Here is a 243793-nt window from a genome sequence, read left to right on the forward strand (position 1 = left end):
GCAGAATTGCACGGAATTGCTTAACAACATCTAACCATCGCGGGTTTTTTTGTTTTTGTTTTTTTCCAAAAGCGAAGATCGGAATCCCTCCCTCCCTCCTTGCCTCTCTGCCTTGCTGTTTCCACACATCTCTCTGGTCTGCAGGGCAAAGCCAGGCACTGCCCAGGCACGCGGTCGAGAGCTGCAGCCGCGCGCGCGCACATACACACACACACACACACATGTGCCAGGTGCTTCCCCCTGGTTCCAGGAGCTAGGTCTGCAGGGGCCTGGGGGAGTGCCAGGTTGCTGGGGAGAGAGCATGGAGGATAAGCTGATTTCTCCCCGCCCAGCACCCCGAGGCCACACTCACATCGGCCATGCGCAGGCAGCACGCTGGCTCCTGGGGGCTCAGTCAGGCCGGTGGCCACCATGTCGGCGACGTTCCGTCACTCCCATCGTGCCCCGCGCGTCACTCCTGTCGTGCCCCGCGCGTCTCTCCATCACTCAAGTCGTGCCCCACCGGCCCGCGTGGAGAATGGCGCCGGGCTGCTTCCCCTTGCCTTGGCCCGAAGCCCTGGTGCTGAGGCGAGGGCTGCCTCCTTCCCGCCACAGACCACGGCGCGTGGAAGGACCTTGCCCTGGCTCCTGGCCACCCACTGACCTGGTAGCGGGGAAGGCGGCGGCGGAATCCACGCTTCCAGCAACGTCCACACAGCTCGCCCAGAGGATGACCTGAGCCCTGGCCCTCTTGGTGGCCAGGGCCTCTGTCGTGCGCGGATCTTCCTCCACTTCCCACACTGTTCCAGGCTCAGCCGGACCTCCCCCACCGGCTGCAGAGGTCTGGGGGCCCAGGACGTCCAGCAAGTTCACCTCTGCCCGCTGGCTACCCCTCTTCCTCGTCTGCATCTGTCCACATCGGTTTGGGCCCTTGGTCAGTTTATATGCTTAATTTTCTTAAGGAATGGCTTCTCTCTGCACCGTGGCGTGGTTCCTCATGTCCCTTATTCCGCAAATGGGCCTTCTGCACTCCAGTGATCTCCATCTTGTGGCAGGAAGAGAATAGCATCCCCACTGCATAGGTGTCAGTGCCGCCAGCTGCAGTAGCACCGTTGGCTTAACTACTTTGCACAAGGAAGATTAAAGCTAGGAGGACTTGATTTCTTGTCGCTGTTAGCAGTAGCTACCAGTTACTGAGCATGTGCTATGTTATAGGCGTTATGATAAATGCTTCGATATATTGTCTCTAGTCCTTACAACAAGATGAGTGTCCTGACTCCTGTTTTAGAGATGAGGAAACTGACATTGACAGAAGTTGTGTAAGTTGCCATGGTCCACACAGTAGGTAAGTGGAAGTAGCGCAACTTGAACTCAAGTCTGTGTGATCCAGAAGCCCACACTCTTTGTGGAAATGCCTGTTCACATACTTTGCCCATTTTTAAGTTGGGTTGTCTTTTTAAATATGGAATTTTAAGTCTTTTATATTTTAGATACAAGTACTTTATCAGATATTTGATTGCTCATATAATTTATGAAAGTCACTTATTCATGTATAAAAAGAATCATTGTGCTGCTAAAGAAAGTTATGTGTATATAGTAAGGCATACAGAGAGCAAGTGATGACGCCCTGGGTGAAGCACAACAATTTAGGGAGTAAGAAGAAGAATCATAGAAAAAACATTAAGGAATAGCCAGAGAGGACTGAAAAAAAAATGCAGTTTCAAAAAGTGAGTCACCAACACTGTTGGAGGTAGCAAAGAATGTGGTTAAGATGCAGGTGGGAAAATGTTGAGGGGATAAGCTGTTCATCACTGGTAAAAAATAAAGCAAGCCAGCCTCCACACTGTTCTTTGCACCATTCTTGGAAGAATTCAGCAAACCCTGAGTGAGCATCTGCCATCTCCCGGATGTTGTTCTTCCCTGCGGAGCCTAACCTCTAGTTCACCTCCTTCTTCCTCCTAATTTTCTGGACCTGTGACAGTGCAGAGAAGAGTTCCCCATGTGCATGGCAAGGAAAATGTCTAGAGCAGCAAATAGAAGGAAAAGAAGTACATATTTGCACATGTTCATTTGAAGTCTGTGGGCCACCAGGAGAAAAGGAAGCGCACCAGAAAGACTTTCAGCATGTATCTCTAGTGTGCATAGACAAGGCAGAGGCTGAAACTCACAGGCAGGATGGATGTAAGCATATAGGATGGTGGAATTGCAGTGAAATACAATGGACAAGAGCCAGAGCGGGCAAATGAGCCTTTTTAAAAAACTGACTTATTTTAGTGGCTGGCATTGTTGTATAGGAAGTAAAGCCACCACCAGCTATGGCACCAGCACCCCACACGGGCACTAGTTCGAGTCCCGACTGCTCTACTTCCGAACCAGCTTCCTGCTAATGGCCTGGGAAAAGCAGAAGAGGATGGCCCAAGCGTTTGGGTTCTGCTACCCATGTGGGAGACCCAGATGAAGCTCCTGGCTCTTAGCTTTGGCCTGGCCCAATGCTGGCCATTGCAGAGTGAACCAGGAGATGGAAGATCTGTCTCTCCCTCCCTCTCTGTTACTCTTTCAAAATAAATAAATGAATCCTTTAAAAATTATTTATCTCTGATCTACTGGTTCACTTCGCAAATGCCTGCAGTATCCAGACCTGAGTCAGGCTTAAGCCAGGAACCCGGACCTGGGTCTCCTAAGTCGGTGGTGGGGACCCAAGTTCTACAGCCATTTTCTGTTGCCTCTAAGGTGCCTATCAGCAGGAAGCTGGAACCAGAAGCAGAGCTGAGACTCAAACCCAGGCACTCTTTTTTTTTTTTTTTAAGATTTATTTTTATTTATTTGAAAGAGTTACAGAGAGAGGTAGAGACAGAGAGACAGGTCTTGCATCCGCTGATTCACTCCCCAGAAGGCTGCAATGGCTAGAGCTGCACTGATCCGAAGCCAGGAGCCAGGAGCTTCTTTTGGATCTCCCACGTGGGTGCAGGGGCCCAAGGACTTGGGCCATCTTCTACTGCTTTCCTAGGCCACAGCAGAGAGCTGGATGGGAAGAAGAGCAGCCGGGACTAGAATCGGCACCCATATGGGATGCTGGCGCTTCAGGCCAGGGCTTTACCCTGCTGCGCCACAGTGCTGGCCCTAGGATCTAAATCTTTAGGGTGAAAATAATCACTGCAGCTAGTTACTTATTTATAGGTTGTTGAAATACTTCTAATTCTCTTGAGCCAAAGCAAACTTTCCTTATTTAAAAAAGGGGATGAGAAGGAGTGTTGTAGCACATCAGGTTAAGCCACTGTTGATGACGCCGAATCTCATATGGGCACCGGTTTGAGCTTTGGATGCTTCACCTCTGATCCAGCTCCCTGCTGATGCACCTGGGAAGAGAGAGGAAGGTGGTTTCGGCCCCTGCCACCCACGTGGGAGGCCCACATGGGGTTCCTGGCTCCTAACTTCAGTTTGGCCCAGCCCTGGCTATTTGGGGAGTGAACGAGCAGATGGAAGATTTCTCTCTCTCTCTCTCTCTCTCACCACCTTTTAGGAGAATAAAACAAAAAACAAAATAAATAAAACAAAATGAAAAAAAAAAAACAAAACCACAGAAAGGAAGAACTGATAACAGTGAAACCCAATCCCTGTGGCCTGGTCTGGTGTAGGTTCTCATTTAAGGGATTTCCTGGATTGGCACAACAGTTCGTAGCACTTTTCTACATCTCCTCTGTCAACTGAATCCTGATTTTGGTCAGATATCAGAGCAGTTCATATGGGGTCCCGGAGATGAGCCACCATCAGCTAGATTCCTGCTCCTCTTTACAAATGATGGATGTAGCCAATGCGGTGGCCATTTGACTCAGTTCTCAGCAAGCAGAAAAAAGTGGAAGTCTGCTAGTGGCTTCTGGAGAGATGTTTTCTTCTCTAACAGATAGGGATACATAGGAGAAAGCTCAACCCCCTTCCAACCTGTCTTTGGGTGTTTTAAGGATATGATGATAGAGCCACTGCAGCCACCTTGTAACCATGAGGAGAAAGTGCTATCACACTGAGAGCTACAAAATAAAAGGTAGAAGAAGCCAGGATTCTTGGGACATTGCTGTGCCGCTGACCAACCAAAAGCACATACCTGACATAAGTGATTTCAAAACCACTTCATGGTTTCAGCCACTTTTAGTTTCAACTCCATGATACGCCGTATAGAGATAGCTTGAAGCCAACACATTTTGCAAGAGCAAAAGAAATGTGTCTGAACCAAGCTAAAACTGCTGATTCCCAACCCTCAGCCTGCTGTGTTGTGTAGCCTTCAAAGGAATTTAAAAAACAGCCTTAGCACATATATGTTGATTAGGCACCTGCTACGCACCTGACACGGTGCTGCGTGCTGGGGTTAGAAGGCTGAACAAGGTAAGACCAGGTAATTGTGATCAAGCAAACCACATTCAGGAAGACAAGTAATAAACAAGTAAACAAGTGTAAACATTCTTGGGCAACTCCAAATGTCGGTCCTGAGTATAAACCAGACTCCGGATAGATCTGGATTCGAATTCCATTTCCGTCACTTACCATGGCCCTGGGAGAGTTACTTAATCTGCCTGAGTATCAGTTTCCTCATCTGTAACAGGATAACAAAAAGTGAAGTAATAAGGCTGTCGCGAGGATGAAGTAACAAGTGCGCGCTGGGGTGCTTACATAGAGCCTGGCATGGTGGCCCTCCGTTCTAAGTCACCCTCAGTATCCAGAAACGAACAAGGCGTTTCCGCATGCCAGAAATCTGGGCGCAGAATCCTGATCTGGCGGTAGGACAGTCAGGGGTTCGGCAGGGACCAGACGGAAACCAAAGGATTCCTCGGGTAACCAGGGTGGGCTCGCCCGCTTCCTCCCACGCGTGTGTTACGGCCACCAGCGCGTCTCCGCAGAGGGGAGGCAGGACCCCGGGTGACCGCCCGCCTCTCTTTTCCCGGAGAATCAAGTGGGGCCTTTGGTTTCTGCCGTGAAGTGACGAGCGCAGGGTCTGGGTGCCTGGGTGGCTCTCACCCGTGCGTGCGTGCGTGCGTGGGGCCGGCAGGTGCACCCAGATGCTCCCGTGCGTGCGCTCACCCAACCCTGGGTCCCTCCCTTAACCCTCCGCAAACTCACCCCCGCCGCCCCGGGGTCAGTGACCCTGACTCTAGACTGCCGCGTTCCGCTCCCAAAAGAAAGAATCCACCCGCGGCCGGGTCCGCACGCCCACGGCGCCCGCGCGCGCGCGCTCTCAGCCTGTGCCTTTTCCCACAGTCCGGCTCCCAGGCCGGCTTTTTCTCTGCGCTCCCACGGGGCATCTCTCAGCTCTTAGATAGGAATTTCATTAGCGAAGGGAGGGAGAGAGGGAAAGACAGATGCGGGGGCGGCGGGGGGGAGGAGGGGAACGGAAGCAGTTTGCAAGGAAGCCTGGAATCCTATCGTGGCCCAGGCCTCTCCGTCCCTTACTTGTACATTCAGGGTCCGAAAGAAACAACTTTTCGTTCGCGGGGCAGCTGTCCAGGGCCAGGAGCCCGCAGAACTGCGGCGTTAGCCGCCCGAGACCCAGGCAGAAGCCGCGCGGGGCCGCGCCCGGGGCACCTGGCTTCCCACCCACGGGAGGAGGACAGGACCGAGAAGGCGGGGCCGAGACTCCGGGAGTCGCCGCCTGGGTCTCAAACCTGAAGAACCGGGCGCACGCCCAGCCGTCCGCCTCCCGCCCGCCCACGCGGCGGGTTCCGCGGGGCCCTGCCCGAGCGCGCGCCCGCAGCCCGCCCGGGCTATTTAAGCCTCCAGCGGCCGGCCCGCGCGCCTGCACCGCCCGCGCCCTGGCCGCCTGCACGTGAGTACCCTGCCCAGCGCGGCTGCGGTTTCTGTGTTTGCTCGTCGGGTGGAAAGCGGTGGAGGGGAGAGGGAGCAGCGAGAACCCAAAGCCTAGTCATCACCCCAAAGCTCAGAGCTCAGAGCCCAGACCCTTGCAAGCCAAGGTGCGTGGCGCTGATGTCCGTGGGAGCCCCGTGGTGCTTTTCCTGCTCCCTCTCGATGTCTGAAAGGCTCTTGGAAACCAGCCGTGGGGTGACTGTGCCCGCTTCCTTTAGAAGCTGGTGTTTGCTTTAATCTAGAGATGTGTCTTGTGCTGGGGGGAGAAGGCGGCATTCCTGGATAGAGGAGGCTGGGTTGTGAATTTGCAGTACGATTTCTTGTCGCTTGTGCTTCCTGGTGAGCCTGATCTACCCAGCCGTGAAAAACACCGGTCTCGTTCCCCGGGAGGTGCCCTGCGCTCTGTGGGTTTGTGGTCTGTGAGCACAACAGGGCCCAGGTATTCAGGGTGTCCTGTGGAGTGAAGTGGAGCCAGAGCCATTGAACGGCACAGAGCGAGGCACCGCACACCACGGGGCTCCGGTGAGAGGGGACCGAGGGGTCTCGGGAAGTCCCCCTGTCGCCAGACATTCCTGCAGCGTGCTCACCTAATGGGGGTTGTGGATGACAGAGCAGGTGGAGAGCAAAACAGGCACTAGGCAGGGAGGGGGGTGGGGAGGGGAGGAGCAGAAGGGGCTGGAGTCAGACGTCGCATGGTAAATGCATACACGGGGCAGCAGGAAGACAAGGGCACAGGGCAGACTCCGTGGCTGCCGCTTTGGCTCAAGAATCCCGTTATTAAGATGCAGAGTCTGGTGACACCAAGGCTTACCTCTCCCAGGGGCTCATCCCCACCCCCTGCTGCCCCCACACATCCTGATGCTCATGGCTGGTCTCCTTAGACTTGCTGGTCCCTCACTCAAGACCCCTGCTTTAACTGGGCTAGAGCTGCAGAGAGAGAGGGACCCACAGAGAGGGGATGGGAGTGATCCCATTAACCACCCGTAACACAGAGAGGGGATGGGAGTGACCCCATTAACCACCCGTAACACACGGCCACAGACCCTCTCCCTTAGAAATTCCTGAAGGTCTCTGGTCAGCCAAGCAAGTGATGGCTGAAGGATTATCTGAGCAGAGATAAGCTAGGGGCTGGGAAGAAGAGAAAATACAGGAAGGGTGGATTCTGTTTCCAAAGAGTTTGAAATCCGAAGTCCAGGGATACAATGAAGCAGCAGCCAGGCAAGACACGGTGCACACTGTGTGACTGCTTTGATGGAAAATGCAGACTGCTCAGTGGCAGGAGGCGGCAGATCGGGGTTTGCCTGGAGGACGGGGGTTGCCGGGGGCAAGGGGAGCTTTTGGGGGCCAGGGGTCTGTTCCCCATCGTGACTGCGATGGTCGTCGTTTCCTGTAGGTGAAAACTTGTCAAATCGTCCGCTAAAGCATGCAGTATTAGAGGCCAGTTACGCCCTCCAAAATACTTTAACAATATAGTACTTTTTACTAGTTTAAAGCATGTGTAAAAAATCAGCTTATGCCATATACTAAGGTGAAAAAATGCATTTTTGGGAAAAATAAATTCGGTAAATAAAGTACAGCACCAGAGGGTTGGGATCATAGACTTTTCCCTCTGAGCGCGGCTCGCCCGCTGGTTGCTGGACCTGGAGAACTGGTGTAACACACCTTAGTGCCTGGGCTCCACCCCAGCCCAATTAGACAGGAATCCCGTGTTGAGAGCTCCCCAGGTGGCTCTGATGTGCACCCAGGGATGCGAGCCAGTGAAACCCAAACGCTTCCCTTGGCGGACGAGGACAGCGAGGCGGTGAGGGGCAGGCAGAGGGCAGGACAGCTCCAGGCCTTGTGGCCACTCTCCCAGGGTGGGGTGAGGCTGGGAGGCCCAGGGAGAGCAGCAGGAGGAGCCCAGCGGAGGAGGCTGCTTCTGGTCCTCTGAAACACACTTCCAGCTCCGGCTGGGGTGGAGCATCCAGCGCCTTCCAGCGAGTCCCTGGACCGGAGCCGTGCTCCAGGGCTGCGAGCGGGAGGGATTACTCAGAGCCTCCGAGGTGCATTATTTAAGGATTGTGCTAACACGTGAGGAGGAACAGTGAGAAGGGAGGTTTTGAAACGAAAGCTTCCTTTTGTTCCCTACATAATATCTGGTGTAAGCAAAGGCTTATAGTTGTTGGAAAGAATCTCAGCGGAAGCGCTAGGCTCCTGCTCCCGGGGACGGCTAGCCAAGTCGTTCATTCAGAAAATCACACGGCTTCTCAGCACTGGGATGAGTCTGGGCTACACGACAGGACCTTTTCATTAGGATTTCCTGGGCAATAGCGTGAGTGGGTAAGATTTGTTTTTGTGACCTCTGCCTTTCCTGGATGTCTCTCTGACATCCACCTGCTCGTACCTGTGTGGGGGCCATGCAGCGTGGCCATGCCCCCTTGTGCCTTCCCAGCTCTGCCCTGGCCAGCTGGCCATGTGCTGGATGCCTTCCCATCGCTGCTTCCATGCACATGTGCCATTTCCGGGATTGCGTTCTCCCATCTCTAGAAAGCTAATTAAAGTTATGGGGCTAATAGGCAGTTATTGCTTAATGATTTATGGCCCTCCCTGGTATATTAAATAGGCTCTAGCAAGACAACGGATCTGAGAGTTCTTTGAAATGTTATGTAAATATAATTAATATTTGAACTTTAAAGTGGGGGGGATCGGGAAAATCAAAGGCTTAGGTAAAAATATATAATCCCTGCTAGTCAGTATTCCTGGCAGCTTGCTGGGGAGAAATATATCAAGATCATGGTTTGCAGTTAAATTTTTCAAGTTGTATCCTGTGGGCAATGGTTACCAACCGTGGACCCGGATAGGTTGTTTTCTGATGGAGTCCATTTTTTTTTTTTTTTTTGACAGGCAGAGTTAGACAGAGAGAGAGAGAGACAGAGAGAAAGGTCTTCCTTCAATTGGTTCACCCCCCAAATGGCTGCTACAGCCAGTGCACTGTGCCGATCGGAAGCCAGGAGCCAGGTGCTTCTCCTGGTCTCCCATGCGGGTGCAGGGCCCAAGACAGTGGGCCATCCTCCACTGTCTTCCCGGGCCACAGCAGAGAGCTGGACTGGAAGAGGAGCAACCGGGACAGAATTTGGCACCCCAACCGGGACTAGAACCTGGGGTGCTGGTGCCGCAGACAGAGGATTAGCCTATTGAGCTGGGCACCAGCTTTGTTAACTGCATTCCTACTCACTGGATGGGGCTGCATTTCATTTGTCTTTCTGAAAGGTGGAAATTCACCTGATGGGCCCCCCAGGAGAGAAAATGTCAAGAAAGGCTGCTGGGTGCCTTTTAAACAGCGCCTGCTGGTTCCTTGTGCAGGGCAGGAGGCGGGCCCTGGCAGACTGGCTTGCCCAGCCCTGTTGATCAGGGCGCCCAGTCCTGCCGGGTGAGGGCCTGCTAGTGCCTGGGGCTCTGGGCCCACAACCGCCCTTCTGTCCCACTCCATAGTCTGTGATTGCCAAGGCTCTACAGAGGGCCACAGCACAGGACAGCAGGGCAGGCAGAGGGCACACGGGTGAGCACAGAGGCCAGGAGGGGAGGGGAGGGGAGAGAAGCTCCATCCTGAGCCCAAAGGATGAGGTTGGCATCAGGCAGCTGCCAACACTGGTTTCATGGCGCTGCTGGACGTCAAATGCTCTTCCTGCCATTCAGTCTCATCACATTTGCAAAAAATTTATTTATTCATTTAAAAAATGTTTAACAAATACAGGAAAAGCTGAACTTATTTGTGGGGTACCATGTGATGTTTCAATACTTGTATACAAGGCATAATGTTCAAATACAGGTAGACATGTCTATTGCCACAAATATTTATTATTTCTTTATGGTGAAAGCATGCAAAACCCTTTCATCTAGCTTTTTTAGGAAAATATTTATTTATTTATCTGAAAGGGCTACAGAGAGAGAGAGATGGAGAGGCAGGGAGAGGGAGAGAGAGAGATCTTTCATCAGCTGGGCCGCAACGCCCAGAGCTGGGCCAGGATGAAGCCAGGAACCAGGAGCTTCATCCGGGACTCCCACATGGGTTGCAGGGTCCCAAACACTTGGCCATCTTCTGCTTTTCCCAGGCCATTAGCAGGGAGCTGGATCAGATGTGACCATATCAGATGCTGGCGTCATAGGCGGTGGCTTGACCTATTGCGACACAGCACTGTACCCCATTCTAGCTTTTTTAAAATTTATTTATTTAATAGTACATTATCATTATCTATGGTCACGCCACTGTGCAATAAGTTTTTTTAACCTAAGTGATAAGTTTATACTGCTGATAAAATTGTTCTTTATAACAGAATTCCTTCCTTCCTTGGATGACTTTGACCATTTTCCCTCCTTTTTTTTCATCTTCACTCAGTGGGAAGTGGCTTTGGACATTTTTTCAAGGCCAGCAGACCTGATGTTACTCACCTTGGGCCGGGGAAGGAGGTCAATGCCAGCTACTGACCCTGCCCTTGAAGGGAAAGCACCAAGCCCGTGGCCTGGCATGGGCTGTAGGAGGAAGACAGTAAGGGAGATGGGAGGTGTCGCCTCGCTATGCAAAACCACCTTGGAAATAATGACCCAGGCCAGCTGGGAGAGATGGAGCAGGCCGTCGGTCTCGTAGTTGTTGAAGTCTTTCCATTTCCCTTGTTTGGCCTCTGGGCTCAGGTTGAATTAACATTTTCCTCTTAGGTTTTGGAGCTCCCTCTTTTCCTCTCTCTTAATGGTGTGTTTTTCAGACGGATGTGTGCTGGTGATATTTTTCATGCATTATTTGTGACTAGTCATATTAATAGTCTGTTGTTTAGATGGCCTCTTTGCTTAGCAAGGTCTTTCTTACTGGGCATCTCTCCTGCCACCAGTTCGCACCAATGGTGCTGTCATGAATATCCTCACATGAACACCCTCCCACCCCACAGATCTGCTTGGTGGACAACAAGTGGGAGGAAAGGGGCAGGCTCAGCGGTGCTTCCCAAGCACAGTGCAGAACATGGAACCATCCATGAGAAATGCAGACAAGCGACACAAGTTCTCCTCTAGTGTTCCAGACGTTTAGAAGCTTCTCTGAGTTCCTTAGTGTGTCGTTCTCTCTCTCTCTCTCTCTCTCTCTCTCTCTCTCAAAGGTTTATTTATTTATTTATTTGAAAGTCAGAGTTACACAGAAAGAGAAGGAGATGCAGAGAGAGAGAGAGAGAGAGAGAGAAAGAGAGAGAGAGAGAGGTCTTCCATCTGCTGGCTCATTCCCCAGTTGGCCACAATGGCTGGAACTGTGCCAATCTGAAGCCAGGAGCCAGGAGCTTCCTCCGGGTCTCCCATGCGGGTGCAGGGGCCCAAGCATTTGGGCCATCTTCCACTGCTTTCCCAGGCCATAGCAGAGAGATGGATCAGAAGTGGAGCAGCGGGGACTTGAACTGGCGCCCATATGGGATGCCAGCACTGGGGGCGGTGGCTTTACCCACTACGCCACAGCCCTGGCCCCTCTCTCTTTTAAAAAAAAATTTTTTTTTCACTTATTTGACAGAGAGAGAGGGGGAGAGAGAGAGAGAGAGAGAGAGAGAGAGAGAGAGAGAGATTCTCCACCTGCTAGTTTACTCCCCAAATACCAGCAATAGTCCAGGCGACCAAAGCCAGAAGCTGGAGATTCAATCCAGGTCTCCACCCAGGTGGCAGGACCCCAATTACTTGAGCCATCTGCTGCCTCTGAACATCTGCATTCGCAGGAGGTTGGAATTGGGCGCCAGCTACTGAGCATGGAGCCCAGGGACTCTGATGTGGGCGGTGGGCCTCTAACCACTAGGCTAAATTCCCACCCACCTTAGTAGTTCTCTTAACATGAGCTTGAGTGGCTGAAATAATTTTCTGGAATTTAAGGAGCATGATCTTAAGTAATCTCCCCTTCTCAATGTCATTTTCTTAAACTTGGGATAATCCATTCTAGAAGCATTTCAGTTCTTCATCATGGTCGTTGATTACCAGGACAAAGCAAATGGAACCTTCTAAGAAACTGGATTACATGTGAGGTTGAGTGAAGTTTCTAAAATGTTTTGCTGTTGCAATGACTGTGAAATCCGACAGCATTCAGTTGTGCAACATTGGATATTGAGTCATTGGCAAAGCTGGTTAGCATCTTCACCGTGGTGCTCTGTGGCTAAAGGGTGTTTATGACACTCTTCAGAAATGTAATCCATCTTGTTGAATCCCCCAGCCCTGTGAGACAGGTGGAGTGAGTGGACAGCTCCAGTGGTAGATGAGGAAGCGGAGGTCCAAAGCAACTGTGAGTTGTGCAAAGGCACGCTTGGAGAGTCCATGGCAGAGCTGGAAGAATTTTTGAATCTGCATCCGGTCTCTCTGCAGCCTGGTGTCCAATGCTGGGAGAAGAGAACTGTGGGTTCAGAGTTTGCCCCCTGATCTGTCCTCTTCAATTATTTTGTGATGTTGGTGAATGACCTGCAGGTGCACACCCTCAGTTTGTCCCATTAGCTGAACACCTGTTCACAAAAGCAACTCATTTGGGGGAAAAAAAAATAGGCCCCTATCATTGCGTATCATAGCAACCAACAGCATGGCTATCTGGACTTAGGCACAAGCTAGATCTCTACAAAGTGCCAGCTGTGTGTCACCATCGATTACCTAAGTATAGCCATAAAATAAGAAAGGTAGCCGGGGCCATAAAGAATAATAATTGATTAAAGTATATTTGTGCAGAGTGATAATCTGCTCCCTCAAAGAGCGTTTCCTGGGCTTTCCAGGATGCGCAGACCTCCTGGGGGGTTGTGCCTGCTGTAAAAGCCAGCATGTATTTTCTTTTATTTTTTAAAGATTTATTTATTTATTTGAAAATCAGAGTTACACAGAGAGAGAAGGAGAGGCAGAGAGAGAAGAAGTCTTTCATCTGTTGGTTCACTCCCCACTGGCCGCAACGGCTGGAGCTGGGCCGATCCGAAGCCAAGAGCCAGGAGCTTCCTCCAGGTGCTCCCACATGAGTGCAGGGTCCCAAGGACTTGGGTCATCTTCCACTGCTTTCCCAGGCCATAGCAGAGAGCTGGATTGGAAGTGGAACAGCCAGGACTCAAACTGGCACTCATATGGGATGCTGGCACTGCAGGTAGTGGCTTTACCCACTACACCACAGCGCAGGCCCCTCCAGCTTATATTTTCAAAAAAATAAATCCCAGTATCACGGCCATGGAATTATGAATGGACAGCCCTTCAGAGAGACAGGCATTGAGAATGAGAGCATTTTTCAAAAAGCAGCTTTAATTTTTAGCATTGTTGAGTGGCCGGATGGCTGCAGAGCAATATGGCAGCTTATATCCTTGAATGGGAGGTATCCATGTGTGGTGTATCCATGTTAGACTCTTTGCCACACTGATTATTGTCCACAGCCCCATTTAAGTTTTTGAGTCCCTGTCTTGCATGCCCTGAATACATCTCCCTACCCTGCCCGCCATGGGTCTAACTAATGTGCTCCTAAACAAAACATAATTGGGAGGTTAAATAGGCAACCACAATTCGCAGCATACTGCAAAAGCAAACAAAATTTTGACTTACTCAGTCTATCTTTTTTTCCTCTCCACAAGTTACTTCTAAAGTTGATCTCTTTGGTATTTGCTTCCAAGATTAGGAATGCAAATTTCTCTTCAGGTTTAATGAATCTCTTTAGAAAATACTGAAATTTTTCCCTGGTAAGCAGGAATCTGTTTGTCTAACTTCTTGGTGTATTACGGCACCATTTTCAAAAATGAGGTTTGGTCATTCATTTTCCTTCACAAAGCTCACTCTCCCTCTGTATCATCTGGCTTGAAAAGCTCTGAGCGCATGGAAATCTGTGCCCATAGAAATCTCTGGACAGCCCGCTTTTGTTCCCCGTTTCTGTCTGGCCACAGCACTGCACTCTGAGATGTCCGCCTGGACATTCACACTTGCCAAGCATCAGCAGGACCGGCAGCCATCCCCGGAGCGGGCAGCGGCCCAAGCGTGACTCATCCCGCCACACAGTGTTCTACCTACGTATTCAGACCACAATCAGAACGAAAGGTCAGGAAGCTCGCGGCTGGAGCACCTCCTGTCCTCCTTAACCGCAGAGCTGCCACAGCGAGCTCTCCGAGGAGTGAAGAATCACCTCCGGCTCCGGCTCAGCCCTGTGCTTAGCTGGACTTCCGTCCTCCAGGATCCTGCAGACCTGTGTCTCTCACCGGTGCACAGCAGCACCCCTCAGTGAGAAATGTTGGCTTACAGATAGGAAGGGGACCAGATGTCCCGGCCGCCCTGGGCGCTTCGCAGATATGGCTGTGTCGTGGTGTGATTACTGAGAGCGCCCGTCTGCTCTTCCTGTTCAAAAATTATTTATTTATTCAATGGCAGACAGAAAGACTGAGGCATACAGGAACAGAGAGATCACCCATCTACTAGTTTCATCTGCAAATGCCTGCAACAGCCAGGGCTGGGCCAGGCTGCTGAAGCCAGGAACTTCATCGGGGTCTCCCATGTGGATGGCAGGGGCTGCTTTCCCAGGCGCATTCGTAGGGAGCTGGATTGGAAGTGGAGCAGCCGGGACTCAAACCATCATATGCGATGTCAGCATTGCAGGTTGTGGCTTAATCCACTGTGCCGCAGCACTGGTCCCTCTTTTCTGCTCTTAAAATAATTCTTTTAATTCAAGTGTTCTTGTTGTTTTTCATATGAGAGGAAAGCAGAGAGAGAGAGAGAGAGAGAGAGAGAGCCAGCTCTCATCTAGTGGTTTACTAACCAAACACCTGTAGCAACCAGGGCTGAGCCAGGTGGAAGCTAGGAACCAGGATCTCAGTCTGGGTCTCCCACGAGGGTGGCAGGGACCCAGTCACTTGAATGATCCCCTGCTGCCTCGCAGGGTGTGAATTAGCAGGAAGCTGGAATCGGGAGCGGAGCCAGGTCTTGAACTCCGATATGGGACGCAGGTGTCCCAACCATCATCTTAACAGATGGGCCAGAGGCCAGCTCCCTGTCTGGTCTTCCCTGCCTCGGGGTGGGTGATGAATTACAGGGCTGCATGAATTTGACAGACAGGCTGAACACTGAGAAGCACTTTGGTTTGAGATGTTTCATGGGCTCCACAGCTGCGCTTTGAAGCAGGCACTCAGCACACAGTGTCCAGCAAACCGGGGGCAGAAGCCAGAACAGGCGTGTGGAGTGGCCTTTCCCGGGCCATTGGCACTAGAAAACTGTGGCTGAGGAAGAACACAGTGAGGTAAGACCCTGGCTGCTCTGCTGAATTTCCTAGAAGCTCATGGGACCCAACCTCTTCTCCTTTCTGGATCAAGGAACAACTATAACATTTCTGGAACTGTGTGTGTCGGCTTACACTCGTCTAAGTCATGTCGAGGGTGCTGTTTCGTTGGATTGTAGCTGGAGTACATAGGCCAGAAAGCAAGTTCTTAGCCACATTTTGCAGAGAAGAGAACTGAGTTTCAAATAAGCTCAAGGACATGCCAAGATCACATGAAAGTTAAGAGGGAGGGTGCTTAAAGTGGAGATCTGGCTCTGGCTCCTTGCCCGAGGTCTTTGATTACTCCTTAAGTTTAATATTTTCAGCCCTTAAAGGGGATCAAAAATGTACCCGCCATGTACAATTTATCTATTTCAGGTATACAGCAGTCCCTGGGACTAATACTGTATAGGCAGCCCTCAATACTCCTGGTTTTCGCGTGTTTGGATTTAACCAATCTCAGACCAAAATATTCAGAAGAAAAAAGTTGCACTTGTAGGGGTGGGGACCATGGTGTAGTGAGTTAAGCCATCCCTTGGGATATCCGTATTCTATATCAGAGTGCCTGGATCAAGTCCCTGCTTCCTATCCAGCTTCCAGCTAATGCACACCGTGGGAGGCAGCAGAGGATGGCTCAAAGCACTCGAGTCCTTGCCACTCATGTGGGAGACCCAGATGGAGGTCCAAGCCTCTGGCTCCTGTGGGTATTTGGGGAATGAACCAGTGGATGGAAGGGATCTCTCCCTCTCTCCCCTCCCCTGTAGCTCTGCCTTTCGAACAAATATAAGTACACGTTTAATAATAACAACAATAATAAAACAAACCTGACATTTGGAAGCTACTCATAAATACCTTTTAAAAAACTGCTTTTGTGGTGAACACATAGGAGTTTTTTCCTTGTCATGTTTCCCTATTAGTGCAGGGTAACAACCACTCCCAGAGCACTTACACTGTATTAGGAGCTAGGAGTAATCCAGGGAGGACCATGTGGGTTCTTTATCTAAGGAACTTGGGCCTCTGCAGATTTTGGTATGGGAGGTGTCCCAGCACCCATCCGTCAGGGATGCTCAAAGGTACCCATTTCTCCTTTGCTCTCTTCCCAATGCCAAGAGCTCTGGCCTGCAACTAAACTGTGCTCATCTGACAGTGCCACCTGGTGGCTGCTTTAGGGAACAGCACCTTGGATAGAAGGATGTGGAAGAGAGGAAAATGCCGAGTGACTTTTGGCTTTTCCTGATTGTTTGCACTTAGCAGCATCGTGCATCATGTCTTGGACAACCCATGGGTCACGTCCACCCTCCACATTCCCGTTCTTCATTGCCTGTCTTGATTTCAACTGTGACACAGGTACAGCTCCAATTGTGCTTGCATATCCAGGCCAAAAGTCCTCCTTGAAGTGAACGTAGAATTCAGTCGGCTTTCACTGGGCACCCAACAGTGTTTGAGGGGCTGTCCTGACAACGTGGGGTGTATCAGCTGTGCTAGAACTTTCAAAAATCCTCACGTGTTCCTTGAAGCCCCTCCCCTCTCTGCACCAAAACTTTGCTTCTAGGTCTGACTTTAGCTAAAACTGCTCCTTCTTGAATGTTTACCAAATGAGGTGGTTTTTTATTACATTCTATTAGGATTGTTTTTCAATGACTAAACATGTAGGGTTTAGTGATAGCCCCCTGGGTTAGCCTGGGCTTCCATCTGCAGCCGATAATATTCTTTGTAGAGAAAATGTGCTCTAGATTCATCACAGTCCTCATAGAGGAGACCTTCGGAAAAGAGGCCTGTTAACAAGGGCAGGAATCTCCTGTACGGAGAGGGTGGGAGTGGGATTGCTCTCCTTGGTTTATTCCCAGGAAGACAGAGCAACTCCACTGCCTTCCTGCATTTCCTCTTGCAAGATTAGAACAGGAACTGGGCCTTTGGTGAGAGAACCCAGCGTGTACGTGAAGAATTTTGTGTCCAGGGGTAACTGATGATTTGCTCACTGTTGGGAATCAGTCGCAGACACCCTCCCCTCCCGTAGGTCTTCATGATTTCTTCCTGTTTTCTGAACATGGCTGCCAAAAATCTGGATCCCCGAGAGACTTGGTCCAACAACAGTTTCAGGAGGTTCCTTAATCAATTCAACAATATTTGGTACACCAGGGCTAGTGTTACGGCACCATGAGTTAAGCAACTGTTTATGATGCTGCCATCCCCTCTCAAAGTACTAGTTCAAGTTCTGGCTACTCCACTTCTGGTCCAGCTCTCTGCTAATGTGCCTGGGAAAACAGAGGATGATGGCCCAAGTGTTCGGGCCCCTGCCACTCTTGTGGGAAACCCACATGGAGTTCCTGGCTCCTGGGTTTGTCCTGGCCCCGCCTTGGCTCTGTGGGCGTTTGGGGATTGAACCAGTGGATGGAGGATCTCTCTCTTGTTTGTTCTACTCCCTACCCCATCTCTGTCTCTACCTTTCAAATAAATAAAAATAGATCTTTAAGGAGAAATTTGTTTGGCTAGGATTCCGTGGTAGCAGCAGCCGCCACATTCCAGCGGGTCTGGCTGAAGCCACCTTTCTGTCACATTCTGTTGGCTGCTGCGACTTCTACCTGTTTGTTCCCTACATTATCCCCAGGGGGCCATCTTCCAGTTGCATCTCCACCAAATAAGAAGAGTGTGTGCCTGGTGGTACTGCTGGTATCACTAGTGGATCCACGTAGCCGCGTCAGAGCCATGTCCAGTCACCAGTGTTGAGAAACACGCCATGGGGAGAGCAGCATGGCCCCCACACTAACCCCAGGCCACGGGGAGCCCCAGCTGACACAGGCACTTCCTCACTCCTGTCCCTCATGACACCACTCAGCTCTGCTGTCCCATTCCCCACCATCACCCATCAAGGATCTTCTGGTTCTGTAACTACTCAGTACACAGAGGAGGCGGGGTGGTTGTGGTTAAGGATGTGGCTGTAGAAGTCAGACTCTGGCTTTGACCCATGTCTCCATCACTTACTGGACTGCGATCTGGGGAGAGTCTCCTATACCTCCTTGGGAAAGGTGTATACATTTCTGTCTGTATCAGCTTCTACCTGCATAAAGCGCAGATAGGAGAAGTGACAGTCACATAGTGGTGTTGTTCCTCTGATGACCACCGGAACGGATGCATCAACAGCACTTAATGCCCATCACATAGTAATCGCTCAGTAAATATGCCCTTGCTATTATAATCAACTAGGTGAGCATTCCATGTGTGATTCAACAATAGGAATCAATTCTACATTGCTGGGACAGTGAGGATGAACAGATACCAAAAGGCTAGAAAGTTATTTTTTCCAGCTTTATGTTCTGGCTAGCCCTGGTTGTTAAAAGCACAGAGCAGCCTCGTCCCAAGTTCTATCTCAAATCAAGCCAGCCAAATGCCATTGGCTGAATTCTGTTCCACCCTCAAGTGCCAGACGCTCCTAAGGAACACTGGCGAGACTTCCACGCTCCTCGAAGGAGAGCCTGCAATTTGGCCTGGAGAACAGAGCCACACACGCATCATTTAAAATGAGTTCCATTTGGTTATTCTCACAGCCCAGGGCAGTCTGGAAAAGCTGTAGTTCCTTACTGTTAACCTCCTCGCTGCCCGTCTTCCGCGCCACCAGTAGCAGATGCGAGGAAAGGAAGAGCCGGGAGTGGTGCTGAGGGTGAGCAGAGAAATAGTTATCATTTTAGGGGCAGTACCAAGGACTCCGCCCCAACCAGCACACACTGCCGAAGAGCTGCCAGGATGGGCCTGCCCTCCCCATGTGCTGGCTCCCTGCCAGTCCTCCAGGGGCGCATTTCCTGATAAAGCCCTGTGTTCAGTGTCTGGCTTTTTGGTTAAGGTTCTAAGTTCAGCCGCTGTGCTCCGGCCCTCCAGGAAAATAAAAACAGCAGTCGTAACCCAGAAACAGTGAAACTTACTTTCTCACCGGAGACGCCTCTGAGAGCCTGGCTCACAGCCAGAGAAAGGACTATATGACCTTCCCCAGGCCAGCATTTCACAGTTCGGAGACGCCTGCCCTGTCGGGTCACAGGGACTTCACAGCAGGGCCTTGGGCTGGGCAGTGGCGTGCAGGATCTCAGCTCTTTAGTAGACAAGATGGAGACTCAGCAAAGGAATCTCAAAAGGTTAGGACCCAGGGCTCTTAACTGTTCCATTTTGCTCTGAACTCTGCTGGCTTTCTGCAGCAGGGGGCATTTGCAAGCCAGAGGCAAGCTAAGTCAAAGAGGGGGGCCTGGGGCGGAGCAGAGTGAGTTAGCAACTGCACTGCACATCTTTCAAAGCACATGGTAGACACGTGGAACCCAAGATGTAAAAGGAAACTCTTCGTGGTTGAAGACACATGTGGACTACTGGGAGATGAGCCGTTCCACAGCAGGGATGAAACAGAAAACTGAGCCCTAGGACACATTTGCCTGGCAGGACTCCCAGGAAGAGGAGGGCCTGGGGATGTGCAGTCCCTGGCAACCAGTTGTAATGCCTGAGTTCGACACTAGTTGGCGTCTCGGGCTTCCTTTCTCCTGAGATGAAGGACAGTGTGTCCTAGGAGAGCAGCATGCTTGCTGGTCCTGGTTCTGGATGTCCCTGGGGCTGATACACTGGGTCAAAAGTTACCAGCTCAGAGCTTGCAGGACACACTTGAATAATCACCCAAGTTTTCTGCGCCTTCATTTCGTTATCTGTAAAAGGGAGCCAGAACAAGACTTGGTTCCATGCTGTCAATTGCCTGAAGTGAAGTAGACGCTAGAGCTTTTTAAAGCAATACATGCGGCCGGCGACGCGGCTCACTAGGCTAATCCCCCGCCTTGCAGCGCCGGCACACCGGGTTCTAGTCCCGGTCGGGGCACCGGATTCTGTCCCGGTTGCCCCTCTTCCAGGCCAGCTCTCTGCTGTGGCCCAGGAGTGCAGTGGAGGATGGCCCAGGTGCTTGGGCCCTGCACCCCATGGGAGACCAGGAGAAGCACCTGGTTCCTGCCATTGGATCAGTGCAGTGCGCCGGCCGCAGCGCGACAGCCGTGGCGGCCATTGGAGGGTGAACCAATGGCAAAAGGAAGACCTTTCTCTCTGTCTCTCTCTCTCACTATCCACTCTGCAAAAAAAAAAAAAAAAAAAAAGCAATACATGGACATGTGCAAGACAACATCCTGGGGGCCGAGGGCGTAGGGCTGTAGAGACCACAGTAGGTCTGCAGTGACTTGGCGCACACTGGGAAGTGCTGCCCCCAGCCTCCACCCTCCCCTACAGTGGCTGGCAAGGATCCCAACAGGTGACTCTGTGATGCCCAAGACTCTGACGTCTGCAGGACGCAAGGAGATATATTGGAGATACATTTGGAGGCACCGATGGATCTTAATGCTCATGAAATCATGAACTGCCTTAACGCTATAACCAGAATGAAAGGCAGAATTCTCTATATTCCTCTGGTACCACAGACAAGTAGTTAACTTTTTTTTTTAGATTTATTTTGAAAGGCAGAGTAATACAGAGAGGTGGGGGAGAGACAGAGATCTTTCATCCACTAGTTAATCCCCCAAATGGCACAGGTTGCCACAGGCTGAAGCTGGGAGCTTCATCCAGATCTCCTACAGGGGAGCAAGGGCCCAAGCACTTCGGCCATCCTCTGCTGCTTTTCCCAGGTGCACTTGCAGGGAGCTGGATTGGAAGTGGAGCAGCCAGCCCATGAACCAGTGCCCATATGAGAAGCTGGCACTACGGGCCAGGGCTTAACCTGCTATGCCAAAAACACCGGCCTGATTAGTCAACTTCTTGACTGTAAAACAGGACTAATTCCATTCCAATTTCTAAGAGAGGATTAGGAGAGAGATGAAAATAACTATCGTCAACCTGCTGTTGGACAGGGGCTCAGCACACTCGTGACAGTGATTCCGCAGTCTAAATGAGTGAGCACATTATCCAAGACCACACAGATCCCACTTGATGGCCTAATAGTCTCTCCCTACCGCACTCTCTGTCCCTCTCTTCTTTCGTTTTAAATCTGTCTCTGTGGTTTTCATTTAAGAGCAATAATTGATTCAGTTAACACATCCTTTCAAGTGCAAAATCAAGTTCAAGCCACTAGAAGCTCTGTGTAAGTGAACATAGTAATTTTTTTAGACAGCATACACAAAGGGTCTTAGTGATTAGTTTTTCATACTTTTTTTTTGTTGTTGGGGGGGTGGGAATATTGTGCTTGGTGACCAATGGAAATCACGGAGCTGGCCCGGAGGCAGGACCCAAACTCTCAAAAAATACCTCAAGTCCCCATCTGGGCTGGAACAGGAAATACTTTTAAACACAGTAAACAGTACACATGTGGAACCTTTTAACCCCGAGAAGGCATGCCAGCTGGAAGCACAGATAGCTTCAGGAAGGCCTGGATACTGTTTGCGGATGAAGAAGACTACACAAAGCTTTGGCCTAAACCACGCAGTCTGACATAATGTCGATGAGACCGTGGCGCAGAGAAGCGCTGTGCACCGCCAGGGTGAGGGTGGTGTGTTCCACAGCTTTGGGAACAAGTCGCCAGCGTGTCGGAAAGCTAAACAGCACACTGCTCTTAAGTCCGCTAGCTTACCCCCTAGCGAAGTCCCAGGAGGCAGAGGTCACACACGCAACAAGCCAAAGCCACCCGACTCGAGCGGCATGAAAAGGTGGCCATCAGGAGTGTGCAGTCACCAAATGCATTCAGCACTGAGGAAGAAGCAACTTCTAAACACGAGGAGCATGGGTGGTTCTTGGAAGCATCATTGAGTGGAAAAAAAAAAAAGTTCCCAGTGGGATTCTAGGTAGGATGGGAATGTATTCATATAAATCAAAAGCAAAACTTTAAAAACGCCTGTTCTTCTAGGGATCCATGCATGTCTGCTAGAACTAATTTAAAAAGCAAAGGAAGGGGGACCAGTGTTGTGGCCCAGTGCGTTATGCTACCACTTGTGATGCCGACTTCTCATATGGGCACCAGTTAAAGTCCTGGCTGCTCCACTTTTGATCCAGCTCCCAGTTAACGGTGCTAGGAAAGCAGTGGACGATGGCCCAATTTCGTGAGCCCCTGCCACCCATGTGGGAGATGCGAATAGAGGTTTGGGCTCTTGGTCTCATCTGACCCAGCCCTGACTGTTGTATTGGGGAGTGGACCCACAGATGGAAGATTTCTTTCTCTCTGTCTCTCCCTCTCTCTCTCTGTAATTCTGTCTCTCAAATTAATAAACAAATTAAAAATAATAAAATTAAAAGCAAAGGAAGGGCAGGTATTTAGCCTAGTGGGTGAGATGTCAGTTGGGATTCCCACTCCCCTTATCAGAGTGCCTGGCTTCAATCCCTAGCTGCATCGCAGGCCTTGAGATGGCTGCTCTCACTATGAACTTTTCAAAGCTGATTTCTTTACAGTTACCTCTCCCTACCACCTGCTTAAAAGTTAAAATGATACATGACAGCAGGCATAGAGTTTTGGAACATTTATAGCTGATTTCAATGGTAAAATGGCAAAACCTTGTAGGAGCGGAAATGCTCTTTGTGTCTCGCCCATCCTGGGCCTCTAGGAATGTGGCTGTGAGTTGGGAGGTCTGTAGTGGGCTTGGACTTCCTACAGCTCATGCCAAGATTCAGCCCAGCTTGAGAAGCACTGCTTGTAGCTTGGGGACACCAGCCTCCATGTGACAACTCACTCTCTCCTCTCTCTCTCTCTGTCTCTCTCTCTCTCTGTCTCCATCCCTCCTACCAGGCCTTGTGCTAGCCTGGAGGGGCAGAAACCGGCCAATTCCTAAGAAGTGGCATCCCAGCTCCTAGCCCCTGCAGGGAGTTCTTACTGATGAGCTGGAAGATTCCATCCCTGTCTCCCGGGGCAGGGCTACAAATGCTTTCACTCACTTGGGAAAATGCAAAATGCTTCAAGAGCCCGTTGCTTCCAGGGAATTCCCAGGGAACATAAAAGCAGCCCAGACTCTAGGCAGTGGGGAGCAGGCTCCTCTTGTCCCCTGAGGCCAGTCCTTTCCCCTTTGGGGACTCTTTATGGGGAGCCCCTGCTCTGACAGCCTTTTCTCTTGATTCTGTGGCAGTGGCATTTCGAAGAGGCCAGAGTAGCTGGGAGAGGGAGGAGAAGACGGGGAATGTGAGCCCAAGGCAGTTTTTTGGTTACCAAAAAGTTGGGAACTGTCACCACTTGACAGCTCTCTGCGAGTCAGTTATACAGGTAGACACTTCCCAGTCAAATGCAGAGGACGGAAGTAAAGCTGTGAGTTGACCCAGCCGTCTACTCGGGCATTGGCATTAATTTAGACAAAAGCCAGCAGTTTTCATCAAATCTGTGGCAAACAGTGGCTTCCCACATCCACAAAAAGAAAAGACAAGCACAGGACAGCACTGTTTGAAATGTTTCAGAAACCGTGCGTGACCGCAACAGTAAAACTCATGCTGGGAGTCAAGTTTAAGCAGCCATAAAATGTGTCGAGTTCTTTTCATCTGAAATTATTTAGGCCACCTTAAGAGACATTGCTGAGGACAATGCCTTCCTTACTGGAAACAGCTGAGAAGTTGATTAAGGCCAAGGTTCCCCAGGGAGTTGGAGTGAGGCACTCCTTCAGGAAAGAGAAAAGAAACAAAGTAACAGCAAACATTTGCCAACCCAAGAGGGCTGAGAAAACAGAGGCCAAGCCTGGTAGAGGAGTAACAGACACGTTGGATGCAGAGATCTTTCACCCTGGTTTCTAGAGATCAGGTGAGTTTGTCTGGAGCACCTTAGAGACACAGGTGCTTGCACATACCCCCCTCCCAGGCCTCCCTAGAGGCCAGCCAAGACCAATGGCCTGCAGCCAAGTAACCCAAAGAGGCCTTGACAGTGAACCAAGACTTGCCCATGAAACCACATGCAAAGTCCTGTGACAGGGAGCCACAGAAATCTAATAAAGTAAAACACACCCGACCGAATGCAAGAACCGTAGCAGGTTTCGGTTATGTCTTAGCAATTAATGGGGGAAAGGGTGGGAAAGGATATGCCTAGTAGCCTTGCAGTCTGAGTCCAGTGTAGAAATCAGTTTCTAGGGGCCAGCGTTGTGGCACAGCAGGAGAGCCCACCGCCTGCAATGCCAGCACCCCATATGGGCACTGGTTGGAGTCCCAGCTGCCCCACTTCCAATCTGACTCCCTGCTAATGGCCTGGTACTTGGGCCCCTGCCATCCACATGGGAAACTTGGAAGAAGCTCCTGGCTCCAGGCTTTAGCCTAGCCCAGCCCCAGCTGTTGCAGCCATCTGGGGAGGGAACCAACAGATAGAAAATCTCTCTCTCCGTCTCTCTCTCTAACTCTGACTTGCAAACAAAGAAATAAATTGTTTTTTTTTTTTTAAATCTATTTCCAGAGGACTGAGACTTGCACAGAGGTTTTCATGGAGGAGGCAGCAAAGCTGTGTTAAGTGTGAATCTGAGGGAACTTTTGCAGGGCAAGGAGATAAAACAAAGGCAGCCGTCTCCCTTCTGCTGTGTTCTTTTAGGAAAATGAGCAGCTGTGGGTGTGCCGCGGAGAGGCCATGCCCCTGCCTGCATTTACACTGCCGCCTCCCTGACGTTTTCCACCGAATAAAGACACACCAGCCCGCAGAGATGGGGGTGAAACAGAGCCTATGGTGTTGCACACTGGGTTGCTGGTGGCTACCTGGGCAGCGTGGGCACACTCAGTCTTCTTACACCCCATTCTCCTGGGGACTGGAGGAGATCATTGCCAAGGTGTCCTTCAAGTTCTGAGGTTCTATGTCAAAGACACTGGGGTTGCCCACAGTAGACGGCAGTTCTGATTGGCTCGTCGCTTTTCATCTCAGCACCCGCCGAGCCAGGGGTCACAGCTACAGATCGCCAGGCTGGGGGCACAGCACTTGCTAAAACACAGGGTCTGAAGGGGACACGGCCAAGAGACTTGAGCCCGGCTCTCTCGTGCCTGAAAGTCCTTTCTCCTGACCCAGAGGAAAAGCGAAGACATGTATGTAGAAGTGGAAGGTGCAGCTTGCAGTAGCAAAGGCTGTGGCAGCCCTGAGTCCGGTACACAGATGAACGGTGCAGGGGCTCAGCCCCAGGCCCAGCCACATCAAACCCACCCAGGACTGGGCGGGATGAGGTTGCGGTCATTAACAGCCACCAACCAATGTGATGTCCCCTCTTGGCCTGGACCCACTGCACAGCCGAGACTAGCTTAAAGACTTTAGTTTTCTCTCAGTGCGTCCTCACTGGGGAAGCTTGTGGTAGACCCACTTGGTGACTTCAGAGTTAAGTTTTAATGCAACTGCAATGGAAGTCTGAGGTTTGAAAAGACAGCCGGGTTTGATTCTCCTTGGTTGCTTGTGGCTTCCTCTTGAGCTCTCACTCAGAGGCACACAGAGTAGCTGGGGCGGGGGGAGGGGGCTGTTGGCCTGGTGGCTGCAGGCCTGGGGCTCCTGCTTAGGTAGGAAGAGGGGGGTTGAGGTCTGGAGGAGGGAGCTACAGAGCAGCCCACACAGGCCCTGCAGGTGGAAATTTATCCCGACCCAGTTCCCTGCCTCGCGTGATGGTTCCTCCGCGGGCCTGTCGGCCTCTCTGTGAAAGACATGCGCAGTGCTGCCCCCATTTCTCGGACTTTGAAGGGTAACTTCTGTTCTGAGGGTCGTTTCTCTGGAGGAAGTGTGGGGTGTGCAGCTCTCCCTGGCCAGGGCCCCCAGTTCTAACCCACTGCAGAGGCAGAACGCAGAGGGTGGGTGGTGCACCTGCACCTGCAGCCGACTCCAGTGAACCCTCAAGTCTCCCCGGGGTTGCTGCCTCTCCCAGGAGGAAGCTTTATTTTTCAAATGAGTGTATAACGGTAACAGACACACAGTATTTATACGTATTTATGGGGTACAGTGTGACATTTCAAAACATGATTATAACAGCATTAATTTGGGCATTCTATCACCTCATGGACAAGGGCATATCAAAAAGTTCATGAGCTGGCACTGCGGCTCACTAGGCTAATCCTCCACCTGTGGCGCCGGCACCCTGGGTTCTAGTCCCGGTTGCTTCTTTTCCAGTCCAGCTCTCTGCTGTGGCCCGGGAAGGCAGTGGAGGATGGACCAAGTGCTTGTGCCCTGCACCTGCATGGGAGACCAGGAGAAGCACCTGGCTCCTGACTTCGGATAGGCGCAGCACGCAGGCTGCAATGCGCCAGCTGTAGTGGCCACTTGGGGGGTGAACCAGGAGATGGAGGCTGTCTTCCCGACTCTTTTTAACTCTTTCAAATAGATAAATATTTTAAAAAAGTTATGTTGGTGCAGGAAAATTTGAAATTCATGCGTAGTTTTGTTCACAATACACATTCTCCATGAACTTTTGCAAGACACATATTATGCATGGATTTCTTTCTTTATTTTTTTGCAACAAAGTCCATTTATTTTAATTTTATTTTCCTGTGAACTTTTTGAAGCCCCTTCCTGTATTATGTTACTGTTGGGAGGGTCCGAATCCCCCCACTCGGCTGTTTTAAAGTCGACCAGTGGCTGTCATCCGTAGTTACTGCTTCCTGCCATCCAGCACACTGCGCCCTTGACCCTGCCCTGTGCATTGCCGGGAGATTTCAAACTCCCCTCCTCGCCGCCCCCAGGTCGGGCAGGGGCAGTGGCGGGTTGGCCCCGGGAGGCGGGCACGGCGCGGCCCCGCTGCGCACCGCGTGGGGGCGCGCCGGGAGCCCCGCGCCTCCTCCGCGCTCACCGCCGCTCTCCCGCAGCGCCGGGACCATGTCTGCCGAGCCCGCGAGCGGCCCCACGGAGGACCAGGTGGAGATCCTGGAGTACAACTTCAACAAGGTCAACAAGCACCCGGACCCCACCACGCTGTGCCTCATCGCGGCGGAGGCCGGCCTGTCGGAGGAGGAGACGCAGGTGAGGTCGCCGCCCGGCCCGGGTGATCCCGGTCGCCCCGCTTCCGCGCGCTCCGAGACCCCGCGCACCTGCCCGCCTCGCCCCCTGCACGCCCCCTGCGCCCCGCTCCGGCGCTCTCCTGCCTCCGGGTTCGCGTTCCCCGGTTCCGCACGCCCTCTTCGCCGGGAGCGGAGCCGCCGGGGAGCCCTCACACGCCCGGTCCTCCGGCCCGGCGAAGTGGGAACCTGCGGCGGGCAGCGCGGGCCCTCGGGCGCTCGCTCCCACCCGTGGCGCTGTGCCGATCGGTTCAGATTGGTAAACGCCCGGGCTGGGCAGGGTTAGAGGCTCTTCCGAGGGTTTTCCGAGGAAGTAGACCCTGGCTTCCCCAGCTTGGTGCACTGGCTTCCGGATCTGCTTTTTGATGCGCCTATTCCTGAACGGAGAAGAGAGCGACCCTGCCGTGACCATGGCCCCACGTGCAGGGCTGTCTTTTTTATTTAATTTTTTTTTCACCCATGTCTAAACCCTGACTCCTGTTTTCCCTCTGGCCGTGGAAAGACCATTGATGGAGCATGACCAAGGACATGGAAGGGAATCTAGCATCCTCCCTCAGGAGCCCCAAGGACTTCACACCTGTGATCCCGCTAGCCCTAGCAGGGAGCTTAGCACGGGCCCTCTCCTGCAGGAGCGGCCCCGGGGTGGAGGCTGGAGAGGATCCTGGGAGGAGGGACCCTGGCCCAAGTCCCCACAGCCTTCACCCAGGAAGCCCCAGGCCCTTTGAAGAACTCGGCCAGAGAAAATCCTCGCACTCAGGTCGGCTAGAAAGGCAGACATGGCTGTTTTTAGCAAATGCAAGAGCTTGTCTGACCAACCAGAACCAGCCCTTCGTGGAGGGTGAGGGACAGTAACCCAAGCCTGGCCGCTCGTGTTTCTTGGAGCTCCCCCGGGGGCACGGGTAAAACCCCACACTGCTAAGAGGAATGGTGGCAGAGACAGCTCAGCTTTGACAAACTGGCCAGCCCCTTGGTGCAGCTCCTCCTCAGCCTGAGGCTCCCAGCCCGTCCCTGCACTGCAGGGTAATCACGTTGACCTTGGCGGTGACCAAGGCTTGCTGGGTGTCATGCCAGGCACCAGCCGCATATGGAGTCATGCGTCTGCCACAGCCGTGTGCTGGCAGCTCAGTGGTGTGGCAGTGAAGGTACACCACTTGCCAGAGCCCACAGCTGGCACCTGCACCCCTGGTGGGCTGACGCCACACCACAGAGGAGGGACACCCCATTTGCACCGCCTGTTTGCACTACAACCATCATTCCTGCCTATCTTCCGCCTCCCTGGAGATCCCCTGCCATTAGAGATGAGGGGGAGAGCCAGGTGGGGCAGGAGCAAGAGCACCTGCTCCTTCCAGGAGCTGATAGGCCTGCCGCTTCTAACATCCTATTCTGTGGGCCTCAGATAAACCACAGGGAGGCCCCAGCCCCAACAGCAGGTGGTGTGGGATGAGTCAGCCTCATGGCAGGGCCGGCTTCCTCTTCCTGTCCCGCGGCCAACACCTTCTTCCTCCCTCTGTTGGCCTCGCCGCTGCCAGCCCCTCTGTCTTCCTGCCTCGCTGTTCAGGGAAGCTTCGGGAACCCAGTGCCTGAGAGAGAGACATGTGAGCGAGGCCTGAACCAGAGCCTTCCTGGGCTCCCCAGGCTGCCTGTGCTCTGTCCCTCCCACGGAATGGTCCCGCCTTCCCGCTGCCCCTCGCCCCCAGGGCACCGCAGGGTTAGAGTGATGTGCGCTTTCATCTCCTCCTACAGCATTTGTGGTTTAAAGGTCTCTTCTGGGAGATACAATGCCCACGGATGAACCTTCAGGCGATCAGAAAATAGTTTTTGTTCCTAGCAGGCCCTACAGAGAGAGACCCTTAAATAAACCCACGGAGGCCTCGGCCTACTGGGCCTGCTTGGGAGCAGTGTCTGGCTCTGTTCCTTGCCTGTGTGGCGCCTGCCCACGAGGAGGGCTCACCAAACCATGTATTTCTCATCACACGGCAGTCACTCGGGTGGGGACGGCAGGGATGCAGAGGTTGACAGGGCCCTGCCCCGGAGCGCGGCTGACCCCTTTGCAGCGGCCCCACTGGGGGACAGAGTTCTCGGCTGTGACGGAAGTGACTCTAAGTTGTATCTGCTGGGATCCTAGGATGGATTTTTTCCCACAGTGCCGAGATCAATACCTCTTCTATGTAAATTCCATGCCACCTCACAGACCCCAGCCCCTGAGTCTGATTGTTTTGAAGTCCGTGTCAGAAGGGGCTGGGGAGGACATCTTTCATCAGTCTCCCGGGAGGTCGCAGTGATCTAGTGTGTTCTACTGTCACACACGCGCACACACACACAATGCAAGCCCAGTGCGGCTGGCACTGGTTCTTAGAGGTTTCCAGTATTTTTTTTTTTTTATCTCCTCTTGATGTCCTGGGCTCGTTCCCAGAACCCAGTGGATTTCGTTGTTGGCTGTTGTGTTGGTGGAATAAAGAACATTCGAGGTCTCCCCCTGCAAAGAATGAAACGTTAGTCACTAGACACTAGACAAAAGGACAAGGACACCGCTCTTTCGCGCCAGCCCCTGCCTGTCCCAGTGTCTAATTATCATCCGTTCACTGCGAGGAAATAAATCTCCATCTCCAGGCAAGGGTAATGAGGCCGCTCATTTAGAAGCAAGCAGGAGTTGAATGTCTTTCCCACGCGGGGCAGAGAAAGAGCGGGGCAGAGCCAGGTGGGAGTCGGCCTGGATGGGAGTGAGAGGGAAGGCACGGGCGGGGGCTTTCAAGATTTTGCGGGGCTGCCGCTGGTTTGCTGGATTCTGATGCAGACGCTTACAATATTTATCTGCAGACAATAATTGAGGCTTTCTCGAACCCCCACCCACCCCCACATAAATTCACAAGCAAGGGCCATGCTGGGGCTCCTTTTGGAAACAGCCTATCAGTGTTCTGCCCCCACTCGGGAGTGGAGAAACGGGGGTGGCTCCTTTGAATGGGCCCAGATCAACCGTTTTGCTGTTGTTAATGAATCCTGATGGAAAGTGAGATTCTCCCCCTCTAGGATTTAATCAGTCAGCCCTTAAAAACGCTGCCATGTATTCAGCCCTAGTCACTGGAGAGCCTATTCAGTCAGACCTCTGAGACCTTGAACCGCCCATGGAGCTGCCTCATTAGCCAGACTGGAGCTGTACTGGCTCCAGGCAGAACCAGGGTGAGCCGAACAGACGCGTGGGGCCCGGGAGAAAAGCCGCCTACCTTCAGTCACGGCCCTGGGGTGGGAGCCGCCCGAGTTACGGCCGTGAGGGGGTCCTTCCCGTCGGGGGTGCTGTCTGGATGTCAGATTTCACTTGTGGGGGCAGTGACCTGAAGAAGAGCGAGCGCCCATCACTCAGGTGGCTCCCACCCCAGGGACGTGATATTCGCCTTTCTGGGTCTGGCTTATTTCACCCAGCATAGCGATCTCCAGTGGCATCCATTCTGTTCCACAGGCCAGGATTTCATTCATTTTTTTAGTGGCTGAGTAATACTGCATCGCGTGCATACACAGTTCCCATGTGCAGTCCTCAGCCCGTGCAGGCTGGGTTGATTCCACATCTTAGCTATTGTGAGTTGCACTGCTCTAAGCCGGGAGTGCAGGTACAGCTTTCGTACGCTGATTGCATTTCCTTAGGATGTGGTCCCAGGAGTGGGATGGCTGGGGTAGGGCAGATCTGCTTTTAGTTCTTTGAGGCTGCCTCCCATGATGGTCATCCCGGCTTGCATGCGCTGCCCTGGCATTCCATGCCCATTTTTGCTGCCGTCCTGCAGCACGGAGGAGCCGTCTAGACGACTGATGTGACCCGTGTGGTGGGCAGGCCCCAGTGGAAGCTGCGGTGTCCAGGCAGAGCGGGTTGGAGGCGCGAGCCCCTCTGTTGAGCGCCCTCAGCAGCCCTGCCTCCTTGGTAGCCTCTTTCTGCGCCTGCCTCTCTGAGCTTGTCCACACCTGGGGCTCCCTCAGTTTCTCCTGATCCTGGCTTGTGCTCAGCGCCCAGGCAGCTCCTTCAGTCTCTGCTGAGAGCTCTTCCCTGCTCTGGCGCCCAGGCCCCACTGTTCGTTCTGAGGTTGCAGCCACCTCTGGGCAGACGTGAGCCCTGGCCAAGTCGGGGCCGGTCTAGACCTTTTGTCTGCTCCTACGCGCCAGGGCGGGCGTCTCACACACGTGTTCTCTCTGCCTCCCTCCCGGCCCCTCCTTTCCTTGCCTCTAGAAGAAGCAAATTTTAGAAAACCCAGAGGAGTCTGTAAGACCTTCTGTGGACCTGTTGCTGTCCACATATGCGGGCACGCGCTCTGTTTCGGGGACTTCTTCAAGTCCTCGGAGCCAGGTGTTTGTAGCGGAGCATCCTGCTGGTGGGGCCTGGGACTGCGGAGCCCTCAGCGTCCGCTTCCTGGCCGAGGGCCTGCTTACCCCTGTGAACATAGATACCACCATCCTCAAAGTGCATCTCAACAGGCAAAAGATTGGATGCACAGAGGGGGGGGGGGGGCGGGGTCCCAGCTTCCCACAGAGCCCTCCGGCTTATCCCCTCCAGGTGGACCCCGCTGGCTGCTTCTGCTCCCAGCTGCCTCCTGATCAAACGGGTCCAGACCCCAGCAGTTCTGATCACCTCTGTAGCATAGCAAAGGAAGCTGTTTACTTACCCAGGATGCACCACAGCACACCAGAGTGTTTTAAGCCTCACAAGGTCCTGTGGCTAAAGCATCCCATCTGGGTCACCACGGAGCTGCAAGGTTCCAAGTAACCCAGGGGCCCCGGAGCAGCAGGAATTGGGCTGGCCTCCTCCATCCACCCCCGAGGGGTGCTTCCAGAACTCAGTTCCCGATGAGCAAAGCCCTCGTGAGAGCCGCACCCTGGGTGAGAGCCACGCCGGTATTGAGGTAATACAGCAGCCACCGAGACGTGCCCGAGGCACCCGGATGATGCCCGGCTTTCTCATTCAGCAAACATTGACGCATCTCGCATTCCTAAGCCCTTGAGCTAGGGGCTCAGGAAGCAGTGGTGACAAGGTGAAAACAGCCTCTGTTCCCATGGGGATCTGACGTCCTAGGGGATGAAAAAGAAGCGAATGTATAAGCAACTCACAGCGGATACTCCAGTTCTGTGACAGAACAAAGTACTCAGAGAGCAGGAGAGGGATGGGGACCCAGAGAAGGTTCTGTTTAAGCTGAGGTCTGATGGTGAGAGACCATCAGATAGAGGATGGAGCAGGCTAAGTGTAAGAAATAGCATGTGCCAAGGTCCTGAGACAGGAAAGCTTGGTGTCCCCGTGAGGTCGGTCTCCATGGACCTGCTCTCCTCCCTTCCAGCTGGGCTACCTTTTAGAAGGAGAATGGCCATGCTGGGCTTTCAGTGTGCGACAGACGATTTTGCATGTTTTTTCTCTTGCAGAAATGGTTTAAGCAGCGCCTGGCCCAGTGGCGGCGGTCGGAAGGGCTGCCCTCTGAGTGCAGATCCGTCACGGACTAAGTGGACGGCAGGGCCCGGGCAGCGTCCAGCCTCTCTCCATGAAGACCGAGTGCTCCCCCTCTCCCCGGCTTAACCAGGCTGCTTTGGTTTGGCAGTGTAATGCTGTGTGTCCCCTGGCTAACTGTCCTGCTGTTTAACACAATGTGGTGTCTTGTTCATGTACAGAACTAGAAAAGAAAGTTGCGCTGGGGAGCAGTGTGCAGAGCCCCCATGGAGAGCGTGGCTCAGCCCTGCAGGTCCTGTGGCCAGTGCAGGGAGACCCACCTGCACCTCCTGTGACCTTCACCTCCCGGTTGTCCTGTTTGCTCTCTCCACCCATCCTGGAGCCATGCAGGCAGCCTGCTACTGGAAAGGTGACATGGCAGAGAGGGGAAGATACTTCTTCTGAATCTGTTACCTAAGTCATTTTCCTTCTTTTCCATTTTATACCTGGATGATCGGGGGAGAATGCACAGGGCTGTCTGAGTGACTCAAATTCCATAACACAGGTCCTTGGCTGGCAGCTGCGTGAACTTGGGAAGAACCTAGCTAGGCTAGAAGGCAGGTGCCCCAGCTGGCAGAAAAGCAAGTAACAAGCAAAAAAAAAAAAAAGTCTATAAAAGGCTTCCATTTATCTTATTTAAATGCATTTGTTAAATTTATTTTGCTAAATCAAATGAAATACCTTTTTTGTTTTTTGGTCTCTACAATGATAAATCTAAATAAAACTAACCTTTTTGTTGAAAACGCACGGAGTCCTCTGTGGATTTGTACCTGGTAATGAGCGTTTCAAAGAGAAACAGAGGCAGGAGCCGCTGATGGGAGGGGCTGTCGTTTTCCAAACCCTTGCTACCCGAGGTGTGACCCAGGCCCGGCCTCAGTAGCATGAGCTGCGGAACCTCAGACCGCAGTCCGCAGCCACTGAGCCGCAGCTGCATCTTCACCCAGGTCCCCAAGTGGTTCGTGCACACGGGAGGGTGTGTGCTTCACTGTTGCAAAGGGTGTTGTGATGGATCTGTACCCACCTGCAATCCCTGCGCGTTGGATGTCTTCACTGGCCCATCAGCTAAGACTGTTTGACGGCATGCACAGTAACTTGAGTGCAAGGATTAACCAAATTGGCTTGCTTTGTTTGTCTGCTCAGCCGATGGCTTCTATGTAAGACATCAGTACTAGGGCATCCTGGGGCGTTAAAGCAGCTCTCTAGTATTGTTAAGGACCTAGGGTCATGCATCTTCCCACTCTGCTTGCAAGGTGGATGCTTGGATATTGGGTCTACTTTTCAGGTGAGAGAGAGAAAGAAAGAGGGAGAGAGAGAGAGAGAGAGAGAGAATATGCAAGCCAAGGGTAAGCTCTAAGAGTTTCTCTTTGAAAAGGTTTCCTGGATGCCCCCTGCATTTGTCAGCCAGAGGCTGGTCACACACCATCCCTAGCTGCAAGGGAGTCTGGAAAGTGAATGTTTGCACTTGGGCGCTTCACTACCATGAGAAAAATGAGGGATCTGTCAGTTAGAAAGACCAGGAGGATGGATACAAAAAAGGCCACGGCCTGTGTCTACCCTGCCCGCCCAGCATGGACTGATGCCGGTGGCAGCTGCTGAGTTCTCTACGCTCTGGCCCAGACTTCCAGTTCTTTAAAACCGAGTCGCTAAGTCATTGAGAATGCAGATGTTTACAAGGTCCCTTACACATCCTTGGCAGGCTTCCTTTTCCTCTACCTCAAACATTTCTTCTGTAAACAAATGAGCAGTGAACCAGGCTGGGAACAGAACAGCCCGTCACACGTGCACTGCCCTGCGATTAGGGGTCAGCATCTGCCCGCACCCCCCGCTAGGGGCTGACTTCACCTTCTGGGAAAAGGGTGGGTGGAGGTGTGAATGCTGCAGGCATGCGGACAGGTACTAAAGACTTGCACACAGAGGGTATTGCCTCTACCGCCAGGAAGGGAGGAGACAGGGCGGCCAGGACAGCCACGGGCAGAGCAGGCACAGCCATGACCAAGACTGGTTCCTGTCCGGCAATGAGGGAGATGCAAATCCAGGGCTGAGGCTCCGGTCAGAAGTCTTCCCAGCCTTGTCTGAGAGCAGTGCAGGTCAGGAGCGTCCGCCAGCGGTGCAGAGTGTGCCTTAAGCTTGGGGCCAAGAGCACCGTGTATGTCTGGAAGATCGCTTCCTGTGCGCAAGTCTAGAGTTGGCTGACAGCATGTGATGGGCGGAAACAGAGATTCAGTGTCCTTTCAAAGGCAAGTCTGTCACCAGTACTCATCTCCTTGAGTTTGCTTTTGCAACCCTAAAACAAGAACAACAGGGGCCAGCGTTGTGGTGCAGTGCGGTAAGCTGCTGCTTGCCACACTGGCATCCCGGATCAGAGCACCAGTGCAAGTCCCAGCTGCCCCGATCCCAGCTTCCCGCCCATGTGCCTGGGAAAGCCGCAGAAGACGGTCCAAGTGCTTGGACCACCACCACCCTTGTGGGAGGCCAAGATGGAGTTCCTGGCTGCTGCAACCATTTGGGGAGTGAACCAGCGAATGGAAGAGCTCTCTTGCTCTCCCTCTCTTTGTCTTTTGAAAAAAAAATCAATTTTTTAAAAATAACAATACTTTTAAAAAAGCACTTGGGAAATCAGCTATAAAGCACTGATAAAGACAGGGCAGGTTCATTTGGATGCCCTTTAAAATTTATTTGTTTTCATCTTATTAGAAAGGCAGCGAGAGAGAGAGAGAGTTGCCATCCACTGATTGACTCCCCAGATGCCTGGACTGCCCATCTCAGAGGTGACCCTCACCCCCGTCATTTCTGCTCTTCCTCGCTAGTCATACAGAGTTAGTCATACAGAGCAGTCTGGGGCAGTGTGGGCGGGGACCGTGCAAAGCTGTGAATATCTGTGGGCAGAGACTGGGGAGGCATTTTGCAGGTTGTCTACAGAACTTACCAAGGGGCAAGAGTCTGGCGCAGGGTTCTCTTGGGACACCCTCATGTGTCCTCGTGGAAGGACATGGCCCCTGTCCCAGCTCCCACCCAATTCCAGCTCCCTGCTAACGGGCATCCCAGGAGGAAGCAGAAGGTGGCCCAAGTGCTCGGGTCCTGCCACTGGAGACCCAGATGGAGTTCCAGGTTCCTGGTTTCAGCCTGGTCCAGGTCTGGCTGTTGCCAGCATTTGAGAAGTGAATCAGTATATTAAATCTTTTCTGTGTGTGTGTGTGTGTGTGTGTGTGTGTGTCTTTCAAATAAAAATAGCAATTTAGGAAGAAAAACACTAACTGCTAGAGAGATGAGAGAGCTCGGACTTTTTCTGGGTGCTGCCTCCCAGGGGGGAGAGGAGCGTGCCTCGGGGACTACTGTGCTCGCTTCTGGCTGCAGGAGCACACGCAGGCTCCGTCCCTCTCGCACATGAGCTCACGTTCTGTGCCCCCATGCTTCTGGGTCACGGGTCCCATGCTCCACGGCTCCTTATTCTTAGGGTCGCTCCCAGACCACGCCAGCTCCCACCCAGAAAGCTGTTTTCAACAGGAGTGGGAAGAGGGAGCTTCGGTCTGGAAGGAGCAAGCGAGTCCTGCATTGCTCATCGGGAGGCCTGCGGTGACTCAGCTCACCCGTGCGTCACCTTCTCCTCGGGTGAGTCACAGAAGCTGAGATCCCCATCAGGGTTTCTGGTGTTTGTGTTCAGGTGCTGAAGATTTGCAAGAAGCCATGATAGAATTATACGTGCAGGGACATCCAGATGTTGGCGGAAGCACCCTGGGTGGGGAAGGGGCCGGTGCGGGGTCCCTAGGAACCGCTGATCATTGTTTATGGAGAGCCCGATATCACAGCACCAGGCGACAAAACCAGTGAACCCTGCTCTGCTTTGTCCCCGACAGCGGCTGATGGCCCAATTTCATGCCTGACTTGCAGCCCCTTCACTATCTCCCTCGCTTTGGTATTTTTTTTTTAAGATTTATTTATTTATTTGAAAGGCAGAGTTACACAGAGAGGAGAGGCGGAGAGAGAGAGAGAGAGTCGTCTTCCATCTGCTGTTTCACTCCCCGGTTGGCCACAGCAGCCAGAGCCAGGAGCCCAGAGCTTCTTCCGGGTCTCCCACATGGGTGTAGGGGCCCAAGGACTTGGACCATCTTCTACTGCTTTCCCAGGCCACAGCAGAGAGCTGGATGGGAAGAGGAGCAGCCGGGACTCGAACCAGCGCCCGTATGGGATGCCGGCACTTCAGGCCAGGGCGTTAACCCGCTGTGCCACAGCGCCGGCCCCATTGCTTTGGTATTGCCTTCAGGCAGCCATGGCTTTGAAACAGTTGGTAACTGGCTGGAAACAACCTTGCTGACAGTAGAAGCTAGCTGTTCTCCCCTCTACCCCTTCACTCGACACCCCCACCAAGGTAGCAAAATCACATCTAAAATACATTTGTATCTATTTAGCTCACCAGAGTTCATAACCTTGACACCCACGAATCATCTACTTGCCAGTGATCTTTTCTCTCAATAGGCAACAATGTTTTCCTGGGTTTTCTCCATTGAGTAAAGTCTGGTACTCTGCCCAGTCGTTTGCAAGGTTTGTTGGCTCCTGTTCTCCCGGTCATCTCTTTCTATGAATTCTTCCTGCTGCCGAGGTCTTGGTTATCCTGTGGCGACTGCTCTCCCGTACTGCGTGCTGCTCTCTTCCTCTCTCACCCTGCTGTGAGTCAGGACTTCTTGTTACAAATGTTAGATGCACAAGAAGAACCAACTCTGGTCACAGAGCCGGGAAGGCTGGGGAAGACCGAGGAAAGAGTGAGAACAGGGCCTTGGGACGCCCTCTCCCCCTCCCTCCCTCCGGTCTCTGCCTCCCTTCCTTCTGGCCCACAGCAGAGTGGCTGCGTGGGTGGCTGGCTACAACCGTAAGCCTCTACCTTCAGGACTCTCCATGCAAGGGGACAATAAGAGACGATCCCTCCGTCTCAGCTGGGAAAATCCACTATAGCTCCTCTCACCCCTTCACCCCACCCTTCTAGGGTTACCCACCCTGGGGAAGCCAGTGGCCCTGTTGGGCAGCCCTGGGAGGGGCCCATGTGGCAAAGGATTTGAGGTCTCCTGACCATGGCCAGTGAAGCCATAGAGACCAGGACTCTGCGGGCAGCCACGTGTGTGACCGCACCTGGAAACGCCTGCTCCAGCCCTGTCCGTAACCTCAACCCCTCTGCCACAACCATGTGGATCCTGAAACTGTGGATAGTATGTGTTTGCTGAGCCAGCCTGCTGACCTGCAGGGTGACCTATAGAGCAGGGGCAGAGAACGGCGACACTGGGTGTGGCAAGGAAGGGACACGCATACCCTAGAGTCTGCCCCCTGGGTGACCACAGCCACGGCCACGACCAAGGGGAGGACCATGCGGGAAGAACCCGGTATCTCTGACCAATCAGGAAATCCTAGGTTTTAGCTGCAGCCTCCATTCCCAGGAGCCTGGAAGTAACAGGGAGTGTCTCACTCCCACGCCTCTAGCGCCACCCTTCATGCCACTTAGCGATGACACAAGTTCCAGGGCAAGGGAGAAGAGCAAGGGCCTTGCCCTGGCCACCAAGTGTCTGGCCCTTAGTGGCCTCCCTCACCGTCTCCTCACCTTGCAGAGCCTCTTGGTTGAATTGTCTTGCAAGATCTCTGCCATCCTTTTCCTGTTGGGGTTGGTTGGTCACTAGCCACTACGATGCTTCTCCCTTGGACTCCAGCTCTTAGCCAAGACACCCCACGATACAAGAAGATGGGAAAGTTCCCATCAACCCTGTAATAATCCGAGCAAACGTGCATCGAGCCCAGCTTCCATGGTGGGTGGAAAAGATACCCCGCTATTGGCAAGCAGCGTTCGAAACGCTCATGACCTTAGGCCAAGCCATTCCCGTAAAAAGTGATTTGACCCACTTATTCCAGAACTAAAGCTTATTCCCAAAGAGTCACATTATTCCTTTCAAATGTCATTGGCTTAGCAACTTAAACCCGTAGCTGAGTTCCACTGAGTTCAGCCAGGGAGCTCTGAATTGGACATGGAGTTTGCCAGGTTTCTATTCCAAAAATCTCACAGGCCACAGAGTACAGCTCACAGCCCAGCTCATTCTATAGTGAAAAAAACAAAGAAAAGGAGTGAGACAGGTGCCTACAACACTCCCGGAGAGAAAGACGATTCTTCAAATAAAGAGAAGACTCTTCTACACTAAAATCCAGAAACTAAGCAACAGAAAACACCCCCCTGGGGAGTGCTGCCAAGGTTTGGGCAAGGGTGGTACCGAGGCCCACAAGCTCGCCCCAAGTAGAAAACATGACCTTGCTTCCAAACAACGTCACTTTTAATGGAGGAGGTACAGTGGCCTAAAAGGGAGCCAGTAAGAGCCTGGAGCGTGGCTCCTGTCCACAAAGATGTCTGAGACAGAAATTCTGTGATGGGGCCGTGCTGTGGCTCAGGTTACGCTACCCCCTGGGATGCTGCATTCCATACCAGAGTTAATGCACCTGGGAAAGCAGTGGAAGATGGGACAAGTACCTGGGCCCCTGCACCCACATGGGAGACCCAGATGGAGCTCTAGACTCCTGGCTTTGGCCTGGCCCAGCCCTGGCCGTTGCAGTCTTTTGGGAGAGTGAACCAGTGAATGGTGGATCTCTTTCCCTCTGTCTCTCCCTCTCTCCCTATCACTCTGCCTTTCAAATACACAAAATAAATCTTTAAAAGAAGATCTTCTGGCCGGTGCCATGGCTCACTTGGTTAATCCTCCACCTGCGGCGCTGGCACCCCAGGTTCTAGTCCCAGTTGGGGTGCCGGATTCTGTCCCGGTTGCTCCTCTTCCAGTCCAGCTCTCTGCTGTGGCCTGAAAAGGCAGTGGAGAATGGCCCAAGTCCTTGGGCCCTGCACCTGCATGGGAGACCAGGAGGAAGCACCTGGCTCCTGGCTTCGGATTGGTGCAGTGCGCTGGCCATAGCGGCCATTTGGGGGGTGAACCAAGGGAAAAAGGAAGACATTTCTCACTCTCTGTCTCTCTCTCACTGTCTAACTCTGCCTGTCAAAAAAAAAAAAAAAAAAAAAAAAAGAAGAAGGAGGAGGAGCAGGAGAAGAAAATCTTCTATGATCAAACTACAGAGCTGGGAAAAATGCAAAATATCAGATTCTTCATCCATCTAATAAAATATTCAGCCATGACTAGGCATTTAGCCAGCAGTTAAGATCCCTGCATCCCACGTCAGTGCCTGGGTTCGATTTCTGGCTCTGGCTCCCGACTCCAGCTTCCTGCTAATGCAGACCCTGAGGGGCAGTGGTGATGGCTCAAGTGGTTAGATTCCTGCCACCCACATGGGGGACCCGGGTTGAGTTTCCAGCTCCTGGCATTGTGGGTATTTGGGGAGTGAATCAGCAGAAGGGAGCTCTCTGTGTGTCTGTCTGTCTCTCTGCCTCTCAAATAAATAAAACCAAATATTCACACAATGAAAATGAAATCGTACATTTTTGTCAGGATGCTTCTGGCTGCACAATGGCTGTATTTTCAGCTGAGAGTGCCTTATCAGATTTTCTATTTTCCTGTATAACAAAGGTTATACAGGCTTGGCTGAGTCAACAGCCTAAGGAGGCCGGAGTTGAGTCATCTTTTCCTGAGTTCTCTTCTCTTGCCCTTCATGGTCTAAGGCGGCTGCTCCAGCTCCAACCATCACACCCCAAATGACTCATCTGAACCTGAAAGGAAGGGCTCTGGGATTCTCTTCAGGCCCCTGCCATCCTACCAGATCCCTTTCCCTTTTTGCTACTAAAGCCCAGGCTAGGAAATGTTCCCCAAACAGCTCAGGGTGCATGACTGCGAGTCCTGGCTGCACCACTTCCTAGGGGGTGGAGGGACCCTTCTGAGAAATACCACAGTGCAGTACAACCAGGTCAACTGCAGCGGTTCGGGTGCACGGAGGTGTGGCTTTATGTGATGGCTGTGTAAGGAGTGCTGTAGCTCTAAGACAGCCTATCAAAAGTGTATAACTGACCGTGTCTTAGAAAACCTACAGTTGCTTATGCCAGGGAATATAAGACAACACCATATTTGTTTGGGGCCCAGATTCTGGATACCAAACCCTCTGGGACTGCCGGCAAGAATAAATGCTGTGTCCTCGGTAGGAGCCTCAGTGTCCCACATCTCTGTCCAAGATTCCTGCTACATTTCAAGACCCAGATGGAGCTCCTGGCTCCTGGCTGCAGCCTGGTCTAGCCCTGGCTGTTGTAGCCATTTGGGAGTGAACCAGTGGATGGTAGATCTCTCTCTCTTCCTCCCTCCCTCCCTCCCTCTCCCTCTGTAACTCTTCCTTTCAAATACATGAATAAGTGAAAAATAGCTCAGGGTGTCCCTCCTGCTGGCATTGATGGGGGGAGGAGGGGACATCACAGAGCCTGAAGAAGGGCCCAGGGCTGCCTCTGTTTTTATTGTTTCCCTTTCACCAGTCAGCTGCAAAGCATGGCTGGTTGGACACCTCACAGGTCCTTACAAAGTCCTTGGTGCCAGGAGCTTGGCCCTGGCTAAGGTGGCTGCTGGCTTCCGTTTCATCTCTAACATGACTATTGGAATGCTCATTGTTGGTGCAGTTGTGAAATGACAGCATTGCTTTGGAAACCCTGCTGGACAATATCTGCTCAGTTAGAGGTAACCCAGCGGCTCCAGCCCAAAGCAGCTGCTGCTGTTCCCTCCTTTGCGGCTCTTTTAAATCTCTCCATTTCTATCTCCTTGTCCATGTCTACCTTTTCCACAAATCGGCCCCAGCTTCTAGAGAATGAATGCAAAAAATGTGACTTTGTCGGTTGGTGGGCTCAACCACGACCCCAGATAGGTTTGTCGCACTGAGGCAACATGGCCATCAGGCAGCACGGGGAGCTGCTGGCCACTGAGGTTGAAGATGCCAAAGGCTCTGCAGTTGGATGACAACCACAAAAAAAGAGAGTGGGCATCCGTCCAAGTCCTCGCATCACCACCACCACACACACACACCCCTCCCCGCGCCAGGAGCTTCGCTCTGAGCTCAGAGCATCACGGGCCATGAAATCTTTCTCAGAGCAGGAGTGCCAACAATTTTGGATGGAAGCCGACTTTTGTTCCAAAGTGGAACAGACGATTCTCTGCCCACAGCTGGATCACAGCAGCCTAATCCAGAATGAGAAAATGCTAGACGTGTAAGATAACCTCCCTTTGAACCATGGAACTTTCCAGAAAAGCAAGTGTGGGTGAACAGGAGAAATTTTAGAGACCCATCCTGACTTGGAGGAGTCCACCCTTGGGACGTGCATCTGTCTTTGCTATTGACAAGGAAAAAAAAAAAGAGAGTAGAGCAGGAACAAGGGCGAACATTGCAAAGTGAAGGGCCCTTGACTGGCATGGGTGTCTGACTTCCAGCCTCCAGAGCTGTGGGAAACAAATGGGTTTTTCATCCAGCCAGCCTAGGACAACTTGTCAGAACAGCCCAAATAAGCCCCCAAAGGAAACCTCACCTCCTAGTGCCAGTCTGCAGGCTCGCTCCGCGACAACGGCTCATCTGTCTCCTGGCTTTGTGAGTTCGCCTCTTCTGCACACTTCACACACATGGAACCCAGCAGTGCGCGGCCTTTGGCGCCCAGTTTCATTCACTCAGCAGTGTTTCCGAGGTTCCTCCGTGCGGCAGCCCCTGGCGCTGCAGCGTGTGGACTTGCTCCGTTTTTCTCTGTCCATCAATTGATGGACACCAGTGTTGTGTCCACTCTGTGACTCCTCTGAACAGCATTGCTATGAACATTTGCATGTAAGATATTTTGTGGGGGCCAGCACTGCGGCAGAGTGGGTTAAACCGCTGCCTGTGGCACCAGCATCCCATATGGGCACCGATTTGAGTCCTGGCTGCTCCACTTCTGATCCAGCTCCCTGTTAATGCACCTGGGAGAGCAGCAGAAGATGGCTCAAGTCCTTGGGCCCTGCACTCACCTTAGGAGGCCTGGATGAAGCTCCTGGCTCCTGGCTTTGGCCTGGCCCCCTGGCTCCTGGCTTTGGCCTGGCCCAGCCCTGGCCCTTGTGGCCATTTGAGGAGTGAACCAGTGGGTAGAAGACCCTCTCTCTCTCCCTCTCTTTCTCTCTCTCTTTATAACTCTGCTTATCAAATAAAATAAATAAATCTTTTAAGAAAAGATTTTTTGCGAATGTATATTTGCAATTATCTCTCTTTTTTTTTTACAGACTCGTTTTATTTATCTGAAAGGCAGAGATACAGAGACAGGGATAGACAGGGAGAGAGACATCTTCCATCCACTGATTCACTCCCCAGATGCCTGCAATGGCCAGGGCTCAGCCAGGCTGAAGCCAGGAGCCTGGCGCTCCATCTGAGTCTCCCACATGGGTGGCAGGTGTCCAAGGACTTGGGCCATCTCTGCTGCTTTCGCAGGCACCTCAGCAGGGAGCTGGATCAAAAGTGGAGCAGCTGGGACTCAAATCAGTACTTATACTGGAAGCTGATGTCGTAGGTGGTGGCTTAATCCACCGTGCCATGACGCCAGCCCCTGCAGTTTTCTTGGGTATATACCTAAGAGTGGCATTGTTGGGTCATGTAGTAATTTTGTATTTAATTTCCAGGAAATGCCAAGCTGTTTTCCCCAGTGGCTGGACCATTCTATATTCTCATCAGTAGGGTATAAAGATTCCAGGTTTCACACATCCATGGCAACACTTGCTATTTTCCGTTGTTTGTATTACAGCCATCCTAGTGGGCGTGAGGTGGTGCTCACCGCTGCTTTGATTTGTGTCTTTCTAATGGCCAATCATATTGAGCTTCTTTTAATGTGTTTGTTACCCATTTGTGTACCTTCTTTGGAGACATGCCTGTTGAAATTCTTTGCTCATTTTAGCTTCGGACTATTTGTCTTTTTGTTGTTGAACTGTAAGCGTTCTTTACATATTTGTGGTGCTAGCTCCTTATCACCTATGATTAGCAAATATTTTCTCCTGTTCTGTGGGTGTCTTTTTACTTTCTCCATGGTATCCTTTGAAGTACAAAAGTCTCTCTCTCTCCTCTCTCTCTCTCTCCTCTCCTCTCTCTCCTCTCTCTCTCTCTCTCTTCCTCTCATTCCCTTGTCCATGGGACCGCCTTGATTCTGCACACCTTGGCCGGTGCCGGAGGAAGAGTAGAGACCTGCGTGTGGCTGGGGGCTGGAGCAGGGGCTGTGCAGTGTCATGTTCCATGTAGCCACCTCCTCCTGCCTGAAGGCTGTGCAGGTGACTCCTGTCTGACACATGGAGGGTGACCGAAGCCGTGTTGTGCCTGATGGAGGCTGCCTCCATGCAGTGAGCTGCTCTGGGGAAACCCGCATGCCAAAGCCGTAGGGGAAGCCTGGCCGACGGCTGCCCTGCACCCAAGGAAAGCTGTGGCTGCGGGAGTCTGCTGGTCAACCCACAGGTGTGGCCTGTGCCCCCGCAGCACGGCTGCTTGTACTGCCAAAGACAGCAACCACCACATAGCTCAACAGGACCAGGCTCAGATCAGCAGCCCTGGTGTCTCCTAAGCACCTCTTTGGAAAAATCGGAACCAGTTTCTTTCCGCGTCTTGCCCTTTTACCCACAACTGTGTGCGTTTTGCCTTCAGACTAATGCAGAGTTATGGAGGACACGTAATTGCAACATCGTTTAAGCAAAAATGAGGTTAGGAAGATAACCCAGATGTCCAAATAATATCCGATATACACAAAAGGACCATAGGACATGCCCCCAGGATGGCCTGATTTCAAATCTTTCTCACTGTCCAAGTGTATCCCATTTGGGATTCAGAAAAGGGGGCTGCCACCGCTCCACCTGCTGTAGGTTGGATGTGCTGTGTCCCCCAAAGGTTGCTTGCTAGAAACTTGGCCCCCAGTGTAACAATATCGAGAGGTGGTGGGTCTTTAGGAGGCGGGGCCTAGTGGGAGGTAACTCGGTCAAAGGGACACCACCCTGGGAAGAGATCCAGGTCCTCACATGGGAGTGGGTCAGGTTTTGCAGGAATCAATAGTTCCCGCAAGAATGGGTTGTTAACAAAGCGAGCTCCGCTTTCTCGGCTGGCTCTCTGTCTTCCTCTCTCTCACACACAGAGGCTCCTTCCACGCACAACCCCGCTTATCTGCTATGCAGCGATGCAGCCAGCAGGCCCTTGCCAGAACCCACTGCCATGCTGTTTGGACTTCCCAGCCATCAAAATCATGAGCCAAATAAACCCCTTCTCAATATATCTCACCCAGCCTCGGGCATTTCATTATAGCAACACAAGGTCACAGCAACCCTTGGGAATCACTTACAGGTGTAGAGAATTCAATCCTGCCTCACTTGGGTGTTCATCAAAGGTTACAAGAGGCCATTGTTTGGGGTTAGCCTCCTTGGGACCAAGCCAAGACAGGGCCACTTAGGCCAAGGGAAGATCACTTTTCCTGAAAACAGGAGGTTCATAGCAAGCATCAGAAAGAGCCCAGTCTACCTGGTCATCATAGAGGATGTCCCCTCTTCCTGAATTCCCACAAGAAAGTCACCTGTGGTAGCCCAATGTCAACCAATGTGCTATTTTCAAAAACCTTTATTTATATTTACTCTTTTCATCTACTTGAAAGGTAGAGTGACAGACAGAGGGAGATGGCGAGAGAAATCTATCCACTGATTCACTCCCCAAATGCTTTGCAACAGTCAGGGCTGGGCCAGGCCAGAGCCAGGAACCTGGATCTCCAAATGGGTCTCCCACGTGGGTGGCAGGGGCCCAAGTTGCCCCCAGGGTGCACATTAGCAGGAAGCTGGATCGAAGGCAGAGGAGCCGACTCAATCCCAGGAATTCCCCAACGGGATGTGCGTGTCTCAAGTGACAGCTTAACCCACTGTGCCACCATGCTTGCCGCTGCTACGTTTTTATAGACTGTATATTTCTTTTTTCGCCTTTTACAAAAACCAGCCATCTGTCATGTCCAGCAGAACACATCTGTTTCACAGAAGGAGCTGTTGCTCGATTCTAGATTGGCAAATAAAAGCCGATTTAGGTCTTTTTAATCTGTTGCAATTTTGTCTTTGTACATAGGTTATTTCATTTGCATCAACAGTTGGGGGGGAGTCAGCGCTGTGGCTCACTTGGTTAATCCTCTGCCTGCAGCGCCGGCTTCCCATCTGGGTGCCGGATTCTTTCCCGGTTGCCCCTCTTCCAGTCCAGCTCTCTGCTGTGGCCCGGGAGTGCAGTGGAGGATGGCCCAGGTGCTTGGGCCCTGCACCCCATGGGAGACCAGGAGGAAGCACCTGACTCCTGGCTTCTGATCGGCACAGCACGCCAGCCATAGCGGCCATTTGGGGAGTGAACCAGCGGAAGGAAGACCTCTGTCTCTCTCTCAGTGTCTAACTCTACCTGTCAAATTAAAAAAAAAAAAAAAAAACAGTTGAGAGGGGTATGGGTTAATGAGTAAAAACTCCACCAATAGTTTGAGACTGCAATTGGCAAGCAGGTCCTAGACCATCTCCAAAGCCAAGAAAGTTCCAGAAACAACAGCAAACTTGAGAGATGCTGCTTATGGCTTAGTTGAGTCTAAACAAGGATGTGATTGGGCCCTGCTTGCCTTACTCCACGTGGGGGACGTCAGTGCACGGTCAGCTCTGACATGCAACCCAGAGGGACTGCTGTGCTCGGAGGAGCCGAGCAGGGGCCGGAGGGAGAAGGAACCTCTGGCATTCCCGCTCTGGCCAACACTGGCATTCCTTTCATCTCCTCTTATAAGGAAGCTGCTGTGTGGTCCAGCCCTGGTACCAAATACTTATTCCATAAAAGCACATGAGTGTCTGGTCTGACAATGAGAGGGGGCCTTAACCCGCCCTTTCTCTTCCTTTGCAACCCACAGCCCTGTGTGCGTGGGGACGTGGAGCGCAATAGGAAAAGCAGAGACCAAGCGTTGGAATCTTCTGGGCCATTTAACACAAGGAGCTCATCCTGTATGCAGCCTGAGACTTATTTGGGAATATTCGAGAGTTTGGTAAGGTGGATCCGGATGGTACACCTGTGGGCTACATCTGGTTTCCTTTCAGTGCAGTAGGCATGGAAGGGGTGGCTAAGAGGCAGCAGGCCCAGGGCAGGCACAGGGGTGCAGGGTGACGAGGCCTCACCTGGCTGTCTCTCGGGAGATTCGCTCAGCATCTGGGCTGAGCTCCCGCAGGCCGCGCATTCCCCCTTACACAGCCTGGCGCTCTCCAAGTTCACATGCACCTCCAGAACCAAGCACAGGTGCAGCATCACACGGCAGCTCAGGCGGAGTCCGAGGGAGGGCCACAGCCTTCCTTCCAGGCTGTGCACCCACGCTGTGCTGGGATGCCCAGCAGGGCCTCGACAGCCGGTCTTCCCCCAAGTCGAGATCAGGGCGTACATACTCAGAGCCTCTTAAACAGGAGGTGGGGAGAGTGAGGCCTCCACTCCTCATCAGCAGCTCGGCCCCCACAGTCTGTCCAGCCTCAGCGGGGAGGGAAAGAGACCGCACTGTCCTCTCTTTGGGTGGGAAATGTTAGAGCCATAGAAAGGTTTAGAATAGAAGTTATTGGCCTTGACAAGGTTCCAGGCTGCTGGAGGCTGGAGACCACCTCGGAGCAGGAGGGGAGCTTGGGCGGCTGCAACAAGAGTGGATCCTCTCCCTGTTCCACCAGCTTTGTCCACCCCAACGACGGCTCCACCCTGGGCCCTGGGACTCCAGGCTGTGGGTGAGCAGAGACCCTGGGGAACTACACACATGGCTGGGGGCACCCTGCTTAGTTGAGGAGAGACTCAAGACTCTCGTTGGGCAACTCATAAAAAAAAAAAAAAAAAACAAAGTGATGGGTGCGCACACACATCCCCTTCCACCAAAGCTGGGCGTGCTCTGGACGAGGGGGGAACTTCTGGAGTGCATGAGACGCTTTTATATCATGGGCTCGTCCCCTCGACCACGGGAGACGAGGCCTCTTCCTCTCTCCATCCTCGCCTTCTTCCATCAAACTGTACCTGTCTTACGTCTGACCCCTCAGTGGCTCCCTGCCACGTAGCAAGTTATATTCTGAGATTGGCCTTCAGGGCCTCCCCTTGAAGGAGTCGTCTGTTGGGAGCCTTCTGGGTTAGCACCGTAGCATTGTGTGTGGTGGGGGGGAGACACGAAGTGTTGAAGTTTTTACTGTTTCCCCTCCTTCCGCGTCACACTGACTCTCTAACCCCCACTGTCTTTAATGACTTGAACTGAAGTCTTCACATTGGATGGAAAACACTTAAAATTCCATTTGCTCTCATGCACAGCGTGCCCAGTGTCTCCAAAGGTGACCAAAAACGCAATGGGTGCCAACGACTTGGACTTAGCAGCAGGGGTGTGACCATGACCCTCAGGGCTTTCCCCGTAGCTGGCCAAGGCTCCAGGGAGAGCTACCAGAGAGAATCAGAGAGCTGCACCGGTCAGGGCCACTCTGTTAAGAAATAACACCCACCATCTACAGGTGAGAGAAAACCTACACACACACACACACACACACGCACATGTACACACACATGCACACACATACACACACGCACACACATACACGCACAGGATCGATCCAGGATCTGCTGAGGACACCAAGATCCTCGAGTCCCTGACATATGGTGGGTGGGATTGCACACAGCCTCTGTGCATTCTCCCACAGACGTCGCGTGCTCTCTGCATTCCCCGTAATACCGAGTGCAGGGTACGTGCTATGTAAACAGCTGTTATACTGTGTTGTTTAGGGAATGATGACAAGAGAGATGTCTGAGCATGCTCAGTACAGGCAGAACCATTGTAAGCCCAGCTACAGTTTCAATCTGTGGTTGGTTGAACCCATGAATGAGGAATCTGTGGCTATGAAGGCCAGCTACAAAATATATGGCTGAATAATATGTTTCTAAAATTTTTCTATTTATTTGGAAGGCAAAGAGACAGAGAGAACACTCCTCTCTGAGTCACTCCTTAAATGCCTGCAATAGCTGGGGCTGCCATAGCCAAAGGCAGGAGCCCAGAAATCAATCCAGCTGTCCCGCGGGGTAGCAGGGACCCAAGAACTGGCACCATCACCTGCTACCTCCCAGGGAGCTCCTGAACGGGAGCTGGGGTAGAGAGCAGGGCTGGAAATCAGACCCGGACGCTGGGATAAGGGATGCAGACATCTCTTCTGATGTCTAAATGAATAGGCCAAATGCCCCCACCCCCGGAATAGCATTTTGAAATAAGAGTGGGGGTTCCATCCCTTTTCTCTCTGTAAGACTCCTTTCCCCTCCTTCTTTCCCAGCAGGCTCTGGCCTTGTTCCCTTGGGGGAGAAACAAGCAAGGAAGAAAATAGATATTGCTGGAAGGTGTTTTTTATGATTTATTTATGTATTTGAAAGTCAGAGTTACATAGAGAGAGAAGGAGAGGCAGAGGCAGAGAGAGCGAGGTCTTCCATCTGCTGGTTCACTCCCCAGTTGGCCGCAACAGCCAGAGCAGCGCCGATCCAAAGCCAGGAGTCAGGAGCTTCTTCCGGGTCTCCCACACTGGTGCAGGGCCCCAAGGACTTGGGCCATCCTCTACTGCTTTCCCAGGCCACAGCAGAGAGCTGGATCAGAAGTGGAGCAGCCAGGTTTCCAACAGGCGCCCGCAAGGGATGCTGGCACTGCAACTTTACCCACTACACCACAGCGCCGGCCCCTGAAAGGTGGTTTGCTCCATGTTCTGAAAGCTCAAGCCAGGAGCTGGCATTGTGTTGCAGCAGATTAAGCCACTGCCTGAGATGCCAGCCTCCCACATGAGTGCCCGTTTGAGTCCTGGCTGTCCACTTCTATTCCAGGCCCCTGCTAATGTGCCTGGGAGGCAGCAGAAGGTGGCTCAAGTCTTGGGTCCCTGCCACCCACATGGGAGACCCAGATGGAGTTCCAGGCTCCTGGCTCAGCCCTCAGCTCAGCCAGCCAGGCTGCCTGGCCCTTTGGAGAGTAAACCAGCAGATGGAAGATCTCTCTCTCTCTCTCTCTCTCTAACTCTGCCTTTCAAATAAATAAAAAAAATTTAAGCCTCAGCTCTCAGGGAATCCTAGGGCTGGGGCCTCATGGAGATTAGAGAATGAGAATCAACCCCGGACTGCAAGGAGTTTTGCACAGGTAGGGGTGGGAAGGTGCTCCCAAACCGGTGAGCAGAAAGAACCATGCCTGGCCTTGTGGTGCGGTCCCTGCTGAGGAAACACCCCAGGGAGAAGAGGGCCATGTCTGGCAGAGAGGATCAGGGCTCCCTTGCCCGAGTCTCCTGCGGCACAGAGCTGGAACACAGGACGGGCAAACAGGTCTGAGCAGTGACCCGTGTGGAGCAGGCCCCAGGGAGCCTCCCGATCACCGCCCCCCCCCCCCAAGCCCTACCACCCAGCGTCTTGGCACCTGGAAGCTCCTGGAAACCCGAAAGCTGTGAGGCTGTTTTTCCCCTCTGGTGGGTGGGAAAAGCTCAACCTCTGAGAGCAGCAGAGTGATGAAGAACCAAGTCCTGCTTTTCACAGACTGAGGACACACGCGGCCCTGGGTCTGCAGGAGGCTGGGGTCTGACGGTGGCGAGCCAGTCTGGAGTCTCCCGGATCGCAGGAGTGCAAGGTTGGCTTCTGTGGCTGAGCCAGAGCTGTGGGTTCTGCCAGAGCCCCGTGTGTGACACCTCCAATCATGCAGTGGTTCTTAGACAAGTCCCCTGAGAGTTGGCACGACACGTAAATGCCCTCATGCATGTTCATTGACACGGTGAATCCTATGGTGAGAATTGCTAAGATACCGTATTTCAATAATAAATATATTGAGGGAGATTTGGGATTTTCCTGTAAAGGGCAACCCTGCTTCCTCTGAAGGAGGCATCGGGTGCTCCCAAGGGTCACTCCGATGAGAAAGCTCACTTGGGCAATGGGTGCCAGCTATTTTTCCTGCTCTCCTTTGGTTCATGATCCCCATGCCTTTGCAAAATAAACAACGCAGCTTCATGCAAAGTACACTCAGACCCCAGGGCGTGTTTGAGCCTGATCCCTGGTGGGTGATGCAAGCTTCCTCAGGAATGCACTGTGCGGCAGCTCCTCCACCGATTTCCTTTTTAAAAATAAACAGACTTTTCATTAGCAAACAACATAGAGTTCTCGTAAACCCCCTTCCCCGTTTCTCCTCCTGGTGACATTGGTGTGGTGACATCGGTGAACTATCTTGATTCATTATTAACCCATGGCTCACACTGGGGCACATGCTTCGTGTTGTACATCCCATGGCTTCGGACGAATGTGCGGTGACATGTCCCCAGCACTGCTGTGTCTCACGGAGCAGTGTCACTGTGCTCCACCTGTCCACTCTCCTCCCTCAGCCCCTGGGCCCCGGAAACCATCCCAATTTGCTTTTCTTTAATCACACAAACAACTCAAGAGAAAATGAATATGAGTGCCATTTACATCCATAGGCAAGCTTATGTATTTCCATAGCTGTACTAACTGAACACGGTGATTTGAATTGTTTTCAATTGCTTCGTAGATCCATTTCCATGTACGAGCCTGGTCTACACACTCAGCGTCACTAATCTTGCCATGATCTTCAAGAAAGAATGACTTAACAGTTGCCGGGATCTTTCAGGATGAATTAATTGCCCTCCAGCTATGGAGATGTTTGTTCAAGTTCTCGTTCTTTAACATAAACAGTTGATGCTGGCATACAATTTGATTTTTTTCACTTGTGAACTCACTGGTATCAGACATTTGTCCAGTATCTTATACAGCCATCCTCCTCCAGGGAACATGTCCTGGAGAGCTGTCATCATTCAAGACTCGTTTTTTTCCGTAGTCATAAATAAAAGTATAAGGGATATATTTCTAGAGTGGAAAAAACCTGTGATTATTGGGGTACATTTTTGCTTTCGTGTTTGAACAGTATTTTTCCTTTCCCCATAGACTGTCTCCTAAAGTGGAGCGGTGCCAGACAACGCGTGCAGCCAGGTACCCAGGCCCTAGACTTCAGTTCAAGAAAGTAATATGGGATAAGCAGCCAGTAGCTAGTGTAGGTCTGAACAAGCTGGGCGTCACAAGCCCCTGTGTGTAATTCTATTCTACTTGTCAATTCAAATGCCCCCTTTCCCAGGATACACTGGCTGCATCCGGGACCTAAGTGGGGAATGCCAGGAAAATATGGATATTTGGAACTGGTGGAGGCGCCATAAAATTCCCAGGCGGCTTCACGCCTCTAGAGCTACTGCCCACTACCGAATATAAGGGGCCAACAGCAGGGGAGGAACTCTGTCTCTGTCTCTGACCAGGGACCACAGCTGGAGGGGCACAGGTGCAATCTTCCTGAGCCCCTCCCCCCCACCCCTCCTTCCTTCCTTTGAGCTATCCTCAGGCCAGTTGCCCACTCAAGAGCCTGGAGTAAAAATCAATACAACCGTGGAGCCGGTGTTATGGTGTGATGGGTTGGACCGCTGCCTGCCATACCAGCATCCCATAGGGACACGGGTTCATGTCCTGCTCCCTGCTAATGGCCAGGGAAGGGCAGCAGAGGATGGCTCAAGTGTTTGAGCCCTGCTACCCACGTGAGAGACCCGGATGGGGCCTCTGGCTCCTGGGCTACAGCCTGGCCCAGGACTGGCCGTGCAGCCATTTGGGGAGTGAACCAGTGGGTGGAAGATCTCTGTCTCTCCATCCCTCCCTATAACACTGGCTTTCAAATTAAATAAATCGTTTTAAAAATTAATATAACCACACCCACATCAAAAGAATTCAGCAGCAAGTCAGAGATAGCGAAGAGCACACAGCAAGCCTTCCTTTGCAAGAGCAGGGCTCCACACGTCACAGACAGAACAGAGCACGCTGGGAGAGGAGTGGCGCGCTTTCTGAGCCGTGTTTAACATTATACATGAGTCATTCAGTGAAAGGGGAGGTGCGTCCTAATCAAGGGATGGAATATTCACGCTTTTTCTGGGAGAAGGTGGAGATTTCCCAGAATCTAGCTGCTACCCCCTTTCACTCCTTGTATGGTCCCATGTCTCCCATCATGGCAGCTGGCAGGTGCATCACATGGCGTGCTAAGGTATTACAATGAGTGGATAATGCGCTGTCGGTCCATCTGTTACTGGAGAAGGCAGGGTCCTTGTCTTCGTGCAAGAAGGAATTCATGCATGAGACAGAGAGCAATGGAAAGCAAAGTAGCAAGGTTTATTAGGATAGGGACATCTGTAAGAACGGATGGGCACCTCTCCAGACAGGACCTGAGAGAGTGCCTAGTGCACATTTAGGCTGGGGTTTTTAAGGGGATGGGTCTTGCCTTCCCACCTTTTCTCTCCCCCTCTCCTTCTTCTCCTCCCAAACAAAGGACTTGTTGGGTGTAAATACGAAAAATTCCTTTCTGAGTTTTTCCCCCTGAAGTTACCAGACAGGGGAAGCCTGCCTGGCGTCGCCCTGCCTTAGAGGAAGGATGCTTATCGGGTGGAAGGGGCAGGACCCCCTGGAAGGTCATCAGGATCCAGGTGGGACTTTGAAGTGCTGATACTGGGCCGGCCCTGCGGCTCAATAGGCTAATCCTCTGCCTTGCAGCGCCGGCACCCCGGGTTCTAGTCCCGGTAGGGGCGCTGGATTCTGTCCCGGTTGCCCCTCTTCCAGGCCAGCTCTCTGCTGTGGCCCGGGAGTGCAGTGGAGGATGGCCCAAGTCCTTGGGCCCTGCATCCCATGGGAGACCAGGAGAAGCACCTGGCTCCTGCCTTTGGATCAGTGTGGTGCGCCGGCCGCGGCCACCATTGGAGGGTGAACCAACGGCAAAAGGAAGACCTTTCTCTCTGTCTCTCTCTCTCTCACTGTCCACTCTGCCTGTCAAAAAAAGAAAGAAAGAAAAGAAAAAAAAAAGAGAAGAAGTGCAGATACTGGGCTGCACTTGGAAGGTTACCGGGTGGAAGGGGCAGGACCCCCTGGAAGGTCACCAGGATCTGGGAAGGACTCTGAAGTACAAGATGCTGGGCTTCTGGGGTTCCTCAGTGGGTGCTGGTCTTCAGGCCTTTCTCAGACACACATAGGCTCAATTTCTGACTTCCTGGCTCAATTTCTGACTTCCTGGCTCAATTTCTGACTTCCTACCTAACATATCCGGGTCAGCCTCAGCCCTGCCCCAACTGGAATGAGAGAAAGGCTCTTTATCTTCAGAGCCCGGGGAACCGAGCCCACATCCCCTGTGCCTTGGACAGCAGGAAGCACCAGGTGGCTCAGCCGCTCCCACTGACTCCAGCCTCGTGAGCTTCTTGGCGCTATTTTATCATAGCCAACTTGGATCTGGACGTCTTTTCAGTCCTAGTTCTACCAACAGCATCACATCGATGACATTTTTATAGGATTTATAAAACTTTGAAGTGCTAGTCATGGTAAATACTGGAATAGCAGTGTAATAAACAAACCGCCTGTAGGATTTCGGATGTCTTCAAATAGTCGTGGTTCTCCTGACACTGTGAATCGCTGGCCACAAGGGCACCCAGCAGGAAGAGACTTTTCCAGGCCTTTCCTTGTCCATTTTTACATCGCACCGCTTTGATTCACAGAAATCGAACGTTCTGGGACATTCTGGGAATGCAGCCCGCAGCCGCTGCCTGTAAACTGGAGCTCTCCTTATCTGATCAACAACAAAGCTATCTCCTTTGGAATGTAAACTGGAGGAGCTAGAAAACCCATCTAGGCAGGTTTCGCTCTGGCTGTGCAAGAAGCCACTGATTCGCGGGCTTTCTGCCGGAAAGTTTCTTTACAGAGATGGTTGGCAAGGCTGCGACCCCGGGGTCTGCCGAGGCTCCGGGGGTCTGCTGTTTCCCGTGCACATCTTGCAACCTTGCTGCTCCAGGGAGCGGCTCTGACACAGCTGTTTTGCTGCTCGAGGGAGCGGCTCTGACAGCTGTTTCCCAGCCAACGTCTTGCCTTCCTTTAGGTAACTGCAGATGCTACAGAACCCCCGGCGGCCAGCACGGCTGTGTGTCCGTGGTGGCTGCGTCCGTGCTGCTTGTAATTCTCCTCCAGTCACCCTTCCAGACCGCACGTGTCAAGGCGTGTGTGCTTCCTACTGGTTGCAGGAGTCCCTTGTGTGTTTTGGAGATCAATCTCTTCTCAGATATGTGCTTTGCAAACACGGATGGCCCTCTATGTTCCGATCACACCAACCATGGATTGAAAATATTTGGAAAGCCAATTGCCTCTGTGGTGGACATATGGGGACTTTGCCTGTTATTATTCCCTAAGGAATACGGTGCACCCACCATTTGCACAGCCTTCACCTTATCCTAGCTGTTACGAGTAATCTAGAGAGGATTGAAAGCGCACAGGAGACCGTACGGTGGCTTTTGTGCAAATGCTGCGCCACTTTATGCAGGGGGCTACAGCTTCTGAGGAGTTTGGTGACTGCAGGGGGTCCAGGACCAATCCCCAGCCCCCCTCCGTGGATCCTGAGGGCCAACTGTGTTTTCACCCAGTTTCCTTTGCTGTGCACAAGCTCTTTAGTTTGGTGTTAATCCCGCTTACTTACCTTTACCAAGATGAGGGAAAACCTACACGTCTACAAGAGAAGAATGGGCCTGTACCGACGAAAGAATGTTTTCATCACAAACGAAGACAATCCTGCCACGTCGTGACCTGGGCGGACATGCTGGGGACATCACGCTGAGTGACGGAAATCAGCCACGGGACGACAGATGCTGCATGGTCCCACTTACAAGAGGTATGGAAAGGAGACTCATAGACCCAGTGAGCCGGACGGAGGCCGTGAGGTGTCGGGGAGGAGGGCGGGAGTCCCTTGTCAATCAAGATGAGCCAGCTCCAAGGAGCTGCTTGGGCGCCAGTGCCCCTGCAGGCGGCAGCAAGGTGCACAGAGAACTGATCTCCTGTCCAGTGCTCCCACCACAGCAACGTTTTAGACCAGCGCAGGGAAATAGGCAAAGGAAACCCACTTGACATAGACCACCCGACCTGGCTTTGAGAGCTGGAGAGGGGGATCTTGAGAGAGGGAGGTCGGCCACCTCCTGGAACATTCCACAGTGCATCTCAAGGCAGACAGCCCTGGAGTGCTTCTGGCGTGGGAAGTTCTCCCTGTGGTCCACAGAGCCCTGGCTCCTGGCTATTTCTTGGACCTCTCTCCCCAGTGATCGCTTAGCGCCAGAGGGGAGGAGAAAGAACTGAGGGATTTGGTCCACACTGTAAGACAGCACACATCTCCTAGGAGGCGGTGAGCTGCACAGCCCACACTCGCTGTTTGCTCACTTGCTCCGAGGGGCAGGGACCACACCCTGGGCAGGGAGCACCTTGGGTGACTGCATCTGGAGATGGAGCCCTAAAGAGGTAAACAAGGGGAACTGAGATCGCTAGGGTACACCCTAATCTGATGACTGGTGCCCTAATAAGAGGAGACGGAGCCACAGATGCGTGCACGGTAGGCAGACAACATGACACCCATGGCCAAGGAGAGAGACCTCAGAAAGCAATAACAGCCCGTTCTTTTATCTCAGACTTCTGGCATGCAAGGGAATAGATGTCTACCGTTGGGGCGCTAGCAAGCCAACCGCACCGCATCAGCAGCATAAGCAATACCCCGGAGCACCTTAGAACTGCTCACTCGAGCCCCACCCACACCAACTGAATCACCACCCTGGGGGCCAAAGCAAGACCCATCTCCCCACCGCGCAGCTAAGCCTCACTTTCCGTCATGCCCCAGACACCGTGATACTTTCCTGGAGGCCACCATGTGCGCTGCAGCCCCACCTCCTGTGGTCATTCAACCAGGCCCTACCCCAGCACCACCCCGATCCTATCCTCACCTGGAGATGTTTTCTTTTAAAGATTTAGTTTATTTGAAAGTCAGAGTTACAGAGAGAGTGAAAGACAGAGAGCTCTTATGTCCGCTGGTTTGCTCCCCAGATGGCCACAACCGCCAAGGCTGGGTCAGGCTGGAGCGAGGAGCTTCATACAGGATCTCCCAAGTGGGTGGCGGGGTGCCTGAACACTTGGGTCATTGTGGGCTTCTTTTCTCACCTGGAGATTATGAGTCAATTGGTCAAGGGTTGCCAGGTGGACCTGGCTCAGTTATAACGTTAGATCTCTGTTGCCTATTAGATGCAGGCAGGCCTGATTTCCCCAGCATGGTGAAAGCCCAGAAGAGATGGTCAAGACAGGTTCCTTGGGAGAAACTGAGGCAGTTTCCTGGTTCGTGTCCCAGCCACTCTGCTTCCAATCCCACTTTCCTGCTAATGCTCATCCTGGAATGTTGCTGTGGATTTGTTCTGAGAGGAGGAGCGTGGTGGGGGCAAGAGGCATGGAGTTACCACACAGACACTGGGAGACTGGTGAAAGCAGACCAGAGGCGAGCAGCCTGCGGACTCGTTTATTTCAGTTGGTACGGCAGCTTATATAGCCAAGGCAGCCAATCCGGTCAATGGGTGGTTTATGCCCTAACCAATCACAGCCTGTTGCCAGGCAGGCTCTGTTGCCAGGTGGTTTCCCAGGGGGTTTCCGAAGCCATTCCTGAGTAACTGATGCTTGCTTGGCAGCGGCCATCTTGGCATGGCCTTCTCATTTCCACCACACTGGAAGGTAACAGGTGGTGGCTCAAATGCTGGGTTTTCTGCCATACATGTAGGAGATCCACATGGAGTTCCTGGCTTCCAGCTTTGGCCTGGCTGTTTTTGGGATCTAAGGAGTGAACCTGCAGATGAAAGACCTCTGTCTCTCTTTCAAATAAAATGACAATAAATATTTTTTGAAAGTTAAGTTTATTTTGGTACAAAAATGTATTTTGAGATCCAGGCACATGAAGGGTCTTCCAAAAGTTTATGGGTGATGCAGATCATTGAAAAACCATGCATGAATTGCAGAAGGCTTTGCACCAAAATAATTTTTTTAATTCCATTTTCCACAAACTAGAATGTCTAGGCTGGATTCATTCTCTAGAGATGAAAACCATCCCTTCCTCCACCTGCGGATCCGCAGGGAAGCACGAACGCTGAGGGGCTTAGGGCACCTTCATGACTCCAGCAGCTGGAGAGAGACTCGAGCGCTATGGCTCGGGCGCTGCCGTCCCTTTGCCTTGCATAGTGCTGGGTCTGCACAAGGCCCCTTTAAGCACAGCCTACAGGGTCTCCTAAGGGGTTAGTAAAGCTTGCAACCTGAGCTTCCACACCCCCTTTAGGATTTTAGGAACAACTCCATGACCAGATGCGTGTGCCTGTAAGATTGAAGGAGGCACCACTGCTGCTGGTGTTGGCATTTTAGAAACGAAAGAGCCAGCTAGAGCCGGAGCTGGTGGATGACAGTTCTGGAGGTGGAAGGTTACGCATCAGGAAACCGACAGGACAGATTGGCTAGGGCCGGGAGAGCAACATCAATGGTGACCATCGCTGGTATCTGTCACGTACCACGCTGCACACAGAACATTCCATTCACTGCCGAGTGCAATCACTCAACAGTGCTGGGATCAGTTCAGAGGGCGTGACCCTAAGCCATCTGCACGCACAGTGTGTACTGACTACATGAGCACTGCGGTTACTTTTCCTCCGCCTTTAGGATGATGGCTTTTGGGAACATTCCAGGAAGACATAAAGTTGCAAATAATCTTGATTGTTCTTGCCTTGAAAGTGCTCCCCTTGCAGTGTCTAGCAGTCCCCTGCTCAGTCTTCAAAGATTTATTTTATGTATTTGAAAAGCAGAGTTTCAATGTGAGAGAGAGAGAAAGAGAGAGAGGTCTTCCCTTTGCTGGCTTACTCCCCAAAGGACCATAACGGCTGGGGCTGGGTCAGGTTGAAGCCGGGAACCAGAAGCTTCCCATGTGGGTGCAGGGGCCCAAGCACTTGAGCCGTCCTCTGCCGCTTTCCCAGTTGCATCAGCAGGAGCTGGATGGGAAGTGGAGCAGCCAGGACTCGAACCGGTGCTCACATGCGATGCAGATGGCACAGGTGGTGTCTTAATCTGCTATCCCACAACACCAACCTCCTCCTCTCACTCTTCCCAGTCTTAACCAAGTCTTCCCCTCGAAATGCCTGCCTTGGCCCAGACCCCCCAAACTTACAACCACCCCGTACTGCCCTCCCTTTTACTGCACACTGCAGAGTCCTGGGCCAGGCAGAGGCTCCCTGACCTCACTGAGCTACACACTTGGCTTTGCCTGCCCACCAGCTCTCAGATGGTGGCACTTGATGGCATTTGTGTTACCTCCACTTCACAGGTGAGAAACACTGAGGCCCAGAGAGGTGTTAATGTATCTGAAGATACACAGTTGGTCAATGGCAGGTGCAGGCTTCAGGTCCTGCCATTCTACCTGCAGAACGTACACTTGTGGTCACGTGTCCACACCACCTCCCTGGGAATGTGAACACTCCACCCATGGTCAGCATGGGGCCATAACTCTGGCTCAGCCAGAACTTTGAATGTCTCCCACCCTATTCCTTATTTCCAGTGTGCTGAAGCCAAGAAGGTGGTACTTTCCGACTCTTCAAGCCACAGGGCAGCCCTGCCTGCTCAGATCTTTACCCAGGAAGCACTGTGCTACCTGAATCTGTGACTCTTGTCTTCGAAGTCCACCTCCTGAGCTGGAGCCACAGCCACCTGCTCACTGCCACACATGCCTGCTGTCTGGGGGTGACTCTCCCCACTCCACACTGAATGCCAGCTGCTCCCTGTCCCAGCCTGCCACCAGCCCTGCCTTGCAACACCGCCCAGGATGCCCAACATCCTGGACAACCACGCCTTGGCATGAGGGAGCAGCAGGCAGGTACGTGCTGGTACTGGGTGGGGCACGGTTCCCTCTGGCAGCCCTTCCCCGACGGAAATGGAAAATCCACACCAGCTCTGGAAGAATGAGTGTCTTCAGGCTACTTGTTGCAAGTCACCACTGCCAGGGGTGGCTATGGGCCATGGCCTCTTCGCATAACCTGGTGGAAGCACAGGCCTCAGGAAGGAGAGGGGGCAGATGGGCAAGGTAAGGGGCTCAGGCTGCGGTGACAGGCACAGTCCCCCCCTCAATGCATGCAGGCTGCTCATGGCCCACGAGGGGTCACTTGGGTTGAAGTCTGCTGGGGGTTGGTCCACAGGAGTTGCTGGGGGCTAACAGGACCTCACTGAAGGAGATGCACCTGCTCTCAACAGTCCAAAGCCAAGGATGCACTCAGAAAGCCCGGGAGGTCAGTTGGCGGCTGGCACAACTTCTTTCCTGGTCCAGCATTGGTCCAGCGCTGCCCTTTAGCCTGCTGGTCTACCGCTGCGTGACCATTGCTGAATAATAACCAACCATGGGGGCTGGAATATGGCACCATGAAAGAGGAAGCTTGTGGTGCACAGACAGAAAGCACGCACGGAGGGTTCTCTGCCTTCCCTCTGCTCACCTAAAAGCAGGACATGGATTTATGAAGACAGAAGGTATCCCACGCCCATTTCCACCACCGAGAGCCCTGAAGACAACTTGGGATGCTTATGGGTTTGGAAAGGACACCAGCCCCTGAGAGCAGAGCTGCTCTAACTGTTCTCTGCCTTCTTCCAGCTGTCAGACCCTGGGGACTCAGCCAAATTCACAGTTTATGTTTTTTTAAAGATTTATTTATTTGAAAGGAAGAGACAGATTTTTCCATCTACTAATTCACTCCCCAAATGGCCGCAATGGCCAGGGCTGGGCCAACTCAAAGCCAGGAACCTGGAACTCCATTCAGGTCTCCCTCGTGAGTAGCAGGGCCCAAGCACTTGGGCCATCCTCTGCTGCTTTCCCAAGTGCGTGAGCAGGGAGCTGCACTGGAAGTGGAGCAGCCGGGACTCAAACTGGCGCTTCAGGAAGGGATGCCAGTGTTGCAGGCAGCTGCTTGGTGCACTGCGGGGTAACTCCAGCCCTGACATTTATAGTCCTTAGTTGAAGATGTTACACAAGTTGAACTTCAAAGCCACCTGTTTGAGAATTACTCATCCTCTTGGTGGGGGGGGGAGGGTCTCTCACACAGATAGAAACCTATGTGTTACAAAACTTCTCGGGGCCAGCACTGTGGCGTAGCAGGTAAAGCTGCCACCTGCAGCACCAGCATCCCATATGGGTGCTGGTTCAAGGCCTGGCTGCTCCTCTTGTGATCCAGCTCTCTACTGTGGCCTGGGAAAGCAGTAGATGATGGCCCAAGTCCTTGGACCTCTGCACCCATGTGAGAGGCCCTGAAAAAGCTCCTGGATCCTGGCTTCAGATCAGCCCAGCTCCTGCCAGTGTTGCAGCCATTTGGGGAGTGAACCAGCGAATAGAAGACTTCTCTCTCTCTCTCTCTCTCTCTCTCTCTCTCTCTACCTCTGCCTCTCTGTAACTCTGACTTTCAAATAAATAAATAAATCTTAAAGAAAAAAAAAACTCCTGGGGTGGCCTTGGGGTTCAATGGATTATGCCACCACTTAGGACAACCACACTCCACACCAGGGCACCAGTTTCAGTCTTGGTTCCTCTGCTTCCCATTCAGCTTCCTGTTAATGCACCTGGAAGGCAGCAGCAGATGGCCCAAGTGCTTGAGTATCTGCCACCCACGTGGGAGACCCAGATGGAGTTCCCGGCTTCTGGCTTCAGCCTGGCCCAGCCCCAGGTATTGCGGCCATTTGGAGAGTGAGCACACGAATGGAAGATCTCTTTTGCTATCTCTCTCTCTCTCTCTACCTCTCTCATCCTCCCTTCCTTTCCCCCTCCCTTCTTCCTTCTCTCTGCCTTTCAAATAAAATAAATCTTTAAAAAGAACCCTCATTTCTTTTTCTCTTGTTAAAGTGTCTTTTGCTAAAGGAATCTGTTTTAGCCAAGAACCTACGAAAATTAAAGGAAAAAGCGTATTTCTTCCCCTGAAAAATGAATCCCAGACATCAAAACAGCATCCATTTGTTTCTGGTCAGTTGTGTGGGTTAGCTGAAAGAAAGGCCAGTGTTCTGCTCTCCCGTGGATGCACTGAGCACAGGGTTAGCTGGGGGCTAGGCTCCGAGGGGCCGTGAGAAGGTGGGGCCTCCCCCGAGAGGGGTCTTTCCTGGAGGCTGTGTTTCTTCCCCAGGGGCAAGATCAGAAGCTGCAAGGCTTCCCGCATCGGTGAAGGCTCGTCTTTGTGGAAATGAGCCCAGGCCACCGAAATGAGGACGTCCAGAGGTTACTTACTCAGAGGGAGGGAGCCGGCCACCACCACCTGCGTGGGACAGAGACTCGGGGCAGCTGGGGGAGTGGGGAAGCGACATTGCAGGAGGCGGTGCAGGTAGACTGTGGAAGGGCTCTGATTAGAGGTCGCTGGGGAAGTTGGAGGGGACGAACTAGGACAACGGCATCTCATGTGAGTGGCTCAGGGAACATCTTCGGCTTTCTCCGGTAGGTCCTGAGTTAGATGGACAGGCTAAAAATAGCCCCCAGTGAAGGACCCTGCTGATCAAATCCTGATCATTCCAGGACGACCTCCGTGGAGGCTGTGGTTTGGCTGCCTGGCCTGGTTACTGCAGAGGTTGTAGGGCACACTCTTACCACCACACGTGGCCTGGCTATTGTCCACTTGTATATTCCGGCTCTTACTTTCTCAGTCCACTCAGGTGCTATGAGAAACACTGCTGACTGAGGAAACTGGAATAATTTATTTGTCACAGTTCGAGAGATGGAGAGGTCCAGGGTTAAGGGGCTGGCGGCTTCAGTGATTGGTCTGGGCTTGCCCTCTGCATCAAGGTGGCGCCTTCTTGCTGCATTCTGAGATGGTGGAAGGGAGAGACCGGCTCCCTCAAACCCTGTCATAAGGCACAGACCCATTCATGAGAACAGGGTCCTCAATGACTTAACCTCCTAAAGTTTCGCGCCTCAATATTGTCGCACTGGGGATTTGGTTTCAACATGGATTTGGGAAGGACACCAACTTGGAAACCATGGCACTACCTATCCCGTTCCATAATCTAGAAACTCAGGAATTATCTTTTTTCCTTCTTCCCCTTCCCAGATCCAACCCTCCACCTAATCCTGCAAACACACTCCCCACCAATCCCTCTCAAGTCTGTCACCACTTCCATCTGCACCTTGGCCAAACCAAACAGTTCCTAACGCGGCCCACTTACCCGCACTGAGCCCCGTTTATGTGCCAGAGTAGTATCTGCAAAAGGCAACTCTGTTATCCTTAGGCTTCAATTACTGAATAGCTTCCCACTGGTTTTGGAATGAAGACGAAACTCCTTACTTGACCCCCAGTGCCCGGCGTGGCCTGGCACCCACTCTTCAGCCTCCTCTAGCCTTGCACAATTCCTTTATTCTCTCCATCTGAACCCCCCTGGCTGCCTTGCTGTCCCCAGTGCATCACTCCAGCTGCCACAAGGGGTTTACTGCGAGGCCATCAGCAGCTCCTGAGTCAAAAAAAGTAATGGAGACCAGGGAAGGAGTTAGGAAACCCCAAGGATTCAGCTGGTAAGGAGCAAAAGAAAGTCTCACCAGGGCACCATAATGGGGGAAACTCACACCCCTTATCCTTGCATTATTCTACTTAAGACCCCAAGTCCCAAGGGACACTGCATGGACTTAGCTGGCCTGGGTCACCTGCTCATCCTGGGCCAGCACACCTTGAGTAAAAATCCCAATGAAGCATTCAACAATGAGAAGTTAATCCCGCGGAAGAAAACCAGGAGTCCTTACAGGAGGAGGAATGGAGGCTGGACGTGAGCTGCGTTTCGGTGACCTCGAAGGCATTTCCGTGCGTCTCTGCTAGTTGGTCCTACCCAGCTTTCAGATTCCAGCCTAATTGTTCCTTCAATACAAGGGGACTTCAAAAGGTTGTGGGTGTGGGAAATTAGAATTAAAAAACAAAAACCATGAACTCTTATTTCCCCACCTACACTCTCAAGTTCAAGATCCTTTGATGCCAAGGGATGACACCAGCCATTTAGTCCATCTCTAAACCCCCAGGCATCCTGGGGGCATAGCCAAGTCATGCAGTCTTGTTTACATCATTAGCTGAAGAAAAGTGGGCGCCCTTTCCAAGATTTTTTAAGAGTAGGAAACAAAACAGGTCAGAAGCAGCCAGATCAACACTGTCAGGTGGCTGCCCGATGACCTCCCACTGAAGCTCTCACAGCGTCTCAAACTTGTCTTTGTTCGAGAGAGAAAGGAGCAGCAAAAGGCTGTGCTGGAGACGGACCGTCTGAGGCTTTCCCAGACACTTCTCTGATAAAACCTTGGCCGGCTTTCACAAAACAGTCTCATGGTAAGCAGATGGTGTCACTCTGCAGCTGCCAGAGGTCAACCAGCAAACTACCTTGACCATCACACACACAAAATGCCGCTGTGGCCTTTGCTTTGGGCCAGCCCACTCTGGCTTTGAACGGGCCACGTCCGCCTCCGGGTGGTCATGGCTTTGACCGTGCTGCACTTTCAGGATCATCCTGGGAAAGCCATGCTGCTTCTCCCGTTATTCTATAACTTATGATTTTTATTTAAGAATATTTATGTATAATAAATCATGCTTCGGGACCATGATCCCATTGGTCTGAAATTTCCATTGAACATTCTGTTCTTGTCTGTGGCTGATCAGGGCACAATTCTGGCACCCATTAAGCTGAAAGCTTTCTCTATGTTCTTTGGTCAGAATTGTGTAAGCTGAACCAACCGAGATTTCTACAGCACTAGCAATGGTTTCTGCTGTTAGTCATTGGTCTTCATCCCTTAGGGCACCAGCAAGGTTAATGTGGATGCCCTGCTATCGCAGGCTACATGGTGATGTGGCTGGCACCTCCTCTCTTCAAGTCCGTTATCCATTTGGAAAATGCTGATTTCTTTGGGACAATGTTTCCCTAAACTTTTTGTAAAGCATCAGTGATTCCACCATTTTCCCACCCAAGTTTGCCATCAATTGGATGTTTATTGTTGCTTCAATTTTAGCAGAAGCCGGTTGCTGTGAGAGGGACTCATTTCAAACTGCTGTCTTATCCTTCCTAGTGTCTCAGACGAGATCCTGTTCATGCATGTTGAACAACTTAGTACAAGCTCATTTTTCAGGTGCAAAATAGTTTAAACACATGCACAGTTTTTTTCATACATACCTTTCCCATGAACCTTTTGAAAACCCTTCGTGCTACTTCTTAGCACTTGCCTCGACTCTCATTTGGCATTTATCTGTGATGGCTGAGTTGGACTCCTCTCCCCTGGCAGGCTGCAGAGACCACGAGAGCAGACTTTATCACTCTGGCTCTCTAAGGAGCCCCCAGGGCTCTGCACACTGCCTGGCAAGGCAACGACGCTCAGCCAAGGTTCATTCAATGTAAAAACCCATATTGATAAATTATGAATTATGAGATGAATTACGGCACTCCCCGCCCCAGGAGGCAGAGTTGAGGTTTAAAAGGACATTTGTTTTTCAAATCCATACTTTATTATATACATTTCTCATCTAATCTTTACAACAATGCAGTGGGAACCCACTTGGTACATAAAAAGGTGAGGCATGAGGAGTTGAGGACCTTTGCTTACTCATATCTTGGCGGTGGGCACTCGGCAGGTGGTGAAGACGCTGTTGGAACCCCAACATCCCATGCCAGAGTGCATGGATTCAAGTCTGCTGAGTGCTCAGCCTGGGAGGTAGCAGGTGATGGCTCAAGTAGTTGGGTCTTTGCCTCCCACATGGGAGAACCATAGTGAGTTCTGGGCTCCTGGCTTCAGCCTGGCCCAGTCTTAATTGTTGCAGGCATTTGGAGAGTGAACCAATGGATGGGAAATCTGCCAGTCTGCCTCCCTCTTTCTTTTTCTCTCTCTACTTTTCAAATAAAATAAATAAGTGAATGAATTAAAACATTATTTTATTTTAAAAAAATCCCAATTCTGGTTAAGGATCCACGAAGGATACAAACTCAGGTCAGATTCTAAAACTCAAGTTCAAAGCTACAGCGTAGTAGAATCTGTCCATGACACGGAAGCCTGAAGGAGAGAACTCATTCATCTGTGAAGCTGGCTTTCAAGTTAAGTTCCCATTCATGGAAATACAGATATACCTCTGTAAAAATGAGCACAATTCATAAAACACTGATGCATGGAGACAAATACAAACTCTGGATAGACGCGATGTTTGAATGAGCACTCAGAGAGCAGGAGCTGTGTGTTACCATTCTACTCTCTGTTATTCACAGAAGTCAACTCTGAGCACGAGGGAGGAACAGAGATTGGTGGGCTTGTGATGAATTAAAGCAAGCTGCTCCCTAAACCTCAGCTACAGGCTACAAAACTCATTTCAATGTATCCAAAAAGATTTCACCATTCAGCAGTTTTTCTCCCTAGGTGATAAGGGGAGTTTGCAAAGGAATTCAAGGACTGGTCTCTGCTCCCAGGTGGCAGGACCAGCCACTGGGGAAGGAAAGAGCAAACCGCACAAATACCTGGAAAAGTGTTCCTCCTGCCAGCCGTGGCCAGCGGGCAGGCAAGGTGCTCGTAAGGACACAGGGTGACCAGCAGACTCTCTTCTTCTCTTTTATTGCATGCTGGAGGCTCCAGAGTTGGCTAAAGACATGGTGACGGCTAACAGTAGCAATTGCTACCTGCCCATCACCAGGGTGTTCCCTGGAGGCCCCAGTTCTGGGGAGGGGGACGAGTTGGGGGTATGGATCTGCCCACACCAGAGCAGGGAACTAAGGTATCCACTATGCGTTCTAGATAGGTGACCAGTGTCCGGCTGCTGCGGCTTTCTGCTGTTAACGTGCAAGCGGCTGTGCCAGCTCCTGGACTCTGGCAGAACACTGTGCTTTCAAGGCCTTGGGCTTGACTTTAAAGACATCTGGATCGTAGTAGACAATGTGCATGGGAGACCTGGAATGGGGAAAAGAGGTCAACTTGAAATGAGGTGCACAGAAACAGAACTGATGTGTCCCCACTCCCAGCGTGCGCCTGGCACTTGACACCCTATTTTGGTTTTCACGACCCCCAGTGGACAGACAAGGAGAGAAGGCTCAGAAAAGTTAGAAGAATGATTGATGGGGGCTGGTGTCGTGGCACACAAGATAAGACACCACCTACAATGCTGGCATTCCGCGTGCGCACCAGTTACAGTCCTGGCAGCTCCACTTCCAATCTAGCTCCCTGCTAATGCACCTGGGAAGGTAGCGAGGATGGCCCAAGTATTTGGAGCCCTGCCACCCATGTGGGAGACCTGGCTAGAGTTTCGGGCTCCTGGCTTCAGCCTGGCCCAGACCTGGCCATTACAGCCATTTGCAGAATAAACCAGAGGAAGGAAGTCTCTCTCTCTCTCTCTCTCTCTCTCTCTCTCTTTGTGTGTGTGTGTGTGTCTAACCACCTTTCAAATAAATAAATCTTAACCAAAAAAAAAAAAAAAAAGGATGCTCTATGTCCAAATCCAGATTTGCATGTCTTTCTGATTCTACAGCTTTTGCTCTTTGGACAGCAATTAAATTCTGGAAGTTGGCCGGCGCCGCGGCTCACTAGGCTAATCCTCCGCCTTGCGGCGCCGGCACACCGGGTTCTAGTCCCGGTCGGGGCGCCGGATTCTGTCCCGGTTGCCCCTCTTCCAGGCCAGCTCTCTGCTGTGGCCCGGGAGTGCAGTGGAGGATGGCCCAGGTGCTTGGGCCCTGCACCCCATGGAGACCAGGAAAAGCACCTGGCTCCTGGCTCCTGCCATCGGATCAGCGCTGTGCGCCGGCCGCAGCGCGCCGGCCGCGGCGGCCATTGGAGGGTGAACCAACGGCAAAGGAAGACCTTTCTCTCTGTCTCTCTCTCTCACTGTCCACTCTGCCTATCAAAAAAATAAAATAAAATAAAAATTAAAAAAAAATATATATTTAAAAAAAAAAAATTCTGGAAGTTCCTCCATCATTTTGGCAAGGTTAAAACAAGCCCCCTCGGGCGCACTGGGGGGAAAGCACACCTTTGAAATGCACCTTCTGGGAACCCCACTGCCCCTTCCCTTCCTCAGCCCGCAGAGTGTGGCAGGAGCTTTCACGGTGAACCTTATTTTGCTCAAGGACAAGCACGTGATGACATTTAAAAAAGACTTCGTAAGAACCAACACATCTCCTTTTCCCTGAGCTCAAGACCTCCACAGCTTCTCCTGCCTCAACTAGGTTTTCCCGATGATGCTCAAATGGGGGAAATCAATTGTTATCTTCTGGAGGTAACAAAATGAGGTGAGGTCCAGGCAAGTGAAGAGGTCCCTTCTCCCTTCCCCCCCAAAAAATAACAACCGGAAGAAGAGGCACTTTCTTCCTTGTTAAGCATATTTCCTTATTTATTTGAAATGGGTCATACGTGTGCATGATGCAAAAATATTGAAAAAACACAAAAGCCTAGTTAATGAGAAACAAGTCTTGCTCCTGTTGCTGGCTTGGGCATACACTTTTTTTTTTTTTTTTCATTTGACAGGTAGAGTTATAGACAGTGAGAGAGACAGAGAGAAAGGTCTTCCTTCCGTTGGTTCACCCCCCCAAATGGCCGCCACGGCCGGCGCTGTGCTGATCTGAAGCCAGGAGCCAGGTGCTTCCTCCTGGTCTCCCATGCGGGTGCAGGGGCCCAAGCACTTGGGCCATCCTCCACTGCCTTCCTGGGCCACAGCAGAGAGCTGGCCTGGAAAAGGAGCCACCGGGACTAGAACCAGCACCCATACGGGATGTCGGCACCGCAGGCGGAGGATTAGCCAAGTGCGCCACGGCGCCGGCCCCCAGGCATATACTTCTGAGTCGCCGTGGGCACAGGCAGACACACGCACAGTTGCCGTCTTACACAGTCTCTGTGTGTTACGTATTCTGCTCTGTAGTTCATTTTACTTACCAAGATGTTGCATAAATCATCCCTCACTGACTGCTAGAGCTAATCTCAACACCCAGCCCCTAACCCTGTGATGCTAGGCTTCTGTTTCTGGTGATAAGACCACGGCTTTGCCATAGTAACATAACAAGGGAGGCAGATGTTTCAGAACTCATCTGTGCTTCTACTACTCTTTCTGCTGGTCCTGCAGGCCACCCTTCTCCCTCTCCCTGCAACCCCAGCCCTCCCTGTAACGCTCCGGCCTGAAATTCACATACCGGGTGTTTGGATTAGTCAGTTCTTGAATTCTGGGCGATACTTTTGGATGAATAGCGGCATACGACACTGGCCAGCAGGCGTCACGAGCAGGTAGGTAATCTTGGTGAAGGGGCTTGGACTTAGCCAGAGCTATTATTCGAGGGCTGGCTGTGGCAAGCAAGGCGGCGGGGGCTACCTAGGGTGGGAACAGACACACAGAAATAAGACCCCAAACTTTGCCACTTCTCCCCGTCCCTACGGCTGCACCCCTGCTGGAGTCACCACCTCTCCTGGGTTATTCGGTAGACTCCCCAGTCTCCCTGCTCCCACACGCACCCTGCGCCATCCGGCCTCACCGGTGCCGTCCCACCTGCTCATCACAACAGTACTTCCCAGCTCAGGTCAGACCACATCACTCCCAGGCCTCCATCCTGCCTGTGTGGCTGCTCGGTCTGCTCACAGCGACTCACAATCTCCTCCTGGTGGTCCCCAAGCCCCCAGGGGACCTGCCGGCTGCCCCCTCCCCCATCCCTTCTGCCTCAGGACCCTTGCACTTGCTAGCCCTGCCTCCCTCAGCCTCGGCTCTTTCGTGTTTGCCAGGAGCTGGACTCGGCTCTGGCACACAACTAGTGTGGACCCGATGGTCTCGCTTTGAAAACCACACAGGCCCGACTGCCTTTGTGCTGTGTTGCTTCATTGGAGAAATTTGAAGGAGGACACAGCTCCTAGCCTTTGCTCTCGTTCAGAGTTAGGGCTCGCACCTTGCTCTGCGCACGTCCCAGAAGTCTGTCTTTCTGCCTGGCATCACTCTGTCCAAAGGACTTCTATTTGGGGCTTTTAAACCCCCAGGTAATCACTGTGCATCCCAGCCTGGGGACTTCTGCTCCTGGCTTGGCTGACTTCTTATTCCTTCAGCTCCAAGCTTCCCTCCTTAGAGCAGTGTTTCCTGACGACCACAGCTCACTCGCTGCCTATTTTACCATCCCCACGGCACCTGCCACTCCCCGACTCTGTCTTACCTAGCGACTTAACTCATCGCTTATCTCCCTTTGGGGACACAGAGCTCCCTTTTGTTCGCTGGGAACGGAGCCTGGCACCCAGTAGGCACTCAAACACAGTCACAGCTCGCTTCATAAGGGGACCCGTCCTAGAAGGGCTTCTTGGCCAGCTTTGCCATTGTGGGAATGCCAGAGTTCCTTCCACATCGAACATGGCTACAACATCTCTCCGAGACACAGTCCTACGGGCCCAGTGCCACACATCTGCGGTGACTGAGACACCACGCAACACATGACCGCCCAAGGCTCAGGAAGGCAGGCCCAGCGTCAGAGCTGGCGTCATGAGGCTGCCATTTGAACCCAGCTCGGCTGACCCAGGGTCCAGGCTGTTGCCCTCAACGCCTCTGCCCTTCTCCGTATCACGGAGCTGAGTCTTCCTTCCTGCCGCAGGCCTGTGGAGGCAAAATGGTACCCTGGGATCAAGCAGAAAGTGAGTGGGGGGCTTACCGGGCGGATGGGCCTTTCATTTCTTTCCCTTTCATAGCACAGACCCTCCAACTTCATCCTTGGGTGGGCCAGGTCTATGATTCTTGGAGTTGCAACAGCGTTCAGGGTAGACACTGATATCTTGGTATTAATCTAGGGGAGAAAAGGAGAGCAGTAGCTGTAAACAGCAAATGACAGACAGGGTCAAGTTCACGATGACAAAGCAGGGTCTGCCGTGTGGACAAGGCCGTCCAGCAGAGAGGGTAAGACTCTTACAGGAACCCCAGCCACGGCTTCCTCAGGCGAGACTGGATCCCAGCCCAGCGTCTCGGGAGCTGAACTGTCAGCGCTGTGGAGGAAAGACAAGGGCTGCTGTGGCTAGCAGCGTGCTGACGTGGGCAGTGACAAGCTCAGCCCGGCCCCTGAGATCATCAGTGGGAAGCGTCTCGTCTATCTTTATATTAGTCTCGCCCTTTGCAACCTGGGACTTGGCATCTGCAAAACTCACATACAGTGGATTCAGGGCGCTTTCTTCCAGCTGACGTAGATGGGAAAAGAAACCAAACCCCAGGGGGAGAAAGGTTCCACCAGGCCCCAAGTCATTCCTCACTGTTGTACCTGAAAAGTCATCCAAATTCCATGACTTTTTCTTTCAATGACTTGCACTCAAAAGTACCAATAGCCCTTGGAAGGGAATACAGCAAATAACTGGGAATATAAAGTAAGGCTTTAACAATGGATGGAAAATAACACATGAGGCCTTTTTCTAAATCCTTCTTGTGTTGTTGCAAGAAGGCTTTTGCGTGGATTCATTCATGATGAGCATCGTTTTTGTTTCCATTTTACTAATGGAAAAACAAGGCGCCGTGAGATTCAGTCTCCTGTTTAGGTTCACCTTCTTAGTAAAGGCAGAGCTGGCATTCAAACCAAGGTTCCTGCCTGTAGGGACAACACCGTGAAGGACTGGGTAAGCATTCTGAGAATTTCTTAGGAAAACAGGTTTGTGTCTTATCGGGCTCTGGGAACATGCAAGCACTATGTGACAACCACTGCCTTAAGTTAAAGCTTATAATTTAAATGGAATAATCAACGCATCACATAAATATTTCTCAATTATGTTATGTAAGACACAACAAAGAAAATAAAGCACAACTTCTTCCTTAACCAGTGTAGCTGCCGACTTAGAAGAAGCCACAATCTACAGGCAAGTGATTAAGATTACTTGATACCTGGAAGAGGCAGTAAACAAAACGTTTAGGGGTGTCAGAGGAGAGGTGGGAGACCTCTGGAGGGATCCTCTTTTCAAGGATAAAAAGATGTTGGACTGGACCCTGAAAGAAGTCAAATTTTGACAAAGAAAGGGAGGGTGAAAGACAGGGAGGACTGGGGCCGGTGCTGTGGCATGGCAGGTAAAGTCACTGCCTGCAGCACCTGTATCTCATATGGGCACCAGCTCAAGTCCCAGCTGCCCCACTTCTGATCCAGCTCTCTGCTATGGCCTGGGAGAACAGTGAAAGTTGGCCCAAGTCCTTGGGCCCCTGCATCCACGTGGGAGACCTGGATGAAGCTCCTGGCTGCTGGCTTCAGATCAGCCCAGCTCCGGCCATTGCGGCATTTGGGGAGTGAACCAGAGGATGGAAGACCTCTGTCTGTCTCTCTCCCTCTCTCAATCTCTGTAACTCTGCCTCTCAAATAAACAAAAACAAATCCTTTAAAAAATTGCAATGATTTAAGTAAAGTGATAACTGCAAAGGAATAGATTAACATAATAAAATAGAGGACTTGGCAACGTCTCATGTTTTTCCCATGATCTAGATCCCCTTTGCATTCTTAAAAGTGACTGAGAGCTGGAGCCAGCACCGTGGCTCACTTGGCTAATCCTCCGCCTGCAGCGCCAACATCCCATATGGGTGCCGGGTTCTAGTCCCGGTGGCTCCTCTTCCAGTCCAGCTCTCTGCTGTGGCCCAGGAGAGCAGTGGAGGATGGCCCAAGTGCTTGGGCCCCTGCACCCACATGGGAGACCAGGAGGAAGAACCTGCTCCTGGCTTTGGATCAGCGCAGCTCCGGCCATTGCAGCCATTTGGGTGGTGAACCAACGGAAGGAAGGCCTTTCTCTCTCTCTCTCTCTCTCTCTCTCTCTCTCTTTCTCTCACTGCTCTGTCAAATTAAAAAAAAGTGATTGAGAGCGCCTAAAGATAGACATATTTTTAAATGATTACATCTAAAATAATAATTAACTAATTAAATGTTAATATAGATACTTTATGATGAGTAACCATATTTCCTGGAACAAAACGTGCTTTTGAGAGGGGAACAAGTTTTACATTTCTGCAAATCCCCTTAATGTCTCTCCGGTTTAAGAGAATAATCTTGGTTGAAGCATGAAGAAAATGCAGCCCCACACAGATATGCAGTTAGAAGAGAGAAGCGTGTTCTAACAGCCTCCTCAGATTAAGTGTGGAAGTCGATCTTTGATGCTACAATAAAAATGGACGAACTAGAGTTTATGAGAGACCCGGATTGAGCTCAGGATCTCGGCTTCCACACGGCCCAGCTCTAGTTATTTCAGGCATCTGGGGAGTGAACCAGGGGACGCAAGATCTCCTTCTCTCTCTCTCTCTCTCTCTCTCTCTCTCTCTCTCTCGATCTCTCTCTCTCTTTCTCTTTGCTTTGTAAATAAAATGAAATTTTTTTCAAATAAAATAATAAAAATAAAACAAAAGCCATGTGCATATTTGTAAGAACTTGGTCAGTTACAGTAACAACCTTATATCTGGTTTGTGTATGACTGAGGAACTGATGGAGAATTATGACATTAAACTGAAATTTTAAGTCCATGCTCATTCTAAGAATGATTTATAAAACTTTAGCTTCACCATATTTATAAGTTTAACATAGTAAATGCTGAATACATATTTAGTATTTGACAACATTCTGCTTGCTGACATAGATGTTTGAAGAAAAGCACTTAAAATCAAATGTAATATTTCTACAAATGGAGTTTAAATTGGTTGAAGGTATTTAATTAGCCAAGTTTGGAAATCAAACCAAGCATTAGGATTCTTAAAAATTAACTCTTACATGGGGCTGGCGCTGTGGCAAGCTGGGTAACGCCCTGGCCTGAAGCACCAGCATCCCCTATCGGCGCCAGTTCTAGTCCCAGCTGCTCCACTTCCAATCCAGCTCTCTGCTGTGGCCTGGGAAAGCAGTAGAAGATGGCCCAAGTGCTTGGGCCCCTGCACCCGCGTGGGAGACCCGGAAGAAGCTCCTGGCTCCTGGCTTTGGATCAGCACAGCTCCGGCCCTTGAGGCCATCTGGGGAGTGAACCATCAGACAGAAGACCTCTCTCTCTCTCTTTCTCTCTCTGCCTCTCCTCTCTCTGTGTAACTCTGACTTTCAAATAAATAGATAAATCTTTAAAAAAATTAACTCTTATAAACTGTTAAAATTATAAGCAAAATAATGAAGTTCCAAGTTGAACTTAAAAGCCTAAGAAAACATTAACTTTCAAATGGGACTGTCATTTAAATTGAGAACATACCCCCCTCTGAAGAGCCTTTTCTACACACAGAGTCATGCTCAAGAACACTGGGGGACTCACATCCCAGGCTGTAACAGCTCTTTCCAGTGCCTAGAGATTCCTGGACACTTCCGTCACAGAGGGCTGGAGTCTGAGCCCCACCCCAACCACACCTGTAGCTGCAGCAGTCCATAGAGTGGGACTACAGGGGATCCCGTGCCTTCCAAGGCCGAGCCATGAAAGCTCACGCAGCTTCCACCTGTTCCCAGAATGCTCCCTCCTGGGATACGCCAGCTTAGCATGCTCCACAGAACAGCTGTGACACTGAGAGAGGTCTAAGCCGCGTGGAGAGGCCATTCGAAGTTCTCCTGAAGCTGGTCTTCAGCTCCTCCCAGCCTAAGTAGCATAGGTGCTATCGTGGCCTGAATGTTTGTGTCCCTCCCCGCTCAAATTTCTAGGTGGAAGCCCTGATCACCAATGGGATGAGTTTAGGGGGTGGAACCTTTGGGAGGTAATTAGGTTTAGATGAGGTCCTGAGGTTGGAGTCCCCATAATGGGATCAGCGCCTTTATTTAAAGAAAAAAAAAAAAAAAAAAAGGAAGGCAGGCAGGCCAGAGGTTGCTTGCACTCTTGTGAAGCAAGATGGCGGCCACGTCCACACCACGTGCGTCCCCAAGGACAGAATCTACCAACACCTTAACCTTAGACTTCTTGGCCTCCCGGACTGGGAGAAATATGAGTAAATGTCTTGCATTGGAGCCACCTACTTTATTCTGTTCGGTTACAGCAGGTAGGAAGGAGCACCCAGATGATTCCAGCCCCCGACCATTTGGTACCCAAGCCACTGGGGATTTCTCAGCTGAGGCCCCAGACATGAGGGACAGAGACAAGGTGCACCTGCTGCCCTGTCAGAGTTTCTGACTCGTAACATCTTTCAGCATAATAAAATGGTGGTTGCTTTATGCCTCTAAGATTGAGAGTGGTTTGGTACAAAGCAACAGAGAGATCAAAACCTTCAGGATGCACTCTCCATATTGGTTCTAGATTACCTGGATTTACTTTCTGATCTGATCAGATTTAAAGACATTAATGAGCCTATTGGTAATGTTAAAAACCGAAAGACATTGGAATCCATGGCATGCAATGGCAAAACAGAAAGCAAGGCTTTGGGTGGCCAGTGGCTGCTCCCAAATAGCATTTTAGGGACACAAAGACGTGTGGTGGGAGTGGTGGCTTCTACGTGCACTGGAGGACTTGAGGAAAGGAATGATCTATTCAGGGCTTGAAATTCCCACCATCAGGTCCAGAAAAGGGACGAGAAACTTCCAGGTGGCCCTAAATGAAACATGTGTCTTCTCTTGTCGCAGGGCTGAACATTTTGAGAGCCAAACTCAAAATCTAGTTGTATGGGTGCGTGACTTACAGTGAAAGGGGAATCTCAACCTTGTACGGGTAGAGTTAGGACAAAGATTGGGAGGAATGGAACCTTGAAATTGACACAGGGGTTGCGGGCAAATTTTCATGAAGCTTGGGACTCCAAACCCCTAAATCCTGCTGAGCCTTGCTTGCCTTAGAACGAGCCTTCCCTCCCCTGGGGAGGTTGGACTCCCCTTGCCCGGATAGCTTCAGGAACTGCGGACCTCTCCCTACTACCTCTCGTTGCTTCTAGATTTATAACCAGATCCAAGTCCCAGTAGCCATACACCTTCACAGATGTCCCCACAGTTCCTACGGTTGCCTAAGGGCCAACCCCTGTAACACATGGCTTATTCTATATCACTTATAATGATTCAGCTTCTCTGACCCAATCCTGATTGATAAGTTAGACTAGGGGCAGTCATCAGGCAAGTTCATTTCAGGGGAAGGAGAGATTATGCATGAGAAAGGAAAACATGTGCCTAGAATTAAAGGGGTAGCCTGGGCACACTTACGTCTTTGGGAGGGACATAGTCTGGGTTTGTGCCTTTGGCTATTGAGAGCCGTAAAATACGGGGTGAAGGATCAGAGAACCGGAGAGACTCTCTTATTGTCGAATAATCGCTGAAGGGCCTGTGTGCAAATGGAAATATGAGATATTAGAACTGCTGGACACAGGAACAATCATGGGAGTTTTCTTTGCTACAGTCAACCTCCAACCAATTATGCATACGTTTCCTACCTTAGGAACATCTTTTCCCACAATTATTATCAATTTTTCTACCATATCAGTGTTTCTTGAAAACTGTACTATGATCCACAGTAAGAAGTACGTTTTATATTGTGATACAGAATATGTGTTTGTGTTCTTAAAACAAACTGATCATGAAATCAAATTTTCCTGTACCACATATTCCACTTTAAAATTCTTCATTTTGGGGCCAGTGCTGTGGTGTAGTAGGTTAAGCCTCCACCTGCGGCGCCAGCATCCCATATGGGCACCGGTTCAAGTCCCAGCTGCTCCACTTCCGATCCAGCTCTCTGCTACAGCCTGGGAAAGCAGTAGAAGATGGCCCAGGTGCTTGGGCCCCTACACCCACGTGGGAGACCTGGAAGAAGCTCCTGGCTCCTGGCTTTGGGTCGGCTCAGCTCCAGCCATTGCAGCCATTTGGGGGTGAACTAGCAGATGGAAGATTTCTCTGTGTCTGCATCTCTCTGTCTGTAACTCTGCCTCTCAAATAAATAAATACATCCTTTAGAAATTTTTTTTGTTTGATTTCATTAAGAAAAAACTGACGTTGATTTCATGATCCCTTATGGATGGGTTGTGACCTGAAGTTGAAAAATATCTCAGTTCCTACCTAAACCTCAAAAACTCCAGGCCCTGGGGTGGAAGGGGGTTGCTGGGTGGGCTGGCATTTGGCAGAGCGGTTAAGACGCTGCTTGGGCTGTCCTGACACGTGCAGCCCACCTCAGCGTGCCTGAACTCAAGTCCCGGCTCTGCTTCCGGTTCCAGCTCCCTGCTACTGCTCACCATAGGAGGCAGCAGCAACGGCTCAAGCAGCTGGGTCCCTGCCACCGCGCGGAACAACTGACTGAGTCCAGGCTCCTGGCTTCCGCCTGGCCCAACCCTGCTGTTGTGGACATTTGGGAAGTAAACCACTGGATGGAAGATCTCTGTTTGTGTCAGTCTCTCTCTGTGTATCTCTGCCATTCACAGAAAATGAAAAAAAATTAAAGAAAAAACAGTCTAGTTGCTACAGAGGACCAGGGCCAGTCTCCTCTGTAGCACACCTTGAGACGGATGGGCACTCACTCTTTCTAAATAAAAGTTTTAAATGATGTATTCATTTATTTATTTTTACTTCTTTGAAGGCAGAGGGACAGAGACAGAGAAAGGGAGAGAGAGACAGACAGAGGCAGATCTACCTGCTGGTTCTCTCCCTAAACGCCTGCAACAGCCAGGGCTGAGCCAGGCTGAAGCCAAGAGCCTGGAACTCACTCCAGACCTGTGACACAGGCGGCAGGGACCCGGCTACTCGGGACATCACCTGATGCCCACCCAGGGTGCCCATCAGCAGGAAGCTGGAATTGGGAGCAGAGCAAGCACTCTCACACACTCCAGTATGGGATGCAGGCATCCCAGTGAGCAGAGCCTCAGCTAGGCCAACACCTGCCCTGAGGACTCACTGCTTAATCTTTTTTTTAAAGATTTATTTATTTATTTAAAGTCAGAGTTACACAGAGAGAGGAGAGGCAGAGAGAGAGAGGTCTTCCATCTGATGGTTCACTCCCAAGATGGCCGCAACAGCCAGAGCTGCGCCAATCCAAAGCCAGGAGCCAGCAGCTTCCTCTAGATCTCCCACATGGGTGCAGGGGCCCAAGCACGTGAGTCATCTTTTACTGCTTTCCCAGGCCACAGCAGAGAGCTGGCTCAGAAGTGGGGCAGCCTGGTCTCCCACCAGCGCCCATACGGGATGCCGGCGCTTCAGGCCAGGGTGTTAACCCACTGCGCCACAGCGCTGGCCCCTCACTGTTTAATCTTACTGCAGATCCTATGTATGTGATGAGTCACTGCTGGTTGCTGTTTTCAAGACTTTGCTTATTGGCACAGGATGTGCCAACTTTTGGATCTCTGAGCTTTTTAAGCTTGGAGTTGAGTTTTTTGGATATGAAACATTTTCCATCATATGTAACATGGTTGGGGCCACCTCTTCTTTTTATTTTTTAAATATTTATTTATTTATTTGAAAGTCACAGTTACATGGAGAGAGGAGAAACGCACACACACACACACACACAGAGAGAGAGAGAGAGAGAGAGGTCTTCCATCCAATGGTCCATTCCCCAATTGGTCGCAACAGCTGGAGCTGCGCTGATCCAAAGTCAGGAGACAGAAGCTTCTTCTGGGTCTCCCACGTGGGTGCAGGGGCCCATGCACTTGGGCCATCCTCTACTGCTTTCCCAGGCCGTAGCAGAAAGCTGGATCGGAAGAGGAGCAGCCGAGACTAGAACCGGCGCCCATTTGGGATGCCGGCACTTCAGGCCAGGGTGTTAACTACTGCACCACAGCGCCGGCCCCCACCTCTTCTTCTAATACTTATTTTCCCCCTTGATTGTTCCTGTCCTGTGGGATTCCCATCACGAGTGTGCTGGTCCCCTTGGTGGTGTCCCACAGCTCTCTCGGACTCTGTTCGGGTCATCCCACCTTTTCTCCCTTCTGCTCCTCAGACTTGGTCATCTCAGTTGACCTGTCTTCAAGTTTGCCATTTCTTCCTTCCATCTGCTCAGAATCCGCTGTTGATCACCTCTAGGAATCAGCTACAGCGCATGTCGCCAAGGCCAAGCTCCCGTGGGGCGTTATTAGGGGTGTGTTGTTCATGAAACACCTGCTTGCTCCCCCTCCCACCGTCCCAACAAGCTCGGCTCTCTATTTCCAGTTCATGGAGATCACAAAGGAAGCAGATTAGAGACGATACTCGTTCCCAACGGGATGAACACAAGGGAAAATTCTGAGAAGTGAGTATCTCATAATAAAAGTCAGAAAGTCAGGCCAGTTAGTCCAAGGAGGAACTGTTCTTTGTACTTAAACAGCTCCTGGGAGGTTTTCTGCATTAAAATATTATATAATAGTAGATATTCATAATCAAGATTTTATGCCAGTGAACAAAGATTATATGCATGTTCCTTAGCAGGAGTCTGGTGGAAAAACAGGGATGTAAAGTTAAGGATATAAGGAGGATGGGGCCAGTGCTGTGGCGCAGTAGGCTAAGCCCCAACGTGTGGCACTAGCATCCCATATGGACGCCGGCTCATGTCCCAGCCGCTCTTCGTCTGATACCAGCTCTGTGCTTATGGGAAGGCAGTGGAAGGTGGCCCAAGGTCTTGGGCTGCTGCACCCATGTAGGAGCCCCTAAAGAAGTTCCTGGCTCCTAGATTTCGATTGGCTCAGCTTCAGCCATTGTGGACATTTGGGGAGTGAACCAGCAGATGGAAGACCTTTCTCTCTCTCTCTCTCCCTCTCTCTGTCTGTGTAACTCTACCTCTCAAATACATAGAAATTTAAAAAAATACAAAAGGGAGTTTCACTTATATGAAATGTCAAACTCAGGTCTCTCCAAAACTAGTGACAGAGAAAGTATTCCTCTTTTATAATCATGAAAGGCACATGCACATTTTAGCCAAGTTAGCAGGTGACAAATAAGCAAAGGAAGAAGTTTTTGGGGAGGAACTGGCCATGATCTATGGTGAAAAAGACTCTGGTTGCCCAGGCAACCTCTCTCTGTGTGCACGAACCTTTTCCCAAAATCCATGTAAAGTCACCCGTCCAGCTGCGCTTGCAAACTTCCAGAGTTTGGGGTGGAGAGGGGGCTCCTCTTTCCCACAGAGCCCATCCATTCCTGGAGGGCAGGAAATTGTCCGATTTCAAGGGGACATCTGCTGCCCCCTAAATGCCTTGTTCCACTTCTAGCTCCAGGATCAAGATAACGTTTCTGGACTTCCACTTCTTTTTCTTCTTTCAGATGCCAACACTCTAAACATTTGCACACACAGCTGTCGCTGCTTCCTTGGTCTCATTTCTATGCTAAACATATGCCTTCTCTTAACAATTTCCTGTACGACACAGATTCCAGAAGTCACAGCATTTTATTTGTCTCCTTCTGAAAAGCCTCAAACTTACTGTGCATTTCTTAAGCTACACCGTCCATACTGGACCTATACCCCTGGTATAGTGGAATGCAGGAGCCAGTGGTAGGGCACATCAGGTTAAGCCACAGCCTGCAAAGCCAGTACCTCGTATCAGAGTGCTGCTTGGAGTCCTGGCTGCTCTGCTTCTGGCCCAGCTGCCTGCAAACATGCCTGGGAAAGCAGCAGGTGACGATCTGAGTGCTTGGGTCCCACGTGGGAGACCCAGATGGAGCTCCTGGCTACAGCTTGGACCCGAACAGGCATTGCAACCATTTGGAGAATGAACTAGCAGATGGAAGATATCCTTAATTGTGTGAGTGTGTGTGTGTGTGTGTGTGTGTGTGAGAGAGAGAGAGAGAGAGAGAGAGAATCTGTTTTTCAAATAAGTGAATAAATCTTAAAAAAAAAAAACACGAATTCAGAATGCAGTATTATCGCTTCCCCATTTGGTCATTGTACATATTCCACTAGTGCAAACAGCGAATTAGCTTTCCCAGTAACCACATGTGTCGCTCCCCCTCTTCGTGGAGGAACGACACAGGATCCTGCGTTGTTCTTTCGTCTGCTCGGCCCTCCCCGGGTTTGCTGCTGGTTCTTCCCGGGTTGGCTACCGTCCCTTCCACCTCCGTGGAAGGGCGGTTCCCCCTGCCACTTTCCCCACTTCCGCGGGGGAGCGGCACACCGCCGGCCGGCTCTCTCGGGGGCTGCACAGGTGTTCCCTCAGATGTTCCTGGTGCATGCCGTCTCTCTCCTCCTTTATAGTCCTCTTCCACCAATCCCAACTCTGCTACCCACACGCCGAGTACGCTGCTCTCCTCCAATCAGGAGCAGGTCCTGCTGCTTATTGGTTGAACTGGAGGCAGCTGTGTAGAAGCTGTCTCCTCCTCTCCCAGCGCCATATTGTGGGAGAGCAGATGCATAGAATAAGTCTTAATTCCAGTAACTTAGTCTAGTCCGAGTTGCTCCCAGTTGCTCCCCACACACATGAAGCTCTTGCCTCAAAGGGGAAGTTGTCACCGAAGCAGTGCCTTGAAGACAAGGAGAAACGCAGCATTCGGTGCAAAAGGAAGAGCGCTCGCAAAGCCCCAGACATTAAAGAACATCAAGTTCTACAGATTGCAAACACCTGCCAGGCCATCTGCCTATTTCCTTTCAATCAGCTGATAATGGCAAAGGTTGGTGTGAATTTTCGCTTCACCACAGCTTGAGTCAAATGTGATTATTGATGATGCATTTCTGATCACCCAAGAGTGCTGCAAATATTTTGTGTTTTACCCTGACGCTGTGGAAAGCAAGCAGAATTTCAGCTCACGAAACTGCAGTTACTAAGGTTAGGATGCTGACACCTCAGCTCTTAACCAAGCGACTCGGGCTTCTGCAGAGTCCAGGATGCCCTACCTGTCTAGCAGATACTGTATTTTGAACCTGTTGGGCTGGGCCAGCCTCAGGATCCTTTTGGAAGGTTGGGTAAACAAGGCAGGAGGAGGGATCTTCCAAATCACAGACGCTCTGCCACAGCTGTAGTAATATTGATCCCTGCCAGTAACAAAAGAAGAAAGGGAGAGAGAAATGAGCTTAAGTTCAAATTATCACAGCATTTCCAATACTGATCTGCAGGCCGAGGGGAGCAGGTATGACAGCTGATCTCTTTTTTGCTGAACTATTTTCACACGGAGAGAAATGAACTGATTTAGAAATGATAACAGACATCACATTTAATCAACTTCTTATAATCCTACTCAAAATAGATCACTGCCTGCAATAGATAAATTATATCTTCTAAACAGACCAAAGGATAGCCTGATGGAAAGGAAAAAAATCTGTGGGGCTGGCACTGTGCCACAGTGGGCTAAGCTACCACCTGTGACACCAGCAGCCTAGATGAGCACGGGTTCGAGTCCCAGCTGCTCCACTTCCAATCCAGCTCCCTGCTAACGTGCCTGGGAAACAGTGGGAGATGACCCAAGTGCTTGGACCCTTGCACCCACGTGGGAGACCAGGCTTTTGGCTCTTGGCTTTGGCCTGGCCCACCCCGGGCTGTTATGGTCATCTGCGGAGTGAACCAGCAGATGGAAGATCTCTCTATCTGTGTCTCCTCCCTCACTGTAATTGTGTTTCAAATAAATAAAATAAAATCTTTAGAAAAGAGAGAAAACTTGCTGCTTTTATAACTAAATACTTTCTTTAGCATCTACATAAATAATTCAAAATTTTTAATATATTTATAGTTAATAGGATCAATGACATTCATACTTTGCTTTATGTTAATGAATTCTGAGTTTAGGAATAAATTCTCCTTAATTGTGGTGCAGAGATTATTTCATCATTATTTGTTAACTAGAATTTTATTTAGGATAAATAATAAGGTTCTTCATGTTATGCTGATCCTCAATATTCCCTTAATCAAACTCTATTACGTCATCAGTGAAAGGGGAACTGGCTCTGTTTCAGATCTGGTCTTCATTCAGATCACAGTCCCACTCTGATTCTTTTCCACAGGATTTCCCTTTGGGAGGATCCCTTAGGAACCCACAGATGGGGATTCCTGTCCCTTGGCCTGCACCTCTAGCTGCTGGTTGTGCTGTAAGTCCTCCTCTGTGTCCTTTGCTAGTGACCACTCAGTCCCTGCTACCAGGCACCTGTTTTTTGAATGGTTGAATAAAATGTGGCAAAGCCATACAATGAAATATTACTGAGTCATTAAAAAGAACAAAGTGCTGATGCATGCTCCGACTCAGACAAACCTTGTGACATTGTGCTACATAAAAGCAGTCCATCATAGGCCAATATAGTATGTGGGTCCTTTCATACAAAAAGCCCAGAACAAGCTAACTGGTAGAGATAGAAAGTGGATCAGTGGTTGCTTGGGGTTTGGGGGAGGAGTGGGAGGAGGAGGATTGGGACTGTATATTGATGAATTCAGTGTTTCTTTTAGGGCAGACAATGTGGTCTAAAATTAGATCTTGGTGGTGGTTACATCAGCCTATGAATATATTAGAAAACACTGAGTTATACAAATTTAAGTAAATTGCATGGTAAGTGAATTAATGTCAACAGAGCTTCTTTATTATTTAAATAAAACTTCAAAGGACCTAACTGCTGTGAAATAATACAACTATGTCCCAGAACAAAGCTTGGGAATGTTTGCAAGAACACAAAAACCCCTCTAATCCAGTCAGGTAAGATTTACAATGATTGGTACCCAATCAAAAATTACCAGCTATGCAAAGAACCAGTAAAGTATGGTCTATGATGAGAAAAACCAATCATTAGAAACAGACACAGGGATGACATATTATCAGATTAGTAGGCAAGAATGTTAAAACAACTATTGTAACTATATTCCATATGTTCAAGAACGTAGACAAAAAACAGAGCATGTTAAGTAGAAACATGTAAATGATATAAAAATACCAAGTTGAACTTGAGAAGAAAATAATAATACATGAGAAGAAAAATACCCTGGGTGGGATGAGTAGGATTTGGGGCAAAAGATTAGCAAAGACAAGAGAGAGAAATAAAATGGGGGGGGGGGAAGATTCAGTGATCTGGGACAACTTCAAGTGTCTAACACAAAAGATGGACAAGTAGCAAAAATATCTGAAGAAATAATGGCTGAAATTTTCCAGAATGGATGAAAATCATAAATTTGGAGAACTACAAAGTTAAATGAGCCCCACACAGAAGAAACATGAGTAAAAAATCAAGGAGGTCATACTCAATTTTTTAAAACCAAAGAGAAAAAGAAAAACAACACAGCACCATAGACAAAAAACATGCTACATACAAAGAAACAAAGAAAAGGTTAATAGTTAGTGTCTCAGCAGAAACAATGGAGGGGCCAGTGTTATGGCGCATCAGGTTAAGCTGCACCTGCTACACCCGCATCCCATGTCTAAGCACCTGTTCGAGTCCCACCTCTCTGCTTCAGATCCAAGTCAGCTTGGGCCATCTTCTGCTGCTTTCCCAGGTGCATTGGCAGGGAGCTGGATTGGAGGTGGAGCAGCCAGGTCTTGAACCCACACCCATATGGGATATTGGCAATGCAGGAGATGGCTTAACCCACTAAGCCACAGCACTGACCCCTAGAAGATCCCTTTTTCTATATCTCCCCCTCTCTCAGTTACTCTGCCTTTCAAACAAGTAAGTAAATCTTTATAAAAGAATATTGACTTTAAAAATAGTAGTATATTGTGGGGTTTATGACATATTTAGAAGTAAAGTGTACTATCACAACAGGACAAAAGCCAAGTGGAAAAATGGAAATACGGAATTACTAGGCTTTTACACTATACAGGAACTGGTATCAAATTACTTGAAGACAGATTGTGAAAAGTTAAAGATGTACACTGTAAATCCTAAAGTAACCATTAGCCAACAAAGCAGATTAAAATGGGTTTATAAAGAGCACCAGTTAATCCAAAAGAAAGCAACAAAATAGAGAAAAGGGAACAAAACCTTGATGGAATAAATAGAAAGCAAATTGCAAAATGGTAGCTTTAAACCTCAATGTATCAATAATCACATTAGATATAAATGATCTAAACACCTCACTTAAAAGACAAAGATTATCAGATTGGGTAAAGCCAAGGTCTGACCATACACTGCCTATAAAAATTCACTTTAATATAAATACACAAATAGGTTCAATGTAAAAGGATGAAAAAATATGTTAACTAATGAAAAAAAGCTGGCATAATTATATTAACCCCTGACAAGGTAGATTTCTGAACAAAACATATTTTTAGTGAGAGTAAAGAAAATACATTTTATAACCATAGAAGAATCAGTGCATCAAGAGGACATGATTCTAAATATGCACACATCTGAAGACAGAACTTCAAAGTACAGAAAATGAAAGCTGATACAGCTGAAAGGAGAAACAGACAAACCTATGCTGCTATCAGATTGCAAATACTCCGTGCCTTGTCGTAAACAGGAAGGCAGACGCCCTGCCTGGGGGGTGGTGAAGATGCTGGTGAAGATGTCGGGGCAGGCCTTGTGGCACAGCATGTAGAGCTGCAGCTTGGGACACCACATGTCACACTGGAGCTCTGGTTTGAGTACCAGCTACTCCACTTCTGATCTAGCTCTGTGCTAATGCGCCTGGGACACAGCAGATGGCAGATCCAAGTACTTGAGTCCCTGCCACCCACTTGGCAGACCCACATGGAGCTCCTGCCTTTAGCCTGGACAGATGGGTTCTCTTGCTCTCTCGCTCTCTCTCTATCTCCTCTCCTCTCTCTCCTCTCTCTCTCTCCTCTCTCTCTTTCTCTCTCATAAGTAAATAAATACTTTTAAAAATAAAATAAAAAGCCAAATTCTTCACCATCCAAAGTACAACACAAGTTCACAAAAGCTGCATAGTAGATCTTGCACTGGAAAAGATTTACCAGGTGGGTGGCAGGTGTGGCAGGTGTAGCTGCCACCTGGGATGCCCACATCCCATATCAGAGTGCTGGTTTGAGTCCTGGCTAATCTGCCTCTGATCCAGCTCCCTGGTAATGTGCCTAGGAAGCAGTAGACAATGACTCAAGAACTTGAGTGCCTACCACCCATGTGGGAGGCACAGATGGAGTTCCTGGCTTCAGCTTGGCTCAGTCCTGGCTGTTGTGGCCATTTGCAGAGGGAACCAGGAGAGGGAAGATCTTTCTTTCGTTCTCTCTCCATAACTTGACCTTTCAAACACATAAATCTGAAAGAGTTTTACCATAGCATCAGGTTGAAAACAGATATAGAATCCCTAATCCTCAATAGATTTTTTTACTGCAGATTGAACAGGTGCAGCTTTTAGATAGAAGGACTCGGTTCTATGTTCACACTTCCCTAAACACTCCTGCTGAAGTAACCCGACAACACAAGCACGAACCTGTTAGGCATAAACTGGTCAGACACTCTCTTGGGTTGAGCAAGGTCCTCGAGCCTTTGGGTGAGCTGAGATTTCAAAGCATTGACGGGAACAGGGCAAATAGGATCCTGGTTTCCCCAAAACAGTTTTCTGTTAAAAAAAAAAATACAAAGAAAATGGCAAGTAATTAGCCGAGGTGCTCATACACATCTTAGAAATGACTCTTAACAGCTTCTATGTCGATTTTGTTTCCAGAACTGTATCACAGAATTTCACAGTTTACAGGCATCAGAAATGGATGAAGAATGTCAAACTAAGAACAAAAGCAGACAGTTTTTATCCACTTTATTAAAATATGGCGACCAAGCTGAACCTGTTAGAGACAGGATTGTTCCGTTTCTGCCATCATGTAATCAACAGTGCATGCTGGGAGCCAGTGCTGTGGCGTGGGGGTGAAGCCACCTCCTGCAGTGCCGGCATCCCATATGGGCTCTGGTTCGAGATCCAGCTGCTCCACTTCCAGCTCTCTGCTATGGCCTAGCAAAGCAGATGTCTCAAAGTCTGTGAAACACATAGGACTACCGGGCAAGGTGTGGACAAGAACAAGAAATCAGCACTGGACTAACCTGGAAAGACTTCCCGGGAGAAAGCAGAAGGCACAGGTGGCCAGAAACAAGGCCCATCCTGTATCCAGGTCCCAGTGGGAAGTGGGATTGGCCAAGTCTTGAGCTGGGTGAGTTTGAGAGGAAGCAATCACACCCAGAAGGGGTTAAGCGACACCGTGGGAATGGGTGAGAAGGACAGGAGGCCCTGGGAGGTGCCCCGGTAACCTCACACCGCACAGAACCACCTCTGCCAACCCCACACTGCACAGGACCACGTCTGCCAACCCCACGCTGCACAGAACCACGTCTGCCAACCCCACACTGCACAGAACCACGTCTGCCAACCTCACACCGCACAGGACCACGTCTGCCAACCCCACATGGCACAGAACCATGTCTGCCAACCCCACACCACACAGGACCACGTCTGCCAACCCCACACCGCACAGGACCACATCTGCCAACCCCACACCACACAGGACCACGTCTGCCAACCCCGTGCCGCACAGGACCACGTCTGCCAACACATTGCCCCAACCCATTAAAAGCCCTGGGTCTTCTTTCTGTCATGTTCACCTGTAGTTTTTGATGTCATCTTTCTATCTGTGCTCTGTGAACATCAGCCAGAAGCATGATTAGAAATAATTCAGATTTTTTATGTATAAAAATGTTGCCTTAATGCCAGCATTGTGTGAGCAGAGTTAAGCCACTACCTGCAGTGCCGTCATCCCATATGAGCACTGGTTCGAGTCCCCACTGCTCCACTTCCAATCCAGCTCCCTGCTCATGCACCTTAGAAGGCAGCAGAAGATGGCCCAAGCCCCTGGGTCCCTGCCACCCAAGTGGGAGACCTGGATGGAGTTCTGGGATCCTGCCTCCAGCCTGGCCCAGCCCTGGCCATTGTGGCTATTTGGAGAGTGAACCAGCCATCTTCCACTGCTTTCCCAGGCCATAAGCAGAGAGCTGGATCAGAAGTTGAGCAGTCAGGACATGAACTGGCACCCATATGAGATGCTGGTGCCACAGGCAGAGGCTTAGCTCACTACACCACAGCGCCAGCCCTAAGGACATATAAATTTAATCTTTAACAATCCATATATAGGGCTTGACCCCAGAGTGTAGGAATCTTATCCATACTATACCTGTTTGGAGAATCCATGAAACATAACAAAGTCTGACACAGTCACAGTGGTCCAGAGAATTCTAGAACAATGGAGCCAGGACTCTTGTGAGTTCAGTGTTCAGCCCACCCTACTCTGAACAGCTAAATCTCTAGTCTCTTCCAGATCCCACGAGTCAAAACCCACAACAGCTTTCATCATCCCATTTCCAGGGCTTCCCTCCTCCAAAATTCTTATACTCTCTTCTCATCTAAAAAATGCTTACTTAGCTGTCATCTCTTTAAAATGCTTTATTTGCTTGGAAGCAGAAAGCAGTCTTCAATCTTTCTTTGTCCATCTGGCCAACCACAACATCTTTGAATGTTTCCTCAAAGGATCCACTTTTCTTTTCATATTTTTCTGCTTTTGCAGTTTTTAAACTGAATCTTTATTTATTTGAAAGGCAAAGAGACACAGAGAAATGCAGAGATCTGTGATTTGCTGGTCCATTTCCTAAATGCCTGTGCAACAGTTGGGGGTAGGCCAGGTAAAGCCAAAAGGTTGTCCACGTAGGTGGCAGGGACCTGACTATTTGAGTGATTACTTTGCTGCCTCCCAGGAAACATTAGCAAGAAGTTGGAATCAGGATTGGAGCCAGGACTCAAAATCAGGCGCTATGATGTGGGCTGCAGGTGTCCTGTGCCACCCCCACCCTGGCTTGTGAGAGCCTGTCTCCTAATTCTCTATCTGCTTTTTTTGTTGTTGTTTCTTCAGATAGCACCTTGGGCTGGCGCTATGACAAAGTGGGTAAAGCTGCTGCCTGCAGTACAGGCATCCCATATGGGCATGATTCAAGCCCCAGCTGTTCCACTGCTGATCCAGCTCTCTGCTAATGTGCCTGGGAAAGCAGCAGAAGATGGCCCAGGTCCTTAGGCCCTGCACAGAGACCCAGAAGAAGCTTCAGGTGCCTAGCTTCAGATCAGTCCAGCTCTGGGCACTGCAGCCATTTGGGGAGTGAACCATTAGATGGAAGACTTTTATTTCTCTCTCTCTCACACACACTCTCTCTCTGCTTCTTTCAAATAAATAATTTTTTTAAAAAAAAGATAGCATCACTTTCTTTAAGAATGATTTTATTTGCTTGAAAAGCACAGCCACAGAGAGAGAGAGAGAGAGAGGAAGGGGGAGGGGGAAAAGACAGAAAGAGAGAGAGAATATTTCATCCACTGGTTGACTCCCCAAATGGTTGCAACAGTTGGGCTGGGCCAGGCCAAAGCCAGGAGCCAGGAGCCAGGAGCCAGGAGCCAGGAGCCAGGAGCCAGGAGCCAGGAGCCAGGAACCAGGAGTTTCCTCCTGGTCTCCATATGGATGCAGGGGCCCAAGGACTTGGGCTATCCTTTGCTGCTCTCCCAGGCACACTAGCAGGCAGCTGGATATGAAGTGGAGTAGCTAGAACTCAAACTGGCACCAATATGGGATGCCTGCATCTCAGGCAGCAGCTTTACCCATTTCACCACTGCCCTGGCCTCAGATAGCATCATTTTCACAACTTAATGCTATGCACCAGAGTTCCACCCTCCTTGGTTTTTTTCAATTATTATTAAATACTGATGATTCCTGGGGCTAGTGTTGTGGCACAGTGGATTAAACCATCACCTGTGATGTCTGCATCCCATATGAGCACCAGTTCAAGTCTCAGGTGCTCCACTTCTGATCCAGCTCTCTGTTAGTGCAGGTGGGAAAGCAGCAGAAGATGGCTTGGGTCCTTGCCAGTCATATGGGAGGCCCACATTCAGTTCCTGGCTTTGACCTGGCCCAGTCCCAACCATGTGGGTACATAAAGTGAACCAGTGGATGGGAGCTCTCTCTCTCTCTCTCTCTCTCTCTCTCTCTCTCTCTCTCTCTCCACCCCCTAATCTCTCTAAAAGAGAAAATAAATAAAATTTTAAATATATAAGTTTATTTATTTCTGATACACCAATGATAAACAATTGGAATTTGAAATTAAAAACATATTTAAAATAACACCAAAAATATATGTACAAATCTAATAAAATATGTATAAGATTAACACAAGAAAAACTATAAAACTCAGATAAAAGGAATCAAAGAAGATCCAAATAAATGGAGAGGTATTCCATGTTCATGGATACTCAAAATTAAGATGAGTTCTCAGAGCTTCCTCCTGCCTGTGTTGGGGCTCAGTTTCCTGGAAGCATGGCTCCCAAATGCCCATTTTCATTCCCTCCTTAAACAAAGAAGCTGAGAGCAGCTCCTGGCCCGAGACTGGTGGAGACATTGGCCTCTTGGGATTTGTCAACGGGAGATAAAGAATAACAAGAAGCAATTGAACATACTGATGAAGTACAAAATGAAATAGACAGACTTAATGAACAGCCCAGTGAGGAGATTTTGAAAGCAGAACAGAAATATAACAAACTCCGCCAACCATTTTTTCAGAAGAGGTTAGAACTGATTGCCAAAATCCCAAAATTTTGGGTAACAACATTTGTCAACCACTGCTTGGGGAGGAGGATGAAGAGGCATTATTTGACCAGAGTTGAAGTGACAGAATTTGAAGATATTAAATCATGTTACAGAACAGATCTTTACTTTGATGAACATCCTTACTTCAAAAATAAAGTGCTCTCTAAAGAATTTCATCTGAATGAGAGTGGTGATCCATCTTCAAAGTCCACTGAAATCAGATGGAAATCTGGAAAGGATGTGATGAAACGTTCAAGTCAAATGCAGAACAAAGCCAGCAGGGCAGCAGGAGGAGCCAGAGAGCTTTCTCTGGCTTACTGACCATTCTGCTGCAGGTGCAGATGGGTTAGGAGAGGTCATCAAGGATGATATCTGGCAGAATCCATTACAGCACTACTTGGTTCCTGATGTGGATGATGAAGAAGGAGAAGGAGGAGGAGGAGGAAGAGGAGGAAGAGGAGGAAGAGGAGAAGGAGGAGGACTGGAAGACGTTGATGAAGAAGGGGAAGAAGATGAAGATGATGATGAAGGGGAAGAAGGAGAGGAGGATGAAGGAGAAGATGACTAATAGAAAACACCAATGGATTCCAACTTTTTAAAAAAATTTTCTCCAGTCCCTGGGAGTAAGTTGCCGTCTTCTTTTTATTTTTTTCCCTCTTGTGCTCAGTCTCCCTGTTTTTGAGGTCTTTTCTCTACACCATGGTTCTCACCTTATTGTGGAAAAAATACTTGAAGCAGAATACAATGGGAAAGGAATTTCTACCCCTTTCTGTTCCAAATTCATTTTTATCCCTTTTGTCTCGACAAAAACTGTATGGAATCAACACCACCGTGCTCTGCGGGAAAAAGAAACCCTCCTGCTCCCTTGGCTCTGCTGGAAGCTGGAGGGTGCCAGGCCCCTGTGTAGCAGTGCAGAGAATTCTAGCTTTTCTCCTCCTTTCTCTGTACATTGGGCTCAGAGATTACACTGTGTCTCTATGTGAATACGGACATGTGTGTGAATACCAACATGTATCTGTCTACTTCCTCTTGTTTAAAAAAAGAAAAACAATTTTAAAAAATGGGGTTATAGAAGGTCAGCAAAGGGTGGGTTTGAGATGTTTGGATGGATTAAGTGGGCATTTTGACAACACGGCTTCTCCTTTGGCATGTTTAATTGTGATGTTTAACGGACATCCTTGCAGTTTAAGATGACACTTCTAAAAATAAAATTCTCTCCTAATGAAAGAAATATTAAGACATCAGTTCCTACCAGGTTGGTTTATATACTCAATGTAATACCAACAAAAATTTAGTTCATGGATATCGATATACTGATTCTAAAATTTATATAGAAAGACAAGATCTCAAGTAGTCAATAAAATGTTGAAAAAGAACGAATCTGGACCAACACTAATTAACTTCAGGACTTAACTATGAAACTACAGAAATTAAGACAGTGTGGTATTGGTGAAAGAACAAACAGATCCATGGGACAGAATACAGATCCTAGAAATAGATCCATGCAAATGCAGTCAAAGCAATGAAGTCCATCCAATTGAGAAAGGATCACCTTTTCCACAAATGGTGTTGGAACAACTGGACACCTACATGCGAAAAAGTGGTGTGGAGGGGAGGATCTAGACACAGATCTCACACCCTTCACAAAAATTAACTCAAAATGCATCTTAGACTTCACTTAAAATGCAAAACTAAAGCTTCTAGGAGTTTTGAGAAAGAAACAGGAGAAAATCCAGTTGACTTGTGGTTTGGCAAGGGGTTTTAGATATAATACCAAAAGCATACGCTATAAAAGAAAAAATTGATAAGTTGGACTTCATTAAAATTGAAACTTTTTTTCTGTGAGAACCACTGCTAACAGGATAAAAAGACAAGCCACAGACTTAAAGACAATATTTGCAAAACATGTATCTGATAAAGGACTGATTTCCAGAAGAACATTTATATTCAACAATAAGAAAACAAAAAAAATTTAAAATTTTGGCAAAAGATCAAAATATTCACCTCATCAAAGAAGAAGTATAACTAAGCTTATGAAATATGCCCAACAGCATGTCATTAGGGAATTGCAAGTTAAAACAAAGGAGATACCAGTGTACACATATGAGAATGGCTAAAATCCAAAACACTGACAACAAATGCTGACAAGGATATGGAGCATGGGAACTCTCTTTCATCACTAGTAAGAATGCAAAATGGTACAGTTCAGCAGGTTCTCACAGGGCTGAATACAATCTCACTATATGACCCAGCAATTGCACTTGTAAGTATTCATAGAAGTAAGTTGAAAACCTATATCTTTACAAAAACCTGGACACAAATGTTTATAGCAATATTACTCAAATACTAGAAGCAACCAAGATTTCCTCCAATAGGTAAAAGGATAAATATACCACAGCTTATTGTGTATTTCTACAATAGATTATGACCCAGACCAACGGAATATAATAAGTTATCAAATCCTCAAAAGATGGGGCCAGTGCTATGGCGTAACAGGTTAAGCTGCAGCCAGCAAAGCTGGCATCCCATATGGCACCTGGTTTGAGTCCCAGCTGCTCCTTCCAATCCAGCTCCCTGCTAATGCACTTGGAAAAGCAGTGGAAGATGACCCAAGTCCACAGGCCCACGTGGAAGACCGGGATGAAGCTCCTGGCTCCTGGCTTTGGCCTGGGCCAGCCCTGGCCATTGTGGCCATCTGGGGAGTGAACCAGTGGATAGAATCTCTCTCTCTCTTTCAAATAAATACAAATAAATCCTTTTTTAAAACTGATGGAAAGCTACAGAGGAGCCTTAAATGTGTATTTACTAACCGACAGACATCAATCTGAAAAGGTGATAGACTGTGCAATGGACGATGACCTCTGGAAAAGGCAAAGCCACAGAGAAAGTAGGGCAGCGGTTGCTGAAGGGTTGAGAGCACGAGGGGAGAAGAAAAGGGATGAACAGGTGAAGCACAGGGCACTCCCAGGGTAGTGAAACTATTCTTTATGATACTGTAGTATGGGATGCATGACACGGTGCATCTGTCCAAGCCCAAGAACACTGCACAAAAAGTGGACCATAATGTAGAATATGGGCTTCATTTAATCATAATAATGTATCACTATTGGCTCATCAACTATAATAATTATACCACACTAATGTAAGATGTGAATAATAAGGGAGGGACCGGCACTGTGACGTAGTGGGTAGCCACCACCTGCAATGCCAGCATCCCATATGGGCGCCGGTTCAGGTCCTGGCAGCTCCACTTCCAATCCAGCTGTCTGCTGTGGCCTGGGAAAGCAGTAGAAGATGGCCCAAGTCCTTGGTTCCCTGCACCCGCGTGGGAGACCTGGAAGAAGTTCCTGGCTCCTGGCTTTGGATCGGTGCAACTCTGACTGTTGTGGCCATTTGGGGAGTGAACCAGCGGGTAGAAGACCTCTACCTCTCTCTCTCTCTCTCTCTCTCTGCCTCTCCTTCCCTCTGTGTGTAATTCTTACTTTCAAATAAATAAATAAATCTTTAAAAAATAATAAGGGAAACTGGGGAGAGGGATAGTAAACATGGGAACTCTGTACTTTTTTTCTCTGTAAGTTATTCTTCATGTGGTTGATAGGCAAAGAGAGATGGAACACTCTTTCCTGCTGGTGCATTCCCCCAAAGCCAGCAAAGGCTAGGGCTGGACCAGGGCTGAAGTCGGGAGCCAGGGCCACAATCCAGGCCTCCCACCTGAGGGGCAGGGACCCAGTCATTGAACTGTCACCACTGCTTACCACAGTCTGCATTAGGAAGAAGATGGAGTCAGGAAATGGAGGACAATGAACCCGGTGACTCTGGTATGGGATGTGGGTGTCTTAACCTATGTCTTGGCAGCTAGGCCAAACACCTACCCTGTTACTTTCTGCTCAATTTCCTGTGAACCTAAAACTGCTATACACAATAAAGCCTACTGATTTTTTAAAAAAGAAAGCAATCAGAGATCAGGAACACAGAACGGTCTCAGGAGTCAAAGAGGGAACATGAGAGCCCTACCGCCAGGCATGGAAGCGCCGAGGGTCCCAGGAGGCCCAGGGAACAGGTGTGCACCGTTGAGGCAGAGGCTTAGGACAGCAGGACCCGAGCTACAGGAGGGTGTGTCGTCCCGTGGGACACGGCTCTTGCCCCTGTCTGCCCACGAGGGTCATCTGGGGAGCTCTGAACTCCCAAAGCCCAGGCTGCACTCCAGGCCAATTAAATCAGGCTTTCCAGGGATGGGATCAGGCAGCTTCCTGGGTGAGTCCAGAGTGCAAATTTGCGAACCGCTGACCAAGATTAGCCCTTCATGTGCCGAGTCAGCTGAGCTGGCGACACTGGTTCAGAGGATCCAGCTGAGTCGATACACCCGGGATACAGGGTTGATGAGCAGGTAAGAGCGGTACTTACCCACCTGATACAGAGGACACAACAGTAACAAACAAGACCAATGAAGCTGCCTTACCTGTCCGGGATTCCCCACTGTCTCTTAGGCTTAGAAAGATCTTGGACTCTCTTCCTGGAAAAAAAACTAACACATACCAGCTGATTAACATATGCTTAAGGAATATGGTGACTACTCAAACAAATCTCATCTGTACACAAACCTCCCCCCAAAAAAGCCCCACCAATGCTATATTTGAGGCAATTCAAAGAGAGCTAAAAGGCTGAACTACTCTAGACCGAAATTTTTCATTTCTAGACTCAGTAATATAACACATAATAAAAGCAAAGATAATAAATAGGTAACATAACAAAGAGTATATTGTCTATGGAAGGCCCTAAATAAAATACACACTCGTTAAGGGGAAAAAAAGCTCAATTGGTGTATTAGGGTAATTTGTAGATGACTTGGTGGCATTGAATTTGAAGCAATTTTACAGACAAATTTCAGAATTAATGTCAGGCTTTGCAGAAACTATGATATAGGTAAAATATACTTTTGGTACCACTCAGCCTCCTCTGTGCCCCACTCGGCTCCCTTGAATCTTCCCTGATTGTTCCAGTCCTGTCTGCTCCGTTCCCCAGCCAGCTCCCTGCTAATGGGCCTGGGAAAGCAGCAGAAGATGCCCCAAGTGCTTGGGCCCCTGCCACTCACGTGGGAGACCCAGATGGGTTCTGGCTGCTGCCTTCTGCCTCTGCTGCCACTTGGGGAGTGAACCAGCAGATGGAAGATCTCTGTCTCTGTCACTCTGCCTCCCACATAAATAAATAGAAGAAGGAGAAGGAGAAGAAAAGGAGTAAAATAAAATGACCCCAGGGAGACTTCCACTTCAAATGCCTCAGAACTAAGTCTTCCCCGTAAGTTTAGCAGCTCTATGAGTTTAGGTCTGTTGAGACCAATACTATAGTTAGAATCTTACCATTTCTTGGCCGGCGCCGCAGCTCACTAGGCTAATCCTCCGCCTAGCGGCGCCGGCACCCGGGTTCTAGTCCCGGTCGGGGCGCCGGATTCTGTCCCGGTTGCCCCTCTTCCAGGCCAGCCCTCTGCTGTGGCCAGGGAGTGCAGTGGAGGATGGCCCAGGTGCTTGGGCCCTGCACCCCATGGGAGACCAGGAAAAGCACCTGGCTCCTGGCTCCTGCCATCGGATCAGCGCGGTGCGCCGGCCGCAGCGCGCCGGCCGCGGCGGCCATTGGAGGGTGAACCAACGGCAAAAGGAAGACCTTTCTCTCTGTCTCTCTCTCTCACTGTCCACTCTGCCTGTCAAAAAAAATAAAAATAAAAAAAAATAGAAATAAAAAAAAAGAATCTTACCATTTCTTTATAAAGTCACAGGCAACAGGATTCACTAAAAAATGAAAATAAAAAAGCAGATAAGGGCACAAATTGGATTCAACCGGAATCAATGATATGATAAAAATAGCAACACAAATCAACAGAAAAATGAGCTAGAAAACAGAACTATTTGGGCACCAAAATAATCACCAGTAATTCAAGGTGTTCATTTCTTTTTCTTTTTCTTTTTTTTTTTTTACAGGCAGAGTGGACAGTGAGAGAGAGAGACAGAGAGAAAGGTCTTCCTTTGCCATTGGTTCACCCTCCAATGGGCGCCGCAGCCGGCGCACTGTGGCCAGCGCACCGCGCTGATCCGATAGCAGGAGCCAGGTACTTCTCCTGGTCTCCCATGGGGTGCAGGGCCCAAGCACTTGGGCCATCCTCCACTGCACTCCCTGGCCACAGCAGAGAGCTGGCTTGGAAGAGGAGCAACCGGGACAGAATCTGGCTCCCCCACCAGGACTAGAACTCGGAGTGCCAGCGCTGCAGGCAGAGGATTAGCCTAGTGAGCCGTGGCGCCGGCCACGGGAAAATACGGGAAAATGTAGGTGATCTTACAAAGACTTATAATAGGCCTCATAACTACAGAATATTCCAGACAGAATCTCTTCTTGGGAGTCTCTGATTACATGTGAGAGTTCTGGAACATTTTTGCCCTCTGGAGTGTTTTGGGCAAAGCAGAGTGGGTGCATCAGACAGACATGGTTCAAACCCCAGCTTTGCCACTCATTCGACTGCATGGTTTCGGGCAACTTACTTCTCTGAGATTCAGTTTGTGCATGCTGGTGAAAGTTTAAATCAACAACTTTATGAAAAATAATTTGGTCCAAGAGAGTGTCCAGACAGCAGGATAAAGATAGCTCTCTGTAAAGACTAATGGTGCATACAAGGACACTCTCTGGGAAAATGGAATTAAAACATGAATTTAGTGCAAAAAAAAATTGAATCCATGCATACGAGAGATCTTCAACAAGTTCATGGAGGGGCAGGCTTTGTGGCTCAGCAGGTGGAGCTACAGCTTGGGATGCCTGCATCCCATACTGGAATGCCTGGTTCCAGGTCCAGCTACTCTGCTTCCAATCCAGCTTCCTGCTAATGCACTTGGAGGCACTAGATGATGGATCAAGTCTTTGAGTCCCTGCCAGGCACATGGGAGACTTGGATGAAATTCTAGGCTCCTGGTATTGTCTGGCTCAGCCCCAACTGTTCTGGGCATCTGGGGTGTGGGCCAGTACACAGAAGATCTCTCTCTGTCTCTCCCCTTCTGTCACTCAGCCTTTCAAATAAATAAATCTTTAAAAAAGAAGTTCATGGACAATGTGTATCTTTTTTTGACAGGCAGAGTGGACAGTGAGAGAGAGAGAGACGGAGAGAAAGATCTTCCTTTTCCGTTGGTTCACCCTCCAATGGCCACCGCGGCCAGCGCGCTGCAGCTGGCGCACTGCGCTGATCCGAAGGCAGGAGCCAGGTGCTTCTCCTGGTCTCCCATGGGGTGCAGGGCCCAAGCACTTGGGCCATCCTCCACTGCACTCCCTGGCCACAGCTGCATGCTGAAAGTTTAACCTCATTCTTGGTGCGAACTGTGTTGCTGGGTTCTTAAATCCTCTAAGCAAATGAACGAATTTCCTTGGATTCTTGGATCTTTAAGACTAAATGTGAGCCAGCGCCGCGGCTCACTAGGCTAATCCTCCGCCTAGCGGCGCCGGCACACTGGGTTCTAGTCCCGGTCGGGGCGCCGGCGGGGCGCCGGATTCTGTCCCGGTTGCCCCTCTTCCAGGCCAGCTCTCTGCTGTGGCCCGGGAGTGCAGTGGAGGATGGCCCAAGTGCTTGGGCCCTGCACCCCATGGGAGACCAGGAAAAGCACCTGGCTCCTGGCTCCTGCCTTCAGATCAGCGCGGTGTGCCGGCCGTAGTGCGCCGGCCGCGGCGGCCATTGGAGGATGAACCAACGGCAAAGGAAGACCTTTCTCTTTGTCTCTCTCTCTCTCACTGTCCACTCTGCCTGTCAAAAAAAAAAAAAAAAAAAAAAAAAAAAAAAAGACTAAATGTGGTGAAAGTTACTTTGGGTCACAAATAAACGCGATGTTGTAACTCAGGTTGTTTTCTAATTCATTCAGTTGTAAATAAGGTTGCATTAACCCTAAAATTTATGTGCTTTCTTTTTTAAAATTCTAGGCCAAGATGATTACCTGCCACAGCCATGTTCAGATAAACTATCTGTGGACTGATTTTTTGAGACATGGCAATTAAAATTTTTTACTTACGTATGTGAGGGGCACACAGAGAGAGAGAGAGAGAGAGAGAGAGAGAGTTCCTGTCCCCTGGCTCACTCCCTAAATGCCTACAATGGCCAGGGCTAGGTCCCGTCAAGAGAGGAGAGGAGAACCCAGCCCATGTCTCCCTCCCATATAGGTTTCAGGGACTCCATTTCTTCCGCTGTCACCTGCTACCCCTCAGAGTCTGCTTTAGCAGGAAGCTGGAGGCAGGAGCCGGAGGCGGATATCAAACCCAAGGGCTCCAATATGGGGTCTTGCAGTTGGTCTTAAGCGTTGGACTGACCACCGGCCCCTAGATCTCTAACGATTTACAAAATAAAGGCTATCGGTGATTTATTTTTGGTACCAAAAAAAAAAAAAAATTCTCTTACCAGTGTTATACAAGGCATAAAATAAACTAAAATTTGATCATGTGGAGGTGAATATGGTCCTATTTTCTTACTTTTCTCCTTTTTCAAAGTTTATTCCTAATTGTGCTCCATGAAATCAAGTTAAATGAAGGAAAATAAGGACATTTCCAATAAAGTATCTTAAATGATTGAATACAAGGTAAAATTTTTCTCCAAAAATTGTTCTCCAGAGAAGAATTTATGATATGTGAGAAAATTCTGGCAAGAATCTATTTATGAGGCACTTTCTTAGTTTATTTTCCCAACAAAGAACTGGTTAAGGAAAATATATTAGCTTAAAACAACTTCAGCAAATGCTAGAAGGGCTCAGTACAGAGGTGTTCCTGCCAAAATTAATATTTAAAGGGGGAGCAGAGGTGAAGAAATTTAAAAGAATCTTAGTAACTATTCTTGTAGCTATGATCTTATAATAGTAAGGGTTGGGGGTCACTTTAAATAAGCTTTAAACATTTTAAAACACAAGCCATAAAGACAAGTTACAATAAAGATCATAGTGATTAGGGGCAGCTACTGTGGCATAGAAGGCGAAGCCTCTGCCTGCAGCGCCCCCTGTGGGCGCCGGTTTGAGTCCTAGTTATTCCACTTCCAGCTCCCTGCTAATGCGCCTGGGAAAGCAGTGGAAGATGGCCTAAGTCCTTGGGCCCCTGCACCCCTGTGGGAGACCTGGAAGAGGCTAAGTGCTCCCGGCTTCAACCTTACCCAGCACTGGCTGTTGCGGTCATTTGGGAAGTAAACCAGTGGATGGAAAACTCTCTCTCTCTCTCTCGCTCTCGCTCTCTCTCCTTCTCTGTAACTCTCTCAAATAATAAATATGAAAAAATAATGAGGCTTGTTAGGAAATTCCAGAAACTAGCCTTGAGACAGCTGTGAAGTTGCCAGGTAGTCTGGCCCAGCGCGGGTGGCGTGAGCGGAGGACGGAAGTCCTGACTGCAGAGCAACGGCCGGAACGGAGGACCTCGGATAAGGGAGACGTGTATGGCCGCTCACCAATACACCCAGCTTCACATCAGCGAAGCCTGCACCCGTGGCTCAGGGCTGACCGCCGGCACCGGCACCGCCTCTCCCAACCCCTTTTCTCTCCCTTAAAAATTCTCTCCCGGCCTGGCATTGTGGCACAGCGGGTTAAGCCTGCAACGCTGCCATCCCATAGGAATGCCGGTTCGAGTTCCACAGGCTCTGCTCCCAGTCCAGCTCCCTGCTAATGGGCCTGGGAAAGCAGCAGAGGATGCCCCCAGTGCTTGGGCCCCTGCCACCGACTTGGGAGACCGGGCTGGAGCTCCTGGCTTCAGCCTTGGCAGCCATTTGTGGAGTGAACCAGTAGATGAATGATTCTCTCTGTCTCTCTCTCCCTCTTCCTCCCTCCCTCCCTCTCCCTCTCTCTCCCTGAACTCTGCCTTTCATATAAATGAAATAAAACCTTTTTTTTTTTTTGACAGGCAGAGTTAGACAGTGAGAGAGAGACAGAGACAGAGAGAAAGATCCTCCTTTTTCCGTTGGTTCAGCCCCCAAGTAGCTGCTACGGCCGCCGCGCTGTGCCGATCCGAAGGCAGGAGCCAGGTGCTTCTCCTGGTCTCCCATGGGGTGCAGGGCCCAAGCACTTGGGCCATCCTCCACTGCACTCCCTGGCCACAGCAGAGAGCTGGCCTGGAAGAGGGGCAACCGGGACAGAATCCGGCGCCCCGCCTGGGACTAGAACCCGGTGTGCCGGCGCCGCAAGGTGGAGGATTAGCCTAGTGAGCCGCGGCACCAGCCTGAAATAAAATTAAAGAAAACCCTCCTGCTAACTTGCCAGCTGTGGGAGGGGGTGTTACGGCTGGGCCTAAATTAATTTTCCAGGTTCTTGTCTTTCACTCAGAGAACAATTCTAAATCAGGCCCAAACATGGCATGTGTCGCTCCCCCTCTTCGTGGAGGAACGACACAGGACCCTGCGCTGTTCTTTCGTCTGCTCGGCCCTCCCCGGGTTTGCTGCTGGTTCTTCCCGGGTTGGCTACTATCCCTTCCACCTCCGTGGAAGGGCAGTTCCCCCTGGCCGCATTCCCCACTTCCGCAGGGGAGCGGCACACCGCCGGCCGGCTCTTTCGGGGGCTGCACGGGTTCCCTTAGATGTCCCCCATAGATGTTCCTGGTGCATGCCGTCTCTCTCCTCCTTTATAGTCCTCCTCCGCCAATCCTAACTCGGCTGCCCACACGCCGAGTACGCTGCTCTCCAATCAGGAGCAAGTCCTACAGTTAATTGGTTGAACTGGAGGCAGCTGTGCGGAAGCTGTTTACTTCTCTCCCAGCGCCATATTGTGGGAGAGCAGATGCATAGAATAAGTCTTAATTCCAGTAACAGTCTAGTCCGAGCTGCTCCCCACAGGCATGCAGTGTGAAAAACTCTAATTACAAAGTGAGAAAAATACACGGGCCCGTTAGGGCTTTATTAAGGGAGAATGGGCTATAGAAAGGGAATTATCATACTGTGCTCTGCTCGCCCTGAGTCCACGGGGAGGAGAGAGAGCTCCTGCCCTTAACTTTCTACACTTTAGCTAAGCGGGAAGGGTGTACTGTGGTACCACCCCCACGTCCCAGAGAGGAGGTGGTACTTCCTGGGGAGGGCTCCCCTGATTGACAGGTAGGTGAACACGGCAACACAGAGCGGAGGAGGTGCGGCTTCCAGCTCATGACCTGAAAATTATCTGTCTGAGCTGTCCTACATCAAGGGGAGTGGAGACTTCTGTGAGCCAGGGTCCATCCATCCCCCGCCCTGCCCTGCCCTGCCCTGCCCTGCCCTGCCCTGCCCCCCCCCCGCCCCCCGCCCCAAGACGCTGGACTCCTGAGTAAACCTGTTTCTTTGCAACAACGCTCGTCTCTGGCGGACTGGCCGTGCAGCAGTGGGCAGCCTGGGCCTAATTTTAACCAGTATCAACCCCACTTCCTATCATCCATCTTCCGTTCCCCCCGAGCCTCACCCAGTGCACCCACCACCTAATTTGCTCCAACCTCAGCCAGCCTCTTAATCTAGCCCTGTGCAAGAAACAGGGACGCTCCAAGAGCACACTGAAGACGTCATAAGGAATGAGTCAGCGTCAGAGAATTTATTTTCTAACAAACAAATGGTGCTTCAAAAATCCAGAGAGGATAAGGGCCACTGATGGAGACCAAAAGGGCAAAGACATGAGACCCCATACGCAACACGTGGCTAGAGTCCAAATCCAAACAAATCAATGGAAGAAAATGCACCTTGAGGACAATTAGGGAGGCCAAGTATTTAGTGGTATTAGAGAATAATTGTAAATGTTGTTTGGGGGGCTGGCGCTGTGGCGTAGCAGGTAAAGCCGCCACCCGTGGTGCCGGCATCCCATATGGGAGTTGGTTCGAGTCCTGGCTGCTCCATTTCCGATCCAGCTCTCTGCTATGCCCTGGGAAAGCAGTGGAAGATGGCCCAGGTTGTTGGGCCCCTGCACCTGCGTGGGAGACCAGGAAGAAGCTCCTGGCTCCTGGCTTCGGATTGGTGTGGCTCCAGCCATTGCGGCCAACTGGGGAGTGAAACAATGGATGAAAGAGCTTTCTCTCTCTCTCTCTCTCCCTCTCTCTCTCTCTTCCTGTCTCTCCTCTCTCTGTGTAACTCCAACTTTCAAATAAAGAAATCTTTTTAAAAAAATGATATACCCCGAAAAAGTATCTGAAGCTACTCAGCAAAGAGAGTCTTGTGGTGTCAAATGCACACATGAATAAATGAAACCAAACTGGTTCTCATGAAATATGACACCAGAAATACATGTCTTTAAGTTATATCGCTTATTTTAATGTTATTTTAATTTTGTGCATACAGCCGAATTAATACAATTATAAATACACTTTTGTCTGTTTTAGCTTTCTGCGGTGGGCGCACCATAGCAAACTTCCAGTGTCTTCCCGACAGTAAGCTTCCTCCTCTCCTACGTCTCCACACAAACCTCCCACACGCGGCTGAGCCATGAGTCCAGGGAACAGCGTGTTAGGAGAGGGCAGGGGAAGATCTGACACGCCCACCCGTCCTCCTTGGCCAAGCTTCCTGCGCACGGCACACTCCAGCTTCCCGGCCAGCTCCCTCTCCTGCAGGAAGTGACAGCGGCCTTCCTGTGCCCAAGCGAGGCTAGACTGCCCCCACCTGTCCAGTCGTGGCAGCATTTCCCAGCCTTTGGATCCACTAACAGGGCTTTGAACGCCGGGTCCACTGCTGGGCTCCCTTGGACAAAGCACTGGGTCTCATATTCCCTGTCTGGGAGCCGGGGACAGAGCTGCTTGGCAAGGTTGTGTGGGGACGACAGAAAGCCTGCCACGCAGAGACCCTGCTTGTGTTGGGCTGAGCATGCACATCCCATTCATTGCCTGGACTCTGCTTAGAGCTTTTGCATGCGATGCTGGGTCGCTGTTTCCCCTTAGCTTGTGAGCTGCTTGGGAACACTCGCTTTCTGTTGTGCACCTTGTCCCATGCGGTATGCATCACTGAACAGATGTTTCCTTCTCTGCCTGTCACAGGACTACCAGCTACGAGGGCGCTTTAAAAAGCTCACGGGGTGCAGGGCTGGGTTAAGCCGCCACCTGAGATGCCGGCATCCCATATGGGTGCCAGCTTGTGTCCTGGCTGCTCCACTTCCGATCCAGCTCCCTGCTATGGCCTGGGAAAGCAGTGGTCATTTGGGGTGTGAACCATTGCATGGAAGCTTTCTCTCGCTCTTGCTCTCTCTCTTTTTTAAAGATTTATTTATTTATTTATTTATTTATTTATTTATTTATTTATTTATTTGAAAGAGTTACACAGACAGAAGGAGAGGCAGAGAAAGAGAGAGAGAGAGAGAGAGAGAGGTCTTCCGTCTGCTGGTTCACTCTTCAATTGACCCCAATGGCCGGAGCTGCAAAAATCTGAAGCCAGGAGCTAGCTAGAGCCAGGAGCTTCTTCCCGGTCTCCTTCATGGGTGCAGGGGCCCAAGCTCTTGGGCCATCTTCTACTGCTTTCCCAGGCCATAGCAGAGAGCTGGATGGGAAGTGGAGCAGCCAGGACTCAAACTGCCACCCATATAGGATGCTGGCACTGCAGGTGGCAGCTTAACATGCTACGCCACAGTGCTGGTCCCAGTTTTCTCTTTTTATCTCTCCCTCTCTCTCTAACTCTGACTTTCAAATAAATAAATAAGTCTTTTTTAAAAAACAATTCATGGAAAGGTGGAATTTAAAGATGTTTATTTTGATACAAAAATATTTCAAGTCCATACATAAGTTTTTCATAATTTTCTTTTACATTTTTTATTATCTTCAGTTCTTATTGGAAAGCAGAGGACAGATGGAGACAGACAGAGGTATCTCCCATCTCCTGGTTCACTCCCCAAATGCCTGGACCCACCAGGGCTGACCAGGGCAAAGCCTGAAGCCTCGACCTCAATCTGGGTCTCCCACGGCAGTGGCAGGGACCAGGTACTTGGGCCACCACCTGCTGCCTCCCAGGCTGCACACGAGCAGGAAGCTGGGTCAGAAATGGAGCAGCCCAGACCCCGGCCAGGCACTTGTATAACGGTCATGCACAGCCCAAGCGGCAACCTAACCACGGCGCCACCCGCCTGCCCCTTAACATGCAATCTTCATGAACTTTTGAAGGGCTCTTGTGTGCATGGATTTCAGAATTTCTTGCCCCAAAATCAACTTACAATTCCGGTTTCCACCAACTTTTTGAAGCAGGCTCACCGGAGGCACTGACGTTATAATAGCCGTTGGGCACTTACAGCGGGGTGAGTGCCGTGCCCAGCTCCAGGCGTTCGGTCACCTCCACCTCCCGGTCACCCCCAGCACCCAGCGGAGGGCCTGCTCCCATAGGGCTGATGAAGGGGCCCAGGGGATGCAGCCTGGCCCCTGGGCTCAGTCTCTGTTCTGTGACCCCTGACAAGTCAAAGCGGAAGCACGCACAGTCCTTAGCTTCAAGGTAGAATGGATGACTGTTAGGTATCCAGCGCGCAGCCTGCACGTCGGCCACCGTGCGCTCAACAAGTACCGCGGGGGTCTAGAAAGTGTTAGGGACTCTCGCATGCTGTAGTCCTTGAGCGTGGCGGGACCGCGTGGCCGCGCTGCTCCGGGTCCAGGCTTTGCGTCGCCCTGTGGAGAAGGCCGCCACCTGCTGGACGGAAGCAGGATTACACGGCAGGTGCAAGGCCATCGCTCCGCACCCGAGTAAGGGTGCGAGACCCAAGGGTGGCAGCCTGCAAAGGGAAGGCAGCGGCCCCCAGAAGAACGGAACAGAACAGATCCGGGTCAGGGGGAGCGGCGGCGGGGGCGGGGGAAAGAGGGGCAGGCGGCAGCTTGAGGGGGCCTGGGAGGGTGTTTGTGGGGAGCAGCTGTCACAGAGACTGGGACTTGGAAAAAGAACATTTCGGCAGTTTTCAGATTCTTCGAGAAGCTCCCCTGGGGTCTGCGCTTTGAAGCGCTGTTGGCAGTTGTTTTAGGTGCAGTCCTGTTGCGGATCGGGAGGGTCTCTGCTGTGACACTAGGCCACAGGCTCGGGCTCTCCCCTCCAGCCGTGCCTGCTGCTGTCCTGGGCACAGCCCCTGGCCGTGCCCGCTGGGCCGTGGCCCCTTGGTGCAGGGTTATTTGGGGCGAGGGCACAGAAAGTCCGGGAAAGGCGTTTGCGGTGGCTGGCACGGGAGAGGCAGGAAGAGGATGACCCCTCACTGCTGGTTAAGCAACAGCAACAAACCCAGGACTGTCCCACCTCGCGCTGAACACGACCGTGCCACGCTGTGAGGACAGCAGCGTGAGCCGTGCTCGCTCCTGCCACGCCCCCAGGTCTACACTCGCGTGGTTCTGTTCCCTTTTACTTCACGTCTGTTTCCCATGCTCAGTTTTAGCTGACTTCATCTCTGGGGAGTTGGTTCAAGTGAACAGTCACTAGAAATGTTGGATTTACCACACACACACACACCCCGTGCCAGGATAAGCGCCAAATGGATCAGACATTTATATATCAAAAAAGGGTGGGCATTTGATCTTAACCAGCAGTTAGGATGCCCGCGTCCCACATTTGGAGCTCCTGGTTCCATTCCTGACTCCGGCGTCTGGCCAGGTTAGACCTTGGGGAGGCAGTGGGAATGAATCGAGTTATTGGGTTCCTGCCACCATGTGGGGCACACATATGCCAAAGGGCATTTGGGGAGTGAACCAGCAGGTGGGAAGAAGGGATCTCTCTCTTCCCTCTCTCTGTCTCTGTCTCTCTCTCCCCGTGTCTCTGTGTGTGTAGGCCCATGCACACGTGCACCCCTACCTCTCAAATAAGTCATGAAATAAAATAAAAGTGGGCTGAGACTTGAATGATAGGGCTTAGCCATGAGGTGATCATGGGAAAACAAGAAGCACTTCAGGTGGAAGAAACCACAAATGCAGACTGAAACAGGTCCAAGTTAAGGGCTCAGCCTCCTGGGGGCGCAGCAAGGACACAGCACAGGTGGGCACGGTGAGCATGCAGGAGGGAGGAGAGGCTGGGAGCAGACAGCTCCCTGAGCTCCAGGGAGCCCTGCACACACGGGGGCTTACCAAGAGCAGTAGGAAGGGCTCTACGGGCAAGATGTGACCCGAGCTGGTCTTTAAAATCCTCACTCTAGCAACGGTGGCAAACAGGCTGCAGGGCATGAGAGGAGAGACAGGGAGCCTACTCGGGAAGCTGACGTGGGAATCCAGATGAGGTGAGTGTTGGGGAATGTTCTGGAGGTAAAGCCAACAGAACTGGCACTGGGCGCTCGGTATTTAAGGTAAAGAAAGAGGAATCACAGAAGAATAGGAAATGTTGTCCAGCTTGAGCCACCGGATGCAGTTTTCTTAAATGGGGAAAACGGAGAGAAGAACAAGACTGGGGGGAACATCAGGGCGTCTGTTTCAAAGCCTATTACACTTGAGATGCCTGTGATAAATCCACGTGGAGATGTCTAGATGTTGAAGGTAGGAGGGGACTTCAAAAGGTTCATGGAAGAGAGAATTACAAGATAAGCTTATTTTGGTGCAAAAAAAAAAAACCCACAACTTTTGCAATCCACGCATATAAGGGAATATTCATGGAATATGGAAAAGTGCATTATAAAAAAATAATCACGCTTGGGCAGCAAACAGCCTCTCGCTGTCCTGTGCTCCCTTGCAGTGGAGTCAATAAATCTAACTCTGCTCGCTCTGCCTCACCGCCCTGGTGAATTATTTCACCACCCATGACCTTGGCCTCAGCATTCATCCTGGCCCAGCCCTGGCTGCTGCAGCCGTCTGGGGAATGGATCAGTGAATGGAAGAGTCTCTCTCTCTCTCTCTCTCTCCCTCCCTCCTTCTCTGTCACTCTGCCTGTCACTTAAGTAAATAATTTTTTTTAAAAGCATGCTTGGACTTCAATATAGTTTTGCAGCAAAATAAGCTTATCTTTTAATTCCAGGTTTTTCCCACAAACACTTCGAAGTGCCTGCTTGTGATTGTCCACCTCAGGACAGCAGAAGTGGAGTGGGAGTACAAAAGTTAGAAGGCAGCAGCCTGGAAATGCTGCTTAAAGCCACAGCCGTGGATACGCCCACCTAGGGGAGAAGGGCCAGGATGGAACCAGCTGGAGCGCAGGAGTACAGAGAGGGCTTGGCCGCTGGGTCTGAGAAGGAGCCAGCAGTCTGGGGGGGATGACCAGGGAGATCGTGGTGTCGGAGAGGGCCTGGAAGGAGACAGGCATGTTGGGAAGATGGGAGCCTCCACGAGGTGAAATGAGGTGCTCCTAGCAATGCTGCTCATGGCTAACGGCTACTGAGCACTGCCCCGTGCCGCCATCTGTGCAAGCCACTGTGGCAGTGTTTGGAAAAGCCCAAGGGTGGAGAAGGACCCACTCGCTTTGGTCAGGGCAGGTGATTAGCCTAGCCATGCAGGTGCTGGTGTCCCACACCAGAGTCCTTAAGTCTTACGCTGACCCAACTAGGCAGCAGGATGGTTCCTGTCACACTCACAGGAGGTCTGAGCAGCGTTCCCAGCTCTGGCCCAGCCCCAGTCATTGTGGGCATTTGGGGAGTAAATCAGCAGATAGGAGCTTGTTCTCTCTCTCTCTCCCTCTCCCTCCTGCTCTCTCTCTTTCTCGCTGACTCTCAAATCAAATAAAAAAAAAAAAAGTCATGCTCAGGATATACCTGTAATTCAAAGTTAGGACTTGCTAATGGCTTGAGGCAGGGTATGGGAATAAATCAGGTGTTAGAATGATGGCATGCCTTAGGACAGAAGAAGCCTTGTGTGCACAACACATGTTCAAGCAAGGATGCTAAATAGGCTCTGGAGTTCAGAGGAGAAGTTGAGGCTATCGATAGTCACCAGCCTATAAGTAACGCCATGTAATTGATGACATCACCCAGAGAATAAGAAAAGCTCTAAAGGAACCCGAGAGGCCTCAGACATCAGGCGTTTCAGCCTGAAGGTTGGCAAGAGAAGGGTCCAGCCAAGGAAACTGAGTCAGGAACAATCACTGAGGCAGGACAGTGGAGGGAGCCGTCTCCCCGGAATCCAGTGAAGAAAGATTCTAAGAAAAGAGCAACTGTGTCCGCTGGGTAGGATGAGGATGAAGCGCTCACACCAGATCTGGGGCAGAGGTCATTGTGACCTCAACACAAGCAACTTCAGCTAAGCGGAGGGATGGCAGCCTAGTTCCAGTGGTTCTCAAGAGAGTGGGAACAGAAGACATACAGATGGTAATTTCTGGACAACTCTTTTGAGAATTTTTTCTTCTAAAGAAGAGCAGAGAAATAGGAGTGGTACTTGGAGGGGCACACGGCATTAAGGGAAAGGTGTTTTATTTTTAAGAGTTGAATTATTGTGCACGCGTGAATGCCACTAGGAATGATCCAGAAAGTCTGCGAGAGCAACGATGCAGGAGGGGGGATAATCTTGGGGACAATAAGAAGTTAGGTGGGGCTGGTGCTGTGGGTTAAATCAGGTTAAAGCCCTGGCCTGCAGCACCAGCATCCCAGATGGGCGCTGGTTCAAGTCCCGGCTGCTCCACTTCCTATCCAGCTCTCTGCTCTGGCCTGGGATAGCAGTGGAGGATGACCCAAGTCCTTGGGCCCCTGCACCCATGTCAGAGACCCAGAAGAAGCTTCCAGCTCCTGGCTTCAGATCAGATCAGCTCAGCTCTGGCCATTGCAGCCATTTGGGGAGTGAACCAGCAGATGAAAGACACCTCTCTCTTCTACCTCTCTCTTTCAAATAATTAAAAAAATTAATCATTAAAAGAAAAAGGAAACTAAGTAGGATGGGATCCAATGTATGGACTAACGGGATGGCCTTTAATAGGAACAGGATAGCTTATCCATTGTGAACAAGAGAAAAGGACAGATGCTGGAAGCTTGGCAAATCCCATGTTGGAAAGAAAGGAAGATCTAGTGTGATTTCCCCTTTGCTGGGGGTGGGGGGATCGTTGGTGAGGAGCGAGGAGGGAGGAAGGGACATCCGGGAAATGGACTGGGAAGAGCACTGCTGTGACCAAGCCCCGCTGAGAGCCCTGAATTGCGGCATCAGGCCGCACAGTTGTTTGCCTCTGCCATCGTTATCTAACCAGGCAAGAATGATGGAGAGAGAAGCAAGGGAGTTCAGGACATATGCAAGGCAGTGGTTCCACGGGTGGCTAGGAGGAGCAGGACACCCAGTAGTGACAGGTACAGAAGAGGAGCAGGGCCAACGGACTACAGGTCCACTTGAAGTTGACATTTTGCTTTAGCCAAAGGAGGGCAATGGAGGGGGAGAGTTGGAAATACACAGCCTGGAGATGAGAGTGCTTGGAACATTCTGGAAAGTGTGTGGCCATTGACAAGGGATGGGGTGAAAAATGAGATCATTTGGGGTGGGGAGGTGATACATCCATGGGACACTGCCACCCCCACGTAGGACGCAGCGCTGGTGAACAGAAACACGGTACACTAGAGCAGTTTCCGTGACGTGGAGGGGACAGATGCCCAATGCGGGGCGGTGGGGTGGGGAGTGAGTAGAGGATGAGACTGGAGGAAATCGACTCAGTGCAGACAAGTCTTCCGACAAGGTCTGCAGAAGGTGGTGATGGCAGGGGAAGCAGGAGTCTGAAGACGGAGCAGGGGCCAGGGTGATGTCAAGATGAGCTGTCCAGGCGTGTGTGCGCGCCTGGGACTCACTCTCTAGAAAGGGAGACATAGATGCTGCAGGAGGGAGGGGTGCAGACGGCATTTTGTCCTCTTCTGAGAGACCAGGAAAATGGACTGCAGATGGATAAAGTGAGCTAAGCAGGCAGTGCCAAAGGACAGATGGACTTGAGGCGATGAAATTGGATAAAAGGGCCGGCGCTGTGGCTCACTAGGCTAACCCTCCGCCTTGCGGCGCCGGCACACTGGGTTCTAGTCCCGGTTGGGGCGCCGGATTCTGTCCCGGTTGCCCCTCTTCCAGGCCAGCTCTCTGCTGTGGCCAGGGAGTGCAGTGGAGGATGGCCCAGGTGCTTGGGCCCTGCACCCCATGGGAGATCAGGAGAAGCACCTGGCTCCTGGCTTCAGATCAGCACGGTTCGCCGGCTGCAGCGCGCCGCTGGGGTGGCCACTGAGGGTGAACCAATGGTAAAAGGAAGACCTTTCTCTCTGTCTTTCTCTCTCACTGTCCACTCTGTCAAAAATAAATAAATAAATAAATAAATAAATAAATAAATAGAAATCGGATAAAAGCAGTGAGCGCCCATGTGCAATCTTGGACAGTGAGTCACCTGCGTGGGCGCAGAGGGTGGAGGGTTTGCTGGCCTTAGCCAAGGCTGGGTTTTGTCAGGAGCTACACAGAGGGGAAGGTGTGAGAACAGTTATAATGGCAGATCGTAGAATGGAGGCCGTAGAATGGAGGAGTCAGCCAGAACATGCGACAAAAACTGGCCAGCTGAGCGACTGAAGGGTCATCATGGACAAAGGATTGCATGGGGTTGGGTCATCAGTGAGGGGTCACAGTGAGCTGATGTGGTCACAGCAAGGGCGGTAACACCCAAGTGCCACCAGTGCTGTTACCTTGTGAGCCTGGTGAGCAGGTACTGAACACTTAGTACCTGAACTCTGAGACTCGGTCAACGAATGCGTTTACATCCCAGGCAACCCGGTGCCAATCGCTGACAAAAAATAACCTCTTTTCAAGGATCCTGTCCTTTAGCTGGGGCAAATCCAGCCTGCGACTATAGGGGTGAGGTTCAAGGGGCAGCAACAAGTCACCAAGAACAGCCGGGGTGGTGTAGCCAAAGCAGCCACCCGTAGTGCTGGCATCCCTTGGGGCGCTGGTTTGAGTCCTGGCTGCTCCACTTCCAATCCAGCTTCCTGCTAATGGCCAGGGAAAGCAGAGGAAGATGGCCCACGTGCTTGGGCCCCTGAACCTGCGTGGGAGACCTGGCTGAAGCTCCTTGCTCAGCACTAGTGGCTGTGGCTATCTGGGGAGTGAACAAGCGGACGGGAGATCTCTCTCTCTCTCTCTCTTTCTGTAATTGTTTCCAAATAAATAAATCTTAAAAAAAAAAAAAAAAAAAAAAAAAAAAAAAAAAAAAAACGCAAATCCCGCAGCGAGCTCCCCAAGGCCAGATGCTGGGGTGTGGACCGACCAGGTGGTGGGGTGACACCTACCGCTCATGGAGGGCAGCCGGGGCGGGGGTCTGCAGATCAGCGACGGCGACACCAGCACCGCGCGCGGCCACACGACTCGTCTGGGCTCGCGGGGCTCCCGGAACGCGGGGGCCGTGTGGACAGCGCGGGGCGCGCGGGGCTCGTAGGGCTCGCAGGATCGGCGGGGTTCAGGGGTCTCGTCTCGCGCCTCTCCCTCCTCTTCCTCCTCGTCCTCCTCTTCCTCCTCGTCCTCCTCCTCGGTCTCCCTGCGCTCACTGTTGTGCTCCTGGAGAAGCCTGAGCATCAGGGGCTCCTGGGAGACTTCGGAACTGCGGGACGCTTCTGCCATGTCCTCCCCTTCGGTCACCTCGGACTGCACGGATGAACGTGGAAACGCCATGGGTGCTCGCGACTCTCGGCCTCGCCGCCCGCAGCCAGGCGCCGACCGCTTTCTGCGAGCTCAGTAGCCCACAGGGGCTGCCCGCGCCCAAGCCCACGCCCGCCAGCGCTGCACCTCCACACCCGGCCCCGCCCCTGGCCCCGCAGAGCGCCGCCCCGGCCACGCCCCGAGCCCCGCCCCGCACACAGCCGGGCCCTATCCTCGCCCTTTCTGGAACAGGCCCCGCCCCACGCCCACAGTCCCGCCCCCAGCCACGCCCCCGACTCCGCCTGAGCTGCTCCGCGTGCCCTGTCCGGTTGCTGCGGGACTGCCAGCTGCACCGGGATCTTTGTGCAGGCGGTGTGGCGCCAAGGAACCAAGGCGCGCCGGTGGATCCTGGGGTCGGGATGCCGGCTCCGTCCCGGTGTCGAAGGCCCTGGGGGCAGAACCGGTCAGCTGCTAGTCTGGCTGAGGCGCCGCTCAGATGCACACGGGTTTCTCCGTCGACGTTACTGGTAGTGTCTGCGGACCCTCAATCACTGCCGGCAAACGCACAGCACTTGGAATGAGGTGCTTTGGCATTAGCAGGTCGTTTCCAAGCTCAGGAGGCGTCTCGAAGGTTGGGATGTTCACCTAAGCTTCACACGCAAACACTGTGTTAACTACTGAAGGGAGCCGTGTTATTTTTGTAAATCTTGTTAATTATCATGTGTTCTCCACGTACGCGTATTATCTTTTTTTTTTTTTTTTTTTTTTTTTTTTTGACAGGCAGAGTGGACAGTGAGAGAGAGAGACAGAGGGAAAGGTCTTCCTTTGCTGTTCACCCTCCAATGGCCGCTGCGGCCGGCGCACCGCACTGATCCGATGGCAGGAGCCAGGTACTTGTCCTGGTCTCCCATGGGGTGCAGGGCCCAAGCACTTGGGCCATCCTCCACTGCACTCCCTGGCCACAGCAGAGAGCTGGCCTGGAAGAGGGGCAGCTGGGACAGAATCCGGCACCCCGACCAGGACTAGAACCCGGTGTGGGTGTGCCGGCGCGCCGCAGGCGGAGGATTAGCCTATTGGGCACCAGCCGTGTATTATCTTTTTTTTTTTTTTTTTTTTTTTTTTTGACAGGCAGAGTGGACAGTGAGAGAAAGAGACAGAGAGAGAAAGGTCACATTTCAGTTAATTTTCAACACTTAAGAATAACTGTGTGGGAATAAGAGAGGGAAGAGATGTATAATTTGGGGCATGCTCGGGCTGACTTGCCCCAATTGGTAGAGTTGGAAACATACTAGGGGATTCCAATTCAATCCCATCAAGGTGGCATGTGCCAATGCCATCTCACTATTCCAAGTGATCAATTTCAGTTCACAATTGATCATAATGAAAGGACTAAGAGTCAAAGGGAGCACATAAACAAGTCTAGTATCTGCTAACACTAACCGATAGAATAAATAAAGGGGAGAGTGATCCAACATGGGAAGTGAGATACTCAGCAGACTCATAGAATGGCGGATGTCCTAAATAGCACTCTGGCCTCAGAATCAGCCCTAAAGGCACTCGGATCTGGCTGAAAAGCCCATTAGAGTATTTCAGGCATGGAAAGCCAAGACACTCTGGCAAAAAGATCTCTGTGAGTGAGATCCCAGTGGAAAGAACAGGTCTTCAAAGAGGGAGGTGCCTTTCTCTGAAGGGAGGAGAGAACCTCCACTTTCACTATGACCTTGTCTAAACAAGATAAGAGTCGGAGAACTCAAGGGGCTTCCATAGCCTTGGAAACTCATGACTGGTGCATAGGGAGATTACTGATGCCATAAACAGGAGTGTCAATTTGTAAAGTCAACAACAGGAGTCACTGTGCACTTACTCCTCATGTAGGATCTCTGTCCTTAATGTGCTGTACACTGAGGCTTAATGCTATAACGAGTACTCAAACAGTATATTTCACTTTGTGTTTCTATGGGGGTGCAAACGATTGAAATCTTTACTTAATGTACACTAAACTGATCTTCTGTTAAAAAAAAAAAAAAAAAAGAAACTATCAATTCCCAACTTGACTCTCACTGGGATTAAACATGACAATAGGTCTGATCTGATTTCATCATCATTTAAAAAAAAATCATCTATTATTTTTCACTTTATGTTTCTGTGTGGGAACAAACTGTTGAAATCCTTACTTAAGGTATACTAAGCTGATCTTCTGTATATTAAGATAATCGAAAATGAATCTTGATGTGAATGGAAGGGGAGAGGGAGTGGGAAAGGGGAGGGTGGTGGGTGGGAGGGACGGTATGGGGGGGAAAGCCATTGTAACCCATGAGACGTACTTTGGAAATTTATATTCATTAAATAAAAGATAAAAAAAAAAAAAAAAAAAAAAAAAAAAGAGAGAGAGAAAGGTCTTCCTTTGCCGTTGGTTCACCCTCCAATGGCCGCCGCTGCAGCTGGCGCACCGCGCTGATCCGATGGCAGGAGCCAGGATCCAGGTGCTTTTCCTGGTCTCCCATGGGGTGCAGGGCCCAAGCACCTGGGCCATCCTCCACTGCACTCCCTGGCCATAGCAGAGAGCTGGCCTGGAAGAGGGGCAACCGGGACAGAATCCGGCGCCCCGACCGGGACTAGAACCCGGTGTGCCGGCGCCGCAAGGTGGAGGATTAGCCTATTGAGCCACGGCACCGGCTCTGTGTATTATCTTTTAAATGCAATGGACCACAAGGTTTGTAATCCTGGTTTTGGCATCTTTTCCTTTTATCATTATTATTTTGTGCCTAGATATTTTTTAAAGTAAGGTTTTTCGTTCGTTTGTTTTTTTAAGATTTATCAGAGAGAGAAAGAGATGGTCCACCCACTGGTTCACTCCCCAGATGGCTGCAGTGACCAGTGCTGGCCAGGCTGAAGCCAGCAGCCAGGAGCTCCATCCGAGTCTCTCATAGGGGTGGAGGGTCCCAAGCACTTGGGCCATTTTCTGTTGCTTTCCCAGACACATTAGCAGGGAGCTGGACTGGAAGTGGGGCCGCTGAGACTCGAACCGGTGCTCATATGGAATTCCAGCGTCACAAGAGGTGGCTTAACCCACTGCACCAAAATGCTGGCCCCTAAATGTAAGAGTGTTAAAGTGAATTCCGAGGAGTGCGTCTACTCGTTTTCATCGCCAGCATCAAGCAGTAGGGCCGTGTTGTTGCTCAGTGCCTGCTCCGTGGAGGAAAAACTCCAGCCACAACGCTTGTGGCCAACACGCAGAATCGAAAATCAGCATGTGAGAAAAACAGCAATGAAGAACGAGGTGTGGTCCTCCATTCTGAACGCTTTGGTGTTACCTTTGGAATAGGTCTCTCGGAAGGTGGGTATGCTCCCGACTACCATAAATAAATATATAAAAAAATAAAAATAAAAAAACCAGATGCTGAGACCCAGGGTTCTAGCATCCCCAAATCACGGTGGGATCTGACCTCCACAGGCCAGCATAGAAGGCTTGGCATTAGACCCCCGAGGGGCTGCTGTTAGAGGTTAGCCACGATTCTGCACTGAACTTAAAGGCACACACTCCTATGATCCCATCCCTCGGCTCACGCGTGACTTCAAGTACATCCCATTCTAACCCGTGTGCTGGGTGCAAACCTTGGGAGGGGCCAGCCGTCATCGCCTTCTTTGCCTTTTGCTTTGCCACACATTCCAAACTTTAAAAGGAAGGATAAAAAAAAAAAAAAAAAAAAAAAAAAAAAAAAAAAACCCTCCTTCCAAATCTTGTTATGTTTCAAACCAAGGCAAGGCACGGTAGCTAACAAACAGCTGGATTTATACTGTGTCTGTAGGTATAGTTATCACTCACAAAACAGGCCTAGTGAAGAAAGGCGAAATGTCAAGAATTTCAGAACAAATCCTCAGAGAGTTCATCTAGTTGAGGAGCCTTCAAAAAGCTCACAGAGGGGCTGGCCTTATGGCGTCGTGGATAAAGCCACAGACTGCAACACCGGCATCCCATATGGGGGCTGGTTCGAGTCCCCGCTGCTCCACTTCTGACCCGCTTCCCTGCTGATGTGCCTAGGAAAGCAGCGGAAGGTGCCCCAAGTGCTCAGGCCCTTGCGCCTGCGTAGGGGATTCAGAAGAAGCCCCTGGCTGTTGCCTGACCCAGCCCTGGCTGTTTTGGCCATTTGGGGAGCGAACCAGTGGATGGAAGACCTCTGTCTGTCTCTCCCTTTCTCTCCCTGTAACTCCTTCAAATAAATCTTTTAAATGCAGAAAGTTCACAGACAATGCATATTATGAAAAAGTGTATGGATTTCAAAAATCTTTTGCATCAAAATGAACTTAATTCCATTGTCCACAAAGTGTCAAGTAGTCTTGTAGAACAGGCTCCTAGACAGACAAGAAACCTTCCCTAGTCCTTCCGGACGCTGTCAAGTTCTGTTTCTCTGTGGGTCTGAGCTGCTCACCGTCCCCACTGTCCTGTGGTACAGTTCTTTCTTTGAGGGCTGAAAGGATCCATTAGATTTTTACTTGAAAGAGAACGTTTATTAAAATATATTCATATGAATTTCACATCATTGATAAAAACCACCAATGGGATGAAGGCTTGCTAATGTTCATTTCACTCTTGTTGATTAAAAATCCCATTCCCCCCCGCAAAACACATCGTTTTATAAATATTAATGTTCAAAATCTAAATAAAGGGAAGCTTTCAATAAGTTAACGTTAATCTCGGTGCGTGTGCCATGCACTGAGAAACCAGGAAAAGGCTCATGTTTTATTTCACAGTGGAAACCTCTGGCTCTGAGCCTGCCACTCTCAACACTCTGGGGTGACACAAGGCTTGGGGCCGGTCACTGCGCGTCTGCAGCCAGCTGGGCAATCAGATCTTTGGCGTCCTGCATGCTGGAGGGTATCTCTGAGCCGTCCTCCGTCACTTGGGTCCCAAACAAGAACAGCTTTCTGTCGTTCCCCACCTCGGAGAGCGCCAAGGCCTCGTGGATGTCTGTGATGTGATAGGCTTCCTCCAGATCCTGCACCGGGGAGGAGAAAGAAGGGGAAGAGGTTGGTTATACTGCTGGCTAGGTGGCATAGTAGGGTAAAGCTCCAGCCTGCAGTGCCCGCATCCCATATGGGCACCGGTTCGAGTCCCGGCTGCTCCACTTCCAATCAAGCTCCCTGCTAATGCACTTGGGAAAGCAGCAGAGGATGGCCCAAGTCCTTGGGCCCCTGTACCCACATGGGAGACCTGGAAGAAGCTCCTGGCTCCTGGCTTTAAATTGTCTCAGCTCCGGCCATTGTGGCCATCTGGGGAGTGAGCCAGCAGATGGAAGACTTTTCTCTCTCTCTAACTCTCAAAAAAAAAAAAAAAAAAAAAAGATTATTTCCTAATGCCTTTGGATGAATGAACTTATTCCTTGTATTTGTTGCTCTCTGTGGTTCTACCAGTTTAACATAGAGGACACTGTGACCTCATTAGGATGACAGCAGTGGTAGTTTGAATAGAAATATCTGTGTCCAATTTATGCCAGAGTTTCTATGATATCAAAAAACATCTTCTGGAATGAAAAGAAGTCAATATAATACTGTAATTTTCCAAACCGTGCAGTCAATCTGTTTCTAATTTTAGTTTCCATCTTCTAAGATTTCTTTCCATAGGATCAATTATTTTAAATTGATATTTAACAACAAAAATTTTGATTTATTGGTTGTTGGTTTTTTTTTTTTTTTTTTTTTTTGGTCCCCGTAATATTTTCTATTTTCTTGACTGTTACACTGGCCACTGTGAATGTTTCTTTGTGAACATTATTTCCACTGAACAAAAATATGGTGGTGGGTTGAGGGAGGAGAGAGGACCAGGAAGTGGGGAGAGAGGCCAGGAGGGGAGAGGCAGACACAGGTGGAAGGGGAGCCTTTGAGGCTGGAACCCCTCCCCAGAGGCAGAGCAGCCCGGCTTATGCTGCACGCCAAGGTTAAAGTCCCCTTGGAGTAAAAATAATAAGCTCAAAACATCCTTTGTTGCCGCTCATAGACCAGGAGTTGTTTATGCAAATGACCTCTGATCCACAAACACACAGGTTCCCCTGTGATTTTCAGTCCTCTGCAAGCATTTGGGCATTTTCTCTTCTACACTGCATCTGTCACTGGCTCTTGTTGTCCCACAGCATCCCCCTAAGCTACAGGGATCATGTTGGACTCCGGGAATAAACCAAGGGGGCGTCATTCTTTTTTCCTGACCAACACAAACGTATCAAGCTGCATGGCGAGGAGCCTGTGAGGTTTTCCTGATGCACATCCGTGGTCACCCCTGGAGCTCATCACTTCTCTGGATGTTGGCAGTCACGGTATAGCGCTTGCTTGAAAGCTGAATTCACTTCGTCTTAGCGTCTACAGGCTCTTTTATAACTGTGTTAACGGGCCCAGACATATGGGGTGACGCCTCAGCTTCATAAATTCACTTCTGGAATTGGAGAGGAAGAAATGGGGGTGGGGGTGGGGTGCTGGGTGGGAGGTGGGGCTCCCTGTAATGACAAAGCCCACCAAGTACAAATCCTGGGCGTCTTCCTTACTCTCACCCAGCGCTGCCAACCAGATCATCAGGCAGAGTGAAGAGGAGATGCCTTTGAGCAAACTCTCAGATAATAGCTTGGGCCAATGAGTCATCGAAAAGCAGACTAAATAATTCAGCCAAAGAATATCTGCAAATACGCATTAACCTTAAACCAGGATACTCACATCTTTTTGTCATTATGCTCCAGTAAAAGTTATACATTTGGCAACGAATGGCTCTGATGAAGGTAAAAAATACAAGCCTGATAAACTTGACTATTGAAAATGGAAATATTTTATGAAACGTGGAAACTACAAGCAAAGTAAAATGACAAGCCACTAGGATGTGGGACAAGATCTGTGTGGGCACATAGCGAACAGAGGATTATTTTTCCAAAAGATATGAAAAACACCTGCGATTTAAACAGGAAAAGAACCCTGGGAGGAATTTGTGAAAAGATATTAACAGACAATTTAGAGATACAAACTGATAACCAATACACATCTGAAAAAAATGCTGAGACTCACTGGTAATTAAGGAAATGTGAATTAGAATAATAAAAATAATTTCACCCTCAACAGATTGGCAAAAATAGAACAAACCTGACAACACCAAGTATGGACACAGATGTGGAGCTGCAAAAACTGTCATCCCCAGAGACATTTAGTATTTTTAATGCATGTATGAACTAAGGTCTGATTGGTCTAAAACAAAACTGTTCCTTTAAAAAATCTTTTCAGGGGCCAGTGCTATGGTGCAGTGGGTTAAAGCCCCAGCCTGCAGCACCGGCATCCCATAAGGGTGCCGGTTCAGGTCCCAAGCTGCTCCACTTCTGATCCAGCTCCCTTCTGATGGCCTGAGAAAGCAGTGGGAGGTGGTCCAAGTGCTTGGGCCCCTGCACCCATGTGGGAGACCCAGAAGAAGCTCCTGCCTCCTGGCTTTGGCCTGGCCCAGCTCTGGCCGTTGTGGCCATTTGGGGAGTGAACCAGCAGATGGAAGACCTCTCTCTCTCTCTCTGTCTCTTACCTCTCTCTGTAACTCTTTCAAATAAATAAAAATAAATAAAATTTTTTTCATTTATTTCATTTAGTTGAAAGGCAGAGAGACAGCTCCCAACTCTAAAGTTTATAACCCAGATCTAACAAATACAAGTCGAGTGTCGGGCCTAGCAATACAGACGCCAGTGTCCCAGACTGGAGTCCTTGGGGTCAAGTCTTGGCTCCATTCCTGATTCTCCTGATTCTAGTTTACTGCCAGCTTCCTGCCCGTGTACATCCTGGGAGGCAGCAGGCGATGGCTCAAGTAAGCGAGTTCCTGCCGTCCATGCATGTGACCCAAACTGAGTTAGGTGCCAGCTCCCAGTCTCAGCCTGATCCAGCCCCAGCTGTTGGGGTATCTGGGGAGTGAGTCAGAGCGGGGGGCTCTCTGTCTCTGTCTTTGCCTTTCTCCCTCTGACTCATATAAACGTGTGTGTGTGTGTGTGTGTGTGTGTGTAAACACAACTCCTGGTACAACTTCTATGTGCACAGCTCTTACCTGCTTGTTTGCAAACACTACCAGAGGAAGAATCGGGTTTGCTTCGATGAGCTGGTGAAGGTATTTCTTGGCTTCCGGTAGCCGTTCGTGATCTGCTGAGTCCACCACGAAGATCAGTAGCAATCCCCTGGGCAGGTACGCTTCCCAGTGAGAACGGAAAGGCTCGCTGCCGCCAACTACCCGGAACAGTAGGGGAAGAAGACAGAACAGAGATCACAGAGGGGCCCGCCCAGGGGGCAGTCGGGCTCAGCAGGACGACTTCGGGAGATGCCACCAGAGGGGTGTCCTGGGGAGGGGGTGGGGGGGACAATTACCCTTCACAGGTGGTCCATTCACTTGGAACCACAAAGGGTCAACACAGAGACACGGAGCACTACAGCACATGTCTCCTGTTCCTGTTAAACTGGCAGCCCCTGGCAGCCCTGGCATGCTCACCAGTCACAGCTCAGAAAATGGGAGTAAGTTGCCAAAATAAGTAGGGTGGTGGGTTGTAACGCACATTACTCTAAAATCATCTTTAAGTGCAGTGAATTCACTGGTTAGTCTCACACAATTATTTTCCTTTATCAGAATCCCAGAAAGAGTTTCCCCCTTCACACTGGATTGAGAGTTCATAAGACCCTGTAGGTATTAGGAATATTGGTTTCAGAAAGGAAATGCCTTTCGATTAAGTTATTTCATTCTGCTGATTCTTGCCAGAACAAAGTTTTCAGTTAATTATAATATATACACAATGGATTTATCTTTAATTTCTCTAGGTTGGGAGTTGGCAAACTATAGCTAGCCACCTATTTTTTGTATTGCTCCGGGAGCTAAGAATGGCATTTATATGAGTGGGGGAAACAGGAAGAATAATGTTTTATGACACATGAACACCATATCAAATTCTGACTTCTGCGTCCACAAATGAAGTTTTGTCCGAAGGCAGTCGTGTTTCCTTACCTGTTGACCATGGCTGCTTTCATACGCAATGGCAGAGCTGAGTCATTACAACAGAGACTGAGTGGCCTGCAAAGCCAAACACTTCACTCTCTGTCCCGCAAGAGAGAAGCTCACGGGCCTGTGTTTAGGAACCCAGTAAAGCCATCGCAAATACCAATAGGAAAGGATCTTTGCCTTTCTGTTATTTTCCTTTGTATAGAGCTAGGATAGTCACTCTTAGAAATATTTTTGTGTTTGAATTTGCTAAAATAATGCTATGTAAGCAACTCATATAGTTTGTGAGAGAGAGAGATAGAGAGAAAGATCTTCCTTCCATTGGTTCACCCCCCAAATATCCACTATGGCCAGCGCGCTGCGCCAATCCAAAGCCAAGAGCCAGGTGCTTCCTCCTGGTCTCCCATGCGTGTGCAGGGCCCAAGCACTTGGGCCATCCTCCACTGCCTCCCTGGGCCACAACAGAGAGCTGGACTGGAAGAGGAGCAACCGGGACAGAACTGGTGTCCCAACCAGGACTAAAACCCGGGGTACCGGCGCCACAGGTGGAGGATTAGCCTAGTGAGCTGCGGCGCCGGGCAATAACTCAAATAGTTGTAATACACTTAAATATCAGTGCAAAGCAGGTTAAGCCACTGCTTGGGATGCCCGCACCCCATACTGGATGCCTGGTTCGAGTCCTGGCTGCTCCACTTCTGATCCAGCTTGCCGCTAGTGTGCACCCTGGGGGGCAGCCGATGGTGGCTCAGGCAGTTGGATCCCTGCCACCACGCGGGAGACGTGGATGGAGTTCTCAGCTCCCAGTTTCCGTCCGGCCCAGCCCTGGCTGCTGTGGGTATTTGTGGAGGGAGGCAGTGGATGGAAGATCCCTCTCCACCTATTTGTCTTTCAAAAATGTGGTTTTTAAAAAATGTATTAATTTTATTTAATTAATTATTAATTTTGTTTTTAAAATAAGTGTTAAAATATTACTCTTTGTAATTAGACAAAAACAAAAGTCAAAAGATGACTGTGGTAATCTGAGCAAGATGTGGTGGAGGCTCTGACCCACGTGGGGGCAGTGGACAAGGATGTCACCAACCAACCTGAGATGTCTTGGGTTCACTGCAAGGTGGGGACGGAGGAGGAGAAAGCAAGGAACTCCGGGTTTCTGACTTGGGCAATCTGATGGATGAGGAGGCTTTCACTTCCCAGAGGATTACAGAGAAAGGAACAGATATGGGATAAATGACGAATTTTTTTATTTTTATTTTTTATTATATATTTTTTTGACAGGTAGAGTCATAGACAGTGAGAGAGACAGAGAGAAAGGTCTTCCTTCTGTTGGTTCACCCTCCAATGGCCGCTACAGCCGGCGCTACCCCAATCTGAAGCCAGGAGCCAGGTGCTTCCTCCTGGTCTCCCATGCAGGTACAGGGCCCAAGCACTTGGGCCATCCTCCACTGCACTCCCAGGCCACAGCAGAGAGCTGGACTGGAAGAGGAGCAGCTAGGACTAGAACCAGTGCCCATATGGGATGCCGGCGCCGCAGGCAGAGGATTAACCAAATAAGCCAGGGCACCGGCTCCAGTGAAGAATGTTTTTAAACCACAGAGGTTGGAGAGGCTCCGCAGACACTCTAGGTGGAGATGTCAGGAGACAAGGATGTGTTTGGGCTGGTGTATACATTTGGGAGTCATTAGCATAAAGATGGTATCTAATACTGTGAGGATGGCTGGAATCATCCGGTGGAGGGGGGGGGCAGGAGGAGAGAGAGGGGAGAGAGAGAAAGAGAGAGAGAGAGAGAGAATCTTCCATGTATAGGTTCACTCTCCCCAAGTGGCCAGGGCTGGGCCAGGCCGAATCCAGGATCCAGGAGCTTCACCCGGGTCTCCCACGCAGGTGGCAGGGGTCCAAGCTCTTGGGCCATCTTCCGATGCTTTTCCCAGGCCGTTAGCAGGAAGCTGGCTCGGAAGCAGAGATTTACCCACTACGCCACAACGCCAACCCCAACTTCCATCTAATCAGCAGAGGTCTGGGGCTTGTCTGCCATTTCATTGCAGAGAAGGAAGCACGCTGCACTTAGATGGCTTGTTCATGTGTGGTAGTGTGGGAGCAGGGAGGGTCATTACAGATGACTGCAGGGGGTGCTGGAGCCTCGTCCCACACTCCCCTTAACATCACCGCCGCAAAAAGGAGAAAGTTTAAAAGCCAGGAAGTGCAGCCTCCACTGCTGCAGCTTAAACAGCATACACACATGCTAAAAGTTTAGGAAAAGCTGAGCCAGTGCTGCTTGTCACAGGACCCAAGTTTGCTAACATCACGGTTGGCTTAGGGTCTGAGGGCGGGACGTTGTGGTCTGGCAAATTAGGCCGCTGCTTGGGATGGCCACGTCCCACACTGCAGCGCCTGGGTCAAGTCTCAGCTCCTCTGCTTCCAATCCAGCTCTGCTGCTGGTGTGCCTGGGAGGCAGCAGATGATGGCCCAAGGGCTTGGGTCTCTGCCACCTACACGGGAGGCCCAGATGGAGTTTTCTGGCTCCTGGCTTCCGCCTGGCCCAGTCCTGGCTATTGTGGGCGTTCAGGGAGTGAACCAGTGGATGGAAGCTCTCTCTCTCTTTCTCTTATTTTCTCTGCCTTTCAAATAAATAAATCCTTAAAAAAAAAAAAATCTCCTGAAATGCAACTACCCACAACCAGTGAGAAAGAGTGCTTACTCTCCAGGAACTCCATTTGGCTGTCTTCCGTGTTGATGCAGACTTCATTGAAGCCCTCAGTGGGTGCCCTGCTGTGCTGGATTCTGTTTGAAGCCAGAGAGTGGAGCACACTGGTTTTCCCCGCTCCATCCAGGCCCAGTACCAGGATCTGCTTGTTTTTCTCCTATGAAACAAAAAACCAAATCAATAAATCTGGGCTGCCAGGGCCTTGTTCTTCTGGCTCTGCAGCTTCCTTGACTGTGGTAAAACCCAGTAATAACCGTGGAAGTGTAACCCGGCACTAATTGTCGCAGAAAACGTTTTCTAGGTCTAGAACTGTCCCAGTCAGTGAATCTCTTCTAAGTATCCATTAGTTATGTGATACTAATCTCATATCCTCCATCCAACTCTTGTTCAGTGTATCAAGTAAGTGACTTTCTCTCTCAGTACTTAGGTCATGGTTCACAGGGCCAGTTTCACATTTTGCTTCTTTAGTTCACGTCCTTTGGAGGCTGCACCAGGACTGTGTTTGTTTTGGGGGTCCGTGGTGCACCTGTTGACTGAGCAGCTCTGCCTGTAGGCATTGTAGGCCTCACATTATTATCAATCCTACTGTCTTCACCATTGGAGGGCTAGGTTATAAGATCTTGGGCAAGGCTCCCCTTTGCAATACAAGCATCATGATTAAATGTAAAGGTTAGGGTGATAGAAATTGTTAAGTCAGTTACAATCACAAATGAGAATTTGTTACATAATGTGATATTAAAAGCTGATGAACTAGACCTAACCTCAGAAGCTTTCTACCAGGCTTACTTAGAAAGAAGCTTTCTACCAACAAACCAGCCTTAGAAATCTTTATGGCAAAAGACCAAGGGACAAGAAGGGCAGGCTGGTGTAAAGACAGAAACATAAGGTCTAGAGCACTCAGAAGTGTAGTCCCTATGGTGCAAACCTTAAACATTTATTTACTTACTTATTTAAAGACAAAGGAGAAAGACAAAGACAGAGACACACAGCCGGTCTTATGATTCCCTCCCCACATGCCTACAACAGCCAGGACTAGAGCAGGCCAGTGTCAGGAGTCAGGAACTCCATGCTTGTCTCCCACCTGGGTGGAAGAGACTCAGGCACTTAAGCCATCCCCTGCTGCTTCCCAGCGTGCACATTAGCAGGAGGCCAGATTCAAAAGCAAAGCCAAGACTTGAACCCAAGCACTATGATGTGGGAGGCGGGTGTCCCAAGTGGTGCCTTCATGCCCACCGCTCCATGGCGCAAACTTTACTGTCAATCAAACAAAGGACCAATAATAGAGCCGTACTGCTCACAGGAATTCAATTCTGCTCCCAAAGAAACTTCTCGCACACAACACACTAGTAACCGTCTTCAATGCCACTGGTTTAGGAGCAGCAGTCTTGCACCTGCCTGCTTGTTTGCATGAATGTTGACACTGGATTTAGGCTGGGTTTCTGGAAAAAAGTGACCCTACACCCGTTTAGACTATCTATCGTGCCTCCTTTTTAAAAAAGATCTATGTAGAGGCAAGATGTTTGCAGGTCTGGCCTACTGGAGACTTGTATGGAGTCATATGTAGGCCATGTAGTGAGTAACAGAACCGGTGGGGGGGGACCCACATATTTGTTCTTAGAGTGAATTCTTGTTGGCTCTTAAAGCAAGTGGTTTTATCAGAATGTAACTGCACTGAATACCTCTTTCTCTTCCTCTTCATATTCTGATGAACAAAAGCTAACCACTGGTCTTGTGACTAAGGAGAGTGGCTGTTCTAACAAACAATGCTTGCTTGTGAATCGCAGAAGCCAGCCTTGAGAAAGGCAGCTCAAGTTGCAAGGTTAATTTAGCCCTCTGCAGCCTGCACGGCTGCAGTTTGGGATTTATTGGAGCGGACTGTACAGGAGGAAGAAAAACTAAGGGCCCAGTAAGCATGGGCTCTAGGCTGAGTGAGCTCCATCCTGACGGACGACACACTGGACTCTCCTAGCACAGCACTTGCCTCTTTCAGAACTCAGCCGAAGAACGTTTTATGTAGCTGCACAGTTGTGTAGACGGTGCTGCTATTCCCTGCTCACGATAAAAGTTCCTCAAGGAATTGCGTTGATGTCCGTAATGGGTAAATGCCCTACTGCAGACCTGCAACCGGCCTTGGCATCTATCGACTCCTCCCTCGCTGTGAGTCACTGCTCAGCAGACCAGTGTTCACTGCTTGAAAGCCCAGTTCCAGACACCCCCTCCCCTGTCTGCTACGGTCCTCATCTGCCAGTAGATGAAACTCTCTCTCCTCCATCCTCAAACCTTGCCTTCATTCTTCTGATTCAACGCAGTGGACAAGGACTGGATTTGGGGGGTGAACCAATGGAAGGAAGACCTTTCTCTCTGTCTCTCTCTCTCTAACTCTGCCTGTCCAAAAAAAAAAAAAAAAAAGTGTTTGTGCCCTATCCTCCCACATCTAAATGCTACAAGCCATTCCGCAACTGTGCCATGGTGAGGACGAGGGACTAGACCCACAATGCCTGCTTGGAACCAGCACTTGTACCAAGTGCCCGGGGTGCAGTGCCAGCTTTGCTCCTGATTCCAGCCCCCTGCTCATGCACACCCTGGGAGGCAGCTGCTGGTGGCTTCAGTACTTGGATCCCCACCACCCACATGGGAGACCTAGAAGGAGTTCCTGGCTCCTGACTCGGGCCTGACCCACTAGTGCCTCATGTGGGCATTGGGAGAGTGAACCAGTAAATGGAAATCTCTTTCTCTCTCTCTTCTCTCTCTCTGCCTCTCCCCCTCCCTCCCTGTCACATCAAATAAACTTTGAAAAATAAAAGTGCATGCGTTCAAGGAAGAGTGGCACCAAGAAATGGGTTGCCAGTCATGGACCCATTCCCCCACCCATCAGGGGCCTCCTCTGGTTACCCTCCAGGTACTTCTAAGCTGCACACCCCCTGCCCCCATCCTCCCCCCTCCCCACACACATTTTAACATCTCTGAAATTGGAACATGTTTCACAGTAGGTAGGATGCTGTATTTTGGTTGGCAGAATTTTTTCTTTCTTTCTTAGTGGGACCTAAACTCTTAGCATCTTGGACCTTGCGCAGTATTGTGAAGTAAGTCGGTTCCGCACTCTCTTCTGGGACACACTGCTGCCCCCAAACCCATCCTACCTAGAAATCCTGCGCTCACTCGTGCTCTCCAAGGGTACAGATGTGACATTTGTGGTGGGAATCTCGCTGTCCTTTGTCAGAATCCATTCCTTTGGCAAACACGGATCTCCGTGGCTCGCGTTTTATTAGAGAGCAAGTCTCCGTTAATAGCTGAATTTGGTACAGGCAGGAACTGCAGCGCACCGGGCCCATCGAGCTGACCCAGGTGAGGCCTGTTTCTCCGAGAGCTCTCAGCCCACGCCCCGCTCCGCAGGACGCTGCAGGTCTGACAACCAGGCAGGCACACATCCCGCGCGGGGCCCAGAGGCGGCCGCCGGCAAGTGTGGATGTCTCCAACCGAAAAGCTCGCGCGCCAGACTCGCGGTCGGGTGGGCGCTGCGCCACGGGCCCGGCGCTGGACAGAGCCCGGCCGCTGCGGGGCCCACGCCGCGTCCCGCAGGCCGATGGGGGCCTCTTCGGCCTCCACGCGGGCTTGGGGGGTCCGGGCGGAGCTGGGGACACCGTCACTCGAGGCTCGCACCTCCCCTTCCACCCGCGGGACACCCGATCCTCGGCGCGCGGCTCGGGGCTGGGACGTAACAGAGCCGGCGCCCGGGCGGCCTCGGCGTTCGTGGCCTGGGAGGCCAGGGTCCCGCGCGGCCGTCTCTTACCGGCAGCTGCGGCGGGGTCCCCGCCACGGTGGGGCCGCTCTGCCCTTGCTTTCCTCTCGCCCGTTCCTTCTCGGCCTCAGCCTCCGTCTCGGTCTCGGCCTCCGTCTCCGACCGGTGCCCCCTCCTCTCCGTCTCGGTCTCCGTCTCGGTCTCGGCCTCCGTCTCGGTCTCGGCCTCCGTCTCCGATCGGTGTCCCCTCCTCTCCGTCTCGGTCTCCGTCTCGGTCTCGGCCTCCGTCTCCGATCGGTGTCCCCTCCTCTCCGTCTCCGACCGGTGACCCTTCCTCTCTTCCTCCCCGCTCCTCTTACTCCGCTCCTTCGCTTTTTCTTTCCCCTGATCCTTGCCTTTCCTCCAAGTCCTCTCCTCCCTTTTCACTCCGCCCCTCTCCATCCCCACCGCCTCCGATCCCTCCCCGGCCCCTTGGCGCAGGGCCCCGGCGGGTGTGGCCCTCGCGGGGGACGCAGGACCGCGACGTAGCGGCCGGTGGCGTAGACTACCCCCGCGCTCCCCGCCTGCCCCAGGGCGCACAGCAGCCCGACTCGCCGAAACCCCGAGGCGGAGGAGGGAAGGGCGGGAGCCCAGGCTAGGGGACGAGGGAGGTCCCGAGTGGGCGTGGGGACCGCCCGGGGCAGGGAACGCGCCGCCTGGCGCCACTCTCCACAGCAGGGCTCCCTTGGCCAGGCAGGGAGGCTCAGGCGCTCTGAGCCGCCTGAGGCGTCTGCCCCGCCGGTGTCCCCGAGTGTCCTCCCAGGGCTCCAGGCCTTCGCCGCTCGGAATGCCGAACCAGGAAAGGCAAAATCGCGACCTCTCCCGGCCAGGTCCCTGTGAACACCGGGGGCGGGGTGGGGGTGGGGGTGTCTGCAGCCGGTTAAGGACGCGTGGGGAAATGTGAACCCTTGTACTCTCGATTTCTTGTTGATTTTTAAAGCGCGGGGAAGGAGGGTGGTGGGCACAAGCTGCACCCCACACCCCCTATCTCAGGGCCTGGTTTAAGTCAAGGCTACCCAGCTTCCCGCATCTGATGGCTCCAGTACTTGGATCCCTGCCATACACATGACGCTCCTGGCCTCCGCCTGGTCCAGTCCTGCCTGATGCTGGCATTTGGTGAGTGAACCAGCAGAGGGAATCTTTCCATCTATCTAGCTTTTCAAGTAAAAGGAAAATAAACTGAAAGGCAGAAAAAAGCCCCTATGCTGGAGATGTGGAGATTAACTCCGTGCCGGGGCCGTGGCTGCTGGCGGCAAACCAACACTGCAGCCCAGCTGCACGGTTCACACGCAGGAAACTTTGCCACCTCGGTTTCAAACAGCCTCGAGCCAACAGCCGGTGGACTGCAGGTTGCAGACGCAACTGTCTGAAGGTTAGCTGTTTCCCTTAAGCTTGAAAGTGCTGTGCTTAATATCCTTGTGTTTATTTATAGACATAACCAACATGATGAACTCTCGGCAGTTTAAAACGGGTTCTCTCAATCCAACTGTATCAGTTTTGTGGCTCTGGTGGGAGGGGCAGGAGATAGTTTAAAATACTCAATTTAAAAGAAAATTCTTATATTAACCAGAAGTCCTCCATAAAACGCTGACACCCAAAGCATGTTAACCCATAATCCATAGTCACTGCTACAATGTTATTTCAACATGTCACAGTGAAGAGACCTATCCATATTGGGTCATACTGCTCATTCTCTGTCTCTCTCTCACACACACAGGATGTGTCTATGTCACTGGCTAAGGGGCCGGCCACACACACACACACACACAGGAAGTGTCTATGTCACTGGCTAAGAGGCCTATCCAAGAGATGAAATAATTACCAGAAAGTTAAGGCAGATGTCTACTTCATTTGACAACTGTAACTTATTTATTTGAACTGAGGTTTTAGTTAGGGAACAATGGCAGTCAATAACAATGACTACACAAAAAATTCTAAATTTCACTGTTGTGCCTTGGGTCAAAATTTTCAATGATGGATAATTTTCACCAAGATCCTGTTGCTTTGTTAACCAAAGAAAGTATCCTTCACCACAGGAAAATAATGGAATCAGTCCTGAATAACAAGGTTACCAACAGTTGCTGGTGTATGGGCTGTATATTCAGAAGGAATAAATATCTGTCACACCAGCCAGAAGACTGTTCCCTGTGAGCTCAGAAAAGTATTGTGCCATAATAAACCATTCTGATTTTAAGCAGATCTCATTTAGGCACCACTGTAGACCCTCATTATGCTAAACCAAAAGGCAGTGCCCCATCTCTTACCTTGTAAAGGAGGAAAACCTTTGTAACAACTATGAAGAAGTTTCAATAAATGTGTTCAGATTCAAACAGCAGCACTTTATTAACAAGGACAGAGTAATCTGATCACAGGAAATACTTATAAGTTTAGAATAAATGATTTGGGGCAGCAGAAAATGAGTACTAACAAGGGCAGGCGTCCCAATGTGTCTCTCACAGCTGTTCAGTGTGAAGCTGGCTTGTAAGCAGGGAAAGACAAGGCAACACTTACGCAAGTCCCCTGTAAAATACTTCATTACTTTCAAAGGGTCACGAACCATCATAACCCGTAACTAGAAAAGGAAGCCTGTTAACTAGGCCAAATAGTTCTGTTAGATTTTAACGCTGCCTGGTACTGATTTTCTCTCTATGTAATGAAGCCAATGTTCATGTTTTTGATAGGGGTCATTAACCTTTCTGATAGAGACAGTTCAAAGCCATCTCATCTCAGAACACTGGGTCTAAGACTCAACTTCTTGCCACATTGACACATCTCCCTTGAAGTCTTCAGTGATGTTACGTCAACATGTTAACATCATCTGAAAACCCAGTGCGCACCAATGAGTCATTCGTGTATACAAATAAATTATGGAGAGGGTCCCGTATCTAGAATCACATGCCACAACTTATGGCTAAAATGACTTCTTGTGGCCACTCAAGAACATCAGTGTTTTAATAAGGTCCCTTCTGAACGAACACAGGACATTTCTAAGCAGGTATCTGGAATGCTCAGAAGATTCTACTTTCAGTCTCTGTGGGCCTCCTAAGCCGTAACTGAAAGTGGGAACGAGTGTCTTCTGACTGGAGCTGAAAGAGCAGAAAACAGTTTCTGTCTAAATCCTGGGAAGCCGCACATGATGTGCCTTTTTGTGAAACAGAGAAGAGCAAATCCACACACAAAGATAAAGGAAGCAACAGACATCAAGGTGCAGCAATGCCCAATCATTCTCAGTCATCACCTGCGCAAAGCTGGGGCACAGTGGGCCAGTTCTGCCGGGGTGGACTGGGGAGGATGTGCTGTTTGATGCCCGAGAAAATGATTGTACGACAAGATGGGGATGGAAGAGGGAGCAGCTCTGTGCTTCTTGCTCTGTTGCCTTTATTATGTTCCTAGTGCCACTGAGACCAGTTAAAAACAGCCTACGACAGCAATGTTCTCATCACCAACCACCTTTTCCACCTTTCTTCTTTTTCTGTTGCTGTTTCTTTTTTGCTGCTGGCGCTCCTGCAGGTTTCTGGTGTCTCGGGGGGATGATGTTACTCGTGGAGGCAGACACGGCTGCTGCACTGCCAGGCCTTGGAGACGTGGGCGGGCTGCTCACGGTTTTACTGGCGTCCCTGAAAGCACCAGAGCAAGGACGTTCCGGTCACTCGTATATTCAACAAAAGGCATAAAAATGCCTGTACGTGGACTTGACTTTATACACCCAACAACCTCCCACATACTCTCTACTTCTTGAAGGTGGGTCCCCAAAACTCTATTTTCCTTTTGAATAAAATTTTCACTGTTTTATAACCTGCCAATTTTCACAAGAGTAAGGAAAATATTTTGAATGATCTGTGTTAATATTTAATACTTCTAGTAATTACTATCTATTTATCCATTTAGTTGGTTGGATGACACAGTATGTGTAATTTCTTTTTGCAATTAATAGTCATTATAGAAGTTTTAGTGCTTACAATTACAATCAAATAAGAAATATATTTTATGTAAGTATGTTGTAAATACTTATCAAAGATATGACTATACCTCTCATAATTGAAATCTATGAACCAACTGGCACCTATAGATGTGAGCGAGTATCAGAAAGAAACCACCAGCAAGTTGAAGTGAGCCCAGCCTTGGGCGAGGACGTACAGTTCAGACGACGCTGCCGCAGTCGCTCCCTGTGTCCCCTTTCCAATCTGGTCCTTCTTCTTCCCCTTCTTCCGTCCTCGATAGTAGGAGCGTTCTCGCATTGGCAGCCACCTTTCTGGATCCGGGGTAACTTTTGGGTCATAATTCTTAGGCAGCTTTCCTGTGTAACAGTTCACAAAAAATGGGAGATGTACACAGAATATTTTCAAGACGGTTTGTTAAACAATGTATTCAAGCCTAGAAGTAACCTAGGAGTAACCTAGGAATAACCAAGGAGTAACACCGAAACCGAAATGTATCTGACAAATCTTCATTTTTATCATCTAGTGGGGGAAGGGCATCTGTAAGCATAACTGAAAATTCAGAGGTCATAAAGGAAAAACTTTCACACATACATAACATGAAACAGAGTGGATTAATATCCCTAATTCAGAAAGAGTTTTTGCTAATCAATGGATCACTCAAAGAAAAATATGAAATTAAGATTTGAGTAAACCAGTAGAAATAAGTCATTAAACATATGCATAGACAGTCTAATTAAACATGATAAGGGCCAGGCAGGCAGTTGGCCTCAGCGAACAAGACACTGTTGAGGCCGGCGCCGCGGCTCACTAGGCTAATCCTCCACCTCGCGGCGCCGGCACACCGGGTTCTAATCCCAGTTGGGGCACCGGATTCTGTCCCGGTTGCCCCTCTTCCAGGCCAGCTCTCTGCTGTGCCCAGGGAGTGCAGTGGAGGATGGCCCAAGTCCTTGGGCCCTGCACCCGCATGGGAGACCAGGAGAAGCTCCTGGCTCCTGGCTTCGGATCAGCACGATGCGCCGGCCACAGTGCGCTGGCTGCAGCGGCCATTGGAGGTTGAACCAACAGTAAAGGAAGACCTTTCTCTCTCTCTCTCTCTGTCCACTCTGCCTGTCACACACACACACACACACAAAAAGACACTGTTGAGATACCCACTTCTTGCATCAGAGTGCCTGGGTTGGAGCCCAGGCTGCGCTCTGGATTCCAGCCTCCTGCTAATACACACCCTATGGAGGCAGCAAGAGATCGCTTAAGTGGTTCGGGGAGTGAATCAGTGGACAGGAGCTTTCTCTGTCTCTCCAATAAATGATGTTTTTGAAAAGTCCATGTTCAAAGATATAAGAGAGGGCAGTATATGTCAGAAGATTTCTAGATAGGGTTAAACTCGAGCTTTTATTTACAGAAAGGTATTTAGGATTTTTAAAAGTCTCACCCTTCTTTTTCTTCTTCTTCTTTTTCAAATCTCCCTGTCTACAAAGAGAAGAAAAACCGTATCACCACTGTGATGTTCACAGAGCACTACGTATGTGCAAATCATGACGTTGCTTAAGACTTGGCAGCAGCTCACCAGAGCTAACAAGGTGGCTGGAAAATCAATTTCAGTTAAATCCAATCAAGCTTCAGATACTATAATTTTTGGAAAGTAGTTAAGAAAATAGACAATTGTTTTCAGAAAAGAAACCATCTATACTGCAAAAAATTCTAAGTGGCAAACATTATGTTTATGTGAAAAGGTAACCAATTTGCACTAGAATGAAAAGTTCTACTTGGGTGAGTTACCCTGTGTCATGCAAGATGTCAGGGACTCCACACTCTGCCAGAACACGTACAGGCAAGATTCAGGGAGAGACCACGATCTGGAAGCATATGCAGCGCAAGTCATGTCGGTCATGGCTTTGGGAAGGAGGAGGAGGGATGAGCTGGGAAATGACTTTTTACTTTGTACTCGTTTCTCTTTTGAATTTGGACCCTTTTATTATTTTTTAAAAAAATAAAGCTGGGGCAGGAGTTTGGTGCAGCGGTTAAGCCCCACCTGGGATGCCTGCATCCTCTATCAGAGTGCCCAGGTTTGAGCCCTGCCTCCACTCTGCATTCCAGCTTTTTCATGATGCACACCCTGGGAGGCAGCAGGGGGTGGAGTCCCTGCCATCCACATGCGAGACCTGAGCCGGCCCAACGCTGGCTACTGAGGGCCTTTGGGGAAGGAGCCAGCACATGGGAGATCTGTGTCTTTCTGCCTTTCAAATAAATAAATAAAATTTAATAAATAAAACCTTTATTAGTTACACTGACACTCACTCCCCCACAAACTCCCAAAACATAAAAGTGCTGAAAATGGTATAAAAAAAAATCAAGGGGCTGGCGCTATGGCACAGTGGGTTAATGCCCTGGCCTCAAGCGCCGGCATCCCATATGGGCGCCGGTTCTAGTCCCAGCTGCTCCTCTTCCAATCCTGCTCTCTGCTGTGTCCTGGGAAAGCAGCAGAATATGGCCCAAGTCCTTGGGCCCCTGCACTCACGTGGGAGACCCGGAGGAAGTTCCTGGCTCCCGACTGGCACAGCTCTAGATGTTGCGGCCAACTGGGGAGAGAACCATTGGATAGAAGACCTCTCTTTCTCTCTCTCACCTCTCTGTGTAACTCTTTCAAATAAATAAATCTTTAAAAAAAATCAAGAAAACATTTTAATAATTAAGTAATCTGAAAGCTACAGTAAAAAGAGCAAGACATTAACAAAAATCTCTGGCTAGACTCATTTGAAATGCTCTATGAGAACTCTGAAACAGTCAACTCAAAAGACAACAGCAACAACTCCTGCCAAAATTTCATCTGTAAGTCACAGAACTGTGAACATTCTCTCAGGATATCCTGCAGAGTAGGAGACACAATGTCTGCTGTCTTATTTCAGTGCCTGATCTCTTACCTAGACCTTGCAAATCCAAATTATCTGCCTATAAACTACATCCAACAGCCGTGCCTCCAGCAACGCGAGGTTCTTTGCCACTTCCTGTCTGCCTCAGCTGTCTTGCACGCCTCATCGTCCTCTTTCTCAGCCAGCACACCCACTCCTCCCTGAAGCCTTTCCTGTGCCTGTTCCCAGGAAGAACGGATTGTCTCCAGGGTGCAGTCCTCCATACCCTGCAGCTGTCACGTGTGCAAGCGTAACAGCACTAACTGCTTACGTGTATGCTATTTCTACTTTATTTTTTGGACAATATACAGCATAAACCTATCACATAGTGTATCTTCCAAAGAAACTAAACCTTAGTGCCAGAAACTAACTAAAATAAAGATACTCACTGAAAGTACTGTGCTAAAATGTAAAAGCTTAAGTTAATGTACATCTTAATGACTGTTAGGAGGAAAAGAAAAAGAAGACTAAAGATTAGAAAATAATTATGTCTTCTGTTTTGGAAGAGAAAAAAATTCTGAGCATATTTAAACAAGAATTATTTAAAAATCCACTTAAGATTTGACTTGAACTTCTTTTACTTTGGGTTTCCTGGAAAGGCTTGAAATTGGAATCGTAATAAAATGGAATTTGAAATAATGTAATAGCTTTGAGATTCCAATTCCTTATTAAAGTATAAAAATTTATCGGGGCCAGCACTGTTGCGTAGTGGGTAAAGCTGCTGCCTGCAGTGCTGGCATCCCATTTAGGTGCTGGTCCAAGTCTTTGAACCCCTGCACCTGCGTGGGAGACCTGGAAGAAGCTCCTGGCTCCTGGCTTTAGACAGGTGCAGCTCCAGCCACTGCGGCCAACTGGGGAGTGAAATAGTGGATAGAAGACCTTTCTCTCTCTTGTCTCTCTGCCTCTCCTTCTCTCTGTGTAACTATTTCAAATAATATTTATATAAAAAATTTATTACATTTGTAACAAAGGAAGTAAATCACTGGCTAAGTGCTTTCTCTCGCCCATGCTCTATGCATCCTAAATCAAAAACAGATTCTTAAATGCTGCTCTGCAGGTTCTACTGTGTTTGGAAGAAAGCAATGGCAGAAACAAAGAATCAGAATTTGATTTCTTATAAGTAAATGAAACTGGCTTATCATTCCTCCAAAGAAGCATAAACCATCTGAACTTTAGTTGAGGAATGCAATGATGTCCTAAATGAACAAATAATTTTCAGGTAAAGTAGGAGATATCCAGTCTAGGGAATAATATTCACAGAATGAAGTATGTCTTTAAAAAGGGGGGGGGGGGGCACTGTGGCATAGCAGGTACAGCTGCAGCCTGCAGTCTCGGCCGCTCCACTTCCCCTCCAGCTCTCTGCTATGTCCTGAGCCAGCAGCAGCAGCTGGCCCAAGTCTTCAGGTCCCTGTACCCGCATGGGAGACCTGGAAGAAGCTCCTGGCTCCTGACTTTTGCATCAGTGCAGCTGCAGCCACTGTGGCCAACTGGGAGTGAACCAGCGGATGGAAGATCTATTTCTGCCTAACTCTGACTTTGAAGTAAATAAATAAATCTTTAAAAAAAAAAAAAAAGAATGAAAAAGAATGAAGTTATGCCTATATTAGTACCTAGAGAGATCCCTATGACTTCTTAAATGAAATCAAATTGGAAAATAGTATGTACAAAATAATCTCCATTCTATAAAAAAGACAGAACAAAACATAACCAAAAAAAAAACCCCAACAATCTAAGAAAAATATTTGTAAATTACCTGTTTGTATAAACACAAAGACAAGATTGGGAAGGATATACTAAATACCAGAGGTTAATTCTGGGCTGGAGCAAGGGGAGAAATGAGAACTAAGAAGTGGGCCCAGTTGAAGAAAAAGGAAAAAAACAAACAAACAAACAAAACAAAACAAAAAAAACACAGGAGCCAAACTTTAGTCCAGTGGAGTTTCTGTGAGAGTGTGTTTTCTTGCCATACAATTTAAAATCAGCAGTGAAGAGACTGTTACAGTGAAAAGCATTACCCTTGCTCCTTTGGCTGGCTGTCTCCAGTAACTTTTCCACCCTTCTTCCGAATGTATGTAGCACCAGGAGAATTTTCAAGAGCCTCCACGTCCACCTTTAGAGACATACTGTCTGATGAGGGCAAGTGTTTACTCAGACTGGGATGGAACAGGAGTTCAGGAATATAATATAAAACATACATGCATGTCTGACAATACACCCATGTCCAAAGAGAAACACCCTATCTCTTCTTCACTGAAAGCAAAACATGTTCTTGAATCTCCTACAGAGTAATCAGTAAGCCCTGTCGATTACACAGCAAATATGCAGAACGGTGATCTCGAGGAGTTGTAACCTTAGCATCTACTCCTTAACTCTGTGACACAGTTCAACATGGTGGCTCAACAAAGCTCCGTTCCAAAGCAAGCATCAAACTTAGGAACACAGACTTACTCACTGCAAAGGCTTTGACTTGTGGTGGCTGAGTATCCCCCATCCCAGCCCAGTTTCGGGAACAGTCTCATTAAGGCAGTATGTGTGTTTCCAGCTGTAAAGACACTGAATTCTCACGTCAGCAGTGACTGAGACGAGCTTATGACCCACACAGTTTATTCAGAGGAACGTTTTAAAGCCATGAACCATCCACTTAACATCCTTTGTTTCTTTTGCTGCTGAACTTGAACTTGGAAGAATAGAAGCTGCTCCCTCCTGCAAACTTCATTCTTGCTTCTGGATGAAACTATTCCCCAAACTGTATCTACCACTGCATTTTTCAATTACATGGGCCAATAAATTCTCATTTTTGGCTTTATTAGTTCGCAGGCGATTTTAAAGCCCAGTGAAAACAGGCACTGGCAGAGCACTTGCGTGGTACTGGGGCAGCTGTCTGGAACAAAACCGAAAGGATACGCTTTTGCTTTCTCTGGATCTACAAGTGAGTAAGCAGAAATAAGCTGTGCCAGCGTGTGAATATCTTTGGGATTTTGTCTAAAAGGAGAAACAAGAAAGTTACTGAACAGTTCACAAAACTGGAAAAGGAACAGACACAAGTAAAATAACCTCCTCATATCAAACAACAGCAATGACAAGTGGACGTCCACATCTCCACCTCCCTGTGCTTACTTCCAGAGCTGTTCTAGGTCACTAATGGCCTCCTTTTTCCGCCCGTATTTGAGTTTGAAGTTTGCAGCTTCTCTTATCAAGGACAAATGAGCAGGAGATTTCGGCTACAGTTTCAATGAAAAGAAAAAAAAAAGTTTTAAGGTCATTATCTGCAAGTCAATGACGTTATATTCATTAGACCTTCAAAATGCATCAGTCCATTAAATTCCTCATCTAAAATTTTAGTGAATGCCTGAAACAACAAAATCATTCACATATATACAGGCAGGGAGGTAGACAAATTAGTACAAGTAACTACCAATTTATCAATCTGCAACACATCCCAGTTCTATTAAGGCTGCCAACCAAATCTTAAAGACACATCACTGCAGTTCTCAAACACTGAACAGTTCCTGGTCACTGATGCCCCTCTACCACCAACAGTGATAACGGCACAAATGCTGCTTGTGTCGTGTATGTTTCTGTGTAAGCTGCATGCTGTGGCCGAGAGCCCCGCGGTGGGAAAGGCAAGATGCTCCTGTCAGACGGAGACACGTAAGCAAGGATTTCATGTGAACTCTTGCAATTGTCACTACTACTTTTTGGCTCTGCTCCCTTACATGCAACCACATACTACAGGTTAAATACCCCTTACCTAAACTGTTTGGGACCAGATATGCTTCAGATTTGGGAGTTTTTTGAAATCTGGAATATTTGCCTAGACTTTACTGGTTGATCCTTAATCCAAAAACAAAATGCTTCAAACTTCAAAACTTTCTGGTGCTTGGAAAGTTTCCGATCTGGACATCTGGGTTAGGGATGCTCAATTTGTATCACTCCTTCTTATTTCTTGAGATTATCCACACAGGAACAGGAAAAGCACAAATGAGCCCCCCCGCCCTCAATTTGTAGCCATCATTCCAAGTACGCTTATTTGTGCCTGGTATACTGAAAACTGTCCTCATGATGCCTCACTCTGCTTACTTACCTGCTGGTTCTGATACCACTGGATAGCTTGGGTGAAGACCTCGATGGCACTATCAATGTCTTCCTCATGGCTGTACATGGTCACTAACGCAGACACCTACCCAGCCAAAGATATAAATAAGTAAGTAAAACTCTTCCTTCACTCCAAGAATACACTTATTGAAAATGAAAAACATGAAAAAAACAGCAAATGAGGATTTCTAGGCTTTCTGCCAGCACCAAGTTCATCAGAAAACTCTTCACAGAATGTAACTTTATTCCTAGATAGATTATGAACAGTGTTTTCCAAATATGAATGTAGTTACCTAAAAATACACTCTGTTCAGCAGTGCTAGTCCACCGTCTGACAAGCACAGAAGGTGAAAACAAGCACGTAGAAACGTCTACACAGCAAGACATTGCTCAACACTGAGGTGTGTGATCCGTGAGTAAATGCTAGTATAGTGGACTGCCTGTGAGGAGTCACATGGGACTTGAGCTACATACAGCCAGTTCAGAGCTTGCCTAGGGGACAAGCAAGGAGGGACGTATGTCTGATGGGGCTGGGGGATGGGGCTAAAGGAGGAAGAGGAGCAGTAGGAGATAAGGATAGAAAGGAAACAAAAAAAAAGTTGGATCTTTAAGAAAAAGCAGTAAACTAATAAACTTCTAGATAGACTGATCGGGAAAAAAAACAGACACAAATAACTAATATCAGCAATGACAGAGGTCTACAGATATCAAAAGGATATCAATTTAGGTTAAGAAATTCCCTACCCAGGTCTGAGATTATTTGAGGTTGGCATTTAGTGATAACATAAGACCTAAACAGTGCCTGACACATCTGAATACCAAGGGAATATCACAAACTTTCAAGCCAATAAATTCAATAACCTGCATGAAATGGATAAATTCCTTGAAATGTAACAGAAGTTCAGACGTTAAATATTACAAACATTTTATTACAGCCATGTGGTGGATTTGATAGTGACATCAAATAATTGCAGCATGATACCTTAAATACGAGTCTTCAAGAGAAGGCATCACCATAAGACTGTTGCACATTTACTGAGTGTCAAACACAAACACACTGTGTTCGAGGACACAAACATAAAGTAAACAGTTCCCATTCCAGACATCCCACTACACAATGACGGGAGACACATGCTTTCATGGCTGTATTAGTAATCTAAACTTTAATACTTGAATAATCAGAGAACAGTAGGCCGCTTTTACTACAGTGTTTAACTCAAAGAAATCACAATGACAACATAATAAACACAGTTTGGGTTCAGCAATTCCCTACACAGGTCTGAAGTGATGGGAGGCTGACCTTCAATGATATGGCCTAAATATTATAGTGCCTGGCGCTCTGACTGGGTAATAACAAACTGCAAACCAGCCCACAGCTGAGTACTGCATGAATTACATTTCTATCCTTCTGACTATATTGGGATATAAGCAGAAATTAAAATACAGAGAAACATCATACACAGAGACAATCAACTCTACTACTTTTTCAGTCTTGTAGCACTTTATTTATAAACTCACCATGCCTGGTTTATGCTTTAACTTCTCTATGCTTCTCAATATTAGACATGCTTTGGAAATATTACCTTAAGAGATTAAAAACAAAATCAGTATCACATTGAAGAAAGTATATTACAGGGGGAAAAATAACCACAACATTTTACTTTTGCCCACTACTTTCCCTCAGGACAGCAGCCCTGAGTTGTAACATCTCTACATATACAAGCTCTGGGGACGTGGGCATAGGGCACTTCACTTAGTTACTCTACAGAGCAGGAAAATGAGTTCTAAGGAAATGATACACCTTGCTTACACTCAGAAAGGAAGTTACTGGCAGAGCTGTTACCAGAGACGAAGTCTCCAAATGCCTAGTCTATTGAGTTCCATTTCTTTACAGTTAGATTGGAACATTAAGGTGCGGACTCTTTCCCTAAAGACCTTGAAAAATGTTAACTGTGGACATCAGTGCAACAGAAAAGTCATGGTGTTGAAATTCTGATTTTCCCACTCACCGCAAACCTCAACAATTTAAACCTGTCAGTCTTTAAAAGCAAAATAAACAAAAAACCATGACAGACTCTCTCTCAGTAATTTCAGAAAGATGAATAATCCATGCAAAAATAAACTAAAAATCGGGTATGGTAAGAAGATAAAGGGGGGCAAGCAAAAGAAAGAGCTGGTAGAAGAAGGAAAAACAGGGAGGAGGGTAAAGAAATGTGAGAATGCGGTTAGCAGGAGCTCAGCAGGTTTCTGAACACTGTCTTCATTACCGCCCACTAAACAGACTTTTCCCCCAAATTTCCACTATCTCCCCCCCTCCATGAAATTCTCATTTCAGTTGGCATAACATCTAAAATTCTGACTGAATATCACTTCCACCAAAATTGAACGTTCCATACCAGAGCTGTGTGATACAACTTTCTACGACAAGGGGAGCTGACACTGGTGCTATCCAATATGGCAGCCACCAGCCTTAGCTTCCGCACTGTAGCTAGTGAAACTGAGGAAGTGAATTTTAAATTTTGCTTCATCTTAATTTAAACTTATAATAGTTACAAATGGCTAGTGGCTACAATATTGGACAATATACCTCCAGATAATTTTTCAAGGTACATTCAAAATCACAAAGGTCACACAGCAATGCTGCCATCCCATATCAGAGTGCCAGGTGGAGTCCTGGCTGCTCCACTTCTGATCCAGTTTCCTACTAATGTGCCTGGGAAAGCAGCAGAAGATGGTCCAAGTATTTAGGACTCTGCTACCCATGTGGGAGACCCAGATGACGTTCTTATCTCTTCGTTTTGGTCTGGCCCTGCCCTGGCTGTTGCGGCCATTTCGGGAGTGAGCCAGCAGGTGAAGATACCTGTCTTTCCCTTTCTCTCTCTGTAACTGTACCTTTCAAATAAATAAATCTTTTTAAAAAATAGCACGGTAACCCCTTTCTTATTTCAAGCGAATATTACATACTCAGTAAATCTGTGTAAAATGGCTTTTTGGAATGATAGAGCCTTTTGTTTCGACTGTCAAAGCACAGACTGAAAATCATTCTAACAATTTAGGAATTAACATAAGAAAAGGGTCAACTAGTTCATTACTCAATCTGTTGGACGTTATACAATCTAGCTTCATGTTTTAAACACTACTAACTATGCTTTACCATTATGCATAATGTCTAAAATTATATAGCTCATAACTTCAGAATCATTCCAGCCCCATGGATCCATTATTTTAATGATGGAAATTATTATTATTTTTAATACCTTGAGAAATTTTCAACTGTGCCATGGTCAACTTAATTTCAGCTGCATTTTCTGGATGTTGATCTGAGAATTCCTAAAATTGTTTTAGTTGGAGAAAAAAAATCACATTTAATATACACAACTAGAAATTACTATTATCTAACCCATACAAAATTTTAAAACCAGTTGTTAAAGTTCTAAACTTTTGGTTTCTGGTCAAAATTTTAACTTGGGAAAAATTGTACTCGATGCCCACTTAGCTTTAAGTAAACTCTGAAATGACTACAGTAACGTCGAGCTTCCTAGACGTCGTTAACAGAACACTAACACAGATCACCACGCAAGGGCAGACGTCTGGCCCAGCAGTTGAGACGCCGGCTAGGACACCACATCCCACACTGCAGTGCTGGGTTTGTGTCAGGCTCTGCTCCCAACTCCGAGAATGCAGACGACTGGGAGGCAGCAGGGACGGCCAGGCAGTTTGGTTCTTGGCTCCTGGCTTTGGCCTGAAGGGTTTCTGGGCAGTGAACCAGCAAATGGGAGTTCTCTTTTTCTCAAATAATTTTGTTAATCAGAGAAAAAAAAATCACTGCACACATTTTTTTTCTTTTTCTTGAAAAAAGAAATGGTGATGCCTTACTGATGCTCCCTACTAGACAACTCTGCCTGCCACGATGGTCCTAATTTTACTCCATCCAACTTTTCAACATAGGCTTCTCAGGAACTTCAAAAATAATATTGTAACTGGTTTGGATTGATAAAAACCAAGTTAGCATCCTCGTAATTTTTTAAGGTTTTGGAACAGGACTCACTGGAGATTACATTATTGGAAAGGGAATTAAGCGGCTTCTTGTCATGTAAGCATAAAGCAAACCCCAAACTCATGTTAAACGGATCTCCAAACGAAAAAGCATTCTTCAGGGTCTATGACAAATTTGTATGTGGTGTAAATTTACATATAAGCTGCAACCCAAGAATTAAGTAAAGTGACACCGGCATTTGTCTCATGGTATGTTACGTTTCAGTTTGACATCCAAATTTAGAAGCCTGTAGGTCATTATAGTGCACCAAAAACGAAACAAGGCAGCAGCTATCTGACTTTTCATTAAAAATTCAAGTAATTCGTTTACCTGAAGCAGCTCTATTGCTTTTGCATGTTGCTTTTCACGGCAGAGCTGGGCAGCTTGGATTAACACTGGCAGGAGATGCTCAGGACTCTGCGACTGTAAACTGGCAGATATTTTGCGGCACTGTTCTGCCTGGAAGATGGTTTCCCCCCAACAGAAATGAGCTAGTTAATGAAAACAACCACTAAACGATCAAAAAGAGAGGGATGGGAAAATTAGTTCAAACAAAACAGTAAACAACGACCTGCCTGAGGCATAAGAATTGATTTATAGTATCTATTCTTCTGATTTGATTTGTGAAAGTCTTCAGTAGAGGTCAAGTGTTAACTATTTGCTTGGTGCTTAAAGGTGCTTAAGTAATAAAAAGGCAAAACACATCCAGTGTAAACATTTGCTTCTAAAACAGAGTGCTTAGGTGTCTTGGTCAAGTATTATGAGTAACCTGACACAATTCTAAATAGAAAAAACATTATCTCAGGGCTGGCGCTGTGGTGTAGTCGGTTAAGCCACAGTGCTGGCATCCCACATGGGTGCTGACTCAAGGTCCAGGCTGCTCCACTTCTGATCCAACTTGCTAATGCACTTGGGAAAACAGTGGAAGGTGACCTAAGTACTTGGGCACCTGCATCCACGTAGGAGACCCAAAAGCTCCTGGCGCCCAGCTTCAGCCTGGTCCAGCCCCAGCTATTGTGGCCATTTGGGGAGTGAACCAGCGGATGGAAGACCTAACTCTGCCTTTCAAATAAATAAAATAAGTCTTTAAAAACATTATCTCTCACTCTCCCAATAAAACTTATGTTACAGAAAGAGTATGAAATCAGAATTTAATTAGAATGCATGTTAGAACTGACCTCAACATTTACACAGTGTGATTTTACACAACCAAAATGAAAGGTGGATCATAAATCTATGATCATGACTGGCATTTGTGGTGACACCATTTAATTCAGAAAGATTGGACATGAAGTAATGAGAAAGTTATCTCATTTAAACATGTAAATATTGTTTTTTTAATCCTAAATGCCATCAACCCTGCATCTTTACCAAGAATTGGGCAAATAATTTGTTTAGGAAACAAAATGAACAAGTATGATATATGACACTTTAGAAAAGAAAAAAAGACATTTGCATGGGTTTAAGGCAAAATATACATAAAAATGCTAAGATTGCACAAATATACCTATTATTCTCATGCCATATGATAAAAGGATTAGTCAGGAAACCACAGGTCTATTACCCACCTGGTTTGTGTACATAGCAAGTAAGGCTTTGTTAAATTCTATAGCTTGCAGTTGTTTCTTGGAAAGCTTAAACTCTACACCTTCTGCATTGGTTAATTTCACCTTCTTCTTGGAGTCAAAGACATTTTGGTCCTGACAAAGAAAAGTTCATCCACCATTAACAGAATCTAAGGCTTCGATTCTATTAACATTCTAGGGCCTCATTCCTCTTCCAGTTAGTAATTTTACATAAGTACAACAAGTGGGCTTGAAGATGTCCACCTGGTTGGGTGCTTAGCTGTTAAGATGCATATAAATTTGTCTTGAACTCTTACTTCATAAAAGTGAACAGGATCTCTAAAATTCAAGTCTAACAGAATAAGTAGGCTTTCTATTTGTAGCTATGAACAGGCTTACCAATTCAGCTTGTTTTGAAGGGGCAATGAATAAGACTTTTGTTTGAAGCCTTTTGAAGAAAAAAATAATAGCATAAATCTTACAGGGTCTCAGGACTAGAAAGAAACCTAACTTTGCGATTTCTACAAGCTATGCCCTTTACTATTTAGATGACAAGCAAAAGTAATTCATTCCTCCTTTCAAGAGTCACTACGTAAGCACACCACTAAACAAACTTCAGTAATATATTCATGCTGCTTTTGATCCATGTTTAGCAGAAAATACTCATTTAACATATCTACTGTTTTTCCCTTCCTAAGGGTCTTCTCAACTAGGCAGAAGAACAAAGAAGGTGAATTTGTGAAATTTCTGTGTGGGCCGAATACAGTGCTAATGCCTAAAGAGGGTCCTGCTGAAAGCCACACACTCGGGGCCAGCACTGGGGTGTAGCAGGTAAAGCCGCAGCTTTGCCATGCCAGCATCCCATGTGGGTACCAGTTCGAGTCCTGGCTGCTCCACTTCCAATCCAGCTCTCTGCTATGGCCTAAGAAAGCAGGGCCCCTGCACCTGTGGGGGAGACCCGGAAGAAGCTCCAGGCTCTTGACTGGCCCAACTTTGGCCACTGCAGCTATCTGGGGAGTAAACCAGCAGATGGAAGACCTTTCTATCTCTTTTCAACTCTGCCTCTCAAAAAACTTTTTTTTTTAAAGACATTAGGTATTTCACATACTTTCCTATTCACAATCATGAGGGTACCTCAAAAAGTTCATAGAAAGTGGAATTCTTAAAAACCCTTGAAATCCATGCAGTTTTTCATATGTATTTTCTACAAACTTTTTAAGACTCCTCTTCTATGTTTCACAAAAAGAATCTGTCCTAATAAGCATTCCCACATTTGTAAATACAAACAGGTGTGTATGTATATACTCCTGCCAAGATTCAAATGTCAGCACCCATGTTTGAAAACCTAAAACCATGTTAATGGCCTGCACAATCCACAATTATTACTTCCTTTAATGCAATTATTGTGCATATGGGGATTTTCAACATTTCAGCAGGAAAGAGATATCATGAAGAGTAGAAGGGGAAACTTTGGAATCAGAACTTGAACCTGGGGCCGGCGCCGTGGCTCACTTGGCTAATCCTCCGCCTTGCAGCGCCGGCACACAGGGTTCTAGTCCCGGTTGGGGCGCCGGATTCTGTCCCGGTTGCCCCTCTTCCAGGCCAGCTCTCTGCTGTGGCCAGGGAGTGCAGTGGAGGATGGCCCAAGTGCTTGGGCCCTGCACCCACATGGGAGACCAGGAGAAGCACCTGGCTCCTGCCATCGGATCAGCGTGGTGCGCCGGCCACAGCGCGCCAGCCATTGGAGGGTGAACCAACGGCAAAGGAAGACCTTTCTCTCTGTCTCTCTCTCTCACTGTCCACTCTGTCAAAAAACAAAACAAAACAAAACAAAAAACAAAACAAAACAAAACAAAACACACAACCTGAACCTGAATCCAAGTTCTACCTCTTACTATCTTATACAAATTACTCAACTCCCTTTAGTGTGAGATTATCATACTCCGACAAACTGGAGACAAGGACAACCACCTACTAAGATTACTGAGAATGAAATAAGCTGGCACTTGAAAAATCACATGGCTTTCAAGAGAAATCAAATGTCAGACTTCCTTATTTTCTCTCAACTTGGATTTCAAATCTGAACTTGAAATGCTGTTCCACTACAGCGATGTTCCAAATGGTGGTTAATTTGATTGGTATGGCACCCTAAGTTAGGACCACCTATGTGTGGAGGCTTCCACAAGTCTATACAAAGTGCCCATTTCTTTGAGTCCCATTCTCCATGAACTTTTTGAGGCTCCCTCCCCTGTACACACTTGTAATGTCTTACAAAAGGTGAGGGAGAGGAAGGAGACAGGACCTGCCCTCAAAAAAAAAAAAAAAAAAAAAAAAGATAAAGAAAATCACACAACTGGTTCAATAGCTGAAAAAATTACATAAAATATACATGCGCCTAAAGTTTAAGTCCAAACAGTGTGTATCTCTAACAGAGAATTCTCCAAATGACGATAAACTGGGAGAAGGGGATGATTTTAAGGTCTGGAGTAAGTTTTTATTACTTAGATATTATTTACAGAATTATCATCATTATGAGAGTTGAGTAATACTCTCCAGTGTGATTTTACTACAACTGTCCTTTTTCTGTCATGGAAAAAAAGAACATTTATCTGAGAACACAGCTGGGGTAAACTGCTTTCAGTATAACTGGACATGTAGGAAGGACATGGACATGCCATACCTTGTTAATGGTAATGATGTTATTTGCAATTACAGCGAGTAATCCCACATCTGTTGGCCTGAGAACAAGAAGCAACAGTCAAAAGCAAAGAAAACATTTATAAGAAACCTCACCCCCCTCTAAGAGTCACTTCATCTAAATAATGCACTTACTTCAGTTTTATTATCTGATTGTACAGCTGCAAAGCCTCCTCCGTACGACCTTGAAGCTGCAGAATGTAGGCCATCTGACCGTGAATGATGGCCAGTTCTGCCTCTGGGTCCTCCTCAGTCACATCCTAAGTGGGAGAAGAAATATCTTTCTGCTGTAAATGTTTCAAATTGATGCACACATCTGTCCAGTGATCCAAACACCCAGAAGATGTACAATCCTGAGGAAGACAGCTAATTGCAGAAATTCTCCCACGGAGTCACCTCTTTGAAATTTAGGAAGTGCACCATAAGAGTAGTTTAAGTGAAAATGGCACAAATGTTTTGGAAGAACACGGCAACAAACTCAGGAATACCACTTATTGATCATTATCTTCTAATTCATGAGAATGAAAAAAACAGTATGAGAGATCCAGCACACAGGGGTTGGCACTGTGGTGCAGCAGGCTGAGCTGCCGCTTGCAACGCTGGCACCCACATCACGGTGGCGGGTCAAATCCTGGCTTCTGATCAAATCAGCTTCTGATCAGCTCCCTGCTAATGCACCAGGGAAGGAAGCAGAAGATGGGCCAACTACTTGGGCCCTGCCACCCATGTGGGAGACCTGGATGGAGTCCTTGGCTCCGGGCTTCAGCCTGGCTCAATTCCCCAAATGACCACGACATCTGGAACTGGGCATGTCAGGAGCCAGGAGCTGCTGCCAGTCTCCCATGTGGGCGTTAAGGGCCAAAGCAAACTGTGGTAATTTGGAGAGTGAACCAGTAGTTAGAAGACCAATCAACTGACCTCTCTCTCCTCTCCTCTCTCACCTACTCTACCTTACAAAGATCTTAAAAAAAAAAAAAAAAGCAGGAGTAGACATTTGGAATTCTGGAAACATAATTTTCCCCTAAGAATAATTTTAAAGATCTTTCTATTTTAATCCTACCATAACTCTAACCTAAAGATTTTAAAAATTCGCAGCCAGGGTGGTGGTGCAGCAGGCTAAGTCACTGCCTGCGATGCTGGTATCCCCTTCGAGCGCTGGTTCAAGTCCTGGGTGCTCAGCTTCGTGATCAGCTTTCTGCTCATGCGCCACAGCGAACAGTGGAGGATGGCCCAAACACCTGGTCCCCTGCCACCGCCATGGGAGATGCAGATGGAGTTCCAGCTCCTGGCTTCAGCCTGGCCCAGCTCTGGCTTTTGCAGCCATTTAGGGAATGAACCAGGGAATGTAACTCTGCCTCTCAAATAAATCTTAAAAAAAGACTTAAGCAAACAAATTCTGTAACTACAGTACAGCTCTCTTACCTACTCCAGATGGATGTACATTCTCCGTTCCTTCTGGAAGTCTGAATGATGCTCACTTACACTCAATGTTCATGGCTATGAGGCTCTGGGTTGTTGTTTTTTTTTTTTTTTTAATTTTAAAAGATTTTTCTCTTCTGCTTCCTTCCCAGGCAGATTAACAGGAAGCTGGATGAGAAGCTGAACAGGGGACCAGCACTGTGGTGTACTGGGTTAAGCCACAGCCTGCATGGCATTCCATATGGGTGCCAGCTCAAGTCCTGGCTATTCCACTTCCAATCTAGCTCCTTGCTAATTGTCTGGGAAAGCAGCAGAAGATGGCCCAGGTGCTTGGGCCCTTGCGCCCACATGGGAGACCTGGATGGAGCTCCTGGCTCCTGACTGGCCCAGTTCCAGATGTCGTGGTCATTTGGGGAATGAATCAGTGGATGGAGATCTCTCTCTCTCTCGGTCTCTCCTTCTCTCTGCAATCCTGCCTTTCAAACAAATGAACCGAAGCAGCAGCAGCAGCACAGCAGCCAGGACCTACACTGCCACCTTGGTGTGGGATGCTGGCGTTGCCAAGCGGCAGCTTAACCTGCTCTGCCACAACACCAGCCCCTGCACGTTGGTTTTTTACTGGCTAGGTTTAAGTCAAGGAATAGTAAGAAATTAGTGAGAAAGTTAAGATCTATAAGATGCAGCGCCGGCACACCGGGTTCTAGTCCCAGTTGGGGCGCCGGATTCTGTCCCGGTTGCCCCTCTTCCAGGCCAGCTCTCTGCTGTGGCCCGGGAGTGCAGTGGAGGATGGCCCATGTGCTTGGGCCCTGCACCCCATGGGAGACCAGGAGAAGCACCTGGCGTTGGATCAGCACAGCGCTGGCCATAGCGGCCATTAGGGGAGTGAATCAACGGAAGGAAGACCTTTCTCTCTGTCTCTCCCTCTCACTGTAACTCTCTCTTACTAATTCTGCCTGGCCAAAAAAAAAAAAAAAAAAAAAAAAAGATCTATAAGAACTCAACTGACTTTAAGATACAGTACAGCATTTTGAAAAACAAAATAGGATTGGGCATCTGGCACAGTAGTTAAGACAACACGTGGGATGCCTGCAGCCCTGTAAGAGCACCTGGGTTCAAGACCCAGGTCTCCCTCTAATAGCTCTCTGCTCACGTGCACCCCAGGAGTCAGCCACCCCCACAGGAGACCCAGACTGTGGTCCTCGCCCAGCTCCAGGTGCTGCTGGTATCGGGATGAACCAACAGACAGTAGATCCGTCTCTACTTTCAAATAAAATCCAAGTGTTTTTTTTTAAGTTTGGGTTTAGTAACAGTGGAATACTTACTGAGTCTTCTGAAAATGAATGGCGGCACAGATCTATAGAAGAAAATTGTTCTACCATTAGTATTGCTGGGTAACTGCCATTTCTTTTACCATTACAAAGAGAACTAAACTCTTCAGCAGAATATTTCAAAATAATCTTAAAATAAGCCCATGTGAAATTTATATTAGCATCAAATATACTACTGCAAAGGGCATTTAAAACAAATAAATGTAATAAATGCTGGCTGCTAAAAGTCAATTACAGGAGAGCACAAAAATAAAGACAATAATCCTACCTCCAGGGAAAGAGTGCTGGCATTTCAGTTTATTTTTTAAAAATATAAATGGAGAGCTGCTTTTTGAAATGAAAGTGGTATATTCTAAATACTCTTTGGAAACTGCTCATCCCCTACTAATATACTGTGAACATCTTCATTACAATACAGATCTATTTTTTTACATTATTGATTTTAATGACTGCATGGTAGTCTACTTTATTATTATAGTAAAGCAACCAATTCTTTAACAGTACCGAAATTAATGCTGCTCCCACATTTTTGTTCTTACAGGCATCCCTTCAATTAACATTCATAATGATAAAATGAAAACTATCTAATTAATTCATCAAAAGAATTATTTTTCTGGAAATGGCATTCCTGGATCAAAAGGTATCAAATTTGAAAATCTGCTACACAGCATCGAACTGCCCAATGCAGAGCCTGTCCTACTTTTACACTCAAAGCTGCCAGATATGAGTGTCCTTGTCCTATACCACTGCCAGACATGAGAGTGTCCTTGTCCTATACCACTGTCCACAGTTGGGGACGACCAAGCAGCTACAGCTCTTACACAACTCCTCCTTCTCGTCATGCTCTATCCACTGCTCTCATTTTAACCTCCAACATCTAACAGTAAAACAGGCCCTGTTTCACCTTCTTCCTTCCTGCCATTGCAGTCCCTATGGCATCCTTTTATAGCTTACAAGAGAAAATGTCTGGGCCACCACCTGCAGTGCCAGTATCCCATATGGGCACAAGTTCTAGTCCTGGCTGCTCCACTTCCAACACAGCTCTCTGCTGTGCCTGGGAAAGCAGTGGAAGATGGCTCTAGTGCTCAGGCCCCTGCCCAACATGGGAGACCCAGAAAAAGCTATAGGCTCCTGGCTTCTGATCAGCGCAGCTCCGGCCGTTGCGGCCAGTTGGGCAGTGAACCAGTGGATGGAAGACCTCTCTCTGCCTCTGCCTCTCTGTAACTCTTCCTTTCAAATAAATAACAAATAAGTCTTTAAAAAAAAAAAAAAAAGAGAAAATGTTTGCAGAAGAAACACGTAAATGTTTCAGGAGCTGACACCAGACAAGAGTATTTTAACAATTTTTTTTCCTAATTGAAAGCATCAAAGCATGTAAATTTTGTATATAGGAATTTATTACATGAAATTAAAATGTGCTCAAAGGGTGCTAATAATACATGAATGAGGTATATATGGCCTATGTCAGTACTTACTTGGGTGCTGGCTTAACAACCGCAACTACACTTGCTGAATGCATACATTACATGCTATGTACCATTGTAAATGCCTGACATTAACACTCTGCATTTAACAGTCATAGTTGACTTGTCTCAAAATTGAAATTTTTTAATACCTAGTGTGCCTGAACATGGACGAGTGGAATGGCTTAAGGATTAGACAGAAATATAGGAGATACTTAAAAAGAGAATGGCTAGCTGAACTTTGAGAATTTCCCAGGTTTCATCAATAACTCCCTCTTGATAATTTCACAAAACTCAGTGTGATTTTTGAAGATACTCTGCCAAGTCACATGCATGTTATATTGACAGATAATCTGAATCAATGCCAACCTTCAGCTTTCTGTAGGATTTTCATTGCCTGGTTCAGGTGGCCCTGTCCTATCAGTGCACACGCAGCATTGTAGCACAGTTCATGGGTGCCTTCCTGCAGGCCCAAGTTCTCCTGTCAGGGAGCAAGAGACCAGTCAAACACCAGACACAGATACTCCTTCCCGGCTACCCAGGTACACAAAAGGACGCTCACCGGAACCACTTTTTCCCAATTGCTTTGAGCTGCAACAACTGCTGAAAGGTTTGTTTTCCTCTCCTCGTCATAATCATCCTGGGAGTTTCGGACAAGATCTCTGTACACAGTTAAGCACTCATCATAGCGTTCCAGGCGATATAACTAAAAGACAAAAAAAGCAAGTGAACAATCAAGGAAGACAAACACAGCGTTACGTGTGCAACACTACTCACACCGTTTTCACAACCACTAAGGAGAAAGACTAATTCAGTGTAACATATGTAACCACCATTTATCTTTTGTAATTTTTAATTACTTTTGTGTGCTAATATATTTTTTTATTTTTTTTAAATATTTTATTTAATGAACATAAATTTCCAAAGTACAGCTTATGGATTACAATAGCTTCCCCCCATAACTTCCCTCCCACCCACAACACTCCCCTCTCCCACTCCCTCTCACCTTCCATTCACATCAAGATTAATTTTCAATTATCTCTATATACAGAAGATCAATTTAGCATATATTAAGTAAAGATTTCCACAGTTTACACCCACACAGAAACACAAAGTGTAAAATACTATTTGAGTACTAGTTATAGCATTAATTAAACACCTGAGAGTAATTGTGTATTAATTACAGAGTTCAACCAATAGTTTTAAGTAGAACATAAAAAATACTAAAAGGGTAAAGTATTAAGTTTTTTTTTTGGTTTGTTTGTTATATATATATATATTTTATTTAATAAATGTGAATTTACAAAGTGCAACTTGTGTATTGTTGTGGCTCCCCCCCCCAACCTCCCTTCCTCCCGTGGCCCTCCCCTCTCCCACTCCCTCTCCCATCCCGCCCTTCATCAAGTTTCATTTTCAATTACCTTCATATACTGAAGATCAACTTAGTATATACTAAGCAAGGATTTCAACAGGCTGTGTGTGCTAATATTTTTAAAAAGGACTCGCAATGAGTCCTCACATATTGCAGATTTGAAGAGTTTAGAAAAATAACTTTCTTCACTTTCCTTCTTGAAGTCAGTCAGGTGCCTGAGTGGCTTATGAAAAGAAACCTTTCTAAAGAAATGAACCCAATTACCTGCATCTGAATTACAACGAAAAAAATTTTCTACAACCAAAAATCATTAAAGCCCAGCCCCAGTAAACAGAAACAAAATAAAATGGTAATAAGCACTTAATATTGCCTAGTTCACTATATATAATTCACTTTTCTTTTTCAGAAACCAGCTACTGTACACGTACACAATATAATTCCTGCCTATTTTATTCAAGTTTTCTCCAAGGACAGTAACAACAGCTACTCTGGATTAATGAGTTCACTACGCACGACAGAGACGGTCCCTTCATCAACCTCAATGCTGGAATTCACCCGAAACTTACCCAGTTTACCTTAGGAGTTCTTCAGAGAACTATAATCCATGAACTTGCCCAAATACTTCATAAGCTCATCTATATTGATAAATTTACATTCCTTCTTGGGGACAACCACATTATCTGTCCTAAACTGACATTTCAAAAATCTTTTGAGAGGATTTTGCTAGCTTTAACATATATACTTCTGTCCTCCCTTCATTAACATTCTTCTATTAGGATTAATTTTAAGTCTCAAAATCCTTATAGAATAAAATATATTCATGATTTCACAGGCTGAAATCAACCAAATTCTCATCCACCAGGACTGTCTCCATTGAAAAAGTAAAAGTTAAATAACTGAAAGAGGTACTATAAATAAGTGTATAAACTCACTGGTCTTCAGCTTTCTAAGTAAAAAGTCCAAATTTCACAGAATGATTCTTCTACTTTCTTTAATGTTCTAAGTACCCTGAGGAAGTCACTTGTTCACAGAACACTCGATTATGCAACCGTTGGTAAGAAAATCAAGAGGCGGGAACACGTTCAAACCTCGAGAACTGGTTTGGTGGCCAGGTTTGTGGAGCAGCAGGATGGGCTGGGTTTCCTCACCCCTGCTGCCTGCTAGAGGCAGAGGCATGCTCACTCAGGACGACTGAGAACAGGTATTTTAAAGCAGTAATTACCACTTGTCCATAAAGCTCCTTCAGTTTGTCTGTCTGCTGGTTGGCACTCTCTATGGTCTTCAAGGCGTTCTCAATTCTGTTTAGCCTGTACTCACAGTACGCCTTCTCAAAGGAGAGCGAGTTGCTGGAGAAGGAAAACACCAGAATCTGTTACCATCTGACAATGCAGAGCACCCACCATATGCCAGAATATTCTTGGCACTTACTGTGTATCCATCTATCCGATCCCCATTACAACAAGAAACTCACAGAGGTTAGTAATTTGTCCAAATATCAGACAGCTCTTAAGTGACAGAAAATAATAATTACCCTAGCCTTTCTTGCTTTCATGGATATTCGTATTAGAATTACTTGCCTTTTGAAACCAACATTTAAGAAGAAAATCACAAGAGAAGGCAATTAGCACAGCAATTAGGAAACCTGCATCCTGCCTGCCTCCCATGTGAGAGCCCGGGGTGGAGGGTGGAGTCCCGCCTCTGCTTCTGACTCCAGCTTCCTGCTCAAGGGCACGCGGGGAAGCAACGGACTCAATGGCTCGAGGAGTTGGGTCCCTGCCACCCACAAAGGAGACTCAGACTGGGTTCTTTGGCCTGGCTCAGCCCTGGCTATTGTGTGGGTTTGGGGGGATGAACCAGTTGATGGAAAACTTTGCCAATTTCTGTCCTCTCTACCTTTCAAATAAAATGAATATATATATATATATAATGAATATAATAAAAACAAATATATATGTATATAATGAATATAATAAAAATTTAAAAAGGCAGTGGCAGGGACAACCCTTGGGATGTCCACATCCTACACTGGAGTGTCTAGGATAGTTCCACCTCTGCCTTCCAATCCTGCTTCCTGCTAGCATGCCTGGGAGGCAGATGATGGTTTAAGTACTTGGGTCCTTGAACCATGTAGGAGTCCTGGATTGAGACTGGGCACCTGGCTTTGGCCTGGCCCAGCCCTGGCTGTTGCAGGCACTAAGGGAGAAAATTAATGGATAGAAAATCTGTCACTCTGCCTTTCAAATAAAGAAGTAAATAAATCTTTTTTAAAAAGTATATAAAAAGCAAATTAAGTTAGCTAAATAACTGTCTTAGATACAAAGAGAATCGTAACACTGTTTTTAAAGGATTACTCTATTTATTATTAAAAATAAACTTTTGGAGCTGGCATTGTGGCGTAGTGGGTTAAGGTGCCATCTGTGATGCCGACATCTCATAGGGGCACTGGTTCAGACCTGGGGCTCACTTGCAACCCAGCTCCCTGCTGATGCACCCAGGAAAGCAGCAGAGGATGGCCCAACTACTTAGGAGCCTGCACCTACACGGGAGACCTGGAAGAAGCTCCTGGCTCTGGCTTCTGCACAACTGAACCCCAGCCACTGTGGCCATTTGGGAAGTGAACCAGCAAATGGAAGACTTCTCTATCTTTCCCTCTCTAACTCTGACTTTTAAACAAATCCTTAAAAAATAAACACACTTTTAATTCAATTTTTCCACAAACTTAAAAAAAAAAGTTGTATTTGTTTTTATTTGGGAGTAAGGGCTCCCCCTCCACTGGCACACTCCCCAAATGCCCACAGCAGTCACTTGGTCAGGCTGATGCGGGGAGAGGAAAATCCAATCCAGATGTACATGTGGGTGGCGGCAATTCACCCACTTGAGCCTTCACCACTGCATTAGCGGGAAGCTGGAGTTGGGAGTAAGGAGCCCGAACTGGGCATCAAACCCAGGCGCTGCAACGCTGGGTTTGGGTATTCTGACTTCCAGGCCACATGTCTGCCTCCGAATGGGTCAGCTTCACTTTCTCTCACCTATTGATAAAACAGGGAGCCATGAGGTGGCGCTTTGGCCTGTGTTTAAGACACTGGTCGGGATGCCTGCATCACATATCAGACTGCCTGGGTCTGAGTGCCAGCGCTGCTCCCAATTCCGTCTCCCTCCCTGCTCATGCACAGCCTTGGAGACCGCAGGTGATGGCTGGAGCAGCTGAATCTCTGCCACTGAGTTCCCAGCTCTCAGCCTGGCCCAGATCCCTCCACTGCGGCATACGGGGAAGGAATCGGGGGTTGGAAACTTCTTGTCTGCCTCTCTCTGTTTCTTTACAAAGGTTACAGACAAAAATTGCTTCTTTTAGCTTGTTCAAGAAACAATCAATTAGCAAAGAAAGAAGATAACTAGAAATCTCAACATAATACAGTCAACTGGCAAACACACAACTATGAAAGCACTTAAATACAGAAACTTAAAATCTCATCTATATTAATGATAATGCAAACTCCTTTTGAAGTTTCAATCATAACACAATAGGAAAAATATTTACCAAAGCAACTAGTAATATGTTTTATTTAATTACCTAAAAAAACTTGAAAACCTCCCTATTGTACAGAATAGCCAAAATTCAAAATATGGAGTTTTAACATAAACTTTTAAAATAATTTTCTCTTTGAGAGGAAGAGATAAAGAGAGAGAGAGAGAGAGGTAGAGAGAGAGGAAGCAAGAGAGAGAGACCTCCTATCCTAATGGTTTACTCAAGTGACCACTACAGGTGGCAGCTGAGAATTCAATTCAGATCTCTCACGTGGGTGGCAGGAACCCAATTGCTTGAGCCCTCAGCACTGCTTCCCAGGGTCTGCATTAGCAGGAAGGAGGCTGGAGTCAGGAACCAGAGGCAGGTACTGAGCCCAGGCACTTCCGTACGGGATGCAGATGTTTTAGTCACCAAATGGCCAGCCATCGTGGATACGTTTAATAAACAAAGCAGTGTCCTCTTTATTTACCTTTAAAGAAAGCTTTACAGTTGGTTTTCCATCTGTAATACACTTACATGACTCAAATATAAAAACAACAAGACATACAAAAAGAGGTTTTACTCCCAGTAGCCCATCCAAATCTAACCTGTTCCTCCTCACACTCTACGAGTGACCGTATTTATTCATCGGTTTTCTTTCTAGAGTTTGTTTTAACAAACACGAGCAAATACCTACGTAAATTACATCTTCTTCTTCTCACTAAAGGAAGTATCCTATATACTGTTCACCTTAGAAACCAGTATGCCATTAGAGAATAAATGTGCTGCAAGCACAATTTCAATACATTTATCTTCTGAGGCCTAGGCATAAACGTAAAACAAAAAACCAAATTACAGTAACAGTGAACAAAATTTTAAAAAACTGTTGTTATGTATTCTAAAGACTATTAAAAATTCTCATCCTCATCTAAATAATCCTCAATAGAGTTGGGTACGGAGGTCAGGCTAAGTCTGTCAAGCTACCCTAACGACCGCTATGAACCGGGACACTCAGACATCCCTAACCTCCACTATGTACTTTCTGGGCCCGAGTTTTAAAAGACCTCTGCAAGTCTTTCTCTCGATATTTTCCAAGGCCTTATTTTATATTCAGGCCCCATTCCTCTCTATGGTTTCTTCCTTCTTAGAGGTTAAAAAGGAAAATAAGGATTTTTTTTAAAAGATATTATGTTTTTTTGGAAAGATTTATTTTATTTATTTGAAAGGCAGAGTTACAGAGAGAAAGAGGCAGAGGCAGAGGCAGAGAGAGGTCTTCTATCTGCTGGTTCACTCCCCAACTGGCCACAATGGCTGGAGCTGCGTCGATCCAAAGGAGCCAGGAGCTTCCTCTGGGTCTCCACGTGGGTGCAGGGGCTCAAGGCCTTGGCCATCTTCTGCTGCTTTCCCGGGCCATAGCAGAGAGCTGGATTGGAAGTGGAGCTCCTGGAACTTGAACTGGTATCCATATGGGATGCCAGCACTGCGGGCGGAGGCTTCACCCGCTGAGCCACAGCGCTGGCCCCAGACAAGGATTTAAAAAAAGGCTGCCTCGGGCCGACGCTGTGGTGCAGCAGTTTAAAGCCCGGCCTGCGGTGCCAGCATCCCATATGGGCTCCAGTTTGAGTCCCAGCTGCTCCACTTCCAATCCAGCTCCCTGCTAATGCACCTGGGAAAGTGGTGGAGGATGGCCCAAGACTTGGGCCCCTGCACCTACGTGGGAGACTGGAAGAAGCTCCTGGCCTTGGATTGGCTCAGCTCTCACTGTTGTGGCCATTTGGGGAGTGAACCAGTGCATGGAAGACCTCTCTCCTTCTCTAACTCTGTATTTCAAATAAATAAATCTATAACTCTTACAAAAAAAAAAAAAAAAGCTGCCTACAGTAGAAAAGAACAAAAGTTTCTTTCAGTTTCAGAAACACTACGGGCAAGCCAAGCCCCACCCCCCACCAAAAAACGAAAGACAGGTCAGAAAAGACCGGTGGGGGAAAAGCCACGTTAGAGGTTACAGCTTCAGTACGAATGTTTTACGAAACGCACAGCCAGCTACCTGGTCACTTACTTGGCTAACACTTTGGTGTGGGTATTGATAACATTCAAGGCTTCCTTGAAACTTCCGTTCTGGATAAGGCATACCACTTTACAGTGCAGAGCAGTGACATCATCCTTGTTGATCTGCAGGACTGGAGAACAATTTTAGGAAAGTCATTTTTAACGCAATTCCTTTTTCACATTTTTATTAAATTTTTCCTTCCTCAAGAATCTACACTGCCAATTTTTTTTTGACAGGCAGAGTGGACAGTGAGAGAGAGAGACACAGAGAGAAAGGTCTTCCTTTACCATTGGTTCACCCTCCAGCGGCCGGCGCGCTGTGGCTGGAGCATGGTGCTGATCCGAAGCCGGGAGCCAGGTGCTTCTCCTGGTCTCCTATGTGGGTGCAGGGCCCAAGCACTTGGGCCATCCTCCACTGCACTCCCTGGCCACAGCAGAGAGCTGGACTGGAAGAGGGGCAACTGGGACAGAATCCGGCGCCCCGCACGGGACTAGAACCCGGTGTGCTGGCGCCACAAGGTGGAGGATTAGCCTACTGAGCCACAGTGTGGCCCTACACTGCCAATTTTAATGCATAGAAATGATAAGTCAAAACAAACAACAAAGAAAAAAATGACCAATGTGCATTCTAACTTAAGTGACAAAGTTATGGATTAGACTTGCAATGAGATAAAGTTTCCCGAGACACACAAACCAAAAAAGTATAATGAAATAATGGAGCAAGAAAGAAGCATGCTATATCCTATGTACTCATACCTCATTACTACACAGAAAAGCAAAAAGTTCATGAGGAATTTAGAAACCAAGGACACGTTTGGAGCAAGCATGGTGTCTTGGGCAAATCATTTCACAGCCCAATCTGTTTTCTGATTTTCAAAATGAGTATTGAAAGCACGACCTGTTTTATGAGGTTATCAGGAAGATAAACGAAGGCAGCGTTGTCATGCCGCAGGTTAAACGGCTGTTTAGGACGCTGGCATCCCACACTGGAGTGACAGCTCAAACCCTGGCTACTCCGCTTCTGATCCAGCATCTTGCCAATGTACCTGGGAAGGCAGTGGATGATGACCCAGTACTTGGGTCCCTACCACCTCCATGGGAGATCCAGATGGAGTCCCAGGCTCCTGGCTTCAGCCTGATCTTGCTCAGCCTCAACTGCTGTGGGCATCTGGGGAGTGAACCAGCAGAGGGACGCTCTCTCCCTCTCACTCTGCCTTGCAAATACATACGGAATTTTGTTTCAAAAAAAGAACAAGAAATAAGAATATCTAGATCTCGCTGACAATATTTCCAAAAAAAACCTTCAAAATTTCCCTTTTTAACCAAGATAACCAAAGAGAAATACAAGGAAGGACTCAGGTAGCCAAGTTTCAATGCTAACAGCTGTTCAGTGTCAAAATGCCCAGTCCTTGCTTCAGGGAAACTAACAATGGGAGTCCAGTCCTCAGTCTCAGAGCCAAAGGTCTTTCTACCAGTCAAGAAAACACAGGGGTGGGCATTCATTTGGCTTAGCAATAAGTCTCTCCTCTGGACACTCATGTCCTACACTGGAGCCCCTGGGTTCAAGTCCTGGCTCCTCTGCTTGCCATCCCCCGTTCCTACCAATGCCCATGCTGGGGGGCAGCAGATGATAGCACAAAAACACCTGGGTCCCTGTCCCGCACGTGGGAGACCTGGATGGAATTCCTAACTCCTGGTTTTAGCCAGGCCTAGTGCTGCCTGGCTGGTGTGCGCATTTGGGGAGTGAACCAGCAGACTAGGATTTCTCGCCATCTGTTTCTCTGTCTATGCCTTTCAAAAAAAAAAAAAAAAAAAAAAGAAAAAAAGAAACCACACAGTGATGAACAAACTGCCTGGCACAATACTGGTTGGAGGCCTAGCCAGAGGCTACAGTTAATTCAAACAAGTTAAGGAATCAAGTAATTTTAATTCATAACTATTTTCCAAAAGTGCATGCTGGGCACAATCACCACTCTTTGACACGGCAAGTGGTAGCTGAAAATTATTTATGTACAGCCTCGTATGTCACTAAGATACGTTTAAGGGCACCACTGCTCTGTACAGCTGAGCCCTGTCTTTGTGATCACATTTCCAAACCTAACATACACAGGTTATATCCCGAGTAGAGAGCGCAGGAGCACAGCCAAGGGGATTAAAATGCATGATCAAGGATTAAAAAAACAAAAACAAAAACAAAACCACCGCGGGGAGCTTCGGAGCCTCCCGACGCGGGGCGCCCAGCGCAGGCCCAGCTCTCCCGTCCTGCCATCTTCCCACGCGGGCGCCCACGGCCCACGGCCCACGGCCCACGGCCCGGCTCGCGGGCGGCGGGGAGCCTCGGTCCGCGGGATCCGCAGGCCCGACGCCGCGAGCACCCGTCAGCACCAGCTTCGCAATTACGTGTCCCAGCGGGCCCCCGCCCCCGGCCGCGGCCCCGCGCAGCGCGCTGCCTCGCCGAGCTGTCCCGACCGCCGCACTCGCCGGGGCGAGGCTCCGACGCCGAGCGGGAGACGCGCAGAAGGCGGGCGTCGGAGGACAAGTCGCGGCTCCGGCGCCGAGCGGGAGACGCGCGGAAGGCGGGCGTCGGAGGACAAGTCGCGCAGCCGGCGGGCGCTGCGGTCTCTTTAAATCCCTACCTCGCTCCCCGCGGGGACACCGGGGGAAGTACACGTGGCGCTAAGCACCCCGCGACCCCGGGCCGGCCCGAGCCGCCGAGGGGCCGCGACCCGCCCCCGCCTGGCGCTCGGGGCCCGGCCCTGGGCTGGGGGGCGCGGGGGTCTCCCCAGCCCGCGTCTGCCCCGAGCGCTCGCGCGCGCCGGAAGCGGGCCGCATCCTCCCGCCAGCCCGAGCCGCCCCGGCGCCCGCGCGACACTCACTCTTGTTGACGGTCTTGAGAGCGCGCGTGAAGTCGCCGTTCTGGCCATAGCGGTTGACTTCGCTCCACAGCGCAGGCACCGACACCCCCCCGCTGCCGCCGCTCGCCATCTTGGAGGAGACGAGGGGCGGGGCGGCGCGACCTCTGCCCCGGAAGAGGATCTCGGAGGCTGCCAAGCCGGGAAGGAAGCCGGTGGTTGCTAAGCATCGCGGAGCCCACCGAGTCTTCGTCGCGGAGTTAGCTGCGGGGACGTAACCTTCTGGTCTCTAAAGTCTACAAATGTGCTGGAGGCTGTCCTCCTTTCCTGAGCCGGTGTGGAGGAAAGTAACGCACTGCCATGAGGGAATCAGGGTTTGCGAAGACCTTGAATAACTCAATGGAAGCAGGTAGTGGATGGGGCCGGTTCGAGTCCCAGCTGCTCGACTTCCGATCCAGCTCTCTGCTATGGCCTGGGAAGGCAGTGGAAGATGACCCAAGTCCTTAGGGCCCTGCACCCACGTGGGAGACCTGGAAGAAGCTCCTGCCTTTGCCGTCCTTTGGAGAGTGAACCAGTGGATGGAAGCTAGCTCTCCGTCTCTCCTAACTGCCTTTCAAACAGAATAAATCTTAAAAAAAAAAAAAAAAAAAAAAAAAAGCTGCCATTTCTTCTTCGTCCCCCACTCCAGCAAGCCCCCCTCCCCAATATTTACTTGAAAATCAGTTACAGAGGAAGAGAAGTATCATAGGTGCTGGTTCACTACTTAAATGGCTGGAACAGCTGCGGCTGGGCCAGGCCAAAGCCAAGAGCCTGGATCTCCTTTGGAATCCCCTGTATGGGTGTCAGGAGCCCAAGTATTGGGGCCATCTTCTGCTTCCCCAGGCGCATTCGCAGGGAGCTGTGGCATGAACTGGCTCATCTGGGAGGCCAGCTCCGCAGGCAGCTGCATAACCGGCCGCCCCAGCATGCCAGCTCCCAGCTCACTCCTTTTTATCCTCCATTATTTCTAAGAGTCATCTTTTAGGAAACCTTGGGCTTTACTGAATGGGGAACATTCTGGTTATGTCCTCTTACAAACCTCTATTTTTGAGTACTGTCATTCCAGGCCCGTGTCTGTCTGGACTATAGGTCTGTGGGGCCAGGGACCCTATTGCCTTGCTCAATATCCCTAGAATCTAGCACACTGCCTTCTGTGAGTACCTTACATAGTTGGGACTCAATAGTTTCCACCCGAGTTCCTGGAGGGCAGAAACTGTGTCCTGTTCCCAACTACGTTGTATGGTATCTGCTGAATTTCACATCTGGTCAGTGTAGGACAATGCAGAAACAGCACATGATGGTATAATCCTTGTGGACTAGTAAAAATCGCACTGTGAAATTGTGGTAGGTTTCAAGCCAGTTATGCCCACATTTCAGGGGTGGGAGTTCTAGATGACATCCAGTATAGCCAAGATCTCCTTGGGTAATTTTTCAGTTTTGCAGATTCCATTGGGTTCTCCAAAGATGTTTACAGTACATCCCAAAGTTAAGAGCTCCTGCCTTTGAACTGCTTTGCAAACTTCCCAAAACGATTTGAGAGTTGACATTTTTCTTTTAAGATGATTTCCCTTTTTTGAGATTTACTTGAAAGGCAGAGATCTTCTATCAGCTGGTTAACTTTTCACTTGCCCACTGACTGCCAAGGGTGGGCCAGGCAGGAGCCAGAAGTGAGAACTCTATTAGGTCTCCTTTGTGAGTGGCAAGGTCCCAAGTACTTGGGCCTCATCTGGTGCCTTCCCAGGCACACGAACAGGAAGCTGGATAGGAAGTGGAGGAGCTGTGACTCGAACTGGGCAATTCAAAGGGTGCTTTAACCTACTGCACCAAAACACCTACCTTGGATTTCTCTTTTTCTAAAAAATATTTTTATTTGAAAAGGGGAGAGGGAAAGAGGTCCAACCCACTGGTTAACTTCCCAAATACTCCTAACAGCTCAAGCTGAGCCTAAGACCAACCAAAGCTGAGACCCAGGAACTCAATCCAGGTTTCCCATGTGGGTGGCAGGACCCAGGTATCTGAGCCACCAGTCTAATCAAAGCTTAAAAACACATTTAGGTGGAGTCTTTGCCAGGTGAGAACAAAACCTGAAAGAGCATCCAGTGTGACCTCCCGGATACCATGAACTCAAAGTTTAATGATGTTAAAAACTCAAGTCTTTTTAAATCATTCTTGCAAAGTAGCACAAAATAGAGAACTGAATACTAGGCCAGCGCCGCGGCTCAATAGGCTAATCCTCTGTCTTGCAGCCCCGGCACACCGGGTTTTAGTCCCGGGAGGGAGCCCAATTCTGTCCTGGTTGCCCCTCTTCCAGGCCAGCTCTCTGCTATGGCCCGGGAGTGCAGTGGAGGATGGCCCAAGTCCTTGGGCCCTGCACCCCATGGGAGACCAGGATGAGTACCTGGCTCCTGCCATTGGATCAGTGCAGTGTGCCGGCTGCAGCACGCCGGCCGCAGCGGCCACTGGAGGGTCTTCCTTTTGAAGACCTTTCTCTCTGTCTCTCTCTCTCACTGTCCATTCTGTCAAAAAAAAAAAAAAAAAAAAAAAGACTGAATACTACGAGTTTTATAATCCCCCATCTCTGGCAGATTAGCTAGGCACAGCTCATCAGAGCCTAGAAGTGTGAGGGAAATAAACTTTAAATTACGTTGTCTCCTATCCTGGAGCTCATGATCCAATAGGGAACTACCAGCGGCTGGAAGTTTTCATGCAGCCAAAGACGAAGCTCTAGTAACTAACAAATTTTAATGACATAAAACAGGCCTTACAGAAGGTACAGATGTGTGCAGTCCCAAACTCAGGAGGAAGACAAGTTGCCTTGAGGGAGTCACAGCAGCGAGCCTTAACTAAAGCCCATGGAGAGCCTTCAGGAGAGCCCACCAACCAATCTACTGCAATTTTCTAGGGGCAGGTCAGTAACTGGTATTTTCAAAGGAGTGTATGCTGTGTGAGAGCTTATGATAGAGGTCCTTCGACAAGCAACCTGGAAAAGGCTGGGCTGAGAATGGGAACTTGTCAGGCCAGGGTGGCATGAGGACAGAGGTTAATCAGAAATTAAACTGCATGGGTGATGAGCAAGATGGGAATGGACAGATGAAATCAGACTTCTGACTTGGGACAGTGAGTGTAGTGAGAGTTCCAGGCTTAGCAGAAGAATGAAGTAAGGAGCACTCTGGTTTTTATGGGGGGAGAGGGCTGCCCTTGAAAACAGACAAGGAGGAATGGACAGTCGAAAATACAACCTAGATGCACAGAGCTGCCAGGAAGGCTCCAGCCACCTAAGAAATATCACTGTAACCTTCTCAAACTTACGGGTTGAAATATGGAGGGTGAGTAGTATTTTATAAGAGGGCAATCAATCATTGTTGGCATAGTGAGACAACAGTGACATTTATGAAATGGAATTCTTTGGTTATGTTATGTACCTAACAATGTAGATAACAGACTAGCTTTTTAAATGTCCTTATAGCAATTCCACTACCTGTAAAGAATATTAAACATGAGATTTTCTAATCCATGAATCGAGAGGAGCAGCATTTATTCACCAGTAAATTTGGTTTTGATTCAACTCTACTGATTTTTTTAATTTCGCAGCTAAACCAAAAATTTAGTTTTTCCCCTACAAAATGCAATAGTGTTCTTTCTTATGAGTTAGATTCTCTGATTTTCTTGTCAGCCTGCTTCAAGGAAATCCACGTGTTCAATATGCTTGCTCGCAGTTTGGACCACACCAAATGGTTATTTAATCCGAATATCTGAGCAGCAAACTGAGCAGATCCTTCCGGAGAAAGAATGGTTGAACAGCTGACACCTGTTGGTTCAGAAAGGGAAAGACAATTCCGCTGTCAGTTAATAATGAGACCACCTTGCAAACCCTTTTATGCATAGATACATACAACACAGTAAGGTAAGACAATTAAAAGCTAATGTCCTTGTCTAAAATACAATCTGTGGAAGGAGTTTCTTTCCTGCTGAAGTGCCAAAATGATTAAAAGAAGAAATATTTTATGCACATCATTTTTCGTCATTCTCGTTGACTCTACGTGCAAAGGAATGCACGTTTTCCAATCTTTTCACATATAGTCTCCCTTTAAATACCTGGTAAATGTCAATAGAAGTAAAATTAGGAACAAGATAAATGGGTCGAAGTACCTATACTAGACAAACTTGAGGGTTTCAAAGTATTTTGATACAATTTCCTGGTTCATCTTTTTATCTGCATTTGAACTATTTTAACATTTTCTAAAAGCAAAAAGAAGTCAAATGCAAAGAGTAGTTTTAAGAAATCTGAAGTTATGGAGCTGCCGCCTGCAGTGCTACCATCCATATGGGCACTGGTTTGAGTCCCAGCTGCTCCACTTCTAATCCAGCTCCCTGTTAAAGTGCCTGGGAAAGCAGCAGAAGATGGGCCAAGTGCTTGGGTCTCCCGTGTGGGAGACCAAGAAGAAACTCCTGGTTTTGACCTGGCCCAGCCCTTGTTGTCACGGCCATTTGGGGAGAGAAGCAGGAGACTGAAGATCTCTCTAGCTGTCTAACTCTGCCTTTCAAATAAATAAAGCTTAAAAACAAAACAAAAACCCAAAAACCTACTAAGCTATAAAAACGAGTAAGAAAAGCAACGTCCTTGGGGGCCACACTGTCTGCTCAGGCAGTTTGAGGTGACATTATGTTTACTGTACAAGAGTCAAGGAGTGGCTGGCTTAGAGATCTCAAAGCTGCATTTCCCCACTATTCTTGGAATTTATCAGGCTTTTTGACTCTCACTATCCATAGTAATAACAGAACAAAAGTGGAAGGTCCATTTACTAATTTGTATTAATTATCCAATGCAGCCTGTCCTACTGTAGTGCATTGGCTGTGCTGCTGACAAATGTTAGTGTCCTCATCAGTTCATCTCTAAGAAGGAAATGATATTAGCAGCTACCTGAGGAGATGATACAATGAATTCTAATACAGTGCTGGTACATGGCAAGTACTCAGTGAACGTCAACTGTTATCTTTATTAGCATACTGAGTAGGGTGTTCCACTCAATCTGAAATTCTGCCTACTGCTCAGACTCCCTTCTGATACCAGCAAAGCTTGATTAGTGAAAAATCAGGTTATCTGGTGAGCATGAAAAGAAATAGACAGACATCAGGGTTTTTCACAGTCCACTGTAAAACTCAAAGTATCCTCAATTTGTGTCATCAAAAGATACAAATCTGCTAGATTTTCCCATCTTCTCCTTAAATAGTAATAGATCAAAATTGCCCTAGCTTTGCCCATCACATCTCCTTTTCTAAGCTCTATGGCTAATACCTATATAATTCTCTACCATAAATTGTGCACTGTGGCACAGTAGGTTAAGCCACCCCCTGAGGTGCCGACATCCCATATGGGTGCCAGAGTCGGATGCTTCACTTCTAATCTACCTCCTTGCTAATGCACCTGGGAAAGCAGTGGAAGATGGCCCTAGTGCTTGGCTTTCTGCACACACATGGGAGACCTGAATGAAGCTCTTGGCTCCTAGCTTTGGCCTGGCTCTTTGGCCTGACACTTGTTGCAATTTGAGGAGTGAACCAATTGACTGAAGATTTTTCTAACTCCACCTTTAGATAAATAAATATTGCATCTCATATGGGCACTGGTTTGGGTCCTGCCTGCTTACTGCTGATCCAGGTTCCTGGCCTGGGAAAAGCAGTGGAAGATGGCCCAGGTGTCTGGGCTCCTAACACCCAAGTGAGAGACCTGGATGAAAGAGCCCCTGGCTCCTGGCTTTGGCCCAGCCCTGGCTGTTGCAGCTCTCTGGGGGTTGAACCAGCTGATGGAAGATCGCTCCAACTCTACCTTTCAAATAAATACATAAATCTGGTTATAGCCTGTTTTTGTTTTGTTTTTTTTTTTTTTTACAGATTTTAGCTGGAAAATTTTATATTATCAGAAGTGTAATTAAAGATCTGCATAGTTGAAGATGGAGCAAGCATAAGATTTATCCCTGCAATCATATAAAAACAACTATAGTAAAAGGTCAGGAGGAAATAGGCATAAACACACAAAAGCAATGTTTTGGCAGCTGCAAGGCAAAAGGACTGGTAATTAACTTAGCAGTTTAAGAAAACTCAATCGTAAACTGGAATCAGGGAAAGATAAGAGGCAACTTGACAGAAATGATCGGACCCCCTAAAGGTCAAGGAATTTGTGGTACCAGGCTCTCAAATGCGGCTGGGGAGTGGGAGTGCTAGTGGGGCTGAGAGAAAGTACTGACCATAATAAGTCTAAGACAATTGGGCTTTCCACTCTCCTTCCCCACCCTTCAAGAGTCCACAGGAGGGGGGCTGGTGCTCGTAGAAGGCTAAGCCTCGGCCTGTGGTGTATCCCATATGGGTGCTGGTTTGTGCCCCAGCTGCTCCTCTTCCAATCCAACTCTCTAGCCCAGGAAAACAGTGGAAGATGGCCCAAGTGCTTGTGCCCCTGCACCTGTGTGGGAGACCTGGAGGAAGCTCCTGGCCGCTGGCTTCCGATTGGCCCAGTTCTGGCTGTTATGGCCATTTGGGGAGTAAACCAATGGATGGAGGATTTGTCACCCTTCTCTCTGTAACTGACTTACAAATCAATAAATAAAACAACACTGGCAAATTATTACTAAGTAAATGCCAGACTTTATTAGAATTTCATCAATTAAAAAAAAAGTGCCACAGGAGAGTTTTCAGTTTTTCTAGAGGTTAAATAGACTTCAGGCTGGTAGCAGGCACAGCTGAGGCAGGGAATGCCAGACTTAACCCCAGTATGACCGTGGGAAAGAGCTCCTGAGTGGAAGTTCCTCAGGAGCTTGACGGCACGTGAGAGATTCTGCGTACCTAAACTAAGGCAGTACAACTGCTTAAGAAAACGCCACAGCTTGAATGATGTATTCCTGAGGGAAAAGTCTGAGCTCACTCTTACTACAGATCTTACCATCAGTTTATAGAAACTACAAGGGACTAAGAGCATGTTTACTCTCACCTAGGAACATAATCAACCAAGCTAAAATGTGGAAAATTCTACAGAGAGTGAAAGGATGATGAATTTTTATAGAAAAAAAGACTTATAAGATATATCAACTAAATGCACTATAAGAACTGTACTGGATCCCATATTCAAGAACCTAATTGTTAAAAAAAAAGTAACTCGACAAACTTGAACAGCAAGCAGAAACTAGGTGATTTTCAGAAATGATTACTAAGTTTCCTTGGGTAGGAGGGTGTGATTATGATTTAAAACTAGAGTCTTTATCTCTCAGAGATAGGTACACACTTAAATACTGAGGTACAAAACACAGCTCCGTCTGTGCTAAATGTCTAGACACAACAAAACGTGCAGTGCTGCGGCTGGACCCGAGTCACGCCTCAGTGTTCCCGACACTGCGCCACGTGTCTGATGTGCTGACATGCAGTCAGAAACATTTATCTTACCGCTGGGTAGTCGAAGAGAAGACCACACATCCTGCGCTCCCCAGTCCGAGGTGAGTGGGGGACAGCTGAGAACTGGATACGCCGTGTTACCCGCCACTACTGGGCCCAAACCATTGCTTCTGCCTGCCACTGCCACGAACACAGTAGGGATGCCATCCCCTAGGGAAACCACACGTTTACCATGCCGTTAAACATTCAAAGGAGATTTAATACGTTTTTGTTTTAGAAAGACCTCTAGGCATTAAATTCTTGAGTTCTTCAAGTAGTGTTCTCTGGAGAAAGCATAAATGAGACCCAATTAGGAGACACATGCTCATAATGTAGGTTCACTCTGCCACTGACCATAAGTCAGATAATAAAGTAGCTTGGATATGCTGGGCCATGTTTAAGTTCTAGAATACAAGGGGATGTGAGAGGGTGTCTGGGAGGATGGCTCACAGGCCTCTTCTGCTTTGGCTGCTGGAAACAAAGGGTGTCAACAACTGAAAAGGGATCTTTTCCACGGAGCAGTCCTGCAATCAAAAGGGGGCCAGGGACACCCGCTTAGCAGTGACTGAAGGTTCAGGTGCGCTTCATGGAAAAAAGAATTGAAGGCAAGTTTAATAATATATTATCCTTGGAGTTGGCACTGTGGCAAAGCAGGTAAAGCCACCGCCTGCAGTGCCAGCATCCCCTATGGGCACTAGAGTCCCGGCTGCTCCAGGTCTGATCCAGCTCTCTGCTGTGGCCTGGGAAAGCAGTAGAACACAGCCCAAGTCCTTGGGCCCCTGCACCACCTGGGAGACCTGGAAGAAACTCCTGGCTCCTGGCTTCGGACTGGGGCAATTCTGTCCGTTGCAGCCATTTGGAGAGTGAATCAGCAGATGGAAAACTTCTCTCTTTCTGCCTTTGCCTCTTCCCCTCTTCCTTTCCAATAAATAAATAAATCTTAAAAAAAAAAAAAATTATCTAGGGCTGGGCACTGATGACCCAATGAGAGCTGGTTCGAGTCCCAGCGGCTCCACTTCCGATACGCTCCCTGCTAACACACCCAGGAAAGCAGTAGAAGATGCCCTGAGTATCTGTGTCCCTGCCACCTGCATGGAGTTCTGAGCTCCTGGCTTCGGTCTGGCCCAGCCCTGGCACTGATGGGCATTTTGGGAAGTGAACCAGCCAGTGAAAACTCTCTCACTCGCTGTCTATAATTCCTCATTTCAAACAAATCCTTTTTAAGACGCTCTATTTGAAACATATTAAACTGTAAACATACATGCTTGACTCAATCATTTCATTCTTTAATGAACTTATTAAAAGTATCCCTTTCCTAAAGCAGAGATTTGTAACCTAGAATCCAAAGTTGAGTTTCTTGGTCAAAGAGTTCTAGGTTCATCAGCTCACCAAGGGGTCTGAGACCTCCTCCTGCCTGCCACCTCCCTCAAATTAACAAGTGCATTTCCACAGCAATTACCTGTAGAAGGAACAGCCAACCACTGTTTTTTTCAGTTGAGATACATTTGGGTTGTAAATCCAGGTCTCTATTTTAGATTAATGCTATCCCATCATGTACTATGTACTGCAATATTTCTTAACGTTGTGTTTGACTGCTTCCCAGGAAGGGCAGCTCATTCCCAGAGAGCTCTCCTATTCCAACTCTGGGACTCTCGTGATGGACAGCAGCCATCATACGTTGGCGCACATTAGAAAGAATGCTTGGGGTGTCTTCAGCAGGTGAAGACCTCAGAAGTTCTCACACTTTTACTGTCTACCTTTCAGCCTACAGTTGCAATTCTTCCCCCTGCTCCTTTCTTTTACAAGCTCCTGAAGTACTTTAAGCTCTTTGGAGAGGAGTACCACACAAGCCTAGCATGGCACATGATGGTCCCTTGGAGCTGTGGGAAAGCTCTCTTTCAGGGTCATGAAGTCCAAGGAGCACCCAGAGGGCGCTAATTCTCTGAAGTTACCTTCATACTCAGCTTTAATCCTCAGGGTTTCATCTGGTCCTTTATGGGCAGATGTTACACGGAGTTCACATGGGATTCCAAAAGCTTCACAAGCCTTCTTGATTTTTGCACAGTGACCGAGATCAGAAGTTGAGCCCATCAAGACTACGACCCTACACTCACTTTCTGATTTCAGAAGCAACTGGAAAAGAAAACCACAGAAAGAAAAAAGAAAATAAAAACAAACATGAGTACCATAAGAACAGTTGATTTACAGAGGTACAGTCTGCAATAAAATTACATGTGTGCAGAATATTTTCTTAGACCAAATTTAAGATAAAAAAACCAAATGATAGAGGCTTAAATTTTTAAAAATAAACTCTCTATATTAAGGAAAGTGGTCTTCATAATCAAGACATAAACAGGGGACCAAGACCAGGTTCTGTTGCTGCTTACAATGCTGGCATTGCACACTGGAACACCAGCTCCAGTCCTGGCTATTTCGCTTTCAATCCAGCTTCCTGCTACTGTGCCTGGGAGGGCCGTGGAAGATGGTCCAAACCCTTGGGCCCCTGCTACTCATGTGGGAGACCAAGATTGACTTTGATCGAGGGAGTAAAACCAGCATATGGAAGATCTCTGTCTCTGTTGCTTTGCCTTTCACATAAATCTTGCCCCCCCATCAGACTTTTAGTCAGATAAATTATGTTTATTAATAAAAATAATACATACTCAAATCTTTTTTAATTAATAGTCAGGAAACTACAGCAAACTATTTCATTCTAAGTTTTAGGGCATTCTGTTTAACGGTGGTTCTTAAGGTATAACAGGCCAAATTTAGAAATCATGCTATAAATCTTTTCCAGTGGGTTGCCCAGAGCTCAAAGTGTCTATTCTCATGTAATTAATGTTCTGAAAGGTGAGTATGAGCCTTGGATAACCACAAATCCCATTCAGCTTCTATGGAATTATAGTACAAATACCATACGCATTAAAGCAGTGTTTTAAAAAGCTACATGAAGTTCTATCCACCCCGAGGTCAAAACCCTGAGCAGTGAGGGGAGAAGCAAGCAGGAAATGTAAAGTTTCTTCTACCAGGGCGGGCAGGCATGGACAGGCCAACTCGACAGCAGAAGTGCCAGTGTACAGGCTGCCCACTCCCTGTAGGGGCCTCTCTCCTGCAGAGTCGCTGACAGAGAAGCACTGCGTGTGTCCACACCTTGTGTGAAACAGGATTTTCTCAGAGGAGAACACAATACAGTACAGGTTTACTGTGAAGGTTTACCTCCACTCTCTCTGCAACCCACTCGAAGTTCTTCTTTACCATCTGGAGCCCTTCAGGAGTCACTTCTTTGAGGTCACGGTAAGACTAGAAAGTAAGACAAGGTTTAGAAAACAAGTGTCTTCCGCTGTCGGAAGCTACCTGGTTTCTGGGTTTGGGGCAGGGATCATGAAGGGTCTGCCCTGCAAGTGATGTATCTAAAAATGTATCTACAAATTCATTTCCACAATTAGACAAAGCTCAGCTGCAAAACAATTTTACTTTCACATAAGATGAAATGCTTTCTGCACTAGCAAACATGATTGCCTGCCCTGGAGATCTTAAGTATAGAGAGGGTTTTACCCTAATTTCATTTCTCACAGTACAGAGCAGGAAGACTTGGGGGGAAAAGGGGTACACTTAGATCTTGCATATACTCTAACACAACTGTCAACACACTTCTTCTCCAAGAGTTTTAGTGTTCAACTAGCCAAGTAAGACAGATACTTGCTGTGTTATTGCTGTATGAGTCCATTAAGATAATAAACTGAGAAACCTTTTTATAAAGTAGCATTCCCTTATCGGGATACAGGAGATTTTTACCTTTAAGACTGAATAGTGACCAATGAATGAGGTTCAGAGAGAACAGCTGTTTCTCCTCTCGGCTCCATTCTCCAGCCCAGTCTGATTTCCCAACAGATAAGGAGCCTGAGCTTCACGCACCTGTTTGTCTTTCTGTTGGCTTCGATCTCCTGATGGCCAGAGTCTCCAGGAATCGTTGTCAATAACATCAGCAAGAACAATTTCTTTGGTGGTTACATCAACACCGAACTCAATCTGGAAACAGCACATCACAAAGGAGAGTTTTTAAAAATTATCCTCCTCACTTACAACACTTACTTTTCAATCTCCTTGTTCTGTGTGCACCTTCATATCCACCAGTGTACAGTTCTGGGTCAACCAGGATTTCTCCAGAATTTCGAAAACAGCCTGCGTGGCGTGACTCATGATGTCCACTTCCGTCTGACCTATCTCAAGTCCAGCAAAGCAAAATTTCGCAGCAATCAACTGTTCCTCAGACCACTGTGGATCATTATTGGCATCATCCTGAGAAGGAAGCAAAGCAGTCCAGTTAACAGAAACCCCAAGTGTCTGAACTGTCCAGAAAGTCTAAAGCCCTTTTCTCCTTGAGCATTAATTCCTCAAAAATACCAATTTTTCTCTAAAGAAAAAAAAATTTTGTTTACAATATCCTTTAATTCAAACCAATTATTTTTGTCTAGTTTCAACAGTTACCTTAGAATTTAGGCAAGCAACATGTTCTAGGTTATCAAGTATTTGAAAGAATCTGTCTTCTTTTTATACATTAATTTAAGTCTCTATGGACACTATTTGCTAATCCAAGAGATCTCAAAGAGGAAAGGGAGAAAATAATTTCATTTTATTCCAAGTAGAATCCCAAATTCACATGCAATTATTTTATGAATTCTTGATTTTTATTATTAAAGTCATAATACGGACACATAATACAGCTCACTGATTTAAAATGCAACAATGACATTGGTTCCCAAGTAGAACTATGCTTAACAGCACAAATCAAGATGAAATGGATAAACTACTTTAAAAATTCATAACCACTAATTCTGTTAACTCTGCATTTCAAAGAAATATTTTTACAAAATAGCATAATCATTGATTCCTAAATCATCATTGCATATGGTCACTTACAAGAGCCGTTGATACTGTCCTGTATTACAATATAGATTCCAATAGTTTTTTAAAAATGGGTTAAATGTTATTTTCTTCTCTTCCTTATAACTGCTAATTTTAATTTGTTCATTTTCTAAAAATAAAAATTATTTATTTATTTATTTGAAAGGCAGAGTTACGGGGGTGGAGAGAAACCTTCCATCTGCTGGTTCAATCCCAAATGGCCACAACAGTGGGACTGGACCAGGCCAAAACCAGGAACTCAAGTGGGTGGCAGGGTCCCAAGCACTTGGGCCATCTTCCACTGCTTTCTCAGGCTTTTAGCAGGGAGCTGGATCAGAAGTAGAGCAGCTGGGACTCAAACGAGTGCCCCAACAGGATGCCAGCATCACAGGTGGTGGCTTCACTCGCTGCACAGTCAGCCCCAACTGTTCTTTTTCTTAGACACCTTGGCCCAAAGGTTAAGAGGGTTTTCACAGATGTTTTCTTAAAGTCTGATATATTATCACTAGTAGGAATGGACATTACTGACAAACATTCATGGAATGACATTTGTAATACCAGAAATATTAATAATGTTTCAATCTCTACAGCCCGTACCTACACTACGGTAACATACAGAAGCATAAAACACCTACCTTGAAAAACATCTCCACTTTAGGTGGGTAAAACCTGTAGCCTTCCTTGACGCCAGGGTTTCTTTTGAGAAAAGAGCCAGTTGCTATCCTTCTGCAAACCCACTCAATGGGAATCATCTCACACTGGGGCGCAATGAAAGCTGTCTCCCCATGTTTTCTGGTGAAAGCCGTTTTGATACCTACACATCAATGACAGGAGGTTTTTTTTTTAAAAGCTTTGAACTTTTATTTAAAAAAGATTTGAGGCGAATAAAACTGTAATAACCAACCTTCACTAAATCATTTCATCTTAATGTTACATGGTGAATTATATACTGAATCAGAAGGTCAGGATCCAAAACCCATACTGCTTCCTCTGTATTCTCTATGGAGTCTGACTTACAGATTCCATCAAGAGAGGAACAAAATAAACCGTGGTGTGCTGCATTAACAGGAACTCCAGGAGAGAATGGGAGAAGTGGGAGGAAGCATAATATCCATTTTAACTTTTAATGAATGATGAGGCCCAAGGGCAACCAGGAGACTTCAATCAACCCTCAACAGGAGGAGGCAACTGCACCCCTGGCTTCCAGGGCTGGTCTGTTAATCATTCATCAGATCTGCTCATCTGCCTCCCAAACTTGACAGACCAGTAGCCAAGTCTTATCACTTAAATTATAAATACAGTTACTGTCATTCAGAGGAAAACCCTCCCTCACACCTAAAGGCGCTAAAAGCACATAATGACTGATAATGGTCTCCATGGTGGGGTGCGAGTGGGGCTTCCTTTTGTTTTTTTTAAGAGTTATGTATTTGAAAGGCAGTTGTAGAGAAAGAGGGGCTGGATCGGGGGAGGGAGAGAGATCTTCTATCCACTCTTCACTCTCCAAATGATCACAAAGTTTAAAGCTGGGCTGATCTGAAGCCAGGAGCTTCTTCCAGGTCTCCCTCATGGGTGGCTGGGGTCCAACTACTTGGGGCATCTGCTGCTGCTTTCCTAGGTGTATCAGCAGGGAGCTGAATTGGAAGTGGAGCAGCTGAGACTTGCTGGGCAGTCATATGTGATGTCAGCAACGCAGGCAGTGGCTTAACTCACTGCACCACAGCGCTGGCCCCAAGGTGTGGAGTGGGGTGCTTCTAAAAGAGACCCTAAAAGTTTAGGTGATGTAATGACGGCTTCTAACACACTGCTAACCGTTGAAGCAGGTTCCATGACTGCATGTGGTGAGAAAAGCACTTCCCTCATGTTATCGCAGCTGTCTACACCTCCCATCAACATTGCTAGTGTGTGTCACTCACATACTGTGACTTGGAAGGACCATGCACTATAGCACTCAGCTCACAGGGGCATAGGTGGAATAGAGACACAGAGATCTTCCATTGGCTGGTTCACTCTCCAAATGGCCACAACGGCCAGCTGGGATGAGCCACAGCCAAGAACCAGGAGGTTCTTCTGGGTCTCCCATGTGGGTGCCGGGGCCCAAGGTACTTAGGTCACCCTCTGTTGCTTTCCCAGGCCATAAGCCGTGAGCTGTTTCAGGGTGGAGCTGCTGGCACTCAAACCTTGCCAGCATCACAGGCGGTGGCTTTACCTGCTACACCACAGCACCGGCCCCCTCATTTAACTATTAGCAAGTAACAATTACATGAGCTGAAGGAAATGTCTAATGTAGTCTCTAAAATTAATCTGCCTAGAAATGGGTGATAATGTAGGTTTTCCTTGACTTCACAGTACTCCATATAGAAAACACCTTTCAATACTGCCTGTGAACCAATTACGTTTTAGCTAAGTGTGCCAAATAAAGTAATCTAAAGATAATCACTGGAGTGTGTGGGGGGGTGTTGTGGTCCAGTGGATTAAGCTGCCACCTGTGATGCCAGCATCCCATATGGGCACTGGTTCATGTCCCGGTTGCTCTACTTCCAATCTAGGTCTCTGCTAATGTCCCTGGGAAAGCAGCAGATGGCCCAAGTACTCGAGCCCCACCATCCACGTGGGAGACCCTGAAGAAGCTCCTGGCTTTGGTCCAACCCAGCTGTTGCGGACATTTGGGGAGTGAACCATTGCATGGAAGATTCTACTGTAACTTGTCATTCAAATAAATAAATAAACCTTAAAAAAAAAAAAGAGGTGGTAAATCTTAAAATATAAGTCTTTGGGGAAGGCTTGGTGGTGCAGTGGGTTGAGCTGCTGCCTCCCATACTAGAGTGGCTGCTTTGAGCCCCAGCTACTCCACCTCTGACTCAGCTTCCTGAAATGCACATCTTGAGAGGAAACAGATGATGCCTCAAGTCCTTGGTCCCTGCCACCCACGTCAGAGACCTGGATGGACTTCTGGGTTCCTGGCTGGCTTCAGACTGGCCCAGTCCTGGCTGTTGTGGGCATCTGGGGAGTGAACCAGCAGATGAAGCTCTCTCTCGCTCTCTCTCTCTCTCTCTGCCTTTCAAATACATTAAAAAAAGAAAAAATCCTAGCTCCAGTGACCAAGGAATCATGAGATTCTTCAAATTTATAGTAATATACTCACTGCTGATGATATATAGATTTATAACGTGGATAACAAACATTTTTTTCCCCACACTGTTCTACAAAATGCAACAGGATAGTGTGGAAGAGGCAGAACTATGCACAGGCCGTACCAGAATGGATTATAACTTGAATTACTTTGCTATTTTGTGGAAATAAAACAACTCCCCTTCCTCCACTCCAGTGAACCTCCAGACAATATTCCAATCTTAGTCTTTTGTATTGAATTCCCTATGGGAAATACAGCTGTTAACTTTTTAAGCAGGCGGGAACTCTGGCAATCTTTGATGTGGTTCAGGGTCCTCACTTGCGAAAAGGCAGGATGAGATGTAGCTGCCAAGTTCAAATACTTCTAGGGCCTTCAAGCAGAAGAGGAATTTGAAACTGTTTATCACCTCCATACATGAGGCAGAAGAAAGAACTTACAATTCTTATAATTCTCTACAAGGAGTAAATCAGAGACCATCAACTGGAGCTACTCAATACCAAAACAGGCTTCCTTCACAGTTCAGCTCCTAAAGACAGAAGATGGTCTTGGAGGGGATACAAACTCACTAAGATTTAACTAAATGCTATTGCTACTTCTAAACCAAGAGGTACAGCAAATCTGAGCGCTCTTGGTTTGCCTTAAATGAACTGAGTTTATGAGACATGCCAAATGTGATGTTAATTTTGGACACCACCACCTCCCCATGAAAGAGACCAGTGTGTGAGAGAAACGAGGCGAGGAGGAGGTGCAGGAGCCACTTACTTGCTTCCCAGAACAACTGGAACATAAGACTGCTGAGTAATATGTAGCTGACCCAAACAATGTCATTTACTCATGAACATGATCCAAGAAAGCAAGAGTGCAAGAGTAAGCGCACCGGCAGGAGGCCACGCGGGGAGCCACTTACCTGCTTCTTGTAATAACTGAAAAATACAGCTGGTAGTTTTGTTTGAGATTGCAGCTTTTCCTTCCAGATGATTCTTTCTCGCTGCATTTCCCGCTGTGATCTGGTCCTTCGATTTCAGGAGGACTTTTCCTGGATTATCTAACAATTCATAGACTTCTTTTGTTTTGCCCTCATAGAGCTTCTTACCAATGTTCAGTACTGTGGGCATAAAAGAGAAATGCATCAGATTTCAGGAAGAAACTTCCTGAGTATGGAATATTAAGTCATCTGGAATGATCAATCAATGAACACGTAGAGGGATTCAGTAATAATCTCCATAGAACCTTAGAGTATACAAAGTAATTTCTTAGGAATCACATTTCATTGGCATAATGTTGGGTGAGGAATAATCATGTAAGTATACAGATCAGAAAGCTAAATGAAAATGGTTGAGTTATACAGTTAGGAAACAGCAGGGTTGGACAACATCCTGAATATTATGATATCAAGTCCTGTGCTCTTCCTGCTATCAACCTACCACTCAGGCCTGAACGGAAGCAGAATTAAAATTTAAGATACTTCAATGTAACTATCCTATATTTTTACATACATGCTCCCAATACAGTCTCTAAACTAGTTGGAATAAATTGTTGTATTTTTTCCAGATTTTTTGCTTTCTTCCACAGCAGGCAAAATGGTAAAAGTTTAGCCAGATGATTTTCTTTTTTTTTTAAAAAAAGTATTTATGTCCCATTTTAAGAATGCATATCCGTCTATAATATTAACCTTCAAACTAAGATACTATAAATCTGAGAGATTTGATAGTAGACTTTTTAATGGCTAAAAAAATGGTAAAAATTTTTTTCTTTTTTTTTGACAGGCAGAGTGGACAGTGAGAGAGAGAGAGACAGAGAGAAAGGTCTTCCTTTGCCGTTGGTTCACCCTGCAATGGCCGCTGCGGCTAGCGCACCGCACTGATCCGATGGCAGGAGCCAGGTGCTTCTCCTGGTCTCCCATGGGGTGCAGGGCCCAAGCACTTGGGCCATCCTCCACTGCACTCCCGGGCCACAGCAGAGAGCTGGCCTGGAAGAGGGGCAACCGGGACAGAATCCAGCGCCCCGACCGGGACTAGAACCTGGTGTGCCGGCGCCGCAAGGCGGAGGATTAGCCTAGTGAGCTGTGGCACCGGCGAAAATGGTAAAAAATTTTAACAGATGACTTTCTTGATCTCAAGTTAACAGAGGAGGCTCCTCTTCACTGGAGTTAAGCACATTTGGAAGCACCCTTCTCTATTTCCTAATCTCGCCTGGCCTCTCCTACCCGCTTAATCCCTTCCCTTCACCAACAGCTGTGGCAAACCGAGGAAGCAGGCACAAAGGAATCTAATTTTGATGCCACAAGACCTTACTGGAAGGAGATCCTAATCATGAGAAAGACAGATGATGACACAGGTGACGAAGTTTGAGGACTTAAACATTCCCAGAAGGGCGCTCACCCTCCTGCTCCTGGAGCTGGATTCATTCTGACATCAGCACTTTTTGAGCGCACCCACTGCCAGGCACTGGGGATCTATGGGCGCAGGAGACACAGCTCCTGCTCTCGTAGGACCCAGGGTGATACTACACACAGCATCACAGGAAGTTAATGCAATAACCACAGATTGTGGAAACACATGTTCATAGCAGTGCCACCTACCTAAACTACTTTAGACAGCAGAGAAGGAGTCTAGAAGAAAGTGACAACTAGGTAGATATCTGAAGAATGATCAAAATTTAGCCAGGAAGAAAGGGAGGGACTGGTGGTGGTGGCTAAATGAAGGTGCAGAGTGTTCAGCAGAACTGCAGTGTGGCTGCAGCACCAGCGCTGTGGGTGCAGGTCCCTCGCCACGGGGACAGCAGGAAGCGAGACCCAAGACTTGTGCAGGGCTCACATTAGCAGCTGGCAGAGGCAAGCACTAGCGACAGCTCAGCACAATAGCTGCTACCCTAGGGCACCTAATTTAGAGGATGAATCTGTATCCTCCTAACATACTATCCACCAGACTCAGCAACAGGCTTAAAAAACCCTGCAGCGGGGAGCAGGCACTTGGCCTAGCAAAGATACCCCCTTCTCACATCAAGAGCTCCTGGGTTCCACCCCCGGCTCTCACTTCCTGCCAGTGCAGACCCTGGGAGGCAGTGGTGATGGCTCAAGTAATCCGGTTCCTGTCACCCATGGAGAAGACCTGGCTTGAGTCCATGGCTCCTAGCTGCAGGCATGTAGGAGTGAAACAGCACCTGCGAGAGCCTGCTCACCCTCTTGCAGATAAAAAACAAACCCTCCAGCATACAGCCCCAGTTTAGTGCTCTATACTTATTTCTCCAGTCCCTGCCTAGCGTTCCAACTTCTTCCATGGAATTCTTATCCCCCTCCTGCCCACTTCTGTTCCTTTCTCTTCCATTTCCTCAGGCCTTGTAGGCCAAGTTGATTGAGCTGACTTTATCCTAGGAACAACCATAGATAGGGCTTTTAAGCTCTGTAGTGAAATGCTAGATTTGCATTCCAGAAAGATCCTTGTGGTTGCTGTGTGGAGAACGAAGGCATGGTTGGAACAAAACCAGACTCTGGGAGACCCGTTAGGAAGCTGCTGCTACTGCAGCAACCCAGGCAAGAAATGTCACAGTCTAAGGGAAAAGCAGTGGGAGAAGAGGCAAGATGTTTGAGAGAGAGAGAGAACCGATTCAGTGTGGTGGACAAAAGAGCTATAGGAAGCAAGAATGGTTCAATCTCTGCTTATTGCCCAGTCATGAAATAGGACAGCAATGGCAATGGGTAGACTCAACCATCCGGACACTTGCTCAAAGTGCCAAAATGCTGTCAATTATTAGATGAGTTCAGAAGAGACTGAGAAGGACTGAGAATGGCTCATGGAACTGAAATTTAAAAGTTATCAAAAGCATAGAATTTCCATAGAAAAGAACTTTACCAGGCAATCATCAAACACTTGAAACATGATGACTCCAAACTGAGATGTGATTTATGTATAAACTACACACCACACTCAACGTGGAAAAAAAAAGGATGCAAAATACCTCAAGGAATTTTTTCTATAAATCACATGTTGAAATGTTCATATTTGGGATATCCTGGGTTAAATAAAAGCCATTAAAACTCATTTTACCAAATTTATAAAAAACTTCAGAAAGAGGGCTGTTAAAAAACAAATTTATGTATATGGTTCACTTTATATTTCTTTTAGCCAGCATTGTTCTAGAACAACAATAACAAAAAGAAAAAATAAAATGTGACCTCTGTGAATTAAACTCACTGGAATGTAGGGTAAGGATTCCTACCAAGACAAATTAGGGTGGAAGAGGTAGGAAGGACAGCTTTACGCAGGGTTCCAATCACAGGAACTTAGGAACAGGCTGCAACAGCTCCAGGGAAGCCACTGAGCATTTTTCTGACCAAGACGGGCCTTCATTCTGGGAAAGCTAACCTGCCACTGGTATCCAAGATGTAAGTGCTGGAACAAAACCTTGAGAGGTCCCACCAGGTTCAGGCACCCTGACTGCAGGAAAAACTGGCCAGCCCTTGGTTTTATGGAGCGGTTGCGCAATTATCAAAATGCTGTAACTTTGCAGAAGAGTTCAGAAGAGGCTGATGAGGACTAAGGATGGCTGAAGGAATCGGCTCTTCCCGGTGAGTTTACAACGCTCTTTTTACGATGGCTCACTCCCCAGCTGGCCGCAACCGCCAAGCCAGGAGCCCTATCCAGGCCTCCCACGTGGGCGCAGGGGCCCAGTCCCTCGGGCCATCCTCTGCTGCTTTCCCGGGCCAGGACTCGAACCTTCGCCATCACGCCGGCCCCAGCTTACAACTCTCTGATCTAAATCCAGTTTGTCTCCTACGTGCAAAAAGAATGTACTGGCGGATGACACAGGCCATCTGGTTCACTGCGTATTTGTCGGAAACATCGTATCACGTCCGATTCCACATCCACGGCAAGAACCATCGTTCCAGTCGACCTGAGCGCAAAGGTTACCGCTACGACGTAAATGCGGTAAATGCAAAATGAAGCTAGCAACCCTTTTTTTTTTTTGTTTTTGCCTGCAGGTTTTGGAACTCAGCAAAGCCATCAAAGACTGCTTTAAAAAGTAAAAAAAAAAAAAAAAAAAAAGACCAAACTGCACAAAACCTGGCCAGATTTTCAGTTTAATCAAGAACCTGGAACAACCAAGACTCTAGGGTTTGAAGTCAGCACCAGAATTTCAAGCAGTTGCTTTGCAATAGCTATTCATGACCAGAGCGCTTCCGACCGCCTTTTGTCCCAGGGACCCGCCCCACGCTCGCCCCTCGCCACCGCGTCCCGCGCTCCGGGCGCTCGGGCCACGTGTGCGTCCGCCCAGAGCCCGGCCGCCTCAGCCGCCTCGGCCACCTCAGCCGCCGGGCCGGCCCCGGGCGCCCGCCACTCACCCTCGGCCGTCGCCATTATCCCGAGTGGACCAAGGGCCGCACAAATCTGGAAAAGAGGCCGAGAGGCGCAGCGCGCGGGCCGCGGAGGCGGGGCTCTCGCAGAGTCGGCGGCCGCCGCCGCGCAGCTCGGCCGACCGCGATCTACGTGCGAATGCACGCGGCAGGGTCTCTGCCCGGGGCTTCCCGCCGCGCAGGCGCGCCGGCGCGACCCCGCCCCCGGGCGGCGTTCCCGGGGAGCCGGAAAGTGGCGCGCGCTGGCGGCCCCTCCCCGCTCCGCGCCGACCGCAGGCTGGGGCCCCTCGGAGCCGGAGGAAGCCGGTCAGGGCTTGGAGCGTACCAAGTCGTCCCGGCCGGGGGAAGGCACGTGCGGAGGGGCGCGCGACGTGTGCCTCTTGGGCGAGGGCCAGGATGCTAACCCCGTTATTCTCGTCACCCCAGCATTGAGGACTAGAGAGTAACGGAGATTTCCACGTGCGGGAGAGTATACTGTCCGGGCGTCTCCGGGGGTGGGGGAGGAGTAGCTCCACCCCTACTGTATGCGGGACTCCTCCCCTCGGCCGCGGAGCCTCGCTCTCTGCCCTCACTCATTGGCGGGCCCTGTGGGGGGCGGGACGCGGGGGCTGCGGCCCCGCCCACGGAGGGGGCGGGGACAGCACGCGCCGCCGCAGTAGCGAGCAGACGCTCGGTGCTGGGGAGGAAGCCGCTGTCTCCGGCGCGGTCTTCTGAGGCGTTGGTTTCAAGGCTGCAGCTGGTTGGTGCGCCGACCCGGGCCGCGGCTGCAGCTTCCTCCACGTGCTTTCGGCGGCGACATGGAGCTGGAAGAGTTAGGAATCCGAGAGGAATGTGGCGTGTTCGGGTGCATCGCCTCAGGAGAGTGGCCCACGCAGCTGGATGTGCCGCATGTGATCACGCTGGGACTCGTGGGGCTGCAGCACCGGTGAGCCGCGCGGGGAGGGCGGGGGTGGCGGTGCCTCTCGCGAGCGCTCGAGGGCCCGGAGCCCTGGCCTCCGTTACCTGGACGTGCACCTGCCCGTGGCACGCCCCGGGACGTTAACGCACACAGTCCCGTGCCTCTTGCCTTTTGGGGCCCTCACTCCCCTCCGAGTCCCGCCAGCTTCTGAGGTTCCGCTAGGCTCGTCCCCGACTGCCTGCGGGTTCTGGCGCCCCCCGAACGTGGGGCTGCTCGCGGGGTAGGCTCGTGCCGGGAGGTGCCCGGACCCGGTCCGACGACCAGCACAAGCTTTTGTTTCCAGGACACAGCCCTGGAGCCGGTGGTGGGTTTGAGAGTAGTCACAGCAGTGGGAACTGGAGGGGAGGAGGGGGTCCCGGCGTCCGGATCCGGGAGACTTGGAGTAACCTGTGGAGGGGACGCACGAGCGAGCTAGGGAGATGCCAAAATGAGCTTCCCTGGAAAGGGGGAGTGAGGAGTGGGGCTGGTGCTCCCGCGTCAGGACGAGCCACATGGAAATCGGAAAGCTGGGAGAGCCCCTCCAGTTAAGACCCAACTTCGCCTCCGTGACCCTTACGTTCCTTCTGACTTAGCTGCGAGCTGATGGAAGTAACCCGACTTGGGTAAGAAAAGGAGCAGCGACTTCTAGAACAGTGCGGGAGCTTGGCCGGAGCACTATCGCCAGTGTGGATGCAGCGTGTAAATAAATGCATTCGAAAGATTAGCCTCGCTCGCCCCGTTTCCCTTGGAAACAGTATGCTGTTTTCATAGTCCCAAATACTTGAATTTGATTTTCACGTTTTCTGTGTTCACTGTTCACTAAGGAGTCGAGAGTAACTCACAATCTGGAATGGACCATAAAGAATATTTCTAAGTTGAGTAAGTCTAAGCTTTGATAACTGTGAGTTGACTATAATAGAGTCAATGTTTTGAAAGTCATATATTGAGGGGACTAGATAGGTAATCCAAGGAGAAATTAAAATCAGTACGTGTCAGTGTGAGCAGTTTGTCGTATCCTTGGGAGAGGTTGCTTTGAATATTCTGTCTTGCACAGAATCTAGGGATCTTTAGAGTTGCCTGGGGGTCTGTGATAGGTAACTGAACTGACTTTACATTTTTTAGAAAAAACTGCTTCAGCCAGAATTACTTACCCTCTCTCCCCCACCCTTTAAATACCTGCCTGAAGAAAAGAGAGCTGATTTTTTTTCCTCTCCCTCGCCTTCCCTCCCCTTCCCTCCCCTCCCCTCTCCCCCCTCTCCCCCTCCCTCCCCTCCCCTCCCCTCTCCCCCTCCCTCCCCTCCCCTCCCCCCTCCCTCCCTCCCCTCCCCTCTCCCCCCTCCTTCCCCTCCCCTCTCCCCCTCCTTCCCCTCCCCTCTCCCTTTCCTCCCCTCCCCTCCCCTCCCCTTCTTCCCTCCCTCCATTCCTTCCTTCCTTCCTTCCTTCCTTCCTTCCTTCCTTCCTTCCTTCCTTCCTTCTCTTTATTTAAAAGCCAGAGTTAACAGTTAGAGGTCTTCCATCTGCTGGTTCACTCCCCAAGTGGCCACAGCTGGTCAGGGCTGAGCCAGGTTGAAATCGGGAGCTTCTTCTGGGTCTCCCGCGTGGCTGGCAGGTGCCTCGGCACTTGGGCCATCTTCCACATCCTTTTCCCCAGCAATTAGCAGGGAGCTGGATGGGAAGTGGAGCAGCCAGGACTGGAACTGCCACCCACCCAAGTGGGATGCTGGTGGCTTTACACCCTACAAATGCTGGCCCCAAATTTGGTTTCTAGATTAGATATTGATGCTAACTGGAATTCTAGTAATTAATGTAGGAAAATCTATATATCTTTTAATGAATTCATCTGGATTCCTGGCTACACATACATGTACCTGTGAAAGTAGATAACACAAGATAAAGGAGAGGCAAGACACTTGTGATCGGTGGTAGTAAACCAGTGTTGAATGGATTCCAGGAGGGTGCTCCTTTGACTAAATGAGTTTTTGTTAGGAGGCCTTCACTATGGCAGGAAACTCAGTAGCTTGTAGAGAACAAACATATTATTGGGGAGTGATTTAACATCGTCCTTGTGTAGGCCTGCAGTCATTAGCATGAGATCCTTCCCCAGAAGGCTTTCTTCTACCCAGTCAGAAGTTGCAGCAGCACCAGGTCCTACCCCTTTGGGAGAACTGATTCTGATTGCAAGGCTAATGTCCAGGAGGCGGGATAATTAAACTGATGGGGAAGGGCTGGAGGAAGATCTTGATGACTTTACGGGACAGCGAGTGTCAAACCTGGCAGTCTAGATAAGCTAGCGTGGGTTAATATAGCGTGGAGTTGGGACGAGCACTGCACCCTGACAAGTGGGGGCTGCTGCACAAGGCTCTTTCACTTTCTCGCCTCCATTCATTCAATGGTTAGCTTTAAAATGTTGGCAAAAAATGTCTACTTGGAATTGTCTTCCCTTTTTAATGAAGGAACTTATACATTATCTTAGGAGATATAATGTTGGCGATGAGATCTCTATCATTTCTGCATTGTGTTTGGTTCTGTTTTTCACCTTGGTCATGATGTAATCTACAAATTTCATCTCGAGAGTAGTAATACTTGAAAATTATAGTATGAGCAGCTTTCAAAAAGTTCGTGGAAAGCAGCCAGTGTTGTGGTGCAGTGAGATAAGCTGTTGTCTGCAACACATGCTTCACTTTTTTTTTTTTTAATATTTATTTACTTATTTGAAAGGCGGGGTTACACAGAGGGAGAGAGAGAGAGAGATCTTTCATCCACTGGTTCGCTCCCCAGATGGCCACAGCAGCTAGGACTGGGCCACAGAGCTGTGCTGATCCAAAGCCAGGAGCTTTTTCTGGGTCTCCCACATGGGTGCAGGGGCTCACGGACTTGGGCCATCTTCTGCTGCTTTTCCAGGCCATCAGCAGGGGGCTGAATTGGAAGTGGAGCAGTTGGGACTCAGACTGGCTCCCATATGGGATGCTAGCACTGGAGGTGGTGGCTTTACATGGTGCGCCACAGTGCTGGGCCCATGCTCCTCTTCTGATCCAGTACTTTACTAATGTGCTGTGAGAAGCAGCGGAAGATGGTCCACTTTACTGGGCCCCTGCCAGCTGCAGGGGAGACCTGGATGAAGTTTCTGGTTTTGGGCTTCTGCCTGGCCCAGCCCTGACTTGTGCCCATTTGGGGAGTGAACCAGTGATTGGAAAATTGATGTCTCTCTCTTCCCCCCAGCCCCTCTCTCTGTCCCTGCTTTTCAACTAAACAAATCTTTCTTAAAAAGTTCTTGAAAAATGAGAATTATGAAAACAGTTATACATGGATTTCAAAATGATCTGCACCAAAAGAAACCTTTAATTCTATTTTACCCAAACTTGTTGAAGTACCCTTGTTTAGGTATTCCATACAAAAACAAATGGAGTATCAGTTATTAAATAGCCACGCACTAGATCCCTAGTCCAGATGGGCTCATCCAGAAGCATTTCTTCTTAGTAGTTCTGCCTGTTCACAGTTTTAGTCCACAGCTCTGCTCTTTACCAGAGGGAGCTTTTTACCACAACCATCTTTAAACCATACTCACATTTTATGGAGATTAGAATTGCCTGGACATAAGAATATGTAAAGACTCCATAAACAGAATTACTAAAATGTCATAGACTTATCCCATGGATCAGCTGGTTAGCATTTCTTTTTTTTTTTTTTTTTTTTTTTTTGACAGGCAGAGTGGACAGTGAGAGAGAGAGAAAGAGAGAAAGGTCTTCCTTTGCCGTTGGTTCACTCTCCAATGGCCGCCGCGGCCGGTGCGCTGCGACCGGCGCACCGCGCTGACCGATGGCAGGAGCCAGGAGCCAGGTGCTTTTCCTGGTCTCCCATGGGGTGCAGGGCCCAAGCACCTGGGCCATCCTCCACTGCACTCCCTGGCCACAGCAGAGGGCTGGCCTGGAAGAGGGGCAACCGGGACAGAATCCGGCACCCCGACCGGGACTAGAACCTGGTGTGCCGGCGCCGCTAGGCGGAGGATTAGCCTAGTGAGCCGCGGCGCCGGCCTAGCATTTCTTTTGATTAGTTACAATATGAGCATGGTCTTCGAATCAGTGATTTATCGCTTTCCTGGGGTAGGAATTGAACCCTACAACTGGTAAATATTTTATGCCTTTCTCCAAAAGTTTGCAGGATTTACCGGATGCAGTTGGGGCTCCTAGGTTCAGAAACGCTCTGTAGAATTTTTGGGTTCTGTTACTGTGCTTGGAAGAAACTAATTTTTAAAGCTCTTGGGAGTTTTCATAAGAGAAACAGACACTGTTTCTGCAAAGGGAGAGTGCACCATTAGTAGTAGGAAGGTGTGGGAAAGACACTTCTATGAAATCAGTTCCCGGTTATCTTCTTTTTTTTATTATTTTTATTTTTATTTATTTTTTTATTTTTTGACAGGCAGAGTGGACAGTGAGAGACAGAGAGAAAGGTCTTCCTTTGCCGTTGATTCACCCTCCAATGGCCGCCGCGGCCAGTGCGCTGAGACCGGCGCACCGCGCTGATCCGATGGCAGGAGCCAGGAGCCAGGTGCTTCTCCTGGTCTCCCATGGGGTGCAGGGCCCAAGCACCTGGGCCATCCTCCACTGCACTCCCTGGCCACAGCAGAGAGCTGGCCTGGAAGAGGGGCAACCAGGACAAAATCCGGCACCCCAACCGGGACTAGAACCCGGTGTGCCGGCGCCGCTAGGCGGAGGATTAGCCTAGTGAGCCGTGGCGCCGGCCCCCCAGTTATCTTCATTTAATATGTTGGAAAACATAGGGGCAGATGTCAGAGAACTTGCTTTGAGCTGACAAGACTGGAGATATCTTAAGTTTATTTTTGATTTTCATCTTTTATTGAAAGTGAACAAATATATCACATTTCTACAGCATTTTATTTATCCACTGGCTTAATCTTTACTCTCTGTCAAGTGGTTTTTTTTTATTTGAAGATGTGACACATTTTAAAACTGATTGCTAATTGTTCCAGTTCTTTGATTTTAAAAGATACTTGTTTTGTAGTTTAATGTTCTTGATTTAAAATAAGTGATTTTAGTTTTTCACTTTGTAGCTATATTTAGAACTTTGCTTCTTTGCACTAGTGTTAAGTGGAATTTATCTTCCACAGAAGTCTCACAATTACCACTGCTTGCTGTTCTTGTCCATACTTGGAATAGCTCTTACCAACCTGAAATCTAGTTTCTGATTTCACAGTAACAGCAATTTAATCTTGGGAGTCTCTTAATTTCTGAGTCTATTTTCTCATCTGTTGGGCTAGACTTAAACATTAAAACATTTTTTGTTTGTTTATTTGAATGGCAGAGAGAGAATTTCCCATCTGCTGGTTTACTTCTCAAATGCCATAACAGCTGGGACTGGGCAAGCTTGAAGTCAGGATCCTGGAACTCAATCCAGATCTCCCACAAGGGTGCCAGGGACTCACCTACTCAGGCCATCACCCGCTGCTTCCCAGTGTGCACGTTAGCAGGAAGATAGCATTAGACAAAGCTAGGGCCTGAACCTAGGTACTCTGAAATGGGATGTGGGGACTCCAGTGTCTTAAAAAGACAATGCCAAACACCTGCCCCTGGATTTACATGTTTTAAGGTTCAGTGTGCCAATACACTGGGTTAGAAATGATACTTTTGTGTGGTTAACCTTGAGCAATTCCCCATTCAGTAGCTTATCACTGGAAGGCAGTAGAAGGCAACTGTGGGAAAACTCAGTGGACTTGCATTTATATCCAGAAATGGAGAAACAAGTTTCAGCTCACTTGTGATAAAAGGTTTGACAGAGGAAGGAGGAATGGAGAATTCTGCACTCCTACAAACTTAGATGGTAGAGCTGGGTCCCTAAAGTGGCCCCTTGATGCACTGGGAGACAGGGTAAACATGGGATGTGTGGGGCTGCCGCCAGGAGAGCATAACCAGCTCTTTTACGGTGAAGTTTCTCTTATAAGTAGGAGTAAACTCTGCTAATGAAAAAATGTGAGGTAAACACATAAACCCATAAAGTAGGTGTTTGTTATCGGATCAAGCATTACGTACTTGGGTCCAGGAAATAATCGCATGTGCTGTATCTTTACAGTGCAGTAGGTTTGTTTGTGCCAGCATCACACCGAACACACGAGTGATGCATTGTGCTGTGGTGTTAACCACAGCTACACTGTCACTAGGTGATAGGAATTTTTCAGCTCCATTATAATTTATAGGATTGCTCTTGTGCATACCATCTGTCCTTGTATGCAGTCTGTCATTGATTAAAATGTTGTGAGGTACATGCCTGCACTTTGTTCAGAACATGTTTGTTAAGTTCCTACCATGGACAAAGCACTCTGATGAACACTGGGAACATGATGACACCAGGCAGATGTGATTCTTACCGTTATAGACAGGGAGCATAGCTTGTCAATTCAAAAGCGCAACTGCTGTATGCCTCAGTTTCCTCATCTATAAATTGGGTGTATTGACAGCAACTATCTCATAGAGCTGTGATGGGACTAAACATGTTCATGTATGAAAGTGAGTAGTAAGCAAAAAATTGCCTGCGTTTCAGAATTTTCTGCACACAAATCAACTTAACTTTTGATTCTGTTTTTCTACAAACTTTTCAAAATAACCTCATGTAAAGTGGTTAGAACAGTACCTGTATGTGTGCGTTTCTGATGACTCTGCATCCCACCCCCGCTATGTACTCAGTAGGATGAATCCACGCGTGCATTGAGAGACATGCAGTTTGTTCATTATAGCCCCAACCTGGAAACAGCCCTGGGAGGCAGTGGCATTTTATACCAGTTATTTATTTATAGATACGCTATTTTAAAAAACGTTCTCACTGATTTAGTCATGTAGCTATCATTTCCAATGCATTTTTTAAAGATTGATTTATTTATTTGAAAGCCAGAGTTATACAGACAGAGGAGAAGCAGAGAGAGAGAGAGGTCTTCCATTCAATGGTTCACTCCCCAGTTGGCCACAATGGCCGGAGCTGCACCAATCTGAAGCCAGGAGCCAGGAGCTTCTTCTGGGTCTCCCACGCAGGTGCAGGTGCAAGGACTTGGGCCATCTTCTACTGCTTTCCCAGGACATAGCAGAGAGCTGGATTGGAAGAGGAGCAGCCGGGACTAGAACTGGTGCCCATGTGGGATGCTGGCACTTCAGGCCAGGGCGTTAACCCGCTGCGCCACAGCGCTGACCCCATCCAATGCATTTTTTAAAAAATATATTTATTTATTTAGAAGCATGTCAGAGAAAGGAAGAGACAGATCTTTCATTCTCTAAATGGTTGCAACAACCAGATCTAGGCCAGGCCAAAGCCAGAAGCCAGGAATTCCTTTCATGTGTCCCCGTCTGCTGTCTTCCCAGGCACATTAGTAGAAAGCTGCATGGAAGCCAAGAAACCAGGACTCAAACTGGCGCTCCCAGATGGGACACTGGCATTGCAAATGTAAAGATAGAGCACATGCAGTTATTTCCTGGACCTAGGTACCACTGTGCTACAAGGCCAGCCCCTTGTGGCATTTTCATTTTGTCAGATATTACAGTGACCTGGAGATGATTTTAAGTATACGGGAGGAAGTACCTAATATATGCAAATACTCTGTCACTTTATAGACGGAGCTTGGACATCCTCTGACTTTGCAGGAGGTCCTGGAATCCTTACCCCTCTGCATATGAGCGCTGTGTTTTTTGTATGCTGTACTGCATTTTAATACTTTTTCTGATAGCTGTATTGGGTTAGTTTGGAGTTATGCCTCACATGATTAGGTTGGCTTCTGAATATAGCTTATTTTCAGACTTAATAAAATGTTTTACCCATTACTACCTACCTTTGGAGGAAACCAAAACTCAGAGCTTTCATTAACTTGTTTTTTTGTTTTACATAACCATCTTAAGATCATAATCACTATGAATTACAATTTAAAGACCCGTGCGAACTGCACAGTTATCATACTGGGAACATTTCCATTGCTTTCAGTGTTAACATTCACTCTTAATGGGGCTAGGAACCATCATTTTTCAGCATCATCTGCCCTCATGTGCTCATGAACAGTATATTTAGTCTAATTTGTCAAGGACAGGAATAAATATCTCTATCAGGAAATAACAGTGAGTGTCTCACAGTGTGGAAACATTTCATATTTTTTAGGTTCTTGCCGTCTAGATGTGCTCTTCTCTTGTTATTCGAAGTTCTTTGGCTCTTGGTATGACCATCACATAACTCTTAGATAAACAAAAACATAGGAAAAGGAGTCATTTTAAGATTTATTTATTTATTTGAAAGTCAGAGTTATACAGAGGGAAAAGGAGAGGCAGAGAAAGGTCTTCCATCCACTACTTCTCTTCCCAATTGGCTACAACGGCTGGAGCTGTGCTAGTTTGAAGCCAGGAGCTTCTTCCAGGTCTCCCATGTGGGTGCAGGGGCCCAAGGACTTGGGCCAATTCCACTACTTTCCCAGGCCATAGCAGAGAGCTGGGTTGGAAGTGGAGCAGCTGGGACTCGAACCAGTGCCCATATGGGATGCTGGCACTGCAGGTGGCGGCTTTACCTGCTACACCCCAGTGCTGGCCCCAATCGTTTGTTATCTATTGAAATATATTAGTTTTCAAGCTTCTCATATAGCAAAGTAAGAACACTGAAGCAGTTGGACAGATAACGAAAATGAGTTAAGGAGTAGGAACGTCTTGGCATGAAGTCTGGGAAGAAATTAAAACTCTTGACTCAAATTAGGTGTGCATTTTTCTAATAATTTCTACAGTCATTTGAGCATGCAATAGAATTGGGAGTTTTTGCTAAACTAAAGTGCAAGGGGGGATTTTTGTTGTTGCAGTCAATTCCACAGTTACCTTGTTTCTCTTTGGCAGCTCTCAGAATTGGTCTTAAAATGCAGTCAACTTCTTTATAAAATCTCATTTTTCTTGGAGGAGTGTCATTTTTCTTTTGTAAAACTCTGTATTCATATTTTAAACTTCTATGCTTGGCGCATTGTTTCCAGTTTCATTCTGTTCCAAACTGTGTTAGTCTTCTGGAAATTTTCTTGAATTTTTTTGTTTGTTTCTTGTGGGCTCTTAAGCATTTGCTTAACTTTTTTCATCGGACAGTATGTGCATTGAGGCTGTGACCTCATTGTCACACCAGTGTTTTCTAGCCTCTGTGTCGGTCACTGCCATGATCTGCAAATGATGTTTGGCATCTTCTAGAGAAGTATGACTACCTGTAAATCAACATGATTGATAGTTACTTAAAAGTATCGGTAAATCTTATATTTGAATATCATTCACTTAAAACACCTATATTGGCACATCGCACTAAGAATTGCAGTACTTTCAATATGAAGGTTAAAATTTTTTTCAGCCATATATGTTCCAACAATATATTCTAAAAATTATAAGGTAGCTAATAGGATAAGTTGAGCTGCTTTTCGTCAGTAGATAATCCTCACTGGTTTCTAGCACTTTTTTCTTTTATTTTGTAGAATTTTTTTTTCTAGTATTTCATTTGTTCAGTTTGAGAGAGAGAAAGCTCACATCCACTGATTTGCTCCTGAAATGCCCACAGTGGGCTCTGGCTAGAACCAAGACCAGGAGCTGGGAACACAATCTAGGTCCCCCTTGAAGGTGGTAGGAACCCAATTGACTTGCACCATCATTAGCTGTTGCTTCCCAGGGTTCATGTTAACAAGAAGCTGGAGCCAGGGATCAAACCTAGATACTCTGATATGGGATATAGGCGTCATAACCACTAGGCCCAGTACCCACTCCTGGATATTTGAGTACATTGTCGCAATATACACTCATATCTTCTAGTCCAAAGTAGGAATGGACATTTTCCTTCCTTCCCATCCTCTACCTACTCAGGTACAATAAGGAAGCATCTGGGGTAGCACTTCTATAATTAAATGGTATATGTTATATGGTAAATGCCAATATAACATTTTGCAATTATACCTTGCACCTGACCCAGTGATAACTTTCTGGTGCTGTGGGGCCACACATCTCATATTTTCCTCTCCCAGAAGCCAAACAGAATTGCAATTTAAATTTGTTGTTTACAAACCTCTTACCTACTTTTTAATCATATGCTGAAAAATGAGTGGGACTGGACTCTATGCGTAACCTTGAAGCCAAAAAACATTCGCTGCCCTTAATCAAGTTTTAAAAAGGCCTTGTGGGATTTATGTCCTTCAGTATCTTGGAGATATTCTGTCCTGAGCATAATAAGGAGGCACTGTGCTGTGTTGGGAGTAATGTAGCACTTTTAGAACCAATTTGATAACATTTTTCATTGTTACATTTTTGGACTTGACAAAGAACTTTTATTTTCTCATTTGGTCCTACTTGTAGCTAAGAATGATTCTTACTGAAATGCATATAAAGAAATGAAAGGCTGAGATCTAGTGGTCTTAGCAGTTTTAACATTTATATGTTAATAGTATATATTTATCCAGAAAAAGTTGACTAGGCCAGATAAGACAGACTGGCTTTAACACATTTTAAGGACCTGAGAGTGCTAAGCCTGGTAAACTCTGGTGTGCTCAGTGTGTGCACAGGATGTTACAGGACAGTTGTTTGTGTCTTGGTAATTTGGGAGCACTGCTGCATGTGCCTGTGTTGGATTTCTGAGTTGAAGACTATCAATCTGTGACAATGTTCTCTTAACCCAGCTATACTTTGCTGTTTCCTGAGGCATTTACATGGGTTAAAGCCCCGGCCTGCAGCACCAGCATGCAAAGGGGCGCCGGTTTGAGTCCAGCTGCTCCAATTCCGATCCAGCTCCCTGCTGGTGGAAGACCTCTCTCTCTCTCCCTCTGCCTCTGCCTCTGCCTCTCTCTGTAACTCTTTCTTTCAAATAAATAAAAAATAAAATCTTTTTTTAAAGATTTATTTATTTATTTGAAAGAGGTACACAGAAGGAGAAGGTGAAGCAGAGAGAGAGAGGTCTTCCATCCGTTGGTTCACTCCCCAAATGACTGCAATGGCCAGAGCTGTGCCAATCCAAAGCCAGGAGCCAGGGGCTTCTTCCTGGTCTCATTCAGGCAGGGGCCCAAGGACTTGGGCCATCTTTCACTGTGTTCCCAGGCACACCAGCAGGGAGCTGGATGGGAAGTGGAGAAGCCAGGACTTGAACTGGCACCCATATGGGATGCTGGCACTGCAGGTGGTGGCTTTACCCACTACGCCACAGCACCGACCCCCAAAAATAAAATCTTTTTTTAAAAAAAGGATTTATTGATTTACTTGAGAGAGAGAAAGAGAGATTGAGATCTCCCATCTGCTGGCTTTAATGCCCACAAAGGCTGGGGCAGGAGCCAGGAACTCAGTCCCGATCTTCCATTTGAGTGGCAGGGACCCAATTACCTGAGCCATTACCTGCTGCTTCCCAGGGTCTGCGTTAGCAGGAAGTTGAAGGCCAGAGCTAGAGGCAGGACTCCAGTGTGGGACAGTGGTGTCTTAATTGCTAGGCCATGTGCATGCTCCCTGGTTCATAATTTTTAGAAGAGCATTCTATATACCTAAGTATTTTGAACAACATAAAGTTGATGGTGGTCTTTGTAAAACTTGACAGCTGTGTTACTAGACCAGTGGGGCAAAATCGGATCTGTAAGTACACGCAGCAATGAGGAAAGACAGCATGTTAAGGACTGGTCTGCACAGTGGGACTGAGATGAAATTTAGATTCTAGCAATACTGAGACCTTGAATGACAGTGGATTCTCATTCCAGTGGTTAGTTTTGTAAAATCAATGAAAATACCAAACCATTTTAAGCCTCTAGTTATAAGGTTTTTGCCAACAGATCAAACGTAACCTTCTTCATGTTTATTTCTTTAATGGTATCTATATACTATACATTGCTGATTGGTTAATGCTGAGTCTGCATCCAATGGCACTAGAACTCATAGCTGAACGAAGGTTAGCTCACTTATTGTATTTCCTCTGCAGGGCACAGCACTGCAGCACCATACTTGGGGGCTACTTTAAACAGTAAAACTAATCCCCCCCAAAACACAAAAATGTGAAGAGCGTGGCATTATGGAGACGGTGAAAAGGACCCCTGTTTACGGCCTGAGAGCAGGGTGCCACCTGTTTGGGGTCAGCTGGGAACGGATACGTCAGGAGACTCAGATGCTTTTGCTGCTCTGTGCGTGTCCAAGATGTCCATGGACAAATTCACAGATGCAGACTCCGTGAATAATGGAATTTGGTTACTGCAAGAAAGCTAAGTAGGAGAGCCTAATAGCTTCTTTAACCTGGACTTGTGAAGAAAAGGAGAAATTCTTTGCCCGTCTGGGGAAAATGTAAATTTGAAAACAGCTTATATATAAATAGATCAGGAGGAAGAAATTCAGACTACTCTCAGGGACACCTGTATGTAGCCAGTGAGTGGCTTGGAGTGGGGGCTCAGCAGTGCTGTCTGCCAGTGAGCGCCTCTCATCTCAGACTTCATTAGGGTTTGCTTTGGAATGGCTTCTCAGGCATCATGGACTATTAAGTCACTCCTGTCAGGAACAATTTTTAAAAAGATGGGAATGTAGGCTGGCGCCGCAGCTCACTAGGCTAATCCTCCGCCTTGCGGCGCCGGCACACTGGGTTCTAGTCCCAGTTGGGGCGCCGGATTTTGTCCCGGTTGCCCCTCTTCCAGGCCAGCTCTTTGCTATGGCCAGGGAGTGCAGTGGAGGATGGCCCAAGTACTTGGGCCCTGCACCCCATGGGAGACCAGGAGAAGTACCTGGCTCCTGCCATCGGATCAGCGCAGTGCGCCGGCCGCGGAGGCCAACGGCAAAGGAAGACCTTTCTCTCTGTCTCTGTCTCTCACTGTCCACTCTGCCTATCAAAAAAAAAAAAAAAAAAAGAAAAAAAAAAAAAAGAAAAGATGGGAATGTAAAATGGCACATGGTGCTGTCACTGTGGAAGATGGGTAGTTGCTTAAAAAGCTGACCACAGATATCCTTTAACCAAGTACTCCCACTGCAGGGTGTGTACCCAGAGAGCTGAAAACTTACATAAAAACATGAACTGACTAGAAAAACTGGATGGTTTTCCCCTAGAAAATTAAGCATGAGGATGGGGCAAGTGTTTGGCACATTGCTGAAGATGCTGCTTGGGACATCTGCATTCCATTTCAAGGGTTCATGGGTTCAAGTTCCTGCTCGGCTGTTGATTCCTGCTTCCTGCTAATGCACACCCCGAGAGGCAGCAGGAGATGGCTCAAATATTTAGGTCCCTGCCACCCACAAGGGAGAGCTGGGTTGAGCTTCTGGCTCCAAACTGGCCCAACCATCACTGTTGTAGGCATTTGGGGAAGGAATCAGTGGATGGGAGATAACTCTCAACTCTCTCTCTCTCTTTTTAATTTTTTTATTTGTATAACGTGAACAAATTTCATGTATACAGATTTAGGAGCATAGTGATACCTCCCCACCTCACCCTCCCTCCCACCCCACTCTGTCTCTTTTTGGCACTTACTTCTCTGCTTTTCTTTTCTTTTTTTTTTTTTTTTATTTTTTATTTTTTGACAGGCAGAGTGGACAGTGAGAGAGAGACAGAGAGAAAGGTCTTCCTTTGCTGTTGGTTCACCCTCCAATGGCTGCCGCAGCCGGCGCACCGCGCTGATCTGATAGCAGGAGCCAGGTACTCATCCTGGTCTCCCATGGTCTCCCATGGGGTGAAGGGCCCAAGTACTTGGGCCATCCTCCACTGCACGAGCTGGCCTGGAAGAGGGGCAACCGGGACAGAATCCGGCGCCCCGACCGGGACTAGAACCCAGTGTGCGGGCGCCGATAGGTGGAGGATTAGCCTAGTGAGCCCCGGCACCGGCGGTCTGCTTTTCAAATAAACATAAATTACCATCTGATCCAGTTATCCCAATTCTGGACATATACCCCAAATAATTGAAAGCAGAGACTTAAACAGATATATGTATGTCCCTGTGCCTAGTAGCTTTGTTCCCAGGGCTAGGGTTAGGGTTAGGGTTAGGATTAGCCAGAGATGGAAATACCAGATGATCACTGGTGGATTTCCACACAATGTAGTATATCCAGTTTAATCAGCCTAAAAAAGAAAGGGAATTCTGATATCTGCAGCAACATGGATGAACCTCAAAGTCAGTAACGTAAGTGAAATAAACCAGACGTGAAGGAACAAATACAAATATTATGTAATTCCACTCACAAGGAAAACACAGAGCAGTCACAGCAGCAGAAAGCAGAACAGTGGTCACCACAGTCTGGAAGACCTAGGAGTGGAGCGTTCCTGATGGATGGGTGCAGAAGTTTCAGTCGGGGCTGGTGATAGAGTTCTGGAGAGGACACTAGTGATGGTTGCATGACAGTGTGAATGTACTTAAATGCCGCTGAACTATCCACTTAAAAATGGGTACAGAGGTAAATTTCCATTGTATATATTTCACCGCAATGGAAAAGTTAGCCAGCAAACTTGTACCAGAATGATCATTGCAACAGTACTCATCAGTGCCCCAAAGCAAAAGCACCTAGATGTCCATTAACTGTTGAACAACAAAATACTGTATGTACATAAAATGAGGTATTGCTCAGCCATGAAGAGGAATGCAGTACTGGGTCCAGCATTGTGGCACAGAGGGCCAAGCCACCACTACGATGCCAGCATCCCATATGAGTGCCAGTTTGAGTCCGGCTGTTCTATTTCTGATCTAGCTCCTTGCTAATGCACCTGGAAAAGCCCCAGAAGACAGCCTGCACCCATGTGGGATGGAGTTCCTGGCTACTGACTTTGGCCTGGCTCAGCCCTGACCATTGTGGCCATTTGGAGAGTGAACCAGCGGATAGAAGATCTCCCTCTCTCTAAGTCTTTCAAATAAATCTGTGGGGAAAAAAGAAAAGAAAAGATGGGGCCGGTGCTGTGGCGCAGTGGGTTAACGCCCTGGCCTGAAGTGCCGGCATTCCATATGGGCGCTGGTTCAAGTCCTGGCTGTTCCTCTTCTGATCCAGCTCTCTGCTGTGGCCTGGGATAGCAGTAGAAGATGGCCCAAGTCCTTGGACCCCTGCACCCACTTGAGAGACCCAGAAGAAACTCCTGGCTCCTCTAGGCCAGAGCCTTCACTGGCATAATTGCTTAAATCGTTGACCACAAGCTGGATCCCAGTCTCCAGCCCCATTTCCTCTACTCTCTAGTCATGTGTGGGTCTTTGTCCTAACTAGCTCCCATGACCTTCAGCCTCATTCCTAAGGGACCTAGATCCTACTTGGAGTCACCTCATTAGTGGAACACAGACACTGCTAACACTGGAAATTCCAAAGTTTTTGACACTTCAGGAACAGGAGAGCAAATATATCCTTTATAATGTCTCAGCTTCTTAAAAGTTTAAGTATTGTCAGCAGTAAGAATTAGAAAACATGCCTTTATGATCAACAGGTTGCCCATATTTCCATATTTAAATTTAGCAGCTTACATATATCTGAACTTTCCATTTTTACATTTGTAATTATTGGGTTTCCTGAATTTTCAGCAATCAGTTCTTCTGTCTGGGATTTCTACAAGATTAAAAAAGTTCTCAGTAGGGGCCAGCACTGTGGCGCACTAGGTTAACCCTCCACCTGCGGTGCCAGCATCCCATATGGGCGCCGGTTCTAGTCCCGGCTGCTCCTCTTCCAGTCCAGCTCTCTGCTGTGGCCCGGGAAGGCAGTGGAGGATGGCCCAAGTGCTTGGGTCCTGCACCCGCATGGGAGACCAGGAAAAAGCACCTGGCTCCTGCCTTCGGATCAGCGCAGCTCCAGTCGTTGCAGCCAGCTGGGGAGTGAATCAATGGAAGAAGACTTTTCTCTCTGTTTCTCCCTGTCACTGTCTAACTCTACCTCTCAAATAAATAAATAAAATCTTTTTTTAAAAAATGTTCTCAGTAACAGTGTGTTTCATATGACTAAAGGACATTAATTTTTGTAATAATTTCAATGCTGAGATCCAAATTGCCATGCAAGAAAGAAATGTTCAAATAGTCCATGTTTAAAGAAAAGATTTCTAATGTTGAAGTAATAATTGAATTGAAATAGTAAATGAAGGCAGACCCCCAGGCTTCCACCCACGTTTGGGAACGTCGGAGAGAAGTCGCAGGAGACTGCCCAACCCAGAAATGGACAGAGAAAGCTGACAAGGCCAGGGGTGCCTTCCGCTCCGAGCTCTGGAACCCGCGCTGGTGTGGCAGAACGTGAGCTGGACCTTGAAGGGGAAGAGAAAGGCCGCGGGGCGTTCCAGGTGGGAGAGAACGCGTGCAGGCGGGCTTCTGGACCGGCCCGGGAGCAGAGAGTGGGCACTGTCACTCATTCAGTGAAAACAGGAGAGAAGTACAAGCTGCTTTAGGACCTGATCCTGGGGGTTTATTCTTCATGGGGTGTACTCCCGTGACTTGAGTGATGCCGTGGAGTAGGAGGACTATGGCATTTGCCAGTGAACTTCTGTTGCCGCCAAATACTCTGCTAGAATTCAAGGTGATGTCTATCAACTTGCTAAACAGAAGGGCATTGCCAAAGTAATCAACAGGAAGATTACATGGCGTAGGAATTGTTCTTGCCTTCTGAACCAATGAATAGGAAGTGGGAAGAAAAACTGCAGCAGATTGAAGAGCGAGCGTTTCATTATAAGAGGAAGCCACTGTGCTCAGTGTAGAGACCAATCCTGTCCAGGCCAGAGCAACCACCCTCCATTTGGAAGCTATTTCATCGTCAGACTGAAGCTTTTGATTTTGTTAAAAGCTATAAACAGGATGTTCATGTATTTGCTTTGGAATACAAAATGGGAGATGGACAGCGTATTTATCTTGTAACAACCCTATGCTCAGCTTTGGTTTTACTATAAATCCCGAAAAAATATCTTGCACTGCTATGAAGTTGTTCCTGAAAATGCTGTGTGCAAGCTCTATTTTGATTTGGAATTTAACAAACCTGCCAATCCAGGAGCTGATGGGAAAAGGATGGTTGCATTACTCATTGAGCTCTCTGCTGTAGCCTGGGAAAGATGACCCAAATCCTTGGGCCCCTGACCCGCATTGGAGACTGGAGGAAGCTTCTGGCTCCTGGCTTCGTATTGGTGCAGCTTCAGCTGTTGCGGTCATCTGAGGAGTGAACCAGCGGATGGAAGACCTCTCCCTCTCTCTGCCTCTCTGTGTAACTCTTTTAAATAAAGTAAATAAATCTTTAAATAAAAAAAGAAATAGTAAATGAAATGACATGCCTCTTTTTTTGTTAATTATGGGGCTAGTGCAACTTTTTGGAAATAGATTTTATGTAACCAAAGGAAAATAGGTACTCAGGATTGTTTTTAGAAAAACAGTGTGGTCTTTCATTTGTGGTTTTTTGATTGAAGATCAGTGACTTCCTCTTAATACAAGGGCATTAAAAGAATCATGGAAAATACAACTTAAAGTTAAGTTTAATTTGGTGCAGAAAAACCTTTGAAATCCATTCATACTTACAGGATATATTTAATACTACAGAACTTACAGGGTGAACATTTAGTGTTCCAGTTAAGATACCTGCATCCCATATTAGAGTAATGGGGTTCAGTACCTAGCTCCAGCTCCTGAGTAATGCAGACCCTTGGGAAGCCATGGGATGCCTCAAGTAATTGGATCTCTGCTGCCCATGGGACTGAGTTCCCATGTTACGTGGACAACTGTGGAGTGAACCAAGGATGGGGGTGAGTGCACATTCTCTGTCTTCCTCTGAAATAACTAAACAATTAAAACGAAACAGACAAAAAACTGAGGCCTAGTTGAGTATGCCCGACTCCACCCCTCTGAATCAAAATAGATGAACCCATCAACCTCTGGACTCACCTCTACTAGAAAGGAGTGGCTTAGAAAAATACCAAGCCGGCGCCACGGCTCAGCAGGCTAATCCTCCGCCTTGCGGCGCCGGCACACCGGGTTCTAGTCCCAGTCAGGGTGCCGGATTCTGTCCTGTTTGCCCCTCTTCCAGGCCAGCTCTCTGCTATGGCCCGGGAGTGCAGTGGAGGATGGCCCAAGTGCTTGGGCCCTGCACCCCATGGGAGACCAGGAAAAACACCTGGCTCCTGTCTTTGGATCAGTGCGATGCACCTGCTGAGGCGGCCATTGGAGGGTGAACCAATGGCAAGGAAGACCTTTCTCTCTGTCTATCTCTCTCACTGTCTACTCTGCCTGTCAAAAATAAAAATAAAAAAAATAAATAAATAAAAAAAGAAAAATACCAAGACATAGAGGTATTCCAGTGCTTGAATGGCAGCTGATATTGGTGATGAATTAAGTTAATTTTGCTTCTCCTACATTTCAGAGACAGGTAAATGACTGTCGAACACAAATTTCTCTTTTGGAAAAGTCCTTTCTCTGGTAACTTCCCGACTCCTTTTATCCTCTCTGACCTCTGCTTCAGACCAGGGGGATAACTAAAATAAACTTACTATATTCTTAAAATTTATTTGGAAGGCAGAGAGATTGAGAGAGACAGATCTTGCATCTGGTGGTTCACTCCTCACAGGCTGGGCCAGGCCAAGGCCAGGAGCTAGAAACTGCATCTGGGTGTCCCGTAGGGGTAGCGGGGACCCAGGTACTTGAGCCAGCACCACTGTGCCGGGTGTGCATTAGCAGGAAGCTGTGTGGAAAGCAGAGGTGGGACTCATTCAGAGGCACTCTGATAGGAAGAGGTGGCTTAACCGGTTCCTCCACAATACATGCCCCAATAAACTTAATTTCGACACAAAGAAGTAGTTAGTCCAATTCTCATGAGCCTTTTCTTAGGGGTGGCCTCAGAGTTCAGTGATTAACTTCTTTTGTATTGCATTAGCCATGCATTTTTAAGCAGTCATCCATTAGAGTTAGCTGAGTTTTCTTTCCGGATGGAGTCAGATTGAAGCCTGACTATCCCTCTCTTCAGCCCTGTGCTGGTCCTACTCTGTGAGCAAGGCGCCTGCATCTGGTCCAGCACCTGCCGTGCTGAGTATCATCTCAAAGGAAAGGTGCCTGGACCGACTCCACCTGCAGACTAAAGTCTCCTGAGTGCGAAGTCGGGAGCTTCTCCTGGACACAGGCAGTCTACGACCCTGACTAGATTTTTATTTGAAATAAGAAAGAAAAATTTGTAGCAGTCATTTAAGATAGGAAAGAAAATCCTTAGTGCGCAGGCATCAGTTTCATGACCAGGTGTCAAAGCTAACAACATGGAGTGAGAGCAACTCCGGATAGAAAATTTCATCAGAAAAATACAGAGGTCCGGGCAGGTGCTGTGGCTGCCTGTGACACCAGCATCCCATGTGGACACTCCTTGGAAACACGGCTCTTCCACTTCAGATCCAGCTCCTGCAGATGTGCCTGGAAAAACAGTGGAAGATGGTCCAAGTTCTTGGGCCCCTACACTTACCAGGGAGACCAGGAAGAAGTTCCAGGCTCCTGCCTTCAGACTGGCCACAGCCCTGGCTGTTGTGGCCGTTTGGGGAGTGAACCAGCAGTTGAAGATCTCTGTCTCTCCCTCTCTCTTTGTAACTCTGCCTTTCAAATAATAATTTAAAAAAATGAAGGGGGCTGGCGCTGTGGTGTATTGGGTAAACTGCCACCTGCAGTGCTGGCATCCCATATGGGCACCGGTTCGAGACCTGGCTGTTCCACTTATGATCCAGCTCTCTGTTCTGGCCTTGGGAAAGCAGTGGGAAGATGGCCCAAGTCCTTGGGCCCCTGTACCTTTCACATATAAAAAATTATCTTGAGATATTTAGATAAGTTTTTCCGAGAACTAGCAAGCTAAAATCGTTTTAGGATGCTAAAACTTGTAACTTTCTATGTGGAGGTTTTGTTTGTTTGTTTGTTTGTTTGTTTTTTTAATATTTATTTATTTGAAAGTGTTACAGAGAGGCAGAGAGAGAGAGAGAGAAAGTCTTCCATCTGCTGGTTCACTCCCAAATGGTTGCAACGGTCAGAGCTGGGCCGATCCTAAGCCAGGCAAAACCTTTGCCCTCAGAAACCTAAACGGCATAGAATCTGTCCTGTCACAAAAATCAGAGAAAAAAGTTTTCCAAAAGTATGAAGAATTCGGACTGACGTTTGGCTTAGTGTTAAGATCTGGTTGGGATGCCTGCATTCTATTTTGGAACACTTTAACTGCTATGCCAAACCTGGACCTAGTCTTAGCTCCACCCTAGATTCCAGCTCCCTGCTAATGTGCAACCTGGGAGGCAGCAGAAGCTCCCTCACCCCCACCCTCCAGTTTGGTTCATGTAGAAGAGGGAACCTGTCAGGTAGGAAGTGGGCCCTCTGCTGGCCTCCATGTCCTTGGGACCTGGCATGCGTTAAAATCACCTGGAGGGCTTGCTAAAGCCTGATGCCAGGCCCTGGATGTCCAGGAATTTTCTTTTATTTATTTATTCATTCATTTATTTTACAGATAGAGTTAGACAGTGAGAGAAAGAGACAGAGAGAAAGGTCTGTCTTCGTTGGTTCACCCCCCAAATGGCTGCTACCGCCAGAGCTGCACCGATCCGGAGCCAGGAGCAAGGTGCCTCCTCCAGGTCTCCCATGTGGGTGCAGGGGCCCAAGCACTTGGCCCTTCTGCTTTCCCAGGCCGTGGCAGAGAGCTGGACTGGAAGAGGAGCAACCAGGACTAGAACCCAGCGCCCATATGGGATGCTGGCACTGCAGGCAGAGGATTAACAAGTGAGCCACGGTGCCGTCCCCCAGGAATTTTCCTGTTGAAATTTCCAGATGCTGCTGATGCTGCTACACTTGGAGGACAACAGCAACAGGAAACATTGTTTTCATTAATTTCTCCCTTCCGTTTATGTATTTTCTTTTTTTAATTTTTTTTATTTGAGAGGTAGAGTTACAGAGAGAGGGAGAGACAGAAAGGTTTTCCATGCATTCATTGGTTCACTCTCCAAACGGCTGGAGCCGGGCCAGTCTGAAGCTAGGAGCCAGGAGACTCTTTCTGGTCTCCCATGTGGTACAGGGGCAGAAGCACTTGGGCCATCTTCTACTGCTTTCCCAGGCCACTTCCCTGGATTGGAAGTGAAGCAGCCAGGACTAGAACCCGGTGCCCATATGGGATGCTAGTGCTACAGGTGGAGGCTTAATCCACTCTGCCATAGTGCTGGTCCCCATTTATATGTTTCTAAGTATGAATCATGTAACGGTGTTTCACATAATGTTATACTAGGTATTCTATCTTATTTTTGCATTATAAACTATAAAACCTGTCATGAGACCTCCACTCAGTGGCCTCATCTAGACATTATATTCCAAGGCCCCAGCTCCAGATGTTACCACTTTGCAGTGTTGGGAGGCAGATTATGGATTCAACCTATGAATTTTGCCTTTACATGGTTCAGTCATAGCAACCTGCTATATTAGGACATTGATGTGTCCACACAAACACAAAGAATGATATTTTACCTGTGAGAGGAATTTGTTCTATATCTATGTCTCCTGGTCTCTGACTCACTGACGACCAAGTCGGCTTCTGCTTCATCTCCAGCAGTGACTGTGAACACAAGGGGATGTAGAGTGGTTTGGTTTTATTCACTTTCATTCCAGAGTTGTGTCTGAAACTGTCATGTATTTGGAGTAACCCTGATGGACTAAATGTGTTTGCTTTCCTGTGCTGTAGGTTCCCCGCCAGTTAGCATCTTTCCTGACTGTAGTGGTAGAGAGCGGGTGTGTGTCTGGCTGGGTGTTTGGACCTGTACCCAACAATGGCGTCTTTGGCTGGGCTTCCAGCACTGAGTCTCTCAAGTCACCTTGCGTGCTAAGTGTAATGGGGGTGGGTGTTCTGTTCTGGCAGTCCTGGTTTCTCTCTTGTCTACCATGAAACAGTTTGAGACTTCTCATGGCCATCTCCCAATCTTAACTCTGCCATTCCACTCTCTTCTCTGCACATTCTTAGAATTAGGACTGCAGCATTGAGGTCGGATAATAAAATCTGGGAACTTTATGGTTAGTCAAGATCTTCCAGAGCACCTGGTCCAGTATCCCTGTTTTAGAGTTAGGCCCACAGAGACACCTGGTTGCTCCCACCCCTCTCTACTTCTGTTTCTGTTTTCTCAGTCTCTCTTTTTCATTTTTGAGGTAGCATATTTAAATTTGCATTACAGTAAAAAGGCTTAATACTTCTCTAAATAAGCTTAACAAATAAAGGCAAAAAGACCGCTGTTTCCCTAGTTTAGTGGTAATATAGGCAGTGGTTACAAACCACTGAATGGAAAAATGATCATTTTACCCAAAAACAGTAAATCAAGGTAATCGCAGATCCTCAAAACTGTAGTAGTATAACATTCTTCACCATTGGTTTGACAAAGCAATAGAACAGTTTTACAAAACTCTATTTGCAGCAATACTAATACACACAAGCCTTTTTGTTTGTTTTTGTTTTGATTTTTTTATAGCTCCCACATATAAGGAAGAACATGTGTTATTTGTGTTTCTGTGTTAAATTTATTTTGAAGAACTTTATATGTGTCCCAGAATAACTTACCACTTCTAAGACATTCTTGGGTGTTTTGTGTTTTTCTAAGTTCTTCATTGGCCATTTTTGTATTTACTTGGTTTTACCATGATTGGTATAAAAGTTTGCTTTCTCTTTTGCCACCTGAGGTTGCATGTTGACTTTATTAAAATTGATTTTACATTATTTTAAACTTTTTTCTGGAATTTCAGTTTTATTTTCACCTATTATATAACTTTGTAATGTTTTATGTTCTGAGGGACATCAAATAAATACACATTCCATTTGTTTCATGACAAGTAAAGGAAATAGTTCAGGCCATGTAATGAAACATATTTATCCTTAGCTCTGTTAGAGTTGTGTTATGGTACTGAATATTCTCAGGCAGTGTCACGTGATGTTAAGGTTACTTTTCTTCAGGTCCTACCTCTCTGATCCTCTTCCTTTTGTACACCGGCACCTTCTGTGGCTTGTTCTCTGTCTTGGGATTTCAGTTGTGACTTTACTGTTTTATTGTGTCTCGGAGTACCATCCAACTCTGAAAAATGTCATGGTCTTGGTCATGCCGAGGTCTTGGGCTGCTCTTATCTTGTATTCATGTTTTAGTTTTTTGTACTTGGCACTGTTTCCAGTCTGTCAGTTCCAGGTTTCTGAAGCTTGGCAGCAGTTGTTTGAGATACTCTTAATTTCTCACTGTTCACTCTAGTTGTGTATGCTTTTATCAGACCAGGTGCCTGTGGGAGCCTTGACTTCTGGCACAGTCCAGTGTCTTCCTCTTTCATTCATTACAATTTTTAAGGGTTCCACTATTAACATACATGCACCTGCATTGATGGGGAGAAAAGATATAGATATGGGTTAGTAGTCAGATAAGATAAATAATTGGATGCAAATTATCCAAGAAAGTAATTTTCTCCATAGGAGATGGAAAACAAATCATACTTAACTACTATTGTTTCTTACTCTTCCATTTCACTGGTTTAGTATGTGGGATGTGTATCCTTATAGAGTAAATTGAATTATAATTTGTGATAATTGTGGTTACCTAAGAACACATTCCCAGATTAAATTTGGTTTGAGGTTGGACGGCAAGGAGACGGTTTAGCTTCTGCACTTTTATCAAGTAGTTTCCACCGGCTGCACCCTGAAATCTCCTGGGAGCCCTTAAAACCCACTAATCCAGTGCCCCCTTGATCCTGGAGTGACTTCTCCAAGACTGCTCATGAGCAGATGGCTTGGAAGAGTCACACACAACACTGAGTGAATCCTTGTGAAAACTGGAGAAAGACTAAAGGCCCTTTTCCCCAAGTGGTATATTTTAGTAGTAGGAAATGTGTCAGAAATTTCATGATTGGGGCTGGCGCTGTGGCATAGAGAATAAAGCTGCCGTCTATGGTGCTGGCATTCCATATGGGCACTGGTTCGAGACCCGGCTGCCCCACTTCCGATCCAGCTCCCTGCTATGGACTGGGAAAGCAGTAGAAGATGGACTGGGAAAGCAGTAGAAGATGGCCCAAGTGCTTGGGCCCCTGCACCCACATGGGAGACCCGGAAGAACCTCCTGGCTCCTGGCTTTGGATCAGAGCAGCTTTGGCCATTGCAGCCAATTGGGGAGTGAACCAGTGGATGGAAGACCTCGCTCTGTGTGTGTGTGTGTGTGTGTGTATGTGTGTAGTAAAATAAATAAATTATAAAAAAGAAAAATAAATTAAAAAAATTTTTTCCTGATGCCTTATTCCTGGAGGAGACCAGGCAAACGCCCCAGTGGACACTGGCTTTCAGGAAGTGCCTGGGTTTTTTTTTGAGTCATTCTATGGGGGTGCCCATTGGACGGGGTTTTACATACTGTGTTGATTGGCTTGGGGCTCATGGAGCTAGCAGGGGTCTCTTGGAGACAGCCAGATTCTTCTTAGGTCTCAGCTAAGCTCCTCTCCTCTGCTAGCTCTGGGTGGAAGGTGGTAACTAATTTGAAGGTGTGATTTTAAAACCCCAAGGTCACTTATGTGGCAACAAGGAGCTGTTTGTGGGGAAGATGCTGGCAGTTCTGGAAACAAGCTTTCCAGCCACAGCTGACAGCCTGCTTGTAGAGGACACTCTAAGTCTGAGAGGGCCCCAGCCCCACTGTGCAGCCTCAGGCCCTTGTCACCCACCTGCATGGGAGACCTGGAAGAAGCACCTGGCTTCAGCCTGGCACAATACTGGCTGTCGCGCCATCTGGAGTATGAACCAGCGATGGAAGAAATCTCTACCTCTCTCTCTACTTCTGACTTTCACATAATTATAATTAAATAAATCAACAACAACAACGAAAGAAATGCAAAGAGTGTCCTTGGGTGGAGTGGATTTTTTTCTTTACTCAGATGATCTGTTATTGAGCTGTAGACAGGAAGTCCAGCTAACCCAAGTTCACCAGCTGTGAGCTCTGTCTTAGCCTCCCTTGCCTTTGGTGCTGTTATTCTATTCGTTACCATTTTCTCCTGAGTGTTACATTTATTCATGTCTCTCTCCTCTTTGAGGTTTCCCATCACTGATGGGTGTAGCTCAGCACTAGGTCCATGATACGCAGATAGTGGGTGTTACAGGGATTCGAGTTGAACAGTTTTGCTATTAGCAGTAGCATCTGTAAGACTTTGGCCATGGGGCTGGCATTGTGACACAGCAGGTTAAGCCACTGTCTGACGCAAGCATCCCATGCGAGTGCCAGAAGACTTTGGCTGTGGGGAAAATCTCATTACTGCAGTTGATTTTATTTTTTTATCCCAATGTTCCTAGTGATTCCTCATCATCTGCAATGAGCAAATTCTTGGTAAATACTGTTGGGCTTACAACACAGCCAATCAGGAACCTCATTTCGTGCCTAAGTCCTGAAATCGTAAATCATTTTAATCTATTAAGTCTGTTTTTGTTTTTCTTCATTGTTAAAATGGAACTGTTCTTCCAAACAAGCAATTAAAAATTGTTTATCAGTTCTCAGTATTTTAGTACTTTCATTTACAAACTTAGGAAAATAGGAACATTAAAACAAAGGGATAATTTCTGTCAAGTGTGGAGCTGTAGGAATAGAACAGTTTAGCTGTACTTTCTTTTTAAAGATTCATTTTATTTGAAAGTCAGAGTTACACAGAGAGAGGAGAGGCAGAGAGAGAGAAATGTCCTCCATCCTTTGGTTCACTCCCCAGTTGGCCTCATCTGCCAGAGCCAGGTGCTTCTTCCAGGTCTCCCACATGGGTGTAGGGGTCCAAGGACTTGGGTCATCTTCCCCTGCTTTCCCAGGCCATAGCAGAGAGCTGGATGGGAAGTGGAACAGCCGGGACTTGAACCGATGCCCATATGGGATACCGGCACTGCAGGCAGTGGGTTTTATTCGCTATGCCACAGTTGTGGCCTCTAAGTTGTACATTTTTTATATTTTCCCTCTTCTTGCCATTAGGAAATATTATAAGTTAATGCATATTTCAAAAACATAAGAGGCGTACAATTGGCACTAGCAGTTAATGCCATTTTAATGTGCTTTTTCTGTATTCTGCAGATTTAAAAGGTAGTAGCATTTAACCTTTATAAAAAAAAGTCTTACCTCATATAAAATATTATAAAAAGTTGGCCGTATTCATCATGTGAACTCAGAAATCCTGTACTTTTACAGTTTTGTAAGCTGTGAAACAAAAAAAAAGGATGGTGCTGTCTCTTTTTGCCTTCTGTGGTCTCTGGGGCTGCCCTGGGCTTGGGGTTGCCAGGTCCCTGCTGTCTCTGACTTCCTCTGTTGTTGGGGTGGCAGCTTCGTACTGCAGGATGGCATCCAAACCGTTGAAGAACTTCATGGTTTTAGAGCAGCCTCCAGAGCTGTGGGCGCATTTAACTGTTCTGTATTCGTATTTGAGATTTTTATACTTTGCCTGGCACTGTTTCCAATCTCTGTGTATTCTCGAGGATTGCAGCCTTTTAGCAATGTAAATAAATTTTCCTTTATTTCTCAGTGTTCCATAAAGTCATTTTCATGTGATTTTTTTTCTACCCAGATGCTCAGGGTAGCTTTAATCTCCTTCTCAGTGTAGTGCTTTCCTGTTCCACTTTCATGTTGTAGGTTCAAAAATGTGACTCAAGCAGGTTTCTTGCAGCCATCCTTGTTTATGATGGCCTGGCCCCATCTGAGTGCAACGTAGCGGAATAATCCTTCCTGGAACAGCCTCTGAGAAATAAACTCTGACTCAGACTGGTCTTTTGCAGCTTTCCTTGGTTGACTGTGTGATCTGGTCCGGTCTGAATAAGCCTCCTGGAACATCCTCTGAGAAGCAAGCTGAAGCCAGTAAACCAGTTTGGGTCTCTGCCCTGCTCCTATGCCACCTTGTTGCCTGCTTCCTACACTCTGGGTTCCAACCCGCCCCGCAGACATTTCACTCTCGTTCTTGAGGGGTAAGGGAGAAAGGTCATTCTTCTGTAACTGCTTCCTGCTGACATCCCCCAGGACAAGGGAGCGGAAAGCTCCTGCTACAATATGAGATCAGTCTTGGTCACCAGGGGTAGCCCTTAGAGGCCATCAGGAACACGGCGGGGTATTTGGAAGACTGTCTCATAATCGGTGTTGGTTCGTTTTGAAGGGCAGTGTTAGGTCGGACACACCTGCTCACCAGGGTGTCTATAGCACAGTTCAGGGTAGGCTCGGGAGCTTTCTTTCTTTGGGTGTGGTAAATCCAAGGAGTCAAATCTTGGAATTTAAGAGAAGGGTGAGTGGTCAGTAGAACCAAGTCAGGTCCCATCCAGATGGGATTCAGCTGATCCTGAAGAGAACTCAGTTTCAAGTCTGTAAGTGGGCCCAGACTCTGATTCATATGGGTGGAGCTTTACCTACATCATATTTGCATATTGGTTAAGAGCAGTCACTGCTTACTCTAATGGTAGTTACGGTTTTGTTTCTTGGTGTGGCTTTTTTTGTTTGTTTGTTTTTGTTTGTTTGTTTGTTTGTTTATTTAAAGGAGAGGTTTTCCATCCACTCATTCGCTTCCCAATTGCCTGCAACAGCAGGGGCTGAGCCATGCTGAGGCTAGGGTCCTGGAACTTCACCCACATGGTGGCAGGAACCCAAGTTCTTGTTACCACTTGCTGCTTCCCAGGGTGCACAGTAGCAGGGAGATGGATCAGAAGCAGAGGTGGGACTTGAACCTAGGCACTCCGATATGGGATGTGGGCATCCCAAGCAGTGAACAATGCTCACCCCAATAAATGTTTTACTATTTTCTCAGTGTCCATATCTGGGCAGCTCAAGCAAATGGATAGCCATACTGGAAAGGTGTCTCTGGTATAGCAACTCAGATGGGCTGAAGCCTAATTTTGTTTTTTTGGGGCTGCTCTAACATGGGTTAAGGGGGTGGATACATACTCTGATTATCATGAACTTGCTGACAAACTAGCTAAGGATACCTTTAGGGTCCAGTTTCAGTTGTTCCTAACTAGGTATCTCCAGGGAGCCTGGGCTGCAGGACAATAATGGCAATCCTGGTTGTATCTCATGTTGAAGAATTTCCACGCACAGAGGGACAGTGTTTCAGTTGTTCCTAACTAGGTATCTCCAGGGAGCCTGGGCTGCAGGACAATAATGGCAATCCTGGTTGTATGTCATGTTGAAGAATTTCCACGCACAGAGGGACAGTGAGCAAAGTGAGATTTATTGAAAGCGGGAAACCTCCCACCACAGCAGTTTGTGGGGAATGGAGTACTCCAAGAAAGAAGCCAAGAAGCTTGCGAGTGCTGGCTGTTTTATACACAGTGATTCTGATTGGCCACTTACTGAAAACTGGATCCAGATTTAACCAATCAAGGGAGGAGTAGAATAACAACCAGTCAGGGAACCAAAAGTGCATACTAATAAGGAATACTACATAGGTCAATCAGAAAACTGAAACTGGAGTAGCATTTAAAAAAAAATGATTTATTTGTTTGGAAGTCAGAGTTACAGAGAGAAAGACACAGAGAGATCTTCCATCTGATGGTTCACTCCCCCGATGGCTGCATTAGCCTGGGCTGGGCTGGGCTGAAGCCAAGAGCCTGGAGCCTGAATCAAATGGTGCTACATCTGTGAAATAGGGAATGACAGGGTAACCGATACTAAGGTAAATCCAACCTGAATATTTTTCAGGCCACTTTTTAAAAACATTTATTTTATGTATTTGAAAGGCAGAGAGATCTGCCATCTGGTGGTTCACTCCTCAGATGCCCACAACAACCAGGACTGGGCCAGAGCCTCATTCAGGACTGGGAACTCAGTCCAGGTCTCTCGTGTGGGAGACAGGTTCCATCGACTTGAGCCATCGTCTCTGCTTCCCACAGTGCACATTAGCGGGAAGCTGCAGGCTGGAGCCAGGATTTGAACCTGGACACTTCAGTGTGGGGCGTGGGCATTTCAAGTGGTGTCTTTTTTTTTTTTTTTTTTTTTTTTGACAGGCAGAGTGGACAGTGAGAGAGAGAGACAGAGAGAAAGGTCTTCCTTTTGCCGTTGGTTCACCCTCCAATGGCCGCCGCGGCCGGCGCGCTGCGGCCGGCGCACCGCGCTGATCCGATGGCAGGAGCCAGGAGCCAGGTGCTTTTCCTGGTCTCCCATGGGGTGCAGGGCCCAAGCACCTGGGCCATCCTCCACTGCACTCCCGGGCCACAGCAGAGGGCTGGCCTGGAAGAGGGGCAACCGGGACAGAATCCGGCGCCCCGACCGGGACTAGAACCCGGTGTGCCGGCGCCGCTAGGCGGAGGATTAGCCTAGTGAGCCGCGGCGCCGGCCCTCAAGTGGTGTCTTAACCACAACAGCACCACCCCGCAGACCACCCTTTTGTGATTCTCAGTCCCTCAGCTCCTAGGAAGGCTGTCCCTCTGCGGTGTTCAATTCTTTCCTGATAGCACACTTCTTGTCCTGACTTTGGCTTTCAGCAAGTCTTACACACTTTATTAAGGCAATAGTCCCTAGTTAATCTCTAATTACTTGCCCCTCATTTCCATGTGGTGCTGGACAAAACGGGGTCCAGGCAGCTACTTTGCCATTTGAATCTTTGGGTCAGCAACTCAGGATCACTAGGCACCAAGCAAAACTTTCCATGCCAAGAGGGGTGGGGCAACCATTTCCCAAAGGGCAAATAGGCTCTGAGGTGCGGCTGCCAACCACTTTCCTCTCAATGTGCTGACACTTCGACCCGAGGCTAGGGGCAGTCCATCTGGGTTGCCAGTTAGCAGGTGCAAGGTATCCATCACTTGGGTGTCAGCGAGAGTGGGAGGTGCTCAGGAGGAAACTTGTAACAAGCACTGGAGACTGTGGGAAGGTACAGTTCCCCAAAGGAACTGCCTCCCTGAAAAACAATTGGCTAATATAGCAAGGTTAGGGCAGTATCCAGGATGGTGTGAGGGGTGGCAGGAGGGTCTTGCTCCAGCATCATCCATTTTCCTGCATTATATGTTCAAAAAAATTCTGACTCAAACTGGTTTCTTTCAGCTGTAGCTGTTCCTTCTTTGCGGTGGTCTGGCCTTCTCTGCTACAGTGTCTCACAGTACAGTCTTCCCAGAACACCCTCTGAAAAACGCGCTCAAGAGCACAGACTGAAGCACCGCTTCAGCTTCTCCGCCCCTATTGCGCTGCTCCCCCACTGGCCGTGTTTGCCTACTTCCTACACTCGGTTACAAAAGTGACCTGGAAATGATTCACTACTTCTAGCCAGGGTCTTGGTTCCTAGGGAACCAGAAGGCTGGATGTCAGTCAGCTCCGAAGAGCTGAAAGGATCTGATTTAACTGGTTCAGGCTGCCTGAGGGAGTAACTTGAGAAACTGCCAAGTAAGCAGAATCTGGGATTAGGGAAGCCTAGACCTAATGATTGCTAACCTTATTCATTTCAGCTGTAAGGAAAAATTAGCCTTGAGGCAACAGGGAAGCAAAGCCTTTTTGTGTGCCTTTTGTTTCTTATGTAATTATCTTACCAAAGGAGTGCCAGAAGTTCTTTTGGCCACGAGGTTTATAACCAATATTAATATACTTTTTCTTTGACATGAATCATCTAGTCTTGTGATATAAGTAGATTTAAAGACTTTATTATTTTGCTTAATAAAAAAATCCCTGTTTCATGATTTATTTGGTCTTATATGATGTATAATATTCTGCATTTACTGTGGTATGTCATGCATTGAAAAGTAAGTAAAATCCATTTTTTATGAAGTTTTTATTTCTGATTAATAAAATGCCTGAACAATTACATTATGTAATTTTGGAAAAAGATTTTTTAACTAATAGTTAATAATAGTTAATAACCAATAGTTAATGTATTAACTATCATACAGTAAATGTACAAGTATGAAAGACTTTTTTTCTACTCTGATCTATACTCTTTGAAGCCAAAATCTTTCAATAAAAATATAGTGTATATATAATACCTGCTTGGAACTATTAATAATTACTGAGCCGTTGGAACTTTTGTTGGAGCTTTACTCTGCGATGATGCTGATTCTCTCTCTCTTTTTTTCTTTTTTTGACAGGCAGAGTTAGACAGAGAGAGAAACAGAGATAAAGGTCTTCCTTCCATTGGTTCACCCCCCCAAAATGGCTGCTACGGCCAGCGTGCTGTGCCGATCCGAAGCCAGGAGCCAGATGCTTCCTCCTGGTCTTCCATGCGGGTACAGGGCCCAAGCACTTGGGCCATCCTCCACTGCCCTCCCAGGCCACAGCAGAGAGCTGGCCTGGAAGAGGGGCAACCGGGACAGAATCCGGTACCCCAACCGGGACTAGAACCTGAAGTACCAGCGCCGCAGGCGGAGGATTAACCCAGTGAGCTGTGGCGCTGCCCGATTCTCTGTCTTGAAACTACGTGTTACCCTTTATTCATCTAGTTTTTTTTTCTCTCTCTCTCTCTCTCTTTTTTTTTTTTTTTTTTTTTTTTTGATAGGCAGAGTGGACAGTGAGAGAGAGAGAGACAGAGAGAAAGGTCTTCCTTTGCCGTTGGTTCACCCTCCAATGGCCGCCGCGGCCAGCGCGCTGCGGCCGGCGCACCGCGCTGATCCGATGGCAGGAGCCAGGAGCCAGGAGCCAGGTGCTTTTCCTGGTCTCCCATGGGGTGCAGGGCCCAAGCACCTGGGCCATCCTCCACTGCACTCCCTGGCCACAGCAGAGAGCTGGCCTGGAAGAGGGGCAACCGGGACAGAATCCGGCGCCCCGACCGGGACTAGAACCCGGTGTGCCGGCGCTGCTAGGCGGAGGATTAGCCTAGTGAGCCGCAGCGCTGGCCTTATTCATCTAGTTTTAACTGTCTTCCTGTGTCACTACAAAACACTAATGTAATGCATGAAATACAGACATGGTTAGAGTGCTCAGTCAGTGAGGGTTTTTAAGCATTGTTTATTTTAATCTGATATCAAAAGTGATATTTGTTGGGGAAAGTTTGGAAAACGCAGAATAGAAAAAAAGCAAAACCAAAAGTTTGTTTATAAATTTAGTACCTAGCTACAACTAAACATTTGTCTTCTGTTGTATACAAGGAGATTTCAAAAAGTTCATGGAGAGGCTGGCACTGTGGTGTAGTAGGTTAAGCCTCCACCTGTGGTGCCGGCATCCCATATGGGCACCAGTTCATGTCCTGGTAGCTCTACTTCCTATCCAGCTCTCTGCTATGGCCTGGGAAAGCAGTAGAAGATGGCCCAAGTGTTTGGGCCCCAGCACCCACGTGGGAGACCTGGAAGAAGCTCCTGACTTCGTATTGGCCCAGCTCCAGCCGTTGCAGCCATGGGGAGTGAACCAGTGGCTGGAAGATAGACTGAGTGCTTGGGTCCCTGCCACCCTGTGGAAGACCCTGATGAAGTTTCAGCTCCTGCCTTATGCCTGGCCCAGTCCCAGCTGTTGCTGCCACTTGGGGAATGAACCAAAGGATGAAAGATCTCTCCCTCTGCCTTTTCCTGTCTCTCTGTAACTCCGCCTTTCAAATACAAAAATAAATTTTTTTAAAGATTTATTTATCCAAAAGTGTTACAGGGGCCAGCGTTGTGATGTAGTGGGTTAAGCTGCCACCTGCATCTCATATGGGTTCAAGTTCCAGCTCCTCCACTTCCAATCCAGCTCCTTACTAATGCACCTAGGAAATCAGCAGAGAATGGCTTAGCTCTGGCCTGAGACATCTTATAAGAATGACTAGGGGACATGACAGAGTTGAAAACCGAAGCCTAGGGTCTCCAATTTCTTTTTAATCTCAGCCAACCTAATCTCACACAACATTCACCTTCCACAAACTTTCTACAACTTTTTAAAAAGATTTATTTGTTTGAAGGACAGAGTAACAGAGAGTTGGGGAAAGACAGAGGGAGAGGTCTTCCATCCCTGGTTCACTCCCCCAAATAGCTGCAGCAGCAGACCTGGGCCAGGCCAAAGCTAGGAGCCTGGAACTCCATCTGGATCTTCCACATGGGGCCCAAGCACTTGGGCCACCTTTCCCTGCCTTCCCAGGTGCATTAGTGAAAAGCTGGATCAGACGAGGAACAACTAGAACTCAAACTGGCATCCATTTGGGATGCTGGCATTGCAGGCAGTGGCTTAAGTACTGTGCCCAAGGCTGGCCCCTATAACATTCTGGTATTCCCTCAGTCATTTGTCCCATCTTTTCCTTTCCAGTCCAGGGTAGTCCAGTCATTTCACCTTAGGCCAGAAATTTCATACCTAATGCCTTTCTTTTTCCAAATAAAATTTTCTGTTCATGACCTTCTTCACCAAGAATATATACATGCTTATAGCTTTCTTTCTATTTTTTTTCTCTTATCTACTGGTTCCTTTATTTTACATCTTGAAATAACTCTGTAAAAGTTTTTAAGAAAAGCATTTTTAGTAAGAGAACATATACACAGAACATAATGAATACCGTACCTTTATCTGAATCATTTGTTTTTCTGGCTAGCAAGCTCAGGCACAAATGTATGGTCAGAATTCTGAAACTGTCTTTACCCATGCCCCCTCTTTTTAAAATATTTTTTTAAAAAATTTATTTGTTTGAAAGGCAGAGTACAGAGAAAGATGGATTGTCCATTTGGTGGTTCACTCCCTAAATGCCAGCCAGGAGCCTGGAATGCCATCCAGGTCTCCCATGTGGGTGATAGGGGCCCACATACTTGGGCCATCTTCCGTTGCTTTCCCAGGCACATTAGTAGGGAGCTGGATCAGAAGTGGAGCAGCCAGGACTTGAACTGTTGCCGGTATGGGATGCCGGTGCGCCTCGCAGGCAGTTTAACCTGCTGTGTTGTAATGCTGGCCCCTATCTTCTTTACCCGTAAAAAATGAATTTAAAGCATCTGTCCCTCAAGATTTTGCTTGAGTTATGTAAACCAAGAGGCACTTGGATCAATATAATTTTCTCTGAATCATTATTTTAGTTATCTTTTTTTTTTTCACCCTGAATTGGCTGGCTTTGTATAACAACATACAAGCTTACATATAAACAACTCTAGCTACAAAATAGTGACATAACCCAGAGATCCATTCAGTGGCCATTTCCAGTCAGTCTCAGGTAGTACTGAGATCAAGTGTTATTCATGATCCTTCTCTGATTGGTCAGCAGTGTAGTGCAGGCTGGGGGCTACATGCGGACAGCTGGTACATTCTGTCCCAGACCTTGAGTTTCCTCGAAGTAGGACTGTGAGATGATACTGATCATCAAGGTGTAATCTACTGGAGAGGCAAGTGGCTTCATGAGTGATTAGAACTGGGTGATCAGAATCTTGTAAGACCAGCTGTAGCACTCCCTCAATTTTAATACTATCAAAAGACAGGGCGAGGACACTTGAGGGGAGGGAGGCTAGAGATAGGAGCTTGCTTGTATCTAGCATCTGCTTTTAAGCTACTCTTTCAGGCTTAGTTTCTTTTTATTTGACAGGTAGAGTTAGACAGTGAGAGAGACAGAAAGTCTTCCCTCCATTGGTTCACCCTACCAATGGCCACTAAGGCCGGCACACTGCGCCGATCCGAAGCCAGGAGCCAGGTGCTTCTCCTGGTCTCCCATGCGGGTGCAGGGCCCAAGCATTTGAGCTATTCTCCACTGCCTTCCAGGGCCACAGCAGAGAGCTAGACTGGAAGAGGAGCCACCAGGACTAGAACCCGGCACCCATATGGGATGCCGGCGCCTCAGGCAGAGGATTAACCTAATGAGCCACGGTGCTGGCCCTCAGGCTTAGTTTCAATGTCCCTATTTCTTGGTACTCCTCAGTCCTGTAGGAGTAGGGCTGCTAAACGTTCTACCAACCATCTGCTGTTGAAGGGGTGAAGTGAGGGTGTTTCAGTATTGGGTGAAGGAGACTATGAACATTTACTTTAAGAAAATCCCTGTTCCTGGCTTAACTGAAGAGATTCTCTGCCCGTAATAGGATCTGGCTTAGTTTTACAGTTTTATCCTGGAGTTGCATCACCATTCCGTAGCAGCAGGAAAGGTAACAACATTCTAGCATTCCCATACCTCAAATGAAAGCCAGAAAGATAGTGTTTTTCCCACCAGAAAACTTCTAGTCCCAAACCAGGAGTAGAGCCATTGATTAAGGCTTAGTGTGGGGTCAGACATAACATTATTCTGGGTGTGTGGCACTGTCATTTTAAGACACATTACGTGTTATTTGTCAGTGCCTTAATGTGCAAGGTCACACTCTCCAGTCGTATCTCTAGACCAAAGATGGATAGCAGGTGTTCATGCCGATGGAAGACAGGTCTTGTAAGCTTGGGAAATGGGCAGGTTCCTCTACTTTTTCCCCTCGTCTTCCTTGAACCCAAGAAAGGCCCAAAATACATCTTCTCTTCTATCCCAGGGGAAGCCGATGCCATCAACATTCATCTTTCTTTACTTAGAATCTATGTGAATGTTTACTCTTTTACCTCTTTTTTTAAAAAAAGGAAAAAAAGAGATTTATTTATTTATTTGAAAGTCAGAGTTACACAGAGAGAGAAGGAGAGGCAGAGAGAGAGATAGGTCTTCCCCTGCAGGTACAGGGACCCAAGAAGTTGGGCCATCTTCCACTGCCATGTGGGATGCCGGCACTGAAGACGGCAGCTTTACCTGCTACGCCACATCACCGGCCCCTCTCTTACCTCTTCTAAGACAGGGTGAGGTGAGGTGAGGTGAGGTGAGGGCTTTGAGTTCAGCCTTCTGGGCTAAGATGCCTAGTGGCAGATTACTGTTCGCAGAGTTTTCCTGGATATCCAGCCTTTGATTGTTCTGATCCATGCAGCTCTTTCCGAACTTGAAGAGTTCCGGATCTGACATCAGTCAGATCCAGCCTGTTGGGACACACTTGTTCAGTAGCCTATCATTGGTTCCAGGTCTGGGGCGAGGTGACTGGCTTTAAAGACAATATTGTTCAAATAACATGACCTGATATTTCCTCGGATAGCCAGAAGTGAGCCAGTGACCTCCTTTTCCAGAAGTGGCAGCCCGTGGTGAGCTGAATGCACTGTGCTGGGCTGCCCCAAAGCAAGCTCATCTGTCTCCTACAACACATCAGAGTGGCTCTTTTCAGCCGGTCTTGGGTGACAATGTCCAGGTTTTTTAAATGCACACCATTAGTGTACAAAATAAAATAGTGTCCCCAAATTTGAAGTCACTATCCCCAGTCTTAATCCTTACTCCTCAGGTACAAGTAAGTCAGAGCTTCCTCAACACCTTGAGCACTGTTGAGTGCTGTGTAGATTTTACCATTAGGTAAGAAAAACAATATCATGTCCAGTTAGTTTCTCCCTTTTGAAACAGGGACCCTCTATAGAGTGAGTTCTAGTAGTCTTTTATGATAGTTACTGTTACATAACTGTGCATTAGAACCCTTACTTCATAACCTCTCAGCTTTATCCACTTTGTTTAAGGTTGACACCGGTGATTCCATCTTGATTTTTATTCCCTCCTCGTGATCGAGATCTTTTTCTGAGCACACGGCTGATCACTCATCTTGTAACTAGGTTCCGTTTGTCCCTCATGGCCAGCCTGGATTTGACCTGGTTGTTGATCCAGTCCCGTGTGGGAGAGAGGTATTTTAATGACCAGGAGTCTGTCAGAACCCGTTCAGCCACATTTGAGCAACAGAGGTTTTGGAAGGAACTGTTAGCCTAAGGACCACTTTGGAAGGAAGGGTCCTTGGGCTGACTTTACCTGGAGTCGGTTGTTAAACTTAGCTGGATCTGTTCATCATCCCGAAGTATCAAGTCAGCATTACCTTACTGGGACTTGTACTTCTGGAGAATTCTGACAGGCAATAAGCACAAAGCTCAAAAAGGGGAAAAAAAAATAAAAACAACTACAAGGACATCAAAGTGAAAGGCTGGTATGTGTTATTTTATTTTTTTAAAGATTTATTTTATTTATTTGAAAGAGTTACAGAGAGACGTAGAGCCAGAGAGAGAGAGAGAGAGGTCTTCCATCCACTGGTTCACTCCCCAAATGACCTCAATGGCCAGAGCTGAGCTGATCCAAAGATAGGAGCCAGGAGCTTCTTCTGGGTTCCCCACATGGGTGCAGGGGCTCAAGGAGTTGGGCCTTCTTCAGCTGCTTTCCTAGGCCATAACAGAGAGCTGGATCGTAAGTGAAACAGCCGGGACTCAAACCGGCGCCCATATGGGATGCTGGCACTGCAGGCGGTGGCTTTTACCCACTACACCAGAGTGCCGGCCCTGGCAGGTATATTTTAGTTTGTTGACTGACAGTTTGCCTTAAGTACAGTAACAAAAGTTGCTTTGCTATATAATAATCTTGGATTTAGGAAACTCTCAAAGTGATGCCAATCCAAGGCAGACTTTTATAACTATGATGCCTGACCTCGAATTTTCTGGGCCTACTAAGAAATAACCTGCTCCATTTACTTGCTGCAAGGTCGGGAACCCTTGAAGCCAGGCATTCTGTGCATAATTTTAGATGTACCAGTGTTTCCAACTATATCCTGTTATGAGAACAGAATCCTCTGAACTCGTGCAATCGCATTGCCATGGGAAACCAAAAATCCTCATAAAAGTGTTTGAATTTTAGAGGAACTTAGTAGGGTGGAAAAGGTAAACACTTCCATCTCTGTTTACAGAACTATACCAAAGCACAGTATGCCATAGAAATCACAGGGAATAGGTTTCCTGAACCTAAAAGATGAAACATTCAAATAGAGAGCCAACAATATTTTAAATAAAAGACAGAGAAATGCACAGATTGCATTAATTCATTCTCATGTCAGGAATTCTTGTTTGATCTCCATCAGCAGTTTCATGGATCTTGTAGTTCCTCCCCCACTTCCAAGACTTCTAGAACTTCTTATCACTGATCTTAAAGCAGTCAGAAACCTGTTATTAAAGAACATTTGGGCCGGTGCCGTGGCTCACTAGGCTAATCCTCCGCCTGCAGCACCGGCACACCGGGTTTTAGTCCTGGTTGGGATGCCGGATTCTGTCCTGGTTGCTCCTCTTCCAGTCCAGCTCTCTGCTGTGGCCTAGGAGTGCATTGGAGGATGGCCCAGGTCCTTGGGCCCTGCACCCCATGGGAGACCAGGAGGAAGCACTTGGCTCCTGGCTTCTGATCAACGCAGCACCGGCCATAGCGGCCACTTGAGGGGTGAACCAACGGAAGGAAGACCTTTGTCTCTGTCTCTGTCTCTCTCACTGTCTAACTGCCTGTCAAAAAAAAAAAGTTAGTGTTCCTCATAATAGAATTTCAAATGTTCGTACAGTCAGAACCGTGGATGGCAAAAGACTTAACAATAGTCGTGGTTAAAATGATAAAACTAAGCAACTCACAAACAGAGCCAGTTATTACGTCCATTGCATGTCGTGTTTTAGAAAGCATCTCAGGAGTTTTACAAAACAACTCTCCTTGGCCCCTGGGCCTGTAATGGGAAGGGCAGAGTATGCGACCCTCATGTCTGCTTAGAACTCCACCTACTGTACCCAAGTTGACCCAAAGCCCAGCCATGGAGACGGAAAATACGGGCGCCAGCAGCCCCTGGGCTGGATAACAATCTTCACTGTTCTAAGACTCAACTTTCCCAAGCAGACAAAACTTAACAGAGAACAGCAGAGAATACCAGAGATTTCCTTAAAGATTGGAATAGAGAGATAGAGCTGGCCAGAACTCCTGTTCTGGAAGTTCACGTTGGGGCTACACACCTCTTTTGTAGAGTCTGGGGATTAAATGACCTTGATTAAAGTGATTGTCCCATTATCTATTTATTTATTTATTTATTTTTTGACAGGCAGAGTGGACAGTGAGAGAGAGAGACAGAAAGGTCTTCCTTTACCTTTGGTTCACCCTGCAATGGCCGCCGCGGCCAGCGCACAGCGCTGATCCAAAGCCAGGAGCCAGATGCTTCCTCCTGGTCTCCCATGCGGGTGCAGGGCCCAAGCACTTGGGCCATCCTCCACTGCACTCCCTGGCCACAGCAGAGAGCTGGACTGGAAGAGGGGCAACCGGGACAGAATCCATTGCCCCAACCGGGACTGGAACCCAGTGTGCCGGCACCGCAGGCAGAGGATTAGCCTAGTGAGCCGTGGCACCAGCCTGATTGTCCCATTATTAAGGTGATTGGGATGGCCAGACAGCCCAACCACACAGCCCAACTAGGCGGCAACCAGGGTGAACCCTCTTGGAGGCGTCCCGTTAGGAGGGAGACATTCAATTTAAATGGGAGCCCACCTCATGGAGGCATTGTGCCCACTGTAGGGTACCTTTGGTGCTTCTCTGGCTAAGAGGAAGGCCCAACACTTCCCCTTTAAGAGGGAAGGTCTCTGATGCTGGGTGGCCAACCCATGTTCAGGAGAGGGACAGTAAAGAGTTGTACTCATCCTTGAATGTCAAGTCTTTCAGTCCAGGATGTTTCTAAACAGGGTGGTCAGCAAAATGTAGGGAGACCAGTAGGCTTTTAACCTTTGTGGAGGACAAAGGGAGCCTGCTAGGGTAAATGGAGGGGTCCTTGCCCCTGAGGGCATCAGGTACTGAACATCCATGAGCAGACACCTTCCAGTTCCTCCAGTGAGTCACCCTGGCCAGGAGTCATCAGTTGTCTTCTCAGAGGCAAGCCGTTCTCTGAGGACTTGAGAGAGAACACAGAGAAATGGGGTCCTCACCTCTGCAGGCAGTGGAGGCTAAGTACCTAAGAGTGGCAGCCTTCCAGTTCTGCCAGTCATCCTGGCCAGGAAGCATCAGTTGTCCCTGCCCAGGCAAGCCATCCTCCGAGGACCAGAGACAGAGAAGGGGGCTGAGAGCGCCCTGGGCTGATGGTGTACAGGGGATTGCCCCGAGGAGCTGCACTGCCAGGGAGCAGAGTTATTTTTGGTGCAAAATGATTTTGAAATCCATGCAGTTTTTTTCGTAGCATGCCTTTTCTATTAGCTCTTTGAATACCTCTTCTTTATCTATGCATTCATCCTGTTGGAGTCTTAAGTAGAGATGTTAAAACAAAAAAGTCAGATACCAAAAGGTCTCTGAACAAACCTACGTGGTTTTACTGAGCTGCTACATGTGCTGGCCGAGTAGAGGAGTGGTTCTGTGAGATTCCCTCAGCCCCAGTAGCGTGGCACATAGCATTTGGGAAAATGTCCACTGACTAAAAAGTCAGGGTTGCTTTTTAATTTGTTTCTTTGGGAGGCAGGGAGACAAAACAGAGCTCCCCTCTACTGGTTCTCTCCCCAAATGCCTGCAACAGCTGGTGCTGGGCCAGGCCCAGGTGGAATCAGAAGTGGAGACAAGACTTGAGCCCAGCACTCCAATGGGTGGTGCAAACATCTGAGCTGTTGTCTTACCCATTAAGCCAAACAAGGGCCTCATAAATGCCAGAGTGTTTTATAATTTGGAGAGAAGAAAACAGATCACAACTTTGAACCTACGTTGCCTGTAGATAAAGGAGCGGGACAACACAAGTGGGCATAGTCCTGGTTAGGAAGGTGGTCCATAAGGAGACGGGTTACTGCATGTGGACGGTTTGTATGCAGAGGGCCAAGTCACCATAATGACTTTCAACATATGGGAAGGGAGTGTGGAGCAGTCTCTTTTAGTCTTGTCTTTGCTGGTTTAGCCCAAAGCTGTCAGTTTGATGTAAACTCCTCATATCTTCCTTCCTGCCTTCCTCCAGTCTGTAATGTAGTGTAGGACATTGTGGAATTCTTCTCTTATCAAGGACCTTGCGCTGTAGAAGCAGCACAAACTCTGGAGTTCAGTTGTTCTGATCCTGGCTTTCCTCTTTGCTCTCTGCGTGACATTGGGCAGCTTCCTTCCCACTCCATCAGGGTGCTGTGTGTAAAATGGGAATGGTAATCACAGTACCTATTTCATAGGACTGTTGTGAAAGCCAGATGAGGTCATTCATGTCAAATGTTTAGGACAGTAGCTGGGTACTAGGTAGAGCTGGATGCAGTACGGTCCTGTAACAACACTGGCTGCTCTTGCTAGTCCTCTAGTATCAGTGTAGGCGGTGCTGGTGTGGTGGCTTCCACTGTGTCCCTGGGTGCTTACTGACAAAGCTCTTCAAGGAGCTTATCCGTTGGACAGATGTAACAGCCGATGCCTTTTTGTGTTTCCAGGGGTCAGGAGAGTGCTGGCATTGTGACCAGTGACGGCAGTTCAGTGCCAACGTTCAAAACACACAAGGTAAAGTTGGATATTAAAGACTGTTGATGATAAAAAGATAACCTGATCACTGATATATGGGGGAGGTGGGATCAGAATAAATAATTTCAGTTAGATGTAGTGCCCTTTGGATCATCCTAACTTTTGTTAAATCTGGATGTATTTCTTCCCTAGTGGTAGATTGCTGCTCCACCTGCTCACTCAAACAGGAGGGCATTCATTTAGTCTTTAAGATGCCTTGATTTTTTAAATTTTAGTTTATATTTGACAAATTTTATTGCTTAGTACATCTGTTCTTAAATGCTGACTTAAAAAAGAGTTATTTGTGGGGCCGGCACTGTGGCACAGCTGGTTAACGCCCTGGCCTAAAGCACTGGCATCCCATATGGGCGCTGGTTCAAGACCTGGCTGTTCCACCTCTGATCCAGCTCTCTGCTGTGGCCTGGGAAAGCAGTAGAGGATGGCCTGGGAAAGCAGTAGAGGATGGCCCAAGTACTTGGGCCCATGTACCTGTGTGGGAGACTGAGAAGTTCCTGGCTCCTGACTTTGGATCGGCGCAGCTCTGGCCGTTGTGGCCAGGTGTGGAGTAAACCAGTGGATGGAAGACTTCTCTCTCTCTCTCTCTCTCTGCCTCTCCTCTCTGTGTAACTCTGACTTTCAAATAGATAAATAAATCTTAAAAAAAAAAAAAAAAAGGGTTATTCGTTTGAAAGGCAGTTACAGTAAGAGAGAGAGAGAGAACGCTTCCATCCAAGGTTTACTCCCCAAATACCCTCAACGAATGGGACAGGGCCAAACTGTAGCCAGGAGGCAAGAACTCCATCTGAGTCTCCTGCATGGGTAGCAGGGGCCCAAGCACTTGGGCCAGCTTCGGCTACTTCCCAGGTGCATTAGCACAGAGCAGGATTAGAAGTGGAGCAGCCAGGACCAAAACCAGTGTTCTGATATGGAATGCCAGCGGGTCAGCTGGTTTAACCTGCCGTACCACAATGCTGGCCCCGTTCTTAAATGTTTTAATGGAAAGTATCCCATAAAATAGAAGTAGTTCAACATTGTGAATGTACTAAATGCCACTAAATCGTTCACTTTTTTACAATTAGGATAATCTTTTTTTTCTTCTTAAGGTGAGGATTCTGAAGTGCAGACGTTAGCTAAACTGCATTGTCTAGTTTGGATGGCGTGAACAGAGAGGGTTTTATTATTCCCTAGCATTACCAGTCCCTGTTTTTTTCTAAAATGCACTTTTACTTTGCAAGGGAATGGGTCTTGTAAATCATGTCTTCACTGAAGACAATTTGAAGAAATTATATGTTTCAAATCTTGGAATCGGGCACACGAGGTACGCCACTACAGGAAACTCTGAATTGGAAAATTGTCAGCCCTTTGTTGTTGAAACGCTTCATGGGAAAATAGCTGTGGCACATAATGGTGAATTGGTAAATGCTGCTCGGTTAAGGAAAAAGGTAAGTTGAGGTTTTATTTTTCTTGCTCTTTTCTTGATTGGGGTTAATGAAAACATGATGAGGCTCTTGCTACAAGGCATTGTCTGATGTTTAATAAGCACCTGCTACCCCAACTGCAATGCACAGTTGCATGAGAATCACGCAATTCTTCCAGATTATAGCGTATCTGCATTCTAATATGCTCCCAAGATGCTTTACAGAAGAGATTTAAATAAGTTGATTTATGGTTGCTTCTAGATGCTCAGAGAAGTTAGAGTTTGTGAATTCTTGCTATCCTTTTTAGTTGTCCAAAGCTTGTATGAAACTGGAAAAACCAAATGGTTATTCCTAATCTCACACTCAGCACAGAACTCTCCTTTGATCAAATGTGAGGATTTCTCACACCAAACAATTTTTACAGAGGACATCAACTGAGTATCCTATAATTCACTTAAATTTGGATTCTGCATTAGTTAGAATCAGATCCCATAGGTTAAGTATCAGTCCCAAAGGGCGGATGTTTGGCACTTTAAGACACTCATATCCCATATTAGAGCGCTTTGGTTCAAATCCTGGCTCCACTCCTGATTCTAGCCTCTTGCCAGTGCACAGCCTGGAAGCAGTAGGTCATGATTCAAGTGGTTGAATCCCTGCCACCCATGAGGTTGAGTTTGGGCTTCGGCCTGGTCCAGTTTGGGCCACTGCAGTCTATTGGGAAGTGGATGAGCAGATGGGAGATCTCTATCTGTGTATCTCTGCCTCAAAAAATAAAGAAGCAAAAATTTGAATCAAGGGATGGGCATTTAGCGTAGGGTTAAGATACCCGCATCAGAACACTTAGGTTTGATCCCTTGACTCCAACTTACTGCTGATGTAGACACTGGGAAACAGCAGTGATGGCTCAAGTAACTGGGTTCCTGCCTTCTAGGTGGGGGACCTGGAGTGAGTTCCCAGCTCTGGCCATCGTGGGCATTTAGGGGTTGACTAGCAAATTGGAGCTTGCTTGCTCGCTCTTTCTGTCTGCCTCTCAAATTACATTTTTTCCCCTAAGTGTCAGTCTAAGAAGACTGTCCCATACTAAAGATAACACTTGCAGGTCCAGGCCTCCCGTACTTCTGATCCTTATAAATTGGGAGTTCTGTGACCTCCTCCTTGGTTGCAGTTATTTGCTAAAGCAGCCTATGGAACTCAGGAACGTGCTGTACTTAGGGTTCCATTTTAGTATAAAGGGTATTATTAACAAAGAATGTCGAAGACTGGTCAGATGACAAGGTGGACAGGGACGGTATGTGGAAGGGGCATCATCTTCCAGGCCCTGCCAATTGTTCAACCACCCAGAAGTTCCTCAAACCCTGTCCTTTTAGGTTTCTAGGCACGATTGATTAACTACTCATGGTCCATTGGTGATTGGCTCACACTTGAGCCCCTCTGCTCTCCTTGGCTATGGGCGTGAGGCTGAAAGTTCCAACCTTCTAATTGTTGGTTGGTTCCTGGCAGCCGGGCTTCTATCCTGAGGCTGTTCAGGAACCCCTAGACAGTGTTTTCAGTAACACCAAATGACAGTTACTTTGGCCATTCCAAGGATTTTGGGAGCTGTGTACCAGGAAAGACCAGGGCCAAAACCCCCACAGTATGTTTCTTAGATTTCACAGTTTCACAGCAGCATAAGAAACTGCAGCATAAACTTGAAACATAAGAAGAAGAGGGAGTATAAACTTCAGGTGACAAATATGAGAAAAAATAAATTGGAAACAATCCCAGGAAACTAAAGCAATCTGTGAGCAGGGGCAAAGAGCAGTTACGTATACTGTACTCTTTGATGCCACGTTGTTGAAGCTTTCTGTGTTGATGGTGTCAGGTTTGTGCCTTTGCCTTCATCCGTCATTTCATATTCCTGTTTGCTTAACACTGTACGGTTTCTTCATATTATCAGTAATTTCTTTCTTATCCATGTCATTAATGGACACCAAATGCCAAGTGTCTTTAGTCCCTCTCACTTTGATTTGATAGCTTCAGAACTAGGTGGTATTAGTAATAGGGTGGTTGTACTCGCGTACTATTATCCTTTCAGCCTTCCAGAGCTGGCCATTGAACATACAATGGACAGTTACCAAAGCTGTGTGATGATGATAGAGCCGGGCTTCTGAAACTCTCATTGTCTGTTTTCAGTTCTAGCTTTGAACATTTCTCAGAGCTTCATCTTCCAGCTCTGGCATTAATAAGGGTGATAATACATAGAGCATTTTCTGTCCAGAAATGAAAGATGTATAGCTCATGTTGCAAATTCAAACAATCATGAAACTGTAAGTGTCTAATAAAAACTACTCAAGAATTTGCCACTTAGAAATAAGCATTAAGAGTTCAGTTCCAAGTGACATCCAACTCACTGTTTGAGACATAATCGCTTCCCCAGATGCTGGACTTGGCCCTTAGCATTGATCTGCCCCCTGATCTGCCCTGGGGAGTTTGTCCCAGTGCAGTCTGTGGATGTCCACAGTGCTGCCCTCGCCTCCGTCAGCCTTGCTCAGAGCTTCATACTCATCCCAGTGCACCCGGGCAGTATTTATTTACGTCTTCCACATTCAGTTGTTCAGTGCAGTAGATTCCTTGTCTCTGTCAGTGATGGTGAGGACAGGAACACAACAGCACTACCGCCAGCAAACCGGCCATGGGAGTCATTACAGAAGCGTGCTGTCTGTATAGGAACGTGCCCAGCATGTCGGGAGTGTTGAGGGTAGCAGTTAGAACCACGATCCCCACATTTCATCTTCATCCCCTCAGCCCCGCCCACTGTGGGCTAACTGGCTTTCAGTTTTCTTTCTTTCTTTCTTTCTTTCTTTCTTTCTTTCTTTCTTTCTTTCTTTCTTTCTTTCTTTCTTTCTTTCTTCCTTCCTTCCTTCCTTCCTTCCTTCCTTCCTTCCTTCCTTCCTTCCTTCCTTCCTTCCTTCTTTTTCTTTTTCTTTTTCTTTTTCTTTTTCTTTTTCTTTTTCTTTTTCTTTTTCTTTTTCTTTTTCTTTTTCTTTTTCTTTTTTTGTTTATTTGACAGAGTGACAGAGATCTTTCATCTGCTGGTTCACTCTCCAAGTGGCTGCAACAGCTGGGACTAGGCCAGGCCAAAGCCAGCACCTGGAGCTCCATCTGAGTGGCAGGGGCCCGAGCACTTAGGCCATCTTCCGTTGTTTTTTGGGTTTTTTAGAATTTATTTTGTTTAAGAATACAACTTCATGCATTTAATATATACAGATTTGGGAACGTGATGCTTCTTCCCCCCACCTCCCTCCCACCCATCCTCCTGCCCTTCTTCCTCCTCCCTCTTCTCTTCCCATTATTATTTTTATAGAGATCAATTTTCGATTAAGTTTTGCCATCTCGCATTGTTTCCCACGTGCATTAGCAGGATGTTGGATGGGAAGTGGAACAACCACCCATATGGGCTCCTGGTGCTGGCATCACAGGTGCTGGCTTACCCTCCTGTGCCGAACGCCAGCCCTAAACTTCAGTCCTCAAAAGCTTTTCTGTGTATTCCTGAAAGCCTTTTGTCTTTTTAGAATTTTCATTTCCTGAAGAGGTAGAGAGACAGAACAGGAGAGCTCCCACCCACTGGTTTGCTCCCCAAATGCCCACAACAACAGGGACTGGGCCAGGCCAGAGTTGGGAGCTGGGAACTCATGACAGACTTCCCCACAAGGGTGGCAGGAGACCTCTTAAGCCCCTGCTGCTGCCTCCCAGGGCTCAAGGGTTCATTTTCTCTGCTCCGAACCTTCAGAGGCCTCCTGTTCACTCCAGCAATGGGCTTCCATTTAAAACATGCCCCGTTTATTAGTGGGATGCAGGATTTTACTGAGCCTCCTCAGACCACCTGATTTCTTTCTGTTATGGCAAGGGGTGGGGGCGAGCCTCCCCCTAATGACTGAACTGTTCTTTCTGGATAGCTTCTGCGCCATGGCATTGGCCTGTCAACAAGTTCTGACAGTGAGATGATCACCCAGTTACTGGCATATACGCCTCCCCTGGAACAAGACGACACCCCAGACTGGGTAGCCAGGTAATACTAAAACTGGGCTGAACTTGGAGCCCCAGTAATAAGAGCTTTGCCTCGCACGTGTTTGCAACTGCAGTTCCACGGTCCATTATGTCGTTAATTCCAGGATTAAAAACTTGATGAAGGAAGCACCCACGGCATACTCGCTGCTTATCATGCACAGAGATGTGATTTATGCTGTGCGAGACCCTTACGGAAATCGTCCTCTGTGCATCGGCCGCCTTATTCCAGTTTCTGATATTAATGATAAAGGTAATGAACCTCATGGTGCTGCTCAGGGTGTTTAGTGGCTAGTCCTGTTGTTTTTCTTGTTGGAATGATCTGTTCATGTCCTTTGCCCAGTTTTTTTTTTTCCTTTTTGACTTAGCTATTTTACTGAAACCGTGAAATCATAATACTAGAAGATCATCTTTGGCGCAAGTCAAAAGAGGATCCATGTGCTATTAATGTCATAGAAATGGCTCTTCTATGAGCTTTGTATGCTCCTGATGTTTAACAATTTTCAAAATAGCGTCTGTTTTAATTCCTTGAGTTCATTAGCTGAATTGATTATCTTGTGATTTACAGAGAAAAAAACCTCAGAAACAGAAGGATGGGTAGTGTCTTCAGAATCTTGTAGCTTTTTATCGATCGGTGCAAGGTAAGTTGTTCTTCCGTCAGCATATTGTCTTTTTCCACACTGATGAGCAGTCTTTCTTTGGACATTTACATGACAATTTTCTTTCTGATGTCTGCAAGAGAACATATGGCATTTTCTCATGTACATTGTGCTCAGCAGTTACACTGATGTTATTAATGTATTATTTTGGATGTATTTAATAGGCTGAGAGACAGAGATAGAACAAGCTCCTATCCACTGTTTGACTCCAAATGCCCACAACAACTCCTGACTGGGGCTCAAGCTGGGGGAAGTGAATTCATTCCAAGTCTCCCACATGAGTGGCGATGATGCAATTAGACCTCTGCCTCCAGGGTCTCTGCATTGGCAGGAAACTGTGCTGAGGAGCCAGAGATGGGTATTGAACTGGAGACCTCCAGTATGAGACACAGCATCTTAACTGACTTCTTGATGAACCATTAGGCTAAATGCCTGCCCTCATCGACTTAAATATTTCAGAAACTGGCATGTTAATTTCAAAATATGTGATTATTTTAGAAAGGAAGAGCTTCCTTAATAAGCAGTAGTCACAATAGAAAAATAAATTTTGATTAAAAATGTTCTCTTTTCCCTTTATCCTTTCAAAAATCAGTGAAAGTTAGGGCTCCTATTTTTTAAAATTTGAAATTAGACCTTAGGGATAAAAGAGAGTTCTATAGAAATTATTCCTGGAGGCATATTACTTTTTTATAAAAAGCCATTTCTAGGCTTTCCATTGAATGGATCTGTTTTTGCTCTGTGAGGGAGAAGACTGCTTTATAACTGATGTTATCATCAACCTTAAAGACTGCTCATCAAACATTGTTTCCCAAGGTACTACCGTGAAGTCTTGCCTGGAGAAATTGTGGAAATATCCAGACATAACATTCGAACTCTTGACATTATACCAAGATCTGAAGGAAACCCAGTGGCTTTTTGTATCTTTGAATATGTGTATTTTGCAAGACCAGATAGTATGTTTGAAAGTAAGTAAATCTCTTTTCTTTGAATCTTTTAACTTTTGGAGTTTTTCTTTTGGGTGTAAGGATTATGATTTTCAGATTTATATTAAAGTCAAATTTGTTTTTAAAGATTTATTTATTTGAAAGGCAGAACCAGGGAGAGAGGGGAAGAGACAGAGAGAGAGAGAGCGAGCGAGCGAGCGAGCACATTTCCATCTGCTGATTGACCACAAAATTGTCTGCAACGATTGTGGCTGGGCCAGGCCAAAGCCAGAAGCCTCGAACTCCATCTGAGTTTCCCACGTGGAGGCCTGTGGCGGAGGAGCGGCACACCGCCAGCCGGCTCTCTCAGGGGTTGCTCAGATATTCCTCAGATGTTTTCCCGGTGCATGTTGTCTCTCCTCCTTTATAGTCCTCTTCCACCAATCCCAACTCTGCTACCCACACACTGAGCACGCTGCTCTCCTCCAGTCAGGAACAGGATCAGCTCCTGCAGCTTATCAGTCAGATTGGTGAGGCAGCTGTGTAGAAGTTGTTTGCTGTCTCTCAGCGCCATATTGTGGGAGAGCAGATGCACAGAATCAGTCCTAGCAGTTCCAGTAATTTAGTCTAGTCTCGGTTGCTCCCCACAGAGGCCCAAGTACTTGTATCATCTTCCACTACTCCCCCAGGCACATTTGCAGGGAGCTGGACTGGAAGTAGAGCGGCTGGGACTCAAACCAGCAACACCCCGACATTGTAGGAAACAGCTTAGCCTGCTGCACCACAGTGTCATCCCCTTAAGATCAGATTTTTAAGAAACTACATAATTGAAACGCCCAGTTTGTGTGTTTCCACTCTGGTGTGTTTTGTCTGTATTGCTTTCCTTTTCATACTCAGTCTCTGGAGTTCTAGTACTAGCTTTTTAAAATGGCAACGTTGTATTGTGCTAACCCAAAATAACCTGTTTCTTTCCCAAACATCCCAGACCAGATGGTCTATACAGTCCGGTACCGTTGCGGTCAGCAGCTGGCAACCGAAGCCCCCGTGGATGCAGATCTGGTCAGCACTGTCCCAGAGTCGGCAACGCCCGCTGCCCTCGGTTACGCAGCTAAGGTGTGTGCTCCTGGTCCTCGTGCAGTGCCTTGCTTCCCTGGCAGCGAGAGAGAGATCCTGGCACCTTGAGGGAGGAGCTCATCAATGACTGCTGATTCCTTTACAAGAATTTTTTATTTTCCAGCCTTTTCATCCAACAGCACTGTTCCAGTGAAGTTTACCAAAAGGGTTTAACCAAAGACTGGGAAATTTGACCTCTCCCCCTTTAAAAAAAAAAAAAAAAAAAAAAAAGAGCATCTATTTCTAATTATCTGTAGAATTTAGTGGTAATACAGGTTGAGCATCTCTGTTCCAAAAGTCCAACATGGTCCATTATCCAAAACTTCTTTTGCACTGATATGATGCTACAAGTGGAAAATTACCCCCATGACCTCATGTTACAGGTCTCATTCAAAGCACAGGTACACTAAAAATATTGTATAAGATTATCATCAGGCCATGTGCATAAGAGGAATTATGGTTCTGTTCCTGTACTTGTAGTTGCACATGCTTAAATGTGCAAATGTTCCAAATGTGAAATGCAGAGCATTTCTGTTACCAAGCGTTTCAGATAAGGGATATTCAGTGTATACTTGCGTATTACAATGTGCTGTTGAGGAACCCTCACAAGCTGCCAGTTTATCTGCTCCCTACTGAGTATGGGTAATGATAAAGGTAATGATGTTCTTTTGTTTAATGTTCTTAGTGCATGTTTATTTTCATTTTTCTTAATCAGGTAGATTCTATAATGTTGTAGTCCTGGGGTGGGTATAATACCCACTGCTCACTCTGAACACCTTGATCTCTTCTGAGCACAGGGCTCACAGAGACAGACCTATCACTCGGCCTCACCTCTTTTTTTTTTTTTTGGTTGTTGTTGTTTCCATTTATTTGAGAAGTACAGAAAGCTCCCATCCTCTGGTTTGCTCCCCAAATGCCTAACATGGCTGAGGTCGTGGTTCTGGAAGTGGGGGAAGTGGGGAACAAGGCCAGTGAAGCTGGAGCCTGGAACTTAACCCTGTCTCCTGTGTTGGTGTCGGGAACCCAGCTTCCCGAGCCGTCATCGCTGCCTCCCGGGGCTGCATTAGCAAAAAGCTGGAGTCAGGAACCATGCTGGGAGCTGCAACCCAGGCACTCAGGTGTGGCACGTGGTGCCCTTCCTACCTGCTCAGCCAGTGCCTAGCCCAAGCCCCAACCATCAAGTTTCCACACCACCTCAACACTGCCACACCGAGGACCAAGCCCGACACAGGAGCCCTTAGGGCACAAACCACATCCAAACCATGGCAGGTGGTGCAGTGCATCAGCTCTGAAAGAGACAACATGCTGACATTTTAGGGAAAGCCGCCTTGAGAAATGGCTGAATCCTCTTCTGAGCCTACAGGTTTTAATTTCTTCTATAATTTCTAAATATGTGAATTTTTCTGATAGTAATTCATTACTTGTCTTGTCTTCGGCTACTTAGGGTTCCCTTCCAAGACAGAGGAATAACACTGTACAAGAGAGCAGCGTTAACAATTACAGCAAACTCTAGCAGAATGAATTGGCTTTCCCACCAAGTGTATTACTGTCAGTGGGTTCCTCCACCCATTTTAGTCCTGAAGCACAGTTGTAATCCGATGATGAAAAGTCCCGAGTTACAGCCGCGTTTTGAAGTGTCACGCGCGTATTGTAGCGGCAGCACGGTCTGGAGAAGCCGTGTGCTGCTCTCACCGTCCCTTTGTCTCCTCTCTTCAGTGCGGACTGCCCTACGTGGAGGTGCTGTGTAAAAACCGGTACGTGGGAAGAACCTTCATTCAACCAAACATGAGGTTAAGACAGCTGGGCGTGGCCAAAAAATTCGGAGTACTGTCGGATAACTTTAAAGGCAAAAGAATTGTTCTTGTAGATGATTCAATTGTGAGAGGCAACACTATCTCACCCATCATCAAATTGCTCAAAGAATCTGGCGCAAAAGAGGTGAGTCATTAAAATTTACCCAAAAGCACTGGCAGATAACAAATAATACTGGCATAAAGATGGCAATTCAGTATAATGAAACAAAATGAATAGTTCAATATAATGAATTTAAATTATTTTTCTATCAGGTTATTTTAGTGATAGATATGTAGCAACTTGGAGAACTTATAGTAGTAATTAATACTCACTCTTACACTAGATGTAATCCGTAGTGGATTAAAAAGCTCACTATAAAAGCCTAAATTTTCACAAAGTTAACTAAAAGACCAACAACAAAAAAACAGAATGTTTTTAAATCTGTAGGGTTTTGATTACTTTTACTATTTGAAGACATAAAACCAATCCCCAAGGTAATAAATTTGACTCACATTTTTTGTATCACTTAAATTGACAACAAACATGTATATATTCCTGGTATACCACATGGTGTTTTGATACTTGTGTTGACATACTGACATATCTAGTTTTATTGGGTCCCATTTTTTTCCACTCCACAGATACCGTATTTCTTTACACATTGAAGGTTGGCTGCAACCCCATGTGGACTAAATCTCTCAGCACCATTTTTCCAATAGCCTGTCCTCATCTCACATCCAAGAAGAGTTGCTGGTTTGCTTTTTAGAAAGGCAGAATTAACAGAGATCTTCTGTCACCTCATGCACACCCCTAAATGCCTGCATCAACTGGGGCTGGGCCAGGCTCAAGCCAGGAGCCTGGAACTCCATCCGGGTCTCCCATGTGAATGACCGGAAGCCCAGCACCGGGTCCATCATTGGCTGCCTCCTGGGTCTGTTAGCAGGAAGCTGCACTGGAAGTAAAGGTGGGACTCTGTCCCGGGCACTCTGATACAGGGTGCAGGCTCTGATAACCCCGGGCAACAGCTTAACCCACTGCACCACGACCCCTGGCCTCAAGACTTTTTCATTGTTAGTGTTTCTGTCTTGGTGGATCTGTAGTCGGTGCTATCTGATGTTACGATTAAAATTATTCTCGGGCACCATGAAGTGTGCTCTAAGATAGCAAAATTACTGCCTAACCGTTGTGTGTTCTGATCCATCCGCTGGGTCCCTCATCTCTCTCCCTGTCTTCAAGCCTCTCTGGTCCCTGAAACACAACAGTATTGAAATTAGGATGGATAGCCCTGCAGTGGTCGTTCAGTGTTCAAGAGAAAGGAAGTCATTTGCTGCTCGCTTGAAAGCATAGAAATGATGAAGCTGAGGGGGGCAGGCGTGAACGTGAGGCAGCCTTGTTGCTGCCACGGAGAAGGTTTGGTTGCTCAGAACAGAAAGATCGGACTAGCCCTCTCCTTGGACTGAAGCCGGATGCAGAGCAGGGTTCTGGCTCCTCAGCTCAGTGAAGGCTTGAGAGAGAAGGAAGCTGCAGAAGAAAAGTCCGAGGCTAAGAGGAACTGAGTTACGAGGTTTGAGGAAGGAATCCATCTCCACAAAGTACGACCCGGGGTGAAGTCGCCAGTGCTGGGGCAGCAGCTGCCGCAGGTTATGAGGGTCTAGCTGAGCCGAGCGAGGAAGGTAGCCACACTGAGCCCTGGAGCTCAGAGCAGGTGAAGCAGCCTCTCAGTGGGTGAGGACGCCATCTAGCGCTTTCACGGCTGAGGAGGAGGCGGTGCCTGGCTGCAGAGCACAGGCCGGCCCTCTTGTCGGGCTAGGACCTTAGGGTGAAAAGTCTGAAACCCTCTGCCTGTCGGTGCTGCGTTCATAGTGGAGCCGCAAAGCCTAGATGACAGCACATCTGTCTCCAACATGCTTTAATGAAAATTTAAGCCCGCTGTTGAGACCTACTGCTCAACAAAAAGATCCCTTCGGGGCCAGTGTTATGGGTTAAGCCACTGCCTGAGATGCCAGCATCCCATAGGGGTGCTGGTTCAAGTCCCGGCTACTCCACTTTCCATCCAGCTCCCTGCTAGTGTGCCTGGGAAGGCCGAGGAGGATGGTCCAAGAGCTTGGGCTCCTGCACCTACATGGGAGACCTGGAGGGAGCTCCTGGTTCCTGGCTTCGGCCTGGCCCAGCCCAGGCCACTGCAGCCTTTTGAGGGAGCAAGCTGGTAGATGGAGGAGCTCTCTCTTTCCTTCCCTCCTCCCATCTACTTTCAAATAAGTAAATCTTTTTTTAAAGAAAAAAAGGGCCAGCTCTATGAAGTAGTGAGCTAACCCTCCACCTGCAGTGCCAGCATCCCATATGGGTGCCAGTTCAAGTCCTGGCTGCTCCACTTCCAATCCAGCTCTCTGCTATGTCCTGGAAAGCAGTAGAAGATGGCTCAAGTGCTTGGGCCCTGCACCCATGTGAGAGTTTTGTACCTTGATAGATCAGTGCGATGAATATGATACAGCTGTTAAAAAACATTGTTCTGGCCGGCGCCGCGGCTCACTAGGCTAATCCTCCGCCTAGCGGCGCCGGCACACCGGGTTCTAGTCCCGGTCGGGGCGCCGGATTCTGTCCCGGTTGCCCCTCTTCCAGGCCAGCTCTCTGCTGTGGCCCGGGAGTGCAGTGGAGGATGGCCCAAGTACTTGGGTCCTGCACCGCATGGGAGACCAGGAGAAGCACCTGGCTCCTGCCATTGGATCAGCACGGCGCGCCGGCCGTGGCAGCCATTGGAGGGTGAACCAACGGCAAAAGGAAGACCTTTCTCTCTGTCTCTCTCTCTCACTGTCCACTCTGCCTGTCAAAGAAAACAAACAAACAAACAACATTGTTCTGAAGATCGTGACGTGGGAAAATCCTTCCTGGTATAAGAAAGTTTAAAAATAAAAAAATGTGGGCACTGATTATTAGGGCCAATTCAATGTGCCTGACAGAAGGCAGAAGATAATAGACTGAAATAATTCTGTTATAGTAATAAGGTATTTGTTGTAACCCACTCAATCATATTTTTTTAAATAGTAAAATAAGAATTAGGCAGAAAGCCCATTCGTTAATTATAAGAGAACATGAAAGTGGTGCCAGGAAGGATGTCATTTAGTTAAATGAGAGGCAGGGATCTACAGAAAGAAATCTGTGAATGGGCGACAGAAGACAGTGGGCAGCTCTGTAGAGAAAGCGCTTCCAGGTAGCTGACCTGCACAGTTAGTGTCCAGATGCTGTGACATCTGGAGTGGAGCTGCCCACGCAGGGTTCTGCAGTACTAGATCGATTCTCTCAGTGGTTCTGACTCAGCACCGCAATTCTGTGTTTACCACATGCTTTTTTTAGGATTCTTTTTCATCCTGTTTTTCAGTAAAACAGATTTTGTAGTTTCTTTTTTACTCAGATATTGTTGCTAAATATTCTGTGAAATAATTTTATGTTCCATTTGGTGAATGAAAGAGAATTGTGTTCTTACGATGAGTATAAAATTATTTCTTTTCTAGGTACACATTCGAGTAGCTTCACCACCAATTAGATATCCGTGCTTCATGGGAATAAACATTCCCACAAAAGAAGAGCTTATTGCCAATAAGCCAGAATTTGATAGTCTTGCAGAATATCTTGGTAGGTATTAAAATTCCTGTAAACTTTATGTATTAACAGAGAAAGTCCAAAGCTCATCAGTGCTTATACCGTTAATAAGAAATGGTGCCCAGTATCTGCTAAAAGTAGTTATTGCATATGTTAACCAAGTGCTCAGCACTAGTCAGAGCGACAGGCATGTGTAGACACCACAGAGAATGCTATGCGGGGTACTGGGCCATGCCGAGGGCAGGAAACACAAAAACAATTGTATTACAGACTCTAACAGAATAATTTGGATGTGCTCACAAATCAGAAAAGTAAAGCTTATGAAGTATCTTTCTTGTTTAAAGATTTATATGTTTATCTGAAAGAGTTAGAGAGTGATAGGGAGAGAGAGGTCTTCCATCGGCTGGTTCACTCCCCAGATGGCCACGATGGCCAGGGCTAGGCCAGGCTAAAACCAAGAACTTCATCTGGGTCTCCCATGTAGGTTCAGGGGCCCAAACACTTGGGCCATACTCTGCAGCTTTCCCAGGCCATTAGCAGTGAGCTAGATCAGAAGTGGAACAGCTGAAACTCCAGCTGGTATCCACACATGACGTTGCTTAAGCTGCTTCACCACAAGCTAGCTCTCATCTTTTTTTTTTTTTTTTCAAGATTTATTTATTTATTTATTTGAGAGGCAGAGACAGGGATAGGGTGAGATATTCCATCCATTGGTTCACTTTCCATGGTCTGGGCCAGGCTGATGTCAGGAGCCAGGAGCTTCATCTGGGTCTCCCGCATGTGTGGCAGGAGCTGGCGCACTTGGGCCAATTCCCATTGCTTTCCCAGGTGCATTAGCAAGGACTTGGATTGGAGGTGGAGCAGCTTCAACTTAAACCAATGCTTATATGGGATGCTGGCATTGCAGGCAGTGGTTTAACCTGTTGTGCCATAATACAAGCCCCAATAGGCTTAACTTTAACAATGAAGTAAGGAAACTTGGAGATTAAAATTGGATAAGACATCTTCCTTCCAAAGTCAAGAGAGTATCAATTATATTTATTTATTTTTTTAAAGATGTGTTTATTTATTTGAAATGCAGAGTTAACCCCAAGATAGAGAGAGAAGTCTTCCATCTGCTAGTTCACTCCCCCATATGACTGCAACTGCCGGAGCTGGGCCAATGTAAAGCCAGGAGCTTCCGCCAGGTCCCCCACATGGGTGTAAGGTCCCAAGGACTTGGACCATCTTCCACTGCTTTCCCAGGCCATAGCAGAGAGCTGCATCAGAAATGGAGCAGCCAGGACTTGAACCAGTGCCTATATGGGATGTCAGCACTGCAGGCAGTGGCCTTACTTGCTATGCCACAGCGCCAGCCCCTAAATTATATTTAACTGTCACCTGATGTTGGCCATTGTACTTTTGGTATGCCATGTGGTTGTGGCTGGCATCTCCTTTTGTGGTCATGCCTGTGCCTTTGGCCAAGTATTTTGAACATCACTGATGGCTATTATATTGGGAGCACTCATTTTTTGCCCCAAACTGTGCTGTATGCATTATCTTTATTACAGTACCATCACAGTAACACTGCAGCTGGGCAGTGTTTCCCCAACTCTTGAGAAAGTAGACTTAGGGAGAGTGACTTTGAGCGTAAATGTGAGCTCGATCTTCCTGACCCCTAAATCTGTTTTCTTACTTGAGAACACTATTTCTGAAGCCCTTACATCCATTCTAGACTTTTAGCATTCCCTGCTGGTTTAAATTATGTTATCTCCTAATTCCAATTCAAAATTTAAAAAATAAAGTCTCTGGAATTTACTGATTTTTAAAAATTTTTATTGACTTAATTTGGAAGAGAGAGGGAGACAAAGATCTTTCAACTTTGACTTCCTATATGCCTGCAATAGCTGGGGATGGGTTGAAGTCAGGAACTTAATCTGGGTTTCCTACGTGGGTGGCAGGGTTCCAAACACTGGAGCCACCCCCTGTGCCCACAGGGCACATTGTCAAGAAGCTGTGATGAGGCGCAGAGCTGGGACTCGGATCCAGGCACTGAACAGAGGAGCAGGCATCCCCAGGGACCTGCCCGCCTTTACCCCCCTAGTTTTCTTTTTCTTTTTTTAATTGGCTAAAACTATTCTCTATTTAACCAATTACTGCTTTTCAAGGAAGTTTCTCGATCTTCTCGTTTTCCTCCTTTAGGAGCCAACAGTGTTGTGTATCTGTCGGTAGAAGGACTGGTTTCATCTGTACGAGAGGAGATAGAATTTAAACAGCAGAAAGTGAAAAAGCACGATGTGATTCAAGAAAACGGGATTGGCCCGGAGAGCTTTGAAAAGAACGGTCACTGCACAGCCTGTCTCACTGGCAAATACCCTGTCGAACTGGAATGGTAGCTCGTCGGGCAGATGCATTGCCGCAACGGACAGCTGGTCAAGAAGTGCCAGCGGCTACACCCTTCCTATTTACCGGTACTCAGTTGGTACAATAGAAGACGCCACATGCTTGCGTACCCGTACAACTTTTGGGGTTTTTTTCTGGAAAGGTTACCAAAGTGTATAATTGAATCTTGCTAATTGCATTTCATACAGCAATGTACAGTGGTTGTTTTTGTTTTTTTTTTTGTTTTTTCTTTTGTTTTTTTGCTATAAGCAGTGGCAGGCCCTTGCAGCTGCTAAGTGGCACGTGCCAGATCCATGTTTTAAAGGGTTTGTAAGATGTTAGACTAAGACAGGAGATAGGAGGCAGATAGGACAGGTGAGTTAAATATAGCAGTTCATGCAAAGTTTGACTGTATCAGACCCCACAGGTGGCTAGCCTCCATAGTTCTGGCTATGGTTAGGAATTTGGCTTCCCTATCTAGCCTTAGACAAAACTGTATAAAGCAAAAACGAAAATCATCTTTTTGTGCCTCAGTTTCCCCACTTGTGTAGTGGGGTATTTTTATTGTTAAATAATTATTGGGACTTTGAATAAGTCCTCCTGGTGATTACAGCCAACATCACACCCCTAAATTTGTGATTTTTAACTTTTGAAAGCTAATAGTTACCAGCTCTTTTGAAACTAGTCTGCAGCTAAGGTTTCATGTGGAGGAGGGGAAATACAGTTAGGCATCTATCTTTGGGGTTGTTGTAAAAATCTGCCTATGGAAAAGATTTTCCTACATTCGACCACAAAATATGATTTGTCACACTTAGTGCCCTGATGCTATAAGCCCAGCGAATAACCCAGCACATCTGAAATGAAGACAATGTTTGGATCCCAACAAACCGTTTCTCCTTAGTTTTGCTTAACTATCATGCTCTTTGAATGAAGTACTTAATCACTCATAAGCATATATACATTTATATATATCTATATATATATACAGACGTATACACACATATGTACAATTGCAATTAATGATCAGGAAGAAATATAGTAGGGACCAACATTTTTTTAAGAATCAAGGAGACAGCTACTTTTTTGACATTTGAATGCCCATATCTAAGCATCCACTTTTTTTTTTTTTTTTTTTTTTTGACAGGCAGAGTGGACAGTGAAAGAGAGAGACAGAGAGAAAGGTCTTCCTTTGCCGTTGGTTCACCCTCCAATGGCCACCGCGGCCGGCGCACCGCGCTGATCCGATGGCAGGAGCCAGGTGCTTATCCTGGTCTCCCATGGGGTGCAGGGCCCAAGGACTTGGGCCATCCTCCACTGCACTCCCTGGCCACAGCAGAGAGCTGGCCTGGAAGAGGGGCAACCAGGACAGAATCCGGCGCCCCTACCGGGACTAGAACCCAGTGTGCCGGCGCCACAAGGCGGAGGATTAGCCTAGTGAGCCACGGCGCCAGCCTAAGCATCCGCTTACAATCACTCTTTTCTGCTTGATTAGCATCTAGAGAATTTGATTTTTTAAAATATTTTTCTTATAACATCTGAAATTTAGGTTAAGGTGACTTGCCCATCAACCCTGCTTCTGTAAGATTTTTTAAACATAAAAGTGTTTGTTTCTGTTATGTTACCACAGTGTGACGTATATAGCATTCAGATCTGCTTAGAAGTTTAATATTTATTAGTGGCTGCAGTTGTTGGTCTTCATCTGGCGTATCACCTGGTGTCCTGCAGCAGCGGCTCAGGTGCCGGCAGAGTGGCAGTGCAGAGCCCTGGGACCATGCCGGGGGTGCAGCACCGAGGCGGCGAGCCCCGGGACTCACGTGTGACCTGGCCTTCCTTACCTTTGACTTGTGAAAAACAAGACACTCAGGGAGTACTACACCCAAATCTCTGATCACCCTCATGTTCTTCGTAGTTCATTTCACTGGGATGCTTTCATAAAGGAAGATAATACTGTGACAGTTGGCTGATGCTACAGATTTCATCGTTTTTCTCCAACATGGACTTGGATTTCACAAGTTTCTGACACCTGAATTAAATTACAGGGTTTTGGTTTGTGTTCTTTTTTTTTTTTAACTGATGTAGTTTCAAATGTTGTTTAACTGCTTTAAATTTGTATGAAAATTGTAAACTGCGCAGATGAGACCTGTGTTTTCACAGGACCTATATCGTGAACTGAACTCAGCCTATGTTTTTGTGACCTCTCTGTGATGCCTTGGTCGCAAATATATGTAATAAGTGTATTTGGACACACATGTGCTTTTTGAAAAACGGTGACTTCTAGTAAGTACTTGTCGGTGAACAGCACACAGACATGTAGGCTCCACTCTTGGTGCCAGCTAGTTAGATCTTACTTCTCTGATCTTTCAACAAATAGACCATCTCTTATAAACCAGAAAAACCACTTGTTGAAAATGAGGGACAAATAAAGTTGTTAGAAAAAGCAAGGGTGGCTGTTTCGCTCGCCAATAAGATGCCCCTTGGCACGCCCACATCCCACCTCCCAGTCCCTGGGTTCAAATCCCAGCCCCGGTCCTGACTGCACCTTCCTGCAGCGCACACCCCAGGAAGCAGCAGGGCTGTAGTTAGGTCCTTGCCATCCTTAGGGGTACCTGTAGTCGCTAGCTCCTGACTTCAGCTTGATCCAGCCCTGGCTGTTGCAGGCGTTTGGGGGAGTGAGCCAGTGCGCTACAGTATGTACAGTCAACTGGATATTATAATAAAGTATGACGCTACGAAGTGACACAGAGGAAACTTCAATGCCTGTTACTCAATGGTAGAAGCCAGCCTGAATGACACTCTGCAAGAAGCAAAACTAGGGAAGCAGCATCCTGCGTCACGTGCAGGGTCTTAGTCCACCGAACGAAGATGGACCGGGTCCGAGGAAAGGGAAGCGCGCCGCTCGCCTGTTCCCCAGCCCCCCTTGATCCCAGAGACGATCCATGCCGGGACTCATTTGTTGTCGCGCAGTAAGCCCCTTTTAAAGCAAAAACCACAAAGCTATAGGGGAGGGGAAGCGAAGCCAGCCAATCGTTTTAAAGGTTACCCTGTCGTGCACTCGGTTTCCATAGGGTCTACGCACTGACGTCATCTCCTGATGCCTGTGCCCAATCAAGTTTTCTTGGAAACAACTCGGACTCCGCGCGTCTAACGTCCTCTGGGCGCCATCCTGTCCAGCGCTGCGTAGATGGCGTCCACCTCCTCGTCCTCGTAGGGCCCGCTGGAGAAGAGGCTGCCCGCATAGCCGTTGTCCTCGTCGTCGTCGGCGGCAGCCTGGTTCTTCATCTGGGCCCCAGCGGTCCTCTGGGGGGGTGCATGGCATCATCCACGGGGTCGTTGGCATCCCGGGCAGGTCCGATGTCTGGCCAGGTGGTGAAGCCGGTAGCCCCCGGCCCAGCCCCAGCACACAGCCGAGCGGGGCAGGCATGGCCGGGAACGGCTGCTGCTTCTTGTTCATGGTGGCGATGAAAAGACGGGACGCCGCAGCCCGAGACTCTGAGCCGAGCCGCCGCAGCGCCGTCCTCACGAAAGGTCACAGCCCCGCGTCACCCGCGCCCCGGAACAGAGTGCGCCATCTGCGCTATCTCATGCCCTGCACCAATCCAGCTCCCTGCTGGTAGGCCTGGGAGGCAGCAGGGGATGGCCCGGTGTTGCCGCCACCCTGTGTGAGACCCAAATGGAGTTCCTGGCTCCTGATTTGGGCCCAGCTATTGCAAGCATCTGGGGAGTGGAATCAGAGGATGGAAGATCTCTCTCGTCACTGCCTTCCAAATAGATTCTCAAATAAACCTTAAGGGGAAAAAACGGGTGAAAGAGGGAAGGATGAATGGCAGAACAAAGGGTTTCTAGGGCGGTGAAAGTGAATTGTAACAAATGGGCCTCTGGAGGTTCTGGTCCCAGCTGCTCCACTTCCACTTCTGATCCACCTCTCTGCTATGGCCTAGGAAAGCAGTGGAGGATGGCCCAAGTCCTTGGGCCCCTGCACCAGCGTGGGAGACCTGAAAGAAGCTCCTAGCTCCTGGCTCCAGCTATTGCGGTCATTTGGAGAGTGAACCAGTGGATGGAAGACCCCTCCCTCCTCTCTCTCTCTCTCTCTCTCTCTGCCTTGGCCGCTCTCTCTTTCAAATAAATTAATTTTAAAAAATAGGCCGCTCTGGTTGGGGAGACTGCGTATAAAAGAATATAAATCGTGACATGGTTGGGAAGTGTCTGTACCTTCAACTCAGTTTGCTATGAGCCTCAAACTGCTCCAAAAAATAAAGTGTATTTTAAATAATTAGTGAATGGAACCAAAGAAAAAATGCAGGGGCTGGCATTGTGGTGCAGTGGGTAAAGCTGCTGCCTGCAGTGCCAGCATCCCATACGGGCTCTGGTTCGAGTCCTGGCTGCTCCACTTCTGATCCAGCTCCCTGTTAATGGCCTGGGTGGGAGACCAGGAAGAAGCTCCTGGCTACTGGCCTTGGTCTGGCTCAGCCCTAGCCATTGCGGCCATTTGGGGAGTGGAACCACGGCTGAAGATCGATCTCTCTCTAATTGCCTTTCAAATAAATCTTAAAAAATAATCAAAATAATAGGTGCATATTCTTTGAAAGTTAGAAAACAAGGTCACCACTCTTTCCAGTTGTACTCTGTACTGCACCTGCATTTTACCCTTTTTCTGTTAATATGTTTTAGATACTTACACAGTGTTTTAGCCAATTTTAGGACATCTCTTATTTTCCTGCCTTGGAATTTGACAAAGTCTGTCTGGATGAGTAGAGGACATATTCAAACATTCCAAGCGTGATTGCCTCAAAATCCTGCCCTTATACCTTGAATTTCTAATGCTTCCTTTCTTGGTTTCCAGTATAACCCAGACAGCTCCTCTCAGGAAAACTTCCAGTCTGTTGGTAAAACAGGTCAAAGTGAACATCTAAGCCTCTTCCAAAAACAGCCTGAGACGACAAGCTGCGACATGCAGTACACACCCCTAACTTTGGGTGCAGACATTGTCTTGTGTAGTTGGGAAATTGCTGGATGGCAGGAACCAGAGTCTCTCATAGGATATACAAGAATACTGGATTCTTTGCATTTGGCAAAGTGAAAAATGTGCAGAGAGATCTAAATAGTCTTCCTCAATCCTGCAAGACCGCTTGTGTGGCTTCAGCCTCAACACACTGATAGTTGTGAAGGATGTGATGGTTGGCCGGTTCCGCGGCTCAGTGGGCTAATCCTCCGCCTGCGGCACCGGCACACCGGGTTCTAGTCCCGGTAGGGGCGCCGGATTCTGTCCCGGTTGCTCTTCTTCCAGTCCAGCTCTCTGCTGTGGCCCGGGAGTGCAGTGGAGGGTGACCCAGGTCCTTGGGCCCTGCACCCTCATGGGAGACCAGGAGGAAGCACCTGGCTCCTGGCTTCAGATCAGTACAGCACGCTGGCCGTAGCGGCCACTTGGGGGGTGAACCAACGGAAAAAGGAAGACCTTTCTCTCTGT

The 243793-nt window shown here is 48.0% G+C and overlaps 6 protein-coding genes, 3 long non-coding RNA genes and 1 pseudogene across 14 annotated transcripts; 5 read left to right on the forward strand and 5 right to left on the reverse strand.

The window, feature by feature from the left end:
* Positions 1-3149: 3149 nt before the first annotated feature.
* On the reverse strand, positions 3150-4578 carry LOC127483306 (uncharacterized). Its single transcript, XR_011378062.1, has 2 exons — positions 4516-4578; positions 3150-3335 (listed from the first exon to the last, which is right to left on the reverse strand). It is a non-coding gene; the product is annotated as an uncharacterized lncRNA (long non-coding RNA).
* Positions 4579-5631: 1053 nt separating this feature from the next.
* Positions 5632-33172, forward strand: HOPX (HOP homeobox). Of its 3 annotated transcripts, none has more exons than XM_008267819.4 (3): positions 5632-5791; positions 26789-26942; positions 32369-33172. In XM_008267819.4, the coding sequence occupies exons 2-3, from the start codon at positions 26799-26801 to the stop codon at positions 32444-32446; spliced, it is 222 nt and encodes a 73-aa protein (XP_008266041.2). In that variant the 5' UTR covers positions 5632-5791; positions 26789-26798; the 3' UTR covers positions 32447-33172. The 3 variants fall into 3 exon arrangements, with proteins under 3 accessions (XP_008266041.2, XP_069903333.1, XP_069903332.1); XM_070047232.1 differs by having other exon boundaries at positions 5772-5936; XM_070047231.1 differs by lacking the exon at positions 5632-5791 and adding an exon at positions 7684-8148.
* A 16614-nt stretch (positions 33173-49786) lies between these two features.
* On the forward strand, positions 49787-61101 carry LOC138843563 (uncharacterized). Its single transcript, XR_011378467.1, has 3 exons — positions 49787-55089; positions 58813-59127; positions 60836-61101. It is a non-coding gene; the product is annotated as an uncharacterized lncRNA (long non-coding RNA).
* A 4708-nt stretch (positions 61102-65809) lies between these two features.
* SPMAP2L (sperm microtubule associated protein 2 like) lies at positions 65810-111104 on the reverse strand. Of its 2 annotated transcripts, XM_008267820.3 has the most exons (9): positions 110582-111103; positions 95263-95296; positions 93973-94038; positions 85343-85471; positions 80872-81009; positions 75300-75417; positions 69870-70001; positions 68385-68560; positions 65810-66159 (listed from the first exon to the last, which is right to left on the reverse strand). In XM_008267820.3, the coding sequence occupies exons 1-9, from the start codon at positions 110958-110960 to the stop codon at positions 66045-66047; spliced, it is 1287 nt and encodes a 428-aa protein (XP_008266042.2). In that variant the 5' UTR covers positions 110961-111103; the 3' UTR covers positions 65810-66044. The 2 variants fall into 2 exon arrangements, with proteins under 2 accessions (XP_008266042.2, XP_008266043.2); XM_008267821.3 differs by lacking the exon at positions 85343-85471 and having other exon boundaries at positions 110582-111104.
* LOC138843449 (protein SET-like) lies at positions 87822-90081 on the forward strand (annotated as a pseudogene).
* A 4310-nt stretch (positions 111105-115414) lies between the features above and the next one.
* ARL9 (ARF like GTPase 9) lies at positions 115415-126794 on the reverse strand. Of its 2 annotated transcripts, none has more exons than XM_051841853.2 (4): positions 126405-126794; positions 122609-122771; positions 118978-119153; positions 115415-115924 (listed from the first exon to the last, which is right to left on the reverse strand). In XM_051841853.2, the coding sequence occupies exons 1-4, from the start codon at positions 126792-126794 to the stop codon at positions 115745-115747; spliced, it is 909 nt and encodes a 302-aa protein (XP_051697813.2). In that variant the 3' UTR covers positions 115415-115744. The 2 variants fall into 2 exon arrangements, with proteins under 2 accessions (XP_051697813.2, XP_051697814.1); XM_051841854.2 differs by lacking the exon at positions 126405-126794 and adding an exon at positions 125755-126074.
* Positions 126795-127082: 288 nt separating this feature from the next.
* On the forward strand, positions 127083-132605 carry LOC138843565 (uncharacterized). 2 transcript variants are annotated; one of them, XR_011378470.1, is made up of 4 exons: positions 127083-127222; positions 127333-127508; positions 127686-130133; positions 131812-132605. It is a non-coding gene; the product is annotated as an uncharacterized lncRNA (long non-coding RNA). The 2 variants fall into 2 exon arrangements; XR_011378469.1 differs by lacking the exon at positions 127083-127222 and having other exon boundaries at positions 127279-127508; positions 127714-130133.
* SRP72 (signal recognition particle 72) lies at positions 128711-162391 on the reverse strand. Its single transcript, XM_002717161.5, has 19 exons — positions 159648-162391; positions 156782-156902; positions 152440-152563; positions 150408-150551; positions 150215-150326; positions 148377-148408; positions 145771-145895; positions 145619-145676; positions 142942-143073; positions 141704-141832; positions 140595-140667; positions 138856-138920; positions 137327-137422; positions 136360-136463; positions 136147-136224; positions 135258-135395; positions 131766-131803; positions 130530-130689; positions 128711-130009 (listed from the first exon to the last, which is right to left on the reverse strand). Exons 1-19 carry the CDS (start codon positions 159754-159756, stop codon positions 129832-129834), a joined length of 2016 nt encoding a protein of 671 aa, XP_002717207.1. The 5' UTR covers positions 159757-162391; the 3' UTR covers positions 128711-129831.
* Positions 162392-163180: 789 nt separating this feature from the next.
* PAICS (phosphoribosylaminoimidazole carboxylase and phosphoribosylaminoimidazolesuccinocarboxamide synthase) lies at positions 163181-180626 on the reverse strand. Its single transcript, XM_051841852.2, has 9 exons — positions 180455-180626; positions 176021-176218; positions 172619-172797; positions 171198-171377; positions 170994-171107; positions 170295-170378; positions 169031-169211; positions 167091-167249; positions 163181-163470 (listed from the first exon to the last, which is right to left on the reverse strand). The coding sequence occupies exons 1-9, from the start codon at positions 180468-180470 to the stop codon at positions 163304-163306; spliced, it is 1278 nt and encodes a 425-aa protein (XP_051697812.1). The 5' UTR covers positions 180471-180626; the 3' UTR covers positions 163181-163303.
* Positions 180627-181055: 429 nt separating this feature from the next.
* PPAT (phosphoribosyl pyrophosphate amidotransferase) lies at positions 181056-240770 on the forward strand. The gene is made up of 11 exons (XM_002717162.5): positions 181056-181391; positions 222354-222420; positions 223656-223862; positions 227774-227886; positions 227990-228135; positions 228451-228523; positions 229355-229506; positions 230450-230577; positions 232294-232515; positions 235881-236001; positions 238150-240770. Exons 1-11 carry the CDS (start codon positions 181264-181266, stop codon positions 238341-238343), a joined length of 1551 nt encoding a protein of 516 aa, XP_002717208.1. The 5' UTR covers positions 181056-181263; the 3' UTR covers positions 238344-240770.
* The last annotated feature ends 3023 nt before the right edge of the window (positions 240771-243793 follow it).

Source organism: Oryctolagus cuniculus, chromosome 8, assembly GCF_964237555.1.
Source record: "Oryctolagus cuniculus chromosome 8, mOryCun1.1, whole genome shotgun sequence".
Lineage (NCBI taxonomy): Eukaryota > Metazoa > Chordata > Mammalia > Lagomorpha > Leporidae > Oryctolagus > Oryctolagus cuniculus.

Excerpts from the sequence above, each read along its gene's own strand:
- HOPX (XM_008267819.4), top strand. The coding sequence starts at position 26,799 with ATGTCTGCCGAGCCCGCGAGCGGCCCCACGGAGGACCAGGTGGAGATC. Across the intron at positions 26,943-32,368 it reads TGTCGGAGGAGGAGACGCAG|AAATGGTTTAAGCAGCGCCT; the intron begins GTGAGGTCGCCG and ends TTTCTCTTGCAG.
- SPMAP2L (XM_008267820.3), bottom strand. The coding sequence starts at position 110,960 with ATGGCGTTTCCACGTTCATCCGTGCAGTCCGAGGTGACCGAAGGGGAG. Across the intron at positions 81,010-85,342 it reads GACCAGTTTATGCCTAACAG|GGATCAATATTACTACAGCT; the intron begins GTTCGTGCTTGT and ends TGTTACTGGCAG. Across the intron at positions 68,561-69,869 it reads ATGAAAGGCCCATCCGCCCG|GTAGCCCCCGCCGCCTTGCT; the intron begins GTAAGCCCCCCA and ends TTCCCACCCTAG.
- ARL9 (XM_051841853.2), bottom strand. The coding sequence starts at position 126,794 with ATGGAGAGGGGCGGAGTGAAAAGGGAGGAGAGGACTTGGAGGAAAGGC. Across the intron at positions 122,772-126,404 it reads GGACCCCGCCGCAGCTGCCG|GAGAAAAACAAGCAGATCCT; the intron begins GTAAGAGACGGC and ends TTTGTTTCATAG. Across the intron at positions 119,154-122,608 it reads CCAAATGGAGTTCCTGGAGA|TTGGCGGCAGCGAGCCTTTC; the intron begins GTAAGCACTCTT and ends TGTTCCGGGTAG.
- SRP72 (XM_002717161.5), bottom strand. The coding sequence starts at position 159,756 with ATGGCGAGCGGCGGCAGCGGGGGGGTGTCGGTGCCTGCGCTGTGGAGC. Across the intron at positions 138,921-140,594 it reads ACAGTTGAAAATTTCTCAAG|GTAATATTTCCAAAGCATGT; the intron begins GTATTAAAAATA and ends TAATCTCTTAAG. Across the intron at positions 130,690-131,765 it reads GAAGAAGAAGAAAAAGAAGG|GAAAGCTGCCTAAGAATTAT; the intron begins GTGAGACTTTTA and ends ACTGTTACACAG.
- PAICS (XM_051841852.2), bottom strand. Across the intron at positions 167,250-169,030 it reads GATTAAAGCTGAGTATGAAG|GGGATGGCATCCCTACTGTG; the intron begins GTAACTTCAGAG and ends TGGTTTCCCTAG. Across the intron at positions 163,471-167,090 it reads TTCTCTTCGACTACCCAGCG|GTGTCAGCTGTTCAACCATT; the intron begins GTAAGATAAATG and ends CTGAACCAACAG.
- PPAT (XM_002717162.5), top strand. The coding sequence starts at position 181,264 with ATGGAGCTGGAAGAGTTAGGAATCCGAGAGGAATGTGGCGTGTTCGGG. Across the intron at positions 228,136-228,450 it reads TTCTGATATTAATGATAAAG|AGAAAAAAACCTCAGAAACA; the intron begins GTAATGAACCTC and ends TGTGATTTACAG. Across the intron at positions 236,002-238,149 it reads TAGTCTTGCAGAATATCTTG|GAGCCAACAGTGTTGTGTAT; the intron begins GTAGGTATTAAA and ends TTCCTCCTTTAG.